General features: G+C 36.4%; 34 protein-coding genes, 3 long non-coding RNA genes and 3 pseudogenes across 47 annotated transcripts; 16 read left to right on the top strand and 24 right to left on the bottom strand.

The window, feature by feature from the left end:
- The first annotated feature begins 22,431 nt into the window (after positions 1-22,431).
- On the top strand, positions 22,432-23,172 carry LOC125472188 (cyclic phosphodiesterase-like). The gene is made up of 3 exons (XM_048573323.1): positions 22,432-22,633; positions 22,758-22,799; positions 22,964-23,172. The coding sequence occupies exons 1-3, from the start codon at positions 22,432-22,434 to the stop codon at positions 23,170-23,172; spliced, it is 453 nt and encodes a 150-aa protein (XP_048429280.1).
- Positions 23,173-34,507: 11,335 nt separating this feature from the next.
- Positions 34,508-36,213, top strand: LOC125473897 (ribonuclease MC-like). The gene is made up of 2 exons (XM_048577316.1): positions 34,508-34,789; positions 35,818-36,213. The coding sequence occupies exons 1-2, from the start codon at positions 34,508-34,510 to the stop codon at positions 36,211-36,213; spliced, it is 678 nt and encodes a 225-aa protein (XP_048433273.1).
- A 358-nt stretch (positions 36,214-36,571) lies between these two features.
- LOC108865800 lies at positions 36,572-42,543 on the bottom strand. Its single transcript, XR_007254002.1, has 8 exons — positions 42,459-42,543; positions 42,276-42,332; positions 41,580-41,660; positions 41,370-41,440; positions 40,899-40,966; positions 40,481-40,636; positions 39,381-39,431; positions 36,572-36,925 (listed from the first exon to the last, which is right to left on the bottom strand). It is a non-coding gene; the product is annotated as an uncharacterized LOC108865800 (long non-coding RNA).
- Positions 42,544-43,368: 825 nt separating this feature from the next.
- On the bottom strand, positions 43,369-44,236 carry LOC125472190 (mitochondrial Rho GTPase 2-like). Its single transcript, XM_048573329.1, has 3 exons — positions 44,054-44,236; positions 43,858-43,939; positions 43,369-43,686 (listed from the first exon to the last, which is right to left on the bottom strand). Exons 1-3 carry the CDS (start codon positions 44,101-44,103, stop codon positions 43,408-43,410), a joined length of 411 nt encoding a protein of 136 aa, XP_048429286.1. The 5' UTR covers positions 44,104-44,236; the 3' UTR covers positions 43,369-43,407.
- Positions 44,237-44,522: 286 nt separating this feature from the next.
- Positions 44,523-45,240, bottom strand: LOC125472178. Its single transcript, XR_007254106.1, has 3 exons — positions 45,102-45,240; positions 44,920-44,990; positions 44,523-44,717 (listed from the first exon to the last, which is right to left on the bottom strand). It is a non-coding gene; the product is annotated as an uncharacterized LOC125472178 (long non-coding RNA).
- A 16,507-nt stretch (positions 45,241-61,747) lies between these two features.
- On the top strand, positions 61,748-66,218 carry LOC103930075 (importin subunit alpha-4). Of its 2 annotated transcripts, none has more exons than XM_009339366.3 (10): positions 61,748-62,120; positions 62,791-62,890; positions 62,988-63,079; positions 63,166-63,297; positions 63,576-63,761; positions 63,933-64,096; positions 64,228-64,306; positions 64,477-64,605; positions 65,355-65,482; positions 65,587-66,218. In XM_009339366.3, exons 1-10 carry the CDS (start codon positions 61,902-61,904, stop codon positions 65,957-65,959), a joined length of 1,602 nt encoding a protein of 533 aa, XP_009337641.2. In that variant the 5' UTR covers positions 61,748-61,901; the 3' UTR covers positions 65,960-66,218. The 2 variants fall into 2 exon arrangements, with proteins under 2 accessions (XP_009337641.2, XP_009337642.2); XM_009339367.3 differs by having other exon boundaries at positions 61,749-62,120; positions 62,794-62,890.
- A 1,345-nt stretch (positions 66,219-67,563) lies between these two features.
- Positions 67,564-71,415, top strand: LOC103930076 (rhodanese-like domain-containing protein 6). The gene is made up of 9 exons (XM_048576356.1): positions 67,564-67,830; positions 67,997-68,158; positions 68,430-68,535; positions 68,762-68,957; positions 69,155-69,236; positions 69,330-69,412; positions 69,640-69,772; positions 69,889-70,054; positions 70,199-71,415. The coding sequence occupies exons 1-9, from the start codon at positions 67,657-67,659 to the stop codon at positions 71,002-71,004; spliced, it is 1,908 nt and encodes a 635-aa protein (XP_048432313.1). The 5' UTR covers positions 67,564-67,656; the 3' UTR covers positions 71,005-71,415.
- Positions 71,416-76,673: 5,258 nt separating this feature from the next.
- LOC103930077 (calmodulin-binding protein 25-like) lies at positions 76,674-77,924 on the top strand. Its single transcript, XM_048576353.1, has one exon. It carries the CDS (start codon positions 76,949-76,951, stop codon positions 77,729-77,731), a length of 783 nt encoding a protein of 260 aa, XP_048432310.1. The 5' UTR covers positions 76,674-76,948; the 3' UTR covers positions 77,732-77,924.
- A 1,145-nt stretch (positions 77,925-79,069) lies between these two features.
- On the top strand, positions 79,070-81,622 carry LOC125473896. The gene is made up of 6 exons (XM_048577315.1): positions 79,070-79,130; positions 79,584-79,834; positions 80,245-80,352; positions 80,654-80,776; positions 80,873-80,963; positions 81,534-81,622. Exons 1-6 carry the CDS (start codon positions 79,070-79,072, stop codon positions 81,620-81,622), a joined length of 723 nt encoding a protein of 240 aa, XP_048433272.1.
- Positions 81,623-88,445: 6,823 nt separating this feature from the next.
- LOC103930074 lies at positions 88,446-89,173 on the top strand. Its single transcript, XM_009339364.3, has one exon. It carries the CDS (start codon positions 88,526-88,528, stop codon positions 89,021-89,023), a length of 498 nt encoding a protein of 165 aa, XP_009337639.2. The 5' UTR covers positions 88,446-88,525; the 3' UTR covers positions 89,024-89,173.
- A 1,447-nt stretch (positions 89,174-90,620) lies between these two features.
- On the bottom strand, positions 90,621-93,209 carry LOC103930067 (protein AGENET DOMAIN (AGD)-CONTAINING P1). Its single transcript, XM_009339352.3, has 3 exons — positions 93,061-93,209; positions 91,870-92,295; positions 90,621-91,011 (listed from the first exon to the last, which is right to left on the bottom strand). The coding sequence occupies exons 1-3, from the start codon at positions 93,154-93,156 to the stop codon at positions 90,997-90,999; spliced, it is 537 nt and encodes a 178-aa protein (XP_009337627.2). The 5' UTR covers positions 93,157-93,209; the 3' UTR covers positions 90,621-90,996.
- Positions 93,210-93,726: 517 nt separating this feature from the next.
- On the top strand, positions 93,727-97,175 carry LOC103930068 (pentatricopeptide repeat-containing protein At3g62890-like). The gene is made up of 2 exons (XM_018643200.2): positions 93,727-96,912; positions 97,050-97,175. The coding sequence occupies exon 1, from the start codon at positions 93,871-93,873 to the stop codon at positions 96,259-96,261; it is 2,391 nt and encodes a 796-aa protein (XP_018498716.2). The 5' UTR covers positions 93,727-93,870; the 3' UTR covers positions 96,262-96,912; positions 97,050-97,175.
- On the bottom strand, positions 96,764-99,548 carry LOC103930087 (putative pentatricopeptide repeat-containing protein At1g56570). Its single transcript, XM_009339377.3, has 2 exons — positions 98,783-99,548; positions 96,764-98,674 (listed from the first exon to the last, which is right to left on the bottom strand). The coding sequence occupies exons 1-2, from the start codon at positions 99,398-99,400 to the stop codon at positions 97,463-97,465; spliced, it is 1,830 nt and encodes a 609-aa protein (XP_009337652.2). The 5' UTR covers positions 99,401-99,548; the 3' UTR covers positions 96,764-97,462.
- Positions 99,549-100,332: 784 nt separating this feature from the next.
- Positions 100,333-104,301, top strand: LOC103930069 (protein RTF1 homolog). The gene is made up of 2 exons (XM_018643201.2): positions 100,333-100,574; positions 102,216-104,301. Exon 2 carries the CDS (start codon positions 102,272-102,274, stop codon positions 104,225-104,227), a length of 1,956 nt encoding a protein of 651 aa, XP_018498717.2. The 5' UTR covers positions 100,333-100,574; positions 102,216-102,271; the 3' UTR covers positions 104,228-104,301.
- A 444-nt stretch (positions 104,302-104,745) lies between these two features.
- On the bottom strand, positions 104,746-108,555 carry LOC103930070 (alkaline/neutral invertase A, mitochondrial). The gene is made up of 6 exons (XM_009339358.3): positions 107,413-108,555; positions 106,904-107,063; positions 106,477-106,688; positions 105,652-106,145; positions 105,501-105,549; positions 104,746-105,313 (listed from the first exon to the last, which is right to left on the bottom strand). The coding sequence occupies exons 1-6, from the start codon at positions 108,199-108,201 to the stop codon at positions 104,987-104,989; spliced, it is 2,031 nt and encodes a 676-aa protein (XP_009337633.2). The 5' UTR covers positions 108,202-108,555; the 3' UTR covers positions 104,746-104,986.
- Positions 108,556-110,264: 1,709 nt separating this feature from the next.
- On the top strand, positions 110,265-119,079 carry LOC103930071 (chloroplast stem-loop binding protein of 41 kDa b, chloroplastic). Of its 4 annotated transcripts, none has more exons than XM_009339362.3 (10): positions 110,313-110,450; positions 115,947-116,084; positions 116,324-116,410; positions 116,501-116,591; positions 116,706-116,760; positions 117,762-117,822; positions 118,020-118,241; positions 118,336-118,452; positions 118,541-118,630; positions 118,744-119,079. In XM_009339362.3, the coding sequence occupies exons 1-10, from the start codon at positions 110,343-110,345 to the stop codon at positions 118,918-118,920; spliced, it is 1,146 nt and encodes a 381-aa protein (XP_009337637.2). In that variant the 5' UTR covers positions 110,313-110,342; the 3' UTR covers positions 118,921-119,079. The 4 variants fall into 4 exon arrangements, with proteins under 4 accessions (XP_018498718.2, XP_009337634.2, XP_009337637.2 ...); XM_009339361.3 differs by lacking the exon at positions 110,313-110,450 and adding an exon at positions 115,557-115,774; XM_018643202.2 differs by lacking the exons at positions 115,947-116,084; positions 116,324-116,410; positions 116,501-116,591; ... (4 more) ...; positions 118,541-118,630; positions 118,744-119,079 and adding exons at positions 111,106-111,189; positions 111,261-111,350; positions 111,445-111,882; positions 111,970-112,324 and having other exon boundaries at positions 110,265-110,450.
- LOC103930073 (AP-3 complex subunit mu) lies at positions 112,267-115,262 on the bottom strand. 2 transcript variants are annotated; one of them, XM_009339363.3, is made up of 8 exons: positions 115,101-115,262; positions 114,877-114,976; positions 114,394-114,504; positions 114,215-114,304; positions 113,690-113,937; positions 113,233-113,442; positions 112,916-113,123; positions 112,267-112,685 (listed from the first exon to the last, which is right to left on the bottom strand). In XM_009339363.3, exons 1-8 carry the CDS (start codon positions 115,133-115,135, stop codon positions 112,440-112,442), a joined length of 1,248 nt encoding a protein of 415 aa, XP_009337638.2. In that variant the 5' UTR covers positions 115,136-115,262; the 3' UTR covers positions 112,267-112,439. The 2 variants fall into 2 exon arrangements, with proteins under 2 accessions (XP_009337638.2, XP_048432254.1); XM_048576297.1 differs by having other exon boundaries at positions 114,891-114,976; positions 115,101-115,145.
- Positions 119,080-122,857: 3,778 nt separating the features above from the next.
- LOC103930066 (galactinol synthase 2) lies at positions 122,858-124,867 on the top strand. Its single transcript, XM_048576325.1, has 4 exons — positions 122,858-123,334; positions 123,707-124,027; positions 124,131-124,265; positions 124,380-124,867. The coding sequence occupies exons 1-4, from the start codon at positions 123,008-123,010 to the stop codon at positions 124,593-124,595; spliced, it is 999 nt and encodes a 332-aa protein (XP_048432282.1). The 5' UTR covers positions 122,858-123,007; the 3' UTR covers positions 124,596-124,867.
- A 4,030-nt stretch (positions 124,868-128,897) lies between these two features.
- Positions 128,898-131,444, bottom strand: LOC103955875 (trafficking protein particle complex subunit 4-like). The gene is made up of 3 exons (XM_009367788.3): positions 130,648-131,444; positions 130,370-130,538; positions 128,898-129,205 (listed from the first exon to the last, which is right to left on the bottom strand). The coding sequence occupies exons 1-3, from the start codon at positions 130,705-130,707 to the stop codon at positions 129,009-129,011; spliced, it is 426 nt and encodes a 141-aa protein (XP_009366063.2). The 5' UTR covers positions 130,708-131,444; the 3' UTR covers positions 128,898-129,008.
- Positions 131,445-131,870: 426 nt separating this feature from the next.
- LOC103955885 (senescence-specific cysteine protease SAG39-like) lies at positions 131,871-134,284 on the bottom strand. The gene is made up of 2 exons (XM_009367797.2): positions 133,810-134,284; positions 131,871-132,475 (listed from the first exon to the last, which is right to left on the bottom strand). The coding sequence occupies exons 1-2, from the start codon at positions 134,282-134,284 to the stop codon at positions 131,871-131,873; spliced, it is 1,080 nt and encodes a 359-aa protein (XP_009366072.2).
- Positions 134,285-135,104: 820 nt separating this feature from the next.
- LOC103955884 (zingipain-2-like) lies at positions 135,105-136,550 on the bottom strand. The gene is made up of 2 exons (XM_009367796.2): positions 135,898-136,550; positions 135,105-135,709 (listed from the first exon to the last, which is right to left on the bottom strand). Exons 1-2 carry the CDS (start codon positions 136,373-136,375, stop codon positions 135,105-135,107), a joined length of 1,083 nt encoding a protein of 360 aa, XP_009366071.2. The 5' UTR covers positions 136,376-136,550.
- A 3,207-nt stretch (positions 136,551-139,757) lies between these two features.
- On the bottom strand, positions 139,758-143,647 carry LOC103955883 (WAT1-related protein At1g09380). Its single transcript, XM_009367795.3, has 7 exons — positions 143,466-143,647; positions 141,608-141,670; positions 141,372-141,488; positions 141,020-141,269; positions 140,586-140,744; positions 140,083-140,234; positions 139,758-139,953 (listed from the first exon to the last, which is right to left on the bottom strand). Exons 1-7 carry the CDS (start codon positions 143,645-143,647, stop codon positions 139,758-139,760), a joined length of 1,119 nt encoding a protein of 372 aa, XP_009366070.1.
- A 648-nt stretch (positions 143,648-144,295) lies between these two features.
- Positions 144,296-148,667, bottom strand: LOC103955874 (inactive glucose-6-phosphate 1-dehydrogenase 4, chloroplastic). Its single transcript, XM_009367787.3, has 12 exons — positions 148,510-148,667; positions 147,437-147,662; positions 147,054-147,337; positions 146,784-146,878; positions 146,523-146,637; positions 146,195-146,400; positions 145,995-146,103; positions 145,878-145,915; positions 145,665-145,785; positions 145,396-145,598; positions 144,725-144,925; positions 144,296-144,633 (listed from the first exon to the last, which is right to left on the bottom strand). The coding sequence occupies exons 1-12, from the start codon at positions 148,600-148,602 to the stop codon at positions 144,396-144,398; spliced, it is 1,929 nt and encodes a 642-aa protein (XP_009366062.2). The 5' UTR covers positions 148,603-148,667; the 3' UTR covers positions 144,296-144,395.
- A 3,560-nt stretch (positions 148,668-152,227) lies between these two features.
- LOC103955873 (pyrrolidone-carboxylate peptidase 1) lies at positions 152,228-155,173 on the top strand. 2 transcript variants are annotated; one of them, XM_009367784.3, is made up of 5 exons: positions 152,228-152,381; positions 153,321-153,647; positions 153,870-153,974; positions 154,079-154,126; positions 154,673-155,173. In XM_009367784.3, exons 2-5 carry the CDS (start codon positions 153,387-153,389, stop codon positions 154,910-154,912), a joined length of 654 nt encoding a protein of 217 aa, XP_009366059.2. In that variant the 5' UTR covers positions 152,228-152,381; positions 153,321-153,386; the 3' UTR covers positions 154,913-155,173. The 2 variants fall into 2 exon arrangements, with proteins under 2 accessions (XP_009366059.2, XP_009366060.2); XM_009367785.3 differs by lacking the exon at positions 152,228-152,381 and adding an exon at positions 152,383-152,464.
- Positions 155,174-156,291: 1,118 nt separating this feature from the next.
- LOC103955872 (polygalacturonase At1g48100-like) lies at positions 156,292-158,876 on the bottom strand. The gene is made up of 6 exons (XM_009367782.3): positions 158,390-158,876; positions 158,086-158,253; positions 157,418-157,462; positions 157,101-157,308; positions 156,921-157,002; positions 156,292-156,843 (listed from the first exon to the last, which is right to left on the bottom strand). Exons 1-6 carry the CDS (start codon positions 158,810-158,812, stop codon positions 156,342-156,344), a joined length of 1,428 nt encoding a protein of 475 aa, XP_009366057.2. The 5' UTR covers positions 158,813-158,876; the 3' UTR covers positions 156,292-156,341.
- A 10,513-nt stretch (positions 158,877-169,389) lies between these two features.
- LOC103955882 (polygalacturonase At1g48100-like) lies at positions 169,390-171,599 on the bottom strand. The gene is made up of 6 exons (XM_048577314.1): positions 171,150-171,599; positions 170,896-171,063; positions 170,582-170,671; positions 170,293-170,500; positions 170,036-170,117; positions 169,390-169,894 (listed from the first exon to the last, which is right to left on the bottom strand). Exons 1-6 carry the CDS (start codon positions 171,597-171,599, stop codon positions 169,390-169,392), a joined length of 1,503 nt encoding a protein of 500 aa, XP_048433271.1.
- Positions 171,600-173,517: 1,918 nt separating this feature from the next.
- Positions 173,518-174,125, bottom strand: LOC125471876. The gene is made up of 2 exons (XR_007253991.1): positions 173,987-174,125; positions 173,518-173,842 (listed from the first exon to the last, which is right to left on the bottom strand). It is a non-coding gene; the product is annotated as an uncharacterized LOC125471876 (long non-coding RNA).
- Positions 174,126-175,062: 937 nt separating this feature from the next.
- On the bottom strand, positions 175,063-179,254 carry LOC103955870 (shaggy-related protein kinase alpha). Of its 3 annotated transcripts, XM_048576269.1 has the most exons (14): positions 179,147-179,254; positions 178,296-178,457; positions 178,070-178,168; positions 177,889-177,948; positions 177,512-177,784; positions 177,098-177,172; positions 176,795-176,851; positions 176,548-176,688; positions 176,418-176,468; positions 176,169-176,264; positions 176,007-176,090; positions 175,715-175,817; positions 175,511-175,606; positions 175,063-175,392 (listed from the first exon to the last, which is right to left on the bottom strand). In XM_048576269.1, the coding sequence occupies exons 2-13, from the start codon at positions 178,407-178,409 to the stop codon at positions 175,521-175,523; spliced, it is 1,239 nt and encodes a 412-aa protein (XP_048432226.1). In that variant the 5' UTR covers positions 178,410-178,457; positions 179,147-179,254; the 3' UTR covers positions 175,063-175,392; positions 175,511-175,520. The 3 variants fall into 3 exon arrangements, with proteins under 3 accessions (XP_048432226.1, XP_009366055.2, XP_009366056.2); XM_009367780.3 differs by having other exon boundaries at positions 175,063-175,606; XM_009367781.3 differs by having other exon boundaries at positions 175,063-175,606; positions 178,296-178,454.
- Positions 179,255-181,609: 2,355 nt separating this feature from the next.
- LOC103955867 lies at positions 181,610-186,112 on the bottom strand (annotated as a pseudogene).
- A 3,685-nt stretch (positions 186,113-189,797) lies between these two features.
- Positions 189,798-191,309, bottom strand: LOC103955868 (serpin-ZX-like). The gene has a single exon (XM_009367778.3). The coding sequence runs from the start codon at positions 191,266-191,268 to the stop codon at positions 189,937-189,939; it is 1,332 nt and encodes a 443-aa protein (XP_009366053.2). The 5' UTR covers positions 191,269-191,309; the 3' UTR covers positions 189,798-189,936.
- Positions 191,310-198,701: 7,392 nt separating this feature from the next.
- On the top strand, positions 198,702-200,140 carry LOC103955881 (chymomexicain-like). Its single transcript, XM_048577313.1, has 3 exons — positions 198,702-199,245; positions 199,561-200,042; positions 200,108-200,140. Exons 1-3 carry the CDS (start codon positions 198,702-198,704, stop codon positions 200,138-200,140), a joined length of 1,059 nt encoding a protein of 352 aa, XP_048433270.1.
- Positions 200,141-200,361: 221 nt separating this feature from the next.
- Positions 200,362-201,019, bottom strand: LOC125471872. The gene is made up of 2 exons (XM_048572796.1): positions 200,992-201,019; positions 200,362-200,890 (listed from the first exon to the last, which is right to left on the bottom strand). The coding sequence occupies exon 2, from the start codon at positions 200,882-200,884 to the stop codon at positions 200,450-200,452; it is 435 nt and encodes a 144-aa protein (XP_048428753.1). The 5' UTR covers positions 200,885-200,890; positions 200,992-201,019; the 3' UTR covers positions 200,362-200,449.
- A 9,485-nt stretch (positions 201,020-210,504) lies between these two features.
- Positions 210,505-218,544, bottom strand: LOC103955866 (protein transport protein Sec24-like At3g07100). 3 transcript variants are annotated; one of them, XM_009367776.3, is made up of 14 exons: positions 218,411-218,544; positions 216,227-217,405; positions 215,990-216,128; positions 215,218-215,408; positions 214,539-214,646; positions 214,244-214,447; positions 213,823-214,054; positions 213,235-213,384; positions 212,974-213,130; positions 212,586-212,713; positions 212,184-212,506; positions 211,915-212,103; positions 211,083-211,323; positions 210,505-210,975 (listed from the first exon to the last, which is right to left on the bottom strand). In XM_009367776.3, exons 2-13 carry the CDS (start codon positions 217,346-217,348, stop codon positions 211,090-211,092), a joined length of 3,177 nt encoding a protein of 1,058 aa, XP_009366051.2. In that variant the 5' UTR covers positions 217,349-217,405; positions 218,411-218,544; the 3' UTR covers positions 210,505-210,975; positions 211,083-211,089. The 3 variants fall into 3 exon arrangements, with proteins under 3 accessions (XP_009366051.2, XP_009366052.2, XP_018505097.2); XM_009367777.3 differs by having other exon boundaries at positions 210,505-210,876; XM_018649581.2 differs by lacking the exon at positions 218,411-218,544 and adding an exon at positions 218,244-218,381.
- A 7,023-nt stretch (positions 218,545-225,567) lies between these two features.
- On the top strand, positions 225,568-230,293 carry LOC103955863 (FACT complex subunit SPT16). Its single transcript, XM_009367772.3, has 3 exons — positions 225,568-225,756; positions 226,030-226,122; positions 226,649-230,293. Exon 3 carries the CDS (start codon positions 226,719-226,721, stop codon positions 229,932-229,934), a length of 3,216 nt encoding a protein of 1,071 aa, XP_009366047.2. The 5' UTR covers positions 225,568-225,756; positions 226,030-226,122; positions 226,649-226,718; the 3' UTR covers positions 229,935-230,293.
- A 621-nt stretch (positions 230,294-230,914) lies between these two features.
- LOC103955864 (FACT complex subunit SPT16-like) lies at positions 230,915-234,975 on the bottom strand. The gene is made up of 2 exons (XM_009367774.2): positions 234,740-234,975; positions 230,915-234,362 (listed from the first exon to the last, which is right to left on the bottom strand). Exon 2 carries the CDS (start codon positions 234,348-234,350, stop codon positions 231,141-231,143), a length of 3,210 nt encoding a protein of 1,069 aa, XP_009366049.2. The 5' UTR covers positions 234,351-234,362; positions 234,740-234,975; the 3' UTR covers positions 230,915-231,140.
- A 4,540-nt stretch (positions 234,976-239,515) lies between these two features.
- On the bottom strand, positions 239,516-241,647 carry LOC103955862 (shikimate O-hydroxycinnamoyltransferase). The gene is made up of 2 exons (XM_009367771.2): positions 241,191-241,647; positions 239,516-240,580 (listed from the first exon to the last, which is right to left on the bottom strand). The coding sequence occupies exons 1-2, from the start codon at positions 241,617-241,619 to the stop codon at positions 239,672-239,674; spliced, it is 1,338 nt and encodes a 445-aa protein (XP_009366046.2). The 5' UTR covers positions 241,620-241,647; the 3' UTR covers positions 239,516-239,671.
- Positions 241,648-248,175: 6,528 nt separating this feature from the next.
- Positions 248,176-252,169, bottom strand: LOC103955880 (shikimate O-hydroxycinnamoyltransferase-like). Its single transcript, XM_048572786.1, has 2 exons — positions 251,741-252,169; positions 248,176-249,087 (listed from the first exon to the last, which is right to left on the bottom strand). Exons 1-2 carry the CDS (start codon positions 252,167-252,169, stop codon positions 248,191-248,193), a joined length of 1,326 nt encoding a protein of 441 aa, XP_048428743.1. The 3' UTR covers positions 248,176-248,190.
- An 11,383-nt stretch (positions 252,170-263,552) lies between these two features.
- LOC125473895 (uncharacterized mitochondrial protein AtMg00810-like) lies at positions 263,553-264,824 on the top strand. The gene has a single exon (XM_048577312.1). The coding sequence runs from the start codon at positions 263,553-263,555 to the stop codon at positions 264,822-264,824; it is 1,272 nt and encodes a 423-aa protein (XP_048433269.1).
- A 2,017-nt stretch (positions 264,825-266,841) lies between these two features.
- On the top strand, positions 266,842-269,903 carry LOC125473894 (annotated as a pseudogene).
- Positions 269,904-270,299: 396 nt separating this feature from the next.
- On the bottom strand, positions 270,300-272,770 carry LOC125473428 (annotated as a pseudogene).
- Positions 272,771-279,147: the final 6,377 nt, after the last annotated feature.

Raw genomic sequence — 279,147 nt, 5'->3', positions numbered from 1 at the left:
CCTCGGAGAGGATCCAAATCCAAACAAGACTGACAAGTTGTCCAGATGGATCTGTCAACATTCACTATAAGGTTTTGATATAACCATAAATAACTTCTGAAATATACCAAAACATAGCGCCAATGAATTCGTTCGCATTTTTTCTTGAAAGAAAATGGAAGCATGGGAAAATACTTTTGCTTTTGTCTAATATCATATTAAGGTTCGCCAAGTTTTGGTGTGAGCAAATAATGACAGTTCCTCAGTTGCTAATTCAATTCCCCTGAATTTGTTTGAAGGTTCCACTACGGTAACTATCTTCAGCTTCTTAACAAAAGAAAAATTTTGCGGGTTCTAGTATTCTATATCGAATCCCGATATCTGGAAAGGCAGAAAAGAAACAAGCAAAGTAATCGAAGTCTCCAAAATAAAAAAGATTAAAAAGCACTATATTCTCTTGAATCTAGACATGATAATAAAAAGAGAAGTCAAGAAGAGGAAGACAAGTAAATAGCAACATAAACTTCAACTTACATAAAAAGTAAAATTCATGGTAAATAGATATGCTTATGGCAAATTGTGCGGGTTCCATTCCTCTTTAAAGAGAGAACATTGCCCGGACTATCACAATAGTGATCACAATATGCATACACAAATTACGAATAAGATCTAATGGGACTGGCATGGATCCTTCCTTGTCGATGACCCAAAATTGTAAAGAAAAACCGGTTCAAATCGCAAAAGAAATTTGCGGATTGCAAAAAGAAAGAGTGTATAAGGTTTATGATTTTCTACCTCAATGGCAACTTCGTTCAGAATAAGACTTTTAACCATGCATAAAGTGCCGAAAACTTAAAACACTGTTAAAATCAAAATGTTCTAAAGGATTTAAATGAATCTCAGCTTTTTCTAAACATTCAAACTTTCCAAGATTTGGGTTATTCATCAAATTCCCAATCCACACCGAAGAATTTGATGGAATATAAAGACACATGGCAGTAGGGATAGTGATGACTGCCATGTCAGCAAATATTGTTGGAAAGATTGATTAGAATCTAGTGGGATTTGTTGGAAGATTTGGATAAGATTAGTTGGGATTTGGCTAAGATAGCTATGAGGGGTTACTTAGTCATTATGTATAAAGACCCTTTATATAGCAACCAACTGTAATAACTTTCATATGCTTTTCTAATACAAATTCGTATTTCTCAGTAGCTCTTATCTTTCTCTTTACAGTTCTTGATTTTTCTGGGTTCTTCAATCTTTAACTTTCACAAGAGATTTAATCTTTGCAAATTATCATAGATCACTCATAATAGTTAATAGAATTCAGATTTGGAGCAAAAATGTTCAACACTTTGATGATGCTATTTTGGACAAAATTTCCAGGTGATATATAAAGATGAGGATACCAAATCATGACATATATTCTGTTTTTAGTTAACCAATTATAGTGTGCCATGTGTAATAAGTTTGTTTAGTTCGTTAAAAGAATATTGTAAATAGCTATGGCTATATATATGACAATTGGTGTAATTATCATTTCATCCAATGAAAGAGAAATATTCAGAAAATATTGTGTTCTTAGGTTTCTATATGGTTTCATCGCCAACCGCCTCACGACCTCTCTCGATCCTGTTATTTTCCGCTATGCTTCTCTGATTTCTCTGCAATTTGCTTGATTTCTTCGTCGCTCTTGTACTTCGATCTTGTCTTGTATCTTTTGATCTCTAATGGCGCCTCCTTCTGCGTCTTCTAAGTCGGTGCCCGATCCAAATCCCAATTTTTCTTCAAACCCTAATTCTTCTCAATCTTACACATTTCTCACGATCCAAAACATTGGCAACATGGTGCCTATCAAGCTTAAGAGATCCAATTACCTGCCATGGCGAGTTCTCTTTGCCCTAATTCTTCGGCATTATCGACTTCTTGGTATTGTCGATAGCACAAAACCTTGTCTTGCGCCTCTTCTACCCGATCGATCTCTGAATCCAACGTTTGAATCTTGGTATGAGAAAGATCAAAACCTCCTGATTTGGTTTAATTCTACACTGTATGAGGAAGTAATTCCATTTACTGTTGGAGTTTTGTCTTCTCGCGATCTCTAGCTCAAACTCGAACAACGATTTGGGGGCGTTTCTAATGCACACATTCATCAGCTTCGATCGCGACTTCAGAGCTTTCAAAAAGGTTCACAATCAATGTCTGATTACCTGCAAGAACTTAAAGAGATCTCTGACTCTCTCACTGCCGCTGAAGCTTCAATTTCTGATCGTGATCTAATTACTATCACTCTTGCTGGTATTCTTAATGATTTTAATTCTTTCACCGATTAGATCATGCTCCGGTTATCTTCTACCTCTTTGGATGAATTGCATGGGTTGTTACTCACCAATGAGCTTTCTATGACTCGTTGAAAGAAAGCTGTCTCATCTAGCAATGTTGAACCTTTTCATGCTCTATCTGTACAAGGTCAACCATCTCTTCTCCCCACACCGCCTCATACGTATGCAATATAGAATCAACCACTTCAGAACTCTTTTTGCTACAATTCGAATCGAGGATGGAACAGTCGTTACAATAGTAATCGTGGAACTAGAGGTATCTCTTGAGGAAATCAATATACCAGTGGCTTCACTTGCAACAACAACAATTTCAACTCTCGTGGTTCATCTTTTGGTCATTGGGCATCGTGTCAAATTTGTGGCAATCCCAGTCATAAAGCTATTGACTGTTTTGATCGCATGAATCCAGAGATCTTTGGTCGAATCCCTCTGCTAAACTTCAAGCAATGAGTGCACGCTACACTGCAAAGTTCTATCCCTCTTGGTTGATCGACTCTGGTGCCACCTCGCACATTACCAATGACATTTCAACCATCAATTTTCCTACTACCTACACCGGTGAAGAAAAAGTATACATCAGTGATGGTAAAGGTCTGTCAATTATCCATCTCAAAGCTTGGCACTCTTTCACTATGATGTTTGGGCTCCTGTGCTTTATGTTAGTGGTTTTTGCTATTACTTGTTAGTAGTCAATGATCATACTAGATATAGCTGGTTTTTTCCTTTGAAAGAAAAGTCTGAGGTGTACTCTACACTTGTAAACTTCAAAATTTATGTAGAAAATGTTGTTGGAAATAAAGTAAAGGTTATCCGTTCAGATTCAGGGGGTGAATTTGTTAGTTCTTCATTTCTAGCTCATTTCCGTTTGCATGGCATTTCTCATCAGCTTAGTTGCCCACATACTCCTGAGCAAAATGGTTGTGTAGAAAGAAAACACATACATTTAATAGAGACAGCTTGAAATCTTTTGGTAGCATCTCATGTTCCTAAAAAATATTGGGTTGAAGCTATATCTACTACTCTCTATTTGATTAATCGATTGCCTATTTCTGGTCTTCTCAATTATCCGCGGAAGTTGTTGTTTCATACCTTACCAGATTATACAAGGCTTAAGGTCTTTGGTTGTAGTTGCTTCCGTTGGTTAAAACCTTATGTTTCTTCTAAGTTGGATGGTAAAAGTAAGGAATGTGTTTTTCTTGGATATAGCATGCAACACAAGGGATATAGATGCTTAGATCTTCTCACAGATAGAGTATATATCTCTAGGCATGATGTGTTTAATGAGAGCTATTTTCCTTTTCACCAAGTTCATCTTCCACAACCTTTTCCTGCCTCTGCCCCTGTTCCCTCTCTCATTGATCTTCACTTTCCTATTTCTTAACCATCATCTTTAATTATTGACTCATCTCCACCAACTGTTGCTCAAACTGTTACCTCAACCTCATTATCCCAACCTTTTAATCAATTATCTTATTCTACTTATGTTGACCATCATTCTTCTGCACCAGCCACCAATATTCATCCAATGATTACAAGGTCCAAAAATGGTATTTTCCAACATAAAGCTTTCTCTGCCACTAAGCATCCTTTGCCATCTAGTGTTGATTATATTCCCACTACTTATACTTAAGCTTCCAAGTATAGTGAATGGAGAGTAGCTATGCAAAATGAGTTTAATGCCATGCGCATCCTGCATTTTCTCAATCTTATTGAAGCAGCGATGTTGGATAATACTTTGGTGAAAGAAGCGGGAGTTCGAATAGCTCGCTTGCAGCTATTTGATACGGGATCGTTGATGCTAGAACTTCTCGTCTATTTCCTCCAATTTATCTAGCCGAGCAGTGACACCTTTAATGTCCTCTTCATTATCTTCCTATCTACACTGCAACTGTTCCAGATGGCGGCTAAGAGTCCCAATCTCCTGTTGGCTTCCCTTGAAACGAGATATACTTCAGTTTAAAAGATTCCCTTTGCAAGAATTAATGCACTTTAGCCAACGGTCCACCTCACCTAGACCACTCTTGATACTCCAACTTTTCTCAATTGCCTCATTGCATCTATCCTCCTGAGGCCAGAAGGCCTCGAATCTGAAAAGCTTATTTCCTCTGGGAATAGTTAGCTCTGTGCTCATGATTAACAGACAATGGTCCGAGCCACACACAATGCCATAAACAACAGAGGTGTTAGGCCAACAGAACTGCCAACTTCCATTAACTAGGTCCCTATCGAGATGTTCCTGTACCAGGCTATTATTTCTTGTGCCTCGCCAAGTGAAGTTTGGGCTGTTAAAACCCAAGTCAAACAGTCCCATAATAGACATAAACTCGTGAAGATATCTTGGTCTTGTGTGGAAATCCTCCCTATCGCCTGATTTCTCAAATTCCCATTAGAACTCATTAAGGTCCCCCCTACAAAATCAAGGGTCAGCAGTGGGCTCCAACATCCCACTAAGCCAATCCTAGAACTCCCTATTCTTTGCCCTATAAGAAGTGCCATATATCCATGAGGCTTAAAACCAATCACAATGATCATTATCTCGTATCATGGTATGGATCAAATTCTTAGTCGCAACTTTAATAGTAATTTCCACAGGATTGTTCCACCAGAGGCTCAACCCACCAGTCGTCCCCACTGGTGGAACATTCGATCCATGGGTATACCCCATTCTTCTTCTCACCCCTTGTAATCTATGGTTTTTCATCTTGGTTTCAGATAAAAAACACCAGAGAGGGTCTATGTTTCCGTATGAACCTGTGAAGGGCTCGAACCACTGTGTCGAACCCTAGACTATGGTAGTTCCATATGAGTACATCATATCAATTTTGCAGCTGTTTGAGGCTAACCGCCACCACCCCAAGGTTATTTCCCTACCATTCGCTCCCTGAGCTCTTGACTTTCATCTTCAGCAATACCGTCAAGGTAGTCCCAGATATTGCTTTCTTCTGTCACCAGGACATTTTGCAGGTCCTCCTTTGCAAGGATTGCCTTCTCAATTGCAGACCACTGTTCTCGTTCTTCCATGTATTGTGCGGCCTTCCCCAACTTTGGCTTTCTTCTTGGGAGATTGCACTCCCTTATAAGACTTCTTGTTAGTGCTTCGCTTCAAGCCCATCGTTTCAAAGATATTGGGCTTTCCTTGGGTAATCTCTAACTCACATGGAATAGCCATATTAAAGATTACAAGATTCGGGGATGGGTCTCTAGAGATCCCCTGCACTATTGGGTTACTTTGTAGGCCACCAGATGGAGATGACACCACATTTGGGCCTGTCAAGTGCAGCGGGCCCCTCATTGACACATTGTTCCACCATGTCTTGAATGCTTACACCCCCCGTGGGCTTGAGTATCCGGCCCAATAAAATTAGGGTAGCCATGTCCAAACCCATTACCCCTCAAAATTATATTCTGAGCCTCACGTGGCAACACTATTTTCATGCGTTTGTAACACTATTTTTCATTGTGAGCTATCTACCTCAATTGCATGTTCTATCCCCCTTAAAACCTGTTCATCTCTTAGAGCCTTTTCAGGAACGTACTTTGTCAATATAACGTTAGCAGTAAAAAAGACAATTAACGTTCCACATGCATTGGGAAGTATCCTCGGAATATACATCCCACGATTCCTTTATAATAGATTTAGCATGGGAAAATATATTTTGAAGAACATGAATATGATAGTTTGTAGTTATGGTAAGATAAATAAAAAGATAAAATAAAAAAATAAAAAAATTTGAAAAGAGGGGGATCGCTATGAAATTAGTGACTTTATTTCAATACAATTGCTAGTTAACTAGCGATTATACTCTAATGATCGCTAGCTCACAAGCAACTCCCTTCAAGGACCATAGGAATAAAAGTACCGATCATAACATTTTTACCCCTATATATCATAGCCTATATATAACGGGGTTATTTTGAAGATGGTAAGAGAAATAAAAAAATTGAAAAGAGGAGGATCGGTATGAAATTACCGACTTTTCTAAGCTAAATTGCTAGTTACTTAGCGACTGTACTTCTATATGATCGCTATCTTACTAGCAACACCCTTCAAGGACAATAGGAAGAAAAGTACCGATCGTAACATTTTTACGCCTCCTTTTTTTCTTTTTCTTTTTCCATTGAATTTCTTTTCCTAAAACTATTTTTTATTGATTTTTAAAGTTGAAAATATGAAAATATCTTTAAATTTAGGTTTGAAATCATTAATTTCAATTGTTTAAATATTAATTATAATAGATTTAGCAAGGGAAAATATATTTTGAAGATGGTAAGAGAAATAAAAAAATTGAAAAGATGGGGATCAGTATGAAATTAGCGACTGTGTTTCAGTTAAATTGCTAGTTAGCTAGCGACTGTACTTCTATATGATCGCTAGCTGACTAGCAAGTTTCATCAACGAAAATAGGAAGAAAAGTACCGATCGTAACATTTTTACCCCTCCTTTTTTTCTTTTTCTTTTTCCATTGAATTTCTTTTCCTAAAACTATTTTTTATTGATTTTTAAAGTTGAAAATATGAAAATATCTTTAAATTTAGGTTTGAAATCATTAATTTCAATTGTTTAAATATTAATTATAATAGATTTAGCAAGGGAAAATATATTTTGAAGATGGTAAGAGAAATAAAAAAATTGAAAAGATGGGGATCAGTATGAAATTAGCGACTGTGTTTCAGTTAAATTGCTAGTTAGCTAGCGACTGTACTTCTATATGATCGCTAGCTGACTAGCAAGTTTCATCAACGAAAATAGGAAGAAAAGTACCGATCGTAACATTTTTACCCCTCCTTTTTTTCTTTTTCTTTTTCCATTGAATTTCTTTTCCTAAAACTATTTTTTATTGATTTTTAAAGTTGAAAATATGAAAATATCTTTAAATTTAGGTTTGAAATCATTAATTTCAATTGTTTAAATATTAATTATAATAGATTTAGCATGGGAAAATATATTTTGAAGATGGTAAGAGAAATAAAAAAATTGAAAAGAGAAGGATCGGTCTGAAATTAGCGACTTTGTTTCAGTTAAATTGCTAGTTACCCAGCGACTGTACTTCAATAGGATCGCTAGCTTACTAGCAACTCCCAACAAGGTCAATAGGAAGAAAAGTGCCGATCGTAACATTTTTACCCCTCCTTTTTTCTTTTTCTTTTTCCATTGAATTTCTTTGCCTAAAACTATTTTTTATTGATTTTTAAAGTTGAAAATATGAAAATATCTTTAAATTTAGGTTTGAAATCATTAATTTCAATTGTTTAAATATTAATTATAATAGATTTAGCATGGGAAAATATATTTTGAAGAAGGTAAGAGAAATAAAAAAATTGAAAAGAGGAGGATCGGTATTTAATTACCGACTATGTTTGAGTTCAATTGCTAGTTAGCTAGCGACTGTATTTCCATATGATAGCTAGCTTACTAGCAACTCCCTTCAAGAACAATAGGAAGAAAAGTACCGATCGTAACATTTTTACCCCTCCTTTTTTTCTTTTTCTTTTTCCATTGAATTTCTTTTCCTAAAACTATTTTTTATTGATTTTTAAAGTTGAAAATATGAAAATATCTTTAAATTTAGGTTTGAAATCATTAATTTCAATTGTTTAAATATTAATTATAATAGATTTAGCATGGGAAAATATATTTTGAAGATGGTAAGATAAATAAAAAAATTGAAAAGATGGGGATCGGTATGAAATTAGCGACAGTATTTCAGTTAAATTGCTAGTTAGGTAGCGACCGTACTTCCATATGATCGCTAGCTGACTAGCAAGTTTCATCAACGAAAATAGGAAGAAAAGTACCGATCGTAACATTTTTACCCCTCCTTTTTTTCTTTTTCTTTTTCCATTGAATTTCTTTTCCTAAAACTATTTTTTATTGATTTTTAAAGTTGAAAATATGAAAATATCTTTAAATTTAGGTTTGAAATCATTAATTTCAATTGTTTAAATATTAATTATAATAGATTTAGCATGGGAAAATATATTTTGAAGATGGTAAGAGAAATAAAAAATTGAAAAGAGAAGGATCGGTCTGAAATTAGCGACTTTGTTTCAGTTAAATTGCTAGTTACCCAGCGACTGTACTTCAATAGGATCGCTAGCTTACTAGCAACTCCCAACAAGGTCAATAGGAAGAAAAGTGCCGATCGTAACATTTTTACCCCTCCTTTTTTCTTTTTCTTTTTCCATTGAATTTCTTTGCCTAAAACTATGTTTTATTGATTTTTAAAGTTGAAAATATGAAAATATCTTTAAATTTAGGTTTGAAATCATTAATTTCAATTGTTTAAATATTAATTATAATAGATTTAGCATGGGAAAATATATTTTGAAGAAGGTAAGAGAAATAAAAAAATTGAAAAGAGGAGGATCGGTATTTAATTACGGACTATGTTTAAGTTCAATTGCTAGTTAGCTAGCGACTGTATTTCCATATGATCGCCAGCTTACTAGCAACTCCCTTCAAGAACAATAGGAAGAAAAGTACCGATCGTAACATTTTTACCCCTCCTTTTTTTCTTTTTCTTTTTCCATTGAATTTCTTTTCCTAAAACTATTTTTTATTGATTTTTAAAGTTGAAAATATGAAAATATCTTTAAATTTAGGTTTGAAATCATTAATTTCAATTGTTTAAATATTAATTATAATAGATTTAGCATGGGAAAATATATTTTCAAGATGGTAAGATAAATAAAAAAATTGAAAAGATGGGGATCGGTATGAAATTAGCGACAGTATTTCAGTTAAATTGCTAGTTAGGTAGCGACCGTACTTCCATATGATCGCTAGCTGACTAGCAAGTTTCATCAACGAAAATAGGAAGAAAAGTACCGATCGTAACATTTTTACCCCTCCTTTTTTCTTTTTCTTTTTCCATTGAATTTCTTTTCCTAAAACTATTTTTTATTGATTTTTAAAGTTGAAAATATGAAAATATCTTTAAATTTAGGTTTGAAATCATTAATTTCAATTGTTTAAATATTAATTATAATAGATTTAGCATGGGAAAATATATTTTGAAGATGGTAAGAGAAATAAAAAAATTGAAAAGAGAAGGATCGGTCTGAAATTAGCGACTTTGTTTCAGTTAAATTGCTAATTACCCAGCGACTGTACTTCAATAGGATCGCTAGCTTACTAGCAACTCCCAACAAGGTCAATAGGAAGAAAAGTGCCGATCGTAACATTTTTACCCCTCCTTTTTTCTTTTTCTTTTTCCATTGAATTTCTTTGCCTAAAACTATTTTTTATTGATTTTTAAAGTTGAAAATATGAAAATATCTTTAAATTTAGGTTTGAAATCATTAATTTCAATTGTTTAAATATTAATTATAATAGATTTAGCATGGGAAAATATATTTTGAAGAAGGTAAGAGAAATAAAAAAATTGAAAAGAGGAGGATCGGTATTTAATTACCGACTATGTTTGAGTTCAATTGCTAGTTAGCTAGCGACTGTATTTCCATATGATCGCTAGCATACTAGCAACTCCCTTCAAGAACAATAGGAAGAAAAGTACCGATCGTAACATTTTTACCCCTCCTTTTTTTCTTTTTCTTTTTCCATTGAATTTCTTTTCCTAAAACTATTTTTTATTGATTTTTAAAGTTGAAAATATGAAAATATCTTTAAATTTAGGTTTGAAATCATTAATTTCAATTGTTTAAATATTAATTATAATAGATTTAGCATGGGAAAATATATTTTGAAGATGGTAAGAGAAATAAAAAAATTGAAAAGAGAAGGATCGGTCTGAAATTAGCGACTTTGTTTCAGTTAAATTGCTAGTTACCCAGCGACTGTACTTCAATAGGATCGCTAGCTTACTAGCAACTCCCAACAAGGTCAATAGGAAGAAAAGTGCCGATCGTAACATTTTTACCACTCCTTTTTTCTTTTTCTTTTTCCATTGAATTTCTTTGCCTAAAACTATTTTTTATTGATTTTTAAAGTTGAAAATATGAAAATATCTATAAATTTAGGTTTGAAATCATTAATTTCAATTGTTTAAATATTAATTATAATAGATTTAGCATGGGAAAATATATTTTGAAGAAGGTAAGAGAAATAAAAAAATTGAAAAGAGGAGGATCGGTATGTAATTACCGACTATGTTTGAGTTCAATTGCTAGTCAGCTAGCGACTGTATTTCCATATGATCGCTATCTTGCTAGCAACTCCCTTCAAGAACAATAGGAAGAAAAGTACCGATCGTAACATTTTTACCCCTCCTTTTTTTCTTTTTCTTTTTCCATTGAATTTCTTTTCCTAAAACTATTTTTTATTGATTTTTAAAGTTGAAAATATGAAAATATCTTTAAATTTAGGTTTGAAATCATTAATTTCAATTGTTTAAATATTAATTATAATAGATTTAGCATGGGAAAATATATTTTCAAGATGGTAAGATAAATAAAAAAATTGAAAAGATGGGGATCGGTATGAAATTAGCGACAGTATTTCAGTTAAATTGCTAGTTAGGTAGCGACCGTACTTCCATATGATCGCTAGCTGACTAGCAAGTTTCATCAACGAAAATAGGAAGAAAAGTACCGATCGTAACATTTTTACCCCTCCTTTTTTTCTTTTTCTTTTTCCATTGAATTTCTTTTCCTAAAACTATTTTTTATTGATTTTTAAAGTTGAAAATATGAAAATATCTTTAAATTTAGGTTTGAAATCATTAATTTCAATTGTTTAAATATTAATTATAATAGATTTAGCGTGGGAAAATATATTTTGAAGATGGTAAGAGAAATAAAAAAATTGAAAAGAGAAGGATCGGTCTGAAATTAGCGACTTTGTTTCCGTTAAATTGCTAGTTACCCAGCGACTGTACTTCAATAGGATCGCTAGCTTACTAGCAACTCCCAACAAGGTCAATAGGAAGAAAAGTGCCGATCGTAACATTTTTACCCCTCCTTTTTTCTTTTCTTTTTCCATTGAATTTCTTTGCCTAAAACTATTTTTTATTGATTTTTAAAGTTGAAAATATGAAAATATCTTTAAATTTAGGTTTGAAATCATTAATTTCAATTGTTTAAATATTAATTATAATAGATTTAGCATGGGAAAATATATTTTGAAGAAGGTAAGAGAAATAAAAAAATTGAAAAGAGGAGGATCGGTATTTAATTACGGACTATGTTTAAGTTCAATTGCTAGTTAGCTAGCGACTGTATTTCCATATGATCGCCAGCTTACTAGCAACTCCCTTCAAGAACAATAGGAAGAAAAGTACCGATCGTAACATTTTTACCCCTCCTTTTTTTCTTTTTCTTTTTCCATTGAATTTCTTTTCCTAAAACTATTTTTTATTGATTTTTAAAGTTGAAAATATGAAAATATCTTTAAATTTAGGTTTGAAATCATTAATTTCAATTGTTTAAATATTAATTATAATAGATTTAGCATGGGAAAATATATTTTCAAGATGGTAAGATAAATAAAAAAATTGAAAAGATGGGGATCGGTATGAAATTAGCGACAGTATTTCAGTTAAATTGCTAGTTAGGTAGCGACCGTACTTCCATATGATCGCTAGCTGACTAGCAAGTTTCATCAACGAAAATAGGAAGAAAAGTACCAATCGTAACATTTTTACCCCTCCTTTTTTTCTTTTTCTTTTTCCATTAAATTTCTTTTCCTAAAACTATTTTTTATTGATTTTTAAAGTTGAAAATATGAAAATATCTTTAAATTTAGGTTTGAAATCATTAATTTCAATTGTTTAAATATTAATTATAATAGATTTAGCATGGGAAAATATATTTTGAAGATGGTAAGATAAATAAAAAAATTGAAAAGATGGGGATCGGTATGAAATTAGCGACAGTATTTCAGTTAAATTGCTAGTTAGGTAGCGACCGTACATCCATATGATCGCTAGCTGACTAGCAAGTTTCATCAACGAAAATAGGAAGAAAAGTACCGATCGTAACATTTTTACCCCTACTTTTTTTCTTTTTCTTTTTCCATTGAATTTCTTTTCCTAAAACTATTTTTTATTGATTTTTAAAGTTGAAAATATGAAAATATCTTTAAATTTAGGTTTGAAATCATTAATTTCAATTGTTTAAATATTAATTATAATAGATTTAGCATGGGAAAATATATTTTGAAGATGGTAAGAGAAATAAAAAAATTGAAAAGAGAAGGATCGGTCTGAAATTAGCGACTTTGTTTCAGTTAAATTGCTAGTTACCTAGCGACTGTACTTCAATAGGATCGCTAGCTTACTAGCAACTCCCAACAAGGTCAATAGGAAGAAAAGTACCGATCGTAACATTTTTACCCCTCCTTTTTTTCTTTTTCTTTTTCCATTGAATTTCTTTTCCTAAAACTATTTTTTATTGATTTTTAAAGTTGAAAATATGAAAATATCTTTAAATTTAGGTTTGAAATCATTAATTTCAATTGTTTAAATATTAATTATAATAGATTTAGCATGGGAAAATATATTTTGAAGATGGTAAGAGAAATAAAAAAATTGAAAAGAGAAGGATCGGTCTGAAATTAGCGACTTTGTTTCAGTTAAATTGCTAGTTACCCAGCGACTGTACTTCAATAGGATCGCTAGCTTACTAGCAACTCCCAACAAGGTCAATAGGAAGAAAAGTGCCGATCGTAACATTTTTACCCCTCCTTTTTTCTTTTTCTTTTTCCATTGAATTTCTTTGCCTAAAACTATTTTTTATTGATTTTTAAAGTTGAAAATATGAAAATATCTTTAAATTTAGGTTTGAAATCATTAATTTCAATTGTTTAAATATTAATTATAATAGATTTAGCATGGGAAAATATATTTTGAAGAAGGTAAGAGAAATAAAAAAATTGAAAAGAGGAGGATCGGTATTTAATTACCGACTATGTTTGAGTTCAATTGCTAGTTAGCTAACGACTGTATTTCCATATGATCGCTAGCTTACTAGCAACTCCCTTCAAGAACAATAGGAAGAAAAGTACCGATCGTAACATTTTTACCCCTCCTTTTTTTCTTTTTCTTTTTCCATTGAATTTCTTTTCCTAAAACTATTTTTTATTGATTTTTAAAGTTGAAAATATGAAAATATCTTTAAATTTAGGTTTGAAATCATTAATTTCAATTGTTTAAATATTAATTATAATAGATTTAGCATGGGAAAATATATTTTGAAGATGGTAAGAGAAATAAAAAAATTGAAAAGAGAAGGATCGGTCTGAAATTAGCGACTTTGTTTCAGTTAAATTGCTAGTTACCCAGCGACTGTACTTCAATAGGATCGCTAGCTTACTAGCAACTCCCAACAAGGTCAATAGGAAGAAAAGTGCCGATCGTAACATTCTTACCCCTCCTTTTTTCTTTTTCTTTTTCCATTGAATTTCTTTGCCTAAAACTATTTTTTATTGATTTTTAAAGTTGAAAATATGAAAATATCTATAAATTTAGGTTTGAAATCATTAATTTCAATTGTTTAAATATTAATTATAATAGATTTAGCATGGGAAAATATATTTTGAAGATGGTAAGATAAATAAAAAAATTGAAAAGATGGGGATCGGTATGAAATTAGCGACAGTATTTCAGTTAAATTGCTAGTTAGCTAGCGACCGTACTTCCATATGATCGCTAGCTGACTAGCAAGTTTCATCAACGAAAATAGGAAGAAAAGTACCGATCGTAACATTTTTACCCCTACTTTTTTTCTTTTTCTTTTTCCATTGAATTTCTTTTCCTAAAACTATTTTTTATTGATTTTTAAAGTTGAAAATATGAAAATATCTTTAAATTTAGGTTTGAAATCATTAATTTCAATTGTTTAAATATTAATTATAATAGATTTAGCATGGGAAAATATATTTTGAAGATGGTAAGAGAAATAAAAAAATTGAAAAGAGAAGGATCGGTCTGAAATTAGCGACTTTGTTTCAGTTAAATTGCTAGTTACCTAGCGACTGTACTTCAATAGGATCGCTAGCTTACTAGCAACTCCCAACAAGGTCAATAGGAAGAAAAGTACCGATCGTAACATTTTTACCCCTCCTTTTTTTCTTTTTCTTTTTCCATTGAATTTCTTTTCCTAAAACTATTTTTTATTGATTTTTAAAGTTGAAAATATGAAAATATCTTTAAATTTAGGTTTGAAATCATTAATTTCAATTGTTTAAATATTAATTATAATAGATTTAGCATGGGAAAATATATTTTGAAGATGGTAAGAGAAATAAAAAAATTGAAAAGAGAAGGATCGGTCTGAAATTAGCGACTTTGTTTCAGTTAAATTGCTAGTTACCCAGCGACTGTACTTCAATAGGATCGCTAGCTTACTAGCAACTCCCAACAAGGTCAATAGGAAGAAAAGTGCCGATCGTAACATTTTTACCCCTCCTTTTTTCTTTTTCTTTTTCCATTGAATTTCTTTGCCTAAAACTATTTTTTATTGATTTTTAAAGTTGAAAATATGAAAATATCTTTAAATTTAGGTTTGAAATCATTAATTTCAATTGTTTAAATATTAATTATAATAGATTTAGCATGGGAAAATATATTTTGAAGAAGGTAAGAGAAATAAAAAAATTGAAAAGAGGAGGATCGGTATTTAATTACCGACTATGTTTGAGTTCAATTGCTAGTTAGCTAACGACTGTATTTCCATATGATCGCTAGCTTACTAGCAACTCCCTTCAAGAACAATAGGAAGAAAAGTACCGATCGTAACATTTTTACCCCTCCTTTTTTTCTTTTTCTTTTTCCATTGAATTTCTTTTCCTAAAACTATTTTTTATTGATTTTTAAAGTTGAAAATATGAAAATATCTTTAAATTTAGGTTTGAAATCATTAATTTCAATTGTTTAAATATTAATTATAATAGATTTAGCATGGGAAAATATATTTTGAAGATGGTAAGAGAAATAAAAAAATTGAAAAGAGAAGGATCGGTCTGAAATTAGCGACTTTGTTTCAGTTAAATTGCTAGTTACCCAGCGACTGTACTTCAATAGGATCGCTAGCTTACTAGCAACTCCCAACAAGGTCAATAGGAAGAAAAGTGCCGATCGTAACATTTTTACCCCTCCTTTTTTCTTTTTCTTTTTCCATTGAATTTCTTTGCCTAAAACTATTTTTTATTGATTTTTAAAGTTGAAAATATGAAAATATCTTTAAATTTAGGTTTGAAATCATTAATTTCAATTGTTTAAATATTAATTATAATAGATTTAGCATGGGAAAATATATTTTGAAGAAGGTAAGAGAAATAAAAAAATTGAAAAGAGGAGGATCGGTATTTAATTACCGACTATGTTTGAGTTCAATTGCTAGTTAGCTAGCGACTGTATTTCCATATGATAGCTAGCTTACTAGCAACTCCCTTCAAGAACAATAGGAAGAAAAGTACCGATCGTAACATTTTTACCCCTCCTTTTTTTCTTTTTCTTTTTCCATTGAATTTCTTTTCCTAAAACTATTTTTTATTGATTTTTAAAGTTGAAAATATGAAAATATCTTTAAATTTAGGTTTGAAATCATTAATTTCAATTGTTTAAATATTAATTATAATAGATTTAGCATGGGAAAATATATTTTCAAGATGGTAAGATAAATAAAAAAATTGAAAAGATGGGGATCGGTATGAAATTAGCGACAGTATTTCAGTTAAATTGCTAGTTAGGTAGCGACCGTACTTCCATATGATCGCTAGCTGACTAGCAAGTTTCATCAACGAAAATAGGAAGAAAAGTACCGATCGTAACATTTTTACCCCTCCTTTTTTTCTTTTTCTTTTTCCATTGAATTTCTTTTCCTAAAACTATTTTTTATTGATTTTTAAAGTTGAAAATATGAAAATATCTTTAAATTTAGGTTTGAAATCATTAATTTCAATTGTTTAAATATTAATTATAATAGATTTAGCGTGGGAAAATATATTTTGAAGATGGTAAGAGAAATAAAAAAATTGAAAAGAGAAGGATCGGTCTGAAATTAGCGACTTTGTTTCAGTTAAATTGCTAGTTACCCAGCGACTGTACTTCAATAGGATCGCTAGCTTACTAGCAACTCCCAACAAGGTCAATAGGAAGAAAAGTGCCGATCGTAACATTTTTACCCCTCCTTTTTTCTTTTTCTTTTTCCATTGAATTTCTTTGCCTAAAACTATTTTTATTGATTTTTAAAGTTGAAAATATGAAAATATCTTTAAATTTAGGTTTGAAATCATTAATTTCAATTGTTTAAATATTAATTATAATAGATTTAGCATGGGAAAATATATTTTGAAGAAGGTAAGAGAAATAAAAAAATTGAAAAGAGGAGGATCGGTATTTAATTACCGACTATGTTTGAGTTCAATTGCTAGTTAGCTAGCGACTGTATTTCCATATGATAGCTAGCTTACTAGCAACTCCCTTCAAGAACAATAGGAAGAAAAGTACCGATCGTAACATTTTTACCCCTCCTTTTTTTCTTTTTCTTTTTCCATTGAATTTCTTTTCCTAAAACTATTTTTTATTGATTTTTAAAGTTGAAAATATGAAAATATCTTTAAATTTAGGTTTGAAATCATTAATTTCAATTGTTTAAATATTAATTATAATAGATTTAGCATGGGAAAATATATTTTGAAGATGGTAAGATAAATAAAAAAATTGAAAAGATGGGGATCGGTATGAAATTAGCGACAGTATTTCAGTTAAATTGCTAGTTAGGTAGCGACCGTACTTCCATATGATCGCTATCTTACTAGCAACTCTCTTCAAGGACAATAGGAAGAAAAGTACCGATCGAAACAATTTTACACCTCCTTTTTTTCTTTTTCTTTTTCCATTGAATTTCTTTTCCTAAAACTATTTTTTATTGATTTTTAAAGTTGAAAATATGAAAATATCTTTAATTTTGCGTTTTAAATCATTAATTTCAATTGTTGAAATATTAATTATAATAGATTTAGCATGGGAAAATATATTTTGAAGATGGAAAGAGAAATAAAAAAATTGAAAAGATGGGGATTGGCATGAAATTAGCGACTGTGTTTCAGTTCAATTGCTAGTTAGCTAGCGATTGTAATTCTACATGATCGCTAGCTGACTAGCAACTCCATTCATTGACAATAGGAAGAAAAGTACCGATCGTAACATTTTTTACCCCTCCTTTTTTTCTTTTTCTTTTTCCATTGAATTTCTTTTCCTAAAACTATTTTTTATTGATTTTTAAAGTTGAAAATATGAAAGTATCTTTAAATTTAGGTTTGAAATCATTAATTTCAATTGTTTAAATATTAATTATAATAGATTTAGTATGGGAAAATATATTTTGAAGATGGTAAGAGAAATAAAAAAATTGAAAAGAGGAGGATCGGTATGAAATTAGCGACAGTGTTTCAGTTAAATTGCTAGTTAGCTAGCGACTATAATGCTATGTGATCGCTAGCTTTCTAGCAACTCCCTTCAAGGACAATAGGAAGAAAAGTACCGATCGTAACATTTTTACCCCTCCTTTTTTTCTTTTTCTTTTTCCATTGAATTTCTTTTCCTAAAACTATTTTTATTGATTTTTAAAGTTCAAAATATGAAAATATCTTTAAATTTAGGTTTGAAATCATTAATTTCAATTGTTTAAATATTAATTATAATAGATTTAGCATGGGAAAATATATTTTGAAGAACATGAATATGATAGTTTGTAGTTATGGTAAGAGAAATAAAAAAATTGAAAAGAGGGGGATCGGTATGAAATTAGCGACTGTATTTCAGTTAAATTGCTAGTTAGCTAGCGACTGTAATTTTATATGATCGCTAGCTTACTAGCAACTCCCTTCACGGACGATAGGAATAAAAGTACCGATCGTAACATTTTTACCCCTCCTTTTTTCTTTTTCTTTTTCCATTGAATTTCTTTTTCTTCTTGCGTTACTTTATTTGGATTCAAACATGTTTTATATTTATATCCTTTTTTTTCGAATTTTTTGACATGGATTATAAGAAAATTTTCACCAAAAATACATTTTGTAGAACATGAAGATGATAATTTCGTGTTGTGGTATGGGCAAGACGAAAATTCAACAAAAATAAAACTTAAAACAAATAAAATTAATGGTTTAGACGCAGGGAGACGTAGTCCAAACTCACGCCCAAGCCCAAACTTATGCGGCCCACTAGAAAGCTCAAGGTGCAATAGAAGCAGTGGAGGCCTATGAGATTTAGTGTTTAGGGGCAAGTGAATAGTAACACCATGAGTTCAAGTGTTTAGTGGCGTGTTAATAATAACACCCTGAGTTCGGCATGTTTCATTGCCCAGCGTATTCAAATTTTCTTCCATTGCCACAGCACAGCGAAGAAATGTTTTTTTTCCCCTTAAATAGGGGTTACTATGTTACAACTTATGACTTTAGTGCGTATCCTATCATGGTTGATAGTGACTTATAATATGCCTACCCCAGGCAACAATGCATTGTCTGGCTAACTATGGTTGACCCTTAAGATTAAAACGAAACCATACCCCCCATTGATAACGGCCTATAAATGCCTTATTCCGACACCGATGTTTCATGCAGGCAACAACAGTCGACCCCTGGAATTAAAACTAAACACACCCCTTATAAATGCCTTACCCCTGGCACCTATGTTTCGTACGACGAACCATGGCTGACATATGACATTAAAACTAAACCCTACCCCCTATAAACGCCCTACCCTTGACATAATTCGTTTGTACAGGCAACAATAGTTGACCCATGAGAATCGAACTTAAGACTTCTTCCTTATAAGTGAAGAGTGATTTTTTTTTTATTTTTTTTTATAACAAATCATATTATTTACATTAAGGGGATGAGAGTAAGCTAGCAATAATGTAGTTCAAATTCACTATTCACGAGAATCGAACATAAAACTTCTTACTTACAAATGAAAAGAAATATTATTAGACTGTAGTACGAAGTGCAAGATCATAATTATTTGAACCAATGCATTGGGAATCTATTATATACATCTGCCTATATTTAGCTGATGTAAATATGAGAATTTTCAGTCTTTCCATGCTTATCTCATCATAGCCTATATATAACGGGGTTATTAGCACGAAGGAAATATAAACAAACCGATTGATCGGTTCTCTCTCTTTCATCATGTTGCCTGTCCCGCTCCTCTCAAAATTGGGTAACTATGAAGTTGAAGTTCATGGCGTTTAAGTGAAAGTGAGTGTGGTTGAAGATGGTCGGTTGATTCGTGAAAAAATATCAGAACTACGGGGTTTCTTGAAATCCCAAGTCCCTGTTATGGGACTTGACTTTAAGCCTGGATCTTCCTATGCCCAAATGGTGCTTGTTTGTGCCGGATGTCGTTGCTTGATCGTCCCGGGGCTAAAGGAAGCACGTAAGTATATTCCTGGGCAGGGTTATGTAGCTGAACGTAGAGTACAAGAACTTGAGCAGCTTCTCGCTGATGATACTATAGGTTTTGTGGGCATGCGACTGAAATTAAAACTCTCCCAGACCCTTCATTATAGTAAGTTTAAGATAGGTGCAGACCTGGGTGATTTGGCAGCCAAGGTACTGAAGAAACCCAATCTCGCAACATGGGGATTAGCGAAGTTGGCAAGTGAAGTTGGTTTTGATATCAAGCCAGTTGTAGGCACATCCTTAGGTGGAAGATGTGTTGTTCCTGATTGGAATGCCACAGTTTTCTCTGATGAACAGATCAAGTATATGCAATTCATGATGTTTATGCTTCCTACCTTACTGGCAAGAAGCTTTTGAGCATGCTTTAAATCCGTTCGCTTTTGGAGCTTTTGGGGCATGATAATAAGTATTTATGTTTCTTTGTATTTGGTTTCGTCAATGATTTTGAAGGCTTTCATTTGTGAGGAGGGCCTCTTTCTTTTCCAACAAAACTACAATGATATCAAATATTCTCTTTTCTCTGCTTCACTTTTTCTTCCGACGTTTCAATGTTTTACATCTGATTTTTCATGTAAATTTATAGCAAGTTCTAGAGAAAATTAAAGGTCAAATTAAAATGAAAAATCATGTACGCAATTCCAAAAAAAATTGGCAGATCAGCAACAATTGGTGCGTATTGTGCCATAATTTGCCCGGCAAAATTAGAGCTCGTTGACTCGAGGAACTTTGCCCGACAGCAGATTTCGACGGGGGCAAGTGTGTAAACCGTTGGGCAAAGGTCCACAATGACCTTTTACCCAAAAAAAAAAACAAAAGGGTCCACAATGACCTGTAAAAAAGTGACTAGGATTCTTTCATTTCCTATTTCCATCTATTTCTCTCTATTCCTCTCACACTCTCCATTTTGTCTGTCTCTGTCTCTGTCTATAAAAAATTAACATAAAATGTTGACGTAGCTTAACCGTGATCATTCAAATGGGAAGGAGAGGGAAAAAAAAAAAGAGGGGAGAGAATCTTATTCCGAAAATAAAAACCACCTACACAACTTTTGCTTGACGACTTTCTTGTATGTGCCTAACGAACTGGTCCATCGAGCAAAATGGGACGGCCAAATGGGATAGCATCATTACCGGAGGCATAATGGGATGGTCAAGCATATATCAACTAGTTATGATAATTAACTAAATTATATGAAAACAGGCACAATGTACAAAGAGTGGAATCAAGTTGCACAATAGAAATTGTGACCTACATTTGAAAACAGAAGAAAAATGTTGCTAAAGATTTAGAGAACATTCAACGTCCCACTACTAGGTTATAAGAGCGATTTAATTCATCAATTTTCCAATGCAAAACTTTGCAATTTACGAACAAATGTCCTGTCAATAAGCCAAAATTAATGAAGAAGAGTTAACAAACCAGAGTAACATGTACAGAACAAAAGTCGAGTAAATTTTCTTTTGAAAAAGTAGGAGTAAAATGATACTTAGAGCACTTCCAACGTGCTCTTTAGCCTGGTGGACCACCTGCATTTCCAATCCAGTTGCCTCCCAAACTAGATCCAGCCCATTCGGGCTATTGGGGAGTCCGTGGGAGAGGGCAGGCGAGAGTCCAAGGCCCGAGTGCCTAAGGGGAAGTGATGTTAGGCTGATGTCATCACGACGTCAGCCACGTTCTAAAATTTTTTATGTTAGGCGTGTAGGCAACACGCGCGCGTGTAGGCAACACGCGCGCGTGGGGGCATGTCTTGATCAGACGATGGGGCCTGCATGTCAGGCCCACTCAGTCACTTTGAATCTGGACGGTTTGATTTCTAGATCAACGGTCCAATTTTTTCAAATTTTAATTTTTTTAGAAAAAGAAAAAAATAAAAAATGTTTGGGTGGGCCACGTGTCTCATTTTGGACTGTTGGATTTCAAATTTTTTGTAATCCGATGGTCCAGATTAATTAAGTTGATATTTTTTTAAAAAAACTAACTAAAAATCTGAAAAAAAATTATAATTTTTTTTTTTGTAATAAATACCTTACCATTTTCTCTCACTTTACAACACATTTCAATATTTTCAACTACTCTAAATAGGTAAGGACATGTCGCACGATTGAATTGGTTAAAAATCTTATCGAAATCTATTCACAAAAATTGTACTTTGGGATAATGACACGTGGCGTGACGAGATCAGTTAAAAATCTTATTTGAAATTTTAATTTATTTATAAAATAAAAAGTACTAATATTTTATTACCTATTGTCATAGCTATTCAGTTTAAGAATGGAGATGCAAAAGACAATTACCATTCATTAAAGGCAATTACTATTTACTGGAGGGATTCAATTGCCAATTGCCATAAGGAGCCTTCCTACACTGTAAGTGCTCTTAGGTATATTGTTTGGGACATTCTGAAAAATAAAGTCTAAAATAAAACCAAAACAACAAAAACCCTTTTCCAAACAAAAGAAAATCTCTCTTAAAAACACAAAACCGGGAAAAATAGAAAACCCAAAACAGATGCAATCACCCCTCTCTCTCTCTGTCAATATCCTTCCTCCCCATCTCCGTATTGGACGCGACCAAGTCAATTCAGTCACCGAAATGATTTAATTAATTAATTACCAATTGGAAAATAACCTAGATGCCACGGCGGAGCTGGAGATGGAGGTGGTGAAGACGGAGGAAAGGCAGTCGTACTCGGTGTGGGCAATCCCACCGGACGACGTATCCTGCAGGATCAAAAAGCTAATGGGGGGCCTCCGAGCTGAGTTTGGCGGTCCCCAGATCGAGCCCCACATCCCCCTTGAGGGTTCGCTCCTGCTGACGTGCGAGGCCGCGCTTGCCAATCGATCTGACCTATGTTTGCGTGCGTTTGTTGCTAAAGTCGATTCCGTGGTTACTAGGGTTTCCTATTACCATCCTGTTGCCCTCGTTTTTCATCTGCCCGAAGAGCTAAATATACACTATTTTCCAGATTTATTTTTATTTTTTATTTACATTATTTGTTGTAGTGGACTTAGTGGTAATTATATGAATCAAATTTATTTACAGCACGTGTGAAAATTTATTTTCTCAGGTCGAGATGGAAACTGGTGTGGATTTCAATCTGTGGAATCGTAAGTTGCTGGCATAGTAGGAGAGCTCGTTAATTATTAATGTTTTTATTTTGTATTTTAATCTATCTGTTTTTATGTGGATTGATAGATAAATTACTGATTCATTTGCATGCTTGTGCAAGAGAAATAATTTGTTCTGCGATGTTACTGTAATTGTTTTGCAGCTCCATTGCCACAGATGAGTCTCCTCTATGGGCATCTGACAGAAGAAGAGAGGAAAAAAGCACAAGAAAAAGTTTATATTTTGGATGAGAGCATTACTGGCTTGAGTTTCCCAGTAACTCACATTGTATTGTACCAAACTAATTACAAAGATAAAACTCTCAGATCTTGGGAGAAGATTGCTGAATACCGCCTCCATTTCAATAATTAGATGTATGGATTACATGCTTAAGTTGTGGCTTGTATTTATATGACTATACCTACAGACTTAATTGTATAACTTGCACACCCTCTCTTGTGGCCTTATGCCTTTATTTATACTAGTGAAGTAGGTTTTTCTTGCCTTACAAGTAATACAACAAGTCATAAAGGGATTAGATCTCCCAAATTCTATTGGAATCCTACTTCTAGATTTACATAATTACACTCCTAAATAATCATAGCACTCCTTTTGAGTGTGTAAAACTTAAGAAGTAGTTGCATCAGTTATTCTCAGATGATTGCTGAAGTCTTCAATCAACATAGGCAATACACACGCGAATCTAGATTAAGGTTGCATTAAGGAAACATAAACTAACAAAAACATGACAATGATAAAACCTAAAGCGGGACAAAACCCAAAGTATCAGAGAAAACTGTGAGAAGTGCAAAGTCAAAGCTTAAAGAAACAAGTGGCAATGAAAGCTCACTTTGGGGTATGACCAGTCCAAGACAGGTGCCTCATTAAAACCTCGTCAAGTTAGCAAAACTCAGTGGGACAAATGCTCTTGAACTAAGGTAAAAAGAAAACATTAAGGTCAACTCGGTATCCTCCATATATTCCCCTTGAGTTCGACAAAACTCCATAATTAGACTTCTATCGGTGTAAATTGGACAGTTTACACATTCCAATTCCGCAGACAAGCTTCTGAAAATTGAATTTCAGCAATGACTTAGGTGAAGAGATCGACGAGATTGTCTGGATCTTGTAATGCTCTTGTTGCTAATGTGAAAAGAAGAACTTTGATGTAATACGCTTGGTATGGTCTCCTTTGATGCATCTGTTTTAAAGTCGGTATATACATGCGAAATTATTCTCAAATATCGTTGTTAGGACATCAATGGTAGATGACAATCCACAAGTGCTTCGTATATGCTATGCAATTGCTCTCAGCTATGTAGACTCACGAGCTGTCTCTTAGGATGAAAGTATTCAGCATGGTTCGAAGACATAACAACTAAGTTTACTTGGTAAACCTTCAAGAAATTGCAGTCTCACCAATGGTAAAGACATAAACCACCTAGGATCTTATCATGTGTGTCTCGGATAAATATCTAGCGTTAACATAACCAACAAGGCAAGAATCAACATTGGGATCAAGAAGGCGACGACAACACTCGTATCATGTCTTTAACACCTTTCAGTGTATGCGTGTATGCGCATGACTGTGTCTCGCTATGAGCTTCACATAGAAGGATATGTCCAGCCTTGTACACTGAGACAAGTACAACAAAGCGCCAATTGCACTTAAATATGAAACTTTAGGCTTTAAAACCTCATCATCTTCCATCTTTGGACAATATGAGTTTCGTTATGCACCAAGCGTACGGACAACCATGGGAGTACTCAAAGATAATTTTTATCCTTGTTAAAGCGGCGTAGCACTTTCTTGGTGTAGTTCGAGTAGTGGACCAGAATATCATTAAAACAATGCTCGATCTCAAGACTAAGACAATAACGTGTTTTCAGAAGATCCTTCATCTCAAATTTCGGCTTAAGGTGCATAATAATTTTCGTTCCTCAAAGTCCCACTGAGATTCATGTCATCAACATAGATTGCAACAATTGCATATCTGAAACTAAACTTCTTAATAAAAACGCATGGGAATAGTTCATTATTCACATATCTCTGACTAGTTAAATACTCGTATAAACGGTTATACTAAATTCGTCTGGTATGTTTCAACCCATATGAATATACAGTTACCACATCCATAAGCTACATTTCAAGTCTTTCAGAAACTATTAGGCTTACGAGTTAATGGAACATTATCACATCCATAACAAGTGAATGTGTATCCTAATAGTCAATCACAGGGCATTGAGAGAAACCCTGTGTCACAAGGCATATGCTTATTTATCACTGTTTCATTCTTCTCATTACACTTCCTTACTAAAACTCACTTGTAACTAACCGGTTTCATATTGAATGGAGGAGGAAGAAGACGGGTTCTGAAGAGCTGTTGGGTGGACGAGAGGTGGTAATGAGGAGATAGGAGATGGGATGAACAACGGGTAGTGTGAAGGGCAGCTTCTAGTTTCCCCATGAATTAATCTTATTTCAGGTTTTTTATTCTTAATTTAAAGCCCTTTGCTTGAGAACAGAGAATTTGAGTCAAACTGAGCAGAATGGGCACCATATGAGCAAATATCAAGCTTGGATATATTTGATCTTAGAGATATGAGGGGATAGGGTTTGACTTCCATATGCGCTAGGTGATCCCCACAAATTCCATGTGCGTTATGTTGTTGGAAGAAATTATAAAGGTCCAAAGTGATTTTGCGAAATCTGGAACACGTGACAGAATTGAAGGCCTAGTGGTGGCCGACATGGCATTGCTCGTCGGAGTGGGAGGCTTAACTACAGCTGAGATCTAATAGTTTTCATCTCCAACACAACTACCATTCTCCACGAATTTGAAGATCATTCTGGCTACCAAAATTAAATTATGCTCTGAATTTTTCAAGTCCATGTACCATTTTGACTGCAGAGAAAAGCGAGCTAAGGTCGTATGAGGGAGGCTCGTCGAGCTCGTCTATGGCGGCTTTGGCATAGAGGACGAGGAGAAAAGGTCCCATCGTGGAAGATCATCGTCTTTTCTTAGTTTTGACATTTATATAATTAAATTGTTGTAAAATCGACGATATGTGTGCAGTGAAACATAAAGTAAATGAGACACAATATTTACGAGGTTCGACAAATGTGCCTACGTCCTCGGGGCAACAGTAGTACTTTTTTTCATTACGTGAAATAATAGAAGTACAAAAATAATTCTCACTATTTTCTCTCTTCTCTCTTCTCTCTTGCCCAGCTCACTGGTATTTTATTTTGTATCTCTCTTCTTTCTCTTCTTCATCTCCTATCTCTTTTCTTTTTGTCTTTTTTCCTTTCCTCCGTATGCTCTCATTTTATAGGCAAAAGATTAATGTAGCAACACCATTGCTTTACAAACTTTCTTCATATGAATAATAACTCATCTGACTTTTCTTTGGATGAATAGTAAAGAATTATTCATGTGGGCCATCCACATATTACATTACAACACTCCTCTTTGGATGGCTATATGTCAATTTCAGTTGCCTCGTTAAAACCTTGATCAGTTTTGGATGCTCCCCCTGATGAGTATCTCTCCCTGATTTCAAATTCTTCAATATGGCTAATTACTAAGTTGATGAATCTAATACCTTACATGATAGTTGGAGTGTTATCTTTTGAAGGTGGTTTACAAGCGCTCCAAATTTTAATGGGCCGCAAGCATTAGTCAATACATTCATGACTAGCTTCATGGAGATCAAGGTTCTAAAAAATGTTAGGTGCTAGTCGGGTGGCGGGTTGGCGGGGTCCAGGCAGATAAGGAAATATAGTAATGTAGATAGGATAATTAAATTTAATATATAATTATTGAGTAAGGTTAATTAAGGGGATAAGTAGATAATATGGTAATTTATCATTCTTTTAAAGTAGGTTAATTAAATTTAATATATAATTATTGAGTGATATGTTTTTTTTAAAAGAAGAACATACATAATTACACACACATATATATATATATATGAGTATTTTAAGTAGATAATATGGAAATATAAAATAGAAGACAACAAAACCTTATTTATATATCCTTATAAAATATTATTTTAAGTAGATAAGTAAATGAAAAATAAACAACTCAGTGGTTTGTGGTTGAAAACCAATCAATTACTCTATGTAACCCACCACCCCACGTTTCTCACATAATCCAAGGTGGAATCTGGTCCTATTACTGCCTTTGACCCTTGGAAAGTAGAAGCCTTTCTTTTTAAATTTATTTTGTTTCTTCTTCTTCATGCAGAACTCAAACTTTCGTTTCTTCTTCTCCCTCGCATAACCAGGCTGAAATCCAGAAGCTAAGCTTAAAACCAATCAATTGCTCTCTCTCTCTCTCTCTCTCTCTCTCTCTCTCTCTCTCTCTCTCTCTCTTCGCGCTTTCTCTCCCCTCATCCACGCATAGACGGCAAGCTACAGAAATTCTGCATAAGGCTCCGATGATATGATAAAAATTGAGAATTGCAGATCAAATCAAGAGTTGCAGATCCGATGAAGAGCTGTAACGATATTCAAAACGCCTAGGGTGCTGCCTAGCACCGCTTATACCACCTAGAGCACCCAGTTAGCGCCTAGGCAGCCGCCTAAATCTTCCCCGCCTTAACTGAACGTTTTGGCCTAAATCGGATCGGAGCTCCGCCGCCCAACGCCTAAGCGCTGCCTAGGCTAATTTTTAGAACGGTGATGGAGATATGTATTTATAAGAGATATGAAGACGCAACAATGAATCCTTGCTTCCTTGATCGTTGCAGAGTCGATCTATTTCCATAGGTAAATACAAATCCTTTCTGAGAGCGATTTGTATGCAGGCTAGAGAGGTATTCAAATTTTGCTTGCCCAATAAGACCATGGCTATTAGTGAGTTCTTTGGAATAGAACAAGCACATGTCTATAATTTCCTGGGGATATCAATAAAACTTTATTTCATTGCAATACTCATTTGTTGGTATTATGCTCCACATGAAGTGTAACATCTTATTTGCTAAATACAGTAAGGCACATATTTCATTAAGATATGGTACTCTTGGACCAAATATCAATTTATCATTTCCTTCACAAGGATGAATGATCTTTCTTAATGTCTAAATACTGGTTAATTATTTGAGTATTCAACTCATAATCTTTAATCCATATGGTTTTTTTTTAATATCATAAACATTTTGGATAAGATTTGTGTTGGCATATTATTCGATCTACACCTCGAGACAATATTCCTTTCAACGCTTTATAATCTTTCTAGACTCTTCAGGAATCTCATTCTAATATTATTAACTCTTGCAAGAGATTTAGTATGTTGCTACAACATCATAAAGACAGTACTCACTAAGACAATTTATACCATCTATTGATATTGAGTACATAATTTATGTTTTACCTTTCCAGGGTTTTCTTCAAGCAGTCTGAGTCATTTAGGGATTTTCTACACTTCATAACACATTCTCCTTTGGAATTTATACAGAGCCACTTGCTTTCATATATACTTGAAGGATTTACTTATGAAGATATGCTTTAGGCATTTCATAACGCTTCGTGTAATATATAATTTTCCATTTAAATGAACAAGTTTCACAATGGGAAATTATGTTTACAATATCACAATTTCAGGTTTCAACTAGGAACTTTGTGTCATATCATGTTGAGTGTAGTTCAGTGTATTACAAATGCCCATATGTAACCTTATGGGTTCGACATCATTTGGCGATTTGTACAATAGGTCCATTTTTCCACGTTCTTAATAAATTGTAATGGAATTGCCTTCCTCCATGTTGGCAAATAGTTTTGCTTTTTGTCGACGAACAAAAGAACGTAGCTCAATATCAACACAGCTCTTTGATGAATTTAGTAGCTACTGTAAAACCAAAATTAACATTGGTAATCATCAATTCGTGATCTCATAGTTCTCATGTGCATGCGCATGCGCATGTATATTTATAAGCATTTCATTACTTTGGATATCCCTGCCTTTTCAGGGGCTTTACATTGTCTCTTCTAGGACAGTCATCACTTATTAGATGAATTGTTTGAGAATTTGGATTATAACCTCCTCTAGAGCATTATAGAGCTTGGATTTTTAATCTCCACTTATGGGGAGTTGAATCATTGGAACCTACACATTAATCATGCTTTAGGCATGGGATATATTAAAATTGCCATGTCCATGGATTAACCTTTTGGAACTTGAATCCATACGGCGACTGTTATGCTTCGGGCATGCAACAATTCAGTAGTGCCAAGTCTATGGATAGTCTAACTGAGACTTCAATTCGTGCGGCATCTCTGTAATTTATAATCAATTAGTAATTTTCATTACCTTTTTGTACATCACATGTATTATATAAACTGATAATGTTTGTTGGGGATGTGACTAAGATTCCCATCTTGAACTTTGGTCTTTTATGGGCTCATCGTCGATCCATTTGCTTCAATCTCTTGCATAACAGAAGTGGTGCATAACCTTTGCCTTTGAATGGCCCTTTAAAGCATCACTTCTTGGTGACTAATTTGTACTTGGCAGCTTCAGTGTAAAGAGCCAACATCGTACTAACTGTCCTGTGACATTGGTGACTTGAAACCTAGCTCCAACAACAGTTGAAGATGACTACTTAAGAGCAATGCAAGGTAAGCAACCAGGCAAAGGTTCCAGGTAATCAGTTCTAGACCGGAAGATTGATTTCAGGTTATGACTGATTTTTTTCTTTCTCATTGTCTTGCAGGTAAGAGTAAGGGCAAAGGAAAAGACAGGGAAATAACATGATATGAGATACTCTTGCTCTTGACCCTGATGATATGAGGTATTTTTCCTCTTGAATGAAAACAGTAGAAGGATTTGATGCTGATGTAAAGCTTCTCGATTAAAAATATTTCTCACTGAGAAAATAAGTTTGGCATTTTGAGGGACTTGATTGAAAAGGTATTCTCAGAGAGAAAGAATATTGAATATGTTGATAGGTTTAGTTGCAAATGCATTATTGGCAAGGAACATGAGTTAGGTATTTTGGAGGTGCTTTGCCATGGAGGACGAAGGTCGACATATATAGGGATTTCTCAATAGCAGGTAGTGGTACATATGTGGCCTTGTCACCCACGCATGTCGACAATAGTGGTGTAGTTGGAATAGTGAACTTTACGCATTTTAACTTTGTCAGAGACATTTTAACATATTTGTCCTTGATATCCAAAAAGCGAAGATTATGTCTGAGAAAATGTTGACGAACTTTATACAGGAAAATCTGACTTTTGAAATTCGGAGAGCAGTGTCTTTTCAATTTTTGAACAAGTGGTTGTGTTGCCTCTCATTTTATAGAAGTATCAATTGTATCCAAATGCACGTTTTGAAGATTACCCACCTGTGAAAATTGTCTATGTTGTATTTCTGAGATTTCACTTTATCCAACCCTTGTCTTTCATCATTTCTGAAAATGGCTTGCCCATCTAACATTTGTTTAGATTTGAGTCTCGGGGGAGATGCACATGTCCCGCGCCAGGATAATATATGGCGTTTGTCATTCTTATCTTCTAATGACCATTTTACGATTAGAGACTCTGTGATGAAGGATGAGATGATATAACGGCTACAGTAGTAGATAAGAACCTTCTCACTCCCAGAGATAAAAGAATACTTTCAAATAGGTCTGATGAATTGGTTGTTCAAGACTATTTGGCTTTTAGTGTTCAATGTGATGGTTTTGTATCCAACATAGGCTAACGCCTACTTACTTGAACTCGCCAAGTCGAAACATTAATGGATAAGGTGGCAAGTCTTAGACAAAAGATCAGAGGGCTCAAGCAAGAGAATAAAGAGTTGCACAAACTTTTAAATATTTACTCGACGAGCATGAAAAGAAAGCTCGACCAGCTACAAGAATCCAAATGTCGGATTTAAAGTGATCACCAAAGATTCGTAGCTAGATTCTGAAGGCAACTGATGCCTTCCCCTTCTAGTGTTTTGCCAAGTATTGGGGTGTCACATGATCACCAAAGATTCGTAGCTAGATTCTGAGACTTCACATGAGAAACCTTTATGAAGCCCCCCCCCCCCCCCCCCCAAAAAAAAAAAAAATTTGTTTGTTTTTGTAGTTGTAACTCATGTGTATGCACATATATGTATAAAAAAAAAAATTCTCCCATTTGATTTTATACATGTCTGAAAGCTTCTACTTTAGCTCGTTATATAGGGAACCCATGGAAACTTCTGGTTCCATAATTAATGAATTAATGAAGAGACGATGGAAACTTCTAGTTCGATAAATATGATTCAATAAGCCTTTAAGTATAGATGTTTTCTAATATCATATGCTTCCACTTGAATTCTTAGGCATTATGAATTCATGAAAATATGTCTTGTGTAAGATGTCGAAGGTCACAAAATCAGGTTTTGCTAAGTTCACCATTTTCTTATTCCCAAAAGGAAGAAATTCAGGTATGACAAAAATTGCGATAATTAACTCATACCACATATAACATATGTCTACACAAAATGTTAGAACTTCAAGTTCTTCACATTATTCATATTTTGAAATTCAAGTCAAAATATTATTCATATGTACTCGAAATTTATTCTCAATATTGACATCGGAATTCATGCCCATACTTAATCTGTGCATGGATTAAGGAACTTATGGTCCTCATTTAAATGATTCTGGCCCTCATTTAATAGTTTGTGGATTGAGGTACTTGTGGCCATCATTTTAATTTAGTTGAGGAATTACTACTCTCTTTGTTGATTCAAAACTTCAGGTTTTGATTTTGATCAAAGAACTTCTGGTCCGATCTTTTTATATGATGAGGATCATGAAACATCAGATTATAATGTGATCAAGGAACTTCGGATCCTTGTTAGACTCATCATAACAAAATGTAGTACACTAAATAAATTAAAGCAATATGCGGTAATTCCAACCATGATAAATAAATTGCTATTTAGTGAATAAAGCTTGTGACAAGGGCTTTGATTCAGCATCATTCACATAAATATCAAAGCTTAAAGCAAAGGGTAATAACTCCACCCACTGTAAATAAATTGCTTTAAATAAATAAAACTTGTGATAGGACTTTAAACCAGCATCATTCACATAAAAATGCAAAACAGAAAAGGCAATGGTTGAGTCTCTATCTTTTGTTTTCTTCTTGTTTTCACATGGTGCAACGCACCATTCCAAAAGTCTCACTATTTTATCTCTTCTCTATAGCCTAGCTCACTGGTATTTTATTATGTATCTCTCTTCTTCCTCTCCTCCATCTTCTTTCCTTCCTTCGTATGCTCTCATTTTATAGGCAAAAAATTATTGTAACAACACTATTTGCTTTACAAACTTTCTTCATATGAATAATAACCCATATGATTTTTCTTTGGATGAATAGTAATAAACTATTCATGTGGACCATCCACATATTACATTACAACATAAATTTTTTTTGTTTGCATTTTGTATACATGGTAAACGAGTGGTATCCACGTCAACAAATACGTGAAACTTACTCTTACAATATCATCACTTAATGATCAATTTGATAGATTAATTGATAGATGTATAACGTTGCAATTAAGACCCAACTTTGTGTATGACATTGCAATTAATGTTTTGAAAACAATATATGAGATTGTAGTTGCACTCAAATTTGAGAATCTACTTGTAATTCACCCAGACTTAAAATCACATGAATGACTTTTAATATTTTGATTCTATGTTATTCACATGGCACAATATGATTGGCTATGTGGGTTATAGTTCCCCACAAAGCACTATAACAGAATAGAAGTTTTAACGACTTGGTATTTTTGTTATTTGAAAACAGTTGAGGATGAGTTTTATAATTTTTTTGGAAACAGTTGATGACTTGACCTAGATAGTTATTGTATCTAGCGACGGTAGCTGAGTATGAAACAAAACGAGCATATAAGTCAATATTTAAGTGCACTTAAGGTGACATGCCAACTATAAGGATGAGTTTTATATTTTTTGGAAACAGTTGACGACTTGACTTAGATAGTTATTGTATATAGGTTGCAATAGCAGAATGTGAAACAAAACGAGCATATAAGTCAATATTTTAGTGCACTTGAGGTGATAAGCCAACTACCTATATTAATGATATACACACCAAGAGATGTCTTTGTGTGAACAAAATTGAATTCACACAACACTTGGCTTTAACACTTTCCCACATGAAGAAGAGATTCATATAAGTCAATATTTTAGTGCACTTGAGGTGACAAGCCAACTACCTACATTAATGATATACACACCAAGAGATGTCTTTGTGTGAACAAAATTTGAATTCACACAACACTTGGCTTTAGCACTTTCCCACATGAAGAGGAGACTCTTTTTGGGTGTTATACGTAATATTTTTAGTTTTTAAATCTTTGTTTAAAATCACAAAAATTAAGATTTAACGATAAAAATATTCAAAGTATTGAGTAGTCTGAAGTACTCAAGAATTTTTGCATGTAGGTATATATACAACAAGTGGTGTCCTGGTTCTTTGTCAAATTCTTATTTCAACGAAGGTAATGCTAGGGAGACTAATTTCTTTTACTGTTTAAGTAATTAGTTATAAGGGTAAAGTTGTCAATTTATTAGCAAAAAATGTTGACTAAAGGGTTATGTAAAAGTGAATTACAACTTGAGGGGGTATTAGTGCAATGTCTGAAATGTGAAAGGTTTTTGTCAAAGGTCTATAAACCTCAAAACGTGTTAGCGTAATCAACCCAATGAATATGTTAGAAGTACATATTGAGGAGCATTTTAGGATTTTAAAATATCTACTTTTAGTTAAAGCAAATTAATGCAAACAAATTTTCATGCATGTAAGTTAATTGTGACATTAAACTGCACATGGTTACTACATTTGTAACTGCAACCACCCACTAAGCGGAGAAATTTTTCATTGTACTCGGAATACGAGTGATACATCACGTGTTATTATACAAGTGAAGGGAAGTTTTATTTTTTAAATTGTTAATTTTTTTAACACAAGTATCTCACCACTTATATAGTGGCATGCAATGGCGGATCCAAGAAATATTATTTGGGGGGTCAGTAAGAATAGCGAGTGTAGCGTCCAAAATTTTTTGGACGAAATAGCATGCAAATTGGCATGTCATCGAGCTTTGGTAAGCCTGAGGTCATTTGCCAAGTCATATTGCACGCTTGTTGACAGATGCCAACAACTTTCGGCAATCATGTCGACTGATGTCAGTAGCTTTTGAGCAAGCATGTCGACAGATGATAACATATGCCTAGTGAGCTTATTGCCATATGCCCATAGCACATACTAGGGCATAAGGCTAGCAGCTACTCACTCAGTGTTCACATGGGCAATTCGTCGAGCAATTGTTGGAGGGTCAGCTTTTAAGGACATCTCAGATTTTCGAAGGGCAGCACCAGGCTCTTCCATGAAAGATTTCTGAGCTTTGGAGGGTTAGCTGACCCACCTTGCCCTAAGGTAGATCCACCCCTGATGACATGTGTTGTACCATCCCATGTCCAAGCACACTAAAACATTTCTCCACTAATTGATAAATTGTTGATGATGATAATTTGACAGCCAATCACTTTCATCATGCATTAATTAGTGTGTTCACGTATTAGTAGAGTATCATGAATGCATATGGGTATAAATAGTGGACGAACATCTCAATATAGGGTTGTAGTAAAACACTGATCGATAACTAAATGAGTCCGCTTAATATCATCGATCATGTCATCACTATTATTCCATTTATACATTCTCCTTGCAATATTAGTATTATACAATTTATACACACACATTGCAATATTTCATCTTCCAGTTTCCTCCGTCTTCCCCACTCAAACTTCGGGTGCCACACCATACGAGTTTCTCATGTTCACACAGCAGTGGCCGAAAGCTGTGAACGAATCTAGCCCATTGGCCCAATTTACAATCCACGGCCTGTGGCCGTCAAAATATAAATCCGGACCAGTGTTGCGGTGCAACGGAACAGATTTTGATGAAAACAAGGTAAATTTATTTCAGCTACACTATCCTTCGTGCACGCGAGTTCTTCAGGTATTTTTTAAATCATAACATGTTACATACGACTTACATATTTTAATGTATTTGTATACGTAAATTGATAAAATAAAAGTCAAATATTTGAAGTAAATTAATAATTTTAGATCATGTTAGAAGAAACTCCTCATAAACTAATTAAAGCAGCTGAATTCACATAATAAAATCAGTGTCTACAAAATTTACATTAAGAATAGAGAAAATAATATTTAATAAACAATTAATTAAATCACATTACTGCTAGCCCATTATGAGGCTAAGCCCACCCCTCTTTCCCTCCTTAGTGTAGATAATATCGTTTGTTTAAGAAAAAAAAATCATTTAACAATTAATTTAATCATATTATTATCCATGTGCGAAATACTTTTTTTAAAACCGGCATTACACGCCTCTTAAGATGTTTTGAACGTGTTTAAAAATAGAGAAAATAATATTTAATAAACAACTTATTGAATCACATTATTGCTAGCCCATTGTTGGGCTAAGCCGCTAAGCCCACATTCCCTCCCACTTAGTGTAGATAATATCGTTTGTTAAAAAAAAACAATCATTTGACAACTTATTTAATCACATCATTATCCGCATGCGAAAGACATTTTTATAACCGGCACTACACACCTCTTAAGATGTTTTGAAAGTGTTTAAAAATAGAGAAATTGAATCACATTATTGCTAGCCTATTGTGAGGTACTAATTAAAAATTTTAAAAATAAATAAATCACTATTAAATGATGAAAATACCCCTGTCTTATTTGATGCATTATTTTGGGATACCTTTGAATATTTTTTTTTTTGTCTTGGGGGCATTTTTGTCCAAATCTTTATGTTGAAGCTTGGTGACCCCAAAAGCATTATTCACCTTTTGTGTTCTCTTTATATACAGAAGATATTAGAAGTACTCTGTCATAAATAAGGGTTAAATTACTTCAAATGTGTTTTACTCACCAATGAAATGTGTTTCCATATTTTTGACATAGATGACGCCTGACCTAGAAAAGAAGCTCAATATCTCTTGGCCGGATGTCGAAAAAGGGAATAATATGGGGTTTTGGGAATACGAGTACAATAAGCACGGTAGGTGTTCCGAAGAAACCTTCTCCCAGACCGAATACTTTGAGCTCGCCAACAAGATGTGGGGAAAATTGGACATAGCTCAAATGCTTGCAAACCGTAGCATCGTTCCAGGTAAAAATTATACCACATCTGAAGTTGTGGCTGCCATTAAGAAAGCAACTCAGCATAACATCACCATTCGTTGTAAAGGCCAAATATTGCATGAGGTGATTGTATGTTACGACCACGATGGAAAACAAGTGATCGACTGCGATCGTGACAAAAGCAACTGCGGTCAGTCTATATCATACGTGAAGTAAAGTAAGATCACACACGTACATGTGTGCTAATAATGAAATTAGATGGATATCCCAAATTTAAATATGTACTATTATTAAATAGGATAAATTACACTTTATCCCTTTAAGTTTAGATGGAACTAGAAAATGTGCCCGCGCGTTGCTGCGGGACTTGAATGTATCACCTTGAACTGCATGAATAAGATACATTTAAACTGAACAAATTCAACACAATCATAAATGAAGAAAGGGATAGATGAGTGAATGAGGTTAGTAAGATATGCAGCTTCGTTTTTATATACATTCAACTGAGCTTCGTTTTTATATACATTCAATTGAGCTGACATGAAAAGACATTGTACCATGAACAGGACGAAACTGAACGTTTTGGTTCCCTAATAAACAGAAGTAACAGACAGTTCACACAAATCTTGCCCTTGTAGTCAATGTGGCAAAATATATATCATGTAGATTAGGCAACATAAAAACTATTTTGTTCTTATTCTAGCATCTAAGTTTTCAAGCACAAACGTGCAAAGCAAAAAACATGCAGGACGCCTGTTACCGTAAGAAACAGAAGTAACATGCAGTCCACACATATTTTGCATTGCAGTTAAGATTGAGTTTCGTTCTTGTTCAAGCAGCTAAGTCTTGAAGCAAAAATGTTGAAAGCCAAAAACATGTAGAACGCCCTGCAGCAGTCGTTCTTGTTCAAGCAGCAAAGTCTTCCGCACTATAGCAAAGAAAATAAATCATAGTTTAAAAGAATATCACACGATGGTCCTGTTTAGAATCACAATTTACTCCCCAATTTCCACCTAACTCCGAACAAACAACATTGATAAATCTTTATCATCACCTTTAACAAAATAGATCACAGCGAAAAGAAAAAAAAAAGTTCCTATGCAAACAAATTCTTCTGGATGTCCAACTTAACCCATCTATGAGAAGGCAAGCAATCGGACGTGCATTTAGACCAAGGAAAATAAATTATACAACTAAAAACATCAACCGATTCTCTTGAAGAGAACACACACGCATGCCAACATATTATTCACCAGATTCTAAGCTTTCATTTTCGTTCTATCCCTTTCGTTATCTAAACTTATAATTATCAAAACAGCAATAGAATAATAGAGCAACCTTCAATCATTTATCAAAACTGAATTAATTAAACTTCTGCTCAGCACTCCGTTAATTTTAATTGCAACTCTCGTTCTAAGAATTAAAAATTTTGCATTTGAATAATCAAACGCACTTACACATTACATTCCTTTTATTGGTTCTTGACACAATACATTTTAGGATTCGATATTACAATAATATCACTGAAACATGAATCGCAATAGATATAGAAACCAAACTTGCACACAACAACAAAAAACGTTTACCTATCCAACATTTCAACATAAGCATGATATAGAAAGACAGAAATCCACATGTCACTTTGTTTTTTCAGAACCAACAAAAAGGGCAACTATAAGAGAATGTAACCAATTTTAAACAGTAAATCAGTCTCCCAATAAAGGAGAACATAAGCATGACATACAAAGATCGAAAGGCAGAGTTAATTTGGTTTCCTCAAAAGCAACGAAAAGGAGGCTGAATCAGATCAAATTAAACAAAGTGAAAACCGGATAGACAAAGATTAGAAATTTGCTTGCATCTCTATCATATCCCGCATTTCCTTTACAAAATAAACAATCATGAATACAAAGCACATGAAAATCAGCAAACCATAAAAAACAAAGATAAACGCACAAATTTCCAAAGAAATTGAAATTGTGTCATGAAAATTAACTAACGAATCATATTGAGACATCTTTGCTTGGTGCTTGGCAATGCTCTAACTCGGTATGGAGTTTTAAATTATTCTATCCAGGTACAATGATGGGGATGCACTGCCAGCTGATGACCAGTCATTTATACTTGATAATGTTCTCAATTACCATCCGAATAAAGTTGTTAAAAGGCGTTCTGGAATCGGTCATCTCACAGTATGCTTATCTACCCTGTTTTTGCTTAACTGCGTTTTATTTAGAATTATGTTCAGCGCACTTTTGATGCATTATGCTTGGAATCTGTGACTGATTTTATTGTTATATTGGTTATTGTACTGTTCATTTCATTGTAGGGCAGACAGGAAACATTAAAATAGTAATGAAGCTCAGAATATTTGCTAAACACCAAAACCCACATCACATGCCCTCTACCTAACAAAGATAAATTAAAAACTACAATACAATGCTGAAAATCTAAAGTAGCCAGAAACCAAAAGATCTTAGTGACAACTTGCACGGACATTACAAAAATGCAGGACTCAAAACACACTAAAACGTCTAGAAACTCGAAGTTATCGCTATTTGGTTATGAAGATAGATATATATCACCAGGAAACCCAAAAATGGCCAGGATTTGCCAAAATTTGTAAATCAAACACATATGCATCAACTCCTTTTCCTCTGTTAGTCTGTTATCATCTCACATGCCTCACTATTCGAGACTGGATCAATTCGATCACAGCCAAACTGCCAGTATTAAACTTAAGGAAGTACCGATCAAATGATCTAAACATTGTGCATTACAGATCCAAATCAATAGTGGTAATAAATAAGATAATTTCAGTTGTTATTTGCAATTAAAATTGAACAATGCTTATTCCCAAGGAATATCTGACAATGATTGCAGCAATCAAATGTGCGTTCAATTGAATTAGCTATGTATTTGAGGATTTGGGAAAGGTTTTTTGAGAGTAAACAGACGTTAATTATTAGCTATGTATTTGCTTAACAAACAGTAGCTGAAATTGCTATGTATTTTTCAATGGGGAATTTAAAAACCAATCCCAATTTGTCATTGCTCAAACAAATTGGAATTTCAGAACCAATCTCAATGATCAAATTAACGAAATATTTCTTAAGCTAATTTAGAAAGGCAAATTGCAAGATTTTGAAGGAATTTGAAAAATGAGGGAGAAAAAACCAAATGAGAAGGTTGTGCCTTATCTCCCTCACAAAATCATTCGCACAAAAACCATAGCTTTTGATGGAATTTCAAAACCAAACAAATCTCAAAGATAAAGTTGTCATGTAAACATGTCTAACACAGATTTCTCAATTATTAACACTACTCTTTCTCAATTATTAAAAACATAAAGATCAAAGTCAATTGGGTGTATAATTATATACCTCATCATGCCAAGCAAAGCAACCAACTTCTGCCTCCAACGACCCAAAATTCTGAAAATTCCAAAAAATTTAATTTTAAAAAAAAAAAACATAAGAAAGAAAAAACCCAGCATAAGAGAAATCTACAAACCGGATGCCAGATCATCAAAAGATTAAAAACCACTCAGAATCAATTAGCATTTGAGTCTAAATATGAGAATTTGTGAATTTGTTCCATAGGATAGTTAACAGGATACTATCATATCAAAACCAACGCTGAATAAAATCAAGCAATGAGATTGCGATGATATAACATCATTTCCTTAAAGCTTCATATACTAACCTAAAAAAGAAAATATGGGAAGAATAGACTGCCTCCATTGGCCCTCAAAGTCTCCTCACCACCAAACCACCCGTCTAGATGCATTTGCCTGTTCTTTCCCACAATTCTTAGAGATCAAATAGAACCCTCGGATTGACTGGGGACAATATGGAAATCCTTTTTGAAGCGGTAATACAGGAAGACATGAATAATTTTGACAGAAAGACACACAAATTGTTGAGGGAGGATGTAAAGCTTCTGCACGGAAGGTTTCTACTCTTGTACATCTAAAAAAATTAAATGAAGCAAGAGAAATTCAACAAAAAAACTTGATAACCCTTGCCCAAAAGAACTCACTAAATTCAAAGCATACCATCTACACTGAGTCACTAACATACATTGCTCAGTTAGGACTCTGTTATACTTATCATCCTTGATCAATGTAATCATATATTTCATAGCTACACTCCCCATTGACATACACTAACATAGCATCTACTTTTTTGCTGACTTTATTTGCTCAGTTAAGCAATAGCCAACATACACAATCTGACAATCATAGCAGCTACAGCAATCATCCATAAATGGGCAGAAATACAAATACTATTATATTGGGGTTTGGAACAAATAAACCAATCATCCAATTCGAATGTTGTTTGGAACAAATACACTAACCATTCAATTGAAATGGCATTTGGCACAAATACATTTTTCCATTAATTGGATATTCAATTAACTGGGATTAAAAAATGATTACCAAACAAAAGCCAATTTTCTAAAGAAAATTATTGTTTTATACCTGCCAATTCCAAAGGCCTGTATAAGCCCAAAATTGAGGGATGGTGACATCTCCAATTTGGAGTTGAGGATCTGCATTTCCTGCAATTCCATAGTGTACAACAGCTTTCACCTTGAATAGGGTTTGTAGTAATTGAGTTGAGATGCCTGCATTGAGCTTTTCACAGGTTTCTACATCAATTTTTTTCCAGCAAGTTTCTACAGAAAATACTTCAATAATATTGAATGATACGGGAAATAAATGGTTAAGATTTACACTAAAAGATTTAATAATTGTCGAATCTAACGGATAATACACTTGTAGTATTGAAGCCAGACATTGTGTCTACATCATTTATTAAATACATTATCTATGATATGCACTGACCAACGAAATTAATCAAAGTAAAACAGATGGTCATCTGCATAATTAAACATACCATGCTCAATCCAGTCATAACAATTATAACCTTTTTGTCTTCCAATCGTCCAATTCGAAACCTTCTTCCTGTCAAATTGGGTATGTAGAATTTGGTCTAAAGTTATTTTTCTTTCAATTACAATATTCTATGTATTTATAAATTTCAGAGCAGAACGTGCAAAGGCAAGAAAAGCAGCAACAACGAAACTCATATATACCATGAGCTATAAAGATAAACATTTTAGCAAATGATATTGATTTCCGCATACTCATTATTCTCCATATACACTCGTGTTTATTTGGGTCATTTGAATTGAATAAAAAAATATAAAAAAATAAAAAGACAAAAATTCAACAAAGGTGCAGAATAAGAAAATAGTGTGAGAAATCAGTTTCATTTAGGAAATATATGTACATATCACTCAAAGAACACCCATGTAATTATACAAACTTAATGAATATATATATATATATATAATTTTATGCTTACCAGCAAAATCCAAATACGGTAGGCTCTGATCAGCCACAAAGCTTGTAGATTGAGGCTATAACCAGAGATATCTTTGAAAAAGGCAGATCAGATTCATGAGGAAATAAAAACTTTATGTTCAAATACGAAAAGCAAATCAAGAAACGCAAAAACTTGAGAACTAATCGAAACCCAATAGAGAAAAACGAAAATCCAGAGAAACCCACTAACCTGTTCGAAGAGTGACAACCATGCAAACATTCCCCATTTTGACAGGAAGAATAGCAGAGTGTGACATAACCATTCTGAAAACTATAGTAGCAGGTTTCCAAATCATTGAAGATAATAAATGAATAGCTAGACATTGAGAATCGTTTTCTTCATTAATTAAACAATAGAATGTGTACAGGGCATAAGTCAAGTTTGCTAATATAAATATCCTCATTATAAATATCACTAAAGCGTGCACATACATTGTGAGGTTTGCCAATATTTTCATCTATTTCCAAGTGTGTGCTGGTTTGTTTTTTTCCTTTCAAATATGCAGTTCTTTTCATTTGAGTCTAGATGTTAATATTTCTACGATTCAAGTGCCATTTTATTTCTTCACTTGGAAAAAGAACTAAGCCTTTTAAAGTGGTCGTGGTGGAAAGTAATTGGATACCATTGTATAATTTCTTGACTCACTGCACATTTTGTACCTAAAATTTCCACTTGATTATGTTTTAGCCTCTACCTATTCTCTTCCTTAATTTGGTTTTGCCTAACCAAAGTCTTTTCCTGTTTAAGGACACGCGCCCTATGTTATTTCCTTCTCCACTGCATTCTTATCTTGCTAAAATTTATAACATCAAACCATCAGAATCTCAACCCATAATCAGTTTTACCCGCCCACAATAAATCAGAATCCTCAAGCCAACAACTTACATTTGATTCAGGAAGTAAAGTGACTTGTGCATATACTTCATCAGTGTCTGGTTCAGCCTATAATTCAGCCGAAAGAAACATATTATTCCCTCGCAAAGCCCAATAACTTGAGTACAAAAGAACCAGCTAAACAATTAAATCCAGAATTCTTAGTTTTCTTTATAAGAGCAGCCACCACACTACCTTCAATGATACATTGACAACCCGACAAAGAATCTTCGATGCAAGATTATACACTGGCATCTGCTGATTAGTCGATGCCTCCACCTATTTTTGAAACCAGAAAATCCAATTGACAATTAGTGATAAAACCCAGAAACACAACCTAATATGCATCAGCTACAAAAACCCAAATAAATAAATAAAAGACTCAAATTTCTATGTAAAAGCGAACATATTTTGACCCCAAAACAAAGATGTCATAGATGGAGGAAGAGAGAAGCGACAAAAAGGGAGAGACACTAACTCAACCCCACCATCTCTCTGCAGCCAACACACTCATTCCCTCAACCCTACCCTCAAATCTTGTACCCAATCAACTCTCTTTCTGTCCCCCTAATCGTGCACCCGTCGTCACCTTCTCTCTGCAACCAACCCCCTCTCATATCTCCCCCAAATCAGACCCCCACTCTCTGCAGCCAACCCCCTCTCCTCTCTCCCCCATATCACACCCCCATCCCGTGAAGGCACTGACACCAGACCACCTCCCTAGAAACCGGCCCTAAAAACCCATACCCATACCTCCCTTACCCGTTACCTTTCTCGAAGCAAAAAGTGTTATATGATAGTACTCACCCCAATCTGGTTAATGACATTCACTGCATAACGCTCACCAGTAAGTATAGTCTCCCTCTTTGAGAAAGGCCTGAGGTCAAAATTGGCAACAACAAATTACCAAAGCCAAATGAAAGAATAAATCTACAGTCACCACAAATATTTTCTAAAATGGAAGATAGACTAGAGTCAAACAGGAAAGGGATAGCAGACACAGTGAGCTTTGTCTCAGTTTGAAAAGAAAATTGGGTAGTTTCAGGAGCAAAATAGTTCATTTGTGTAGAACTATAGCAGCATCTGAGAGCTAGGAAGTTATCACCCAATAAATTTTGTTATACCAAAGATTCAGAAAATGGGATTAGGTATGGTGGTACCCTTTCTCTTCACATTTATAATATACGGAGTATAGTGAAGGGGGAAAGCCATACCTTCCTATGAATGAATTTAAAAAAAGGGATTTTCCTGCATTTTTAGGACCAAAAACAAAGCAGCTAACATTTCTTTCCGTTTTTTTCCTTTTACGATCTACTGATCTTCTTCCAGTAACATGGATAGCTGAAGCAGGACTGCCATTGTATCCAACATATATCAAATTCGCCAAACTTCGGTTTGGATTTAACAGTGTCATGAGGGCCCACTGGAATCACAGAAAAACAAAGATATAATTACAATTTACAATTGGCTAAGGAGATTCTTTAAACAAAGAAATAAGGGAAACATAAATATCATCCAAAATAAATGGGAAAAAAAATTCATGAAGAGCATATGTAAGCTAATTTAAACAGGGTAGCAATGAAAACGAAGATACCTCAGACAAAAATGCATTAAGAGGTAAATTCCCAGATGTCGTTCTCCCTGCAGCATCCTTATAAGGAGCTTCACTCCAAGGACTGAAATTTCGGTAAACAGCATATTAAAAATCTATTTTTGGAGAATAAAAAGAAACCATGATGGGAACATACATTATTTTATCCACAAATAACAAAAGGGTAAAAGGAACATACATTATTTTACCCTCACCAGTCAGATCCAAGTCAATCCATACCAGGGGCATTTTGTACTCTTCTGGAGGTATCTCCGTAATTTGCTTACTCTGCTTCTCATTTACCAACTATGACTCATTTCCACATAAAAATAGAAAATCTGGATAACAGCAACTAACGCCAAATCCGAATAATGCACAAACCCTAAACCCTGAATTAACATAAATTACATAAATCATGTGAAAATACAAAAATTACAACTTGAATTCCAGAGACAGACCTGAAGAGGGGAAGACTGACTTGAAGCTGTTTGACAACTTGTGACCTGGTGACGTACCTAGCTGCATTTCCTTCCTTCTTCTTTCCCTGCAAATTTGACGGACAATCAACGGGAAGTGTGAGAAAATGGTGAAATTAAATATTGGAAATTGTTCTTTTAATACTGATGTATATAGGAAAGCTTATCGGAGAAGGAGGAGGTGACCTAGAACTCACCGCAGGCCTGTAATGCTTATGCTTCACCGGGGCCTCGATTTGCAGATAGAAGCTCGGCCCGATCGTAACGAAGCACAGCCTCTCTGCCCTTTGAAATCTGAAATCCCCACCCAAAAAACCACGCACGGGCCTTCCTGATGCGAACGGTGGAGTAAGACGACATAGGAGAGAGAAGGGATCAGCGAGGGATCTGAGGGAAATTACAAAGTGAAAAAAAATTTCTTGGGATTTTTATTGTGTCATTTGAGTAGCTAAAAGAGGACTATAACAGTCAAATATAGTGAAAGAATAATTAAGGGCAAGCTGATTGTATGATTAAAGAAATCTCAAACCTTCCATAAAAAAATCAAAGCGAAAACCAGAGAAGCGTGAGGATAGGAAGAGATTGATACCTTACCGGACGTTGGGGGTAGCCCAAGTTGACTGAAATCGACGAAACCTTGCTCGACCTCTCTCTCTTTCTCTCTGTCCACATGAGAAAACCACATCACCCAAAAGGTCAGAGATTTCCAAAACCAAAAGGAAATTAAGAAAGAGAAACGGATGGGGGAGAGAGAGAGAGAGATAGGAGTACCGTTAGTTAAAGCGTGGACGGCTTTGGTTCTCCGACCACTGTAATCCCTGAAGATCTCTTCCGCCCGTCGACTCGAGTCCATCTCCCTGCACTTCTCCTTCATCCCACCGAAGCTCTCGAGTTACAAAAATGAAGCCGAGTTTGTGTGGTTTTGGTTTTAGGAAGCAGGTGCCGATGTTATTCCAGAGATGGTGTTGTGGCTGCTAGGGTTTGAGAAAGTGGAAACGAAGCCAGAAAGTTGGCTAAAAGCACCCGAGTGGCAATCTTGTAAATAAACTGAAATGTGATCCAAAACACTGTTCATATGAATAGTGCGATTTCCCCTCCTACTTTAGACTAAAGTAATTGCAACCTCATATAATATTTTTAAAACATTTCAATTTCATACACAAACTTGTATTTTGTTGCAATTTCATGCATTCATTAGTCAAACCGTTAAGTGATGACATGCTAAAAGCATGGCCTACATATTTTGATGATGTGTCATATAAAAAATATTTAATTATAAAAAAAACTTAAATACAAAATTAAATTAAAAATAAATAAAAAGCGGCCCACCCCTCTTCTTCCACACGACCATAGGGCCTCCATCTCCTCCAATCTCCATAACCACCAGTGCACCACCCCTCCCAATCCCTAAACCCTCATTCTCTAATTCTCCCAATTATTCCGATGCTTCTTCTTCCCCAAATCTCCGTACAAAATCTATTTATTTTTCGCTCTCAATCCGAAGAAAAAAACCTTAGAAATTTCATGGATTTCAAAATTTTATTTCCCAAAATTCAAAACCATTATCTTTTCCGCATCAACCTACCTGCAAATCTGAAAAGAACCCTCCCAAATTTCCTCCTATATTGCGCCGCACTTACTTGAACCAGCGTGATACCTGTCACATCCCGAACCGAGGTCGGTGGGACCCCACACCCGGTGTGCGAGTAAAAGTAAAAACGAAAAATAAAAACTTCTCTTAAACCAGTAATTATTAAAAAATCCTTACAGAGTGTACAAAAATAAGAAAAAAACTCTTAAATCCCTTGTCTAACACAACCTCAGCTCGTCTAGCACCTGTCTTGTCAAATAACTCATCTGCAAAATCAAAGGGTGAGAGGTGAGCAACAACCAATGTCGCTCAGTGAGTTATTTATATGTAATATGCCAGTTAAGCGATGTCATTTTAGTTACTATAGAAAATATAATAATAAAATCAAATCATTATGCACGTAGTGCCATATCACATCATCCCTTTACGTGTTCATTATATCCTTCATAAATAGTAACTCACTACGTGACTCCTATTGACCATTCTGCCCTAATGTCCCCATGTGTAATTTACATTTATCCCTCGGATTAATGCAACACTAAAATTCTCATGCTCCCCAAACAATTCTAAATATCCACATCTCTATATCAATAATTCTGAAAGCAGTTCCACAAATCTAACATACTTGACTTGAAATAAAGAGATAATTGAAAATAAGTATAATTTGCAACATATTACATAAATCACTCACCTTAAGATTCCAAATTTTAACAAGACAATCCAACTAACATCTTCACACATCCAACCCCTAATTTTATCGGATGTTCCTGGATGAATTCTAACTAAACAAATGGAGCAGCAGCCCCTTATTTTTGGGGCTCTCTGCAGCTCTCTCTGCTTCTCTGCGTTGCTCTCTGCAAGTATGCTCTCTCTCTCCTCAAAACCGAAATTGGCTACTCACTCTGCTCTCACCTTCTGCTGCTCTAATTTATCAATCAGAAAGCAGCAAATATAAAATATCCCAAAAGCAACAAGTGGCACTCAATTAAAAAGAATACGGGTTCTTACAATACCCACACCGATCTGAATGTCTGCACCGAACGCAGAATTAAGCACAGAATCCCGATGGTCACAATTTCTTTTAGATCCGAGCTTCCAATGCCATCTCTTCCCTATTTAACGGTAAATTTAAAGGATTAAGTAACAGTTGTATGAAATTGAAATGAAATAGCGTTAAATGTTTGAGATTAAAATATTTTAAAGATGTTGTAAGAAATTGAAATTAACCTCAAAACTAAAGGGGTAAAATGTATTTTACCCTATTAAATATGAAGTATAACTTTCGTTTTCAGATGGATATATACGTAATTACATATAGATCTGCGAATAAAAGCCGGTGTTTAATTAGCACTAATTATTTGTATTACTTTGAGTAATTAACCTGCTTATCATCATGATGTATTCATTTGGAACTAAGTTGTTCGCATGATGGTTTTGAAATTATTTCTATCACGCAGCCAAAGAACGATTATTGGATAAAGAATTTGAACTTACGTGTTGGCTTGTGGAAAGTTTGTAATGTAAAATAGATAGATAGCTCTAAATTCAACAAACAGAGATTTTTTAATGTAACTGGAATACGAGGCAGTACAATGTATGTCATTATACAATTCAAGGAAAGTTATTTTTTAGTAAGAGTCCCGCAATCATATAATAACATGTAGAGTATCACTCCGTGTTCCTACGTTGTTACATTTTTAATATATACCCCCTCCATGACCACGTTGTCATACTTAAAAACTATAATTGAACAGGTGAATGACTAGTTTGGTATTGTTGTGCTTTAAAAAAAAAAAAACTTTTGCTATATCTTGAAAATAAACAACTATAAAAAAAATTAAATGTTTGGTAAATTTTTTTTGTAGAAGTGCATTTAACAAAACCAAAAAAAGACATGCAAATCAAAAGATGATGAATGAATTATAATTAGAAAAACATATAAGCATTTGGCCTGAGGCTCTTATTACAGCAATATAGGTTTATCGCCAGCAACCTTACAATTTGATAGAGAAGGGTGACAGGGTATCACGTTCGTTCCGGCTTTATCAAAACAAATTCTCACTTCATGCATCGGATCCGGTGACACGTCGGGTACCGCTTTGCCTCGGAGGATAGGGTCGTGACCAGTCACTTGTGTAATGGTATTGGCGAATGGCAATGGTAGTGAGCGTATACAACTCCCCTTGAACGATCTTATATTTAGCGTTATGAAACATACTGGTTACATTGTACATGGACCATAACTTGTTGGCCTGCACAAAGTATAGTAACTGGGGGAAGGTTTGGTCGGAACATACACCATGATTGTTGTACTCGTACTCCCAAAATTTGAGATTTGAAGCATTTTTCATAATAGTTGGCCAAAATGTCTTCAGTGTCTTAAGCAATAGAATCTACTTAGACATCTAATGAAAATCCCAAAAAAAGAAAAAAGAAAATATAATTTCATTTTGTAATTTGCTTGAGAAATAATTAAAAACTGCTTTTTATAACAATAATTAAAGACTGTTAAAAATGAAGAAAATAAACTACAAAATACATCAATGATCGTGAACTTGTCCTCCCATTTCATTTTTGTCTCTGAACTTTTCCTTTTGGATAATAAAACTTTCTTTTTTGTTTTCTATAGTCCTCGAACTCATTGTCATGTATCACTTTGGTTCTTTTTGTTAACTCCATTTAATTTTCTGTTAAACTTAGGAGCAAATAGGACTGTTTGCAGAAGAATTAATAAAACAAAACATAACAAAATTCGTACTTTTTCTTAAAGCTCCTAGAATGTGGTGGATGATGACATCCCCTGGCCTCCCAATATATTTTTATTTTTAATTTTGTTTCATAATCTTCATTCTTATGTTATTGCTTTACTTGGGGTGTATGGAATTTGAGGGATTTTTATTTTTTGTACAAGTCTTTGACTTTAATTAAGATTTTAAGAGAGTTTATTAAAATCTACATAAATTTGAGTGTATTCAATTAGGATTTTACAGAAGTTTATAACATTTCAGGTGTAATTAATTATGAGTTAATTTTAAAGGCTTTTTGAAAAGTTGATGAATTCGAGGAAAAATTAGAGAAATTTCATAGTGTATTTCGAGCATTCACAAATCTCGCATTTTCCCATGAGATTTCGAGACACTTGGATCAAAATATTTTACATAGAATCTCTACAAATCCATTAAAATTTCTCGAAGTCTCAATTAAATACACCCAAAATTTTCCCTGAATTTAACCGAAAAATATATAGAGTTAATGAAAAGAATCAAAATGTCACTTGAGTGTGAGTTGTATTTTTGGTAAAACTTGAGAGTAGGGATGGGCAACGGTTATGGCGGGCAGGTAACCGCAGTTATTTACCCATAACCGTTTAAGCTTTTACCCACATAACCGTTTACCAGTTGGGTATTTACATAAATTGGTATACCCATACCCATATACCCATTTACCCATAACCGCGTACCCGTTTACTTTTTTCTTTTACCCGTCTACCTATTTTTTTAACAACTTGAAAATTAAAAAGAAATTTGTCATAATTTTTTTTCTTCTAACTATTAAATACCGTTATAAGTACATTTAACATGTATTTTTATATCAATGGCAATATTATTTATGAATATATGTGATGTCTCCTAATTATGTGACGGTTAATCTATTACAAGAATCATACATGGTTGTAGGTTAATTAATATTCTTATATACATACATACATACATACATATATATATATATATATGTATGTAAGTACACATCAGTCTACTAATAGGCTAATTTAATAAATATTTGGATTTTTATTTAGAAACATATGTTCATCAATCCAAGCCATTTAATCGATTTCTAATTTTGGGGTCAAAATTTATTAAAAACTTGAGGCCAACTAAATATATATATATATATATATATATATATATGTACGCATCATCTAATAATAACATGTTTCTAAATGCCCAAGGTAATTATTATCTTGAATTGGTCAAAGCTCCAAAAAACTCCAAAACAAAACTGTGGAACACTAATACTTAAGCACATTCAATCACATATATTAAACATTAGCCCATTCTATCAACTATATTTTTCTCTCAAGTGAGGCATATATATATATATATATATATATATATAATATTATATGGCCCTTTATAACCAAATATATCTCGGGATACTAAACCTAGTTAGAAACTATTTTTTTATTTTTTTATTTTTTAAGTTTTACATATATTAAAATAAACGGTTAAATGGGTACCCGTTTATACCCTTGGGTAATACCCATAACCGTCCGTTTAAATTTCACGGGTAAACGGTTATACCCATAACCATTTATTTATCTAAACGGTTACCTATAACTGTAACCGTCAAATTTAAATGGACGGATAACCGCGGTTACCCATAACCAATGGGTATTTGCCCATCCCTAGTGAGGATTCTCTTGACCAAACTCATCGGGCCGTTGAAATTTTATCCAACGGCTACAATTATTATAACTTTTAGAGGGGCCCTCTGTTTGTAGTCGTTGGATAAAATTTCAGTGGCCCGATGGGTTTGGTCAAGAGGATCCTCACCCTTTGCTCAGGAGAGGATCCTGATCCGTATGTTTTGATACAGGTCTAATTTATTGCACAGTCATAAGTAGGGTCTAATAAGTAGAGCAATTAAAGTGTCCATAATTTGAAAACAAAATTGCACCGACTGTCGTTAAATGTTTTATCATGACTCTTCCAGAATTAACATGGAACTTTAAGTTACACATCAAATCTCATCATTTCATAAAAAAATCTCATCATTTTTAGTGTAAAATATATCGTTGTATTAAAAAAAAAAAAAAAGTTACTTATCAAATCTCGTCGTTTCATCAAAAACTTTATCCGACTCCTGTTTTGAATTTTCCTCGCGATTCCTGCATATTAGTATCCAAATTTAAATTTGAATTCACATGAAGCTATGAGAACTACAAGTAATTTTACGTGTTTTCGTTGAGTCGTTTACAACAGTAAGCTTCATTTTTGCTGATATTTGTTACATGATTCTAGTCTACATGATTCGCGAGCATTATACATTGATTATCTTACGTAGGTAATTGCTTAAGAGGCTTTTGACATTGATTGTGTTAGCTTCGGGGGCTTTTAACATTACCAAGATGGAGGACTACATCTTACTGTTAGAATCATGTAAAATTACTTATTCCACCATGATAGGTAGTTTAGCTTGTACAAGTACTTATATGACAGGTAGTTTAGACTGTAAAAGTACTTATATAATAGGTAGTTTAGATTATAAAAGATCAGTTGAAATCTAAGTTTATGCCGACTAATATTATAATATGATAGGTAGTTTAGCTTATACAAGTACTTATATGACATGTAGTTTAGACTGTCAAAGTAGTTATATGATAGGTTGTTTAGATTGTAAAATATCAGCTGAAATCTGGGTTTATACCGAATAATAGGGTACCTGAGTTAAAAAAAAAATAGAAAAATAATATAACTACTAGTGAGGCCCCCCCCCAAGAGATTTATAGGTGTTCGAAATTTTGGAAATGTCCTAAATTAATTTTAGAAAATATGTGGTGCGAATAAAATGACTCTAACTTTGGCTTATAGAACACAATTTTTTGTGAAAAAAAAAATTGAAATTTTTAGCTTTAAGAAATATTTTGCACTGGAGTTAAGGAAAATATTGCAAAACCTTTGGATGTGATCCTACCGATTATTAGGTCTTGAAACTATTTTTTGTTGGTTCTTAAAGTGAGAAAATAGAAAAATATCTTTAAATTTAGGTTTTAAATCATTGATTACAAGTGTTTAAAAATGAATTATAATATATTTTGCATAGAAAAAATATATTTTGAAAAACATGAATATGATAGTTTTTTGTTATAGTAAGATAAATAAAAGAAACATTAACAAAATAAAAAATAACGAATAAAAAACTGAAAAAAATTGAAAACGGAGGGATCGGTACGAAAATAGCGACTTTAATGGGTATTAGTCGCTATCTTTTTAGCGATTATTTTCAAGAAGAATTGCTAGCAAAGTACCGATCGTATCATTTTCTTTTTTTTCTTTCTTTTTTTTTTTTCCATTGAATAGCTATAGTAGAGTAAAATAGTAATCACAATACAAAGTATCAACCTAACAGCAAAAAGTGCTGACATATGAAGTCCTATTCATGGACCTAAATAGAAAAATAACTAAAAATTAGACCAATCTAATTGTTCGGCCATAAAATTGGGAAAGGGATTATTTCTGGATCTCTTCCACCAAATTCACCCAATCACCTAATTCGGACCCTTGAAATTTAGTTCAACAGCTAAAGTTATTATAACTTTTAAAGGGGTCATCTGTTTGTAGCCGTTGGATTAAATTTCAAGTGCCTAAATTGATTGATTTGGTGGGTTTGGTGGAAAGGATCCGGAGAGGATCTCTTTCCATAAAATTGGACCTATTTCAAGTTATTTTATTTACACATAACAAATTTGTAAGGAAAAAGTTAATTTAAACCACATATTAATGAAACTCTTTTTGTCAACTATAAGAGGATGAAAAAACATTTTTGTCTTAATCACAAAATAAAATTATGGACAATAAAGTAATTTGCACAAACTAAATTTTACAGTTGTTTTTAAAAGCATCATCTACATGTAATCCTAATAAATCACCTACAAGAACTCCGGATTTTTACGGGTGTATTGTTTCATGAAACTTCGAATTTCTATGGCACTTATTTTCAAAACTTCAAGTTCGAGTTTAAGTACGAACTCTAGGTTCATGATACTTGTAAACAAACACAATATACATATGTAGTGAACGAGAATAGTTTCGGGACCTATGTGTGAAAAGAATGAGTGACGACCCAAAATATGGGGTTGTCGTGGCTTGCAGACCCAAAAGAGTGGTTGTTGGGTTGCTGGGCAACAAAGGAGAAGTAAATGGGTTAACATATTATATACCTAATTATTGGGCTAAGAAGGAAAAGTGAAAAATAAGGCCTAACCCATGGGCTTGTTATTTCATATAAGCCAAAAAAAAAAAAAAAAAACAAGGCCCCAAAGAAAAAAAAAAAAACAAGTGGGACGGTTTGGTGCATATGCCCACTTGGGTTGCGGGTTGACATCAGGCAGCCTAGGTCTGTAAGAAAGGTGATGCAAAACGGCTTTGTTTTGGACCTTAGAGTTTTGGAGCAGGAACGACTTGGTGGCTCGGGCATCGTGGCTTCAGGCTACGGCTCCCATACATGTAAGGTTTGAAAAATCCCATTTTTTTTTCTTCTCTTATTCACGCATATTCAATTCACCACAATTATAAGAATAATAAATTTAAGCTGAATCTATAATTTGGAAGAAAAAAAAAGAAAAAAAATCGTAAAATTAGAGTTCATGCTTCATGGTGAATGTTTCATGCCATCATTGTTGAAAAAATATTGAAATTGAAACCATTTTTTTATAAATTACTTAGATTGCTCAATGAATATTGTGAACGACTTTGTAGTAAACAAGCATTCAATTCCTTAGCTCAGTGTCAGAAGCGTGTTTAACAATGTGTTGTGGCCTAAATTTAACTGAAGGAGAGAGAGGGTGGTAGAGCTGCATAAAGAGAAAAGATAGGCTTAGGAATTATTGTGATGATATTTCTCCGTACCTTGTGCCTTTTTTAAGAAAAATAATAGGGTTACTTACCCTACAAGTAATACAAAGTTGTGCCTTTTTTTTTTTTGTAATTAATTCTTAAATTTTTTTTCTCACTAACATTAGTAGTTGTTGAGATTATAAATACAAAGTAATGATTTCTGTTGTGAAATTGGTGTGAATGCCCACGTAAAGAAAACAACCACATATGGCTAAGAGTGGAAAGTAGAAGAATAGAAGTCAAAATTATATTGCTTAAATAGTAGAAGTTTGGTTTTTATTGTTTTGGTGTGTAAATCTTTTAAATGCATTAAAAGAGACGTATGCTAGTATCGTATGGGTAGTACAAAAAGATGAAAAGCAGAAAGTAATAATCATGTTTTCCTCATTTGTCCCTTTTTACGTTCATTTCTCTTATCTGATACTAGTGAAGAAAATAAACAGAATAATACATGGCTCCCATTTCACTTCAATCTCTAACAACTCTAATAATATATATAGGTACACATAATCTGATAATAACATGTTTCTAAATGCTCAAGGTAATCATTATCTTGAATTGGTCAAAACTCCAAAAGACTCCAAAACAAACTGTCGAACACTCTAATATTTTAGCATATTCAATCACATATATTAAACATTAGCCCGTTCTATCAACTATATTTTTCTCTCAAGTGAGGCATAAATAAATAAATAAATATATATATATATATATATTATATGGCCCTTTATAACCAAATACATCTCGGGATACTAAACCTAGTTAAAAACTAGGGTAAAGTACAAAAAACTACATCAACTATTGGTGTCACGAAACTTTCATACCTCATCTTTTAAAATTGACAATGTCATACCTCATCTTACGAATTTGTGCCAATGTTATACCTTCCGTTAGCCTGCTGTTAATTTGTCAGTTAAATGCTGACGTGGCTTGATTCAGGGCCCACTTTCTATTAAAAAAAGAATAATATATTATTAAAAACTGAAAAAAAAAATCATTTAATATTTTTTAAATATTAAAATAAAAAAATAATAATAATAATAAAAAATACCTTTCATCCCTTTCCCCCCTCCCTCCCTCCCCCCACCCTTTTATCTACCTAATAGAACCCAGAAAACAAAAGAAGAAGAAAAAATAAAATAAAAACCTTTCGTCTCTTCTTCTCATTCTTCTTCAAAGGGTTGGGGGTTGAGGGGTATTCAAATTTTTTTTTTTTTTTTGGTTGAAGATTATGCAGGGGTTGTCACACAAATCCCTGGATTCACGGCACTTCGTCGATTCCTGCACGTTCCAGCTCCATGGCTGGAGACATTTCCAGCTGCAGCAGCAGACCTCCACGCCCACCTCCAAAACCCTAGACTCTGCCGATTGCAAATCCAATGACCTCCTCCTCCACACCAAGCGCCCCTGCCTCTCCAACAGGATGACTTCTTTTTCTATTGATGTCATCGACATGTCCCGGCTTACCTTGGTCGACGACGACAGGACGATCTCCGTTGGACACCATACTAGGAATGGGAACTTCCAGTTCATTGCGAAAAAGAGGTGGCATTGTGGGTCGAGGTCGGTTTCCGGGATGAGTAGTGAGCGGAATAGGACCCGGAGGTGCTGCTCGGTTAGGGCTTCGACGGCGTATGGGACGTGTTCGGATTTTCCGGTACTGGTGGGGACGGACTCGAGTGGGGAGCTGTTTGGGAATAGGGATGCGAATTGGGCGATGAAAGGTTTTGATTTTTTATTTTTGTTTTATTTTTGTTTTTTTAATTTTCTTTATTATTTTAATATTTAAAAAATATTAAATGTTTTTTTTTAGTTTTTAATAATATTTTATTATTTTTTTAATAGAAAGTGGGCCCTGAATCAAGTCATGTCAGCATTTAACTGACAAATTAACGGCAGGCTAACGGAAGATATAACATTGACACAAATTCGTAAGATGAGGTATGACATTTTCAATTTTAAAAGATGAGGTATGAAAGTGTCGTGACACCAATAGTGTTGATGTAGTTTTTTGTATTTTACCCTAGAAACTAATTTTTATTTTTTATTTTTAAGTTATATATTAAAATAAACGGTTAAATGGGTACCCGTTTATAACCATGGGTAATACCCATAACTGTCCATTTAAATTTCACGAGTAAACGGTTATACCCATAACCGTAACCATCAAATTTAAATGGGCAGATAATCGCGGTTACCCATAACCAATGGGTATTTGTCCATCCCTACTTGAGAGTGAGTTTGATGATGATCACAAATGGAAAAAAAAGTCAAGTACGGAACGAAACAAGATGAGTTCAGAGACTATTACTACAACTAACCTCAAACCAAGACCTTCACGTAATCCGATTGTGGTTAAATTTGGACCGGTTTCTTTTGGGGGCATATTCTGATTTTAATCTTTAGCCCATTTCATAAATATAAATAGAGAAAATTAGAATTAGATGCCTCATTTTAGACTTTTGTAGACTAAACATTTATGCTTTTGAGTTTTTGATTAAGCTTTTGAAACATTTGATTAAGATACTCAGACTTGAATTGTGACATTCCACATCGTCCAGGGGAGTGATCCTTAAATGTATATTCTCATCCTTACCTAGCACGAGGCCTTTTGGGAGCTCACTGGCTTCGAGTTCCGTAGAAACTCCGAAGTTAAGCGAGAAAGGAGTTAGAGCAATCCCATGATGGGTGACCCACTGGGAAGTTGCTCGTGAGTTCCCAAAAACAAAACCATGAGGAAATGGTAAGCCCAAAGCAGACAATATCATGCTACGGTGGTGGAGCGGGCCCGGGAAGTGATCCGCCCTGGGCTGGGACGTGACAATTGGTATCAGAGCCTAACCCTGGCCGCGTGTGTGCCGACGAGGATGTCGAGCCCCTAAGGGGGGTGGATTGTGACATCCCACATCGCTCAAGGGAGTGATCCTTAAATGTATATTCTCATCCTTACCTAGCAAGAGGCCTTTTGGGAGCTCACTGGCTTCGAGTTCCGTAGGAACTCCGAAGTAAAGCGAGAAGGGAGCTAGAGCAATCCCATGATGGGTGACCCACTGGGAAGTTGCTCGTGAGTTCCCAAGAACAAAACCGTGAGGGAATGGTAAGCCCAAAGCGGACAATATCGTGCTACGGTGGTGTAGCAGGGCCGGGAAGTGATCCGTCCCGGATCGGGATGTGACATGAACTACTTCAGATTAATTGAAATTAATTTACATTTAAATATCTGCTATATATTTTAAATAATTTCAACTATATTTAGGTCTAAAAATTAAAACTTTTCAAATCTAAATGTACACCCACGCCAAATGGTAACATACCAACATTAAATGAAAATGTACCAACGTCAAACGAAAAGGTACCAACCCCAAATTAAAACATACCCAATTATAATCTATATTAAAATGAATATTCATCTTTTTGGAATGTTTAAAAATATGTTTGATTCATATACATTGATCTAGATAGTCTTGTTTTTTGGTAGATAAGTCTCTGGAACAACTTTTAGTTGATTGGAGATAAATCCTTATTATTATAGATAATGCTAAATAATAACGATAAATCATATAATTTTGAATTAACAAAAAGATTATTGTCCGTTGATTAATGACTCTTTCTATAAAAAAAATTAATTAATTTAAATAATTTAAACTTTTACATTGTTAACGACTCTTTCTATAAAAAAAAAAAATTAATTAAAGTAATTCCTCATTATTAGGACAAAAGTAATAAAACTTATGTTTTGAAAACAAACGTACCAAAAATTCAAATGTACCATTATAATCAAACGTACTGATATAACCAAATTTACATAACTACGAGTTTTGTTACTGTCACATCTTGGCCCCGCCCCCACCACATCTCGAATTCAACTCCACCGTACCACGATATTATCAGCTTTGGGCCCAGACCACGCCCTCAAGGTTGTGTTTCTGGGAACTCACACGAGAACTTCCCAGTGGGTCGCCTATCATGGGATTGCTCTCGCGTGAACTCTCTTAACTTCGGAGTTTCTACGGAACTTGAAGCCAGTAAGCTCCCAAAAGGCTTCATGCTAGGTAGAGATGAGAATATACATATAGGGCTTACAGGACCCACTCCCATAGGCGATGTGGAATGTACAATCCACCCCTTTAGGGGCCCGACGTCCTCATCGGCACACATCCGGCCAGGGTGTACATCCCATATTGCCCAGGGGAGTGGATCCTGTAAGCCTTATATGTATATTCTCATCTCTACCTAGCACGAAGCATTTTGGGAGCTCACTAGCTTCGGGTTCTGTAGGAACTCCGAAGTTAAGCGAGTTCGCACGAGAGCAATTCCAGGATGAGTGAACCACTAGGAAGTTCTCGTGTGAGTTCCCAAAAATAAAACGTAAGGGCGTGGTCGGGGCCCAAAACGGATAATATCGTGCTATTGTGAAGTCGAGCCCAGAATATGATGGGAACCTGGGCCAGGATGTGACAGTTGCATTCTATTTAATTTACTAAAATAAATATTTTAATAAAAAATAAAAATAAAATCTTAAATCATCATAATAAGACATGCATAAAAATAGGAGGAAAAAAAGGAATGCTAATGTGAATAGACTTCTAATGAAATAAAATTAAAGTACCAAAATTGTAGGGAAAATGTTTAATCAAATTTGCAAAATGAATAGATGTTTAGTCTATGACATTTAAAAATGAGGCGTTTATATCAAAACGTCCAATATAAATATGGAAGTCCAAGAGATCCACTATATATATATATTTTTAGAGGTTTTTTGAACTTTAATCCTTCAAGAAGATTAAAATATAATAAAAATTTGTATTAAAGTGAATATTGATTTTAGTTCCTTAATGTGTACTTAATTCAAATTCATATTATATTTTTGTTTTTATATTTAATAGATAACTTATTTAATGTTGTTACATTAAATTTTAAATTTATTATTATACACATTTTAATTCATTAATTTTATTTAACTTTCTCTAATTAGTGTATCTAAACATCCGTATCATAATAGATTTTATTAAATTAGTGTACCAAAATGCCTGTACCTAAATATATTGTAGTAAATTTGTGACACTAAAAAAATATGTAAAAACATAAGTGTACCGAAAATTCTGTAACTTACTATATGATACTAAACTGGTGTACTGAAATATCGGTACCTAAATATAATGTCTGTACCTAAACATAAGTGTACCGAAAAAGAGACATTGAATACATATGCTGACATTAAATATAATCTAGGGACTAAAATCAAATTTTAATTTTGTATAAGACTTTTTTTTTTTAAACTTCTTCTTATTTAGGGATTAAAATCTAGCCTTCTATTTATTTTTAATTTTTTTTCTTCCAAAAGGTAGACTTTATTAAATTTTAATGAAAATGTTTACATCCTTAGCTAAAACTAAATATAAATTCTGGCCACCACCACCAGTGGCGAAGCCAAGAATTTTCGAGGGGATGGGCAACATTTAAAAGCATAATAGGTTCCAAAAAAATGTAGACAATCAAATTATTTTAGACAGTAGATAATATTACTGTTGTTACTAATTTATCAATACAAACACCTTGCAATTGTCGTCTGGGATGCTTCATGTCCTGAAAAAGTCGCAAAATAGACTCATTATCAATAAAAGCAAAAACATATCTATCAATATAAACAACCAAGTTATCAAACAACTGTTGTACATCACTCACAATGTAAACATCTCTCTCAATAAAAGCAAAAACATCTCTCACATAGTAAGAACACTAAAATCATTTTCCACACAAAAGTCTTGTATATCTAAAACAAGTTCTCAAAGTCATCATTTCTGAAGAATCAAAGAACAAAAAATAAAATAATTTTAAATACTAGAAATAATAACAAGAATTGAGAAAGAACCATAACAAACATCAATCTTTTGTATTATAATTTTAAATACTAGAAGTAATAACAAGAATTGAAAAAGAACAATAACAAACATCAACCTTTTGTATTTCTGTAGTCTAAAACAAATGAGAGAGAGGGAACAAAATTAAAATGGTGCGGTGGTAGTGTGGTTGGAAAAGAAGACCACATCAATAAAATTTAAAAATAAAAAAGAAACTAAAGCAGCTCACCAAACAACACCGTTTCATTATAAGACTGAGTTTTATAACCAATAGCACATATTAAAGTAAACGACGCCATCTAGTTTCAAACAAATCAGATTGTCTTCTTCCTTGAAATCGAAACCCAACAGCTCAGCACCCCCACATTTTAACAGGTTCAGAAGATTGGAGGGGCCGAATTCTAGCTTTTATTTCCAACGACCGGAGGGACGGCTGCCCCTTCTTGCCTTTATGTAGCTTCGCCAGTAATGAGTAACCATCACCTTGTCACAACCATCACTACCACCACTTCCACCACCTTTTAACATCTATCACTATCACAACTTTCACCAGCATCCCCACCACCACGACGTACCGCATCGCCGCCATCACCACCTCCTCCCGTCACCTTGAGATATATAGCCACCATCATCACACATGACACAGATCACTACCATTTCAAATATTAAAAATTTGCAACTAGTGGAAATGCACATTAAACGGACCTCTACAAAGCTCATGAGAATCCATAGAAATAAATTAAAATCCATTGAAATCTTAATAACAAGTCTCATGAACTTCATTAAATTGCATATACGATTCATTGAAAGTCCACGTGTAGCCATACACGATTCACTAATTGACTTTTAATTAACTTCTTATGAGCTAATTAAGTCAGTTAAACTTAATTAAGTTCTTTTTGAACGATTAGCTCTCGGGGACACCAATGAGAATGCCAATGATTGTCACGTGCTCTTCCTCTTTCTTCCACTAATAAACAAAAAAGAAAATACAAAATTTTCACGAAACTCACGTGACACACAAGTCACGTGCTCAACGCTTCTCCACAGTTTGAGCATCGGCATCTCCGCCTCTGAGAATCTCGCCACTCCAGTCTCCAGCCCCTTCGCAACTGAAGCCACGCGCGTGGGGACGAGCAGGAGAGGAAGTCGGTTCAGACGGTGCAGCCGCAGAAGACGAAGAAGAAGAAGAGCATGGAGACCAAGGCCACGGACTCGAACGCCGTCACCAGCGGCCAAACAATGTCTTCCACGATCGACAGGCTCAGCTCCGGGAACCACTCCAGAAGCCTCCGGGACCGGAATGCTGACGTGGACCGCCACCAAGACATTCTCTCTTGCAGTCTGTGTTTGAGAATAAAGACTGAGAGTCTGAGAGGGCGTGAAGGCGGGGGATTTATATATGGAGTAGGGTGAGGGTATAACGGTAATTTTATTGTTCTTGAGGGTGATCTAGTAAGTCGCGAAGTGGGGTCTAGTGAGTTTTGGACGGTCCAGATTTAGGAGACGCGACAGCTGTTTCGGTGGAATTCTTGGGAATAAGACAAATATGAAGTTATTTGAAATTAAGTTTGGAGGGAAAATTTAAAAAGCAGATCAAGATTGAATTATTTGTTTTTGACTAGCGGCGTTGTTTTATTGGTTGGATAATTCTTTCTCTCATTGCGAATAACTTATTTTACTGGTACAAGTTTCATAATTCAAATTGTTTAACTTTTCAATTTTTTTTTAAATATTACTTTCAAAAAAATTTATTTAAATAAAAAAATTATTTAATCATTTAAATGTATAAATAAATCAACGATATGTATCAATTATTAAGTAATATATATTCATAAGTGGTTTATGTAAGTATTTTTAGATGATTTGATTTGTTTGATTCAATTGATTAAACGCTCTTCAATTCAGATAATTTTTTATTAAAATAATTTTTAAATAAAAATTACTAATTAAATAGTTTCAATTCATTTGTATTCAGTCAAGATATAGTATTCGATGAAAATAAATTGAAACTCGATATTTGAAACTGATTAAGCATTTGTCAATCATCAAATTCAAAATCCAATTCTGATACAAAAAAATTTCAAAACTCAGTCATATCAATCACTTGATAATTGAATTTTTTTGGTTTTTTGAATAGTTGATAATTGACTTTTTTGAAAAAGAAAATAAAATCATTAATTATGCAGTGAGTCCATGTGAATCCAGACATATCGTCAACACGTGTCAAAGTTTGATTCCGTAAACTAGGCGGCATGCAATGGACGGTCAAGATTTTTCATATCTTTTGAATTGCAAGTTGTTATTTCCCAGGTGGACCGCTGATTCCGTATGCGCGTCGTGTATAGATACATACGACATACATACGATCTCGGCCAAACCACAGACCCGAATCCGTTTTTGCTTCGCTGTGGCCGTCTCTGAGTAATTTCATCAAACACTCGGCGGGCGCAATTTCACAGAGACCCAGAAGCGAGGCAAAACCCACGAATCGGAAAGGACAATGTCTCTGCGGCCGGGCACGCGCACCGATGTGCGGAAGAAATCGTACAAAACGGGGGTGGACGCGGAGGAGGCGCGGCGGAGGAGAGAGGACAACTTGGTGGAGATCAGGAAGAACAAGCGGGAGGACAGTTTGCTCAAGAAGAGGAGGGAAGGGTTGAGTCAGTCCCAGCAGCAGCTGCTTGATGGCTCCCAATCCGGCGTCGTTTTGGAGAAGAGGGTACTGCTTCGTTTTCTGCTGCTTTTGTATTTGAAAGTTATTAGCTTTAATTTGTGTTTTGGGGTTCTTGAACTCGAGGATTAGGGGATTTTATGGTTGTGGGATTTTAGTTAGTTTATCTGGGTATGCTTGGTTGCTAAGAAAGTGAAGGAAAGAGGAAGAAATTGAAATGGGAATTACTGCTTTATAAGAAATTGATTGTAAAGGGGTGTTGAATCGTTCTATGTATGCGTGTTTCAGACTTCATTGGATTTGTTTTCCTATTCTGCTTGAGTACAGAGAAAATGTGGGCAAGTGAAGGAAGTAAAAGTTGTTTTAAAAGAGTAGCACAACTAGTTTGGGAAGTGGTGAATGGTACATAATATCTTAAGTTTCTTTTGGTTGTTGAAGATTTGAGTAAAACTTTGCTCGAAATTGTACTGTCGAGAAGATAACCGGAAGCAACAAGTTAGTAGTTCATTGTCTCTGTGTTAAAATAAAGTTTTTTACATTTAAGGCATTGAATAATGTCCCTCTTTATTCGGAGTAAGTTCTGTAATTGGTTTCTCTTTGTTCAAGTCCGGGAAAAGGAGAATCGTGAATGAGATAAAGTTGACTCTTTATGTTTCCTCTTCTTGCTATCTGATCTTATATTAAAAATTGGGTCTTAATTGACGTTGGTGTTGTTTAGCAGTTGGAAAGTATCCCCTCACTGGTGCAAGGAGTTTGGTCTAATGATCCCGCACTGCAATTGGAGGCTACTACTCAATTTAGGAAGCTATTATCAATTGGTATGGGGGCAGATCAAATGCTTCAAGTTCATTTTCTTTCCTATTTAGGTGGAATATCTGTGTGAGGTTGTTGGCTTTTGTTTTTCATTTTGTGCAGAGCGCAGCCCTCCTATTGACGAGGTTATAAAAGCAGGTGCTGTCCCTCGGTTTGTTGAGTTTCTTGGAAGACATGATTTGCCCCAACTGCAAGTACGGAAAATTTGTTTCTTGTTAAAGTGAAATTATCCTTAAAGGTGTGATCAGACACTGAGGTTGACTTACATCTTTATATGCAGTTTGAAGCCGCGTGGGCTTTGACCAATGTTGCATCTGGAACATCAGAGCATACACGAGTCGTTATTGAGCATGGTGCGGTCCCAATGTTTGTGCAGCTTCTTAGCGCTGGCAGTGACGATGTCAGAGAGCAGGTTCCTTCTCCCTACCTTTCACACTTTTCATTGACCTAAGATTGAGAGCATTGCTCAAAAAGGCTTTGCACTTTCTGAATTATTCCGGGTCATGAATATCTGGAAATCTTTCCAATATCTAAGCTTCGTAAATTATCAGGCTCATTATTGTAGTTTATTTTTTTTTGGTTCTAAGTTTTATTGGTTCTATAATTCATAGTTTCTCTTCCTTGCTGTCAGATATTTCTACTTGTTTGACTTACTGCGTGGCAATCCTTGCTTTCTTGTTTCCTGAACAGGCAGTATGGGCTCTAGGCAATGTTGCTGGTGACTCACCAAACTGCAGGGATCTTGTTCTTGGACAAGGTGCACTGATGCCATTGCTAGCTCAATTAAATGAAAATTCAAAGTTATCCATGCTGAGGAATGCTACTTGGACTCTATCTAACTTTTGTCGCGGAAAACCACCAACCCCATTTGATCAGGTTCAAGCCCATTTTGAGAATTTTTTTTGTTATAACTTTACAGATGCAGCAGTAGTATGTGTTAAACTTAAATGTCAGCTGGTATCCCTTCATAGAATGATTTGGGTCGATGCCTTATCATAACTGTAATTAGTACCCTTTCCGCTTGCCTATTGGCATGTTCTCTTACAGGTGAAGCCTGCCTTGCCATTTTTAAAACATCTTATTCACTTGAATGATGAAGAAGTCTTGACAGACGTTTGCTGGGCCCTATCCTATCTCTCAGATGGTTCAAATGACAAAATTCAGGCTGTGATTGATGCAGGTGTCTGTCCACGACTTGTGGAGCTTCTGCTGTAAGTTTATAAACCCATTACAAACTGTTCACATGTGGCATTGGTCTTCAATCGTTTGATATACTTAAGAATAGTTGTTTAGCATATTCACCTTGTGTGTGTTTTTGATGACTACAATTTGTTTATGCCAGTCATCCATCACCTACAGTTCTTATACCTGCTCTTCGGACAGTGGGTAATATTGTCACTGGTGATGATTCCCAGACTCAGGTATTAACACTAATATATAGTTGTATACCCTTTAGAATTAGAACCTAATGTTATCTGAAACCTGGTCTTCTTGCCGGATAGGAGTCTTATTTAAATTTTTATTTCTCATATAACGCCCCAATTTTTCTTCACTATATATAGCAACAAAGTGACCCCTTTATATTTTCCAGTATGCTATTAACAACCAAGTTCTCAGTTGCCTCGGTCAACTTCTCACACAAAGTCACAAAAAGAGCATCAAGAAAGAAGCTTGTTGGACAATTTCAAATATCACAGCTGGGAATAGAGGTCAAATACAGGTATAAAATTCTTTGAAGTTACATTTCAGATATGGATGTGTAATTGAAATTAGGGATTTGGATTTGAATACTTAGTTTAAATTGTATGCATCTACTATTAAAAGCAGAAACACCAAACAAATATTTATTACTCTTTCTTGAGCATTTGAAGTTCATCCACTGTATTTAACATGTGGATTGTATTCATATAAAAACTAATACTTAGATAATATAGACTGGGAAGTCATTCAAATCTTTTCTTCTGAAAAGCACCAATCCGAACGCAACACAATTAATGCTTACTTCATGCATTTGATCAAGCATGGCACCCATTAAATCCACTATACTACAGTGTTTGTGTTTTGGGTGGATGTCTGGTCTGGTGTTGCATAATCATCTCTACAAGTAGAATGATGTGCGGCATAATTCTTTTAATTAGTGGAAGATAGGCTGGGGAATTGTTAGGTAAGATCCCCGCACTGTATACAGTATTCATAGCTAGTTGTCACAAGGAAAGAGAGATTTTTTTTAATTCGTTATTTGCTAACACTTCTAGTTTGCTTTGACGTATTTTGTTTCCTGCAAGTTATATCATCACTTTGCAAAGAAAATGCTTATACTTCTTTAGAAGTTGTGTGTCCTCTGCAAATGTACATGTGCTTAATACCTTTTGATGCAAGGAAGTTTACTTGATTCCGTAGCTTCTCTCAGAATTAGTTTGATCTGGACGGTGTTTCTTGATACACCCTTAATCGGTTACTATTTAACAGGCTGCGATAGACGCTGGTATCATCAGCCCACTTGTGCAACTTCTCCAAAATGCAGAGTTCGACATAAAAAAGGAGGCTGCATGGGCCATCTCAAATGCCACTTCTGGAGGATCTCATGAACAAATACAGTATGCTCTACCCTTACCACTAGATTATGTCTATTAGATTCATTATGCGGTTGTGCTAATGTTATATTTTTACAATATTTAACAATCATGATTGTTTCTTGCAGATTCTTGGTGGCCCAAGGTTGTATTAAACCGCTTTGTGATCTTCTGATCTGCCCAGATCCAAGGATTGTAACGGTGTGCCTTGAAGGTCTTGAGAACATTCTAAAGGTGGGTGAGGCTGACAAAGAAATGGGAATGAATGGCGGGATCAATCTTTATGCACAACTCATCGATGAATGCGAGGGGTCAGATAAGATTGAGAATCTGCAGACACATGATAACCATGAAATTTACGAGAAGGCTGTCAAGCTCTTGGAGAGATATTGGACCGAGGAAGATGAGGAAGTCCAGGAGAATGGGAATGGAACTCAACAAGGTATTACTTTCGGAACAAACCAGCCCAACCCTCCCCGAGGCGGCTTCAATTTTGGATGAACAAATGTGGTTTAGGTTTCTAGCAGGGTAGGTTTTTCACCTCCTTTCGATGAATTGCCAAACCTCATTCAGATTTTCCCTCACTGCCAAGGGCCAGGGTTTTTCGTTTGGCACATAGGCTCGTCTATCGAATTTGATAGAAGTGCTACGGCTACAAGCGGCTGTCTGTCCATTTTATTTTGCGTTTCAAGACTTGTAGTAGTAAAAATTGTCACTCGTGTTTACGCGGAATTAGAACTAAAATGATGGCTTCTGCTTATATGTTTGTTCCTGTGTTATTTCATTACTTGTTAGAATCCTGGATTATCGATCTTTATTTTATGTATATTTTTCCAAATTTTTTCAAGGTTTAAATGGAACCTAGGCTATGGAGAAAGATAAACGGGGTTGGGGTGAGTTGCGAGTTACTGAATCCAACCCAAAGTCATCGCTGTTATGCTTTAAATAAAATGTTTCGCATGAGCTCCCACTTTGTGGTGCGGGAAAAAGGTCGATAGCGGAGTCATGGGATTAGGAAATGCATCATATGAGCTTTACAAAGCATATGAAATGAATTAGTCAATCCCTTCTCGGAATGTTTCAGCTGCAAATTCCTCTTTACATGCCTTTGTAATGCCCGATGGAGCATTTCCTAATCCCTCCTATCCAACACTTTGTATTCATTTTCTTTATAATTTGGTTCTCAATCCCATAACTTGAAAAATCCCTGCTTGAAAGGTGTCACTTGCAAATTGCTCTTTACATCGATCAGGAGCAGATTGTTAGAGCTTTGGAAGGAAAAAGATGGCCAAGTTTGACTTCATTGCTAATTTCCGACTACTATGCAGCTCCATTAGTTGATGATGACGACGAATGTTCTTGATTAGAGCAAGTTTTGGATAAAAATTCCACCGAAGAGGGTACTAGAAACCAAGACAACACTGAAAGTTGTTGCTTAATTAGTACAACAAAGCATTGAGCGAGCTCAACCGACCAGAGAGAGTGAGTGTTTCATGGGTTTGAGAGAGAGGGAGAGATTGCACGGGACGAGTTTGTTCAAACGATGGATTTGTTAGATTAAAAATTGCACAAGATGAGTTCGTGATTGACTAAATATATATATATATATATATAGATGAGTTTGATTTAATCTAATTACTATATAAATTTCAAAATTTAAACTAATTTAATGGTGATTAATATGGTGATGAGCAAAAATGCACTAAAAATGTCTATTTCGTGTGTCACTTTGCCTCATACCGTTAAATTTTGTAAAAATTAACACTACACTATTTTTGGTTTGGTTTGATTAATATGGTGGTGAACTGAGCAAAACCAAATCGGAGAAGAATGAAAAAAAAAAGGTTTTGGTTTGGTTTTAATTTTTTTTTTTTGTCAGAAGAGTTTGGTTTTGAAATTTACTACCGCTACCAATGCTTGGTAGTTTAAGTAGTAAGGAGCTTGTTCCTTTTAAGCAAGGTCTTAAGTTCGAGCCTTGTGAATGGAGCAGTCATCATTAGAAGAGCTTGCCCCTCGAATGGGGTCCGACCCGATTCATCCAAAACAAAATTTGCTACCGCTCGAGGACAGAGCTCTATGGGTTCAATTAGTCAGACCGGCAGGGCCTCGACCCAGCCCAGCCCAAATTATTGCGGTCTGCTCCTTCATGTCAATAAAACCCTGCAACTTCAAGCTGAGAGCTGCCGAAGCTTTCAACAATGGAACACAAGAAGGAAATAGAAGGGGAAGAAGACGAATATGGGGTTCTTCTATATTACAAGTACGCCCAAATCCCAGTCTTCGACGACCTCTTAGCCTTCTACAACTCCAACTGCAGCTCCCTCTCTCTCCTCGGCCGTGTCCGTCTCTCTCCTCACGGCGTCAACGTCACCGTAAGTAAAGTCTCTCACTTTCTTCGTTTTTCTGATTTGGAATTTTCACGATTGCCCCCAATTCAAAAATAATTTCATATGCATCGAATCAGAGAAATGGGTTTTGTTTTCTGTAGAATTTTCGTTCTGGGTTTTTTGTGGTTGATGGTTTGGGAATGGTTTTTAGGTTGGCGGGAAGTTATCTGCGTTGAGGAAGCACATTGCCACGGTTGAGTCGAATAGTTTGTTCCATGGAACTGACTTCAAGCTTGCGGCTTGTGGCCGCCCATTGAATGACAAGGTTGCTGAAGAATGTGGGTTCACTTCTCTCTCGGTTCGCATTGTCAAGGTGATTGCTTGCCATTAAAGTTTCTCGAATGACTGATTTCGATGATTTTTGTTTTGATTTATTGGATTTAATTTCGAGTGTGTGTTATTGTATATTTGGGTAATTAGAGAGATTTGGATAATCGAAAGGGTTAAATTCTTCTAGTTATTGGCAGATAATTAGGTCTAGTTGGTGCAGAGGTACTGAGATTTTCAGTTATAGTTGAGCACTGTGCTTGTTACTAATTTTTATATATGGTTTAGGTATTTACTTAATTTTATTTTGGACCCAGGAATTGGTTACCCTTAGCTCTAATCCTCTGCTAAAATCACCAGACATTTCGGATGCTGGAAAGCATCTCTCCGCGGTTGAGTTTCATTCAGTTCTAGAAAGAGCTGGTTAGTTACTCCCACCGCCTGAAGTTCTTCATTCCTTACTATGACTTGTGATTCAATCATTTGCAAATAGTATTTGTATAAGTCAGTTTCACTCATTTAGACAAAATTCCATGAACCACGGTGCACATTTTTCAAAGTTATCTGTTATTGGATACTTTACTTTTGACGAAAAGTTGAGAGTTTGCAGGTATAAGGGTATCAAATAATTTTGTGTATATTTTTCCAGGACAATTTGACAAGGAGAGTATAGATAACAACAGAGAACTTGTACTGTTGGATGCAAGGAACTTATATGAGACCAGAATTGGGAAATTTAACACACCCAATGTGGCAACTTTGGATCCAGGCATTAGGCAGTACAGTGATCTACCGTCGTGGATAGATGATAACTCTGATCAATTGCAAGGGAAATCTGTCCTCATGTAAGTGCTTATTCTTTCTGGTTTTTGGTGTCATATCTTTTCTTATATTTGATATAACTTGTCTTGATAATATCTTGCAGATTACTTTATGCTATTAGTTTCTCAGAGAAACAGTTCCAAGGGATTTAGTTACCTATTCTTGTTGCATAATCAGTCGGTGTTACATCGCTGCTCACTTCATTATTGGTTTGTTACAGGTATTGTACTGGAGGAATCAGGTGTGAAATGGCATCGGCCTATATTAGGTCAAAAGGTGCTGGATTTGAGAACGTATTTCAGGTATGCTCTTGTATAGAAGTCTTTTTCATAGAGTAAAATTCATACTTGATGATGTTCATGACATCCTCTCTTGCTATCTGAATTTGTATGCAGTTATATGGTGGAATACAGCGTTACTTGGAACAATTTCCAGATGGTGGTTTTTTCAAAGGAAAGAACTTTGTTTTCGATCATCGGTATGATTCTTTAGGCAAAGAATGCCTCTCGTTGTCATTTTTTGTATTCCATTTTATTGTTCGAGTTGGATTGCCAATTGGAGGCACGACTTTCCCTATTTGTGTTTGGCTTGCCAGTATTGATCATTTTCTTTTGTAATATATATATCTTATTGAAAATGTGAACGGAACTTTGGGTGATATGGAAATGAAAAAGGTTTGAATACTTATTTTCATTGTGACTGTAGGATTTCCGTTGGGAGTTCAGATGCAAATATTCTGGGTACCTGCCTTCTCTGTGGCTTGTCGTTTGATGATTATTCTTCACGCCTCCGTTGCAGTTATTGTAGAATGCTTGTCTTAGTTTGTGAGACTTGCCAGGTATGCTTTGTAACTTAATCCTTTGTGTGCAACTGTCTACCTGAGTTATTGTAGTACTTCTCTAGATTCATGTACCTTGAATCCTTGTTCCTGAACTTTTGAATTAATCTCGGCAGAGGAAGGGCTCTGTATATGTATGTGAGCTTTGCCAGAATCATCACAAGGGTGTTCGGTTGATTTCTTCCACTGAAAATGGAAGATTAAGTTCAACTCCACAACAAATTGAGACTGAAACTGTCTCTTCCGATGCTAAGCCCTCGCCTCAGCTGCCTTGGAGACAGGGTAAGGTTTGTAATCTTAATCTATGTTGAGCATAAATCTTGCATTTGCACTTGGATTCTGAAAAGTTGAAGTACAGGTTGATATTTATATATTCACCATTTTCATTGTTTTGTTCCTAATATTGTAATAACTGTTGTGCCACAGATGTTGACTCTCCTCCAAGAAAACTAAGAATCTTATGCCTACATGGGTTTCGTCAGAATGCCTCGAGTTTTAAGGGAAGAACGGCATCACTAGCGAAGAAACTCAAAAACATTGCTGAGCTCGTGTTTGTGGATGCACCTCACGAATTGCCATTCATATACCAATCCTCAACCTTCGCAGAGTCACTTCACAATTGTAATTCACCAACTTCATCACTACTACAACAAATTCGTCCACCACCGCCCTTGGAGCATTGCAAGAAAAAATTTGCATGGTTTGTAGCACCTGATTTCATAGAAAAGAATGAAGGGGGGGAATGGAAAATGGAAGAGAGTCCATTTGATCCTCTTCAGTACCAGCAGCAAACAGCCGGGTTTGATGAATCATTAGCATATATAAAAACAGTGTATGCTGAGGAGGGCCCCTTTGACGGACTGTTGGGATTTTCTCAGGGAGCGGCCATGGCAGCTGCTTTAGTCTGTGCCCAACAAACACGAAGGAGATCATTAACCGCCGGCGGAATGGAGGTTAGGTTTGTGATTCTGTGCTCCGGGTTCGGGCTTACGAAACTAATGCAGTCCGAGGAGGAGCAAGAGAGAGTTCCGATGTTGAAATGCCCGTCGCTTCACATATTTGGCAGTGAGCATGGCAAAGACAGGCAGATTGCAAACCAAGCAAGCAGAGATCTTGCTTCCTTATTTGATGATGGTTGTTCTCTAATCATTGAACACGACTCGGGTCATATCATTCCCACTCGTCCTCCTTACATCGATTGGATTAAGGACTTTCTTCGCCGGTTTCTCTAAACCCACCGGTGCAAGGCAAATGATCTTTAGCGTCCAGAGATCACAGCGACAAACGCTTTGAATTGTTACTTGCATAGAACAGTTGTTCTTCAAAACACTGTTCACCGAATCCGATCTACTGCTGAGATTTTCGTTGGGCTTGTACTTGTTTTTCAGCGTAAAGATTCGGCTGAGATTTGCGGCCGTCGACTGAATTAAAGAAGATCAAAGAGCATAAATTAATAAAGGGTGTGTAAGAAGAAAAAAGGGATGTATGAAAATTAAATTTCGTTTACTCCACTACCCTAAATCAAATGAAGTAGAATAATACGACATATATTAACACATACTATTAGAGAACAATGACCGTCAAGACTATAACCACAAATAGTAGCTGAGAACTTTGATAGAATTGAACTCTCTTTAGTTCTAGTTGCGTTTCGGGTTTAAAGCCTCCACCATTCTGGTAGTTTAGATAAATTTAGTATATACTATAGACCATATTGTTTGTCAAATTACGATAAATTTTGTTTGAACACATCAATTTTATAATTTAGACTCACAAACAAAATTTATCCACATAACTCCAAACTTTCAATTTTGCTCTTAAGACCATCTCCAATAATGGGCTAAATGCCAAATTTCCCCCCCCAAACCATCTCCAACCCATGCTAAAACATTGGGCTAAATGCCAAATGTTAAAGTTGGGCCAAATTCCCCCCAGATTTCACCCCCCCCCCCCCCCCGCGCGACTGGACTCGCTGGCCCAAAGGCCAGTCTCGGCCCGCTCACTCGTGTACGCGCCCCACGCGGAGCGCTTGCAGACCGTGCCCGACAGGGTGGGCCCCGCTGTCAGCGGGTTGTCGGCCACCCAGCTGAAGTCCAACGGCTATTTTTGCAATCCAACGGATGTGTTTCAAGGACCGTTGGTTGATCTAACGGTCCAAATTCAAATTTGATTTTTTAAAATATGTTATTTTAAAATACATTGAGTCCAACGGCTGAGATCAAATATAATCAAATCTAACGGTAAAAAAAAGATCTAACGGCCCAAATTTAAATCTAACGGTTAAAATAATTTAAATCTAACGGCCCATGTGTCGTAAGACGCCACAGCCTCGAGCACGATGGTTGGCTTGTCATGACGGCCCTTGAATTGGCCAGCCCAACCAGTAGGACAATTCTTCCACTCCCAATGCATACAATCGAGACTTCCTATCATGCCAGGGAAGCCTCTTTTTTTCTGCCTTGCGTAGAAGCCTCTTCAAGTCTGCACGATTTGGGTTGCGGAGGTATGTGGCTCCATATATGCCTTCAATTGCCTTACAGAAGCGTTTCAGGTTCTCAATAGCAGTACTTTCTGCAAGGCGGCAATACTCGTCAGTTGAGTCTGCAGAGCATCCATTAGCTAGCATGCGAAAAGCAGATGTGAGCTTCTGATGAGGTGATAGACCTTGTCGGCCTGTGGCATCTACCCTCCGTTCAAAGTAGTGGTTGACAACTGCATTCAAGATGCTTTCAAAAAGCTCTCTCTTCATCCGAAACCGCCGCCGAAATCATGAGCAGGAAATCTCGGACGTTCGATGAAATAATCTTTCATCATTCGATCATGACACTCTTCTCTATCACGCTGCACATATGAATACCCCGTGACAGAACCACGATGGCTAGATTCGCCATTGTGCTCAGATTGCATAAACGAGTTGAATAGTTCAACTTCAGCATTGAACAATTCAGCATCCTCAATCTCCATCCTTGTTTGGTATTGTGCCATCTGCATTGCCATACTACGCCTTCTTCTATCACCCATTGATGAGATATTGAGGATTTTTAGGAAACAAAAACTCTTTGAAAGTTGAAATATGGGTGAATATAGAGGATGATTGAAGGTTGAAAGGTTGTGTGATCAACAAATATTGGACATATGTTTATATAGAGGATGATTTCTGAAAGTTTGGTGGTGAATGGTTGGTTGAAAGTTTGATGTTTATATAGTTGGTGAAAGTTGAAAGTTTGGTGTTTATATAGTTGGTGAAAGTTGAAAGTGTGGTGTTCAACGGTTGGTGAATTGAAAATTTGGTGTTGAAAGGTTGGTGAATTGAAAGTTAGCCCAGGGTTGAAAGATTGGTAAAAGTTGACGGCTTGCTTTGTGTGAAATTTAGTGATTTTTCAATATTTATCGGAATTTAAATTTTTTTAGATTAAAATGTTTATAAAATTAATTTACGATAGTCTACATATTTTTTTTTTTTAAATTAATTTAACAAAAAAAATAGCATAAGTTCATTCTTTAATAATCCCGGGCTAAAATTTTAGGCCAGAACGGTTGGAGCAGAAAAGTTGTTTCTGGGCTAAAAGCTAAATTTTCCGGGCTAAAAAATTTGGCTTTTAGCCCAACCATTGGAGATGGTCTAAAGTAACATGAAAATTACAATAGAACCCAAAAACCAGCAGACCCATCAATAATAGTATAATACTACTATTTTAACAGCATAAATGATAGTCACTTAATATTATAGTTTAAATGTTTAATATATTTTTTTTCATTTTTAAATAAAAAAATTTTAAGTTCGAATATCATGAATGATAAATACGTAAATATTTTATTCGTCTACTATTTTAATGTAAATATATAATTGTATAAAAAAATTCTAAACATATATTTTTTTCAAGCTCTCACACCTCTTGTTCTCCGTTATTTTTTTTTTAAATTTATTCAATTTGACCTTGAAAGTTAAAAAAAAAAAATGTAAAAGCTAAAATGTTCCTCCAAATGCTTTGGGGGTGTAGTCAAATTCATATTTAAGAGGATTTTAAAAGACCTTAAAATCCTAGTGTAGTTAATTAAAATATTTTAAAGGATTTTAGTATTCATTCAAATTTAGGTGTAGTCAATTAAAAGATTTTAGAATCAATTCAAATCTAGGTGTAGTCAAACTAAGATTTTAAAGGATTTTAAAAGTGATAGATTTGATAAGATTTAAGAGGATTAAAAACTCTTACAAAATTCATATGGATTTTTAAAGAATTTGAATGGATTGTGGTGGAAGGATTTGAAATCCTAGGGGGTGAGGTTAGATTCTTTTTAGTCTTGGTTATATATACTTTTGGCTCTCAAATCCCACAAAATCCACAACTTATTGAAATCCTCCAAAATCTTAATTTTTTTTAATACACTTGAATTTAGATGGATTTTAAAATCCTTTAAAATATTTTAATTGACTACACTAGGATTTCAAAGTCTTTTAAAATTCTCTCAAATTGACTACACCCCCTAAAAGATTTTAAAGGATTTTAAAATCCATCCAAATCTAAGTGTATTAAAAAAATTAAGATTTTGAAGTATTTCAATAAGTTGTGGATTTTGTAGGATTTCACATCCTTCCACCACAATCCACCACAATCTATTCAAATTCTTTAAAATCCATATGAGTTTTATAAGAGTCTTTAATCCTCTTAAATCCTATTAAATCCTATTAAATCTATCGTTTTTAAAAAATTTTAAAATTTTAATTTGACTACCTTGAATTATAATTTTTTAAAAATGTAATTTCTGAACCCTCGTTTTTATGGTCAACAAGACTGGTATATTTGTGGCATTGGACTAAATAAACAAACAAAAAAAGATGTTGAAGCATGCGTAAGGAGATAGTCTTTTGTTTATTTAATGTATTTGTTCCATTCCGATACGGACCTATCGAAGATGAGAAAACTCAGACTTAAATGCATGAGCGGACAATCTTAGAGCATATTTGACCGTGATCATAAAATGACTGAAATAGCTTTTTAGAATTAATTTTTTAATAAAGGATACAAAGTGAATTATAAAACAAAACACATAACTGATATTTTTTACAAAGAACACATTTCAAATACTTTTAGCACCCAAATACACTTTCTCTAATATAACTTTTAATCATTTTAAAATTTTTATCAAACGAACCCTTACTTTACAAGTTTTTAACAGATAGTTTCACTATTGATTCTCTAATTTTTTTTCTTTCAGTAAAATTTGATGGGAACTTTAACAACAAACTCTCGATACTGTTCATTTTAACGAAAAATCACATTTTTACACTAAAAATTAATCCTCGTACTATTCACTTTACCATTTATTTTTTTATTATCATTAAAACTCAAAATTTTCAAACTTTTTCCATTAATTTTCTCAAATTTAATTTCTTCGTGCTTTTTGTGTTTCCTTTTACCAAAAAATAGACTGACGAAAAAGCATATATGTTTGGATTTATATGGAAAGTCAAAGTCAGTGTCGGTCAATTACTACTGACAGTAAAGTAAAGGGATCATAATTTTTGAAAAATAAAATCGAAAAATAAAAATTTTAAAAAAATCGGTAAGCGAGCTTACGCGTTAAGTCCGTCAGCATGACGCGGCTGCACCGTCACTCTATCTAGATAGAGAGATTCTTTACTCTCTCTCTCTCTCTCTCTCTCTCTCTCTCTCTCTCTCTCACTATCATACCGCTTCAAATTTGGCAGCCAATGGGAAGTCGCCACCTTTACTTCTGACCAGTCAACCCACAACCATGGTTGAGTTATTAGCTGCTACGGTTTGCCTAAGTTTATTTAATGATTAGGGTTTTTTCTATTTGCCCCTTTAGCGTTTGGATTTTTCCACTTTGGTCGTTCAACTTTCTTTCCTCTCAAATTGATCGTAAATGTTTTCGTCTGCCAACAACGATATGGTAATGACTGTTGCTTTTACTATCTTTTGAGGAAATTTTTGATAGCTCAACTACTTGATTAAGTTTTCTTTTTTAAAATAAAAAAAAGAAAAAGATCAGCTGGTGGCTTTGTAACGGCAATTTATTTTGGAGCTGGAAAGACTCACAAAGGCATTTCAGTCTTCTCTTGCAACCATCGAGTGATTTACAGTGGCAGGAATCAAACTAAGATGTGTCGTATGAAATACGGTTCTGAAATTCGTCTTCAACCACCGTTGGTTCTTGATCGAATATGTATATTAACTCAACCACTTCAGTTTGTAATTGACATTTATGCTAAAGACTAACTAACATTAATAACCAACTTAATTGGTCGATTTGGTTTGGAACTACTACTTTTAATGGTCGTTGAAACTAAAACTAGTCTAATACTATCATTAAACAAGAACAAATAATATGATTCAAACATCAATACACTATTTCGGTGTTACATTAGTTCACAAACTCATTATCAAGTATCAACCTAAAAAGCATAGTTATTTTCTTCTACCAACAAACACAACATACAACATTCTTCTTTTATCTAATTTCTTTATATTCCGTAGAATCTATGTTTATTTGGTGTTATTGAGAAAGGTTTTGTTTCCAATAAAGTTAACATAGCGATTTTCTTGAACAAAAAACAACCAATTGAAATATGCCTACCACTAGTGTTTGTCAGGTTTTGTAACTAAAACCAATATTATCGTTTCATAAATTTTTAAAAGTAAAAGAACGAAAATGACAATATCACTAAAGTTGAGGGAGCAAATTTGAAATGAAGTCATAATTATTATTCAATTATAGTCAGCAACAGCAGCTTACTTAGATATATAAAAATGCGTACGGAAAAGACGACGCGTGTCCCCGCGATCAACGCGTTTTCGTCATCCTCTTAATTCTCCCCACACCGCCTTATTTATGCACATCGTCTTCTTCCTCGCTACTCCTCTCAAACGACCACCACCTTCATTCACTCTCTCTCTCTCTCTCTCTCTCTCTCTCTCTCTCTCTCTGCTTACTAATCAACGATAAGAACCCCCAAGTCTTTCCATTCAGTCAATCCTCACAGTACGCTTCACTTTCATTCCCTTTCATCCCGTACAGAAACCCCATTTCCTCAATTCCGATTTCTCAAAACGAAAAAGAATGATCTGAAATTCGATTGATTACACAAAAACCCAGTTGCTCAAATTCAAATTTTCAGTTTAATTTGGAATTTTTAGTTGATTGAGCTGCTTAATGGCGTCGTCAGAGAACGTGGCGAGCATGATGGAGCCGTGGGCTTTCAGGCCCAACACCTTCGCCGACTCCTGGATCTCTGACGCCTTTTCCCGCGACACCAAAACCCTCACCATGGCGCTCCAGAAGTCCCTCTCCGGAAACAACCCGGAGCCGCTTGAATCTTCCTCCCCCGATTTTTTCATGCCTTTTCTCAACACCATCGTTCAAACACCCGAAACGACCCCCACCCCCACCGTTTCGGGACTCTCCGGCTCGGACGATTTGGATTCGGCTGCCGCTCCGCTTAAACGCCAGCAGAGAAACGCGATTGCGGTGGCGAATGGTAGCGGTAAGGTTTCGAAGCGCAAGTCTCGCGCGTCGAAACGGTCCCTGACGACTTTCATCACGGCGGACCCGAGCAACTTCCGACAGATGGTGCAACAGGTGACCGGCGTAAGATTCGGTAACGGACAAGTCACTATGCCGTCGGTTGTGAAGCCGGAGCCACAGAGACCCGGTAGCCTGTTGGCCGGTGGTGTCGGCCTCTGCATGCCGACCCTCGATACGTCTGCGTATCTTTTGGATCAGCCCAATCAAGAGCCGCAGTTGGCGGGCCCCATTTCGACTAGGATAGCTACTGGGCCTGGGCCCAACACGACGTTGACCGGGTCCGGCCCAGTGTCATTCGGGGCGACGGGTGGCGTCGACGTCGCTCCTGGCGGTGGCGTTGCGTCAGGGGGATTAGGTTTTGACTCGTTCTCGTGCTTTCCCACTTTGGAGTCGGGCTGGAAGGTCATGTGAGTGAGGAGAGTTCCGTTTGACTTTGACGAACCATCATGTGACACGTGGATGATGATGATGTGTTTGATGATGTATTTCTGTTTATACGACTTAATATTAATATGTTTTTTTTAATTAATTTTGATTGTTAGTGTTTTGTTTTGTTCCCTTATTATAATTTCTTTTGATTAGCAATGGAATTATGGTTTATTGAGTATTGACCCTTCATTAGTTCAGCTTAATGAATTAAAGTTTTATTCATTTTAAATTTTGCATCGGTTTACACTCTTTTGCCATTTATTTGTAAATCTCTAAATGTGCGACAATAAAATGTTAGAGAGGTTAGATTTGATGTGGTATATAATGTGTGTATGCCAGATGTGTTGCGTGATTTAGTACATCAAACACGCCATTTTCCAAGTTCGATCAATGAACCAACTGATTATTGGTATATTGGTATTTATTTTCTTAATATTAAAATGTACTAAACTCAGTTTCTTATTGTATTTGTCTTCTCTTCTCATTTTTGAAAGAGACCTCAAACTCGAGGAATGAATGTGACTTTAGCGTGGAGTCGAGCAATGTGACTTTAATGACGAGCTGAGCAAGTCAAGGAAAAATAAAGAAATGCAAAGTTGAGCTAGACTTGACCCCAAAAGATAACTAATGACATATTAGGTCTTTAATTAATCCAATTAGAGTCACTAACTATGCGCTTTGTGCATTAAGTATAACCAAAAATAAAAGAAAAGTGCACTTTGGGCAATTAAGATAAGATTGTGCCTTAAATATCTTCTATTAAACAGAAGCAAAGCATCTTTTCTCTCTCATTGCGTATATTGTTGTCCCTACTTAGACCCTAAAGTCAATCCTTCTGGTAAGTTTCGTTGTCTTTTTTTATAATTATTTTTTCTTTTTTCTTTTTTTTTTCCTTTTATTGAAGACTAAATTTTATAAAGAGTTGTTTTTTTTTATAAATATAAAAAAATTAAAGTGCACAATTATATTTTTTCACGGAGTGACATATTTTATTTTCATCTTTATTAAAAGAGAAATCATTTTTGTACTCTTTTTTCTCCGTTCATTTTTATTTATTTATTGTATTATATTAAAAGAGTCAAAGAAGAATTAATAGATAAAAACAAAAAGAGGGCGTACAAACCAAAAAAAAAAAAAAGAGACATTTTGGATGCGGTTTTAACTACTAGTGTTCTTTGACTAAAACCTTTGTGGTTTTTAATTTTTTATCGAAATCTCTGACATAAATGTAATAATATATTTCTATATTGGTTATTATATTTTTAAATTAAAAATGAAATTTGTAGTTCTTTCTTTGAAAACCTCAATCAAAAAGCCGAAATGGTCCATAGAACAAATAAGGCCCAAATGGTAGGGAAAGATGAATCCCTAAAAAACAGCGGTATTTAGTAATTTCATGTTTTCTGTAAAGGGGTGTGTTATTCACACACCTTATTTTACTTCTCTCACACCTCTTGATAATGTCTGTTCGTTAATCTTTTTTTAATTCATCCAATCTGACGGCCAAATATTAAAAAGGTATGTGAGAAGTAAAATGAGGATTATAGATATCGCACCCCTTCTCTAAAACCCCAAGCTTCTCTGAAAGTCTTAAACCCTAGGCAGAGAGATTCTGAATTCTGAAGCACTAGGACTTGTGCATGGCGAAGTTGCGGGAGCTAGTGCAGCACTGGAAAGTATTCAAGGCAGATACAGCATATCCAATGAGCAGATTACGGCAGGATTACGAGGATTTTTTCAAGGGATAGTTGCGGGAGTTAGTGCAGCTACTGGAATTCCTTCATCATGCATGGTATCATTATATATACGTTGCCTTATCTTTTACTGACTGCAGATCCTGCCAGATTTTATGAGGGGATCGTCCCAATTGTTCCGCAATTTGCAGAAGGCTGCACCAACATATACGGAACTGGATCCGTTTCAGAAAACCAGCTCTCTGGAAAAGTGAAAGATGCTTCGGTTGTCACCCATGAGTTACGGTTGATAAAGTTGACCAATGGCGGAGCTCAAGTTAATGAAAGAGTCTGCGTCTGTTACTTGGATCTGTTGTGTTGCTATTCATTTCATCAGCCAATATCTCCTACAGTATCTTATATCATTGCACAATCCTATATATGAACAGTGTTGGGGTATTACAGTTAGAATCGGTGTTTAAAAGTACTATTCGTAACATCGTGTCGTAGCTTTCGAACAAGTTCACAAATATCTCCGAATAAGGTTAAAGTTGGCTTCTTCCCTTTACATACGCTCTTTTACACTTGAAAATGTGTAGTGGAATGGCAGGAATTGGTTTTTGATGCTATTTTTTGTTAGACATTCTGTTTTCAAATTTCTGTAAGGATTTACGAATTTCTTTCTCCGTTACCACATTCAATCCTGTGGTTTGTGGCGGGTCCAATGCCAGTGTAATACATTATGATCGGAATGATCAGAAAGTGAGCTAATTATCAAGTCTACCATTTCTGCTTACAAAGGTTTATGTACATTATTTGCAGATAAAAGATGGGGCTCTTGTCTTGGAGGATGTTGGTTGCGAGATTCGTGGTTATGTCAGTGATCTTACTCGCACCTGGCCATCCTATGGCAGCTTCTCGTCAGCTCAAGTAAGGATGATTGAATGTTTCTTCACCTTTACAGCATTTTTCAAAAGCTGAAAGAACGATTTATCTGCCTTGTTTTTGCCAGATCATTTTATTAAATCTGTTAATGCTGTTACAAATCTTGTTTCATTTGAACGCCGTGTGTCTATATTTTGACAAAGTGTCGTGCAGGAGTTTGAGTGCTAACATCTTATTTTAACTCTTCAATATTATTTTTTTTCTTTAGATTTTTATTATGTAATTGCATTGGAGCATCTCAGTGATCCATGAAGCTCATCGATGCGAGGTCTGGTCTGCATTTCAGGAAGAGCTCTACGATCTTATTCTGCAAACAAACAAGACATCTGTGGAGCTTTGCGAACCTGGTGCTAACATTCGAGAAATACACAACTTTTCAGTATGGTTCTTTGTCCCCGAGTTGTTTCTCGTCTGTCAATTTCACTTTGAGAATTTAACCATTTTCTGCATCCTCTGAGAGTCAATGACTCAATGAGAACCTTATCCCGATCACTCTCTCCTGCAGGTTGAAATGCTTCACAAAGGACTCGAGGAGATCGGAATTCTGAAGGACTCTAGAAGCAGTTCCTACCATCAGATGAATCCAACTTCCATAGGTTTCTCTGTTCATTCCTTGACAAAAATTTCAGTTTTTTGTTTTTCCAATATAATACGGCATCAGTCGGACTATGTTCTTCGTTTGTCCAACAAAGACATTTCAAATACTTCATTTTTTCTAAGTTTGAGTTGGTTAATCAAAAGATGATATGAGCCACCGAAATATTATGTGGTTGATGAAGTTTCTCCAGTTGTCCAGGTCACTATCTGTCACGATTGTTCTACAGTTGGCTATGACTATTCCTTGAAGCCAGGCGCTGTAAGATGTCTCCCTCATATACCAAACATGAATTTTACTACCTTGATGGTTTTTCAAAACTTACTTGCGTGTTAAAAATCGGTTCTGTAATCTTTCGTGTAAGTGTGCATGCAAAAACTGAGGGCGAGAGTAGTTGTTTTGCGTTTTCTAGCGGGATCGATGAGTCGTACGATTCACAGAGCCCTTTTGTTTTCTGCCAGCTTCCGACCTTTTTTCCTTCGGTATATGCCATAACTATCTGTGGAGTGGAGCAACGTAGTTGGAACCGGAGATTTCAAAGCTCTATGATGGGCTTTATATCATGGTTCAGATATAATGCAAACGCATCAGGCATATTGTTGCAAGTCCATCCCGGAAACCATTGTCCTCGGACAGGCAGTTGTTCTCAAAGAGGTTTAGCTGACCAGTCCATCCCAGAAAAAAGTTATCCGATGCAATTGAATGACAAGTGACAACAACCAACTATAACATAGTTTGGGCTTTAGGCTTTTATACTCTATTCATGAAATAGTTGCAATATACGTTTTCAGAAGTGAGACTTTCTATGAACTTTTCGTCATCTCATGTTTCTGGTACAATACATTGTAAAATATTATGCTAAAAATATGAGGTGACCCGGAGTCCATAGAAAGTCTTACTTTGAAAGAGTCTCCTTAGTATTTCTCTTTTATTTATTCAAAATTACAAGGCATGGTTAGAGAGGAAAAGGGTAAGACTTAAATATAGGTGAATACGTCATCTGCTACTCCAACTAATTCGGCTACGCTCAAATTTATGATTAATTCTTATTATTTATTGGAAAGTTAATGCATTTATAGATGTTGAGTGCTAATTTATGTTGTGAGGCCATGCTGATACACAATCATTAATATTTTGCTTCTCTATCGTACTTATTTCGCAAGCAAAGTTTTGTAAATATTCCATTATTTTAAAGAATGGATTAACCGGTAATTTCGCTACAACAATCTACTATTTTGCAGGTCGAAATAGCATTTCAACCTCCTCTGCCATCATCGAGTACATGATTCACCAACACCAGGAATCGAACCTAATATGTAAAAATTATATGATTCAATTTGATGTATAAATGTTTTGAAAAAAAAAAAATGTCATCGTTACCAGACTATCCGTGTATGATGATAAGATTTTCTTGGTGTAATTTTAACTCATGCCCTTCATGAAATTTATAAGAGTAGGTTCATGGATCCAACATGATTGAATTATAAAATCATAACTAAGTAAAATAAAATTTTAATTTCTTTTGTCAAAAGATTTTTTGTTAACTACAATATCATTTACATTTATCTTATAGTCAAGCGGAAAACAAAAATTGTTTGTTCGTTTGTTTTTGCTTGAACAATTGTTATATTTGAAATTTAAATCGACAGGAGTCAATGTAGTGAAAAATAAGTAACTGCAAACCAAATGGTAATGTGAAACGGATCCAAAATAACAAAAAATGCCAAAACTTCCACACACACACAAAAAAAAAAAAAAAAAATCTTACAAATTAAGAAAAGTTAAGACATCATCCTAGACTTTATGAATACATGCACTTAAAGAAAATATTTTGGAGATAAAATTTATAGAGATGGGGCATTTTATCCTTTTGGGTAAACCAAGTTTACAAGCTTGTCCCATACTTTTGTTTACGTAATACTTTTTGCAAAATGGGGGAATTTGAATTTTGTAGACCTTTTCTCATGGAATAGATTCTGAACTTCAATTTTTTAAGTTGCCCAACTTTTGTACCGTAATTGACTAACTCTATTATAATTAATGTGTTGTATCGTCATGCATCTGAATTTGAATTTATCTTTCGACAAATATTTAGTCTTTTAAAATTCATCTTCCAATATGAAAAAATGTCCCAGTTCGAATTCTCCTCCTAAAATGTAACATCATTTTTCCTCGTGATGTACAACTTTAATAAATTTAGTTCAAAACTGATTTTTTCGTTAAATATTCGTTAAATACAGGATAAAAATGTAATTTGACCCGTACACCTTCCTCTTCCCTCTCTCTAATTTCACTTTCTTCCATTTCAGGATGTTGTATTTTGCATCTTGTATATCAGCAAGCACATGGATTCCTTCATCGGAGCGGCCAAGCTCCGTCCTTACCAATCAAAAGGCACCTCCCCATTTCTCGGCAGAAAACTCAAAACCAAACTCACCTTTGAATGCCAGCAACCTAGTTCATTGAGATTCACAATCTCAATTTCCAAAACGCCGTTGGTGTTCACGCCTTCCACGACTAGTTTCTGGATGTGGATTGGGGCTGCCGTGCACGGTGATGGAATGCGGCGACATCACATACAGAAACACTAGTCCCCAAATCTGATGGCTTGACGCTCATGGCCCCTGGTGATGTTCCGGTTCTTAGCGCATGCCGTATTTTTGTTTAAATTGTGGATTTTGATTGAAATCCTGAAGTGGGTTTTGTGTTGATATTTGTGGGTTTGATAATGGTAAAAAGATAAAAAAATTAAATTAAATTTACAAATTAAATGATATATCAGCAATAGAAAATAAACATGTTAATCAGCGTTTGAGTAATAATTCAATCATCAACAATCACATCATTTGATTTGCAAATTTAATTCGAAACATTTGATCTTCCTAGAATGATCGGGTTTGCAGGATATTTTGTTTTGGGGAAAAAGTTGGGGTGAAGGTGCTTTTTGGAGTTGTTTACAGAGTTTCATTGGCTAACTAGAAGTCTTCTTCCAAGGTAACAAACTAATTTATCAATACATAAGTACATTTTTATTTTTGTATTTAATGAATATTTAACGAAAAAAATTATTTTTGGACTAAATTTGTTAAAGGACGACACCACAAGGGTTAAATTTTTTTTTTTTTTTTTTTTTTTTTTTTTACCATGAAGACTATCTTCTGATTACCTTATCACCGCGATGACTATTTATCTGATTAGGCCAATTTTACAATTTTAGAGCATATTTAAAACATGAAGAGCAAACATATAATGAGTGTTCATATAAATATCTAACAGGGAAAAATTACACATAGAGTATACTTTTAATACTTAATTTTATATTAAGACAACACTTTTAAAACATTTCAAGGAGAGACAAAATTAATACATATGAAAGATGACATCATTGGCTTCTTTTTCGCTGGAGTTTAAGTTATGAAGATACCTTTTAGAGTGGTAAAGGTTTTTCACATTGTGTTCCCTTCTCTCTCTTTCTCTTTTCAGACTTCTACCTCCTTCACCATATTTGGTTGGCTGAGATCTCCACTGAGCCTGCAATGGAAGTAAGGAATTCTCTGAAATGTAACTTCTAGGGTTCCCAAAATTCCATGCTCCTAGTTTTCTTATCTGTATACAAAATTTGCCATTTTTGCTCAAATGTATATCAACCCGTTTCTTATTTTATTTTTATTTTATTATATCTTACAATATATTAAATTGTTAATTAAGAGTAAAAAAAAAAAAGGCTTCTTGAAATCCCCAATCCGATGTCTAAGTCAACAAATTAACCTCTCTTTTATTCAATCTATGAGACAACTCAAAGCTCATTAATCTGTAGCCACCTATAACCTGTTCATAATTTAATAACCCAATTTGAATGTTGTGAATGTGGGGAAAAATGTCATTTCGTCCTCTTATTATTTTCGTTTTTCTCTTACTTGCATCCATCTGAACAGTCCCAAGTTAGTTTCAGAAGTCGACAACTGCATCACAATTCCAAACTAGTTTGATCTTTTGCATCAAATGTATGCCCCTGTCGTCTAGTATTAAAAAACGAAACATGTTTTGAGTGTTCTTCCGGATGAATATGTGAATCCGAGTTAGGAAAGAGGCAAGCTTTAGACCAGGCAATGTTCAATCAAGAACTCATTTTCCCCTCTCATCTTGGGTGCGATGGACTTCATGCTTCCAGGAGAACAATGGATTTCTATGCAAAATTGATTCTACATGTTTTCGAAATTAATTTTGCAATATTGATCAAGAACGGGTTGGACTGATAGCACATATGTAGTTTTGTTGAAAATATACAAACTGATTACTAAAACAATACACACTTATTCTACACAAAGGTCGAGGAGAGGTTGAACTGATGATTTATATGTAGTTTGTTGTAACCTTAGTAGTTTAGTTCGTATAAGAAAAGCATGGAGACTTAAATAACAAAACCAGTAACAAATCTTCTTTTCTATTAAATTATTGAATATTATTATTATTTCTCAATGTCATGCATAATACCATTCAACTACATAAAGTATTATGGAGGGTGAAGAAAGCTAAAAATCTAATGACACAGTATGGTGGTGGTAGCAGTATTTTGGCTTGGAATAGAAATCAGATTTCGTCATCGGGTCAGCAGGATTTAAGGATCTCTCTTTGTTTATTATTTACTTAGACTAGTGCAGCTGTGTTAACTAAATAATTTTTTTCTAGGTTGTTATTTGAAATTGATTCTGCAAAAATAGTTTATGACGGATTGAAATTATTTTGCAAACATGGTTGATGATGAGTTAAACTGATTCTGCAAATATGTTCGAATACAGGTCGAACTGATTCTGCAAAAATGGTTGAATACAGGTTGAATTGATTCTGCAAAAATGATCCAGGACAGGTGAACTGATTCTGCAAAAATGATTGAATATAGGTTGAACTGATGCTGCAAAAATGGTCGAGAACGGGTTGAACTGATTTTGCAAATATGGTCGAATACGGGTTGAACTGATTATGCAAAAATGATCAAATACGGGTTGAATTGATGCTGCAAGAATGGTCGAAGATGAGTTGAACTGATTGTGTAGAAATGGTATAGGACGGGTTAAAATGATTATGCAAATATGGTTAAGGACAAGTTGAACTGATTATGCAAATATGGTCAAATGCGGGTTAAACTGGTTTAGCAAAAACGATCAAACACGGGTTGAACTGATTCTGCAAAAAATGGTCGAGAACGGTTTGAAATGATTCTGCATATATGGTCGAATGCAGGTTGAACTGGTTATGCAAAGATGATCGAACACGGGTTGAACTGATTCTTCAAAAATGTTCGAGGACGGGTTGAACTTATTCTGCAAAAATGGTCGAGAACTGATTGAACTGATTATGCAAAAATGGACGATGATGGGTTGAACTGATTCTAGTAATAAATGATACAAACTGATTGTGCACATAGTTTCAAAACTGATTCTACAGAAATACTCGATGATGGGTTAAACTTATGACACATATTAATTTTGTTGTAGGGTTGGATTCTATTAATAATTCTAAGGTCTTAGGGTATGAGTAATAATTTAAAACATTGTTTCCATTTTTTGGGCTGAGTTTTAGTTGTTTTTATGTTTTTGTATCTCCTTGACATATTTAAAAACTAGTGGAGTTCTTTAATAATAGTGAAAGTTTTGGTCTCTATATATAAAGCTCCCTATCTAGGTGGACTAAGTGAGCGTCTAAGCATGTTTATACGCCCTTGCTTATTTTTTAAATAGAAATTTAAAATCATAATAGTAGTCAGTCACCTAGCAATACTAGACGAGATCTAACCGACGTTAGACATAAACTTTTAGAACAGTGACCAGAATGAGAAATGTGTCTGAACTACATTTTTCTTTGACATTGTTTTTTTTTTTTTCCTGTAAATAGTTATCTTTAAATGCCAAATAAAGAATTAGTTGGATGGTAGGCAGTAGCAAAATTGAAGTAAAAGAAGGGACCCAATTTGAATTATTTATTGTTGCATGTACCAAAATCTTAAAAACAAAAAAAAAGAATAATTAAAGCAGTGTAGTTCAGGTGAGAGGACGTGATTTTGTTTCATGGTTCTTCTCCCATCTCGTTACCGTTCCCCAACTACAATACACGTGGTGCTATATGAGTGGCTACACCTCAACCCCCCTCTTCCCAACCTTAAATTCGCCATAACTCTCCCCAACTCCACCATAAATGTGTGGGAAATTGATCATCTCCAGATCCATTCCTCTTAATTCATCAAATCCGAAAATCCGTATTATTAAAATTTGATCCAACTGTTATAAATATGAGTTCACTTTAAAAGTTATATTAACTTTAACCGTTTGATTAAATTTGAACGGCACAAATTCCTTAATTTTGTGGATTAAGAGAAAGGGATCCGAAGAGGATCCCTTTCCAAATGTGTGAATGATGGGTCCTAAAGGCCCCTACTCTTCACCATAATTACACGGTGCCCATGTTTGTAAATTTTTCTTTTTTGAGTCAAGTGATAGCATTAGTAAGTTATATGCTAAATTAGCTACCAACGGGATTCGAACCCACGTCGTCATGCAATGACACAATACCTTTCCACCACTGTGAATTAAGTTAGATGTTTATGGATTAAGTTGCATGGGCTTAACTCAAATCAATCACCAATTAGCTTTTGGTTTAGTGATAATATGAAGAAATTTGTACAACAAGGAGTGTATGATAACATTTTTAGAGTGTTATCCTTTGTCTTCATTTAGTTGGATGGATTTCACGTTCCATTTGCATGAATGTAAGGATGGTAAATATTTTTTTTCAAACAGATCAACTGGTGGCTTTGCAATATCAGTCCCCTATTTCGGGCACTGAAAAGATTCACAGAGACATTTCAACCTCCATTTGGCCACCATCGTGTGATTCAACAGTACTAGAAATCAAACCTAGAACGTGCCGTGTGGAATATGAACTTGAAATTCGTTCATAATCACTTGACCTCCCGTTGTGGTCGAGGATAATAAATACCTAAGATATGGTATGCTTACTTATGTGAAACTAAGAAAGTCGATATGAATCCAAATAATACATGGTTGTTTATGCATAAGATAAACACCTTGGTGACTTGATATTTTGATTGTTCATGTATGCGATAATTGAATTTAATGTGAGCCCACGTATTTTGTGATTCTTATGTTTTAGTAAATGCACGATTTGTCAAAAATCAAAATGATACTCACACTTAACATATTTGATTTCCATGATCAAATTCTTAATCCATGTTTTCAAAAACGAATTTAAACCACATTATTACTAATTCATTGTGAGGCTAAACCCACCCCTCCTCCTTAATGTATATAATATCGTTTGTTAAAAAAAAAAAAAAACAACCAAGGGCACATCTTGCAATTCTTTAAGATATACAAGGACAAAACTCCAATGGCATTTTGGTGATTTAGACAAACTACAAGGGCAAAGTACTATCTCCACACCTACATAAACCCGACCACTTTCCACACTTCAAACATCCCAAGCCCAACTTAATCACCACTTCACAAAATCTAGAACAATCCCCAACAAAATTAGAAAAAGACCGAAATGTCTTCTCTCATCACAGCAGAGATCAAGTCCAAAGCAGATGAGCTCTACCATGGAGATGAAATCTGCCAACAAAAATCAAAGCAGCTTCTCTCAGAAATCTTCCTCCCCAATGGCCTCTTGCCCCTCAAGGACATTGAGGAGTGTGGGATTATCAGAGAAACTGGCTTTGTGTGGCTCAAGCAGAAGAAGAGCTACACCCACAAGTTTGAGAAAATTGGGAAGTTGGTCAGTTATGCCCCTGAGGTCACAGCCATTGTTGAGAAGGGCAAGATCAAGAAGCTGACAGGGGTGAAGACCAAGGAGCTTCTGGTGTGGGTGCAGCTCAGTGACATTTACGTTGATGACCCTCCAACTGGGAAGATCACCTTCAAGACCCCTGCTGGGTTGTTTAGGACTTTTCCTGTAAGTGCTTTTGAGGTTGAGGAAAGTGCTTCTGGGAAGGATGGGAAGGGGAAGGAGGTGAAGGAGGAGGCCAAGGGAGTTGTGGAGGTTTGAGGGATGAGGTGAAGGGCCTTTGGGTCTTTGGGATTTATAGGCCTTCGTGCCTTTCTGTTGTTCTTATGTTGTTCTTGTTGGTGTGAAAGCCCTTTTACTAGGGGTACTTTATAATCAAATAATATTTAATAATATTTAAAGTTGTTTTTTTATGAACAATTTCTTTGTTTATTAAGTTTCTCTTAGATTATGGCCTTTCTAAGACGATATTTTGAACTGTTTTAATTTATTGAGATTATGCTTTGAGTTAGAGAGCAAAGACATACTGTTTTAGTGGCCTTTATGCGATATTTTAAAAGAAAAATAATGAAAATGATTTAAAATTTTTAAGTTTTAATGAAAATAATAAAAATGTGTTGTGAATGAATAATATAAGGATTAATTTTTTAGAATAAAAATATGATTTTTTGTTAAAATAAACAGTATCAAGAGTTTTTCATTATAATTTTCATATTTTAAATTGTTTTAATTTATTAAGATCATGCTTTGAGTTAGAGAGCACCAACATTCTGTTTTAGTCAATTGAGTAATGCATGGCCTAAATCAACTAACTGACTAGATTAATATATTGCCTTAATCAACTGACTCGACGGATCACGCGCTTGTGTAGTCGTGTTGGAATTGCCCTTAAGACGTTACGTTAGCTGGTTAGCGGTGGAAGAAGACAACAAATGCTACGTCTATTTTTGATAATTTGGTCTAAAGAGAATTTGCTTTAAATTGCTCCATCTCCGGGCAATAAATAAATAAATACATAAAATTACTCTGTTTTCACTTTTCTTATCTGAACAGAGCATTATTAAATTGCAGTGTTTGATAAAGAGAATTGTTATTAGTACTTTAAAAATCTCATTCTACATTATTCACAAGTGTATTTTTCTTTCTATTTATAGAAAGTTTGGAGTGCGAAATGAGATTTTTCAAGTGCTAATAACAATTCCCTTGGTAAAAAATAAATTGAAATAAATTGCAGTAACCGAATGAGGGGTATCCCTTTGCCTTGTTAAGTAAGAAAGATGATTTGCTTATTGATTAGCATTAATTCCCTGTGACATTCAAATTAATGGTTAACAACCATTAAAGTGAAAATTTGAATTTTGGACCATAGAATGGCACAAATTAACTAACATTTTGCATATAAGAAATGCAAGCTAATTGCACTGAATGGTTTAATTACCTGTTCAAAAGACTAACCTCCGCTAACAAAGAGACCATCTAGTTGAACTATATTTTGTAGATCACGTGATGCAACAGTTTATGGTTGAATTCCTTGTTTAAATCATTAACGAATGTATCCAACTATCAACCGCTACATCATTTGATCTACAAATATGATCTAAAAATGTGGGTGCATTCTTGCTCATCACTCCCAAGTAGTGGTAATGCTCACCACCTTATTTAGTACCATTGGATGGATTTAACTTTTGAAATTTATGTCTATTTCCTCCACAGATCTCGAAGTTCAAACTCATCCAACGATGATAAATAGAGTGATGGACACCAACATTACTTGAGGATGGTGCTTACCCCATTCAATGCTTGGTACTAAATTGCAGAAATTATTGCAGTTCAATAAATTCAAAGACGGACATGCATGTAAGTATGTAACCACAATAAAAGGAAAGTTTTTAAGTTCTAACCGACGGAACAGTCAACACTTGCCACAAAGTGAAAGACAAGGAGGCAACAGCAAGCCCTTCTCATATGCAGAAAGAAAGCTAGAACAAATGATCCTGTAAATGGAAATTACAGTCTACCAAATTCCGATAGCCGGTAAAAAAAAAAAAAAAATTACATCTCCAGCTACAAGTTCAAGGTTTTTTAGATTAGATGGCCAAGACAGGAAACTTAACCTCCACTACCATATATAACAAGTCAAGGTGAACTCCCACTATCATCTCGTAGCTGATTCTCCAAGTAGTCTTACGAAATCATTCATTTTTCACCCGTAATCAGTGATTAGTCATTACTAATCACAACTTTAAAGCCTGTCAAGAACACACAATCAGCCAACAATTAGTCAAAAGCTCAAATCAAATACATATATCTTTGAAAGAACGAAATGTTTGACCGTGCTCATAGTCAGCCATTACTATCATCAGCATTTGGCGCTGAAACCGCACACAAGAAGATGGAGTGGTTTTCAGCTGGCAGGTGGAGCTGCATCTCTTAAATCTTTATTCATATATGAACAAAAAAATTCAGCTGGTCATATTTAAAAGCGCCTCTCCATATATCAATATTTAGGCAAAGGGCTCCAGGTTTAGCTCAAATGTGGATCCATATGCTATACGTAATGGAAACAGGGATGTGATGCATCACTTAGCTCGAAAGGGCAAGTTTGAACCAACTTTCATACACCCTTATAGAAGTTAGCTTTTAAGTTTTGGTTTCAGGTTTGGACCTAACACTTGAGACCTGGACCACAGTTTGTTTAGTCAAAAATGTAGTGTGGTAACTTGAACAAGTCCCTTCTCATTTTATTCAAATTTTCGTTCACTTTCTTATATTTAGCAAGTTGGCAAGTGTTTTTGGAAGATGCTACAGAAGTAGAACTCAACCATTTTCCCAACTCTCGAACTGATTCACATAAACTACCTACACCTGGGATGCCACGGTGGTAGTTTCCCAACCCAATCACTTAGGAGTAGATCTTCCATGCAATGGTGATGCTACTCCGGCGGTATCTCAAGCCAATCACGCACAGTCATGTAGGAAGGTTAAAACAGGTGGCAGTGCTGATTGGCTTCGAATACCTCCACAGTAGCATCCTCAGTGATAAAAGTAGGTTGGTTTCTCTCAGAAATAAAAGCATTGGCTGAAATTAGATAGGTATAAGTTCATACCCGCGAAGGCATAACCCATTTGCCACCAATCCAGTCCTGATGAAGCCTCAACTCAGATTGTTGAAATTCAATTTCTTCACAAGTGCTCCTGAAGTAGACTATGTACCTTGAGCCGCTAAGAACTTTTGAGATCACACCCACCCACCAGCCATCATTGTACAAAGCATCAACCTCTTGAAGCAAATTGAAATGCTCAACAGCATTTTCTGGTGGATTAGGTCGTATGTGCAGGGTATCAATCTCTTCTCTCAGAAATGCCGAATCATCTTCTGTCCTCAGACTCTGGTACTCGATAAGGAACTTGTCACCGCCCACTGCTTCCACTATGGTTGCAGCAAACCAAGCACCGTGGAAACCATCTTCATCACTGCAAACCTCAACCGGTGTTCCATTGGTAAAGTTCTCTTGAGTTACAATCGGCACTTTCTGCAATTCAGAAAATTTGGGCTTGTGAAATGTGAATCAAACATAAATGTGATAAAAATTCCAACAGTAAAAAGAAAACAATGTGCCCCGAAAAATCTGACACTTTTTGCAAATGCAGTCTTACATACCAAATTTGGCAAGGTAAAAACTCGAAAGACTGCAAATTTATCATTTTCAATAGTCTTTTGAATCATAATCATCCAAATATCAAGACAATAATCGAATGCTCGAGTTTAATGGAGCAAATAATCGAACCTCAATTCTTTTTCTTTTTGACAAGGCGATATTTTAAACTACCCTAATCCACGAAGGAGGATTCAAACTCGGGTCCTACTCTACTGATTTTCAATCACTGTCTTTATATCAGTGATCCCACATTCCCAATTCAAGAAATCCCTTGCAAACTTTTACCCAAATTACATTTAATCAAACTAAAGCTCAAGAACAGGAATTCCCACTTATTTCTAGCTATATAAACATACATTCTGCTTGAAGTTTCCACCCTTCACCTTTTACAATTGATCGTTTAAAAAACTGAAAAATCATATATGCTTACAAAATCCAGATATATTGAAAGCAGGGAAAAAAGTTTGAGTCCTCACTCCTCAGTCAATTTCCAACAAAATGAAAGACAAAATACATTCTTTGGGCTATTTTCTTTCAAACCAAACAGATGATACCAGCATGCAGCATAGCCTAGAAAATAACTCTACAGACAAAAACAATGAAAAAACCAAGTAATCAGAACTTAAAGGATTTTATTACCTCTCCTCCATTTTCTTCCAGAGGAGCTGCCCGTTTCTTGCAGGGGGATCGGGTGTCGAAATGCGGGTCGGGTTTGTTTCTGCGTTTCGGAGGCATTCTGGGGTTCTTTGGGTCGATGCTTAATTTCAGAGTCGGAAAAAGTTCACTGTTTAGCTTTTTCTGTCGCCTTTTCACTTTCTGCTTCCTAGATAATGACACCAATTTTTTTAAAATAATTTTTGACATACCTTTTTTTATTAATTGAATTTACTTCATAATGTATTTTAACTAAATAAATTTAAAATTATTAAAACATTTATTTGTAGTGAAGAAAATGAATGATTACGCTTTTACTAAAAAAAACCTCAAACCGTTAATCCAACAATCATCTGATTTCATATTTAAGTGATTTTTGGTAATCATGATATTTGAAATACATTACGAAATGAACCTCATAAAAACGTGTGCCAAAAATTGTTTATAAAAAGTGGTATCAAATTTATTCATCCCCTAATGTGTGTGATACGAGTAGAAAACTTATTATAATAGTATACATGTGTCATCGTTAATAGTAAAAATAAAATATCGTTGATTTCATATAAGTTTTAGTTTATCCGAATCAAAATTGAATCAAGTTTGATTAATTAGAAATAATGTTGATTTCATATAAATCATTTACTACTTCGCAACCAATGAATCAAGTTTGATTACTAAACTGGACGTGTCAATATTTAAATGGATGAAGATTTGCGGGATTGAAGAAAAGGAGACGGAAAGTATTATCAAGAACTGTCACACTAGGGTCTTTCTTCAAACCTTTTTCTTCCCCTCATGAATTTATCCAAATTAAAGCCGCTAACTTTAGCCGCGAAATCGACTTTGAATCCCAAACCCATGTCGAAGCCAAGCATAAATCTCTCAATCTTGGAAACCCATTTGCCGAAATGCCGAAATCTCAAGCAATTCAATCCAATCCTCTCTCAGATGATCCTTACCGGCTTCATCAATGACACATATGCCGCAAGTAGAATCCTCAAGTTCTGCACCGACTCACACCTCGTCCACGTCGATTTCTCCCTGAAAATCTTCGATCGAATCGACGACGCAAATGGGTTTATTTGGAACACCATGATGAGAGCTTACGTACAGAGAAACCGTCCTCAAAAGGCTTTGAAGCTTTATAAACTGATGCTGGAGAAGAATGCCGGTCCTGACCATTACACTTACCCGCTTTTAATGCAAGCCTGCGCTATTCGGGTTTCGGGTTTTGAAGGAAAACAGATACATGGTCATGTTTTCAGGACGGGTTTTGATTCGGATGTTTATGTTCAGAACACGTTGATCAATATGTATGCTGTTTGTGATAACATGGGGGACGCACGTAAGTTGTTTGATGAAATTCCTTTGTTGAATTCGGTGGCTTGGAATTCGATTCTGGCGGGGTATGTGAGGGCGGGGGATGTGGAGACGGCGAAGTTTGTATATGATCAGATGCCGGAGAGGAACACCATTGCTTCGAATTCTATGATCGTGTTGTTTGGCAGGACAGGTTGCGTGAATGAGGCTTGCCGGTTGTTTGAGGAAATGCCCGAGAAAGATATGGTTTCATGGAGCGCGTTGATTTCTTGTTATGAGCAGAATGAGATGCATGAGGAGGCTTTGGCTAAGTTTCTGGAAATGGTTGCCAATGGAGTTATGGTGGATGAGGTTGTGGTTGTCACCGTTCTTTCAGCATGTGCAAACTTGTTAGCTGTCCAGACAGGGAAATTGATCCATGGATTAGTAGTGAAAATTGGAATTGAAACTTATGTCAATCTTCAAAATGCGTTTATTCACATGTATTCGAGTTGTGGGGAAATAATGGCTGCGCAAAAACTGTTCAATGCAGCCTACAACTTGGATCAGATATCATGGAACTCAATGATATCGGGCTACTTGAAATGTGGTCTAGTCGAAGACGCTAGGACTTTATTTGATTCCATGCCTGAGAAGGATATCGTGTCTTGGAGTGCAATGATATCAGGTTATGCTCAACAAGACCGGTTCTCAGAAACTTTGGCATTGTTTCAGGAGATGCAGCTTCTTGGGATCAGGCCTGATGAGACCACTTTGGTGAGTGTTGTATCAGCTTGCACTCAATTGGCCGCCCTAGACTTAGGCCAGTGGATTCATGCTTATATTAGGAAAAATGGTCTCAAGATTAATGTCTTTTTGGGCACAACCCTTATAAACATGTACATGAAATGTGGGTGCGTGGAAAACGCTTTGGAGGTTTTTGAGGGGACTTCAGAAAAGGGAGTTTCTTCTTGGAATGCTCTTATTCTTGGGTTGGCGATGAATGGCTTGGTGGAGAAGTCGCTTGAAACATTTTCAGAGATGAAGAAATGTGGTGTGGCACCTAATGAGATAACCTTTATGGGAGTTCTTGGAGCTTGTCGACACATGGGGTTAGTAGATGAGGGGCGTCGACATTTTGATTCCATGGTCCAAGAACACAAGATAGAACGCAATGTTAAGCATTACGGATGCATGGTTGATCTTTTGGGACGTGCGGGTATGCTCAAGGAGGCAGAGGAACTCATTGAGAGTATGCCTATGATGCCGGATGTTGCTACTTGGGGTGCCTTAATAGGGGCCTGTAAGAAACACGGAGACCATGATAGGGGTGAGAGGATAGGAAGAAAGCTCATTGAGCTAGAGCCTGACCATGATGGGTTCCACGTGTTGTTGTCCAATATATGTGCTTCAAAAGGTAACTGGGATGATGTTCATGAGATTAGGGGAATAATGATGCAAAATGGGGTTGTAAAGACTCCGGGTTGTAGCATGATTGAAGCAGACGGTGTAGTTCATGAATTTCTAGCAGGAGATAAGAAACACCCTCGAATAAAAGAGATTGACGCTATGTTGGATGAAATAGCTAAGAGATTGAAGAAGGAAGGTTACGCACCAGATACGAATGAGGTTTCCTTTGACATTGATGATGAAGAGAAGGAAACCGCTCTGTCCAGGCATAGTGAGAAACTCGCAATTGCGTTTGGGCTTATCGCTATCAGTCCACCATCACCTATACGAATAATGAAGAATTTGCGAATATGTAATGATTGTCACATGGCAGCAAAGTTGATCTCAAAAGCTTTTGATCGTGATATTGTGGTGAGGGATAGGCACCTCTTTCACCACTTTAAGCAGGGATCTTGCTCTTGCAATGATTTCTGGTAGCAGAATGTATGACAGACCGAAGTTGGTTAGAAGAACTTCTCCATTTCTACCTAGAACTGCAAAAACATGGTGTGACACCATCATTATGCTTTTTCACTCAAGCAAGGTGCAGAGACAACACACCATGGCTCATGGGCAAAGAGGATCAATCAGATACTAGCTCCAAGCCTCCACACACGCATATGATTTTGGATAAAAGGATGAACACTGGGAGTTCAAAAAACACAACACAAACAGAATGATCGGAGTAGTACCAAAAGTCACAATTTAATTACTTACGGCCACAATACAACTAGAAAATGCAGCTGACTTGGTATATATCAGCAAAACTTTTACTTGATGATTTTACCTGCAACATGCTAGAGATTGCAATCAAATCAATGTAATGATGAGCACCATTCCTTCTCTTGAATTCTCAAAACTTCTGTCGCTCCACCCCCACAGGGGCAGAAAACCCATTGCTGTCTTGGCTGTGCTACCGGAGGCTCTGGGGAAGTCGGAATAGGAGAGCACTCATCTTGGGGTGGGCTTACTACTTAGATGCTTTCAGCAGTTATCCGCTCCACACTTGGCTACCCAGCGTTTACCGTCAGGTTTTTGGAGTTAGCTCACCCTCGTGGGATCGCGACCCTTTTTTACTTTTAGAAACTGGTGAGCGTTGCTTTTAAGAGACCTCGTACTGCAGTGAGATAACGAGGCAATTTTTTACAGTAGATGTTAAAAAGTTGTTAGTTTATTCTTTCAGATTTATTGCTGCTAATGTTCGTTCTGCTCTTATAACGTTGCAGATTTGCCAGAGCTGTCAATGAAGAACTCTCAATTCTTTTTGTTCAGATGGCAGCCGAAGTACTAACTGGTACCAAAAATTGCATATTTTACATCTGAACTTATACAAAGCTATCAACTTTATTGAACAACGAATTCTTCCTTTTCTTCACAATTCCTTTTGCTTCTATTGGCTTTAAATAAGCAAAGCTAGTCTCCTTCGCAAGAATGCCCTGAACTGACTTTGTGCTTTCAGCAGCTATCTGCCCACACTTGGCTACCCAGCGTTTACTGTGGGCACAATAACTTGTGCACCAGATTTGCATCCTTCCCGGTACTCACTAGGCTGTCCAGTATCATATTCGCTGACTAGAATCTTAGGACACTCAAATAATATCCTTCTGTTTGTCAGAAACGTGTTTCAGCCAGCTTCTGTTCAAGTTCCGTCATGTAGGTCATGTATAGAGCAGTCTAAATCATTTATGTGCTCTGCCGCTTTTATATGCGAAATCAGAACTTCCAAAACCTCATACACCAAGTTTATATGAGAACCCACCTTATCTCCCACAACAAAACTATAAACCCGGTTTCTTACCTCAATCCAACTCCGTCCTACCTCTTTCTTGTTCCCCATACCTCTCATCATCTTCCTCGTATTTGCGAATTCCCCCCATTCACCTTCAGCTGCATAAATATTTGACAGCATCACATACGTGCCAACCATATTCGGTGTCAACTCTAATAACCTCTGAGCAGCCACTTTTCGCAACTGTGGAAGCTCGTGTGCTTTACAAGCTCCGAGCAGTGCTCCCCAAACAGACTCATCCGGCTTAAATGGCATACTCTCAATTAGTTTATAAGCCTCCTCAACTCTTCCCCCACGACCTAGCAAATCCACCACACACCCATAAATGTCCTGATCCGGAGTAACTTTGTAATCACTTATCATTGATTCGAAATATCTCAAGCCTTCGTCAACGAGGCCAGCATGACTGCAAGCACTCAGAACTGCCATAAACACGATTTGATCGGGTCTTATGCCTGATTTGACCATCTTATCAAACATTTCAACAGCCTCTTTTCCATATCCATGAGCCCCATATCCGATCATCATGGAAGTCCAGGAGACTAGGTTTCTATCAGACATTTCATTAAAAGTTTTGTGCGAGTTTGATATGCTTCCGCACTTGGCATACATGTCGATAAGTGCATTAGCCAACGCCAAATTCTTATCAAGGCCTCTCCGAATAATTCCTCCATGAACTTGTTCACCACAGTTCAAAACTGCTAGGTTAGCACATGCCGATATAACGCTGCTGTATGTGAAGCAATTCGGACTAAAGCCTTCTGAGTTCATATGCGAAAATATACGCAGGGACTCTCTAGGATCCAATCTTTCGTATCCGGAAATTAAGGTGTTCCATGTAATCAAATCTCTTTCGCTTATTTCATGGAAGCACTGATTTGCCTCTGATAAACAACCAAATCTGCAATACATGTCCAGTATTGAATTCATGACAGGAAGGTTGGACTCGAATCCGTGTTTAATCACTGCTGAATGTATCTGCTTTCCAAAAGACTGTGAGCCAATTGAAGCGCAAGCTCTAACCACAATCGAAAAGCTAAACGGATTCAGCTCTGCTTCCTCCTGTTTTGCCAATGCATTCAAACATCTCACGTACATTACAAACAGTTATGTACATTCTTCGAAAACCCAATTCATTTAATGAAATGCGAGGATGAAGCATCCACTTACCAGCAACATTTGTCGGAAAACTCGAAGCCCGCCATATCCATCACCTCTGTGAGTGAAGCCAGTGATCAAAGTAGTCCACGACACATCATTCTTTTCACAAATATCATCGAACACAACGCACGCATCCTCCATGCTTGCACAACAAGTAGCATACATGTCCACGAGTGCATTTTCGACATAGATGGAGCCTTGCATTCCACGCTTCACAGCCGACCCATGAACCAATGCGCCACACGAAAGAGCTCCGATGCCTTTGCAAGCCTTGAGCACACTGGAAAAAGTGAAAGCATTCGGTTCCATCCCATTCCTCACCATCTCACAAAACATCGCCCATGCGTGGTTGTGGTGACTGCAAGACGTGTACCCGGCGATCATAGCAGTCCATGCTATCACGTCTCTCTCAGGCATTTCATCGAACACCTGGCGTGCTTCTTTGATTAAGCCCTTGTCAAAGTGTGACTTGATTAAGTTTGTGGCTAAAATGTTGGGGATTTTTGGTGAAAATGGTGGGGTTGATTGGGTGGTGAAGTCCTGGACCCACTGAAGTGAGTTTCTGGTTATGGGTGGTATGGGATGAAAAAGAGTTATGGGTAGTACTAGTAGTCTTTTTGTGCTCATTTGTGTTGCACTTGATCATGACCAAGTCTTCTTTCAACTCAAATTTATGGTGTTCCACTCACTGTCAGTAAGTTGAGTGATATTCTTCTTCATTTGAGTGACGTGTTTGAGGTTTGACTAATTTGGATCGCGAGTTTCTTATCTAATTATTATGGATTACTTTTCTGTCGTTTAATCTATATTATCTTAAGATTGAATATCATTTGTTAAAAATAAAAAATAAAAAAAAATATATAAAAGAAACTTAAGTAAGGCTGTTGGGACAGAGTCTAGTTGGGTGAAATTAAAATACAAAGAGTCTCATACTTTTGTAAGAGGTACACAATCGATGACATGGTCGGAAACCAATTATTTTATTTATTTTTGATTTTTTTTTTCCGGATTTTTTTAAATTAACCTAAAATTTTCAAGTTTCATTATGAGTGTTTGATATCCACACATCACTTTTTACTTCTCACACATTCTTCTAATTTTCAACCGTCGAATCGGATGAATTGAAAAAGATCAAATGACAGAAATTAACAAGAGATGTGTGAGAAGTAAAAAAATATATGTGGATAACACACTTCTAATTCTATAAGGCAATTAGCTAAAATAATTATATTTTGCATTTAGTTGTTAAAATGATCAAAATCAAATGTTAATAACATATGGCTCACATATCAACGACATAATGAAGAAATAACGACAACATACTAAAAACGTAACATTTCAGCAACTAAAATTCGAAAATGGTTATTTCAGCCAAAAGCCCAATTAAATAATGGGTTCAAAAGCACATGCACATTAAAAAAGGTTTCATGGGATGGGCTAAGGGCCCAAGATTCTAATTTTTTGTTTGTCTTAAGTTAATATTTAATTAGTACTTTAGTAGATTGTGTAGGGCCACACCAAACAGCCCTTTAATTTTATATTTTATGCTGCAGATTACACTGTTTTTCCACGATATATTCGCCACCCTCGTAGAGTGCTGCAACTTCGTACGTGCCGCCTGGAGGAGACTGCACGCACAGAACAGCTACACGAAGGCATCACTTTCCCGCACTTTCTCGGCTGCCAAACATGAAACATACCGTGATGTGCCCTACTTAGTCCTGCCCATTTGCTGCTGCTGAACCCAAATTTGTTTGGTTTCTCAGGAATTTTGTTCTCTCAGCCCCCTCTGATCATAAAGGTAGCATTTTTTCCTTCCCTTTAATTTTGTCAGCAAACCAAAACAAGGGTTATGGGTTTTTAGTTCTTGTACTGTGCTGGAATCAAAGGTTGTAGATTTTTAACCCCTGCATGCAATTCTCTTTTTATGTTGTGGTTTTGTGCATAATGAGACCTTGAGAAATCTGGTTTATTTTCTCTGTGTTTTTTTTCCTACCTTGAGTGATATCAATGTCTTGAGAAATTTGGAAAGCTAACCTGTTTTGCAAACAAATTGAGGACTTTTATCCTTTCTTTTTTGTTTGCTGAAGATTTAGAAATATAGGCATTCCCTTCGGGTGCCCTCGAGTGCATGAAACCCCTTCGAGTGGTTAAAGTTCTAAAATCCGAAAGAAGGTGGCTAAATTTCTCTCTTTAATGTTAGTAGGTGAATTTCGGAAACTGTTAGTGCTAGAAATTTAGATGGAATTGTGATTATACTTTGGGAAGTCTTGACTTTAATGTTTTATAAAAGGGGCATGCAATTTAGAATTTGTATTGAATTAGTATGTAAGCATTTGGAGAGTCTTGGTTGTCTATTTCCTTATCGGTTGAATGAGGTAGACTTCATGGACGATTGTTTAGTAACTTATGAGAGAAGAGCATGAATGCATAAGTTGGCAAAAAGTGTTCAACAAGTCCCAAAGTTGGCTACCTTTATAATTTCCCCGATTTCTTGTCCGAGAAAGGATTTTTATTTTTATTTTTGCAATTTGTTCTTACATCCATGCAATTATTGATGTTGTTTTTGTTTTCTCCTTCTGATGTTGTCTTTGTAATATTCGTTAGGCAAACTGAGAAAACTGTTTTTGCTAGCAACCTAGGTGGCATTTTGATTAGCATGTCGGAAAACCTTGACTTTAGGATATATTGAAGGGCCATTCGGATTTGGAATCCTCTTAAGAGAGTAAATTATGTGGAAAGTGAATTAATCTCGAATTAGAAACTAGTATCTGTTTGTCATGTTTGCCACTTTCCTTATCAGTTGAATGAGGTGGGATTCGTGGGATGATTTTGTCAATAGATTATGAGAGAAAAGAGCATGTAGAATGTATTCGGTAAGCTGCGTATTGTTCTTTTCTGAGAAAGTCTAGGTTAGTCTCATAAAGATTTTTGTTCTGATTAACCACGTAGTGAGATAACGGTTGCATTGTTAACCTGCTTTCTACCTCGCTTTCTTATGGTGCGTGTGCACGCGCTTGTGCACGTATATACAGTGTGTGTATGAGTTTTTGATCAATGCTTAAACTGGTAAGATCTATCCTTTAAGTGCAAATTATGGAATTGCTAAGATGTTTTAAATTGTTTGTGTAACGGAATTGTTATGACCATTTCTTAAATGAAAGGATCAAGGATTCATATTTATGTGCACGATATTTTTACTGAATATCTTCTTTCAGTGTGATGTCAACTTCACTTGCATTGCTATCATAGACTTTGAGAAAGATTCTGCATGCCACTCTAATACTGCAACAAGTTGGTTTTCCTAGACGGGCATAGATTACCATCATCAATTGTAACTCGAATACGATTATTATTTGGCAGTTTACTTTCTTGTTCTTATGTTATATTAGTGAAACATCTCCCAAGTATATGCTAATCTTTCTTCTTGTGGCTGAACTAGTCGCTTTTACAACCAATTGAGGAGAGACATCTGTAGCAGAGACACCGACAGTGGGGATGTCAGACTTAGAATTGGAAAGTGACCTCCTTGAGGCCGCAGGAAGAACTAGTTCAGCTGGGAAAAAGCGGGACTGGCTTCCATCTTCTAGAAAGCAACATGGAGGTTCCTATTCTGATGATGGAAGTAACTCCATGGATGAAGATGATGATCATGGAAGCAAGAAGCCCTCTCAAGTACCTCTGAAGAAGAGGTTTGAACCTACTGAAAGGGGTAGTGACAAAGAATATGATTCTAGCGATGATGGTTCTGATCATGAGGGTGAAAGTAGTGATGAATCTGATATTGGCCCCGATCTATACAAGAATGATACTGACCGGAAACGGCTTGCATTAATGAGTGAACTTGAAAGAGAGATGATTTTGACAAGTCGAGCAGAGAAGAAAGGCGGCAAGGATTTCATGGAAAAGTTGAGATCAAAAAGAGGCGATGCAAAATCCACGCAATCAAGGAAAGAGGATCCTCTTCCATTCTCTCGCGGTGCACGCTCATCAGCCAGGGCTGCTGACAAGTCAGCTGCTATGGATGATGCATTGAATAAATTGCGAGCAAAACGTCTGAAGCAACAAGACTCAAAGGACTACCATAAGTTGAGGGACGCGTCCAAAGGAGGCGCAGGTAGCCAGGATATATCACCAAGCAAACGTAATATGAGTCACTCCAGTCAAATTGAGACTCTGGAGAGGTTGCCTACTGAAGAGGAAGCATTCAATGCAGATGATGAATTCTTTGACAGCGATAAGGAACATTCAGAGGCACCGACATTTCAGGACATAAAGGATATTACCATACCAAGGTCAAAACTTGGAAAATGGGTCATGGAACCATTTTTTGAGGAGTTAATCGAGGGCTGCTTTGTTAGGGTTGGATGTGGCAGATCACCAGAAGGTCCTGTCTACAGGCTCTGCATGGTTCAGAATGTGGATGCCACAAATCCTGGCCGGGAGTACAAGCTAGAGGATAAAGTCACACATAAATATTTGAATTGTATTTTTGGCAGCGAAAGTTCTGCTTCCAAATGGCCGATGGCTAATGTCTCAGATTCTCCTCCACAGGAGAACGAGTTTGAACAGTGGTTTAAGGAAGTGCAGCATACCGCTGGCCAAATGCCAAGTAAACAGGAAGTATTAGAAAAGAAGGAGGCCCTTCAGAAATCAAATACATTTGTTTACTCGGCAGCTACTGTGAAGCAAATGTTGCAGGAGAAAAAGGCCTCAGCAAGGCCCGTTAACATTGCAGTTGAGAAGGAACGATTGAGGAGGCAGTTGGATGTTGCAGAAAGTAAAGGCGATGAGGAAGAAGCTAAGAGGATCAAGACAAGGCTCCAGGAATTAGAAGCATCCAGGCAAACTCATGGGAAAGATAGCAAAGCTATTCGATTAGCTGAAATGAACAGGAAGAACAGGTTCGAGAATTTTAAAAATGCTTCAGGGTTGAAACCGGTGAATATGAAACTGAAAGCAGGGGAGGCTGGCTATGATCCATTCTCGAGAAGATGGACTCAATCGAGAAATTATTATGTTGCAAGGCCTGGAGGAGGTGATGGAGCTGCTGCTGAACGAGGTGATGAAGCTGCTGAGGCAACAGATGGAACAACCGGTATGGGCAACAACAGGGAAAAGGCAAATGTAGCAGGGCAGCTTGGTATGCAAGCAACAGAGGCAGCATTGGAAGCAGCAGCTGGTGCAGGGAAGTTGGTTGATACAAATGCTCCTGTGGACAAAGGGACAGAAACAAATATGCTGCACAACTTTGAGCTGCCATTTTCGTTGGCTCCACTGCAGAAGTACGGTGGACCTCAGGGCGCTGGGATTGCATACATGGAGAGGAAACAAAGGATCGAAGCAACAGTCGGGCGTCGAGTGCTGGATGAAGGGAGGAGGCATGCTTCGACCTTGTCCATTAAGGACTATATGAGACTGCAGGAGATGCACCGCCTTCGCTCTGATCCGTAAGCTCTGCTTGTTTAGATTGGGGGAAGTCGCTTTTCTGGGGTTAAGACTTGTTTTGACGAACAAAACTATAAATATTAGTGGACTGTATTGTTTGTTGTACAAATCTGCGCCTCTGTGTGTGTGAGGGAGGAGGGAGACCGAGGGAGAGAGGAGAGCCCTTTCATTCGAACCTTATTTCATAACAATCAACACACCTAGTTTCAAACCACAACCGAACCACAGTGGCTTAAAACTATAAATATAGGTAACTAGCGCTAAGTGATGTCGTGGAAAACAAAATAAAGCGGGTTTTCACTCTCACATCATTTATGGAGCTTCGGATCTCAATCGTCTTGTTTTAGCAAATTTGAAGTTTAACGTGACTCAAACAAATCTTAGACTGAAGCTGAATTCTCCATGCCTTAATATCGCTTGTATAAAAAAAGTGAAAAAATAAAACAACTCGGGTAAAAGTATCAATAAACAATAACCAAAAAGTAATGTATAAGATAGAGTCATGTAACTGTTATACAAGTAGACATGTGGTAATTGTTACAAAGTACACATTTCTCACTGTAAATGTGCATTCCGATCAACTTAGACCGATTAATCGGACGACCAAACAAATAATAAGCATCAGATGCATGAAAAAAATACAACCTTCATGCTATATTTTGAATCAGAGTACTCTGCGCTATCCAACTTCTTCATACACTATCCTAAATGTGTCGCTGTACAGTACAAAGGCCAAACTTTTTGCCCTTGAAAGAATGGGACTCGTTATACAAGAATCTGAGACTTAGCGGCACCTCTGGAGCATTTTTTCCGGCCACTCTTGCTAAGTGCACAAACACAGATCTCAAGAAGTTCGTAGTCCTCGTCCCAGAATAGCAAGGCCGCCTTCTCTGGATTCTCCAACAGCATTTTAGTTGTAAGGAACCCAGCAATGGTCCATGTTTGGTAAAGCCGCGCTTGCTTTCCAATAAACTTCCCTGTTCTTGTATCATAGTATTCGGGCCAGCGGTCCGAACGAAGCCTCTTCTCAGCCAAAGCAGCTGCTTTCTGAGCTAGTTCGATTCTGCCCATCTTGATGCATGCCAATGTGAACTGAAATAGGATAGAAAAAGCATTTTAGAGGGAAAACCAAGAACAAAAATCTCAACGTAAACTGTAACAGCTTCCGACCAAATAACAAAGGAGGCCGATGATAGTATCATGACATCTAATTCCATAAAAAGTCATTATTCTTGAGCATCACACAAAATATTTATAGTGTTATTGAAGCAAGGGTTACCTGCCACAGGAGCGTCGGCCAGGATCCGCCATTATGATATGACCATGGGCTGTAGGAGTCAAGACAAACATATTTCAGTGATCAACTGATCATGAACAAATTAGATGCTAGAACAAGACAACTAGCAAATATAAACAGGCAGCTAACTCACGTATTCTTTGGGTCGCTGCCAGTGATTATACGCCATTCTTCAAACTCCAAGGCAGGGTAGGATATCTTAAGTGGCATATGGCCCACAAGATCATCCCATTTGGCTTCAATCAAATTCAATACAGCATCATTTTGCTTCGGAGTACCCAATGATGAAACAATGGACCAAAGATTTCCAAGAGTGAAAAACCTAAAGTCCATGTGGGCTGGTTGTAGATTGCCAATAAAATACCCGCCTTCTTCTGGAATCCAGTCCATTAACCATAGAGGAATTTGGTCAGGGTAGATATTGAACTTGTTGGTAGCCTCCGTAGAGTACTCTTCTGTCTTATATCGATATATCTCATTCATCTTTTTCATATCCACCCAATAGTATTCTCTGATGTGGAATGACAAAGCGCTGAGTCTGTTGTTGATGGCCCTTACCAAATTCTTGGATCCATCATTTACAGCAAGCATCTCACGAGAGCATCGAAGAGCCGAGTAAAATAAGGCCTAAAGAATCATTCAGCATAATGATATTAGCCAAACACTGGGTGCCATAAACAAACTTTATTACGGAGGGTTAAAATTCATAATACAAGGCTGAAATAAGAATAAAAATGACCATAAAACTGGTGTAATATCATACAAAAGGGCACGGGCAGGACACAGCCCAGTATGCTTAAAAAGTCTAGTTTTAACAATTTTCAGAATTCATGTTCAAGAAGGTTACACTTACGGTAATAAAACCAAGCAAAGTAGCCTCTTACTTTGCAGAATACAGAAAGAACATAAAGTGATGAATGCATCCTTAAGAAATATTCAAAGTAGCCTTGTAACTCACTTGGATCTCAAGGGGATGACCATGGATACCCATCCGCCGGTCTATCATGCAGGAGCCATCAGTGACTAAAAGAGATGGAAACATATCAAACCCATCAGTTAAGCACAAGTTCAGAATCATTTTCAAGCCTGTTTGAACATCCACCCTCTCCTGTAATCCATAGTCACCAGTTATCTTTCCGTAAGCCCTCAACAGAATAATCCACCATAATCCTGTCAGAGAAGTTACACAATCAACAAACCATTACCCATTAGATGCAGGAACTTTGGAAGGTCATTTGAAAAAAAATTGCTTTTAAGAAGAGTTACGAAATGCACAGGATCAGCAGCCAATAACACCTGGATGGCAACAACAGCAGACCGTGTGCACCATCCATAAAGAATCACATTTGTTATTGGTAGAATCAATATAGTTATAATGTACTTACCAGAATCTACAGGTGCAACACGTCCAATAGCTGATTCACCAAAATCTGGATCTAAAACTTCTTCAGTCTTATTTCCATCGAGAGGTACAGTTCTAACTTTAAAACTTGCAGGCATCAATCCCTGTCCTGGGCTATAGCAATCCACAGTTTTCTCCCAACTCTACAATATTAGAAACATACAATCAGAAATTCCAGAAACCTTCATTAATTCAAGGTACATTACACAAAACCAGGGTCGACATGAAAACTTAGTCAAGGTCTGCCAAAACCAATGGAATCTTCATTTTGGAAGAAAGTAAAAGGAATCGTGTCAAGTCGGGAACTCCAAATCAGCAAAGTTTAAACGACCTCACAAGGAAATTTTGATTATTTGAAAACTAGTTAATTGATAAACTATATATAAGTGAGGTTTGAAACTTTCCATTCATGATACCATGTATTAAAAACCAAAAAACCGGCACAATTAATGCTTGAAAAGAAAGGAACCAAGATAAGTGGCAAACCATTACCTGCAATTGCAATGTATGAAGGAGGAAGTTCCGCACAATCTCCCCTTCTCCCTTAAGCAAGAAAGCAAGTGCCGATGGAACAAAATCACGGATAAAGACCTGATCATAATTCAGCAGTTGCTTGTCACCGGGATCATTTGCAGCCACAGTCCCCACAGGGTTCCCACAATATTGCACAACCGAATCTCTCAATAGCCTCCACGCCTCCTTCTCAATATCCGAATACTCTCTCTCCGAAGTCACAACCGTAGCTTCATTCAAGCTTTCTGATTTCTTTCCATCACCAACTTCTATCCTCGATTCTTCCTCTCTCACAATGTTCTCATCCTTATCAATCCTCTCCACCAAAGGCTTCACATTTATACCACCCTGAACATATATCTTCTCGAAATTGTTATCATTCACACGGGTCTCAATTGACGTTGAAAGGTTCCGAAACCTGGATGCCAAACTAGCAATCACAGAAACACCCCTACTAGCTGTGCCAACGCCAGCACTATAAGACCTAGATATTATCCCAGATTGGCCAAGACTCCAACTGGGAACCTGAGAGGCTTTTCGGGCATCATCGAAAACGCCTCCAAACCCCGAAATACGAAAAGGGTTGGCGTGATATTGGCAGTTTTGCTCAAAATTGACACAAAAACTGGACGAATTTCCAGTCTTTGTCAAACCATGCAGCCATGTTGCAGGCTGTGGGAACCCGAAAAACGCCGAGTTTCGACATCTGTTGAGGATTCTACAGGTGGGTTTCATTGTTGCGTGACAAAGAAGACTCAGGGAATTCATATCAAAGATTTTAAGCAATATAATTGCTCAGCAAAATCAAATCTTCAAACAACAGAAAATACAAAATTGGAACTATATCAATATGCATATACAGATATACAGCTATCCTGATCCTTTGAAGATTGAGGTGCAGATTACGGAGTTGGGATTCTCGTCAAACTTACAGAGAGAGAGAAGGCGTTCATCGGCGGAGGAGATAGAGAGACTGGAGAAGAAGAAAATGGTGTCTGAAATGGTAATTGGCTCAGAAAAGTAAATAGGGAAGATGGCTTTTTATACATGAAGGGTGCCGCCTTGAAGACGGCGGAGAAAAGGGCTCGCCCGGCAAAGAAAATTGGGAGATTTATTCTTAATTGGATCTTTTAATTACTTAAGCACTCTAAGATTTTTTATAATTAATTGCAAAATAGTAAAGTCACATGAATTTTAAGATATTAAATTACCAAAAAAGGAAGGTTAAGATAAAAAAAATAGAAAATGTCTAAAATACAGATGTGAATTAGACCAATTTGATTAATAAAACGATTCTTTGGGTTTAGAGTTTAAGGTTAAGATAAAAAAAAAATAGAAAATGTCTAAAATACAAATGTGAATTTTACAAATGCTTTGCTAATTTTTGTTTTATAATTTTTTTCATTTCATTTAATTCAGTGATCGAAAATTAAAATAATTGCGTAAAAAAAAAAAAAATTGCGTGAATAGCGCACTGCTTTTCTAAATTATCCGACTCTTATATTCAGAATTGATCTGTGGATGTAATGCTCTGGAACCATAATAATTTTGCAAAGTGTATGGAAACGTTGGACATAAAGAGGGATAAGTGTTGGTGACGTGTCCCATTATTGTTATCCACTAATTTTCAATATATTCATAGATGTCATTTTGCTTTTGACCAACCCCAAATCTTGTACACCACTAATATCATGCCTACTTCTTTTCGAGAAATGCATGAGTTTTTTAAAACTCGAGTTTCAAACAAGTGAAAATCGACCAAAGAAAAAAAACTTGAATGGTGTATTTCTACGAAGGATTAACAAACGGAAATGATATCCACACGTCATTTTTCTACTTATCGCATTTAGATTATCTTCAATGGTAGACCAAATGCTAAATTTTTCTTCAAATTCTCCCATCTCCAAACACTCTCCAACCCATGCTAAAACTTTGGGCTAAATGTCAAATATCAAAGCTGGACCAAATTCCCCCCCCCCCCACATGCGAGTGGACTTGCAGGTTGTTGGGCCAATCTCAGCCCGCCCACGCTCCAACGCGCCCCACACAGTGCGCTTGCAAAGGTTTCCCAACAGGGATGGACTCCGCCGTCAGGCGTGTGTCGGCCACCCACAAAAACCCAACGGCTATAATTTTGATCCTATGGCTGGCCTTTAAGGACTGTTGGTTGAAGGATTGTTTTGTGGAAAATTTAGTGATTTTTCAATATTTATAGAAATTTAATTTTTTTTAGATTAAAATGTTCATAATTAATTTACAATAGTCTAAATATTTATTTTTTTTAATTTAATTTAAGAAAAAAAAATAACCTAAGTTCATTCTTTAATAATATCAGGCTAAAATTTTAGGCTAGAACGGTTGAAGCAAAAAAGCTATTTCTGGGCTAAAAGCTAAATTTTCTAGACTAAAATATTTGACTTTTAGCCCAACCATTAAAGATGACCTTATGCTATTTATTTCATTCAAATTGAATAAAACAAAAGAAAACCAATGGACGAAAATAAATACAGGCAAACATGATTTCCCTTACTTAAAACATGATTATGAGTCAAATGGGCTTGGAGATAAGGTCCATTCTTTGTTGGCCTGTCTTGGTTATTGGGCCTTAAAGTCATGTTTTTCTTCTTACGTTGCTTGATTTGGGGATGTGCAATTGTGCATGAATGGTAGAAGTAAATAAGTTAATGAGATCGATAAATTTTTCAGTGTGTTGAGAATACAGCTCACTATCTAAATGTAATATTAAAATTAGCTGTATTTTTTTTCAAATTTTTAATAATTGTAGTGTTATACTTGATGTACAAAATCGTGTTTTCAGTACTCAAAAATCTTGATGAGATGATATGAATGATTGGTTGGGCAGTGTGGATAGAACCAAGAAAAGGAAAGCAGGGAGTGGATAGGGAAACATGGCAAGGTTGGTGGTGGTGCAGCAACAGAGACAGCCTTCTCTCTCTCCTCTCCCCTCCTCTTTATCTCACTTCAATGGCACCAGACTCCACACTTCTCAACTCCAGGTTCTGCTTCTGCAATTTTTGTTCTACTTTTTCTTCCATGGTTCACAATGTTGTGAATCTCTCAATTTAACTTTCATTCTACCTGTTCTAGCTTTTGTTGATTTTCCTACAACATGGAGTAGAATTGTAGACGTAGATAAGGTCAGTTGGCCGGAGGAGTGTGCCCGCCTTGTTGCACCTGAGTTAAACCGTTAAAATTCACCTCTCTAACTTGTAAGTTAGAGTAATTTAGAATATCGCTTTGTCAAAAAAAAAAAAAAAAAAAAAAAAAACCAACAACAAAGTCGAACTAATATGTCATTTCCATAATGTTAACATTTATGATGATATTCATGCACCATATGTATAAGGTGAATTTCGTGGAACTCCAACACTTGGGAGTCTAATAAATGGATAAGTTGTTCATATGATCATAGAAATTCATTGAACTTTGTACTAACTTTGCAGTCGTAAGTTAGGCCACTTAGTTCGGATACTTTGCCTTCCCCCTTGCATCCAAAACCTGAGTCTCCATTTCCCTAAATTAGAGAAGTTTAGAATATCGTCTCGTAAAAACAAAAACTGTCCACTAGCTTTGATGGGTTCCTTCTCTGAGCTTGGACGCTAATTCATGTGGTATTGCTTTTAACATCGATACATCATTAATCAACTGCAGTTTAGGAAAACGGTTTCACGGCCAAAAGAAACATTACATGTTGCAGCATCAAACGCAAAGGAATTTTCCAAAGAGCGTAGTCAGGTATTTACTATATTCTTTCAAAATTTGATCCTTTTGCATATCTCACACACTTGACTTTGAATTTGTTTTAGCAGATGAGTTTGTTTAGCAGACTGAAGACGCCGGTTTCCGAGCACTTTCGACGTGAATCAGATAGGGATTGTGTTGAAAGTTCCTCAAAGGTATGCTGAGAGTCACACATTAGTGAAATTGACATGAAATTTACCGACTTCCACAATGTTGTGTTCTTTCCATATATTTCTAATATATAATCAGACTAAAGATTTTGCAGTTCCTAGGAGAAATGCAATGGCCTTAATCTTGTCAGCTTACATCTTCGCCGGAGGCGGTTTTGGGAGTGCTGCGTTTGCTCAGCAGTCTCTTGTAGGGTTAAGAGAATATGTAGATACTTTTGATGGATATTCGTTCAAGTACCCTAAAAACTGGATCCAAGTGAAGGGCGCCGGAGCAGACATATTCTTTAGAGACCCTTACATTCTCGATGAAAATATCTCCGTGGAGTTTTCGTCTCCATCATCTTCCAACTACAAGAGCATCGAAGATCTAGGCCCGCCTGAACTAGCCGGAAAGAAAGTGCTTAAGCAGTACCTGACGGAGTTCATGTCTACCAGACTTGGCGTGAGGCGTGAATCCAAAATTCTTTCCACTTCTTCGAGAGTTGCTGATGATGGGAAGCTGTATTATCAAATTGAGGTCAGTTCTATGCATTTTTAGCACTTATTAGATAAGACATAATCTGCATTATGACTTAGAAAGTGTGTTTTGACATGGATTTTCTAGGTGAACATAAAGTCATATGCAAACAACAACGAGTTGGCTGTTATGCCGAAGGATCGATTAGTTAGTTTGGAATGGGACAGGCGGTACCTTTCGGTTCTAGGAGTCGAAAACAACCAGTTATACGAGTTGAGATTACAGACACCGGAAAATGTGTTTGTGGAGGAAGAAAGTGACCTTCGCCGGGTTATGGAATCGTTCAGAGTGAACAAGATTGCTGTTTAGGTGCCGTAAGATCTTACAAAATTTTGTCATCCAAAGGTTCTTATTCCTTTGCTTCAAATGCCAATTGCGGTCTAGTTCTGTAAAACACTTTGTAATTTTCAATCCTTCAGTAAAACAGAAAATTCGTTACAAATTCATTTCAGCTAAAATCGAAGGCACTCTCAAGACCGAGATGCAATGTTACAAAAAGAAATATACAAACGACTCATTCCGAGCAATCTTCACAAATAGGGTTTCATATCGGTTCATTATGACCTGACTTCAAATTCCCCTGCTCGAGTGAGAGCTCGAAAACCCTTATAAGGTGGTTTTGGCAGATTCTTCAAATCCAGTTTATCTATTTTCAAGCCAGAGAGAGCAACGCCCATGATCCTAAAACCCACTTGAAATGTCGGAAAAACGTGAAGGCGCTCTAATCCTGTTTCAAGCAATAATGTCCCAGACAATGCAGGGGCTTTGTCTTTAGGAATCTTCCCAATCGTCCATGAACAAGTCTACAAGAAGAAGAAGTGTTCGTTATATTAAACCCAAAACCGACCAGGAGAACTACGCATTCTCATCCTTTAAAACCGCAGAAATTGCAACCACAACAGTGAAGAATAACTGTTAAGGAAAAAAAGACCTGAACTTCCATTTCATCTACGTCGTATCACAATTGATAATTGAAATTCAGGCTAGTCATCATGCCAAGGTTATGAGTGATATGAAAATCCTATGTTCTTACCTTGTTAGCAAGAATGTTCACAGTTCCATAATTCGAGTTCAGATCAGCTGATAAAACACAGGAAGGAAGTTGGAACTGCACAGTTATTGAATCAATCGTCTTTCCAGGATCATTTCGTATTCCAACCAACACACTAACACGACATGTCCCAGCATCTGAGGTTAGCTGGGGCTTTACATAGATTGGAGAGCTCTTCAACTTTCTAACCCTGCATAAAGGAAGTGTAGAATTATTTAGAAAATAAAACGAGGACATAGACACCGAAATACTGCACATAAGTAAGCTCCGAATTCCAGCGTCCCTTTAACACCACTGACCTGTAACTCATTAACTTAAACTGTCCGTCAGGGGGCACAAAAGACAGAATTTGATGGGCTTCCCATGGGCGAAACCGAACACACGGATGAAATCTTACATCATCAAGAACAGCAGCGTTTGCAAATGAAAGAGTCAAATCGGGAACACCAGAGAGATGGGAGTTTACTTGAACTTCACCATATATCTCACATTTCACCAGGACCCCATCCCTGAGCAGCATGCGGAAATATTTAGTACAAAAAATTGAGATATAATTCATTCAATTATAACTACAAAATCTGCAAATTTCGTACAATAATCATCACCATCCATAAATGATAACGTCTTATAAAATTTCGAGCGGTTAAACTGTTAAAGGTAAACACCAATTGACTTGTATAACATGAAGAAGTGATATTAGAATCAACTTCTGAGACCCAGAACTTTTAATCTCGTAGAAAAGAATAAAAGATAGACCTGTTTATAATTGCATCCATTTCTTCAACAAGATCAACATAAACTTCATTGTTTGCATATTTCAGGTTTGTTGTTCTCCATGGAATGCAAGATGATGTTGCACCTGGAAGTATGTCGCTCATGTTGGAACTGTTGCCAGTGACTACACTCAACATCTTGTTTGCTATATTTGGTGGAGCAATCATCTCCCTCAGAATATTCGGTTCTGTCGTGAGAGGGAAGCCATTGTCAATCATCTCATCCAGAAGCTGCAAACAGCACTAAAGATTTTAGTAAATTCAACCGAAGAAAAAATCAACATCGAATACAGTAGATGATGACTAATTAGCGGCCAGGTTCTAGTCAGTAAACAATCACAGTCACGGAGGTAAAATTTTGGACTTATTAATGTTGTTGTTGAGATTTTAGTTCTACATTATAAGTGGTTTACACAACAATCACAGATACAAATGCAAACGTTTGTCCGCACAACAGACACATTCTAGAAGAAATGATAAAATGACAAAGTATAATCAAGACAATTACCTCATATACAATGACAAAGTTATCTTTAATCAAGTCTTCATTCAAGCTGCCGAGATAATCTGTCAGGACATCAGCCACCCTGCACAGAAACTATAAGTCCAACGGTTAAAGTTCAATCTTGTTCAATGCATACACAATCAAATCATACAATCTAACGCACATTTCGCCATGATATTCACCTCGATGCCCATCAAAGGCGGCATTTCAACTTGGGTACAAGCTAAAAACGTTATCCCCTCGCGAAGAACTTGGAAAAGATAATGCGTTGGCGAAGCAATTACCGATTGCAGCTAATAACAAAATCACAATAGGGTGTAAGAAATGGAACGACAAACACACAACCATCTACATATCAACTTAACTGTATACATAAATACAGAGAAAAAGGAACAACTACATACAAGATAACAAGCCCAATTTGAAAGATTCATAAATGTATGAGAAAACCAGATATGAAATTTTTTGAATGAATCTAACAGACACAAAGTCTTTTAATTCGGGCGATATTCTACTTTAAACTAATCTAAAATACGGGAGGGAGATTCAAACTCCGGGTGCATAGAGAACACATCCGGTCCTCTCTAGCCAATGTGACTACATGACTGCCTAAAAAAATTAAAAATGTACAATTTGGCAAAAAAATCAAAAATTTCAATGGCTACCTTGGGGGAATCACCTTGAGAAACCGTATGCTCCCAGAACCATGTGCATATCGAACGGTCCACACGCTGCCCAGTAAGTTGTTTCTCCAGCATTACCTCACTGAAAAGTCCCATAATTTAACAAAAAAAAATCGAAATTTGCTTGACCTACTAAAATTCGTCAAGTAAAATTTTTAGATCAAATGGAGGAAAAAAAAAAAAAAAATCAAAGATTGGTGACTTACCCAGAATCCGATAGCAGAAATATGCACTGCAACATCTCTCTCTCTCTCTCTGAAAAATAATTAGAATAAATTCCAAAAAAATAAAATCGAAATTTAGAAGCTTTAGCTCTTCAACTCTGCGACAGCAGAAGCTTTCTTCTTCGTATCCTTCTCCTTCTCAGATTCAGATTTTGGAGATTTTGGAGAACACTCAAAAGCCCAAAACCCAAAACTTGACCCAACTCAAAAGCCCAAACCCAACTTACAAATGGGCATTTGGCTCTTTAAGGCGCGAAAGTTTTGACCTTCACGGCGTCGTTTTAGGAGGTTGAGGGTGGTGGAATGAGAGGCCGAGGAGTGGCTGGACTGTGGATATGGGCAAACCGAAAAGGAGTGGTGGTGGGTCATACCCTCTTATCCTGTGGCTGAATGTTCGACTGAGAGATCGCCAAGAGAAAGAGGAAGAAGACGACGAGGACATGACATATTTCGAGCATTTCAGAAAACCCCACACTCAGAGAGAGAGAGGGAGGAAGAAGAAGGGGAAGATTGGATAGAGAATTGTGGAATAGAAGAGAGAAATGGCAAGGTTGGTGGCTGTGCAACCGCAGCAGAGAAACCCATCGTTCTCTCTCCTCCCTCCTTCCTCTCTCTCTGATTTCAATGGCACCAAACTCCTCCACTCCCAACTCCAGGTTCTCTCTCTCTCTAAAATATGCATTCTTATGATGCTTTTCTTTAATGGGTAGAATCAAATTTTCCTTTTTGGTGAATCAAATCAACCCATTTGCCGGAAAGTTTATAACTTTACTTGCATGTCATTGTTTTCAACTTAGAAGTTAGAACCCCATGTGTTAATTGTTGCAGTGTAAAAGAAGGGCATCGCAGCCAAGAGGAGGGGCACTGCAAGTTTCAGCATCGAGTGCAAAGAAGATTCTTATAATGGGGGGAACCCGTTTCATCGGCGTCTTCTTGTCAAGACTCCTTGTTAAAGAGGGTCATCAGGTATCCTTATTCTCTTTCTAAATTTCCAAGTTTTCGATTTTTTCATCATTTTCCCACTATGATTTTGCACTCATCATTATGAGTTTGGTGTAACTATCACGCTGCTACGTGAAATTATTAATCCTGTCATGGAATTAGTGAGAGTGCGTGAATTAGTCATGTCACGCAGCAGTAGTGTGACAGTCACACTTTTCCTTTTGATACATCGATAAGATATGAAATTGAGTTTACTTTTGCAGGTGACTCTGTTTACCAGAGGAAAAGCACCCATTACTCAGCAGTTACCAGGAGAATCCGATGCGGATTACACAGATTTCGCTTCAAAGGTATATAACAGTGTCACTAAGCTTTGAAAGTCCATTATTAACTTCTAATGCTTTCCCAGATTTTCATTTTCTAGTGATCATGTTTGCTAGATTTTGCACTTGAAAGGAGACAGAAAGGACTATGACTTTGTGAAATCCAGTCTTTCAGCTGAAGGCTATGATGTTGTTTATGATATAAATGGTGCGCATGGTCTTACATTTGGCCTCTGCAATTTGAATTTGCCGCACTAGAATAAAGTTCTTGTGTAATATAGCTTACAGTTCTGCTTCATAATCTGTACCTGGAAATTTTCAGGACGAGAGGCAGAAGAAGTTGTGCCGATAATTGAGGGACTACCGAAGTTAGAACAGTAAGAACAGCCTCTGTTGAATTAGTTTATCTTATTAGTAAAGCAACTGAAATTATTTCACCTTTATTTTGTGGGCGTTCTCCAGTACCAGGTAATCTTCTCCTGGATATGGTTTGTGTAAGATTAACATAGCCAAGATCCAGATTAAAGCCACAATAAACACAATCAAGAGAGCACAAAACCTGTTTAGACATGAACAGACATAATCACACTAACCTGATGAACCTCCATTGGAAAATGCCATTGCAGCGGATGTCCAGATTCTGTATGCTGCAACTCTTCTCCTCTCTGGCAGAACTCTTAATGCTCTAACTAAGAATAGGGCTTAGTTCTTGACTGAGCGTGTCCCCGAGAGCAGAGATTACAGCATATATATATATACATACACCTCTCCTAATCCAATGAGGATTTCCTATTAAAATCCTTGTGGGAAACAACTTGTGTTTTCCTATATCAGTTTCCTACTGCAATAAAATCCTTTATTGACAGGAACTGACATTCATCTTCTATAAGACTTTCTTATCCTTATTGGATCTGAATAGCTAATGCCCGATCATCTTATCTCATGTTTATACTCTTACAGTTTGAGATTAGGACTGGTTGTAGAAGTAAACTCTAAATTAGCAAGCATGTGATGCTTCGTACGCAATATTGGCTTTTTACATCAAAATTAATGGTTAAACAAAACAAGTACCTTTGACTGCAGCTTGCCATTTTGTTATCTCAGACGATAATAAACCCGTGTTTTGTTAAATATGTTGTAAACGAGAAAAAGCAGCTGACATTATTGAGGTGTACAGAAGACCAATGGTAACACTGTAGTTAGAGTGAGCTGATGCTTATAGTTCGTTTGAAAACATTCTAAGACTTAATCGAATACTAACATGGTAGGCCTAATGTTTGATGCAGAAAAGATTTAAAAAGTGCACTTCTTTCCAACTTTCCATACATATATATAATGGAAAATTTTGGAATGTCTAAGAATTCCGCTGAAATCTCAGGTACATATACTGCTCTTCAGCCGGTGTCTATCTCAAATCTGATCAGCTACCTCACTTTGAGGTATGTTTGATGTTACAAATGGCTTACTTTTCATTTTTTCGGTCCTCTTGTACTGTGGTTCAAATCACTCTTGTCATGGCATTGTGGAAATTCGAGCTTAATTCCTAACTTGTTTTTCCTCTATATTACTTTTTATCCTTTCTATTTCATTCTCTTTGTCTTTCGATAATTCTAAACTTGACGAATCCTGGTGGTAGACCGATGCAGTTGATCCAAAGAGCAGGCACAAGGGAAAGCTCGAGACAGAGAACTTGCTCGAATCAAAGGGTGTTAACTGGACTTCAATAAGGCCAGTCTACATATATGGACCATTGAACTATAACCCTGTTGAAGAGTGGTTCTTCCACCGGTTGAAAGCTGGCCGCCCAATCCCAGTTCCAAACTCGGGGATACAAATTACACAGCTTGGTCATGTCAAGGTTAGTGTGAAGTGTCAGTCAGTCATGATGTACTTCTTTAGATTTCTATATTGCATCATTTAAAGGCAAATTTTTATGTGAGTTCGTTTTGCAGGACTTAGCGACAGCCTTCATTAAGGTTCTTGGTAACGAGAAGGCCAGCAAACAAGTATTCAACATCTCGGGAGACAAATATGTCACCTTTGACGGACTAGCGAAAGCATGCGCAAAGGTAATTGCTTGCTGAATAAGTTTCTAGACAGACAAATATTCATAATCTTCTCAAACTAGAGTTTCTCATATGTTTTCATATTTGTTAGGCTGCTGGTTTTCCTGAGCCGGAGATCGTTCACTACAACCCTAAAGAGTTCGATTTTGGCAAGAAGAAGGCCTTTCCATTCCGTGATCAGGTAAACATGGTCTCAGAGACGTTTTAAGAATTCGATAAGAAGCTAAACAAAACTTGTTCTATTACTTTCATGAAGCCGGAACCTGATTAACCAACTTGGATCATGTAACGCAGCATTTCTTTGCATCAATCGACAAAGCGAAGAGCGTGCTCGGATGGAAGCCCGAATATGGCCTGGTTGAAGGTCTTGCAGACTCGTACAACCTAGACTTTGGGAGAGGAACATTCAGAAAAGCTGCTGATTTCTCAACAGATGACATCATTCTTGGCAAAAGTCTTGTCCTCACCTAAATCGTTAAACGTAAATATATTTCGTTGGTATTTTAGTCCAAAGTCCACAAAAATGTAATTTGAAAATTAAACCCTGCGACTAATCTTTCGTTGAATCTGTTCCAATTGGGGTAAAGACATTTCTATATTTTTCTAAATGCAAAGATGAACAAGTTCAAGGAAATCAAACAGCCAGATTCAACAGCGTCGCTGAATCGGTTTCAACAGGGACATTGGAGCAAAAGTAAAGGCCGCAAGAGGAGAGAAACTTACATGTCACGGCTATATTTTTCCTTCTCTCTCTCTCTTCTCGAATTCTCGATCTGTCTCATCACCTGACCGAAAAAATGCCAAAATTCTTCCACTCTCAACCCACATGTTCTTTCTGGGCCACATGCGAATATGGGCAGTCTTGTAGAGATATTTTGGGCTGTTTTTGGTGTGACAAGGTGTGTATTTTCAGTTTTGAGCCTACCCCAATTCCCTAAACCACAATCCAACGATCGACTTGTTGCCGAAGCCTTTTCTTTTTCTTCTTTTGTATTCTAGATTTTTGGTCAATCGAGAGAATTGAACCTTAAACCAATTATGCCCTAATCGAATTCTAGACCTGAAGACAATCCCAAGCTAAAAAGGTTCGCCGCTTTACGAGAATTATGAAGAAATGAACTTCTATCGTACGTAGTTTCACACGAGTCGAATTCTAGACCTATGATATCCTAATTTCGATTCTCAGTTGATGAGAATAGACATTCCATATAGTCCCCAATTTTCCATCCAAATACACCTAATCAATTCAAGGAAGGTTCCTACATTGAAAAAGAAAAAGTGCCAAATAAAGGTACTTGAAAATCAGCGGCTCAAAATCAGGGCATTAAACAAATAGAATCTTGACCGTTAAATCAAAGATCCCAAAATTCTTTATTATTTTTTCCGAAAATATCCCAAATTGACCGAATATTCCTCAAATTTAAAAACATTTTTCGTAATTTCTTTTTCCTATTTTATTACGAAGTGGGTCAAAATAGTGTAGTAGTGGACCCTCAAAAGAACATTATCTTATAACGTTTTTCCCTCCAAAGACCAAAACATTATCCAAAGATTTGGTCGGTAAACGTTATCCTATAAACTAATGGGCCCGCCCGGGCCCACCGTCTCAAACTGCCACACCAAATTAGTATCTGCGCGCTAATTAGATTTAAACGCGTTTTAATTTGGACCAACTAACATAACTAGAAACCTCTGCCACGCGGCGCGGCCACATGGCATCTTCCCGTACGGTTGCGGGACACGTAAGAGCTTCAATGGGGGGGCCCAGTTCTATAGAATATCCTAAAAGTGTAAAAGTTGGGGTGAAAAGGTCATTCGGTTTTAGTAGGTGGACCCCGCGTTAGTAAATCCAGGCGGCTGTGAGCGCGCCACGTATCTGTGATCTTACACGTGGCGAAAATGGTGTGACTGTCGTGTGATGAGATTAGAGGTTGGTATTTCTTCGTTTGGTGAGAGTCTTAGCAACTTCTGACGGTGGAAAGTGGACACGCAAAACGTTACGTATTGTTTAATTTGAATTTACCATTTTCTCCCTGCTTTTTATCAAAATAAATGGGATGATAATAGTTTATTTTAACAAAATAATTAAATTAATCATTTTTTCTCTTTTGTACGCACGAATATTCTTATTCTTTGCAATTTTGAGGATGTCTACTTCATGCACGTAGCTTGTTTAAGTGATATAATCTTACTCTTTCAACGCGATTATTAAAATGTGATTTATCAAAATCACTCATCTCTTATGAATTTTTATATGTTTACTAAACATATAAAATCAGAAAAGTATGAATATTTCTAAAAAAAAATCATGAAGAACTTATTGAACATAAGTCTGAGAATTGACAAACATAACACATAACAATAGGAAATTAAGATGAGACAATACATATATGGTTAGGAGTGGATGGATGACTTGTCTTTCTGAGAATCTGATATAAAACCATAGTGGGTTTGATCGTGAGTTTGTGTTGTGCCCACGTTATTGGATTTAATGTAACACCATGCTTCTATGCTAAATGTGCGATGTGGGATTGCTGCACGTGTGGTCCATTATGTTGTGGTCCCACGTGAGGGGGCATATTGAATATAAGTTCCACATCGAGGAATTGAGAAAGAAAAAAAAACATAAGTGTATGGTTTCATTCTTAATAATATCGAGCTTTTTGTGAAAAAAAACACAACACCTAACAATAGATTGATTAACGATTATAATATTGGTGTAATTAGGAGTAGGCCAGTGACTTGTCTCTATGAATATTTGATAAAACTGTAACACTTACTATAGTTGTGTGAGTTTAATACATATGAGGACCATCTATTTCTTAATATATTATTGATTATTCTCATTTTACTCTTCCACGAGGGGAGTTTGATTTTTGTAAAATTGAAATCAAACTCAAATTTTCAGCCTCATATGAAAGGACTCTAATCCTAAGTTGTTTGACTTCTTTTTTATTTTGATTTTTATTAAATACAGCGTGGAGTAACAATATCACATGTAATAAAAATGTATTTATTCATTTAAAATTTTTATTTCTTTTGGTAAAATATGTCTTTCATTTGTTTCATTTCACCATATATTTTGAGATCCATGTACATAATGTAGAAGATTTTCCTAGATCGACATGGTAATTAAAGTTCCGGATAATATGAAATGTAAAAGAATAAATACCTCTAATTATACTTTCCAAAATTTGCGTGGCACCTAATATGGAAAATGATGATTGACTAAGACATTTTTTTATGTGTTTTATCTTTAAAAGAAATATGATCCCACTAATAAAAACAAGCATGAAACATATGCTTGCGTAATCGTCCATAGGTCAAATTGGATATGTAATTATTGGGATAACTGTTGGAGACTCAAATGGTGGATATGCAAGCATGATAACTTATATGATGTTCTATATTTTTATTGACAATCAGAATTGCTCCACAGCATCTATAGTTGCCTCAAAAGGTCCAATATACATACGTTATTGGACCTTTTGAATAACAGTCAAGATCTCTTATGAAAATTAAACATTTTCGCATAGAAGATGTCAAACATATATTAAACATTCTAAATAATAAAAAGCAATAGTTGGAGACAAGAGGTTCATATGAGAAAACATAAGTAAACGGGTCTCCGCTTGAGCCTCCAAAGATAAAATAAATTATGGACTCGTTTGGATGTATTTTTAAAATGACTAAAAACGCTTTTAGAGATTATTTTTGGGTCCCAAAAGTACTTGAAGTGCTTTCTGCAATAAGCACCAATTATGTGCTCATTCCAGGAAGCAATTTTAGTGTTTTTCCAGGAATTACTTGCATTTTACTAAGGATTATTCCACAAATATTTTCCTCAAAAACGCTTTTAGTCAATTTAAAAGCACATCTAAACGAGCTTTATGTTTCCACAAAGAAATATGATCCCTTAAATCCCTATAAGCACGTCGATTCCCATAATAAATAAATAAAAGCGCGTCGACGTCCACTACTCTGAAATAGTTGTGTAAAAAATGAGAAATAAAAAGGTTATTATCGTCTATGAAATTTTAAATGGTCGGCCTACAGGATCAAAATTTATTCGTTAATTAATTTGGAGCTCATGTCATGCTTCATCAAGGGCCATAATCCTCTCTAAAACTGCCCAATTAATTCCCTACATTTATTTGATGTTGATACTAATTAGATAACGTCTTCAAGATCTTTGAATAATATTGTATAAAATGACCAATGGGCCCAATGGGAAAACGTGACTCCACCTTAGACCACAAGCAACATTAAAGTACTTACCCTAATCTCACATTTTTACCATAATTGACCAACCGACCCTATATATTTATCCCATCCAAAAAATGAAATAAAAAAAATTAGAAATTACCCCCTCCCCCATTGTATATAAACCACCCCAGCCCACTACCCCAACTCATCAACCAAAACATTGAGTTCTAAACCTTCCTGAAGCAAGAAACACAACCTTTTCTTCCAAACAAACACCAAAAGCCTTAATATTTCTCTCCATTTTCCTACTTCAAACCTTTTCGCAACCAAAACCCAATTCAGCCTAACCACCATGGCTCCTGAGATCACCACCCCCACCGCCGCTATCGCTGCCACCAAACCACCAAGCGGGCCCAGTAGGGCCTACGTCACCTTCTTGGCCGGTGCGGGAGACTACTGGAAAGGAGTTGTTGGCTTGGCCAAGGGGCTAAGAAAAGTGATGAGCAAGTACCCGCTTGTTGTGGCCATGCTGCCCGACGTCCCCGAAGAGCACCGCCGGATTCTGATCTCTCAGGGCTGTGTGCTCAGAGAGATCGAGCCTGTGTACCCTCCTCCCAACCAGACGCAGTTCGCCATGGCCTACTACGTCATCAACTACTCCAAGCTTCGCATTTGGGAGGTAACGTTTTTAACTCTTTTAGTGCTTTCGAATCTATTTTTCAGTGTGACCTTCACACAAGTTGGCACACTACGTGTCGCTATATAAATAGTGCGATATGTGTATTAAAAAGTTAATAACTTAAAAAATAAAATTTTCCATTAGTTACACACAAAAACATGTGGTATACTACCCGTGTTTCCGTTGCAACTAAAAATTTCTCAGTGTCTTCTTGCCCTTTTTAACACGTATATGTTTCAAGGTTAACTGGTTTTGACGCGTGTCCTTTTTGTCGGTTAGGTTATTAAAAGGTTGTGATCAATTTTATTAGTTCGTGTTATTTTATAGATAATATTCATATGTGATCCTAATTTTTCAATGCAAATTTTGCAGTTTGTGGAGTACTGCAAGATGATCTATTTGGACGGAGATATTCAAGTTTTTGAGAACATCGATCACCTCTTTGACTACCCGGACAACTACTTCTATGCCGTGAAGGACTGCTTCTGTGAGCCAACTTGGAGCAGTAGCCCACAGTATAAGATAGGGTACTGCCAGCAGTGCCCTAATAAGGTCCAGTGGGACCCTAAGTTGGGCCCCAGGCCTCCCCTTTATTTCAATGCTGGCATGTTTGTGTATGAGCCAAGCTTGCCGGTCTACCATGACCTCCTCAAAACCCTCCAGATTTCTCCAACCACATCTTTTGCCGAGCAGGTAAAATATTACCATTCGACCGACAAAAACCTTTGGTTTAAAAAACATTACTTAATTGTTTTATAATTATTTATTAAGTTTGTAATTTCGTTTTTCCCTGCAGGACTTCTTGAACGTGTATTTCAGGGACAAATACAAGCCCATCCCTTCAAATTACAACCTTGTGTTGGCCATGTTATGGCGTCACCCTGAGAACATTCAACTTGACCAAGTAAAAGTTGTTCACTATTGTGCCAACGTGAGTACTGGTTAAAATACAAATTCATTTTTGACAATATCAATGCACATCCGCTCTTGCTTTAATATCTGCCTACTATTTATAAAATCGTAACACATTTTACTTTTTGTTCAGGGTTCTAAGCCATGGAGATACACCGGGAAGGAGGAGAACATGGAGAGGGAAGACATTAAGATGCTGGTGAAGAAATGGTGGGATATTTACGACGATGAGTCATTGGACTGCAAGAATACCGTGGTTTCAACTGAGGCTGATGTGCAGCCATTCAAGGAGGCGGCCCTATCGGAGGCTGGCGTTCCCGACTTCGCTACCGCCCCATCTGCCGCTTAATTGATGCCTGCGGTTGCCTGGCCTGATGAGAAATTCAAGTTTATATAATTATACAGGGCGTTGTTTTTTTGTTTAATAATAGTATTGGGGTTGTTTTTGTTGCCTCCCTGGATTATTTGAAATGGGAGGCACCTTTTTTTTTTTTTTTTTTTTTTTTTTTCTTTTCCCGAGAGAGGAGCTTTGTAAGTCCTCCTGTTATGTTTATTAGTTCTACCTCCAAATGTTAAGTTGGTGAACAAAAGGTTAGAAATATATTAATTATTGAATTTATATATCTTATTCTGTCACCTTGCACTCTTTATTTTGTTTAAATCTTACACCAAGTTTGCATCTGAATGATTTACTGTTAGATCCCACATCTCCCAGAAGAGAGGATCTTCTATGTCTTATATGTACATGTCCATCTTTATATAGCACGAGGTCTTTTGAGAGCTTACTGGCTTGGGGTTTCGTAAGAACTCTGAAGTTAAGCGAGTTCACGTGAGAGCAATCCTAGGATGGATGACCTACTGGGAAGTTCTCATATGAGATCCTAGAAACAAAACCGTGAAAGCATGGTTGGGGTTACGGTGGAGTTGAGCCCGATATGTGGTGAGCCTGGACTGGGATGTGACAATTTGGTATCGAAATCAATCCATGGCGGGGTGTGTCGACGAGGACGTCGGGCCCCTAAGGGGTGGATTGTTAGATCCTCTCCTTATATGTACATGCCCACCTCCATATAGCATGAGACCTTTTAGGAGCTCACCGGTTTCGGGTTCCGTAGGAACTTTGAAGTTAAGCGAGTTCGCGTGAGAGCAATTCCAGGATAGGTGACCCACTGAGAAGTTCTCATGTGAGTTCCTAAAAACAAAACTGTGAGGGCGTGGTCGAGGCCTAAAGCGGACAATATCGTACTATGATGGAGTCAAGCTCGAGATGTGATGGAGGCCCGGACCAGGACGTGACATTTACGGTTTGTATTATCTTGCAAATAAAACAAACCTGCTACTACCAAACAAAGCAACCCACATGCCCACCTCCATATAGCATGAGACCTTTTGGGAGCTCACCGGTTTCGGGTTCCGTAGGAACTTTGAAGTTAAGCGAGTTCGCGTGAGAGCAATTCCAGGATAGGTGACCCACTGGGCAGTTCTCATGTGAGTTCCCAAAAACAAAACTGTGAGAGCGTGGTCGGGGCTTAAAGCGGACAATATCGTACTATGATGAAGTCAAGCTCGAGATGTGATGGGGGTCCGGATCAGGACGTGACATTTACGGTTTGTATTATCTTGCAAATAAAACAAACCTGCTACTACCAAACAAAGCAACCTAGTCGATCCCGATATAAGTTAAAACCAAGAACCGAATGAACAAAACATGCATTGCTAAAATCTGGAGTTAATAAAAGCCTCTGAACTTCTCATTTCAAACAAATGTGATGAAATAGGATAGAATTTAAATACGTAAATTATCTAGAATACGTGAACTATATTTTTTTTTATTTTTCGATGCCTGGAAGGGATAAAAAAAGGGTTCAGAGTCATTTCATTTCAAACAATTATAAAGTTCAGAGTTATTTTTTTGGTGAACTTTAACATAATCTATGTTTTTTTTTTTTTTAGAGACGATATTTCCCAATAGTATATTTGAGGATTGAGCAGCAAAGTATTGCTATTTTTTGTGGATCTACAGTCTACATTACAATTGTTAATGTAGTGGGAAGCATCTCTTATCCTAGAGCAACATGTCGGGTGTTACGACAATTGCTTTAGGGATTCTTTTTCTTCAAACATCATTTGGTAAATGCCCCTTTAAGTCTATCGAATCATTGCATGAGTTTAGCTTTAGGAAAAATTATGGTTTCGCATGCGCTTAGCGGGAGCCTTGATTCATCTTAAACATGTGAGACTCACCCTTTGTACTGAAATTGAGTTAACTTGACTTCTCAAAAAATGAGGAGTTTCTCGTTAAAATACTTTTTTCACAAGGTTTACTATACTTTTGTTTATTTTCGTTCCTCTATAGTGACAATGACAATCACCACCGTATAAACAGTTAAATTTCTGAAATATTAGATACTTCTTCGTTTATCGGTGTCGATTTTTCATCAGTGTCCATGTTGTAATATTATTTTTTTCGGTAACAAAAATTGGAAAATTGAAAAAAGAGGTGGGGGGATGTCCATGTTGTAATATAGGTTTAAAGAAAAATCCAGTAATCTGGGTACCCAAATTATAATCCATTTACGAAAACGAATTCTTTTTCATTTTAATTCTTGCTAAAATTTCATCTGTTTTGGGTCTTTGAGACTGCTGGCTGCTATGTTCTTGCTCTGCTCCTTCAACGCTCTGGAGGGAAGAGCCAAAAGCTGCGTAAATTCAAACATCAGTACAAAGCTGCCAAAAAGGTAAACAGTTCAATTAATACAAAGACTTATTTTAGAAATGTCATCTAGAACTTGATTTTAATCTCATTTTGCTCTCTGTAATTTAAAAGTTATCACTTTACTCTTTGAAACTCAAAATTCACTCCACTTTACCCCTTGGAACTCGATTTGATTCCATTTTACCCTCTGAAACTCGAAAGTCGTCTTTATTAAACTCAAAATTCGCTCACATTGCCTTAGATCTATTAGTTTCTTATGTGGTTTGATTTGGGTGCGCTAGGATAACCAATTTATATATATATTTTTTTATATCTTCAATTTTTTTTAAACTTAATATTCTCTAATTGTTGAAAGTTAACGCAGAATGGAGATTTATAGCCAATTTTTTTTTGCACATGTGCATAGTGTTATTGTTCTACGTATGTTTTAGGAGGCGAACTATAAGTTTCGGGGAGAAAAGAGAGTTCACAAGTCAAAATTGAATGAATTTTGAGTTTCAAGTAGCAAACTAGTGACTTTTGAGTTACAAGGCAATGTGAGATCAAAATAAAGTTCCAAAGGGTGTAACTAAAAATAAACCTAGTAAAAATAATTGGATTAAAATAAAATGGAATCCTCTTTATGAAATATAATGAATTCTTAACGACAAGTAGATCTACGCCAAGGGAATTAGTAATGTGTGAGGAAAAATTGGTACAAGAGGCTGTGGATACATTTCTTGATCATGGAATCCGCGGACAACCAATGAGGGACGGTCATAATAAGGTTTACAAGTCGTTTTCAGATGTAATGAAAGGAAAAAGGGAAGATTTCATGATACTCTGCTTGAATGAAGCAACAATTTTGATCCAATTAGCTAGAAAATTTATTGCAGCTGGTGTGGGCTGTTGGGCGTTGGATAATGTTGGGATGAACTTCTATCTTAGTTCTCCAGTTTGATAGTGATCGGTAACCGGCATAGGCAGTACCAAACCAATAGGTTTCACCTTTATTACAAAGGTAATACTAAGAAGATTAAATTTTTATACTAAATTTTATAAATCAAATGATGTGATTGTTGACGATTAGATTATTATTAACGTGCTTATTTTCTATTGGTAACACATTATATAATTTGCAAATTTAATCGAAAAAATTAATTTACGAAAGAATTCTGAGATTGGGACGCCGAGAGCAGAAGCCACCTGTGAACCCACCGACCGAAAGAAATAATCAGATGAGGATTCTGATTGTCATCGCTTTAAATGCTGTGCATGACAAAGCAGCTCAACTAGGGTTTTCTAGAAGCAACCATTTATTGGTTTTCTAATTTCATAATTGTTTTTTCAAAGACATAATCGTTGTTCTTTGATATTAGTTTGATCTTAAGAGAAATAACACAATACTACACGTTGTTGCTCTCTTTGACATGTATGCTTGTGTTTGACAATTAATTTACTTATTCATTATGCGGTCCGAGATTAGGGATGTAGATTTTCGTTTTTGCTTATTTAATTGGGTTGGATTTTTATGTATCCATTTCCCTCCAATACATTTGGATTTATTTTGCCTTGCTATGTGTTGGCCTATAACCTTCTTTCGGATTAATGAAATTTACTTTTCAGACCCAAAAAAAAAGATGAAAATCACACACTAGGTGTGTGTGAATATAAAAATTTTAAAATGAAGAAAATATATGACAAAGAGAGACGTTTGAGAGAAATGTGAGAGAAAATGTGAGTTAATTTTACATGTGGACGAGGTTTGAAAAAAAAAAAAAAAAGTCTAAAATTTAATGTGTGAAATTACATTACTTCTCATGATTTTATTTTGTGATAGAATATCAAATTGTTTTTTTACCCTCTTTGGGTTTAACCAAAACGCAGAAACACATAACAGCCGTTGTAATCTTTAACTGGAAATGAAAACACGGCGATTTGGGATGAAAACTTGAGTTAGTCAATGCCCATATCTGATTGTTTATGAACACCAAAGTCGAGGTAAGCTCAAACCATACTAAAGATATTGATTGTAAACTACAGATACCATACAAATTCTCCGGCAGATCATCGGGCCAACAATGCGACACGATCCTTCTGTACAGCCTGTGTTAAGTTGATATCGCAGAGCTCGCATCGTATAGGCATCTCCATCTCGTAGAAGGGATTCTTCAAGACGTAATCCGTGTACAACTCATAGATGTGTTTCAAGAGACCTTCCATGTGCTGTGTCCCAGGCTCAGAGACAACAAAGAACTTTGTCCCTGCAAATAGTGAAAATATATATCATCACTTTCACAATCCAAGACACCTTCAAAATTTCTAGAAAAATGTTCTCTTCCCAGGATAAATTAAACAGCCATAGGCATAAGGAAATTGAAACCAACATCCTGCTCGATAAGAATGTCTCGATTCAAAAGGAATGAAAAGGCCAAGCCTAACGTAACAGAGACTCAATTACTCTAAAATCAGAAAAAATAAAACTTGTCAACACTCAAACAACCAGTAACTTCGGGCTGAACAAATTCCAAACCAGGCAGATGGATCCGAGTCAACATCCAGGATACTAAACCAACTCATCCGCCTTATGAAATTCAAGTATAGTGGTTGTCAAGATGTGTAAGATGTACAGTGTTGGGATCTAGCATAGAGAAACTAGAACGAGCAAAAAAAAAAAAGTTTCACCCTTTCTATAACCAGAACAAAGAAGATCCTAGTTATGTGGAAATCGATAACATCACACAAGATTACGTAGAGGAAAACTCGTGTCCATAGCTCATCTCCAAAATACAGAACCGCAAGATAGATGTTGTTGTTGACACCAAACGGCGTACGAAAGCACCACGATTAGTTGTGTCAGTTAACAGATCAACTCACTCAATCCCAATATTTAGCAGTCACCTCACTTGCGAAACACTCGTTGCGTACCCATCTTCCAAATTACAGAACCACAAGATATAAGTTGCCTAAATCTTACACTAAATGGCTTACAAGAGCACTGCCATTAGCTGTGTCAGACATTGCGGAAATCAACTTGCTCGATGACAATGTTGAGCATTCTCCGCCAGATTACAACCTAAATTGGTCCTGAGCTACTGCAATGCACAACAGAATTCACAAATAGGACTAGCAACAGATAGATAGCCAACTTATTCCGCGATACAAAATCTTCTCAACTTAAGCTTACCCAATTCAAAGGCTCACTAACTTTACCTTGTACATTCTATACAAAACTTACAATCTGCAAATTTGAAATCAATTAAATTTAAGTGAGACTTCAATATTTCAATTGCAAATTAGTCCTAAACACATATCTTTCAAGCTTGTTAACCACAAAATTCACCAAATTTTGCCAATGGGACCGAAACCCGTTAAATTACAGTACAAATTCTAGAGAAGGGGAAAAAGGTCAAGATTTTGAAATGTACCAGTGAGTGATTGGAAGCAATTAAGATCGAAGGTGTCAGCTTGAAGGAGTTCGATTCCGAAACAGCCCGATACCGGCGACAGCTGCTGAGAAATGGCGTGCATCGAGTGCCACAAGCTGGCAACCCTCAAGGTATCGTTCGTGTCCATCCTTCCCGCCGATCCGTAATCCTAATTTTGTTTCCAAAAGAACAATCGAAATTCGTGAACTTTCATGTTTGGTTGCTGAGAAAACAGAGGAAAATCAATGGGAAAATTGAAATCTCTAGGGTATTGTTACATTGTAGTAGATCAAGCCGCCTGATTTGTTGATGATGTAGAGACTGTAAATTGCTGCCATTTCCAAGGACTATTTCGGAATCCAAGAAAAACACCTTCAGTCCAGATTCATGAGTATTGGAGAGAGGACTCGTGACGTAGAAGTTGGGTCCGACCCGAACCCCGTGACCGGATCCGGAGCCTCCAAGTTAGTTGGCGCCTTATTTGCCTGTGTGAGTAGCAGCAACGTTTCTGCTTGTCAGTGGATGACATGGCAAACTACCGAGTTCGTAGCTTCCGAGTTCCGAGTTTGTGACTGGGAACTATCCACGCCTCCTCCACTGAGTCGACAACCAAACTCGTCCATCGCCGAAAGCTTTAACGACTCTTTCATGTCGGCACACACACTTGCTCCCTCCTAATCTCATCTCCCTCTCCCTAAAAATTCATCGCCAACGGGTGTGAAGCTAAACTCCGAGCCATCGATCGAGATCAATGGCTTAAAATTCACCCACCCAGGAATTAACAGCCACCCGCTGCCGGGATCTAAGCCGCTGATCGAGGACTTCAATCTCACCCTCAACGCCGGTGACCAATGCCTCCTCATCGGATCCAACGGCGCGGGGAAAACCACGATCTTGAAGATCCTGGGCGGCAAGCACATGGTCGAGCTCCACATGGTTCACGTGCTCGGAAGGTCGGCGTTTCACGACACAGCCTTGACCGGCTCCGGCAACCTCTCATATTTCGGCGGAGAGTGGCGGCGAGATGTAGCGTTCTCCGGGTTTGATGTCCCGATACAAATGAACAGTACTAACATTTTGTTACATTAATCGTCGCTTACTATTAAAGTCTAATGTTATTTCTCTTCACTTCTTATGTTCGATTCTTGACAAAGGCGAATTTGAATCACATTATTACTAACCCATTGTAAGATTAAGCCGACTCCCATTCTCTTAGGGATAGATAATATTGTTTGTTAAAAAAAAATACATTTAGGTACATTAATTGAGCCTTTCAAATTTAAAGAATGTTAAATAAAATTAATAAATAAAAAAGATTGATAAAAAAATAAATTAAAATGTGTATGTTAATAAATTCAAATATTTAATAAGAGACATTAAATAAAATACCCATTAATTAATTTGAATTAAGAACACATCAAGGACAATAATCTAACATCATATTTTTATTAAATTTCAATCTTTTTCAAGAATTAAATAAAAAAAAACTTTTTTTAAGTTATCAAGCGGTTGGATAGGTAGCTTCCATGGCAATGCCACATAGACCTTCCTTGGCTGGCACGTCTCTTTGTAACCTAATGTATCCACTCTCCCCCCACTCTTTGCCCCAAGAATTCTTGAGCAGCCAATACTTAGTCCCATCATTACTAGTACCGTACCCAACTGCAGTCACTTCATGGCTTAAGTTTGTACCACATGGTCCAGTGTACACGCCACTCGAATAATACCTGAATTCCTCTGCGTTAATATCAATGGCAACAGAAACCGGCTGGTTCGCAACAGCCTTCAACAATGCATCTTCGTTGTTTGCAGGCACATTCTCGTAGCCGGTTATGGTTATGGCACCAGATGCAGGAGCAGCGGCAGCAGTTCTGCAAATTCCTCCATCTTTAGCCTGGTAAGGGTAATTATCTTCAGTTGCAAGGCTCTTGTTGCTTTTGATCATGTAGTCATACGCAACCTTTGAATTACCTCCGTCGCAGCCGTGATCGTAACTGCTCGTGTCACAATCAATTAGCTCTTGTTCTGATAGTGAAATTAGGTTTCCTGTTTTGAGTTTGTTAAGCCCTTCTACGGTTGCCACTGTTGCGAACGCCCAACAACATCCTGTAAATATCATTGAGTTAGATAAATTGTTTAAAAACTTCATTTTAATCCCAAAAAAAGACCAAGTTTTTAATAGTACTGTATGTAAGATGAAAAACTAACAATAGTCCTTTAACTTGTGTCCATGTCATCTTATATATTCCATGTTAGAATTTAATTACTTTTTTATGAATTTATTGTACTTTTAGTTTGCCTATATTACCCTTTTAAGGGATTCAAACATGCAGAAAAATTAAAAAGCATTTTGTAAATCATAACTAATGTATAAGGCCTATGTAGAAATTATTGGACCTAAAGGACTAAACATAAAAAATACAAACCGTACCAAATTGGCCGGATCTAATGGACTAAAACATAAAAAATACAAACTGTGCCAAATTGATCGTATTGAATCTATCAGACCTAATGAACTAAAACATAAAAAATACAAACCATACCAAATTGATCGTACTGAATCTATCTGACCTACTGAACTAAAACATAAAAATACAAATTGGAACCAAATTGACCGTGCCAAATCTATCAGAACTAAACTATATAACGTACCTAATTTATCAAACCTAGTGAACTAAAACATAAAAAATACTAATCGCACAATATTGACTGTACCGAATCTATCATACCTAAACTATATAATGTACCTAATTGACTATACCGAAACTATCGGACCTAAATTAGTGCATTCTTCACCCAATATCAAATTTGAATAAATATAAAAATTAAAAATTAAAAAAAAAGTAGGTAGTTATATACAATAAAGATATCATTTTTTAGATAATGAAGATGGAGGTTATGGGTGATAATGAACCTATGGTTACCTTTTCAAACTTTGATGGTGGAGGTTACATTGTAGACAATAAATATGGCATTCTTGTTAATTGTAGTAAAACTTGTGGTTTTATTGTAAGTGACATGTCATAATGCATTAGAATTCAAGATCTTTTTTAGTTATTGAAAACCTTCCAAGTTATATTCTAAAAATAATCTTTGACAAACCCTTATCTCTAAAATTCTCTTAAATTGAGAATCTGACAACATAACATAAACATCTTACACTGTCTTAATATAATCAGTATAAGAAAGAAAAAAAATTACATTACATGCATGTATTATCTCGTGCAAATGACTAGAAATTGCTTACCACAGTCATAACCTTGGCTTTTGAGCAGGGTCATATCAACTATAAACATATTAATTATTGGTTGAATGCGCTATCCAGGTTCAGATTTTGGAAACATAACCGTCGTATGTTTTCAAACAATCAAACAAGAACACATATTACATGATCTATGAAAGTAAAACCTCATAGAGATAGCTTAATCTTGCATGCTTACCACATTGCCCTTGGTATTTGACCGTGGTCACAGCGCCAATTGAAAAATAATCCTTAGATTTTGGCACATCGGTGACATTTTCATATCGAAAATTGGTATCTGGAGCTGCTTTGGAAGAGTTGGACATGATCTCTGGGAGGTGTATCCTCTTGTAGCCTTGACTCGTCGCCTGAAATTCCTCGTTAGTTAGGTCAGCAAACTTATTGATGTCAAGCCTGTACTTGTTTTCGCTCTTCTTGTTAAAACCTTCTATAAACTCCACACTGGACTTGAATGTCCTGTAACGCCTGTCTTTCTCTTGTGCATCCTTGTAAACACGTCCATGTCGAGCCATCCACTCTTTGTGCCTCTCCAACATGATTTGTTCGTCCTCAGAAAGTTGACGACTACAAAAAGCTTGGGAGGAGCAGAAGCCCAAAACGAGAACCAGAAATAAGGCGAGGGATTGGCCTTGGTTTGTGATGAGTAGAGCCATGATATTGGTAAGCACTTGGAGTACTTTAGATAAGTTATCTTGGTATACAACACATTCAGCATGGCGTGGGATTTTATACACAAAATTTTACATGCAAAGCAAAATGGCCAAGAATTTTCTACACGTGCAATAAACTCCCCCATCTTTATTTTAGGGTGTAAAATGGGTTTAATTTCAAAAATAACAACAAAAACTTGTTTCTTTTTTTTACTCACTCATCATTTAGTGTAAATAATCATTATATCGTATGTACTAAAAATATAGCTCATTTATCTTCTACCATTTATGATGTTTTTTTATTTGTAAGACCCTCCTTTTGTGATCTTTACATCTTGAACTACAATTGTATTAGATTTTATATATTTTTTTTTATGCAGTATTTGATTTGATAGTTTACTTCATCCTCATTGTGTTTATTTGATTCGAACGTTTTAGTGTTATGGATATTTTTTTGGGAATGTTTTTTTCAGGTTCTAAATTTAACTGGAACATTAAACGGTATTTGACTGGAAACATTAAAATCAAAGAATCAAGCAAAATAAAGTTCATGTCACCAAACGGAATGTCCACATTTAATGTACACAATTTCAGGTTCTAAATTTCATGACGGTTTTGGATTAATTGAGGTATTTGAGAGAAAGGAAATACCAACATGAATGTACGTAATTCAAAGCAATTATTATCCATTAATTTATAAACAACAGCACTTTACAACCGATGAACAATAAACATAAAGAAAATAATAAATCAGCTAATTTAATTAAACCATCACACTTATCACAAATTAGCAGCATGCTGATGTTGCAGGTGGTTTAAGTTATTATGCGGTTGGATAAGTAGCTTCCATAGCAATGCCACATAACCCTTCCTTGGCGGGCACGTCTCTTTGTAATCTCATGTATCCACCCTCTCCCCAATCTTTGCCCCAAGAATTCTTGAGCAGCCAATACTTGGTCCCATCATTACTAGTACCGTACCCAACTGCAGTCACTTCATGGCTTAAGTTTGTACCACATGGTCCAGTGTACACGCCACCCGAATAATACTTGAATTCCTCTGCGTCAATATCAATGGCAACAGAAACCGGCTGGTTCGCAACAGCCTTCAACAATGCATCTTCGTTGTTTGCAGGCACATTCTCGTAGCCGGTTATGGTTATGGCACCAGATGCAGGAGCAGCACTAGCAGTTTTGCAAATTCCTCCATCTTTAGCCTGGTAAGGGTAATTATCTTCAGTTACAAGGCTCCTGTTGCGGTTGATCATGTAGTCATACGCAACCTTTGAATTACCGCCATTACATCCGTGATTGTAACTGCTCGTGTCACAATCAACTAGCTCTTGTTCTGATAGTGAAATTAGGTTTCTTGTTTTGAGTTTGTTAAGTCCTTCAATGGTTGCTACTGTTGCGAACGCCCAACAACACCCTGTAAATATCATTGAATTAGATAAATTGTCATTGAAACCAAGACCACTGATTAAATTGAAAATCTGGAAACGTAAACATCTTATGTTGTCTGCATATAATCAGTATATATTAGAAGAAAAAAATTACGTTATATGCATGTATAATTTCGTGTAGATAACTAGATATTAGGCAAGAATTCATGCATACCACACTCATATCCTTGGTTCTTGACCGCGGTCACAGCGCCAGACAATCTCCAATCCACAGAAGATGGCACATTACTGACATTTCCATATCGAAAAGGAGATGCTATCAAAGAGTCGGACATGAACCCTGAACGTTGCTTTCTCTTGTAGCCATTGCGCATTGGCTGAATTTCCTCGTTAGTTTTGTCCGCAAACTTATTGACACTGAGCGTGTACTTTTTTCCCTCCTTGTTTTTGTTAAAAGCTTGTACAAATTCCACATTGTTCTTGAATATGTTGTGACGCATCTCCTTCTCTTGTGCATCATTATAAGTGCGTCCATGTTGAGCCATCCACTCCTCATGCCTGACAACCGTGATTTTGTTGTCGCCATAAAGTTGGCGACTACAAAGTGCTTTTGAGGAGCAGAAGGCCAAAACGAGCATGAGAAATGAGGCCAAGCAGAGGGATTGGCCTTGGTTTGTGATGAGAAGAGCCATGATGGTAAGGACGTAGTTGGAGTAAAGGTAAATCTTAGTGTGCTAAAGAATTTGCCCTAGCTAGGATTGGTATCTGCATGGGATTTTATAGACCAAAACTTTTACATGCAAAAACGGACATGGGATCTTCTACGCGTGCAATAACACTACTCACCAAATGCATCCTATTTTTAGCGTGCAAATAACTCCCTAACGATCATACACGTCGGATCATACCTTCACAACCAGCAAGCGGCTTGCTGCTCCACCAATATTGCCTTGTCATACCATTGGAATCTTCCAATGGGTTTGTTGGCTTTGAAGTTAGTCATGATTCTGCTTTGTCAAGGCAACCGCCCCAGTTAAGATTAGCAAAAACCATTAATTGAAGAAATCAAAATCAACAAGCCACTTATTGGATTGTTATTGAGGTGTTGGTGCGACAGAGCGGCGGTGCCGTGGCAGGTGGTGGAGCAGCAAGGCATGGTGGTGGCGTAGCGATATGATAGTAGCAACGGCAAGCTTGGTCATTTTATAATTTTCTTCCTAATATATATATTGATATGAATTTGCACCGTATGAGTTTGATTAGATATTTTTTTACCACAAGATGTCGCATTGCCACTAGGAATATTTGGTGGAATTTGTACCGTGCAAGAACAAACAGTAACTAGTCAATGACGTCTGTAACCCAATTTCATAAAGCTTGACACCTAACAGCTTGTGTTACTCTGATACGAGCTTAAAACAAAAAATTGAAAAATGAATAACAGTTAGGTCATTGGGATTAATTAGCTCAGTGGTAAGCGGATAAGTCTAATGTTCGAAAGTCTCAAATGTAACAAAGAAAAAAGAATGAACGACGATGCCGTGCGTATAACAATTCGGATTTGGATCCTCTCCTATGCAACTGGTCGGATCCTCCTGATTAGTAGACCGTTGGATTTTTATGAACCTTTAAAAGTTATAATAATTGTAGCCGTTGGATAAAAATTCAACGGTCCACTAACATTGGTCAAGAGGATCCCGACTAGTTGACTAGGACAGGATCCAAATCCTAGCAATTCTATCTAGCAACATTAGTCTCCATGATATCTCTGGTACATTGACTTATGGTTGACCGATTAACCAGCTGAACCGGATGGTTGACCCGTTGAACTAATCGGATCGGCTGAACGGAATGGTTGACTCCGCGAACGAGGTCGGACCGGCTGAACCGGACAGTTGGCTTGGCGAACCGGGTTGGACCGAACGAATCGGGTCCGACCGAACGAACCGGGGCCGACCGAACGAACCGGGGCCGACCGAACGAACCGGGGCCGACCGAACGAACCGGGGCCGACCGAACGAACCGAGCCGACCGGACGAACCGGGTCAGACCATCGAACCGCGTCGGACCGCTCCGACCGGGTAAGCGGGCCTTGGGCCAGCGAAAGGGGGCCAGACCTTAGTGTAAAAAAGCTTGAGTTCATAAAATCCATTAAAAAAAAAAAGGGGGAAATGATATGGACAGAAGAATTCCACTTCAACATTGCAAACAAAAAGGTTGGCGAAGTTGAACGATCGTTCAAGCTTGCACGCAAAGTACAGACTGACCTCAAAATCTCCTAAAGACCTGAAATTTCATCAAAATCCAAACAAGCACGGCAACTATAGACCTCGCACCAAACCCTAAAAGCTACTCATCAAATTAAAATTAAAAACATCCGGACCTAAAATTTCATACAAAATAAAAAAAAAAAAAAAAAAAAATCGAAACAGAATCAGATGCAGATCTAAATCGAAGACCAGATCCAGCACCGACCAAATAATTCTAAACCAAATCAAATCTGACCTATAAATCATAAAGCCTGGGGGTTATCATTCATCATCACTGCAGAATCAGAAATCAATGGCAATCGGAGAAGAAATGGTTGAGAGAGAAACGGGGCTGGGTTTTCATGGAAGAGTAGAAGGAGAGAACGCGACGACCGTTGATGTACCAGGGAGGAGAGAATTAGGGTTAAAGCCTTTATATAAGAAAGCAAATCATGGTTTTTTTAACTTCCGATTTTGCCCCTGGAGATTGTTTGAATTACAAATTTGATTTGGGTTGTTGACTACAACGGAGCCCATAATCAGAAGCCCGTTCTCTTATTTTTTTGAGGCTTTATTTTGGTCTGTAACTTGCAATAAACAAAAGTATTTCGAGTCTTTATTTTGGTTTCTAACTTGCAATAAACAAAAGTATTTTTTGAGGCTTTATTTTGGTCTATAACTTGCAATTTATGATATATATAGCAGATTGCGAGTTGGTTCATGCCTATCAGAAGAACAACTTTGTGTTAGACGGTCTTCACAATTGGAGTTATTTATTTGATGATATGACAGGAGCTCATAAGACTCCAACTATTTGTGAATAATTTATTGAGTTGTTTTTGAACTTTTTTTTTCTCTCTCCAAAATAAAACAAAACTAATCCACATTTCTCTACTCATTTGCTCCCATAAAATTTCAAAACTTTTCACACAGCTACACAGTGTGGATTTTTTTTTAAATTTATTTATAATGAAAATCTTACTGTGACATTATCTCAAATTGATCATCCATTGTATTAATTTTTAAGATTTCCTCAGTCCAACAATTGAATTAATTAAAGTCAGATGTATAGTAAATGAAACTTCTTGATGTGTGTACATGTATAATGTGACACCTACAAACAGAATATAGTTTGAAGATAAAAAAAAAAAAAAAAAAAAATCAGAGGAGAGACGGCAAAGTTGTGTAAATTGCCTGAAAAAATGATGGTGCAAATCCTGTTAAGATTGTGACCTAATTAAATCTTTAACCTGATTCAAATGCACAAGCAAGACGTTGCAAGATTTAATCAATAGCCCTAACTTTGTAGCCAAGCATCCAATTTCAAATTCCATGCACAGCAACAATAACGACACTATCCTTTGCTAGCGGACTATCTTCAAGGACACCTACACTAAGGACGATAAGGAACTCAAAGCCATCATCCACAACCCTTACAACGACAAGAGTGAAATTTTACTCTCAACACTGGATAAGATATGGACAACGAGACGAATGAGACGATGGTCATTCGTCGTTGAGGACATTCGTGTTCCGCCTCCTATGAGTCACTTGAGTCTACAAGTTGCGGTGCTTAATCGTTCGAAGTAACATAAATGATTGACATGAGATGAGATTAGGGTTCGTTGAAGTTCATCACAGAAACTTTCAAATGCATGATGCATGGCTTTATACTATATACTACCATGCTATATATTGTGATGGGAGGACTATTCATGGACGACTTCTTGATGGAAATGAAATGGTGGCATAGAGATACAATGTAACAGATTGTGAGCTTTCGGATCTGGTGTTGTAATCTGTTGTCTTGATCGATCTCCTCTCTCTATTCCATAACGTCACGGTTGCTTTCCGAATGCCCTTGCAGCTGCAGCTCCAAGTCGTTTTTCTCATAAGCCTTGGCCTGATCTGTCATATTTGTCATGCCTGTTGCTTTTGCTGGCTTCTCATCCTTCGTCTCCTTATTCTTCCCCCACAGAACAAGATAGAGCCCGGCAACAATCAAAACCGACCCTACAGCACTAAATCAAGTAAAATATGAACCAAGCTAATTAGTATCTTAATATGAGATTATCCAAGTCAATTAATTAATAGGAAATTTGGTTTAGCTCATTGCAAAAAAATGAAACTGAAACTGTATGTATACATACGTTCCAACGTATAATTTCTCCTCAAGCAAAGCCCAGCTTGCAATGGCAACAATAATGAGGAGCAAGGGACTAAACACCGACACGTAAAGAGGGCCTTTTTGCTGAATACTCCATGAAGAGAGGAAGAATGCTAGTGCAGAACCCATAATTCCCTGTAAATATTAGTTTTTGTGCTCATGAATTAGTTAGTATTAATTAATTAGCTAATCTATGTTAACTACATTGCAATGTTTGGGAATTGTAGGGAAAATCAAGAAGAAAGGATGAACAAAAGGATGAACACAGAGATATGAGAGAGAGTGTATAGAGAGAGAAATAACATTTGTATTAACTAAGTAAATGAAGATTACACGCACTGTTTTTATAAGAGAAATCCTAACTACTTTAACCAAATACTAACAACCTTTCTAATTGTATTTCTAACTTTATTACACTTGTACCTTAATAATCTAATGATTAAAAATTGAAGAATAAGTTTAAGCAAGAGAAGAGTTAGTGCATACAGCATAGAGGGATGCAATAAGTCTCGTGGGATCTTTTAGCGACCATGAAGCCACTTTGTGATCAGCAATTACAGCAATGATCCCGCACTCAAAGCTGGCCATCAAACACATCAATGTGGTGCTTGTATAAGGAGCTGGAAAGCTTTCCCCAACTCTAGCCTGAAATTATATTGGAGGACGGGAACAGCTAATATTCGATTTCAACAACAATAAAACAATTCCCAATATATATTAGCGTCTATAGCTATAATTTAGCTAAATAAAAATTGTAGCACTAATTTTAGAGTTCATTTTTGTTCGTCACCTATAAATGATGACAATGCTCATCACAACATTGATTGTCATCAGACGAGTACATATCATTCCTATTTCTATACATGCCGAAACTAATAACACACGAAAATGCAAGAGGGTGATGATGATCAGTTACTTACTTGGATTATGAACCAGAATGCCCAACCTAAGGTGCTTAAGATGACAAATAGGGGGCCTATAAAGGAGCTTGATTTGGTGCTGGAACTTGCCTCTCCCATTCTCTGAGCATAAGTCCAGTGAATTTTGGACTCACTTAGACCAATGATGTGTCCATGGTAAAATGAAAGTAACATAGCTCCAGATACACACACAATTGTTCCCATCACCTTAGATAGCCCTGGTTTGCTCTTGAGCTTTGCAGATTCTTGTCTGCAAAATTAAATTAAACATTCCATTAGTGTTAAACATAACTAATAACTAATTAAGCTAAAAAAATAACATATTAATTAGTAGTAATACTATATATAGTACCTGAAAATGACTGCAAGGATAAATGTCATGGCTGGAAGTGTGTTTGTCAATGCGCATGCAATCGTTGCGGTCGAAGACTTCAAACCGAGAAAATAAAAAACCTGATTTGCAGTGGCCCTGCATTTTAATTCATGTTAATACACTTAATTAAGTGAATTAACTGTTTTGCAGTGATGCACATCTACATAATATATTTCATATTATTAAATTAAGAACAAATTAACACACTTAATTACCCAGTTAATGAGCACAGAAAAGTCTGGAAAAGAATAGCCAATGTGATCTTGGGTCTTGTTTTCCTATTAGAAATTAAGAAAGAACGTATAAAACATGATGTGTGTAAAGAAACTTTCTCTAAACTGTAATAAGAAAATTAAAGAAACTGGTATTATGAATTATCATATCCTTCTTTTTCTCCTTTTATATTATTGTTAAGAAAATACTTGCACACCACCTTATTCACTCTTTTGCAACCAACGTATTTACCAGTAAAAATTTCATAATGGAGACCATTTTTTTTTTAATATGATCCATCTATAGATCATCTCTATTAAGTATTGATTAAATTGAAAAATCAATTTAGTGATTTGTATGCATAAAACAAATAGACATTGTTGGTACCAAATAACATTCATTTATTTTGTATATTTTTTATGACATAGTCACATAGAGGTGAACATAAATGATGATTAAGAACATAAACGAGTTTAATTATAATATTTGTTTAATTAAAATACATATATCGCAAATGGTGGACATGTGTCGCATCAATGCATCCCATCGGTGGATGCTTAAGCCTTAATCTTACTGATTTACCAGCTGTGTATATGAAATAAGATTACTAATAAAATAGCATGCAGCCATGAGAGGTCGGGACCAAGCTAGTAAGTAGCTATGGCCTAGAGCTAAGCAAAGAAGAAGGAAGGGACAAATGGTTAAACATGACATGGCAACCATGCAAGGGTGCTGCCACCTTGAGCCAGTTACGAGTGGCACATTAAAGAGAAAAATTTCATTGTGATGAGAACACGGGTGGTACACTACTTGTTTTTATGTAAGTGATAGAAAATTTTATCTTCTAAGTTATTAACTTTTTAACACACATATCCCATCATTTGTATAGTGACACATGATGTACCACTTCGTGTGCCGATTACATTGAAAAATTTCTCCACGTTAATTTTTTTTTTTTTTTTTTTTTGGAAGCATCTCCACGTTAAATTAAGCACCCAAAAAAGACTGCAAAAGAAAGTTGACACACTTTTCATGCATGGCTGGCTTTCTGCGTTTATTGCGTGCCTAGCTCAATGCCAAAATCAGACCTAATTAAATACGTTCACCAGAGTTCAGACCTAATTAAATACGTTCACCAGAGTTCATCAGACCTAATTAACTTTTAATTAAAAAGTTAAGTGCTTTTTATTTGAGTAAAATTAAAATCCACAGGTAATGAAATCAGATCGAAAGTTGGGAGAAAAAGTAGTGAAGGACGGAAAGAAAGGCTTAGGCACTTTTAACACTTTTTTAGCCTAAGCTAAATTATCCAATAACGAAATCAATCCTCATGTGTGCAGAGAAAGTATCATACCATTTTAGTTTAAAGTGCAAATAATAATAAAAATGAGTGCAAAAATGGCTACTCTAACTGAAAATACAATTTCTATATCATTTCAAAAGCTAAATTTCTATTTGTTAATAGCAAAAGTAAAAGAAGATAAAAATCTGATCATTCTATTCTCTCCTCTTTTCTTCTACTTGTTTTCAGTGAACATATATAGACAAACCGAACATAAAAAAAAATTAGTTGTTTATATATAACAAAAATTGTTCTTTTAAGAATAATAGAAAAATCCAGGCCAAGACTTATCATATATATTGAAAATTTGAGACTATTTGACTCAAATAAACTTAAGCAACTTACATGCAGGAGACAAAAAATTCCATTAAAACTTGCGTTCGACAGAAGGAAAACATTCGGCCACAAATACCAGATAGAAAACAAAATTTTTGAAAGAGTCGTTGGTGCATGAAATCAAACTTAAACCCTAAGAGAATTTAGTGACATGCAACAAGACTAACAGATGTTCACTTTACCATTCCAACAAATAAGCTAAGGGAGCAATGGCAACGGCCGCGAAAACTTGACGATAAGCAACAAGAACAAGAGGGTCCATGTCAGATTCAATAGCAAGCTTTGAAATAATGTTCATTCCTGCATAGCTCGCTTGGACCAACACCATGGCCATGAATGGCATGTAGGCGCTAAAGGCAGCCATTTCTACAGAACCCTAGCTACTTGTAATTTGTACTACAGAGAGGGAGAAATCGAGAGAGAGAGAACTCCCTCTCCTACCGTCGAGGTTTTTCTGAAGTAAATAAGACACACAGAGAGACAGAGAGAGTGGCCAAAGTATTGAAGAGAGAATGAGAGAGATCGGAGAATGAGAGATGTGGAGGGAAATATCGAGCTAGAGAAAAGATGCGAAACAGAAAGTAGAAGAGAGTTTTGCGTGGAAATAACAGAGAAACCGTTGAAGATTGATTTCTTGTGCATGGCTACACATCTATTGTGCTGCCACTACCACAAGTTGTTTTATTTTGGAGTTCTTTCCTTTTTATTTTATTTTATTTTGGTTTCGTTATTTTATCCATCTTTTTAGATTTTTATTAATAAAAATATGACACTAAAAAGGAATAAAAAAAATCAAATTCTTACTGATGACGCATCAATTGGTTTCTGCAAATTGTATCTATAAATTGAGCCTCTCTAACATTAACCTTAACCTTAGTAGAAACATACCAAAACGTGGGCAATTAATTTAGCTTTTATTTTAACCATTTTAGCCCTAGTTCATTAAACTTCGCCATTTTTGAAATTATAGATTTGAAGGGGGCATATTTAAGTATTTTGAAACACCGAGAAATGAAGGTAAATACCACAAGGTGAAGAAAAAATCCAAAAAAAATTCCAATGCCAATAATGTGTTTGTTCAAGAGGAAAAGACCAACAGAAGTTCTAGGTTGCTAGTCCTCAGCCCACGGAACCCCATGTTTTGCCCAGAGATAGTAAGCTCCAACCGGACCTCGACCCCCAAACTGGTACAGCTCCGGTGCTATATTTTTCTTGTCTATCTCATTCAAAACTGGAGTTAGAATGTTCCACGCAGCAGCAAGCTCGTCGCTTCTCAGAAAGAGGTGGTTGTCTCCGTCAATGACATCAAGAAGGAGATGCTCATATGAATCAGGCACTTCCACATTATACCTGCCATGACCAATAATAAGCACATGAATTTAAATCATACCAAGTTACCAACTACAATTGTAGTAAAACATGCAAATATTAGAGTGCTTACTTGTCCTTGTAGAGCAAATTCAGTTCCGGAGAATCCAACTGCAACCCCAATCCCGGAATCTTATTGTTAACTCTGACTAGGATGGCCTCATCAGGGGTATCACGCAGAATCAGCTCATTGGTAGCACGGTCAATATTGTGCCCCATACGCTCACGATAAAGATTTCCTGGAACGTGACGAAACTGTATACGTATCTCCACTCTGCATTGCACAGTTTGTATTCAGTAAGAAGATTAGAAATTGTTAAGGTAAATCTTATCTCTTCACTAATCAATACACTAAAAGCTGCATGTAAACGAAATATATTCACTTTTGGAATTTACTATCTACGGATATATCATATATGTCCCAGTAGGCCACAGCTAGAAAAAGAAAAACAAGTCTATTCGCCCCCCTACGGCTCTCTACCAAAACTATCTTTAAGAATAAACTTATATTTATCCACTTCCAAGAATTGACTGAGATGACACCGTAATTAAGCTAGATTTCTAACTTCCCTGGACATATATATGGCTCTTAACATAAACAGAATATTTTAACCAGTATAACATCCTAATTTTAAATCTGCATTTTATGAACCATCGAACTCAGAGCATTCGGGAAGTGGGCTATAAATGTTTTGACTAATATGATAAAGTTTTAGTATAAAGAAGCACTGAGATAGATGCAACCTGTGTTGGATGAGTCCCATGCCAGCTTTGATCAGGAAAGGTACGCCATCCCAACGTGCATTGTCAATGTACAATGCAGCAGCGAAGTATGTGGGCGTCAGGCTGTTCATATAAACATCAACCTCATCCTTAGTACTTCCTTTATATTGACCAAGAATAACATCACTAGGTTCCAATTTCCGAACTGATCTCAAAAGTTTGGCCTGAAAGGAATTAGCTAGTCATAAGAAACACTATCGGCATTACAAATGAGTATAACAAGCAAGTACCTTTTCATTTCGTATATCTTCCCCATCCAGACTTATTGGTGGTTCCATGGCAAGCAATGCTATTGTTTGAAGTATATGACTGTGTACTATGTCACGAATGATGCCGTAACCATCAAAGTACCTTCATAAAAAAACAAGAAAATGAATTATCATAGGTGGTTCTAATTGCGTTAATATGTATTAAAAGAACAACGATACAGCCATCAGGATTACTTTCCCGCTTGGACACCCAAGTCTTCTGATAAAATGACCTGCAACACGATCCAAGTGTTTTATATACATCAAAGACATCAGGTTTCATTAGATGAATATATTATTGAGATAAGTTACCTGTACATTGCGTATGTATGTACGGCTCCACAGCGGCTCAAATACTAGATTAGCAAACCTTAAAACTGTGAGATTTTCGATAAGGTTCCTTCCTAAAAGATGATCAATCCTGAAATAAGAGACTATCAATACGAGAATGGACAACACTAATCATCCGTGTCAGTGTGATGTGTAGAAAAGACAAACGGAGTGCCAAAGACCTGTAGATTTGTTTTTCTTCAAACTTTGAAAGAAGAGACTGCGTCAACCGATGAGATGATAATACATCAAAGCCAAAAGGTTTCTCAACAATTACACGATTCCAGCCCTTCAGGGTTTGCGCATTATCAGCGAGTGAACACGCAACATTTATAAGTGCTTCTTGCGGCACAGAAAGGTAAAATATCCGGTTTGCTTCAGATTTTCCCTGAGGTAGGTTAACTGTTAAAGAACCAATTATCAAAAGCATCCACCTAGTAATTTCAAAAGTCATATAAGATCCACATAAGACAAGAATTTTTTTTCTTAATATCTGAGCATAATTTTTACCTCGAACTGCTGCATCAGCACATTGAGCTTTGACATCCCTTCTCTGTTGTCATAGCCTCCATTAATGTAGTGTGTTCGACTAAGGAAGACATCCATTTTGTTTCCACAGTTTTCTCTGAGAGGAAAATTTGAACGTACTTACCATGGTAAGCTAAATATTCAGACAAATTTAAGCCCTTTGTGGATGGATCCAATTAAACATGAAAAGAATTTAAGACTAGAACAGATGGCATGGAATTTGCGGATACACAAGAAGCATACTGATGGTCGATACGACAAGTCAAAGTTGACGCAATCATGGATCTCAGGTCTTCATCTGTCATATCCTTTCTTGAATAACCAAATATACTAACATTCTGCAGCCAAATTTAAAAAAAAGTGAGAAGCCAAAGCCCTTTTTCACTTATTGAAATGTCAAACAAGTTTGGATAACTTTATTCTTCACCAAACAAGATCTTCAGTGTACATACCAATGTTATATTTACTCTTATGCTAAAGGCCCAGCTTACATAGATATCAAAGTCATCATACCTCTGGAAGAAAGCCGCTGTAATACAGAGCAAAAAGTGCCGGGAAAATTTTTCCCCTCGCCAGTTCGCCAGTTGCTCCTATGACCGCAATACAGAGTGAGGCTTCTGCACCACCCTCAATGAGAAACTCGGAGGAATGTGTTTGTGGTATGGAAGGAGATTCTAAAGAAGTAGTAGGCCCTGTTACAGAATCATGTGGTTTGGAACTTGGCAAAGAACTTTCTTCAAGTTGCAAAGTTATTTTTGTAGTTCGATCATTGGAATCTGCGGAGACACAAGTAGAATCTAAAAAGATTTCACTATGGAAGGAAAAGATAAGTAACTGAAAAATACCAATTCTTATATTACTAATCCTCAAGGACCTCAACCAATTATAGAGCATACCTTCATGTGATAAAGTCGAATAAGAATGATCCGTTAAGTGATCTTTGACTTCATTTTTTATGCTCTTATACTCATTTGTAGGTCCAATTTTCATCTTATGATGTTGACTGTGTAGGTTTTCTAGTATCCATCGTTTTAAGCCACAAAATTTTCGGCAGAAATGGTGAGGCCCTCCATGGAGCACAACTCGCCCACCTGATCCAGAACGGAAGAAGTTTGCTGGAGCCTATATACAACCAAACAGAAACAAAATTCCTTAGTTTCATTTCTTTTCATGCTTTATCTGTGTTCATCTTTCACATTTGTACTGATGAAACCCGGTTAGGACAGACCTGAAAAACCTAGGATAATACACTCCCGGCCCGGCCCCATTCCTTCTTCTGGCTAATTAAACAGAATGAAGCAACTAAACACGAGACCAAATATCCTCGCAAAATCCCTTTTTTCAGTTTCTTATTCCCTCTAGAATCTAAGGAGACCAAATATGATTCTTTTCATTTTCAAAGAAAACCAGATAAATACGCACCAAGATTAGAGTCGAATAGAGTAGTTTAGAATATCGTCTTGCCAAACCGAGGTTCAAACCATCCTGACCTCACTCCATCTTCCTCAAAGACTAAAAATTTCACCACCCCATTCACAATAGTCCTCTTTTTCCACTACCTGAGTTATAAATTCAGTTAGGTTTCCCAAAAAACAATGGATTAAGCAAAGAAAAACAAATTTGACATCCATTTTTTGCTTTTCTCAGTCTGAAAAATCAGACTTTTCTCTGCCTCACTCCCATTTTCCAAGACACCAAACACCCCATTTCATCAATTCAGCTTGGTTCCCTCCAAAAAAACACAGAACAAGAAAACAAACAGAAAATTTCCCATGTCCAATTTTCCCTTTTCCAGTCTTAAAAATCCAAAATTTTCACTGATTCTCTCCTATTTTCTTAGAAACCAAACACCCGTTTCACGAAGCACAACACTTAGCGACATAAATACACACAAAGAATAAAGTAGAGCAGCATATACAAATATAGAAATACAGGAAAATATATATCGACGGTTGAGAGAAGAACCCACCCCAAAAGAGAATTGGTAAGCAGTGAAGCAGAGATTGCTTGGTGGCCTTGAAGCTGAGGATGGCAATGAGACAGCTGAAAACGACATTGACATCCCTTGACCTCCTTTACCACAGCTCGGTTTTTAATGTCGTTTAAGCTTCTGTTCTGTGACTGTCTGTCCCCGAAGAAAAAAATAAAGGGGACGATTGTAACCAAACGTTTATCATTTCGGATGCACCGGATAAAACGACCAGTGACTCTGTGGGGTTAATCGTACGGTTGATATATGCTGATGGGATGAACCCGGAAATGATTGGGCCAGGTGAGAAAATGGACGGCTGTGATGGGAGGGAGACTGTTAGATTTGGTCTGTACTACGTTATCTGTCATAGTCATAGTTGTCTACTTGTCTTGGATACGTCATGTTCGCGTACTTCTGATTTGTCGTCTAGTTAAAGCTAGGGGCTTTGTTGGTTTGTCCTTGTCCGGAAAAAAATAGTAGGAAAAATGGGGGATTTGTCATTGAATTGGATGAGCAGTAGTTGTTTGGGTTGGGTTGTAGGTTTCTTCAATAAATTCCATGGGCACATTTGCACCACGTGAGCAGGAGTTGTTTAGGTTAAAGTGAATAGTATCAGAAATATTTTATTAAAATTCCTTTGTAATAATAGATCATGCAGTTGAAAGATTTTTCAATGTGATCGGAACACAGGTGGTACACCACTTGTCATTATACAACTTGTGGAATATATGTGTTAAAAAGTTAATAACTTAAAAAAATACAATTTTTCACCACTTATATAAAAACACGTGATATACTATCCATGTTCCGATCATAATGAAAAATTTCTCCATGCTGCTAAAGAGAGAACTTATGAGATGTTTACATTGGTGATGTTTTAAGTTAATTATGTATTTTAATGTAAAAATACGAACACATAACAGTGCATAATTAATTTAAAATACGGATATCAAAAACTTCACATGAAACAAGCTCATATGATGCACTCTCACAATCGTATTTTCACGTATTTATAACGTGATAAGCAATTATTTTTCTAATTGAAGTTGGTGCGATCAATTATTGTAAATCACATGTGCTAAAGGTTCTAAAAGATGTTAGGTGCTAGTCGGGCGGTAGACTATGGCTTAGCAGCGCCTAAGCAAGGTCTAGGTGGGTTTAAGTATATATATGTATATCATATAAATAAGTGTTTGTTTATACTTAAAAAAATAAATCATTATATTGGGATACAAAAATTGTAAAATAAAAAGACATATATATATTGAACAAAAATAAAATAAAATGCAAATGAAATTTATCGATTTTTTGTCAAAGTGAGAGTAGCAACCTAGCCGGGTGCCTAGAAGGGTCTAGGTAGGGAAGACAGGTGCCTAGGCGAAGTAGGCTGATGCCTAAGGAGGTCGAGGTGCGCTTTCTTAATTTTCAAATGCCTAGAGATTAATCGAGACGATGATCAGCCGTTTAACGCTTGAGTGGAAGCTAGGCGGCGCTAGACGAAGATTAGAAAAGTGATGTGTTATGAGTTTCAATCATTTTCATGAGCTACAAACTTACATAATACATATTGGCTGTGATACATTATTCCCCAAAACAGTTCTCAGTACAATAATTGGTGTTAGCAAAGAAGGAATCTTTGAGTCTAGCAACTAATTTTTCGACGGTAGGTCCAAAATTATCCCAATAACAACAATAAACGACAAATCTTTGGATAAACAAAGAGAGGTAGAACAAAAAAGAAAGTTTCTTACCTAATTTAACAGTTGTCAAAAACCAATAAAGAATTTGTGCAAATATGTGGTGCATGGCATGGAGAGAGTTTCTGATGCAGGATGACTCAATCTTTATTTAATGTAATAAATATATGTTGGTGGGGTAAATTAAGTGGGGTTGATATTAATAAGTTCATTAACTTTAGTAATGATGCATGTATCAGTAATTATTAAGAGGGGGTTAGAGTTTTTATAAATTATGAGTATTTTGTATTCTAGGGGGGAAGATTATGATGAATTGAATTGAAAATTGAGTGCAATTTGAGATAGTTTTCTCATTTTAGTTATTAATCTATCAACTCGGATATTCCAACAGAATTAATAAGGTATAGACACCCCAACAATCATTGGCCATTCTCGTGCAGAGAATCAACCACACTCGTGTGATAAACTTCTTGGTATTCTTGGTGAATCAACAAGAGGTTTAGGACTTGTGAAATTCGGTATTGTCTTTGACAATCAACGAATCTGCAAGAAAAAGTTATGCATTTCATGTGTTTTTGTTTTAACATTTGTTCTCCATTTGAGGATCGGTATCCAGATTTATTAATCAACTGATTCGCGTTTTGATTGCTGCATTAGTTTCAGTGTATTCTAAATACGAACGCACATGTTATATGTCATAATATAAGTGAAAGAACGCTTAGAAAAAAGGGCTTTTAGATTTTAGGGCTTCAATAAGATTGTTTTTAGATTTTAACCTAAATGGTTTTCAAAATCTAATATAAATCTCTATTTTTAAAACTTACCATATTTAAGTAATTATAACACATTTATTATTTATAAACTTATCGAAAATTCTTTACCCATCCATAATGCATTTCATGTGTTTTTGTTTTAACATTTGTTCTCCATTTGAGGATCGGTATCCAGATTTATTAATCAACTGATTCGCTTTTTTATTGCTGCATTAGTTTCAGTGTATTCTAAATATGAACGCACATGTTATATGTCATAATATAAGTGAAAGAACGCTTAGAAAAAAAGGGCTTTTAGATTTTAGGGCTTCAATAAGATTGTTTTTAGATTTTAACCTGAATGGTTTTTCAAAATCTAATATAAATCTCTATTTTTAAAACTTACCATATTTAAGTAATTATAACACATTTATTATTTATAAACTTATCGAAAATTCTTTACCCATCCATAATTATGTTTTTTATTTTGTGCTCTAATCATATTAATAGATTAAAATTTATTCAAAATTCAAATTCTCATTATTAAAAAAATTCAAGAACAAAACAAAATCAATTTATACATAACATTCGATACCTTATTTTATTCATAGGTACGGAAGTATCGATACATAAGTTTCAGTACATAATTTTAGGTACCTTATATTACTCATAGATACAAAAGTATCGGTTCGTAAGTTTTGTTAAAAAATATATTGGTACATAACTTTCGGTACAAATATGTCGGTATAAATGTATCGGTACGTAACTATAGTATCTAAACATACATATATACGTAATATGCATATACATATATATGGAGAAATATATGATTTTCATATAGTATCTAAAAATACATGATAATATATGACTTTTCTTATTATGAGCACTTAATAATAACTATCGATGATAAATAACATTTTTATTATTTATGGGAATCAATATATAACCTACAAACAAAAAATTTAATAATTATTACAACATATTTAATATTAAAAAATTACAATTAAATGCCAAGGATAAGAATTAGTTTTTAATCTTAGATAAGTTTTTATTCAAAAAGTAATCTTAGACAAGGGTTAGAATTGAATTTTCCGTAAAAAAATTGTTCAACGTTCATGCACATCAGAAAATGTCTCCATTGCATACTATCCGAAGTCCTTCACTACCAAATATTTTAATCTCAATTAACAATAATTTCATCTATAATCATTTCTACTCTGTTTTTTTTGTTCTTTGATAGTGACCCTCCACTAACACGTTCCTCAATCTCTCTACCCTCTCTCTGTCTCTCTCTCCTCCCCTTCTCTCTCTCTCTCTCCCCCCTTCCTCTAATCAATCTATTTAGAATCTTAGAGGGGTTGTAAATAAATCATCTTTGAGCAGATAAGACTGGTGGGTGAGAGGCTTGGGAAGATTACAGGCAAGAAAAAAAACTCTCCAACTTTTATCTATTTATGTTGTATAATTTTCAGAATATATAATCATGCATGCTTTTATTTCAAGGTAGATTTCTGGGTTCTTCGATATATATATATCATCATCTGTTCGATTCCAATTGGGTTTTCTGTGTACAATTTGGGGTTCTGATTGCTTTCATAATTTCATATCATCTTGTTTTTTAAGTTTGTTGATTGCCCTTGATATTTGATCTTCATCTGCTGTTGAATACTGGGTTCTCCTGTTTTTCTTGGATTAAATTTTTTTGTTGTTTGTCAGCTGGTTTAGTTTCTGGCCATGTTGAATTCCCGATTTTGCATTTCCTGCTGCTTTTCGAATCGAAACTTGTTTTGTTTTTCAAATTTTGAATGCAGTCTCATCAAATATTGCTGTTGTGATTGCTAGACTATCGATTGATTGAAATTTAACTGCTTTTGCAGTATCCAGCCATATAATTGTTTAAATATTACATTATGGTGTTAACTAGTATGATACGAAGCAAAATTCGAGGAAGAGGGTTGATATAATGCATCTGTTAACAATCAGCTTTCAGATTTTAGAGTGACCAATGAGTTTTATGGATAACACCGTTACGAGGTCTGAATTCTTTCAATGATTTGAAATGAAATCATGTAACTGTTTAACGGTGCCATCAGGGTATTAACTAGTAAAATACGAGCAAAATTTTGAGGAAGAGCGTTGATATAATGATGTTAACAATCAGCTTTCAGATTTTAGAGTGACCAATGAGTTTTATAAATAAAAACGTTACGGGCTGTGAATTCTTTCAATGACACAAATGGAATCCATGTGTTTGTTTAGGAAAGCATGTTGATTGCAGACCAAAACTTTCTAAACGTGCTCGTGTGTTTATAGTTATACCTCTCCATTTCGTTTGCTCATTTTTGATTTTTTGATACAGGTACTTAGATATATTTCTGATTTGATGCTATAACACATACATCAATTACATATTAAAAACTGACAAATGGGGTCTGAAGGGCCTTCGCCAGTAACTATTCATGTGACCGGTTTTAAGAAATTCCACGGAGTTTCGGAGAATCCAACTGAGACAATTGTCAGTAATCTCCCGGAGTATGTGAAGAAGAAGGGTTCACCAAAAGGTCTGGTTCTTGGAAGTTGCAGCATTCTTGAGACTGCAGGACAAGGAGCACTTGTCACCCTGTACCAGACATTGCGATCTGCTATCAGTGAGCAGGATACTTCAAATTCCAGCAGAACTATTTGGGTCAGTTGCTCTCATGTCTGTTCCATTGTTTCTTAATTTTTTGTCCGAGAGAAAATGCATGTGTGCAATATATTAATGATTTTTCTAGAACTTTTAACATATAACAAAGTTTCCCATAACATCAGTCCGAGAGAATTTAATTGGTTTGAGCGTAGTACTTCCGTGTATGTATTCATGTGTCCCTTATCTTACCCTTTCTTAATTTGGACTATCTTTGTATAGTTACACTTTGGTGTTAATAGTGGTGCAACAAAGTTTGCTCTCGAGCACCAAGCGGTCAATGAAGCTACTTTCCGTTGCCCTGATGAAATGGGATGGAAGCCTCAGGTTAGACAGAACTCAAAGGGTTTGTTCTCTAGTTAATTGGGATTTTATTTTAGAGGTCTTCAACATTGTTCAGATTTTTTAAACTTTAATCATCTGTTTTGCAGAAAGTTCCGATTATTCCTTCAGATGGTGGAATTGCACATATACGAGAGGTAGAATGAGTGGTCATGTATCTTTGATTAGATGTTTCTTTGAAATTTCTTGTAATTTCTCCTGGACTTTCATATATCGTTTTAATTTCAGGTTGATTACTTAAAGAATACCTGCTTGGAGAACTTAAGTTGTCTTTAAAAATAGGTCGAGTTTATACCTTAAAGCATTTTCTTCCTTGTTGGAAGCCCATAGATTACAGTATCTACAATCATGAGTAATCTTTTTGTGTCGGGATTCTTGTTCCATATAAAACTTGTTTTTATGAAAAGGATGTCATAGAACATATATTATTTCGTTTCTTTTTCCGGATTAGTGTGATGGCATGGAGCCACCCTTTTGGAATAGAGTCATTCCTGTGCATGATGAATAAAGGAAACTGCGAAGTGATGACTATACCCTGAATGGTTGTACAACTTCAATACTATAATGATGGTTAATGCAATCGTAGATTCGCAGGTCTTATTTGGTATTCGTGTATGACTGATAAGTGCATGACTCCTCATTTTCATCAGTCTTGAAGGTATTTCTGTTCTGATTCTGTGCAGACTTCTCTTCCCGTTGAGGAAATAACGAAGGCCTTGGCAAAGAAGGGTTATGAGGTGATGACCTCGGATGATGCAGGTCGGTTTGTGTGCAATTACGTCTACTACCATTCCCTTCGATTTGCAGAGCAAAACGGGATCAAGTCACTCTTTGTTCATGTGCCTCTCTTCTTGACCATAGACGTGGAGACCCAAATGCAGTTTGCTGCTTCCTTGCTAGAGGTACTTGCTTCATTATGCTAGTACACTCCTCCAACCACACCTGTATGCCAAAGAGCTTGATTGTAAGCCAGCTTGGAGTTGCCATGTTAATTACGGTGGATCAACGCTTCGTAAATAGAAATGCTCGAATAATCAGAAGGCGTAATCTGAGAGAAACTGTATTGAAAGAACATTCTTAATTATGATGTATTTTCATGTCTTTTCCAGAAACTTTCGGTAACATGCCGAAATTCGAATCCAGTTTGTGAATGACATCCCAGTCTGCTCATGAGCTTACCACTACTTTTATGAACTCCATCTTTTACAGTGTAATCTAATTGATAAAAAAAAAAAAAAAGGGTAAAATAAGTGAAGGAACCAAAATCAAATGACCAAGGGCCGGTTTAGTAATCATATTGGCTTTCAGTTTTCATTTTACTGAAACGTAATGGCTATCACACGGCCCCTAAATTATTGACGGGAATGGAAACAAATTGAAACAGCAAAGGCAAAGACTTTTCCATGTAGCAATACTTTAGCAATAAACAATCAGAACTACTGTATGAGTTGATAAGAAGAGTGGAGAGAAGATATTATATGCCCCATGGCTGGACAAATCTACTACCTTTATGGCAATGGCAGTGGTTTATCTACTTAGAAATATAATATGTGAGGTGGTCCTTTATGACCTATGCTACATTTTATTCCAGCCCCTATGGTCCCCCATTTAGACCAATCTAAACACCCTCTTTGAGCCAACATTCTTAAATTAGACTGGGGGCCGGGGCTAGTTTTTTAGTCAACTATAATCTACGATGATCATGTGATGATCATGTGCTAAATACAGCTAGTTAAACAGATGCAGTTGTCACTTATTTATACCAATTTTATTGAATCAACCCGATCTACCTCTTAATATAAAAATGAGAAATGATTTCAGCAAATGAATAAAAGCGGTTTGCAGATAGAAAAAAAGTGCTGTGTGGAATCACTTTTTCTTAAAGTCATTTCTAATTACTTTATGCGTTTAGGATATAAATTTTTCACAATAGTATATCATTAACATCCCTCTACTATTTCTAAGAAGTTTAAAGCTCAGCCAGTTAAGATCATTAACAATTGTGTCTGAGGTTCTATGTTCAACGGTGTTTTATCGTAAGGAAATTTGTAGACTATATCTTGGAGATACTCTTGGAATTGGGCTAAACAATTAATTAATTTAAATCAAATAGATCAAACCCATTATAGCAAGCTGGATTTTAAGTACAAACGCACAAAAATATAATTCAAGGGAAAAATCCCTTAAACATTCCACACCATATGCTACTATATAAGAGAGATTTATAGACTCTCAGTCACTTGTAATTTTATATAGCTATGACTTATATATATATATATATATATATATATATATATATATATATATATATGTATCTAAGTTTACTTGGCATTACAATTTGATCCACATTAGTTAACACCTTTCATTATCATTCTGTGGCAACCTTTGCGGTGTCCCCCCCAACAAGCAGAAAACAGGTGGAATTGTAAGGCTCTGCACTGTTCCATAAGCACTCCAGCAAATAGGGTTCGCCACGTATACTCCTTGAGCAGGATACAGTTCCACTTCAGAGAGAGTGAGATTTGTGCACGGCATGGAGTCACTGCAAGCAAAATTCATTGGCGGGCTTCTGACGTCGTATGTACCTTTTATGTTTGTGTACAAAATATCAGATATCTGAACTGCAGAGGTTTGGTTAGGGCAGTTCTTGGTGAGGCAATAGTACTGATCTAATAAAATCGGGTTTCGAACGGTGTCCATGTGAATGTTGTGGAATGTTATCCTTGACACTGACCCTGATCCGCCTTGCCAAGTTTTGATCCGAACCCCATTGTCAGAGTGCTTGATGATCGAGTCCCTCACGGTAATATTTGAAACACATGCTCGAGAATGGAGATTCCCTAGACTTCCAATACTGTAGGAAGAAGGAGAATTAGGGTAGAATTAAACTTTAGAAACCATCCTATTTGAGCTTTGGAGCATTGGATGTACCTTATTCCATGACTTGGGCCGCAAGTAATGTTCCTAATATCTACATTGTAACAACCAGCTCCTATTGAGACGCAGTCATCACCTACATGAAGAATTAAAACCCAAGATCAGGCTGAGTTTTTGAGAGATCGGAGAGCGGAGAATGACATGTTGAATCGGAAGCTGCTTTTGTGTAATTACCATTGGAGATGAGTGAATTGTACAGTTTCACATTGTTTGTGTTCTCTATGTGAATTCCATCTGTGTTGGGACTCAAAGCAGGTGCTTTTATGGTAAGTGATTCTATGTGGACGTTTTGACAGTTATCGAACCGAAAATGAAACTGGGGGCTGTTCTTAACTTTGAGTCCTTGCACTCTCAAATTGGAGCTCATGAAAAATCTTATGGCCTGCGACAGAAAATTAATCTGTAAGCAGAACATTTCAAGCAACATTGAAAAAAGCTCACTTCAGAAATAGCAATAGTTCAAAAGAATTTTGACTGCCGGTGTGACTTACAACTGGGCTATCACAAGGGCCAGGCTGCGTTGTTCCATTAATTCCCTGGTCCATTACATATAATTGAAAGAGTAAGAAAGTTGTATCAAAGTACCTTCAATTAAAATTTTTACGAGACATATCAAATTTAGGGATTTGGCTATAATTCTATAAAAATTTAACTTGTATTACAAAAAAAATTAAAAAAATTAAAAAATTAAAAAAATTAAAAAAAAAAAATCGGAGAATTTAACAATTCCCCATTAACTTATGACATATGTTCAGTTTTTCCTATCAACTTTGAGTTAAATTATGAGCCCTTAATATTAATTTGCTCCCCAATATCAAATTTATTACATTTTTGTTTTTCCCCCCTCTTGAATGGACAAAAATATCCTTTTAATCTGAAGGAAAAATTGACAGATTTGGTGGTACTACAGGGAAACTGGCATGTTGTCAAATATAAGGAAATGAGTTTTCCTTTTGGATGGACGAAAGCAACCCTTGATTTGTAGTTAAAAAATTGAAGAATTTGGTGATAGGGGTTAATTATTTGACAAGTTTTGAAAGTCTATAGGATTCAAAACCAAATTGGAAGTTCAGGGACAAATTGGACTAAGGTACTAAATTCATGAGGCTATTATTAAATTTTCACAAACTGGTGATTGTAAAGTCGAAAAAGTGCTTACTTTGTGGGGTTTACAAGGAAGATCCCACCATTTCTCTCCTCTCCCATCTATTACACCACCCCCTTGCATTGACATTCCATTGATTCTGTAGAAAACCAGCCACTGTCTCTTGCTGTTCTTTTTTGGCCATGAATCAGGTCCATCTGGTGGCACTAATGTCCCATCAATCTTCACGAGAACAAAATAAAGATAAATTCTCATCATATTTTGGTTAAGGTAGAATTAAAGTAAAAAATTCTCATCCAAAATTTCTCTATGAGATAATGTAGTAAAATTTTGAACTTTAACAGACGAGCCACATTACCTGAAATTTGAGGCCAGAACTACATGGCCCTGTGAAGATCATGGACTGTATCATAAAGGAATGGCCTTTAGGAACAAGAACTTCTGAATCTTCAGTTTGACAAGCACTATCCCAAGCCATTTTGAATGCTTGTGTGTCATCAGCAACACCGTCTCCAACGGCACCAAAAGATCTCACATTGAAAACAGTATTACCATGAACAGAAATAGCATTGTAACTTGGGCTAGCAGCTTGAGGTGAAGGAGAAGGTGGCAATGAAATCTGAGATATCGGGTTCAAATCCTTATCATATCTAGTGTTAGGACTTTGAAGTCTGCCGTGTGTGGGAGGAAAGAAGAAACAAAAAGAGAAAAAGCAAATTAGGATCACACGAACCCTAGCAAATATCATGCTCAACATATGGAGCCCTTCACTTAGATGCATGTGGAGCAAATGGAATGAAAGAATTTTAAGCTACTTATAGAACAGAAGTGCTTCTATTGTACCTAGTGTTAGTAGGCCTTAACTTTCAGTAGCTGTAGCCAAGTTCATACTTTTGAAATTCAAAGAATGCAACTGGGATTTTTCACACGTAATTTGTCATTTCGTCGGCTAGGCATTGTAGGGGTTTAAATAGGGTTATAGAATGAAGGTACCCACGATCTTAGGAAGTTGAAAGCACCATAAGAGTTAAACCGCTGTGTATGTGACCACTTCGAGCACCAGAACAACTTGCAAGAGATAACACTAGAAGACTACTGCTGTGGGAGAGGAAGACTTGCCTACACCCGAGATGCTGGTATCTAAATCAATCATGCATTGCCTGGTGAGAAAGTTTAACACATAACAATGTGTGATTGGTTTGGAATTAATACTTCTACATTGACATTACGGGCAATGTGAGCTATAATTTTTGTTTTTCAATTTTATCGAGCACATGTGGTTCAGTGACTGACTTGTCTTAGAAGTTGTTAAGGTGGGCTAATGGATTTAATTCATACAAATTAGCATCATAAATTTCATTAATCCCAATTTTGCACTGACTACAGCTTACAGTGTAAGGATGACTCCGATCTTGATCCCAGTGTAGATAAGTTTCTCTCCAATCTTGAGATGAGGGGTAATTCACAAGAGTGATGATAAGTTTGAAGTGCAAGTAGGCCACCTTCATACTAGGAATTAGTGGGAGGCTATTTTTGAAGGTCGGTCCATGCCCTAGCTAACACACTGACATAATGTTGCGAGACCGACCAGTTCCATTTAGAGCTAGCTTCGGCTTTTTGGGCAAGAATGTGGAGGAGTCTGCATGCGAGGAGCTATAGCCGGCCAATGAGAAAAAAAGTTGGGTGGGTTAAAATTTGAAGAGATTTTGAATGATTACATGCACCCATTTCACACAATAAAAGTTATTGCTTTAGGATATTTAAAGGATCCCATTGTGGTATTTCCATGATTATATTCACACATTTCATCAGATTCCAACGGCAGTTTGTTGCTGTTGGACGAGAAATTTATGGCATGATGCAAAGAGTAGCCAATTGGCCATTTTCGGAAGGTCTTGTTATATTCCTTATAAATTTATAGGGTTTGCAGTCTTGAACCAGACAGGAACAATTAAATATTATTCTTTAAGGTTTTATTATGGAGTAGCAGAAAGCAAATTATTTCATGCTTTGAAGCAACTCAACCTGCTTACCAATAGTAGCTTCTGGCTTCTGTCTGGTAAGGCTTCTTTTGTGGACACTTCTATACGTCCACGTTCTCTCTTGTCTGCCTGAAACAGGAATTACTGACGATCCCAAAAGTATAGCAAAAATTGTTGGATTTATCCAATATAAATCAACCTTTAAGTGATATACTACATGCATGTAATAGGAATGTAATATTAGAGAATAATGTTGATTGTGATTTGATCTCTTAAAGATATCAATCCTATATAAAGTGTCTTATATTGGAAATAGGATTGATGGAATCCTTAATTGAATATGATTATGATACTTGACTTGGAGACTAAGAAAGTAAGTTTAGGTTTTCTTTATGGATTGAAACCCCAACTTTTAGCTTATATAAAACACCGGTCCTTATAAGCCCTAGAACACACAGCATAATGCTTCTCATAGAGTAGTTGTATCCGGCTAGGTGTTTATAGAAGATCTTGGTGTTGCCGTGTGCTACTTCTTTTGTGTTCGACTTCCGTGGCTGCGGTTGGAATCAGGTTAGTCACTCATTCATTTGTGTTTAATTGTATAACCTTATAAGTACTAGTTTGGTACTAAGATGCTATTATAAAAAAATTGGTATAAAAAAAAATGTTGAGCTCAAAAAGGTGTTTAGTGAACACTTAAAAACAACTTATTTTCACAATTTTGGGTGAAAAAAAGTTGAAAACGTGAAAGAGCAAAAATGAATTCATTCTCATAGCACAGCATAAACATTTTTTTTTCTTCAAAACACATCAATACTAACAGTTGGTATCAGAGCCACTGGTTATATAATTAAAGCCTATTAGCTTTAATGTTGGATTACACAATATTCTCGTGAACTGCATGTGTTTAATCCAAGTTGTGATTGCATATGCTTGGCAACACCACCAAGTCAGACCTCCTTTGAAACGGTATCAATACGTTTCCACATATAATTGCACATACTTGGCATATTAATATGATATTGTTGACCCTAAAAATTACAAAGCCTACGTGGCGCGCAGGCCGAGTAACTAATAAGCTAACTACGTCATTCGGTTGAATGCGGGGCGTGCCAACTCATTGGCTGAACTCGGCCGAGGAGTAAAACTTGTTGATGTTGCATTGAGCGTGTTGCTGACTTCTTTATCTTGCGACTGCGGCCGAGGAAGGAACAAATCTCAGCCTTTGGATTCCCAAGCCTGAAGACAAGGCTGCTAATTCTACGAAGTTCACAAATCGTCGGCGCCTGATTCGGTCACAATGATTATATTCGTAAGTAAGCACGTTGAATCGACACCAGACTGTACGGACACAATTATTCAAAGGTGATGTATGTCTTGATGGTGAATGTGGTTCGGCTGTCAGAATGCCGAACTCTGAAACTCACTTGGGAGTATCCAATCATAAAACTACTCGACGTCCAATACGCCGAATGTCGTGACTCGTAACACCTTACTTTGCCGAAAAGGCTAATAAGATGACCTCTGACAATAAGGATTCGAAAACCCTTCTCGACCGAGAGTTGGATAGGTAACCAGTTGGCCTCGACGCAGTGCTGTTTATCCAAACTGAAGGTGCTCATCGGTCGGCTGATTCTACGGCAACAGTGCTGTTTATCCAAACTAAAGGTGTTTGCCGGTTACCTTAACAGTGCTGTTTATCCAAACTGAAGATGTGTCAGCGAGAAAAAGAAAATAAAAAATCTCAAGATGTTTGAGAGGTTTTGCGTAGGGCAATTGTGTGTTGAATTGAAGGTCCCGAATTGTTGCATGATGTCTTGTATTTATAGCACCAACTCCTTCTTGAGATTGAATTAAACTCATATCTTGACTGGGATTCCTTGTTTTGTTCCAACTTTGCTTCGAACAACCCCACTCCCACTAGGACTTTGAACTCACCCCTTTTTAGGGCTTTATTCATTGTTGGTCGAGAATCCTAATTGCACTAGGACTTCCTCGTCCCCTTTGCTTATCTGAACTACTCCTTCTTGTGATAGGACTCGACCATCCCTGCTGAATGGCCCAGAATCACCAGACAGCCCATAATACTTTTGACATGGCTTTGGGCCGAGCACAAACCTACACTCGACCCAACAATATTATTTTGGGCCCAAACAGATATGCACATCACATATTTTACATCAGTTCCTATTTGGTCTTATAGACTGAAATTATAAGTTAAATAAAACGATTATATATAATTAGATTCTACGAGTGGTGCCTATTGAGTTCAAGTTTTCTTCCACCGCCACCACCCTTCAAATCCAAACGTTTTCTAATTGAAGCACTTAATGATGATATTGAATTAACTATAATAAAGGAAGATTGAAATAGTTGGTTCATTATTTTATGGAATTGTATAATTGAAAGAGAAATTTTATTTGAATCTAATTTATGTATCTCTACATCCAACTAATAAGTTTTTTTAGCAAACTACCAAATTTGTCCTTCGATGAATGGAAATGAAAAGAAAAAAAATATTAGAACTCAAAACCCATCGACCGTCGACACACTTTGTTTATCTTTATACCCACTCCCCCATTTTTTTTCCGGTGAACCAAACTACTTCTCCTCGATGTCATCGACGGCCACCATCCTCCTCCACTTTTTATTTTTATTTCTGCTCCCTTTTTCTCTTTCCTCTCGAACCGAATGGAACTGCAATGCTCCACCGGCTTTGCTGTCGACAATGATTTCGATGTATGTTACTGCGCCAACTTACGAACTCTCTCTCTTTCTCCGTCAGCCCGTCGGTTGGAACCTGTAGCTTCCCTTCATTAGTCGTTGTTTATTCCCCAAGCTGTTGACGTTTAAGTTGATAACAAAACCAAAGTACTAATTCAAATTGACCGAATTGACTTAATAATAATGTTGCATATATATTAGTTTATCAAATTTATAGGCACCGGAAAAAGTTAACCTAACAAGAAAGAGAGAGAGAGAGAGATGAGAGCAACGGTGGTTAACTGCGTTTGGGTTTGGGTTCACCGACAAAAATGAGAGACTGGGTGTAAAGATCGTGTGTTGATGGTTGGTGGGTTGTGTTCTAATATTTTTTTTTTCCATTCACCTAAGGGCACGTTTGGTAGTTTATTAGGAAAGAATTATTAATTGGGTGTAGAGATACATAACATGGATTCAGATAAAATTTTCCTAATTGGAATTACCATAGTGCTTAACGTTTTCTATTTCAATGTTCTTGTTATTATTTTGGTTGAATTGAAATAGTCATGTGTTCTTGCACTGGAGAATTTTTGAGATGATCAGTGAGCCCAATGAGGAGGTTCATATATGCATCGACATATGAGATCCTGTATGATTTTTTCCTTTTGATCTTATGATTAGAAAGGGTTAGTTAAATATAAAAGAAACCAGAAGAGGTCGGTTAAAGAGCGGATAAAGCTAACGAACCGTGTCGAGGCATAAAGACACTGTCGTCCAACGGAGGACAAGTCATGGACGTCACCTCCCAAGGCATGTGCAGCCTTGCAGAGAATCACATCTCCTTGGAATCACATATTCTGCTATCAGATATATCACTCTTGAATTGGTAAACTAATAATTGTTGAACGGTAGGTTTTCAAGCACTTCAAGTTTTTTTTCTCGTATTCAGTTCTCATGAAGAAAGATTGGAACAGTTTGTTCATCTTTACTAAATTAATTGTGACTGGAGGAATATGGCATGATTTCAGTTTTCTATTTCAACTTTCATGCTAATGGTTTTGGTTGAATAAATTTAGTGACAGATACAACCACTTTCGGCTAATGTCGTTGTCAATTTTGTAAGCATATGCAAATATATACTTTTGTTCTAACCTTGCCAAGGAATACTGATGAAGCGTCTCACTCAGCAAGCTCGGTAAAGTCCTCTATCAAAGCAAACGGGGTTGATCATTATATATGTCAAGTACGAATTAGTCGATCATACATATGGTTAGTTTTGATTATTAAGCTTTGAACTTGATAATTATAACAGAGAGAAAATATATGCTTTGAACATGATAAATTATTATATGCATATAAAAGGCATACCGAGAAGCATATGTAAATATGCATAAATGATTTTACTTGTTTTTTAGACTATATTCTGTCAAAATGGTCTGGGTGTTTCGGCACTAGTACATGAGTAAATCTATCGCTCTGTTTTTCATGGGTAAATATAAATTCATGGAAAATTTTCCAATCAGTTGTGTTACATGATAATATGCAGGAAATATATATAGACCGAATGTAATAGCCATGTTAATGGTTGTTGTTGGAAATAATCAACATGGATTAAAATTTTAAGTTTTGCAAACATGTAGCGAAATGGACATATGGCGTGTTTTTAAACAAGGATTGGGTGGTCATATGTTGCTTTAAGCTTGAGATGATCCCATACAAAGACACCAATATATGTATAATCGCAGATAAGCAATAGTTATGCAGTACATTTGTTGCTTATGGTCATAGTGATATTAACTCATACGGAATATGCATGACTAATCAAATTAGTTTTGTCTACAATTTTGCTTTCATATCTTAGTATAGTCAATTGTACATGGCTAGAAATTATGAAATTGATGCATAACTTGTGAATTGACTGAGAATGGCAGAAAGCATCCGGTGGCAAGAATGAGAACAATATACAAATAAAATGAGATTTGCAGTAATTATGTGACAATTCTCATTTGTATTTTTATCTATTTATATGAGAATTGTGGTTGGTCATGTGATTATAAATACATGTTTATAAAGAAGTGGTGAACATATGAAGGCATGAGGTATGTATTTCATTCAAAGCATGTGACTAAATAGATAAGCATAAGTTTTCAAACTTGTATATGGTTTGCCTAAAGAATTTAAACAGTGCTTTGATTAGTAAATTTTTATGTGCCATAAGGGGAGAAGAAAAGAAACTTTTCAAGGCTAATGTAGGGCATATATTGGAGATGTTTTCTATGGAAGAAAACAATTTTGGTTGTTCCTCTTATTTAATTTGGTTTTTACAAAGCTAATGCATGATTTTAATGCTATGTTTTAGTAGTTTTGTACTACGGAAAGAAATATATAAAAGGAAAGGAACCCGTTTGACTTAAGAAAACATTTGAGCGATTTAGCTTTTAAATTAAAGGAATATATTGTTCTCTCACATTACATAAAGTATTTCTAATTTAAGTAATTGACTCCATAAAGGTAAGTATTGACATTCTTGTGGTGGAATAAAACTTGTTCTATATGTGATTAATATCTCTCAAGTATGTTATCAAGTTTCTTGAGATTAATTTAATGTCAAAGGGAGTCATGAAGGAATTAGTGCCATTTGTTGGCAGGACTCGAAGCTCAAATCAGGTTATCATATTTTGTCACTTACAGTTAATTAATCCATGTAACTTCTTGAATTGTTTCAGGGAGGAGTTGATCAATGGCTTTTCAATCAAGCAAGCCACAACGGCTTAGTTGACGATGAGACTGTATTTTTTAATTACTTCAGTCAACATTGCATCTTAATTAGAATAAGAGGGATAATCTTCTTGCCCACATGTGTGGATTATTTCTTTTAGTTTAATTAAGATGGCATGGTATAGGTTTTATTTCACAGAAGTTGTGAAAATCTTCATCTTGCCTACATGTGTTGAAGTTTTTTCATGAAGGTACTTTTGTGACATAAAATCTAGTACTAGAAACTAGTTAATTTTCTTGCCTACATGTGTAAATTAATTTAGTTTCATGAAGTTTATTGGGATAAAGTTCCATGCCATTAGTTACAAATATTTCTACAATGAGCCCCATAAAAGGTTGTGGTTTGAAGGCATGGAAATTGGTCGCATCATGACATATTTTTGTGTCTCTTCATGAGACTTGTTGATGCAAAGTATTGAACCCATGAAGGTTCATCAAGGATTGCTAAGGTATGCATTGTTTAAGTATAATGCTTGTAAATATTTTCAATTTGAACTATGATGTCTGTTTAGAGGATGAAATTTGATTACTTGAGTGTCCTTTGGACATCGAAATTGAAATAACGTGAAATTGAATTTTTTAGAGATGTTTATGTTCATGATAGATGAACATAGCTTTTCTGGCAGATTGTGTGTCTTGATTACAGTCGGATGAATGACACGTATAATGGTCACCAAATGACCTAAATTTTTAATATGTTCAAAATATATATGTCTACTATGTGTCTGCAAATTTTGGTAATTTTTCGCCATGTATTTTAATTATGGTGAATTTACTAGTAACCCATGCTTGTATAGAGTGTTATACTGGCAGATTGTGTTGGTCGTTTTGAGACGTCACTTTAGACTACTATTTTGACCCAAAACAGCTCTATGTTTTTATTTTATGAAGATTAGTATGTCTATTTTGATCAGTATAACTTTGGTAGCAATCAAGCTCGTAAATTAATTATGATGAATTCTAAAGTAAGTGTAACTCATTACTGAAATTCTGTTTGACAACTTTATGTTGGTTGTGATGTCTATTTATTATGTCTAAAATATAAAGCAATTTTCTTAGGTACATCTTTGAAAGAATATATTAACGAGTGTTTGCCCATGTGGGAGAATTAGTGAACGAAAATTGGGCTTCACACTCATTAACTTATTTGCAAGTATAAACTCTGAAAACTTAGTGGGAGTTGTTCTAAAATTTTAAGCATTAAGTGGACTTGCATGAATCTATTAAAGCGTTATTTTATCTTCCATGAATTTGTGTTACTCGAATGTCTATAATATATTTAAGTTGCACGAATGAATAATTGGTATATGCGTACATTTTTACGTTACTTGCAATCATTTAGATTTCTCGGTTGATCATTTGTCTTGAGGCTCATAAGGACTTAGCATAAATGTGGAATTATTAATACATATAAGATGGTTGTTGGTGCATGTTTTTGTAACAGTGGTGATTGCTTCCGTGCTTAGTTGTACCTTTCATTAAGGTAATATGCATTCATTGATTGAGAAAGGCTATTCCCAAAGGCATATTTTCAAAAATATGATTTAAGTATTGATTTGCAAATTAAGTAACAATGTTGCAGCAGATTAGTGGGAGCTTGAGTTTCATTTTAGTAATGCCTTATATTTGCAGATGACCTATAAGGTATGTATAGAATCCATGTATTCAATTTAATCTCCAATTGGATTCATTAAGTCACATTTTTATGTGCTAGTCAATTATCTGATGAAATATATATCGGATATCAAGTTGTTATCAAATTGCATTTTAAATGGCATGACATGGTCTATGTACTATCTCAGTTGTGAGGATTTCTATTTGCCCGCAGGTCTTGGAAATCACCATGAAAGTAATTGGTATGGTGCATAGATCAGTGTCAAAAACATGTTAATTCATCTTGCTCACAAGTGTTGAATTAATTTGTTTTATGAAGTTTTGGGATATTTTACTTGGACATGTGCCTATTTGGTATTTTTAGTTGTGTCCGTTGGTTACAAACATTGAGAGTTAAAACTAACAGTTTTTAGTCAATTCTGCAATAAATAATCATCATAAAACCTATTTTTGAGAATTATAAAAGCTTCTTAAAAATTGTAAGACATTCCTGAGATTTTTTTACCGATTTAACTCTGTACTAGTTCCATTCTAGGCCTTACTAATTTTTTATAATGATTTTACTATTTCAAGCTAAAAGTTTCAACAAAAAACTGACTTATATTACTCAATAAATGATAAAACTACTGCTTCTAAATGGCTTATTATTACATTTTACACCCAGGGCAATCAAAAGGTTTTACAAATACTTAACAATCACATTATTCAGAAAAAAAATCCGTTCCTTCCAAATTTAAGTTGGTCATTAATTGATACAACCTATTTTCATGGAGTTATCGATGCACTACAAGCTCATGCAGAATATTTGAAGTTGTTCAGGTCGACTATACTCCATTCTGGATATGTTCTCGCCAGCTAGTGTTATTTCTATTGATTTTTCTTTTTTTCCAACTTAAAAATTCTATAAGCCTCTCAATAAATGGTAAGAGCGTTTTAAATCTACTAACTAATAAAATTTTATACTAGGACACAAAATATACTTCGGATTGAAAACTCATTATTATATTAACATACATATTAGATATGGGTTATGGTACAGTGCATGATGTTTGCTCTTTTATATCTGAGCTCGAATCACCTCCAAAGTAGTAAAGAAATTCAAAGATGTCACATAGTAATAATAAGGGGTGTGCTATTCACACCTCTTTTTACTTTTCACACACCCTTTATTAATTTCTGCCATTTGATCTTTTTTAATTCAGTCGATCCGACGGCCGCAAATTAAAGAGGGTGTGTATGAAGTAAAAAGGGTGTGTGGATAGCACACCCCTAATAATAATAATATCTAGTAATACATTAGTTGGTGATAAAGATCTGTTTGTTTGTCTAGAAAAAGTAGGAAAGCAATGGAGAATCAATTGATTTATGCGCTTATTGTTGGTATATGGTCCAACCCATGGTGAATGTTCTAGATTATTCTAGTAAGCAAGTGAGGTGGTTGGAGCATGCTAGACAATTCTAGCAAGTTATTAAGTTGGTGGAAGAAGCTAGAAAGTACTAGCTTCTTTGGTTGCAAAATGGAAAGATCTAGAAGCTACATTTTTGTGGCTAGTATAGAATTATCTAAGTTAGAGGATTGTAGAATATACTAGAAACTAGAAACTAGTTCTAGTTTGTAGAAGGAACTAGGAACTAGTAGAATGCAAAGCCCTCACCTATAAATATGGGTGTGATGTTGTAGTGATGTAACCAATCAAGAAAGAGTGAGTAGAAAAGGATCAAGTCCAAGGCTAAAGTTCCAATCCAAGGGTGAGAGTGAGAGTGTTCCACTACACATTGTGTGAGTGAAGTTTAGAGTGATAGAAAGTGTGTATTATACTTTTTTATATCCATCAAGCCTTGTCTTTGGCTTGGTAAGACTGCTCTTGTTGTACTCATCTTTTTCATATAGTGAAGATTGATCCTTGTTTCGTGGACGTGGGCATAAATTCTTGGTTTCCATTTTCTACTTTACTTTGTGCATTCTTTATCTTGTAGTACCGACATTCCTTAACACTTATTTATCAATGTTATTCAAACTATTGTTGAGTTCAATTGCAAAGATAAATGATTATGAACCACTACATCCTTATCTTTGCTATTGTTAAAGTTCCTGAAAAAAGGCTGAGAGAGATGAGTAATGGTACACAAACCACTTTTACTGAATATTGTAGACGGACAGCGTCACTAATAAAGGTAGGATATTTCACTTCTACACTTCTATTAGAGACGCGTCTACATGATTTTATTGGAGACTTACATTACAGATTCTAATCCGAAATCCCTCGCATAATCACATTTACTAAAAACATGACCTATCCACCTCATTTTCCAGCCCTTTGGGGTAACCTGTCATCAAACATGGAGCCTGTGGAGTGGAAAATGCATCCTTAGTACCAAAAGCTTGCGAGCAAAATGGATCCAAGTGAGTCCCTCCTTGAGCAGGAAGCAAGTGTATTCCCGACAGGGTCAGATTTTTGCATGGCAGTGAATCGCTGCAAGCAAGATGCATAGGAGGCTTTCTACTGTCATACGTGCCCATTATGTTTGAGAACTGAACACTGTCAATCAATACTGCAGAAGTTTGGTTGGAGCATTGTTTCTTGAGGCAGTAAAACTGGTTTATGATAATGGGGTTTAAAACTGTGTCCATGTGAATGTCCTTGAAGGTTACTTTAGATACCATGCCGGAGCCGCCTTGCCATGTTTTGATCCGAACACCGTTGTTGGAATTCTTGATGATGGAGTCACTCACTGTGATGTTTGTAACACAGGCTTGTGAGTTTCCTTTGCCAAGACTACCTATGCTGCAAAGAGAAACAGAATATTTAGTTATATCAAGATATATAATTTGGGAAATATCCTCTCATCAGACTTTTGTTGTTAAGTTGTGAATTTAAACATACACATTCTGATATTAATCATCCTGAACCTCAATGGTCTAATACCTTATTCCGTGACTTGGACCACACGTCATGTAACTTATATCCACGTTATAGCAGCCCGTTCCAATCGAGACACAATCATCGCCTACATATGAAATTGAGGTAGAGAAGAATGAGCCTTCAAATAATTAAAATTCTGCTTCAATATGATAGAAATGTAGGAGTTATGCACACACACAAGAAAGCACAATCAACTAGATTATAGTCTAGTCGTATTTTTCTTTTCAATGTTAAAAAATGTGCGAGTTGTAAATAATTACCCGTGGAAATGGTTGAATGGTGTATTTCGGCATTGGTTGTGTCCTCTATGTGGATTCCATCTGTGTTGGGACTGTCTTCAGGTGAAATTATGCTAATGCTTTCGACACTGACATGTGCACAACTATCAAAACGAATATGAATCTTGGGGCTGTTCTCAAGCCTAAGTCCTCGAACAAACAAATCTGACCCTTTTGAGAACCTTATGATCTGCATGCATTATAAGATTCAAATATACAATTATTAGCAATGGTTGCTTGAATATTTGATTTTTAATAAGGTTTTAATAACATAAAGAGGGCTATTTTCAACTGTTAAATCATGATAATAACTTCTGTGGTGAGCACTTACAGATGGGCTATCACAAGGACCCTTTCCTCCCTGTTCCAACATTGATACAAAATTAATATCATCAATAGGCATGTAGTTCTAAGATTAAATATATAATTATCAGAAGAAAAAAAAAATTAAATGAGAAACTTTTTTAAAAAGCCAATTCTAAACTACTTGTTTGCGTGTACAAGAAGAGAGTTCAAATTCGAGTGTTACACACTGACCTTACCAACCGGTCAAAAGCACGTAATTAATTATTGATATCATCATACCTTGTGAGGCTTGCAGGGGAGGTCCCACCATTTCTCTCCTCTCCCATTTAAAAGACCATTCCCTTGCATTAGCATTCTATGGACTTCTTTGAAGAGCAGCCAGTCTTGCCTCTTGGTGTTTGGGGGCCATTGATCGGGTCCATCCGGAGGCATAAGGGCTCCCTCAATCTGATCTCATCCATTAATTAACATATAAACATACAAATAGTTACAACTAAACGACTTGTAACATGATAATTAATTACTAAAATTACCTGAAACACAAGCCTAGATTTGCAAGGCCCCTCGAAAACGATAGGTTGAATCAAGAAGGATAAATTGTTAGGAACAAGAAACATGGCAGCAGTGCTAATTTCAGCTTGGCAAACAGCATTCCAAGTGTCCTGGAATGCTTCAGTGTCATCTTTGACACCATTCCCCTGAGCACCGAAGTCCAACACATTAAAAACCCGCAACTTGTAAGGATTCTCAGGGTAATCTGGAGGTGGAGATTCTGGTATTTGAACCGATGGACTCTTAGGGTAGACGGATGGGGAGGAATATGGCGGCCATATTTTCGGTACATGGTATGGCCATGGCCAATTTAATATCCGAGATGTTATGTGCAAATCTTTGTGTTTTATATGTCGTTTTTGAAGGAAAACAATGACAAACACTAAAAGCACAACAAAAAGCAGCGTGAAGAAACGAGAGAGCTTCATCATGCTTTGAGCTTAAAAATTAGGGTTTAGTGAAGTGTGCCCTATTCAAATTTCTTTGTGCGTGACAAATTATAGAACAAATTGTTTGATCTGTTTACCATGTAGAAGCCAAGTTTGCTGCATTTGGCATTGAATAAAATGAGAATAGAAAAGGATTCATATTCGGCTAAAAGACAAACACCAGCAAAATAAAGAAGACAAAAAAACAAAAAACAAAACCCTAAACAAAAGTCTCTGGAGAATTTCTGTAGATGCTGGCTCAAATCAGAATCAACTGCGACCCTTTTGTGAAGTTAAGAAACTGTGAGTCTGTGACCACTACTCTTGACACTACTTCGACGGTTAAACCCTAAATACCTTCACTTGAAATATATATCCCCTCTTTTCCTACTTACACGGTACGTGTTACGTGAGTCTTGAGAGATTTTCTCCTACCTTGACACTGAATTTTTATTATTATTCAATTTCTAACAGCTCTTCTTTATTTTATTTTATTTCTTTTATTAATGGTATTAAGAGGTATTTGACCCTATTCATTAATTTGCATAAGAGTAATGTTACACTTATCACATTTTTTATATTACATTTATAGCAAATTTCTAATGGAGATAGCACCCATCAAGGCATCAACACATGTGTATGAGTTCCATATTTATTAGAAAAATGGTACAAATATGATATGAAAATATGGTAAAAGTAATATTTTTGTTTGCATAGTAACTTTTCCTATCAATGGTACTCTTTTGCATATTAAATTGTAATTTTTTCTATGAATGGCACCCTTTTGCATATTAAATTGTCTTTTTTGTTTGTATTTTTTTTTCCTACAACTTGTTTGTTTGTGTATTTATGTTAATTTTTCAGTTATGCAGTCCCATAATTCATGGCTTACATTTCTTTCATTTACTGCCTTAGAGCATTTTCAATGAAGAGATGCAAATTTGAGATACAAAAATTATATTTACATGTTAATTATTTTACACTTTCGAAATATGCTAAGATTTCTAATCCAATAAGATAGATGTAAATTTAAGATTCTATTTAATTTTCTGACTTTGATTTACAGAACCCACCACCAATAGATGCAAAAAAATATGTATATTTTAGGTTTTTGTTTATAATTTCCAACTAAGATGTATATTTTACATCTCTCTATTCGAAGGTTTAGGCCAACACAAATTGCAAAATACACATTCCAAGGTATTTTGCATCTTCCATTAAAGATGCAAGTGGCCTCAAAAGTGTGTATGTCTTCCTTTTGTTAAAAAATAAAATAAAATAAAAAATTAACCCCTCAATTTTAAACTCTTTTTAAAAGAATACAAGTCTTTTAAACTCTCTTTAACTATTTCAAACAAAAACTCTTCTTTTAATAGAGTAACAACAACTCTCTTTAATTAGTTGAAGAAAACCATTAAGATATAAACCATTGGCAACCGAATTGTAGGTTAAATTTTCGTTATTTATTCTTTGCATTGGCAATTTATCTCGCATTGTTTGGAAACGAATGTTGTGTTGAGGAGTGTAACCACTGCCTTAACTTTCTTCATAACAAAAGGATTATCAACAAAAAAAAAATAAAAAGAGTTCTACATACGAAACGGGTCAAAGTTCAACATGGGCATTACTATGATCTTTGTTATCACATGTTCTCTAATCCAACATTTGCGCAAGTCAAGATACAAGAAGAAATGAGTATGAAATCAACTACTCTCCTTAATCAATATAATTTCTCGTTTTCAAGTTTGTATTCCGGATTGCAACGCAAGCCACAAATTTTTTGGGCTGGTGTTAGTAATCGCAAGAGAAGTCGGGAACCGAATCAATTTCGATACCCATGTCTTAGTTTTCGAACAAGTCAGACACGATACAGAAGTTGAGAAAAGGTGCATGTCCGTCGCAGCATAAACACTCAGACACGAATCAAACGAAACAAGCATTTCTTGAAAAAGGAACTATAGTACAAGATACAACACATTCTCTTTGGAAATGATATGAACAACATGTTTCAGTCAGTACTATAAAACACAAGGTACAATCCTACAAGCCTTGATGAAACTTAACTAGAAGTATGTCAACTAGTTCAAACCAAGTTTACTAGGATCTAGGAAGTTATCCGTACAAAAAAAGTTGAACTTATCCCCAGCCTACAAAAGGAAGCCGCGGATGTCCACCCTCTGGAGGAGGCATTAGGGATGGAGGTAGATTGCTCGATGACGCTCCCGTATGATCTCTGACCACCACATCTGTGAAGCATAATGAGGAAAAGTAAGCACTAGAACTAAAGCATTAACTTCAGGAGTCGGACTAGCTCACATCTGAAGTCGAGTTTGTGAAAAACAAAAACGAAGACACCAACGGTCAACTAGCAACATACAATTTGAAGTTACCTGGCAAGGAGCTGCCTCCAACCGACTGATTCTCTTGAAAAGTCGAAGATTGATTAGTATCAATCAAAACTGTATTCTGCTGACTGTTATTGGGATGAAGGTATTTACAAGAATCACCATGTGAGCAAGATCCCTAAAAATCCATACCAAGGAGAACATATAAATCTGCAGAAACAAATCATTTTTGACAATGCGACGTTCTAAACTAGTCTAATCTATGAGAGGGTGATTTGAACTTAAGTCCAATAGGGCGGGCACACTGTCATGTCAACTGGCCTAACCAACACATGTATTTCTAAACAAACATAAACACAAACTCTTGCCTCCAACCCATTACTCTATACCAAGCAAACTTAAGCTAATCAAAGAAAAATCAAAATCTGTCTCCAACTCATTATTCAATAAGCAATGAACAACTGGGTAATCAATGAAAACGCGATTAAATTGACAAAAAGAAATCAATTACCATATTGAAAAAGCGGTTGCAGACCCCTTTGGTCGCTCTCTGGGTCAGCATGGTTGGGATCTGCAATCAATGGCAACCGGAGTCAGAAATGAATAGCGGGGGTGTTGAAGATTTGTTCGTATTTCTGAGTTTGAGGTGATGACCCAAAAACCCTTAAAAAGAAGAATTCAGTTGTGGCGTTTCGCAGTTGTGCATTAGATCAGCAGATCAGAGCAGTTTATCCGTCCTCTTATGCCGAAGTTTGTTACAACCGCCCTCTTGTGCCTAAGTTCAATATATTTAGTTCAAACTAAAATATCGAATCGTCAAAAAGAGAACATAAACTTGGTAATGATTTGCACGCAACGAGGGTTGAAAATGAGATAATAGTTGCCTTTTATTTGAAAACGAGGGTTGAACATAAACCATAATAGCCGCCTTTTAGTTCAAACTAAAACACGAAACATTGGTACTGATGGACATAAAAAGAGTTCACGAAAATCACTTGCCAGCACGTTCATCAGTTTGATGAAATCAAGGTAACCAGTACAAATTGGAAGGCTTAGTTTCGAGGCATACAAAATGCTGTAGTTTTCAAAACCTGATGCAACTTTAGAACAAGACACATTCGTCACGCATGAAACAACCCGTCAATTAGAAATCAAACGTTTCCACTTGTACACTAACCTACGGGAGATTTGCTACTTCCTACCACGACAGGGAACTTGGCCCTTCAATAAAATCTCACAAACAAACCTCGATTACACGGAAATACGAAATCACAGATCATTGGTACATTGGTACATTGGTCTGTCTACTAGGAATACAGATAGACACATTTTGATAAAAGCTGGCGTTCGTCTTCTGTGCGAAGCTACAATCTTCGGCGATACAGGGAAGAGGTACGGTACTCATAAATACCCTTTGAGGTTCGGACATGACAAGATTCAATAGAACACATCTAATTTTACAAAACAAAGTCATACAATGAGGTAAATTAAATAAGATGGACACAAATAGCAGGCCAGGTAGAAGAGAACACAGAGCTTCAATATGGGACCACGCATGGGGTTACTCACATTTCACAAACTAATCGGACGCCAAGAACGGGACTTGCTTTCGCGCGTGTTCTGGAACCAATTTCATCAAAGTTTCCGCAGGCACTCCCTTTAATTCTGATTGATAGCACACGCAACATCAAAAGGTAAGAAATTTGATAAAAGGCATGGAGAAGGAAAACAAATTTGGAAGAAAAAACAAATTGTCTGAGAACAATATCATACCATGTGATTTAAAGTTGAACAAAGGCGGAAGGAAGCGTCCATTCGGCAGGCGGGTATTCGGGTCACGAAGATCATCAAAGAAGGAGTGGACCAAGGCATCCAGCTGTATACGGACACACGATTGAATTTTTATTTATTTTTTTTCCAGAACCATGATTGAAAATAAAGGGAATTTTACTGAATTTTCTTTTAATAGCACATATTTATCAGTTAAATTTTTTAATAAGAAAGGTAAATCCGCGAAACTTTACTATTTGGACATGAAAAAAAAAATTAAAAACTTAGTACTCACAGCTGTGCACCGCAGGTTAGGAGAGTATTGCAGCAGTCTTGAAACCAGATCAACAGCTTCTGGAGGCATACGCTTGTGGAATATCTAAGAAAATAACAGATATAAATATGCTATCTGGTGAATGAAATATAATATCATACATAATATCTTCCATTATATTACCTTGTGCCACGGGTGAGCTTTGATTTGAGGAAATTTGAACTCCGTATAGTTAGGGTTCATGCATTTGATTTCCTCCCGTGTTGGAGTGCCCAAAACCTACCAAGAGAAAAAGCAACACATAAATCACTACCGTAATAAAAGACTAAAGTTCAAGATTCCATGAAAACACCAAGTAAAAAAGAGTAATCCATATCCTTTAGATTAAATAAGATTTTAACTACTGCCAAAACGATATAAATGATGAATTACCTTGATAATCTCAACAAGCTGGTCAACTCCACTCTCACCAGGAAAGAGAGGCTGATGCAAAAGAAAACGCTGTTGTATTAGAATCGTACTAAACATTTATTTCATAAAATACAACAGTCAAAGCACGTACCTGACCGAGCAATAGCTCAGCAAGAACACACCCAACAGACCAAACATCAATAGCTGAAGTATACTCAGTTGCTCCAAATATAAGTTCCGGTGCTCTATAATATCTAGAGCAGATATAAGATATATTTGGCTCTCCTTTTACCTGCACAACAATAACACAGTATATAGATATATGTCAATCCAACAGAAGCAAACGACACGATGAGTATCATTGAAAGAGAAAGGACACCAAAAACAACAAAACATACCAAAACTTTGGCACTTCCAAAGTCGCACAACTTTACTTGGTGGGTATGTGGGTTCACCTGCACAAAATAAGAAACAAATTTTATAACTTTTCTGTTTATTTACTCCATAAACACCACCACCCACAACAATAGGTTTAACAAGATATTAAAAGGCATATAGGTATACGAGGGTTCATCTGCACAAAATAAGAACCAAATTTTATACCTTTTCTGTTTACTTACTCCATAAACACCGCCACCCACAACAATAGGGTTAACAAGTTATTAATAGGCATATAGGTATACAAGAATCAAAGTACATACCAGAAGATTTTGAGGTTTAATGTCCCGATGACACACTCCAATGCAGCGGTGAATGTAGGATAACGACCTAAAGATCTGCCAAATATGGATGAAATGAGGCAAATTTCAGCAACTCAGAACATAAACCCTCCAGGGCAGCAGGAACAACATTATGCCCTAATGAGCAATTCTGAGATTCAATTTAGCCTAAGCCTTGGGTTCAAGAAGTAAGATTTTAGTCCAACAGCTCAATTCTTAAATGTGGTATATAACATACTGCACAATTTATGTAAATATGGTATATAACATACTGCACAATTTACGTAAAATTATCTACTTCCTAAGAAAGAAAGAAATGTTCCTTTTACAATATTAAAACTATGCAAATGCAACTTAGAGAAAAATAAAAAAGGGACACATTCGTTGGCATCATACCTGGTATGTGTAGAGTTTAACATATATAAGGGGCATCCGTTGGTTCAACTTGTTGTAGTGTTTAATCACACGGTGAACCGTTTCAGGAACATACTCAAGCACCAAGTTAAGATAAAGTTCATCCTTTTCCGTCGTTGAAAAGAAGCAATGTTTCAAAGAAACAACATTTGGGTGGTCAAGAAGGCGCATCGTCTGTAGCTCACGATTCTTGTACCTCTTATCTTGCAGAACCTTCTTAATAGCCACAGTTTCACCAGTCTCTAAGCACTTTGCCTGCACAAATAAGAACTCAGAATTTAAGACATGAAAATTGCTACCGATTTGAAGGGCCATTCATTTTCCATAGTGAATTGTAAAGCAAAAGACTAGAGTCTTACTTGGAACACAACTCCAAATGATCCGTGTCCGACAACACGCTCAGCCATGTAACTGATTGTCTATTATGACAAAATATACAACATTTTGTTAGAGGAAACTTGCAATTAAATAATAAAGGAAAACAACATATCAGTGGTCCACATCAACTAGAGACTAATGTCCAAAAGAGAAATATTATACCTGTTTTGGCTGGCCATTTCTACCACCAATAGTTGTCACGATTATATGGCCTGTCTCTGTTCCGTTACCATCAACGACTGCAACTGTGGATTCCATTTCCTACACAAGTGAAGCAGACCATAAGTCCTCAAAACCAAATATACGATAATCCTAAAAACGAAAAACAAAAAAGTACCAAGGAGAAAATACTCTGATAAGAAAGCACTTAAACTAATGGCTTACGTACTTTGTCATCCCTAATTTTCATGTCATTCATCTCCTCTGGCAACTTATCCACACCAACCACGTGACCACTGGGTTCTCTCCTACTTGACGTAGGCGCCACACCCACTGAAGCCATTCCCTGTTCTCTTATGGTTTAGCCTTGGTAAAATCAACCATCAACCTACTGCAATCAATCAATCAAGCAACGATAATTAAAATTTTGACTGTGAAAATGCAACATTGACAATCCGAATAGAATTTTCTTCAGCCATCATCCACAATCCACACAAAGATCCATTTAAAGTTTTATGATTCGTAAAGCAAAGGCAATTTGTAGCCAATCAACTGAGCTTAAGCTGAAAATCAAACTCAGTACCTACCAGCATATACAAATAAATAAATAAATAAATATATATATATATACACACATACACATACATATACAAATATGAAAAAAAATCAAAACTTGTAAACCAAAGCACACAAATTTTATGAATTGCACAACAAAAAAGAACAATAAACGAACCCCACAAATTAGTAAAGGCAACTCTTTGACCTTCTATATATACCCACAAACAAATCAACATTTACACAGAGATCCAACAATTAAACCCAAAAATCACAAAAGAAAAATCAAACAACTACCTGAAATATTTAATCATAACAATTATTCCTCCCTCACCAACCCCCCATCACCACACCAAAAAAAAAAGGGCCAGTCACAGATGCCAAAACTAGCCGATCTAAACACCCAAAACGAAAAAAATAAAACAAAACCCTCCTTATATATCACAGAAAAAAAATTCAAAAAAAAAATCAGAAAAAAAAAAGGTAACTTTATATGAGAAGAGTGTCAGGGGAAGAAAATCGTACCGACGAAGCAGAAACTGGCGAAGATCAAGGGAGGATCATCTGGAAAACGAAGGGCGTGAGGTGGAATCAGAGGCGTAGATCCATGATCAGTGATCAGAGAGAGGTGGGAAGGAGGGGGAGGGAGAGAGAGAGAGAGGATCTAGGTCTCTTCCTCTTTTGGATTCGAGTGTTTGTGTGTTTTGTTTATTTTTGCTTTTTCTGTGTGGTGGTGCTGTGATGCGCTGGGAACACAGGACAGTCAAAGGAGACCCCTTTTATTTTAATTGGCTCCTAGTTTTTTTAATTTGTTATTAATTTTACAAATTTAAGAAAGTTTATTTTAAAATTCCAACAGAAAAATAAGTTTATATTTTAAAAATAAATTCCAGACAAATGAGAAGACTCTGGCCTTTTTTTTTGACCATTCAAACTTGCTTATATATTTTCTTTTAAACAAACAATATTATCGACATTAAAAGGGTACAGAAGTAAGTTGGTAATGATATGGTTCAAATATAGTGAGAATCGAGTTTAAGACTTCTCTCTTCTAAGTGAAAAGGAATATCGAACTCCCCCTCCTCTAAGTGTAAAAATATCGATGTACTAATAATAATAAAAAAAAGAGTAATACCACTAAACTATAAACTATAGTATTACTAAATGACTCCATTCAAACTTGCTTTTAGTTGTGTTGTTTTTTTACCTTACTAGCTTGCTTTTAATTGGCTCCCACAGTTCTCATTTTGAGGACATGTGAAAGCTTAAATACATATTAGTCACAAGATTATATTAGTTTAAACACGTATGCACAAAGTTTTGTTTCATGACATAATTTAAATTCTTATCAATTAAAATTTCGTCAATTGCAAATACTATTGCTGGAGATTAATATTAAGTTCAAATATTTTACAAATTATCTAAACTAATATAATTTTACAGCTAATCTACATTTGATCATCACATGTCCTCAAAATTGCGAAAGATATGGATTTTTGGCAACTTTTTGCATAAGGGCACCCACATCCATTTACAAGAAAATAAGAAGAAAAAAAACCATTATATCATAATATATATATATATATATATATATATAATAAATCTTAGTTCATATTATGTCCAAATTTGTGCATGCATGTAAGACATCATCGAAGCATGTTGGGTTACCAAATTTTTTTATTTTTTTGAACAAATTATATTATCTCCAGTAAGGAGAAGAGTGTAGACTTAGCCTCACAATGAACTAGTAATAATATGATTCAAATTCACCTTTAACGAGAATCGAACCTAAAACCTTTAACTCACAAGTTAAAAATAATACAGCTAGACTGTAGTACTAAATGGTTGTTGGGTATTAAATTAAGCTTGAACAAAATGTTTTACTTTAAAAGTGATGCGCACATTGGTTCAAAACATTCAATTTGAAATTTTTTGACAATCATATTCTCATTTCTTAAAAGGGATGTGATATCTACACATTCTTTTTTAATTCTTGCACACTCATTGGTAATTTCTATTCATTGATCTTCTTTAATACATTCGATCCGACGGCCGAAAATTAAAAGAGTGTGAAAAGTAAAAAAATATGTGTGAATATCACACCCCTTCCTAAAATCCTTATAGTGAAAACAAATACGACAATATATGAATTTGTTAATGTATAACAACGTTATAATCATTTGGTTTAGTAATTTTCCTTAAGGCATACAACCTAAGTTAAAGTTTGATGTGAATGGTCCGAAGAGTTGCGGATGATATATAAGGAAATAATTAATGAATACTTTTACTACAAAAAGAACTAACTTTGCCACGGCACCTTTTAAGATCGGGATAACTCACAAAAACATTTCAATCACTTTCTGACCACAATTATATAACTCATCAGCATCAGAAATTAAACCCCAGACGTGTCATAAGAAATACAAACTTAAAATTCATCCCTAACTATTAAATCATCCTGTAATGGTTAAACATCAAGTTTAATTGGAATATACCCTTTTGTTTCTTTAATGTGGACCTTGGCCGAAATACAACATAATAGGTCCAAATCCCAGTTAATACTCCAATTGTTTAACCAGTTAAATAGAACATTGGATATGATAAAAGGAAAGCTAATCAAAAAAAATTTGAAAACTTTGAATTTTGACAATAAAGATAAAATAAAAGGTAAAGTAAATAGTACCAAAATTGACTTTTTAGTGTAAAAATATAATTTTTCGTTAAAATAAACAGTACCGGAAACTTTTCGTTAAAGTTCCCTATAAATAAATTCTAGAAGGGTGTTTATGTCTTTTTGAGGTGGGCGCCCTTGTTGTAAAGGAGGAGCGCCCAGAATAAATATAGTCCAACATGCGAATATACTTTGCCGGTAAAAGAAAAGGCCAAACAAAACCCATCATCCTCCTACGAATTGACTCTTAACAACTTCATACTTACCCACTCTCAAAACATCAACGTGTCCAAAAAACAAGCACACTTTGATGCCTATTAGTCAAAATTAAGGATTAACAATTATTAATTAACATAATATCAACTCCTTATCCTAATCCTTCAATAATGCTTAAATAAGACTTTTAAGTTTGAAAACTCTTAGAGAGCTGACATAAACATAGCCAAGTTGGCTAAAACGATATGGTCCCCATGTCTCTCTACCCACATTCAAATCTCCATCCATGTAATTTCGACTAGATTAGAATACTCGACTAGAACAATGTGCTCTACCCAACTGCACTCGAGTTCGAATCTCCATTTATGTAGTTTCGATTAGGTTAAAGTATCACTAGAACCAAAGAAAACCCAAAACACTAGAGGCCATCTCTCCATCCTATTCTGGAATTCAACTTTGGCAGGAAGCATTTGTATAAATTACCATAAGTCTTCCTTTATTTGCCCAGCTTTGGTAGATTTCCCCCAACGCAATCCACAGAAACATTTTCCGTCGGATATATATTCAGAAAACATGTACAATGAAGCTTCAGACTTTCAACATCGTTCTTCCAGCTCTGAAAGAGTCAGCGGTGGATGGCTTTTCTCCAATCACTTTCATAGACAGGGTGCTTCCAACTGCTACTTTTGCAGTCAACAGCTTTCAAGTCTACGATCAAAATACAAGGCTACGAGTGGATTCCAGAAATTGAAACCGCAAAATATTTAGATGAAAACGACGGTTACCATATATGATGTGTAAGCTGAGACAATTTGAAGTCAGCCTTCCATGCCATTAAGCACCACTCTGAGCTGAGAATTTGGGTGCTCGGCCTAGGGGTATTATATGATCCTTCATAAGCTCGTAGTGTTCTGCAGTTATCTCGGAACCATCCAGCACCTATTTGGCCAAAACCAAAACCACATGTACAGATTAACGCTTTGTTTTAACTCGCGAACATACAGTATATAAAAATTGAGATTCAATATTTAATATGTTAATTACTACAATGTCTAAACATATATGCATACTTAAAGATAGCTGATAAGAAAATCGAAACAAATTTTTGTCTAAATCTTTTTCTTTACTTACACTTATATTCTCTTGTATGTAAGGTAAATAAGTTTGAGACCGGAAAAAAAAAAAATATATATATATATATATATATGAGGCCTTACCTTGTGAAACAGCATCCTTCTGTCCGGCATGCAAGGACCAAGTGCAGGGATCCTGCAAACAGAGAGTCCCTCAAGGAAAAGAAGAACAACCACTTTCCATTGTTTCATTCTGAATGCTGGTAGTGCATCAACAAAAGTCATCGTCCCCAACATGCGGCTCTGTACAGAAACGTCTAGGTCACATGTTGCCAAACAATAGGGAATGAATCTATTTATGCAAAATTAAAATAAGTTATAATAATCACGTCAAGTTGACAAAATTAACACAGTATTTGGTTGCACTGCAGGGTCTTTTATACTGATTAAAGCACACCGACAAAAAGTCATGCCAATATAACAAAACATTTGCAAACTGTCAGCTTGCACTACTAAGTAGAATAGAAATGAATACAAGTAAATAATGGTACATGTAAAATCAACATGTGGGAAGTAGCTCCTAGGAACTAATAAGGTGAAAAGATATCTTTCCCAGTCCTCGTTAATCACACATATAGTTGGAGTTGTAAACTCCACTGAATTCACTTGGATAATGGTCAAAACCCATGGATGTAAAGGAGTTATGTATCCTCAAAAAATGAATCCTCTACGTGGTTAATTACACATAAACACAAATGCAAGTGCTTCACCTAAAAGTAGAACAACGAGGAAAATTGCATGTATTCCTATAAAACTTGCGTTCAATATGAAATGTATATAAAGCAGTAAGCTTTAAGTTTAAATGCCTGACAATGGCGCCAAGCGGAAAATGCAAAGTCCTACGCAGCCAAAAGGCTTCAAGTCTTAGTTTTGTTATGGGCTATAACACATACTTAACCAACACATATAAAGTTTTCAATTGTGTATTATAAGGAGGTAACTAGAATTATAAACAAACGGTTAAGCATGACAAATTATATTTGACAATAAGGTACACTAAAGCAAATCCATTCATCTAATTTTCATCAAAATTCAAACAAAACACGCAACAGATTAAAAACAATACCATTTCTTGCTCCAAACTAGATACTGGTGTTGGAAGCCTGAGTTGGGAAACAATTCCTGGTAGAGTCCGAGCAAGAGATTCAGCTAGGGTTTTCTTGATTTCAGAAGAGTGGCCACCAGCCAAGACAATCTTACGGGGATACTCTTTCCCATTAATAGAGAGAAATTCTTCATGAAATCTTTCATCCCTCCCATATATATACGCTAGCGTAGATGATGTTATCCATGTAAAGAGTGAGTTCCCCATTGTTAAAAATGGTGATAACTGAAACACATGAAAGGTTTCATCAGCATAGAACTTACAAAGAGAAATAATATGCAATGACCTTAGATTTACACTCTTACAGTTAAGCTGAAACCCTCTGGCGGATCATCAAACCAAGTATCCTCAGAGTCAAACAAATCAAAATTTGGAATTCCAGGATTTCTTGGTTGCAGAGGAGCTTGTTCTGGTTCAAGCATGTCAACATCCTCATTAGGCTCTTCTTCAACCACACCATCTGGACGTGGCAATAAAATAATTCCAGCACTCGAAACTGATATTTGAAAAGGACACGTGGAAAGAAACACCATTACATATCAAACGACCAAGTTCCACCACCATGTAATATCCTACCTACTAAATACATTTAAACCAAATAATGACATACGAGCACCATTGACATCAGATTCTCCAGATGCAACAGCTTCTGCTGCCTGCCTCAATGCCATGGCACAGAATTCTGCAGATTCCAAACGTTCATTATCTTGCAATTCCAAATTCCCTAATACACCAGAACCCTCTTTTGCACCTTGCACTTCTCTAACCTCGGAAACATTTTTAATCCTAGTGCTATCAATCTTCTCATCAGACCAGGTAACAGAGCAACTGACTCCATTTTCTGCTGAAGGTTTAAACAAAGGTTTGTGGTTGCTGCCAAATGTATCATAACCAGTCATTCTATGTTCCACCTTCTTGTCAGCCCAAGTAACAGAGTGATTAAGTTTTTTTGCCCCTGAAGGTTTAAGAGAGGATCTCAGCATTCGCTCATTTGATTTCTAAGCCTTATCACCATGGAATTCCTCTCTTGCTTCTTTAATAATTATATTCAAAACAGTTTGAGAAGTCTCTGATGTTGAAGGCGCCTCTTGAACACCAACATCATCTTCCTTGGAAATCGTACTTTTTTCCCCTCTTGATTTTCTGGATTTCTTTTCATAATCATTCTTAATATGAGAAACTTTTCCTTCTGATTCTTTAACCTTAGTTTCACAACCATTCTCCCCAGAACTTGGTGGGATTTTGGACACACTGTATTCATCACTAGCGATTATACAACTCATGAAATCCATCTCATTAAAGATCATATCTTTCCCGCCACTTGTTTTCGCTTCTTTACCTTTGGACAGTACAATGTACAATACTTACTCACTTTAGCGAACACTAACGGAACACATTAACAACCAAAAAAAAAAAAAAAAAAACAAAACAATCCAAGAAACCTGAGCAACCATGAGATAGGCTCTTCAACTTAAATATAATACAGTTGTAGCAATAACAGATTCACAAACAAAAACAAAAAAGCAGATACCTTTTTTGCTCTTTTTCGAACCCAATGGCTTGGATATCCGCTGATTGTGTGGAACATAACCCTCAATAGCATTAGAGGGACCAACGACGCCCACATCCCCTAACTGCACTTCACTCTTTTCTTCAATCTTCAACTTAAAAATCCCAAATCCCCACTGTCCACTTCGCTCTTTTCTTTGATCTTCAACTTCGAAATCCTTAATGTCCCCCAACACCACTTCCCCTTTTTCAAAATCCACATCCACAAAAGCCCTCAAGACCCTCTCAACCTTGCCATAATCCAAGACATCGCACCTCTCCTCGCTCAAACTCTGAACAAAAGCCTTGCTTTCGATAAGACAGCTCGAGGAGCAGTACATGTAGGTCTCATGGAGGTCGTAGACCTTGTGCTCCTTGAGCGAAATGCGATAGTGGCCGGGCGGGAGGATTCCGGAGGCAAGGCATTGGGGCAGAGAGGGTAGCCGCAGTGGTCGGCTATGGTGCGCTCCGTGACAACGTCGTTGTAGTCGGAGCGGGAAATGATTGAGCCGGCTAAGTATAGGTGGTCTAGGGTTTTGACGCCGTCGAGGAGAGCGAGTTGGAGCTTGTAAACTGTGTCTCTCACGCCGGTGGCTGCTGCGGCGGCGGCGGTTGGCTCTTCCCCATTTTTTGCAGAGAAGGGGGGGTTCCGATCACAATTAGGGTTTTGAAATTTGGGGTTTTAAGCTTTTGGACTTCTGGAGATTTGAATTGAATTGAAATTTGGAATTTGAAGCTCACGAACACCGACTCTCTTTTGTTCTGTTGGTTTTGTTTAGTCCGCGGGTTTTATATTGTGGGTCAAATCCAAAGCGGCAATCCGACCCATTGTCCTCGCACGTCATTTTTAATTTTCGACTGTAAGAACAAATAAATTAAATAATATTAACAAAAATGTGTGAGGGATGAAAATAAGAGCACTTTTCTAAATAATACAGTCCATCTACTCGGCTTGTATTTATTTATCCGTTTGTTTTTTTAACAAAATATAAAATAATAATTATATTATATCTGAATTACGCAAGTGAATATAACATCTATGAAGAGGCAGAGCACACAACTCTAACCTTAACTAAACGCAAAACTATATTTGTCATTCATTACTACCTTATGCTGGTGAAGTGAGAGATTTTAAGTTCGAATATCTTGGATGACCAATTCGATACCAAAATAGGTTGCCCATTGTATGGCTTAGCTGCATTCCTCCTCCTCCTATTAGTGTAAAAATATCGATGTACTAAAAAAATAATAATAATAATAAACTCAAAACTATATATACTTAGCTTGTTTGGCCAAACCCTAAACTCCATGTGTTTCTTCTCAAGTTCGATGGACTCCTAACTAACAAGTTGTAGAGATAAATTATTTATCGGTTAAATCCGAAAAGTGATTGGGGCCTAGGTAATATAAATTCTTCTCCCATTTAGCCTCGAAAATCTTGAAGCGCTTCTCCTTCTCTTGTGCATCCTTTTAAACTCATCTGTGTTCTGTCATCCACTTCTCGAAGATCTCCGATGTGCTTCTCTGCCGAGCGTAAGATGATTCTTACGACGACCACAACACCAAAAGTAGCACGAGCAGTATCGCCAAGCAGATCGATCGAAAGCTAGCCATCTCCTCAGGGAGTAGCAATTGTACTATAGAATTAACTGGGGAAGGGAATTCTCTTGATAACTTGTAAAATATAGTGAAGTTGATCTTGATCGTACAATATATACAGAGGTAAACTTGTTGATAATATCCAAAGGTTGTTAGAGTTGTTATCAAAATTAGTTAGTTAAATAGCTTAGGCTGCAAGTTAGTCATGATGGCTATATAAACTGTATTCTCATAGTTGTAAAGATTAATTCAGTATCAATGTAATCAATTACTTTCTCTCTCTCTGTTATTCTCTTTCTGTATTTATGTGCTTCTCTGCACTACTGTTAATATGGTATCAGAGCCACCAGGCTCACGCCATGGATTCTGGTGGTTTCTTCGTAGTAGTTTGCAAATTTTTTTTTTCTTTCCTAGTTTAGTTTCTTTCCAAATTTCCATTAAATTTTCAGTGCTTCCGCGAGCTTGGGTTGATTTTTCTGCGATTGTTGGTTGATTGTTCTGAGGAATATTGTTTCTTCAGGCCAAATAGAAGTGGCAATTTGTTTTTCTTTTCAATTCTTGAAGTCGGGAATTTTTCAGATTTTCATCGAGTTCTTAATACAAGGAAAGAAGATGGGATGTCAAGCAATTTTTTGGATCCTGTGGAATCCCTTCATCTCAATCGGCGACTGCTACTGGTATTTCTACTACCATTGGGTTCCAAGAAGGAGCATTATTCAACCCTTCAATCAAGGCCTTGCACTGCTCACCCCAATTGTCCCTCTGGTGCCCAATTTTTACTCAGCAACGTCAAAATCACATCTGGGTTTTTCATCTTTCGTGCGTAATCTGTGATTTCAGAAATGAAGTGATATCTGGGTTTTCGAAATCGTAGCGGGTCTTGAAATCGTAGCGTGATTTGAACGCAGTTGGTTAATGGGTTCTTGCCTGTTCGATCCTACTCGTCAATGAAAAATTCAGGAAGGTGATATATTTGGAGTTTGGGTATGATTACATTCTGACTTCTTGGTTCAATTTCACTTTCTTGAGGATTTGTTCATGTGAATTCTTGGTTCATTCTAAATTCTGCAAAATATGGAATTGTTCTTTCTGGTTAATTTTTTGAAGTGGTGTACTCTAAATTTTTTTTTTCCATTTTGCTGGGGAAGTGAAAGTTGTGGCACGAAGCCATTACTAATTGAAATCTGTGTGCTTTCTCCGTCGCTTCTTCTGATTTTCTGGATTCATGATTGGGTTAGTGATGCAAGTAGATATCCGTGGTAATTTCGCACACCAGGTGTTCGACGATTTGCTTCAACCATGTCTTGTTGTCTATACTTCATTTGCTTTTTCATTATTGAGTGATTCTTGAGACTTGGTGATTATGGAGAAGAGAAAATTGACTTTGAAGAAGTGAACATGGATGTGGATATCATGGAAATAGTAGAATCAGATGTTGAATTCGAATCAATGAGTCAGGCACTTGAAAGTCATCAAAGTATTTATGCAGAATGAATAACCATTCTCTGTATCCGATCAGTTGCACAGTTGGTTTTTGGTGCTCAAGCTATACCACTTCTCAGTCAAGGTTTTACTATCCCTTCTCAGTCATTCTTTCATTAATGAAGATTGTTTTTGATTCAATTCTTTCTGTTACTAGTAGTTCATTTTCTAATTGGCTAGATATGAACTGGTTTATAACGTTTCAGTGAGAATTTTCTTGGGAATTTTGGAAGTGTCAAGGCCGATAGCCGTATACTTCAGATTTGTTCAGATTTGTGCACTCGAAAAAGGCCGATTGCCAAGAGTGTGTTGAATGCATTTTGTTTCCTCCATAAGGCCGATAGCCGGAGTGAAAGGTTCTGTCTCAGATATTGTGTGTTATTCCTTAAAGGCCGATAGCCGGAGTAACGTTCTTGAAAAATTTTGTTTGTTGTTATTGTGTGCAACTCCATTAAGGCCGATTGCCGGAGTGCAGTTCTTGTTCCCTTTCTTCATTGAAGGCTGATTGCTAAAGAAGGTTGTGTTTCTTGATTTCTGTAATTGTAAGAAGTTGATTGCTGGATGGTCTGCTTCAATCTCAAACTGGGCAATCCCAGTTGAGATTGAGGGGGGATGTTGACAATATCCAAAGGTTGTTAGAGTTGTTATCAAAATTAGTTAGTTAAATAGCTTAGGCTGCAAGTTAGTCATGATGGCTATATAAACTGTATTCTCATAGTTGTAAAGATTAATTCAGTATCAATGTAATCAATTACTTTCTCTCTCTCTCTGTTATTCTCTTTCTGTATTTCTGTGCTTCTCTGCACTACTATTAATAAAACTGAGTGCAAGTTGGAAGTAGGATTCCTTGACACACAAGAATACAAAGCCTAATAAGACAAGTAAATCAAACCCTAACCCTAGACATAAGAGGAAAACAGAGAATCCGGATGGGATTGTATGCTCCTACTCACTGTTAAAAGGAAAGGGTGCATAATTCCAATTGCAAATAATTTGTCTAATTCTCGAACAAATTTTTTATTTTTTTTTAGTATAGCAATACATTTTATAATAAGATAAATGAGAGTTTGGTTCGGTTAAGCTACAATAGACCATATGCATTAAAAGCTAGGCTATACAACAATAAGTACCTATACAATAGGCCTCTTGACTCTGATCGCAAGCCTTATTTTGTTGGATCTTATTTTCAGACTTTGTTTCCACAATACAGAGACTTGCTAACTTTACTCCATCAACAGGAACATCAAACAACGTACTTGGATGGTTCCGCTTTGGAATTCTCTTTTGAGCAGAACGGTTTGTTCTTCATGATTCAAAATCTCAGATACACCCTAATCATCCGAAAACATTGTTATTTTCGTATTGGATGTGGACAATTTTTAGAACAAAACCACCGCAAACTAAATTATCAAAAATGCAACCTAAATAAAAGAGTTGGGAATTTTATTAATAATCATAAAGGTCTAGTTCGTTCAGTTTTCATATGTTAAGCTCCCAGGCAGGCAATGAAGACCACAGCCAACTACAAATTGAATTTACATATATAACCCAAATAGATAGATCAACCCGCGAGCGGATTCAGCACTTGCCCAATGAACAACACCGTTCCAGTAATTTCTTCTCTGATGACGAACATGAATGGATGATCGGCCACAAAATCTATCTTGTCAGGAGGATTAAGCGAACTCCCCGCAAGAATGCCAGTAACAGCTGCCGCTTCAGTGCCTTCTTCATTAACTTCAACGCAGGATTTGTGAAGCATCCTAAAAGCATCGCCGGAAGGAAGCCAGTTAAACATCTCTGTCAACTCACTAGTAAAAGGCAACACCAATCCTAAATCCTTGAGAGTTTTGGACGCTTCCAAGTCGGAAGAAAACTTAAACCTTGGGATTTTGAAGTCGCCCACTTCAACTTTACCGTACGGTTGATGTCGATTCAAGAAGTCAGATCCGGAACAAACTTTGTCCACCAAACCTGGCAGTCCGTCTTCCGCATCAGGCAGAATCAAGTACATGGAGAAACGTCGCCGAGGAGGTTTGCCTTCTTCTTCTCCACCTTGTCGGTAAGGAAGCTGTAAGACTTTAAAGCCGTCAAACGCCCTTACAAACTGCCACTTGTCGCTGGTCATGAAGTGTGCCCGAACTGAGCTCCCGTCGAGGAGGTTGAAGTCATGCTCTTTGGTATTCAACGCATCAAACTTCTCCTCCCAAACCCCTTTGAAGTACAATGCATTCGCAAACACGAGCCTTGTTGCACCGTTAATTGATGCGGGAGGAAGAAATTCTTTGATCAGGCCACCAGTCTTCCCTTGGGCCCAAGAATTCACTTTGATTCTCACCTCATCCGCTTTGTTCTGGAAATCGACTTCGTCCGCAACTGCCTTGTAAAACACGGCCACCGCCTCTTTGAAAGAAGGCTTGATAGAGAGAGACTCATCAACCCAAAGTCCATTGGCAAAGGACAGACGGGGACCGCCACTGGCAGATCCATCTGCCAAAACCAATGGAACTATATCCGCAGCGAGGGCGTTGAGTTCGGCGGTGGAGTTGGACTTGAGAAAAGAGAGTAACTGGTCCCTCGCCGGACCCTTTGTCCCCGCCACGATCAGGCTCAAAACGATGTGGATGGACAGCGGAGAGAACACCATGTTTTTGTCCTTGGCTTCGGACTGAAGCAAAGGCTTTGTGATTCTCATAGCGGCAGCTGTTTGGCTGCGGACAAAAATTCTCAAATCTGACAAATCCCTATCCCTAGATATCACTGGAAGTTGGACCGGAGGAGTGGTTAGGGTTTTTGCGATGATGGTGGGGTGAATAGGCGGCTTCTTGGACCAGAAAATAAAGCTAAAAAGTAAAAACAGCGAGCAGGAAATTAGTTTGAGAGGAGATGCCATGCCTGATGAATCGATGACTCCGTCGGAGATTCGGGATAGGAACAAACAAATACTTGACACATATTTGTATGAGAATATATCAACTATAGTCAAAAATTAATTTTTAATTTTAAAAATATCACTTTTTATAAAAATCTTTCAAATATATCCAAAATTTTATTTAAATAGACACAAATACTTTTAAATTTAACAATCAAATAAATTAAAGGTTTTTTTAGCCAAAATGATTCATGAAATTGACATAACTTCTTAATCTAGTCCTTAACAATGAATGATAATCAATAGTAGTGTTCTAGAAATTGTCTATCGTGAATCATTTTAGTCTTTCTTTGAATTTGTCAATCGTGATCATTTTGGTTTTTTCATGAAACATCTGACAATTGCTCTGTTAGTATTATGATGTGGCGCCACGTGGATCTCACGGATTAACTTTAAAAACTATTTTTATATTTAAAACTAAAAATGATATTAGTTAGAAAAAAAGTGTTGAAGGCATGATTGAAATTATGCTACTACCACTTGCGGTAACCGTAGCGGCACTCAATGTCGGTGATGAGGGGGTCGAAGGGGATAGGGTTGTGATGGTGGAGTGTAGAAGCGAGGATGAAGTTGGACTAGAGCTTGAGACGACAGTAGCTAAAAAGCCTTTAATTTATTTAATTGTTAAAACTGAGGGTAATTGTGTCTATATAAATGAAAATTCGGATATATTTGAAAGTTTTTATAAAAAGTGACATTTTTGAAATTAAAAGTTAATTTTTTACTATATTTGACAAATACTCTATTTTGTATTTAATCACTAGATTTTATAACATCTAATTGTCTTGATTAAGAGTAATGTTGAGATTTTAAAACTTATTTAAACCAAAAATGAAATGATTCATAAAAAAACGTAGGCAACAAGTCAGCAAAAACACTACTGCAAATAACAAATTATGATAAATAACTTGGGTTTTATTTATATATGCTTACTGAACATCACATTATATTTATAGTTTTTTTTTTTGTTTAATTTTATTTTCCACACCTTGAGGATAATTTGTGATTTAAGTTTGGGGATGAGAAATATGTCACAACCCGGCTCGGGGCGGATCACTTCCCAGGCCCGCTCCACCACAGTAGCACGATATTGTCCGCTTTGGGCTTACCATTCCCTCACGGTTTTGTTTTTGGGAACTCACGAGCAACTTCCCAGTGGGTCACCTATCATGGGATTACTCTAGCCCCCTTCTCGCTTAACTTCGGAGTTCCTACGGAACCCGAAGCGAGTGAGCTCCTTAAAGGCCTCGTGCTAAGTAGGGATTGGAATATACATTTAAGGATCACTCCCCTGGGCGATATGGGATGTCACAAAATAATTTTTTAGGCTTCTAATTTTTGAGTCAGTTAAAAATTTTCATTCTTTTTAAGTTAATATTCATAGATTATTTTAAACATTAGAACAAATGGGCATGGTGATGATTAATCCCACATTAAAGTCTTTTCTATTTATTATTGCTTAAACACTAATCCATGAGTTATACTTTGAAAATTTGCACGTTCACACCAAAATGGTATGTGGGGAGTGAGATTGGAAGACCTATTTTTCGTTTAATTTTTTAATTTTTGTTCAAGTAATATAAATTTTGGTATTTTTTATAAAATAAAGTATTAATTGTTCCACCTGAAACTTTGATTAGTAACCGGGCTAGTCTTGCCTAATCAGCAGTGATTCTCGCATCAAACAATAGAGTCTTGGCATGGGGCAGAGTGGTTAGCTGGTTTTGTAGCCTTTTCAACTCAAGTTAGTAAGTCCTTAAGGGTGCTCTACACCTGGTTCCCTAAAACCCTAGTGGATTGGGAGTCATTGACTTAAGGCTCGTTACATGGGTTGGAATGAAAGCTTAAGTGAACTGACATTTAGGGGTAGGTTCGGTTTCATTTTGGTTTGGTTTTTTGCCAAAACCGAAACCGAACCAAAACTTCGGTTCGGTTCAATTTTCTTCGGTTCGATTTTGATACGGTTTCGGTTTTTTTAATTTTATAAAACTTGATTTTTTTTAATATGGAATTTAGAAAAAATGCTAGCATTGGTAGACTAATAATAAGAAAATGTGAAAAGTGGGAAAGTAGGAAGATATACAAAGATCATATAAACCAATCTTATTCTATTAACAACTTCAATTGAAAACAACAGAAATTAATCTATTGCCTCGTGTCATAATTTAGTGACTCCATTCTAGTTACAATCCAAATACACTTAATTTGAACCTCATAATGGTCAGAAAATTTTGCCTCAAGTCGCTAGATATTGAATAACAGGTGCCATATGAACTAGGGTCAGGGCCGTGACAGAGCCACCAGCCATGAAAGCTTCTCCGAATGTTCCTTCGCCAATTTTGTAAATCTTTACTAGGTCACTGTTTCAAGAAATGATCATCTTATGTCAGCTTATTAACAAAAATTCAAATTGTAAATCTTTTCTTGGGACGGAGATAGAAATTTATTCTAATTGAAGCAACTTAAAAAACAACTAAGAGAACCGTATTATAATATGGCTTATACCCAATCTGATAATGAGATGATTTCAAATGACGATGTATCACAATTTCAATGTTACAAAAATTTCAATGTAGTAGTGGAAAGTGGGCAAATTGATGAGAAAAATATTGATACATGAGAGGTGGAAGAGGGGATTTTCCGTTTGATTGACAGAAAAATAGCACTTTTGCTCATACTATATTTGATATAGAGTAGAAGTAGCTTGAAGGTATGCTTAATATTAGATGCATATATTTTCTTCAAAGATAGCATGAAAGTATGGTATGGCTTCTGTGTCAACCTAGAAATAGGCCCCACACTTTCCACGTCATTAGTTTTAAATATGGACAGTTAATCAAGTAACTTGACACGATGAGTTTTAAGGTAAAATAAAAAATAGAAAGAAATAGAAGCGTAACTCGATTGGAAAAGCATTTAGAAATCTTGATGATGTGAAATTAATGTAAGACCATCTCCAAAAGAGATGTCGAATCCTAGTTGGAATTCCATGTAATCAAAATTGAAGGTCTGAGTGAGCTCCAATCGATATGGCAATCTTATGTGGATTGACATATGAGTTTTCATATGTCAAATTTGACATATGAGAAAATGTGATGTCAATTTTTTTAATTATTTTATTATGGGTCCTATTAATGCACCAATTATAGAAATTGAAAATGTATTTTAATTGATTTCTTTTTAAAATAGGTCCTACAAATATCATCTATAACAAAGAAACATATCGGTTAGAAAAATAGAAAATCTAACATGGCCACATCAACCATCCAATTACTATTGACTTTTATCTTTTGACATCTCTTTTGGAGATGCTCTAAGTAGCTCTTTAATTAAACACAACCATTTGAACATGGCCTCACACATTAATCGAAAAGGACTTTAAGGTGTTTATCTACTTTTGGATATATTCATCGAACTTGGCCTCATGGACTGATCGATCAATGTTCTTAAAGACCACATATATGTTAATTACTCATTTTTTCTTGTACAAGAAAGAAAACTAACCCTCTAAACCCTAACATTATATTGAAACATAACATCATTGTTACAAAGAAAAATGCCCTCGTTTGGATTTGAACTTGGGTGGCTATTAATTTTCTTTTGTTTTTGCCAAAGAGTGGCAGTTAATTGAAAACAAATTTATAAAAGCCACTTTCGTCAAAGACAACATATAGAAATATAGCTATTATTTTACACTTATTTAAACTAAACCAAAAATGAATTGATTCATAAATAAAAAATACAAGTAAACGAAAAACACTGTTGCAAGCAACAAATTACGATAAATAACTTGAGTTTTATTATTGATGTGCTTATTGAACATAACAATATAATAATACGAATTAAATTTGAGTTTTTGTGCCCTAGACGTTTTGAGTTCCCGTGCAGTCACCTTGGTTGCCTTGAGCCAGGGCCGACCTAGGAAGAAATACAAGAGACAAATGAGTACTTTTTTGATATATTCATCGAACTTGGCCTCATGGACTGATCGATCAATGTTCTTAAATTTGGCAATGTTGTGAGGAGGGCTAGTATCACATATAGTGAAAATCAGTACTCTTGTGTCCATCCTCATTTGGTTGGGTATATTTGAGTCTTCAGGACCCAAATGCAACCAAGAAGATAAAATAATTAATAATTTTTCACTTATAATTGAGTGGTATAAGGGAATGACCCTCATGAAAGATCGATCTGTTATTTACTACTTTATTCAAAGGTCCAACTTCCTCACCAGTTTATTATGAAATTTTCATGGTCTCCATGACTTTCGGATTTGGCTAACCCCATTTACAGCGACTTGACATTTAGATTACAGTAATGAAAAAAAAGAAAAACCTAAACAAAAGATTCAATTGTCTTAAGATATCCGCCGTCCAGCTACAGAATGGATGTTCGATCTTCGTTAGAGAAATAAGGCAAATACGATGAATGATATGGATGGTGTCACCTTTGCGACTAAAGATTTCATAATTGATTGACATTATCAGCCAATTATGTTAGTTTAGCCGAAAGTGCTTTCTATAAACTTTCCAGGAAACACTTGTGGCTAAAGTTTCTCAGTAATCAAGTTGTTGATGCTCTAGCTTCATTTGGCACAGCTGGTAGTGCTCTTATTATTGGTGGTCAACTGTTCCAGATTTTCCCTAGAAAATTGCCCATCTTATGCTAGATTTCTACTAGATTCTTTCCTGTATTATTTGAGATTACTCTACCTACAACGATTCACAAGGATCGCTATACGTAGTACCATAGCTTAGGAATACGCCAACGGTATCACATACAAATCGTCACGCTACGCGCACAAACGCAATATAATGCATTTCACACAATCCTCAATGGAACATGGTTTGGTTCGCCCTCACATGCAGATATATAATATACGTGTAAGCAATTCATCGTGGATATAACATTTATGGTTAAATTGATGACTTTACAAATGTGTGGAATAGATTCACCCCATGTAGATTAGAATTTTGAAGATAAGTTGTTTGTTAATGATTGTCTACATGATAAAGGCATGGTGTGGCATCCGTGTCAATCTAGAAATTGGCCTCACACTTTCCACGTCATTAGTTTTAAATATTTGCAGTTAATCAAGTAACTTGACACGATGAGTTTTAAAGTAAAATAAAAAATAAAAATAAAAAAGAGCGTAATTCAATTGGAAAAGCATTTAGAAATCTCAAGGATGTGAAATTAACGTAAGTGGCCCTTTAATTAAACACAACCATTTGAACATGGCCTCACACATTAATCAAGAAAGACTTAAAGGTGTTTATCTACTTTTGGATATATTCATCGAACTTGGCCTCATGGACTGATCGATCAATGTTCTTAAAGGTATCGTTTGGTATGCAAACGGGACGGGACGAAACGGAATGGGATGGGACGGGACGGGACAGGACGGAACGGAACGGAGCGAGAGCAAAAATGCTCTCGGATGGAAACAAGGAGGAAGAAGAAGGAGACGGAGAGGTTACAATTTTGTGTTCCACGGATGTGGAACAAGTCGTTCCAGGGGAGTGAGGTGGAACGAAAATTCACCAAAAACTCGTCCCGTGGAACAACTCGTTCCACCCGTTTTAGGCGCACCAAACGTGGGACGGAACGCCTTGTCTCACTCTGCTCCGTTCCGTCCCACGTACCAAACGGTATCAAAGACCACATATATGTTAATTACTCATTTTTTCTTGTACAAGAAAGAAAACTAACCCTCTAAACCCTAACATTATATTGAAACATAACATCATTGTTGCAAAGAAAAAGGCCCTCGTTTGGATTTGAACTTGGGTGGCTATTAATTTTCTTTTGTTTTTGCCAAAGAGTGGCAGTTAATTGAAAACAAATTTATAAAAGCCACTTTCGTCAAAGACAACATATAGAAATATAGCTATTATTTTACACTTATTTAAACTAAACCAAAAATGAATTGATTCATAAATAAAAAAAACAAGTAAACGAAAAACACTGTTGCAATTAACAAATTACGATAAATAACTTGAGTTTTATTATTGATGTGCTTATTGAACATAACAATATAATAATACGAATTAAATTTGAGTTTTTGTGCCCTAGACGTTTTGAGTTCCCGTGCAGTCACCTTGGTTGCCTTGAGCCAGAGCCGACCTAGGAAGAAATACAAGAGACAAATGAGTACTTTTTTGATATATTCATCGAACTTGGCCTCATGGACTGATCGATCAATGTTCTTAAATTTGGCAATGTTGTGAGGAGGGCTGGCATCACATATAGTGAAAATCAGTACTCTTGTGTCCATCCTCATTCGGATTCGACGCTCCCCGACCACCATTACCTCTTTTCCCCACCAAAACACCACGTAACTATTGAAATAAATATGGCAATCTTGTAGGTAGACTTCATATAACCACTACAACTTTATTCATACTACCGAAATAAAAGAAAAAATTAAACCCGAAGAAATGCAAGAGACAAATTAAGCATATGATAGATCAGAATGGTTGAAGTAGAGGAAAACATCAGAATTAAGTGCCCAAAGCTTTATTGAATGGTCAAAATTCGTCTACTGGATACGTGTACGTTTCAAAATTTTCATTATCTAATTTGAGATCTGCTTTGATCACAATTCGGTCCTCCTTCATGTACATTTCTGATTATGCATTATACCAAAACTAGTTCAAAATTAGCGTGTTTTTACTTTAGATTGAATCTGTTTATTTTCCTCATTTGTGATTGATCCTTCAAAAATTTTGTACACATGTATAGCAACTTGATGCCCAAGAAAACAAGTTTATGTTGACATTACTGCATAAATAAATAGTTCACATCATATATATTCCCAATCAACATTGTGTTCGCACACTATTCACAGTCCACATCACACGACGAATGTTAAAATGAACCGATCATTGATTCAAATGATAAAAAGAAATTAAGGTAATGATTCAACTCTGGACTAAGAGAGTAAGCTAGCCTAAGTTCCTAAAATAATAACAAAACCACGAATTGTCAGCTTGATCTCTTCATTTCAATGGGACTCTCTTTTGGTACATGAAATTAAACAGTAAGCTAGCCTAAGTGCCTAAATATAATGCAAATGGGATGTGAATGGTTAGAATGATGTAAAGATAATCAATCGGACAAATATTGTTTGGGCAGTTGAAAGTTTTCAAATTACATCAACACCAATTTCTTCATTTCACACTTGCAATATTGTGTTCCCTTTACATTTTTTCTCAAAACCTCATACACTGTTGCTTACACGGAAAATATGGTGCATTATTGGTAATTTGTGAGGTACATCAGAGTTTAATGGGAGAGATAAACGCTGACACTTTACAAGTGTGTGAGTTAGTATAAAAACCCATTCATTTGTGCAAACTATTACTCAGTGAGATCAAAAGCTAGCTAGCAACATGTCTCCCCTCAAAACAATATTCTTTGTAGCACTAACCATAGGAACTTTGGCAACCTCTCCTTCCTCGGCTAGCCAATTTCATGGCAATGAGGAGGTGGGGAAGAATCATGATGAGGAAGAAGCAATGCGGGAGATGCACATCAAGTGGATGAAGGAACACGGGAGAGTGCACAACACCCTAGAGGAGAGGGAGATGCGCTACCAAAATTTCAAGGCTACAGCTAAGTTCATTGAGGCTTCCAACAAAGACACAAGCAAGACATACACCTCTGGCCAAAATTTCAAGGCTACAGCTAAGTTCATTGAGGCTTCCAACAAAGACACAAGCAAGACATACACCTCTGGATTCAACGCTCTATCGGACCTCACGGACGATGAGTTTCAGAGACTGGCTACTTGCGCAGGTGGAAGAGTGGCCCCCCACTCGTCTCCAACCAACGACGCCATCTACATTGACGATGCTGGACTTGAGGATGTGCGAGAATACGTGGATTGGGTGGATGCTGGGGCTGTGACCTCGGTGAAGGATCAGGGCCTTTGTGGTAAGACTATGCTTAATTTCTTACACTAGTTAATACTTCACCTTTGTTTAAAGTTTTAGTTTTTTTCAATAAAAAAACTAAAGGATTTCAGCTTTTTGCATTAATAAAATGATCATGTTTTAGTAAATTTAAACAGATCAAGTTTTAATATTTTAATAAAACCCATCAAAACCCTCTAGAAAGTTTTGAACAAGTAGTTAACCCTTCAATTATATATGCAACTATTTATTTGTTAAGAAAGGAAAATAAAACACAATAATTGTTCAACGAGTTGTTGGGGAACTTAAAATGTACTTTATGTTGTTTGTGAGACAGGGTCCTGCTGGGCATTTAGTGCAGTAGGAGCCGTGGAAGGGCTGAACAAAATCAAGACCGACGACTTAGTCGACCTTTCAGTTCAGCAACTCATCGACTGTGACACTCATGGGTACAATAAGGGCTGCAGTGGTGGCTATATAGACAAAGCCATGAAGTACATGTCTGACATCCAACAAAGCATTGATACGGAAGAGGAATACCCGTACAAGGGCGTACAGTCACCGATCTGTTTAGCGAAGCCAGAAGGCGACTACAGCGACATTATAACTGTTACCGGTTATGCCTTTGTCTCTCCCAATGAAGCCTCCTTGGCTATAGAAGTTTCCCGGCAGCCCGTTTCTGCTCTGGTGGATTTTCATGACCCTGAATTTAAAACTTACAGAACTGGTGTGTACGATGGGCACTGTGGCCAGAACACAACACATGCCGTCCTTGTCGTCGGATATGGCGGTGATGTTTTTATCGGACAAGAGTCACTAGTAAAAAAAACACTTTGCGCGACGTAGGTATTTTCGTCGCGCAAAGTAAAAAATCGTTGCCTAAGGGTTTGCGCGACGCAACCTTCGTCGCGCATTAATCGTCGCGCAAAGTCTGAGACGCTAGGGTTTGCGCGACGGCCCACGGGGCGTGCGTCGCGCAAAGTGGGTTTGCGCGACGAAGCCATGCGTCGTGCAAAGTGATTGGTCGTGCAAAGTGGGGAGTAGTTTTGGTCAAACTTTTTTTTTTTTTTTTTTTTTAATTCTTGATAAATATTGTAATTAAATTCGAAAGAATAATTAATTAACCAAGCAAAAGTATTTAATTATAAAATATATGAAAATGTACATACAAGATCCGAACAAAAAAGAAAAAACTAAAAGTGAACTAGGTTTAATACATCAAGCTATTAGGTATCAGCAGGGCGAGGTGGCTCTGAGGTCGAAGGTGGACCAAGATGAAGTGCTGGTAGTGAGATTTGAAGGCCGGACATCTGTATGGCTTGTACAAGGTCTCTCCACGCCCCGCCATATGACCTCATCTCCTCGCCCTGGGCCCTCAGCTGCTCCTTCATCTGCTCGCCCTGGGCCTTTAGGGTTGTCACTTCCTCCTTCAATGCATCTACCTCTGCGTTTGATCTGGAAGAAGAGGCACCCATTTCACGAATCTGTGCTTTCCCCATACACCGAACAACCTTGCCACGACGACGACCTAAGTTCTGATCCAGGACATCAGTCATGATCTGAAAACCTACATCCTCAGGTATCGTGATGTCCTCGATCGGGGTCTCCGGGGGAAGCTGCGATGTTGCTTCTTGGAGAACAGAAGTGCTCTTTTCCACCATAGTAGCCTATAATAATAAAGAAAAAACATATAATGTTTAATAACAAAATATAAATAATATTTGAATGATTCATACATATAAGAATAATAATAATTACATATACTTACATGAAACTGCTCAGTAATCTCCTGACCAGGTCGATATATATATATATATATATGTGTGTGTGTGTCCCAATCTTGTCACAACTACATAAATACAGAACAACTAGATATATATATATATATATATATATATCATTACAAAACATTGGAGAAAATTTTGACCATGAGGCTTATTATGATATGGCTACGTTATTAGCCATATTTCCTTATAAATGTTATTGACTTTATATAACTGACCAAAACTTAATAAATTAGGTCACCCTGTGCATGTAGGTGGATACTCCATTTATATAGGAAAAGCCAGGGTATCACATGGCTGGTCTTAGTTGGATTTTAGAACATTGTTAGAAACTTTTCAGCCCTGAACCAAAAGTTTATACATTTTAGTTCTTAAAATTTTCCAAATAAATCATTAAAGGAATCAAAATGTTGTATGAGGTCGCCTCTAATTTTTCCAAATAATTAGTCTTTTTTCTGAAATTATGAAGATAAAAAGCAAGAAAGTAAGCAAAATCCTGATCGAAAACAGTGAGATTTCTATACCACAGACACGGAACACTTAATAAGGTAAAAACCATCAAGGAAAAATACCAGTGAAGTTGTTGCTGCTTATGCAGTCAAGGTATCGTCTGAAAAAGAAAAAGAAAACGGATGGCAAGCAATTCCAAAACCAAAGGGACACTCGTCAAAACCAAGCTATCTGTCAAAGTATCGTCTGAAAAAGTAGCGTGCTTCTCCAGTGCACAAAATTTAAATTTTCTTCCCATAATTTAAACTATAAACATCATCTTGATCTTTGGTTCTATGAAAGTGAAACAGAATATGATAAAACTATAAACATGTACCTAATGAAGCTATAAACAGAATATGATAAACATGTACCTAATGAAGCTAAAATCATCAGATCAGATACATTGCATTGACTTGACACAGGACTTAAATTGTAGAAATTACATCTGAAAATTATACATCACTGCCCAATTCTTTTTTCTTGGTGAATGCAGTATTACCCTCAATTAAACTTAAACCAAACAAACTAAACTGGAATATACCTGAAGAATATTGGATCACCAATAGCTTTTAGCATCTCTAGGCGTTCCTGAAACTCTGAAGCATAGCATCTTCACCATCGGTGTAAAGCCACTCTTGCACCTAAGAAAAAGACAACAGGTTAAATGGAAAACTTAGGACAGAGATATGATGAAGCTGAATTTTGGGTTGAATAAAGAAATGTCTACCTCATCTAGCTTTCCAATAAAGGATTGGCGTTCCTCGCTAGTTGAAATTTTTTCAAATTCCTCGGATGTTTCAAACTGGTATACGAAAGAATTCACGGCATAATATACAAAACAAACTACAAAACAAACTACATTAATAACTTTATCAAACAACAATTGCAAGGCATAATATCACGGAAAAGCATCGTACCTAATAAAAGAGAAATGCAGACTTGCTTTAATGGGTGAAGACAAATTCCGTGATGCATAAAACTATAAACAGAATATGATAAAACTATAAACATGTACCTAATAAACATCATCTTGTACTTGTCATTGAAGGCATTTTAAGTTCATCAGCCGCCGGCCTGTTAAAAAGGTCCTTAATTAACACGGCATATGCATCCTTAATTAAAATCAGATTAATAAAAGCCAATTTCATGTTCATACACAAAACACACATACATCAACAAAATACTCAGAAATCAACTTGCAATTTGAGCCTAAACCCTAAATAACAAAAACCCATTGAAAATCAGAAACCCTTACCTTGATTTTGGGACTTGATTCGCGTCGGCTTCGAGATTTGCGTGAAGAGGAGAGAAAGAGATCTGGGGTCTACGGGAAAAGAAAGGGGACGGGATTTTGGGTTCAAGATTTGTGAAGAGGAAAGAGGGAGATAAAGAGGGATGGTTCAAGATTTCTGGGTTATGTTCGAATAGAAGGAGGAGGGTTCAGTTGGGAGGAGAGAAGGAGATTTGGGGTCTACGGGAAAAGAAAGGGGACAGGATTCTGGGTTCAAGATTTGTGAAGAGGAAAGAGGGAGATAAAGAGGGATGGTTCAAGATTTCTGGGTTATGTTCGAATAGAAGGAGGAGGGTTCAGTTGGGTTAGGTTTGAATAGAAGGAGGAGAGGGAGATAAAGAAGGGCTGTCATTTGGGTTCGAATTGAGGGAGATAAAGAGGGCAAAGTGGAAAATTTTGGAAAAATTGAAAAAGAGCGCCTATTTTTCACTATTATACCGCCAAAATTATCACACCTTGCGCGACGTAGGTGTTTAATTCGACGTCGCGCAAAGTTGTTTTGCACGACGATCATACTAAGGCGTCACGCAAAGTATTTAATTGGAAAAAAAAAGTATTATGAAAATTACCGAAAATGTGACTTTCCTCCTTTCAAATTCAAATTTTTTTAAACATAAAGCCCACAATAATATATTTTTCTAACAAAAACCCACAATAATTTTTTTTTTCATATATATCAGTCAATCTCTTAAGTATTATAAGTACGAAATAAATAAATAAATTAAAATCTACTTAGTAAATATATATACGGTTGAACTTCATAAGAAAAGCATCGTATGAAACTAGTTTCAAAGATCCAACCGTCAAACTTGTTTCTATATGCTTCGAGATCGCATCAGCCAAAAATCGCAAAAAATAAACATGCAGAGATCAAGTAACGAGACAAAACTTTTTGACGATTATAAACGAAAAAGCACGATTTAACGGTTATTTTAACTCCAATTTTGATGATTTTTTACAGCTACACTCCTTGATCCTATATGAATACAATAAACAAATTTGATCGTCAATTTAAAATGTTTACACAAGTGGATACCACAAAATCTTATGTTATACTTGATGAAAGTATAAATAAACTCCAAATGTTAGTGAATCTAATGTTTTGATGTGATACGCATTGTACGAAACTAGTTTTAACGATCCAACCGTCAAAGTTGTTTGTATATGCTTCGAGATCGTGTACACCAAAAATTGCAAAAAACAAACATTCAGAGATCAAGTAACGAGACAAAACTTTTCGACGGTTATAAATGAAAAATCACGATTTAACGGTTATTTTAACTTTGATTTTGATGATTTTTTACAGCTACACTCATTGACCTTATATAAATACAATGAATGAATTCGATCTTCAATTTAAAATATTTACACTAGTGGATACCACAAAATCTTATGTTATACTTGATGAAAGTATAAATAAACTCTTAAGTGTTAGTGAATCTATCGTTTTGATGGGATATGCAGCTTAGAAACTAATTTCAACGATCCAACTGTCAAACTTGTTTATATATGCTTCAAGATCGCATACGCCAAAAATTGCAAAAAACAAACATTCTGAGATCAAGTAATAAGACAAAACTTTTCGACAGTTATAAACGAAAAATCACGATTTAACGGTTATTTTAACTCCGATTTTGATGATTTTTTTACAGCTACACTCCTTGACCCTAAACAAATACAATGAATGAATTCGATCTTCTATTTAAAATATTTACACTAGTAGATACCACAAAATCTTATGTTATACTTGATGAAAGTGTAAATAAACTCTTAAGTGTTAGTGAATCTATCGTTTTGATGTGATACACATCCTACGAAACTAATTTCAACGATCCAACCGTCAAACTTGTTTATATATGCTTCGAGATCGCATACGCCAAAAATTGCAAAAAACAAACATTCAGATATCAAGTAACGAGACAAATATATGAACGTATACATAAATTAACAAATTGGAAATGGAAGTTTAAAAGATGAGTTAGTGTTTATATGTATCTCAACTCTCAATCATGAGGAAGTAGAACTATGTGCCTTATGGTTTACAATTGAGTATTATATGATTAGTTTGAAAATTTTCTAATTTATTCAGTTTATAATTGGCCATAAATAAATAGGAGTTTATAATGTGCGTAGAAATCACTTTCCAAAAATATAACGTATGCATAAGATTCTTGTAGCGCCTTTGGTTGCTAGAGTTCAAACTTCTCCAGTCGTCATATGTATTTGTCCAATGTTCAATCCGGGTTAAGCAATTATATTTGCATTCAAATTTAAATTTGTTGGTTTTGTCCAATCAACTCTCATATCTTTTCCCACCACAACACTAACACTTGCAAATAGCAACATATATAGCAAAAATCAACAACAATGTTAGTTAGGTGATAATGTTTTAGCTCAACTTTCTGTATGTAAGCTAAAGAAGCTTCTAAGCCACACACGATTGATAATATATAATGTTACATGTTTCCTCCTTAAATTCATTTTTTCAGCATTTTATTTAATATAAGAACACAATATTTGTATTAAGTTCATAGTTTTTATATGCATCAAATGAATGTCTATCTCATATACTATGACTACTTTCTGGTAGATAATTTCCTTAATTTTTGGTATTAACAGCATGGAAAGGATCCTAGAAATACTCATATGCTAAGAGCACTAGTAGAAACAAGGTTAGTAACACAATATTTTTCAAAGCACATTTACTAGTTAAAGTATTGTTGGAACTACCTGGTGTATAGAGAAAAAGAAAATCAACAAGATAGTTATCTCCCTTGATTTTACAATTTCAATTTCGTAAATGAATCACATGAAGGATCTACATATTATTAATTCAGTTTACATCATGTTTAAGAACAAGGGAAGGATTGCAATCGAAAAAACATAAAGAATTAATATCAATTCAAACCTGATCTGGTAGACGATTTTGAAGAGAGAGATGGAAGACGGAGGTAGCTGCTGCAACTGGGTTTGCAGTTTCTGCCTCCCAAACTAATCAAATTAAATAAAAAAAGTCGTTGACTTTGTGCGACGCAGGTGGGCATACGTCGCGCAAAGATGTTTTGCGCGACGCAGGTGGTCATATGTCGCGCAAAACATCTTTGCGCGACGTATGCCCACCTGCGTCGCGCAAAGTCAACGAAAGAAGCGGTAAATCCTTTTTCGTTTGGCGCCAAAAGTTTGGCGACGAATGACGGCGTCGCGCAAAACTGCTTTGCGCGACATATGTTCACCTATGTCGCGCAAAGGCGTTTTGAGCAACGTGTTCGTCGTCGCGCAAAGTGCCGTCGCGCAAAGTCTGTTTGCGCGACGTTTTGTGTTATACGTCGCGCAAACGGACTTTGCGCGACAAAATTTTCTCCGTCGCGCAAGATTCCGTCGCGCAAACATGTTTTTCTACTAGTGAGTGGTGGGTTGTGAAGAACTCCTGGGGTCCACAATGGGGTGACGGAGGCTACATCCGACTGCCGAAAGGTGTCAATCTTAAAGACGGACCATGCGGGCTTGCTATGTCAGCAGTAGTTCCATACTCGGAGTCGGAGGGAAATTAGCTTTCATCGTTCATAAGTTTCTTAAATAATAATTATCTGATGCTCAGTTGGTTTGATTACATGGATATATATATATATATAAAATAAACACACTGTTCCCTACTTCATTTTGTGAAAGACAACCTCTCTCTCTCTCCAGCTAAAAAGCACCTCATTGTCTAATAACAATTTATAGCATTATCCAACAGTTGCTGTACTATTGCTATTGGTCTATGAGCACATAAGTTTGTGTTCCTTGGCTTCAAAGGACACATATAATTTATTGTGCGCAATGTTCATATTTTTTGTAGCGTCATTTAGTAATGTACTTTACCATTTAGTCTCATATGTTCGTTTTGTTCTTTTGATATAACTTCTTCTTTAACTTCACTCACACGCATTGCACATGTAGTTCCCTTTCGTATATCTATACGAGATATATCTTTGAAAATGTCAAGTGCACATTGTAGAAAAGGAAGGGAACATATGAAGTGTGAAAGAAATTGGTGTTCATCTCAAGTACATTATTAGTTTTCGATCATGACATTTCTAATAGTGTGAAGTCGGTTGGTGAAGAATTATACGATGCTATAGGAATTTTTGAAATTTGAAGTAAATTCTGAAAATGAAATTAAAAATTGGAACATATAAGTGTTTCATTTCAAGGAAAAAAAAAACACCTACGTTTCAATTACTAATATCATCGGTGTTTCCGAATTATGATGCGTGACATCAACCAATGTCACTTGTGATGAAATCTTAATCTACTCTCAAGGAACTTCGAGGACATAAAATCTTAATCTTAATCTACTCTCAACAAATGTCATTCAATACTACAGTTTGGTGGTATTTTAAGTGAGAGGTCTTATGTTCAAATTTCGTAGATGGCGAATTCGATATCAAATTAAGTTACCCATTATGTAGCTTAACCGAACCGAACTCTCCCTTCTCTTATTATAAAATATATCACTGTACTAAAAAAAAATTTGTTTGAGAATTAGACAAATTTGCAATTGGAATTATGCACCCTTTCCTTTTCACGGTGAGTAGGAGCATACACTACTCAAATTATGCTCATTGCACACCATTTTTTGCACACCCTTTGCAATTGGTGGCCATAGATATAAAGCTACTACTCTTACGATTTTTTGGTGGCTTTACAGTGGGATGCCACTGAAATCAGTGGCCTTAAGAAATCAGCCACCAATGATTATTGTCTGTTAACTAACTTTATTTCTTAAAATTACACCAAAGATTTTTTACATGTTTTTTCAACTTTGGGACATGTTTTTTTATTTCTTTTTCAGTCTTCTCCTTTTTATCTGTCAAAAATAATGTTTTTTCATTTAATAATCCTATTCTACAGTAGTTTCACCCCCAAATAAATACGAAGTTAGACAACCCTAATTTTTATTTACATGTGTTCCCAGATTGATCTGTTTTAAGTTTAACTTCATTTCCTTGCAGGAGGAGGCTGATGCTAAGATTGTTGTGGCTAGTATTTCAACAACCTGCAGTCAGAAAATTCACAACCAATTGGTATGTACCTGATTAAAATAATTTACGCTTTGCTACGATGCTGGTGCAATAGCAAGGTCTTGTACAGTTGTAAGTGTTATCTTATCAAATCATTATGTACATATAATTGTTCTATACGCCGAGTTTCTTTTCTTTATGGAATACAGGAATAAAAATTTATATATACGTACTCAAACTCAAACTCGGGTGGTACTGTTCTAGGGCAGTGTGCGGACCAAAATGCCCCTAAATTCGTTTGTTAAGCCACTTTTTTGCCATCTTTTCTACAGTAAAATGACTTCCATGTTGGACTATATTTATTCTGGCCGCTCCTCCTTTACAACAAGGGCGCCCACCTCAAAAAGACATAAGCACTCTCCTATAATTTATTATGTGTAACTTTAACGAAAACTTTCTGGTATTGTTTATTTTAACGAAAAGTCACATTTTTACACTAAAAAAATCTCATTTTACCCTTTATTTAAAATTCAAAATTTTCAAACATTTTTCATTCATTTTCTTTTTATTATATCCAACGTTTTATTTATCTGATTAAACAATTGGAGTATTATTTGGGATTTGGACCTATTATGTTGTATTTCGGCCAAGTTCCACATTAAAGAAACAAAAGGGTATATTCCAATTATGCTTATGTTTAATCATTACGGGGTTGACTTAGTGGTTGATGATGAATTTCAAGTTTATATTTTACACGATATGGGTTCGATATCTGGTATCGATGAGTCACACGATGGTGGTCAGGAAGAGATTAAAATACTTATGTGAGTCTTTTCGGCTTTCGAAATAGTAGATTGTCGAGGTAACACTACTAAATGATATATACATGCGTATATTTTCAAATTTCTCACCAGAAATTTTAAAATGGCGAGGATTAAAGTTTCCACTGTAAATACTAAATGATTTCAAAGATGCACTTTCAATGGCGATGTCCATTTCGCCATGAACATTTCGAAGATGTAACTCTTTTAATGCACTTGCATGACGATGAAATCCATCTGTAGAATCCCTGATCCAAAGTTACATGTGCCAAATTCAGGCATTGCAGTTTAGGCCAACAAGCTGATGACGGCGTTACTGCAAATCATTTGGAGATAATAAAAGATAAAATAAGCAGCTCCAAATACGAAGGATAACATAATGTTACTGCAAATTATTTACATCTGATTATTATGAAAATAGAGCAAAATTTTATTTAAATAATTGATATCATAACAAAAAATTCAAAATTAAGATCAAAAAAAAAATAACAATAACTAATTTGTTTATAGAGAATAAAACAAAGGCAATTAAAAGTTGAAGTGAAAAAGGAAAATCTAAAATTTCATACTTAAATAATTGTCCACACCAAAATCCATGATTGAAGATCCACCCGCAACCAACGAAACAATTCCTAAATAAAAGTGAATAAGTGTTAAGGTTAGAATCAACGAGCCAAAAAATTGCATCTAATTGTTCATCAATTGATATAACTCACACATCATTAGCTCACAATTCAAATAATAATAACAAAAAACAAATAGATCTGTCACGTCCTGACCTACATAGTAAGATATTGTTTGTTTTAAGCTAAGCTAGTATATGGATCTATTTTTAGCCCTTTCAAACTCAAAATTCGTCTTACCAAGAGATGCATTTTTGTACATACGAGGCATTTCATCTTTCCTTACCTTGAAGGTGCGAGAGCTAGCACATCTTGTAGTCTACTAATGTCTTCGCAGCTGCCCACACAGGGTCACTACAAGATTTGCTTCATATCTGACTAGAAATGAAAAAGAGGAGAAATAGAAGAAAAGGCGCGTAAAACAAAGGAGGTTAGCATAAGAGAAAACTGAGAGAAAAGGAAGAGAACACAAGCACTGCATAAATGAAAGAGAGAGTGAACAGAGAGATGGACAAGTGAAAACACTACATGCGAGAGAGAGGACACGTGAAAACACAACAAGCCAGAGAGGAGACACATGAAAAATACTAGTCTCAGCACATTTATCTTCCATTGATGTATTTAAAGTTGTGATATTAACATTTTCATTTTCTCTTTGTGCATTCCATTTTTTCCATTACTCTATTCAACCTAAAGCTATAAACACACATACAAAGAAGTGCACGTCGAGAAAAGGGGAGTGTGAAAATCAGTACTCGTATTTAATCTCAAATGGGAAAAAGTTTCAGCTCAATTTTATTCAAGACTTTAGTCCAACCATGTTTATATGGCCATTAGATTATAATCAACCCAAACAAAACAGAAAGAAGCCACACCCTCTCTCTCTCTAAACCTGCTATTACCAAAACCAAGTAAAATAGGCATCGCTCAATTTTACCACTCTGGAACTCAGGGTAATGTTTGGAGTTAGGACTACTTCTGGACGACAACAATGCTTTTAACTACATTTGGTAAGCAACCATGGCTGTTTCGTCGGGTAACAGAAAACAAGAAATAAGTAACAAGCACACCACAGTACTTGGGAAAGAAAGAAAACATGTACATTGCAGAGAACAAGCACGTACCTAATGAATTTTTCTGGTAAATCATCAAATCGATAATATATCAGTAGTTTTTGTTTGATTTACCCAATCAAATGTTAGAAACTTAAGGAGCGTGAAAATCACTACTCTTTGAAATGGGATATGAATTCAAGCGTTTTTGGTTATCTGAAAACAATATGAATTCGAGCATTCTTGAAATGGGATCTTATCTCAACAAAATTCAACGTCTGACCAAGGAAGAAGAAAATACAACAAAATCCGACAAATCTTGTAAACATGGTGGTTCCTTACCACACCACTTACCTCCTCTCAATAAACAATCAGATCGGAGGGGGAAAAGATATCACATACAAAAAAATTACGCGTGTTTCTTCCTAACACGAAGACGACGACTCGACATTATATGACTACAGAACATCTCCTTTGATCATTCCGTCGTGTGATGATGACGTACCGAATCGTCCAAAAATCTGTGCATGGTAGCCACCCGTTCTTCAACATCCTCGACTCTACAGCATGGGGTGCTCCCATGGCTGAATACGAAATAATGCTCCATTACTTCTTCTTTTTTTCCAGGTAAATAATGCATAACCACTCTACAGATGAGGCATCTAGTCTGCTTAATAAACGTCCTACCAGATCGAAAGTAAAAGAGAGTTCATCGGGGATAATCATAGAGCACAAGCATTTCGAATCTGTTCAGCAGTGTGAAGCAACATCTAATAAATGCCATCATTACCTCTACATTACGGATTTTGCTGGACTTGCCGGTGTACTTGTATTATCCAATCAACATAACCATTGCTTCCACCCATCTGCTCCTCAACAAGATTGACAAGTATAAGATGGCCTTCTCGGGGCTGCTCACCTTGTCTTACAAGATAACACAACTGATAATATGAAGGATCACTTTCTCTAAATTTCTTTAGTATCCTCATTAGCTTCTTTGACATTTGATTATCGCGCTCACAAAGGGTAACCTGATCAGCCAAAACAATAAGAGTACATCTAAACGATAGTACTAAACAATGCCAGTTCAACAAGTTACAAGGTAGAAGTAAATCAGATAAAGCGGGGAAGCACAGAATTCTTGGGACAAAGAAACTTCAAGAAAGGTTCGGATTACAAAGATCTCTCCAAAAATATCTAAACCAAAGGCCGATCACAGAATAAGAATCCAATAAAGTTCTTACGTAAAACCATAGAGCTAGTAATGGGTTATCCAAATGATAAAAGAAAAGAGAGTGACATACTAGAGTCATATAAACTAGGGTAGGAAAAGGGGGTGGCATTCTCAAGGCTTTTTGGGAAGCTTTATAAATTAGTCAGCTGCGCATAAGCCAGCCATATCGACAATTATATGTTTCTTATAACACTTTACTGTAATAGGGAGCTCAGGTATATTTAAATTCCAGCATAATGCAGCAGGGACAGAGATTAAGAAACTAAACTACAGATCTTATATAAAACATGCAAAAGTCACAAAACAAAGAATACGCAGAAAGTAATGATGGATGTTTAAACATGATACTTCTTTTGTTCTACTTTGTCTTCAAGGGGCTTTATCATACCTTTGATAACTCTGCTGCAAAGTCAGGCCCAAGTAGATTCTTAGCTATATCAGGTGGAAGAACTCTACCAAACCATAGAACATGGCGAAACCCATCATCGAATAAATAAAGGCCTCTGAAATCTAAGCTCTCAGCAAGTAGTGGTAACCTATTCTTTATGATTTTGACGTCATCAGCTTCAGAAGATGCCTAAAAATACAAGAAGTGGAAACAAATTTAATGATTGTGAAATGAAACCGCTCAAGTTTAAGTGAATGGAATTGTATTACGTTCAAAAGATACTCATCGAGCCGTATTAAACTGGGATATAGGAGCTTCAACAACTTTTTAACTGGTAAGGTCATCATTGTGTGGCCTGCCGCACAACGCTCATCAAGTGACATGTCTGCATACCCCCCACGAAGAGGTGCTGATTTACAAAGTGCCAATCCATACAAAGGCAAGAACTTCAGAGACTCTGAGTATATCATCTTCCCTCCTAAGCGGTGTTGTACAGCATAGAGATTTCGAAATTCTTTGAGAGCTTTGACAATTCTTAGCTGCAGAGAGTTCCGAGCATCTTCCAACTTATGGGACAAAGTTTTCTCAATTGCTGCAATTTGATTCAGAAAAAAAAATAAGAACTGAGATTCAAAACATACAACATTACTAACAGAGTTTCAATTACCCACCTAGCCTGGAAAGCAAGGTGACAATAGCACCAGTATCAGCCTGCCGATACATCTCAGACAGATCTGTTACCACCGGTACTGCTGCTGTATGTACTCTAATACGCCTCTCTCCGCAGGATGCAGTGTATCTTTAAAACGTTAAGGACACTTCACAATAACCTTCAAAATATCATTCCAAAATTTTCCCCAAAGCAACATAAACTAGGGAGTATGTGAATAATCAAAGTATAATGAACAAAACAACTTTATATGCAACTGAAAAGGAAACTTCGGAAAAAGAATATCGGAAGGGAATGATTTGTGAATAATCAAAAGAAAAACAAGCACTACAATACCATACAGGATGTCTTAGTTAAAACTTAAAATCGAACATTAAGTGGAAGGATACAGCAAGGCAACTTGGAAATATACTGTCTGAATAGTCAGAAGCGTTTCTTCAAGAGATAACTGCATCGCAAATGCTTTATCACAATCTACAGCAGGAAGTGCTAATAAGTCTGTGGACCTTAGCATAAAGTTCCCATGGTAAGACGTAAAGCGCACTCCTAAAAGTATAGACAACAAAACATTAGCATATTTCTGACAAAGGTGAAACAACATATTTATGTGAGCACAATAAAGTTGTTATGGAGAATCATCAATGGCAAACCTTTTCCACATCTTATGCGCATCACTGCTTCCCAGGCAGTTTCTCTAATAAGATCTCTGGCTAATTCATGTCTCAACTTATCTCCATGAATGGTTGATAGAAAATTCGGGTAATAATACACCTGACCCCCAGTATATTTTGCCAGAGTACCTACATTTGGAAGACCACAGCAATTATATACTATAGAACTTTTTAGCTGCATGGTAAATATAGTTCATGCGAGAGCATACAACTCAATAACCATCACACCCTGATATGGGTCTATCAATAGCTGCTGGAAACAAGAACTACAAACAAGATGGTAAAAGTTTCAAATGTGTAAATTCAGATTCTTTCTTCAAAATGTTCACTAGAAGGCAGAGACTACCATTTTCTAGGAAAATAGGTAATGCAATAAATTGGAGAAAACCATGGTTAAAGCATATTTCCCCACAAGGGCAACAACTAGAAAATTGGTGGATCATATAAGACTTCTCAACATATCAATGGAGAGAAGTATCATCGAAAGATCCTACTATCTGCTAACATCATCTTGATCTTTAGTTCTATGAAAGGGAAACAGAATATGATACAACTATAAATATGTACCTAATGAAGCTATATCAGTGTACTTGTCACTGAAGGCATACACATCCACCCCTATCTGGAATTTGGTAAATTCTGCAGCCATCTGCTTGTAGAAAGGATCCTCTGGTAGTCTTAGTGAATGCTCTTTATCAGAGCCATAGACACGAAGATCATCTCCACGCAACTTCAAGCGACCAACACCAAGAGATGGCAGTGTATTTTGAAAAATTAACAATTTTCCCCCAAGGTTGCTCTGCACAAGCATGTGTGGACATAAGTTAGTGCAAAGTAAATGAACAACCAGATTCTTGGAACTGCATAATGAAGTACTTAATAGCCAATTACTCAAGGAATACAAAAATTAACACACTGCTTTATAATTGGTGATAAATTTTATCCAAAGGCAAAATTCGAATTGCTATGTGTGAAGACACTCACACACCATAAGCATAAGTGAGGCTTTAAGAGCTGGACCAAAAGCAGACTCAACATTCACGTTGTCTTGAAACATAGACGGCAAGCTATCTAGGAAGGTCTCCACTACACTTCTTGATTCAGATAGATTAACAAGAAGATCATCTGGCAATGGAACAAATACATCATCCAGGTCTGAGACCACCATCATTTGAGGCTGAGTCAAAGAAGACTGCACATAAAACTCAGAGGATCTCAACACAAATGTTGGTAGTCGGAAGAAACAGAAAATAATAAGTTATGTGAATAACAGATACACATACTTTCAAGTTATAAAAATGTATTGTGCTGTCAAAAGTTGCAAACCCAATTTGTGTTCTGGGGAAGCCAGGAAGCTCATCCAAGCATGACCGAATAGTTTGGGCCACAACCTGCAAAGAGTTCATCAATAAATTTCAATAATTCCAACAGAGAGGCAAACAGACCTTGTGTAGTAATCAATAATTCCAACAGAGAGGTAGACAGACCTTGTGTAGTAATCAATCAAAGACATAGTAAAATAACTCAAATGAAAAGACATCACAACCAGCCATGAGATTCACACTATTAAAAGTCCTTAAACAAACTATTTCATAAACAAGAGAAGTTCATCTCAGCAAAACCCATTCTATAAGTGTCATGTATGAGAAAATTCCCAAAGTTAGGCATCTGAGCCAGCCTACTTTATCTTTTTCACAAAAATAAAACCAGACACAGCATACTAGATATGATATTGTATATTAATAAAATCATCTTTTCTTCCTAATCTCAATCCAAGAGCCTCTGACACTATACTCTCAAGGGGCAACCAAGAACAATATACACTAGCACTACTGGATGATCAATGAACCATGCATAATACTCCCCAAAGGTCTGTAGTTGTATATTAGCAATAATTCATAAACAAACAGGTTTCAGAATGCAAGGTTGAGTTTCCGTAAAAGCATTAGAAACAGTGTTTACCTCAATCATACCACTTCTGACAGCAGATAACGAAACGTCAATGAGGAAAAAATACAGTGGCGGCATAGGAGGCCGCACCATATATTCAGTTGGAGCAACAAATTCCACGCTACCCCGTGTAAGCTCAGGCCGTTGATCCAAATCAATTCTTCTGCCAGTGGCATCCAAATGAGCAAAGTAATCCCCAGGGACTGAACGAGAAAGTAAATCCAATTTATCACTTTATGCTTGACCAGAAATATTAAATAAGATATATTTACCAAGAACCAAACGACATCCCACTACCATGGTTAATATTTAGTAACCAAAAACAAGTAGTATCTAGCAAGAAAACTTGATTACATTCAGGTAAAACCAGGATTAAAAATAGAGCAAAGCTGCTGTACATTCATCATGATATTAGAAACTTCAGTGCACTAAGGGAAAATTATTAAGAATTAGAAAATGCAAAATACTACTCTAGCATGACAGGTTGCAATGTCGAAAATATCTGCATTATGAAACAAAAAATGAATATAATAACAACGTTTTGGACTATAAAGCAAGCAGGAATATTCAATACATATATTGCACAATATATTACAGAAATCCTATTTGGGTAAGTATAACTAAGAAATATGAATAAAATATATGGCAAACTCAGCTGCTTAATGCTGCCAACATGGAAAAGCATGAAGTTGAACATAGGAAGATTTTGTGTCAACATTCTGCATCCTTCCATACATTTGTTAATAATAATAAGTTCAATTTATTCTTAGGGAATTCCATTTACCATCATTAAGTAGAGCACAAATGTTGCAACGCCACTTTCTTCCAGCATCTGTAAATGTCACATAGGGGTTCACATATGTCCGACATCTTCTACAGCGAATGATCCCGGCAGAACCAAAATTAACAATTGGAACTTCCTCCTAGACAGATAACAAAGAACAAGATAGTTACAGTGAATCGAACTTCAATCAATTTTGATCATTTTGAATGTTTGAGTAATAGATGCACATGCACTAACCCCATCAGGTGGTTCAGCAAGTGGACAAACAACTGCTCCCAAAGGTAAATGCCACCTTGAAGACAAAGACTGAGAACTTGGTATTGCACCAGTTGTAAACCGTAGAAATCTAGGATTGCAGTTCATGGGATACACCTGAGCAAGTGCTTTTGGCTCCACGTCACCAGCCAAAGGCCTTGGCAAAGCTTTAGGGTCAAGTCCAGGTTCAATTGATCCGGGCACAGATCCAATAGATAGTGAGCTGAAGTCGTCCGTCAAGGCTTGGACAGCACCAACAGGAGGTCCAGAACCGTGATGTTGCATGTGGTCCCTTGACTGCATACCCAATGGAGCTGCACCTTGCAGAGGTGGAGCATAACCTCCTTGGTGGGCAGCAAAAGGAGAGGACATTGCTGGTGGAGCAGCTGCATAGTTTCCTTGATGAGTAAGAAATGGAGACTGAGCAGGTGGGGCTTGTGAGTCTGCACTAGACTGCTTACGGGGGAATCCAGGAAAAGATGTCTGAGAATTTGGTAGGGAAGCTGGGAATGATGAATCTGATAGAGACTGAAGAGCATTCACACTTGGTGGTACAGAATTAAAGCTTTGAGGTGGAGGTCCCATTGGCACAGAAGGTATCTGCTGTTGTGGTCGTTGAAACGGTGCTTGACCTGGAGGAGGTTGATATGGCATTTGGCCTACAGGTGGACCACGTGTAGGGGGTGCTTGTGCTGCTGATAGATAATGTGGTGTTGGGAAACGGGACAAAGGTCCAACACTCGGCGGGACACTTGAAGTTGGCGGAGGAGGCACAGATGGATCATGAAACCTACCTGGCAGGGTAGGTCTAAAAGGAGAGGCTTGTGGTCCAACTGCAGATCCAGTTGACGAGAGTGGCACATTAGTCTGTGGAGCAACCGGTGGAGTAGGTCCGAAGTTAGAGGCAGCTGAACCAACCACGGGCCCAGACGATGAAAAAGGTGTCTGTTGAGTGACAGGTGGAGGAGGTCTAAAACCAGATGCCTCCTGTCCAACCATGGGACCTGAAGATGAAAAAGGCGTCACATTCTGAGGAGGAGCCGCAAAAGGTGCAGTGGCAGGTCTTGTAGTAAAATTCGGACGACCAGGGTTTTCAGTCCCCATAAGTTACAAACACCTGCTACTTCAGTAGCAACAATGCTCTCATGCCTAGACGTGCTCCTACAGCCAAGAGAAGAGGTTTGGTTTATCATCCAAGAACATCAATATGTCACTACATCACAGCTTAGACACTCGCAGCATTACGGTATGCAATCATATAAACACAAAGACGTCCATTCAAATTACCTTTTTTTTTTTTTTTTTTTGTTGCATTAAACATAACAAAGTGATACTGATGGAATAAGCAAATAATGAACTCGAAAATAGATCAAACCCTCTATGTCAACACTAAGCTCGTCTAGTCTCACAAAATTAATAAAGCAGCCCAAGCAAGAATGCCGGCTTGAATCCTTAATCTTGAATTTTCAATACTTGACTATACTTGGGCATCACTAACAATTCATTTAAAATTCCACTAGCAATCCTAAACAGCTAGAACAGTTAACAAGGTCAAAACTCATAAACCACCCAATCCTAACTCTTAACTCCTAAGGTTTAACTTTCACATGATCGAATCATAAACGGTGCACAATGGATCACGATATACCATTAGTAATTAGCAATTATGGACCAAACATGGATAAACAAAATGTGATTAATTAAGCATAATTTAGCACTACCACAAATATTAACTTTATGATTGCTGATACTAAAGACAACAATTCGACAAGCCCAAAAAACGTAAATACAACAAAGAGAAAGCATAATTTAGCATGCACACAGAGACAGTGTAGCAGATCTTAATCGGAAAAAAAATCGAAAAGAAAAGCACTACCCAAATCCCAAATTTGTAATATCTATTTGGATCAAGAAAACCCAGATGAAAATTAGAGCCAAGTATGCGAACCGATGGAAATCGAATGCAAAACCCAATGAAAAACTAGAAGCAAAAACAGACCCGACTGAGATTGCGAGTTGAATTTTGGAAATTTTTTGACACCCAAAGCAGGGAAAAGTGAACCATATCGGACGAACCGAGATGAAGGACTCGTTCGGTTGATTTAATCGCAGAGTGGCAAAATGAGATTCAGAGAGAGAGAGAGAGAGAGAGGAAGAAGAGATTACCTTTTGCTAGCCGGAGGAGAGAGAAAGTCTAGAGAGAGAGTGAAATACGAGAAAGACGAAAGAAAAAGGAAAATTTTATTTCAACCCATCAAACTTTTTTCTACACATAACTTACTCTCTACCTATATTTTTTTAATTAAATAATTAATATCTTTTTAAACTCAAATTTATTATCTAAACTACCATTTCAAATCCAATTCAAAATGTAAAGCTATTTTTACATCCATTCCTTTTATAAAATAACGTCTCTAGTTGAATGTTTTTTTTCTTCAAATAAGCATCCTTTGTTCTTGTATAATTGCATATGTATAGCATTTCCATGGCTTTTTTTTTTTTTCTACTACCAAACCCATCCATGTACTGGGGATTCAAGATCCTTCCATAGATTTGAATTTGCTAGAGAATGCGATGGAGTCCATCACTTTGCCAGAAAAACATTTGACATTGATGCTTTTCACTTGGATGGAGACATTCCACCCACTAGTGAGTGGTCAAGGTTTATGAGGTTGGATAATCGTTATTTGCACCAAGAATCAAGTTATATGTCTTTGCACTACTAATCAAAAGTCATTGTAATTGTGTGTTGGGGGCAGACAAACGGTAGAGAAAAACAAATACAATATAATATTAGTATTTGTCTACATACTTTGTGTGCATGAACATATTTTTTTAGAAAATGAGAAGGAGAGAGGGGGGAGAGAGAGAGAATGTGTGGGTGAGTGAGATTTTTGTTTTTGGTTTTTTTTTTTTTTTAATATTGAAGATATTTTAATATCATATGTAGGTGAGATTTCAATAAAAAACAGTAAAATTAAGACTTATGAAATTACATTATTGCCCATCATTTTTTTTGTGTGATAAAAGATTAAGTATTCTTTTCACCCTTTTCTGGTTGACAAAAAGAGTTTCATTATTTAATCCCAAGAAAAAGCAAACAAACAAAATATCCATAAATCGAGTCATACTTTAGTTGAAGGATTCAAAACTTCAAAATCATTATTCATCAATAAAAAAAACTTGTTTTTCTCTATTAGAACTATTAGGGGGCGTTTGTTTGCCCTCACTAAGTTGGACTGGACTGGACTGGACTAGCTATTAGTCCAATACTGTGTTTGTTCCATGCTGGAACTAACATTAATGAGACTAAAGGGGACTAGCATGGACAAAACCCTTCACTAAGAGGTCTTAGTGAGACCCCCCAATAACCATGGGACTAGCTAAGACTATCCTCTCTTTCTCATCCTCGTCATGCTCAACGACCACTCCCGACAGACTCCTCGTCATCTCCGGTCACCTAGATCAATCATTAACTTTCCGACTCTCTTTCAGATTCATTTCACAACCAACTTTCATATCAAATATACCAAATTGAAGCTGGGAGTGACAAGATTACGATTTTACCTGAATCAAGGCCAAAATGTGGTCGAATGTGGCCGGAAAATGGCCTGGAAGTATCGGCCTGTTTGGGCTTCTTCAAATCCATGAAAGATTCGAGCATTCAAAGTTAAGATCTCGGTCTAGGGATGGTGATGATTTTTTTTGCGGTGCTAACTTTATCCAATTTAACGAGTGTTGGCCGGAAAACACATCGGGAAACCTGCAACTCGTCGGGAAAATTGGAGTCGTAAGGTTCCATTCGAACAACACATAGTTAGAGAGGGAGGGAGGACAGAGAAATAGAGACTAGGGGTGGGGATAAAAACCGCCAAACCGCAAAACCGCATCGAACCGTAAGAAAAAAAACCGAAAAAAACCGTGTTGACCGGAAAAGTCAACTTTGAGTGAAAAACCGAACCGAACCGTTCATACCGGTTCCGGTTCCGGTTTCGAATAATCAAGAACCGATCGAACCGAACCGAACCGTTTTATTAATAATAAATAAATAAATTATATACACACACACATGTCGTGCTATAATAAGTTGAAAAAATTGGTTTCACTAAATTGCAAAGCAGAGGATCCTATCCCAATTAGGGTTCATTTTCACTTACACACACGGAGACACCTTCTGACCTTCACCACGCCGCTCATTTCAGATTTCCCCCATTCCTATTCCTAAATCCTGATTCTCCCCCATTTCAGATTTCACACAGATGAGATACTGTCATATTGAGAGGGCTTGAGCTTCTTGAGAAGCTTCTTACGCGAACGAAAGGGCTTGAGCTTCCCCGCAAAGACTTCAGCGTTCCCCGCAAAGGCTTCAGCGTTCCCCGCAAAGGCTTCAGCGTTCCCCTGCCCGGTCCCGTCCTCGTTCCTTGCCGCTCCGGCGACGGCGGTGTCCAGGTACCTCGATTTCGATTGCTTGATTGGTTGATTGAATGGTTTTGGAAGAGTCGTAATTTTGCAGTGTTGGGTGAAAATTTGAAGAGTGTTCTGTTTCAATTGCTTGGTTTCTGTGACTTTATTCTTTGACTGTGAGTTGCTTTGCTGCCATTGTTTAGTAAGATGTGGGAAATTTTGTAATGTGAGTTGCTTTGCTGCCATTCTTTGACTGTGAGTTGCTTTGCTGCCATTCATACATATAGAAGCTTCACTAACAAAACCTAGCCTCTCTGCCATTCATACATATAGAAGCTGCACATTATTCTATCACCAACCAGATAAGTTCATACATTATTCATACATATAGAAGCTGCACATTATTCATACATATAGAAGCTGCACATTATTCTATCACCAACCAGATAAGTTCATACATTATTCATACATATAGAAGCTGCACATTATTCATACATATAGAAGCTGCACATTCTCACAGAAATTTAAAATTTAGTTCACCTCTAACAGGCTAGTAGCAAGTTCGCAACCCACCTCTTCATCTTCCATGAATATGGAGGATGATACATCACTTTTTGACATTTTCTCCTGCCCTTGCTGCAAACTAGGTAACATGTCTGCAGATCATCATTTAGAACAACAAACAAAAACCGTGTCACTGCTCCCATGTTAAAGGATAAAACGTTAGACTAGCAACATGTGGAAAAGGATTTAGAAAGTGACTGAATATTTTGAATATTTTGGATATTTTGGATATATAAAATTTTTCATGGTGTGAGTGCTTTTCTTCTGTTTTTGAATATTTTGGCTCGGCAGGAACCTAAGGGACTGAGTTATATACCCCACGAATCTCCTTTTCCTTTTTGAATATCTTCTTTAACTTAATTGTTCATGTTTCGTTGTCCTTCCCTATCTGGCAACTTACACTCCGTGGAGAGAGAGAGAGAGCTGTACATGCATCTTGTAAACTTCGTTGATAGTTTCATCACAATACTCTCTTGCAAGTACATTGACTTTACGTTATTAGGCGTAGTGTATGACCTTACTTTTGTTGGTTAGGTTTTGGTCAGTAGCATCTGCATTGCTTAAGTTTAAGTTTAACAGTAGCATTTCTATTTTTGTTTATTTTAGGGATGACGAACCAATCAACATCACATGGTTTTTGTTCTTCTGTTGCATCTGTTTCTTCATCATCGCCTTCGTCATTACCGGGTCCAACACTATCACCACCAACTGAAACCCAATCCCAACCACCAACTCCACCACAACCACCAACTCAAGCACAATCACCAACTCAACTGAATGCTATTCCTCCATTGCCTCCTCTTGGCTACAGTAGGCGTAGGTCAACAGTGTGGGAGCATTTTGTGGAATACGATGACATAGAAAACATTGTGAAGCCGGATGGGACCAAAGAGACAATAATTAGAAGGAGAGCTAGGTGTAAGTACTGTTCTACTACCTTTGCAGCTAACCCTTCTGGAAATGGTACTTCAACCATTAGAAAACATATTGAGGGAGGAAGATGTAAAAGTTACCCGGGAAAAAATCTAGATAAAAGGCAAAAGACTTTGTCTTTTGATGATGGTGTTGGTACTCTTATGGCTAGGGGGAATACGAAAGAGGATTGCATAAAGGCGTTGGTACAAATGGTTGTTTTAGATGAGTTGCCGTTTACACATGTTGAAGGGAGAGGGTTTAGGTTTTTCTGTAGTGTTGTTTGCCCTCATTTTTATCCACCATCTCGTAGGACACTTGCGAGACACTTTGTCCTCATGTTTGATGAAATGAAAGCAAAATTGAAAACAGAGTTAGCCTTACATAGAGTTAGCCTCACAACCGACACCTGGACAAGTATTCAAAAGGTAAACTACATGGTAATAACGGCACATTTCATAGATAGTAATTGGAAGTTGCACAAAAGAATACTAAACTTTTGTGTCATAGCTAATCACAAAGGGAACTCCATTGGAAAACTTCTTGAGGTTTGTTTGCTAGAATGGGGTTTGGAGAATGTTCTAACCATCACGGTCGATAACGCTTCTTCAAACAAGGTGGCAGTAGAGTATTTGAAGACAAAGATGTGTCATTGGCAAAATTCACGAATGATACTCAATGGAAAGCACATGCATGTTAGGTGTTGTGCTCATATTGTTAACTTAATAGTTCAAGATGGTTTGAGGACGTTAGATAAATCCATCTTAGCTATTAGGAATGCGTTGGTGTATGTAACATCTTCTCCACAAAGGGTGGAAGCTTTTAGGAGTTGTGTTAAGAAGGAAAAAATTGAATGCAAGGGTCTTGTTTTTTTAGATGTGCCAACTAGGTGGAATTCCACCTATTTGATGTTAACGAATGCTTTGAAATTTGAAAAAGCTTTTGTGAGAATGGGAGATGATGAGATTGCATACTTGTCATGGTTTGGTGAAGATTTGCTGGAAGAAGAAGAACGGGTGGGTGAACCTTCCAATGGTAAAAAGAGGTATGGGCCACCAAATATGGAAGATTGGAGTAATGCTGCTATTTTTGTCAATTTTTTGAAAGTGTTCTATCAAATGACATTGAAGATGAGTGTTACTTTGCATCCGGCTTGTCATAGTACTTTTTCTGATTTGCTTGCAATTGATGAAGAGATAGTTGATTTGTTCATCGAAGAAGATGTGTTATTGACTCAAACCTACACAAGCTTGATATTGCATGAAATGGCACGAAGCATGAAGGTAAAATTTGATAAGTATTGGGGTGATCTTGTTAAAGTGAATCCTTTTCTATTTGTCGGACTTGTGCTTGATCCAAGATATAAACTGGGTTATGTGCCACATATTTTGAAGCGTCGTGGGTATAGTGTTGATGAAGCCATGGCTAAAAAGGATGAGATAAAAAGCCTAATCTTCAAACTATATGATGAATATGTTCCTTCTTCCAACCAACCAAGTGGTTCTAGTGCTAGTAGTTGTTCTAATACTACTAGTACTATAGCTACTATTGGTGGGGCTAATCCAACTCAACATGGAAGGGGGAAAAAACGAGCTGAAATGGATGAAAGTTGGATAAAAGAAGTTGAAGCAAGTAATGCCGTGCTCTCGAACCATGAGTTTGATAGGTACTTGTTAGATCCCAATGAAAAAGTGGAAGTAGGTCAAGATTTTGATATTTTAAATTGGTGGAAATTGAATGGTATTAAATACCCAGTGTTGGCACTAATTGCAAAGGAAGTTCTTGCAATTCCGGTCTCAACGGTAGCTTCAGAATCTGCCTTTAGCACGGGAGGAAGGATTGTGAACTCATATCGTTCTTCATTGACTCCTCTAATGGTAGAGAGGTTAATTTGTACTCAAAATTGGTTGATGTCAGATAACATCTCAATTTTAGACGATGAGACAATCTTGGAAGATATAGAGTTTTATGAAGCACTTGAAACAGGTATGAATATTTATTTTTCATTACTTTGTTTTTGTTTTTTCTCTTGTTTTATTGCATGCTTACTTTCTTATTTGCTAATGAGTTCTTAATTTTTATATGTTCTAGAAAAAAGGAATGGTGGCACTTCTAGCAATAGCATTGCGGATTCATAAGCTATTCAATCCTAACTTATCACCTTTTACTAGTGATGGTATGTATGTAACTTTAATTTTTTTAGCACCTTCCTTATCACCTTTTCTCCTTAATCTTTCACTTTTATATTTTTCCTTTTGTTAGTATTGAATCTATTGATAGTTAGTGGAATTTATTATTAGGTTGTCGGGTACTGCTTATCGGGTACTGCTTGGAGGGTGAGAACCGCCTTTTGGTGTATGAGTTCATGCCGAAAGGAAGCTTAGAGAATCATCTGTTTAGAAGTAAGTGATGTATTCTTCTAACATTAATCAGAAGCATAGTTCCCCTCCCTCTCCTCTCACAATTGTTTAAGTTATCTGGAATTCCACTTTTATGTATATTTTCTTGCAAATAAACAACAGTTGCATTGGCAATTTTAAGAAGAAAAGGTGATAAGGAAAATATTTTCCCGCAAATCTATTGATAGTTAGTATTTGAATGCATAATGATTTGGTGTTCAAATAATTTATTATTAGGAACCGTAAACCGGCGAGAACCGAATCGGAACCGGTGTAGACCGAACCGTAAGGTTCTAGTAATAAATTTAAGTGGAACCGCACCGAATCGAACCGTTAATATATTGCGGTTCCGGTTCCAGTTTAGGGGTGGAACCGCACCAAACCGCACCGTGCCCACCCCTAATAGAGACTGGAATCAATAAGGAGTTTGACCAGGAATGAGAAAAAGACATGAATTGAGAGGTCTAAGAGGAAAAAAAGAGGGAGAGGGTGGGACGATGAGAGAAGAGGAAAAGAGTGGGACAAAAATTGTAGGAAAAGATGAAGAAAAAGATAAGATCATAATAAAATATTAATAATTTATATATTAAATAATATAATATTAGAATTTGTTATTATCCAGCTTCTTAGTCCAATACTGCACCAAACGCTTAACTAAGTTAGTCCAGTTTAGTCTAGTCTAAGCCAATCCAGCTTAGTCATTAAAGCTAATCCAGTCCGAGATAGTCCGGCGCAACAAACGCCCCCTTAGGGTTTTAGACATGATAGATTTAGGATAAACAAATGGTGATGCTAGGGTTTAATTATAGTGTCTGGGTTTATTGAGAAATATGAGTTTTATTATTAATTTCATTTTGTACTTAATAGTAATTATGCAATAGGGTAACATAGACAATTAACATTTAAAATTTAAGTTGAGTATAGAAAGAGATTATAATATTTTCATCGACCTGAACGACGTCGTTTTTGTTCTTGTATGGAAATTATAAATACAAAGTAAAAATCAGGTCAAGTCTTCATCCACAGCTCTCTCTCTCTCTGTTTCCATCTCTCAATTATTTGTAGTTCCCCTCTCAATCTTCTTAATCTTCACAGATTGATCCTAAATCTCTCATTTCGATCCAAATTCATCCTCCAATTCCCCCCAAATCAGCTTCACTTTTCTATTTTGGTACCAGTTTCAGAGACCCAATTGGCAAACGAGTCCTCCTCCGAATCCTCCACCAAAAGCTGGTAAAGTTCAAGTTTTTATTCAATTTGATCAACTGATTTTTTCTTTTTTCCTTCAAATTTTGAGGATTTGATATCCAAGCAGCTGACTTTAGCTTCGTCAATCCGATGATTGTGTTTAGATTCTGCATCGAAAATTACCAAAAAAAAAAAAAAAATTGAATTTCCATCAGTAAATGGATCTTGTTTGTTTCTTCAGAATCTGAAATTTTGAGAAGCAAATTTAGCAACTTGGAAATAATTTTGTTAATGGTTTATTGGAAATGGTTTTTTCAGGTCAGGTATGATGCATCAAGCTGGGAGCTTCATTTGGGAGATTGAGAAATTAGCTGGGAACAAGTTTTCAAAATCTTTTCGATCAATCGCAAAGTAATTACTTAAACAAGTTTTCGATTTCAATCGATTTGTTATTAATTTTTTATGATTAGAAGTTAAATTTATATTGATATTGTTGACTGCTCCAGAGGGATCCTCTGTTTTTCTTTTTTTAATTTTTGTGTGTGTGTGTGTGTGTGTGATACTCTGTTTCGTTCCTGATAATTGGTTGAAAGCAAATCTGAACTTTAATATAACTTCGGCATTAAATTTTGAATGTCAAGATTAAGGGTTGTTGGAAAACAAAGAAAAGATTAAAAATTTTCGAGTTTTAGTGGAAAAGGACGGTTAACAATATACGATTTCTTATTGCCGTTTGAGCTTGAATCTCAATATAGGTAATAAATTTTGATGCCAAGTTCTCAAGAGTGAGTGATATTTGAATTTTACATGTGCTGGTGTTAGTATGTACTATTGGTATTGTATACGGAGAAAGCTAAATCAAGAAAAGTTTTCAGGTCAACTTTTCACTATGTGGAGAGCGGGAAGCGAACTGATAAACATTTGTTATTTCTCACAGTTTATGCTGATCAGCATACTCAGCAGGCTGATTTTCCAAGGTTGTACAACCTATATCTGAAGTGTCATCAATGGCTGAGCAACGAAAAGGTAATGTCAAACCTGCGAATGGGAAGTCATCAGGAACCGCAACAGCAACCGCCAGTGCATATTCCATTGATCTCAATAACTTCAGCAAGCGGTTAAAGATGTTATATTCACATTGGAGGGAACATCGTAGTGATCTATGGGGTGAATCTGATGCACTTGCAATAGCAACTCCTCCAACTTCTGAGGATCTGCGGTATCTGAAATCCTCAGCAATGAATATCTGGTTGCTCGGTTACGAGTTCCCAGAAACTATCATGGTTTTTGCAAAGAAGCAGATCCATGTTTTGTGTAGCCAGAAAAAGGCTTCTCTCCTTGATGTTGTGATAAAGCCTGCAAAAGAGGCTGTTGGTGTTGAAGTGGTGATGCATGTGAAACTCAAAGGCCAGGATGGAACCGGACTGATGGATAGCATATTCCGAGATGTAAATGCCCACTCGAGCTCCGATGTTCCTGTTGTTGGACACATAGCAAGAGAGGCTCCTGAAGGGAAACTTTTGGAGACTTGGAGTGAGAAGTTGAAGAATGCTAATTTTGAGTTGAGTGATGTGACCAATGGGTTCTCAGACTTGTTTGCCGTCAAAGACCCCGTTGAGCTTACATATGTGAAGAAAGCGGCATACTTGACTTCATCAGTGATGAAGACTTTTGTGGTACCTAAGCTTGAGAAGGTCATTGATGAGGAAAAGAAAATTTCCCATTCTTCATTGATGGATGACACGGAAAAGGTCATATTGGAGCCTGCAAAAATTAAGGTGAAGCTGACGGCAGCAAATGTTGATATTTGCTATCCTCCAATTTTTCAGAGTGGAGGACAATTTGATCTGAAGCCAAGTGCTTCAAGCAATGATGAGAACCTTTGTTATGACTCTACTAGTGTGATTATATGTGCTGTCGGATCAAGGTACAAAAGCTACTGCTCCAATATTGCTCGAACTTATCTGATTGATGCAAATTCTACGCAGAGCAAGGCATATGAGGTTCTGCTTAAAGCCCAAGAAGCTGCAATCAGTAATTTAAAATCTGGGAAGAAGTTAAGTGCTGCATACCAAGCTGCGCTCTCAGTAGTTGAAAAGGAGGCTCCAGAGCTGGCTGGAAACTTGACTAAAACAGCTGGAACTGGAATTGGCCTTGAGTTTCGTGAGTCGGGGCTTAATCTTAATGCAAAGAATGACCGAATTTTGAGACCAGGCATGGTTTTCAACGTTTCTCTGGGTTTGCAGAACGTGCAGGCACAGACAAAAGACCCTAAGACCCAGATATTTTCACTGTTAATAGCAGATACAGTTATTGTTGGTAAGGAGACCCCGGAAGTATTGACTAATTCAAGCAAAGCTGTTAAGGATGTGGCGTACTCATTCAATGATGATGATGAAGAAGAAGAGCAGGCAAAACCTAGATCCAGTAGTAAAGGTGCCGGGAGTGCGATGAGTAAGGCCACACTTAGATCAGACAACCATGAAATGTCGAAAGAAGAGCTACGAAGGCAGCACCAAGCCGAACTTGCCCGCCAAAAGAATGAAGAAACTGCTAGAAGACTTGCTGGTGGGGCTTCTGCAGCTAACGACAATCGTGGTGCTGGGAAGACAATTGGTGATCTGATTGCATATAAGAATGTCAATGATCTGCCTGCTCCAAAAGAGTTGATGATTCAGGTTGACCAGAGGAATGAAGCTATCCTCTTGCCGGTTTATGGAAACATGATTCCTTTTCACATAGCCACAGTGAAAAGTGTTTCCAGCCAGCAGGATACTAACCGGAATTGCTACATCCGTATAATCTTTAATGTACCTGGTACTCCGTTTAGCCCTCATGACGCAAACACCCTGAAGTTTCAAGGGTCAATTTTTTTAAAGGAAGTTTCATTCCGTTCCAAGGACCCGAGGCATATAAGTGAAGTAGTACAGCAAATTAAAACTCTTCGCAGGCAGGTTGCCTCAAGGGAATCTGAAAAAGCTGAAAGGGCAACTTTAGTTACGCAGGAGAAGCTGCAAATTTCAGGAGCCAAATTCAAGCCAAAAAGATTGCCAGATCTATGGATTCGCCCCGTTTTTGGGGGTCGTGGAAGAAAGCTCACTGGATCACTGGAGGCCCACGCGAATGGATTCCGGTATTCGACTTCAAGGTCTGAAGAACGTGTCGATGTTATGTTTAGCAATATCAAACATGCATTTTTCCAGCCAGCTGAGAAGGAAATGATTACCCTGCTGCACTTTCATCTGCACGATCATATTATGGTAGGAAACAAAAAGACAAAGGACGTGCAATTTTATGCCGAGGTGATGGATGTAGTGCAGACACTGGGAGGTGGAAGGAGGTCAAACTATGATCCTGATGAGATCGAGGAAGAGCAACGTGAAAGGGAACGAAAGAACAAAATTAATATGGAGTTCCAGAACTTTGTGAACCGAGTAAATGATTCGTGGGGGCAACCTCCATTCAAATCACTTGATCTTGAGTTTGATCAGCCCCTTAGAGAGCTTGGCTTCCATGGAGTACCTCATAAAGCGTCAGCTTACATTGTCCCAACTTCAAGCTGTCTGGTTGAGCTGATAGAGACACCGTTTGTGGTAATTACTCTGAGCGAGATTGAAATAGTAAACCTTGAGAGAGTTGGTCTAGGGCAAAAGAACTTTGATTTGACTATTGTTTTCAAGGACTTCAAGCGAGATGTCTTCCGAATTGATTCTATTCCCTCGACATCTCTAGATGGAATTAAGGAGTGGTTAGATACTACTGATCTCAAGTATTATGAGAGTAGGTTGAATCTCAACTGGCGTCCTATCCTCAAAACCATTACTGATGACCCCGAGAAGTTCATAGAGGATGGTGGATGGGAATTTTTGAACATGGATATTAGTGATTCGGATTCCGACAATTCTCAGGAGTCGGACCATGGGTATGTGCCTTCAGATGTACAGTCGGATTCAGGTTCAGATGAGGAGGATGATGACAGCGAGTCATTGGTGGAGTCGGAAGATGATGAGGAAGAAGAAACCGGAGAAGACTCAGAAGAGGCCGAAGGAAAGACATGGGAAGAGCTGGAGAGGGAAGCAAGCCACGCAGACAGGGAAAAAGGGAATGGGTCGGACAGTGAAGAGGAGAGGGCAAGAAGGAAGGTTAAGGCTTTTGGAAAGGCTCGAGTTCCCGACAAGAGGAACATTGGTGGCAGCCTGCCCAAGAGGCCCAAATTTAGGTGACATTGGTGGCAGTCTTTCTCTGTAGCTAGTCTGGGCGGGGTACCTGCAAGAGATACTCCGACGCTCAAGTCAGTCAATTGATTTTCTATTATCTGCTTTCTCTTGGGTTCTAATTACAAACCTTGATCTTTGGCTCCTCTCCACATTTATAGGACTACATGCTTGGGAAACAAGTACCACGACTTGTCTTCCTCTCCCTCTTCTTTAGTGGTCCTCCGTAGTGGAGGTAGTTATCTAGACATGTTTCCCTTGCATCTGTATACTAATTGTGGGCTTTCCTCACTGTTTTTCTTGCAGACCGCAATTTTTGGATGATTGGTATTGGCCCATAAGTCGAAATTGGATTTTATCCTCCCACACATGGATATATCTTTTACCAAACTTTTGGCACTTTTTTTGGTTGCTTTATGAATCCTGTAGTGAATGTGGTTTTTTGGTAATAAGTTACTTGCAGGTGAAGAAACGCCAACGGGGTAAAATGTATATCCCTTGCGGATGCATGCAAAGCTTGTTTTGGTTGTATTAGGGTAAGGAATGAATATGTTCTTGAACTTGTACTTGGGCGAATGGATGGATGAATTTGAATTTGGACATGAACTGATGGATTTTGGTCTGAATCGTTCACCGTCTTATCCTTCGTTCCAACCAATAACATCGTTCGATTCTCCCTTGCTTCCTCCACAACCCCAGAAATGGCATGCATTTGAATGCATATGGATAAAGAATGGTGGACGTCGGAGCTACGCGCAAAATGATATTATAATCTAAACATCATATTGTCTTTAACCAACTAACCTAACTTACATTGGTAAATAGCAATTTTATTTTTAAGAACAATACGGTGTTGCGAAAAAAATTCGTTCTCTAACTTGGGAAACAAAAGTACAAAAAAATGAGGTGCACTATAGAGCAACATTCATAATTCTTCCAACTGTGGAAATTAAACAAGAAGAACAGAGGCAATCAAAGACCTAAACAAGTTAAGACAACACAAACGGTGATAAAGCTTTTACTTCCAGCATAATACTACAATTTACAAGCAAAAGGTCTAGTCTTACTCCGCATCTGCAACATAAGTCTATTCGGTCCAAAAAGCGATAACGAAATAACTTAAACCGAACTAGTAAAATTAAGAGTTCCAAGTAACTACCGTCAGACGACTTCTTAAAACATTAACATGCGACTGACATGAAACAATCACACGATCTATCTCATCTTACTCCGCTTCGGGATGCTACTACGAGGTGGGGCTCGAGACTTCCCAAAAGCTTTCGCCTTCCTTCTCTTCCGGTCCTCCTCACTGTCTGATTCGTTCCCCTTCTCCCTATCTGCATTGCTTGCTTCCCTCTCCAGCTCATCCCACGATAACCCATCCTCATCTGACTCTGCTTCTCCGTCCTCATCCTCAGACTCCACAACCGATTCACTATCAGAATCCTCATCATCCGATTCTTCTGATTCAGCAGATTCAATATCTGATGGTTCATAACCCTGGTCTGACTCCTCCGACTGTTCAGACTCTGAATCAGACGCTTCCAAATTCAAAAATTCCCAACCTCCATCTTCAATGAAGCTCTGCGGGTCATCGGTGATTGTCTTCAGTATCTGTTTCCAGTTGAGATTCAGCCTGCTCTCATAATACTTGAGGTCAGTTGTGTCGAGCCATTCCTTGATACCATCAAGTGCTGTTGAAGGGATCGAATCAATCCGGAGAACGTCCTTTTTGAAGTCCTTGAATACAATTGTCATGTCAAAATTCTTCTGCCCAAGGCCAACTCTTTCCAGATTCACAATCTCAATCTCGCTTAGACTGACAACAAGGAAAGGAGTTTCTATCAGTTCAACCAAGCAGGTTGAAGTAGGGACAATAAATGCCGATGATTTATGAGGTACACCATGGAAACCAAGCTCTCTCAGAGGTTGATCAAACTCAAGGTCCCTAAACTGTGACTGCCCCCAAAGCTCATTAACCCGATTCACAAAGTTCTGAAAATCCATATTTATTTTGTTCTTCCTATCCCTCTCCCGCTGCTCTTCTTCAATCTCATCTGGGTCATAGGCAGACCTCCTACTACCTCCCAAGGTCTGAACTGTGTCCATCACCTCAACATAGAATTGCACGTTTTTTGTTTTCTTGTTGCCCACCATGATGTCATCGTGCAGATAAAAGTGGAGGAGAGTGATCATCTCATTCTCCGCTGGCTGGAAAAAGGCATGCTTAATATTTGCAAACATAACATCCAGGCGCTCCTCTTGCCTGGTGGTAGAATAACGAAACCCATTTGCATGAGCTTCAAGAGTACCAGGAATCTTTCTTCCACGGCCACCAAAAACAGGTCGAATCCAAAGATCAGACAATCTTATTGGCTTAAATCTGTTACCAGCTATTTGGAGTTTCTCCTGAGTAACCAGTGTCGCCTTCTCAGCTATCAAGGACTCCCTGGACACAACTTGCCTTCGCAGCCCTTTAATCGCCTGTACCACTTCACTTATGTGCCTTGGATCCTTGGAGCGAAATGAAACTTCTTTTAAATATATAGACCCAAGGTTCTTCAGTGAGTTGGCATCATGAGGACTAAAAGGAGTCCCAGGGACATTAAACATGATTCTGATATAACAGTTCCGATTCGTGTCCTGTTGACTGGAAACTGTCCTTATGGTTGCAACATGAAAAGGGATCATACTGCCATAAATAGGCAACAGAACAGCTTCATTCTTCTGGTCAATCTGAATCATTAGTTGATTCAGACCTTTTGGTGGAGCGACATCATTTACATTCTTGTAGGCAATTAAATCCGTTAAAGCCCTTGCTGCAGAACGATTGTCACCCGGTGCAGATCCAGCACCAGCAAGTCTGCGGGCAGTTTCTTCATTTTTCTGACGGGCAAGTTCTGCCTGATGTTGCCTGCGGAGTTCCTCCTTCGAAATCTCATGATTGTCTGACCTCAATGTTGTCTTGGACATTAAGGCCTCCCTTCCATTAGCCTCATCTTTCGGTTTTTTGGGCTTTTCAGCTTCCTCTTCATCTCCATCATTAAAGGAGTATGCCACATCCTGAAGATTCTTAGAGCTTCTACTTGTCACCACCTCTGGCTTGTCATTGCTAATAACTACAGTGTCCGCAAGCAACAAAGCGTAGTTTTGGTTTTTGGGATTGCTGCGACCACTCTGTAAGTTCTGAAACCCAAGTGACACATTAAAGACCATGCCTACTTTCACCAACCGCTCATTCTTTGCATTTATATTCAACCCAGATTCACGGAACTCAAGGCCGATACCAGTCCCAGCCGATTTTGTCAAATTTGATACTAATTCAGGAGCCTCCTTCTCCACCACAGCAAGGGCAGCTTGATAAGCAGCACTGACCTTCTTCCCAGGCTTCAACTCACTAATGGCTGCATTATGGGCCTTGAAGAGAACTTCATATGCCTTGCTCTGACTGGAAGTAGCATCAATCAGAAAGGTCCTGGCAATATTTGAGCAGTAACTCTTGTAGCGGGACCCAACAGCACATATGATCGCGCTAGCTGAATCATAATAAAGCAACTCATCATTGCTAGCAGCACTGGGTCTGAGATCAAACTGTCCTCCACTCTGAAATATTGGGGGGTAACAGATATCAACATTATCAGCCCGGAGCTTCACTTTAGCTTTAGATGGTTCCATAATAGCTTTCTCTGCCTCATCCATTAAAGAAGAATGGGTGACTTTCTTCTCCTCATCAATAACAGTCTCAAGCTTTTTAACAACTACTTCGGTCATGACACTAGCAGACAAGACAGCAGCTCTCTTGATATTTAAAATCTCGTCATTGTCCTTAACAGCAAACAGGTCAGACAACCCATTTGTTACATCGCCCAACTGAAAATTTGCTTCCTCAAGCTTCTTGGACCATGTTTCCAAGAGGTTTCCCTCAGGGGCCTCCCTTGCAATATGTCCAACGACAGCTGTGTCATGGCCATCAGCCTTCGATTGAGTACGAATGGCACGGAAAATTGCCTCCATCAGAGCACTTCCATCATCACTCTTTGTCTTCTCATGCATCACAACATCAACACCCACAGCTTCCTTGGCAGACTTTTTAACAACTTCCAACAAAGACACCTTCTTTGTACTGCACAAGAAATGAATCTGCTTCTTCATGAAAACCATAATGGTCTCTGGAAACTCATAACCCACCAGCCAAATATTCAATGCTGAAGATTTAAGGTACCGCAGATCTTCTGATGCTTTTGGTGTCGCTATTGCAACAACATCAGAAGAACCCCACAAATCAGATCGATGTTTATTCCAGTGAGAATAAAGTAACTTCAATCTCTCACTGAAGACTTTCAAATCAATGTTATAGGCACTTCCTGCTCCAGCTGCAGTCTTCCCATTAGCGGGCTGGCTATTTCCATTTCGACGATCAGCCATTACAACCAGTTTCTACATATGACAAACATCAACTTATCACTTTCAGACAATTAAATATATTTTTTAACTCAAGAACAAAATTCGCACTTTATCAATATCCAAATTTTTATTTTTATTTTTATTTTTTGCAATAAAAGTCCTAAAAATCTCAATTAGGGTTTCGCACAAGTTTACTAGGGTTTCACGACAACATCAACATTCATAGAAAGCTAAAATTATATCCGGAAAACCCCCGAAAATCATCGTCACCAACTCCCTTTCGACTTTCCAATAAAAAATCCCCAACTCGATAACCAAATTAGGGTTCCTATTACCTCCCCAAACATACAAAAATCGTCGAAAACCACTAAATTAATCCATGAACAGCTATACAGAAACAGAAATCGTACCTTTCCGAACCTTCAGGAACGGCCTTCTGCGAATTTCTGCGGCTCCGCAATGTCGAATAGGGTTTCAGTTTGGGGCTCTAGGGCTTCGCGGCGACAAGTACCCGATACATTGACCAAAACGCAAATTTTAGAGTGAGAGATAGAGCGAGAGAGGGAGAGAGAGAACCTAGGGTTTCGAAGCGAGGGATGAGAGAGAAAGAGAGAGAGTTTGAAGAGGTAGAGAGAGAGAGAGAGAGAGAGAGAGAGAGAGAGAGAGAGAGAGAGAGAGAGAGAGAGAGAGATGGAAAAATGAAAAATCGCAGGGAAGGTTTTTTCGAATCGGAGAAGAGTGAGTGGGGGATTTATGGTTTTCGAGGGCTCTGGAGAACGGGTGCTTTAAAGGAACTGATTTTTCCTTGTGACGAAAAAGGACTGAGGATTATGAAATTTTACTTCCCCATTTGGGTGGTTTCTGTAGTCATTGCCATTTTCTACGAGGGTATTTTCGGGGATTGAGTCTTGTTTTGTCAGGGTGTGGGGTTTTGGGTCCGACGGTGTCGTTTGGTTGCGAGGGAAAATGTAAACAAGCGTTGGGCTTGGGCTCTGCGGCGTCGTTTTGGAGTTACTCGTGGCGGGAACGATTCTGGGCTTTGTTAAAAATAAGGCGGGAAAATCATGATTTGGTAAAGTTGTTTGGAGGTGAAGCATCTGATTCTGTGATTTTTGACATTTTAATTTTGTATTTACATGCAATTTTATTCATAATTTTAGTAAGTAATAAACAGTTGTGGTGATTGATAACAAAAAAAATTTACCAGATCATAATTTCGGTTGATAACAATTTGGTTCAATTCATATATAATGTCGTTAAAATTAAATCCAAATGTGACGCATGTCTCGTTTAAGGGTTTTTAGCATTTCTAAGTTTGAATTTCACAAAGCATAGAATCTCAATTTACACATCTGAAGTCGTCATTTGGCTCACAAAGATGATAAAGACACGAACTTTTCCGTTCTCTTTTATTTGTGCTCTATCTTTTCGATACATCGTCGAAGAAACATTGTCCCACGATCATCATTTTTTCGGTGTTTTCTTTAGGAGCTTTGATATAATTAAGAGCAAGGGACCTGCCCTTACCGTATTCACTTCTTCCATTTCATTTAGTCTCCCGGTTTCCAGATTGAGAACTGGTTTAGAAAAGAAGAACTGAAATGGATTTTGCTGTGATCTTTTCACTTCTTCCATTTCATGATTAAGTTGATGCTTTTGGTGTTGCCATTGCAAGAACATCAGACGAACCCCCACAAATCATATAACTTTATAAGATAATTTATCTACCGTATAAAATTTGTGAAACTAATAATTTACCTGGTGTTTAACTTTTACAAAACTAATGTATCTTTCTGAGCTATTGCTATTTCTGATATGAGCTTTATTCAGTATTGCTTGAAATGTTATGTTTGCAGATTAATTTTCTTTTTCGCAGGCCATAAGATTTTTCATGAGCCCCAATCTGAGAGTGCAAGGACTCAGAGTTAAGAACAGCCCCCAGTTTCATTTCCGGTTCGATAACTGTCAAAACGTCCACCTAGAATCACTTACCATAAAAGCACCTACTTATTTGAGTCCTAACACAAATGGAATTCACATAGAACAAACAATGTGAAACTATACAATTCACTAATATCGCATGGTAATTACACAAAAGCAGCTTCCGATTCGACATGTCTTTCTCAACTCTCTAATATCTCGAAATCTCACCCTTATCGTGGCTTGAAATGCTTCATGTAGGCGTTGATTGCGTCTCATTAGGAGTTGATTGTTACAATGTAGACATTAAGAACATTACTTGCAGCCCAAGTCATGGAATAAGGTACAACCAACGCTCCAAAGTTCGAATTGGATGATTTCAAGTTTAATTCTACCCTAATCCTCTTTCTTCCTACAGCATTGGAAGTCTAAGGAATCGTAATTCTTGAGCATGTGTTTCAAATATTATTGTTGTCAATGTGAGATCTTTCGTTCAATTGGAGACGGTGTAGTTCTGGCCTTAAATTTCAAGTAATGTAGCTTTCCTTCTAAATCTCGAAATTTTATATAGAATTATCTAGGAGAGAAATTTTGGTTGATAATTTTTTTACTTTAATTTTACCTTAACCAAAACCTGATTTGAATTTTTATCTTTATTTTGTTCTCGTGAAGATTGATGGGAAATTAGTGCCACCAGATGGACCTGATTCATGGCCAAAAAATAACAGCAAAAGACAGTGGCTGGTTTTCTACAATCAATGGAATGTCAATGCAAGGGGGCGGTGTAAACCCCACAAAGTAAAGCACTTTTTTCTCTTTACAATCACCAGTAAATTTGGAAAAATTTAACAATGTCTCATGAATTTGGCATGATTTTAAGAACCACCAGGGCATGTTTGAATCGGATCAAACGCTTCTGACTAGCCGGTCGACGGCCGGGATTGTAAGGAACAATGCCGTATCTGGTGCTGCATGGGCTATTAAGTTAGGAGCAGCCATGGTGAAAATGGGATCTATTGATACCCTCACAGGAAGACAGGGCGAGATCAAGAAGAACTGCAGGGTTGTAAATTAGAATATCTGGGAATTTTATTGGCTCCAAATTTAATAATAATGAAATTCTTAAAATAAATATATGGATACAGGATAAAATCTAAATCTAAATTGAAACAATAATATGTCACTGCTTAAGTGTATATGGTTAATAATGCATATCAGTAACTTCTTACCTTCACAATATTAGTGGGAAAGGTGAGTGCTAGTAGGACTCGCTCAAAAAAATTAGAGAGACACAAACAACTTTTGGGAATTAGAACTAGAGGGACACAAACAATAAAGTGATTATCAAACATGGGAAAGTAAGTGAATTCTCATTCCCTAGTTTATTTTTCACGTACCAAACGTAGCCTGATTGTTATTGTGCCCATTTTTTTATTAAAATTTTGTGACCAATATTTATATATTTTTGCGTGTTTTTCAATATTAATTGTTGGCAAATAAGTTTCACAACTTTTTTACTTTTCATTTACACACTTACGTATTGTTTGCCCTTCAATTAATTAAATTAAAGAATAATCAGTGGACAAAAATGAAGGAGAGAAAAATGTGCAAAATTATTTTTCTAATTTTTGCCTTTTTTTTTTTTTGGATAATTTTTTGTTTGATAGCAATATGGTGAGTTGAGTTCTTAATTTTGGTTATTTTAGATTTTGGTGTTGCTGATTTATATGTTAAGTACATTTGTTGTGAAAGTATTACAAAGATCGAACCTTTAGCAAATTTAACAGTGATCAAATGAAAAAAAAAATAAAAATATTTAAAATTTGTGTAGATTTGAAGGGTTTCATTTGTTTGTTTGAAATTTGAATGCTTAAAGCAAATTACTGTATGAACCTCCAAAAGCAAATGACATCCCATATGATAAGAATTCTGGTCGTTTTGATCCATCTCATCCTTGGATAGGACTTATATAAAACGGGGATGCGAATGTTGGGGTGATCAAAATCAATCATGTGGCGTTATATGGAAACTTATACACATAATGACACGCGATAGCTAGGTTCGGGACATCAACACCTTGGCATTCCTATATGTAGTGCATCATCATTGATGATATATGAAGCACGGATGCAGATATAGTGATACGATATGACACGATACGACTATACGAAAAATCTCTAAAAACTAGGATATATGATATGCCATGAATACGGCAATAAAATTATAAAATTTAAACTATATTTAAACATGAAAGTATCAAGTTCATTTGATTTGTTGCAAAACAAAAGTTGGAAGTCGAATCCTCCTTATATACAAGAAGAAGTTTAAGAGTTACATTCATTGTTTCAATTAGAGACAAACTCTTCGTGTTCATCAACTTTCAACTAAATCTATATTTCCTAATATTTTCTCCTCTTCATTTCTCAAGTGTGAAGGTGGTGCTAAACCGGTATGTTCTATATCCATGCACATGTACACACACTCAAACCTCAAAACGTGTCTAAGAATTTTAAATCGCCCGTTCTCCCTCCGGTTGGCACGAGAGGATGCTGAGAACTCACCTATGAGAAAAGATGAGGCTGAAATATTTTCCACTTTACCACAAACTTGTGAGAACAAAAACTTGATTGAATTGAATCACAAAGTAATTTAACAATACAAATGTAATTTTGAACCGAAACCAATTACCAAAATATTGCTCATAAAGATTTCCTTAGAGCTAATCAGGATTTATCCATGCGATTAACAAAGTTATAATCGAATCGATGTTACCATTCTGTGCTCGTGTCGATGATAAGGGTCGTCATCATTCTGATTCCTCTGAATCGGTTAGGCCACGTCGTCGTTTTGTCATCAGAACTTTGGAGAGGAAAAGAATGACGAGAGCGGTTTTAGGATAGCAAAAGGGGAAGGAGAAGAAGAACAGCACACCCACAATATATTTAGGTACGGGCATTTCGGTACACTAATTTAGTAAAATATATTATGGTACGAACATTTAGGTACACTAATTAAAGAAAGTTAAACAAAATCAATGAATTAAAATGTGTATAATAATAAATTTAAAATTTAATGTAATAACATTAAATAAGTTATCTATTAAATACAAAAACAAAAATATAATATGAATTTGAATTAAGTACATATTAAGGGACTAAAATCAATATTCAATCTAACACCAGATTTTTATTAAATTTTAATCTTCTTGAAGGATTAAAGTTCAAAAACCCCTCAAATAAATACAGCAAAATACGTAAACATAACTCTGATCATAATAACAGTCATAACAAACAAGACATTCAACAACCAATACAAAGATATAACATGGCCAACAAAAAATACTACAGCAACACACATAAAAACCATAAACAACAAATCTTCAGATCCAGCATCTTTAAAATCGCAAGTCCCCTGCCAAATTATCATTTGCTTGTTTGTATGTCATAGAACAACTTTGAAAATGATTTCATATGCTTGGATTGCAGACAAATGGCGACTGATAAACTCCCATCATTAGTTGCACTTCCTAATACGAAAGCCGTCCCCTCAAATGGAATTCCACAAGGTCCCACAAAAATAGGTCGACCCCATCCGAAATCAGCGTCGTAAGATGGCAACCTAACCCAACTATTTATTCCAATATTAGGGGACCTACGAGAATCAGCCCCGACAACAAGGGCTGAAAGATCAGGCTGAAGCTCAAGGAAGTCAATTGCTGATCTAAAATAATTGCCGTTAATCTGCGATATAGCATTGCGAATACAACTTGAAGCATACCATGTTGGTTTTGATTGGAGATCCCCCACCGTGGAAATAATGGTAGCATTGACAATCACATTGCCAAAGAAACCAAGTGGGAGTGGGGGTTGCAGTCGGGAACGTCCCTCAACAACACCATATAGGTTGGTCTTTTGATCAACGGGAAGTTCACGTGCCTTGGATGCACATTTCCAAACATGACCTGCTAATATCTCAAATGTGCTATAGTTGACCGTGTTCCCATCTTCCTTAGACTTGGCTTTCAAGATACTGAGTTGGTCCCTCGTCAATCTGAACATTGAGACTGTTGTGCTCTCAACACCACCGTCTTTTGTGCTGCAGAGAGGTTTTTTTGGGGTTGCAAAAGTTTGGTACTCAACGTTAGGCTGAGGCGGGTCTTGGGCACGAAGTAATGTCCTGTCTATGTATGGCGGAATATTTGTAAGGTCATCAAGATTACCACGAGCCATTTCCGACCATGTATTTATAAAGTGGAAACCAGAAACTCCATCAGCTACGCAATGTGACATACCAACACCAACTGCCACTCCACCGCATTTGAAGTATGTGACCTGAATATACAGAATAAAGCCATATTTAAGATCTATAGAGATCGAGTTGTTGTGAGTTCTTGCATTTGACTGTTTTCTTTTTCTCTTCATTAATGGGTCTCTCGTCTCGTGTGGTTCTGCAATTCCAGGAAACATTTTTTTTTCTTTTTATAAACTGCTATCAATGAAAGTAGAAAACATAGAAAAGCAGAAGCAGTATCTATGCTCATTTAATGAACTTTTCAAATGGTAAGTATACTTCCACATGTTTTACAAAATTACAATATTTGTCTCTATATTATTGTCTTTGACAATTATTATATCACATATAAATACTATATCATTTTTAATCATTTAACATATTCAAAGCAATTTATATAAAATGTTACCAAACACTGTTTTTTATTTATTTATTTATTTTTATTAAAATCACTTTTACAAAAAAATGTTTACTAAACACTTAACAATTTTATTTTACAGCTGTTTATTCTCACAGTAGAGCAGAATCAGTTTTTTTTATTATTAACAGACGATCCCCATAGGTTTTCGAAGTAATTAGAAGGGGGTAAGAGGACCTCAAAGTGTAAGTGCCACTAAAACAAATATACATGCTTAAATATAGAGTACATACCTGCAACACCAGGAGGGGATAAGAGGAAAGGCCAACGGAACTATCAACAGAGGGAATGAGGTTGCTGAACTCGTCAGTGGGTGCAAAGTCGCCTAAGTAATCAAGGTCAACAGAGGTGGTCTCCGCCACAACAAACAGCACTCCCTCCGCATTGCAATCGATCTCCAAACGGCCCCCGTTTTGCTTGAGACGGCCAGCCAAGGGGTAGAAGAGCACGAGGGCCTTGGATAGCGCGTGCTTTAGCACCGCCGGGTCGAAGAAGTTTGACCTACAGTTTTGATCAGGCTTGTAGAAGTAGACGCTCGGCATGTGATTGACACGACGCACCAGGTCCAAGTTGGACAACCACAATGCTCTCGGAGGCATCTCCTCCACCGGCTTCACCATCGTTGAATCCCTCACGCTCACCTTCATGACCTTCTCCGCCATCCTTTCTTTGTAAGAACGCAGGACCTTTTTTTTTGGTCGAATGTTCTTGTTATTAAATTTGGGATCAAATATATTTGATTGATTGTTTTGCTGCAAATGGAAGCAGCTTTTATATATACATATACATACACGCATGCATTAAACAATACAAAAATAGATGGCATCCTTGCTGCCCATGATGCAGCACCCACGTGCAAATCCCTGCTGTCCAGGGTGTGGCAGCCACATGCATCATTCCAGACAGTCCAGGATGTGGCATCCACATGCAACATTGCTGCTGTCCAGTTTGTACAGATTGTGTGAATTGTTTTGCTTTAACACTTGTCACAAGACACGCTCTGATCTCGATGTCCGTGAGACATAGGGATGGTCACATGCTGATCGACATCTGAGGATTACGAAAACCATTTAATGAATGCAAATGTTGAGAATATGTGAAACATGCATATAAATTTTTCTTATGAATTATAGCAAAATAAAAGGATGTGACTATTCATTTCTACGTGAAGATAGGGATATAAATAATTCAACTACCAACAATGAAAACATAATGATAGTCCATGACATGTTCAGAGCGTATTCTAATTCAGGGTACAAGCGGAAAATGCTATTACAATGAAGTCAAAGCAGAAGGGATGGCACGATGTCACTGGTAAGGGAATGCCTCGTAGCTCGGTTCGTAATCCTCGTTCCTATATCTTGAGGGTACAAAACAAACACGAGTGAACCAAGTTTATATATATATAATACTGAAACAGTTATCAACATACTAACCCCCAAAGTTTAATGAAAACAATAGCATAATATGTAATAAGTTTTATGAAAATCCTAGCATGCCATAAAACCTTTCATGAAACATATCTCGTATATAACGTGCTAGCTAGTGGTATCAATATCAGTATTTCTCGGCCCGAAGCCATTAACATATACCTACTGCCAACCATATATTTCTCTCAACCTTATTTCTCCTTCGCTCATAGGCAGAACAGTGACCACTAGATACGAACAAAAAAAATCATTGAACATAGTCTTTCCAAACATAGGTACATATATCTCAAAAACATCTTCATAGCATATAGTCATCCATCATATATACTATAAAGAAGTGTGTAAAAGCATGTTCATAAATAGTATATAGTCATCCATCGTATATACTATAAGAACATCAGTTCGATAAAATATAATATTCTAAAATATTCTCAGTATAACATAATATCTCATAAAACGTAGTCATTAAATCATGATTTTCATGTATGCATAATGCATTTCTATTATTAAAACATGCATTTTAGAATGGGTCCACTCACATATATTCCGTCGTCGAAGAACCGTATGAAATAGGAATGACGGAATCGTTGCTAATAGTTGCACCTAAGCACATAAATGGTACAATTATCAAAACTATACTTAAACGATTGAATTTCAGAAACAGACGTTATAATTGAGTTCAAGATGTCGAAAAACATAAAAATGGACTTCAGGTACGACCACGTGCCTTCACGCACCACCACACACTGCCTTGGGTCGTCGAAAAATTTGCCAGCGCTGCTGTGGACCGTGGTGCATGTACCCCACACGTGCAGGCTCACAAGCGGTTGGGCTAGGGTTTGGACCAGGTTTTGGGCCTAGGTTTTTGTGCTTGGGTTCAGTGGCTCTGGGCTTAGCCAATGGGCTGGGTTCTAAGGCCCAAAGGCCTAGGTTTGAGGGTTTTGGGTCAAAGGCTCACGGGCCGAAGCCCTTTGGTTTTGGGCTGAAAGCCTGGCCCAAACTAAAAGGTTTTGGGCTTTTAGAAAATAAAATAAATAAATGGGTTAGGCTCAAGTTCCACAGGCCGAAGACCCAAGTTCCACACATGCCCCGGAGGCCTGAGAAACAAGGATTTGGGCTTGGGTTTAGGCCCAAAGGCCCTGGGCCTTTGTTTCTCTTCGGGGAAGGAAGCCAGAGCCTCCCAAGCTCCGGTTGATGGTGATTGACCGATTTAACCTCCGATCTAACTAGCGAAACAAAAATAGCAACGAGAGGGAAAGGTTGGTACATGCGATTAACCGTGAAACGTCGGAGGTGGCTAGTTTTCCCTCGAGGGTCTTGGGGTTCGCCGGAGTGTTTTCTAGGCTTCGCCGTGCTTCACAGCGACAAGGGAGAGTGAGAAAGGGTCAACGAAGGTGGTGCTGCTGCTGCGTCGTCGTCTGGGTGTCTCTAAGGGTGTGCACAGTGTGTGGGTTTGATCGGAGATAGAGAGTGCTAAACTGAGAGAGAGAGAGAGAGAGAGAGAGAGAGAAAGGAGTGAGTGAGTTGAGAGACTCGAGGGGAAAGAGAAAGCGATAAGGGATGAGTTAAGTGGTGCCACATGGCAAACGGACAGGGGAGGGGAAATCTAAATGGAGGGTCTGGATTGGAATAGGATAGGGGTCCAATTTGCAAATCTCGTAAAACTCTAGGGGAAATTATGGAATTACAAATTATTTGAGGGTGGGGTTTAACAAGTTTGACCTACAGTTTTGATCAGGCTTGTAGAAGTAGACGCTCGGCATGTGATTGACACGACGCACCAGGTCCAAGTTGGACAACCACCATGCTCTCGGAGGCATCTCCTCCACCGGCTTCACCATCGTTGAATCCCTCACGCTCACCTTCATGACCTTCTCCGCCATCCTTTCTTTGTAAGAACGCAGGACCCTTTTTTTTGGTCGAATGTTCTTGTTATTAAATTTGGGATCAAATAAATTTGATCGATTAGTTTAGCTGCAAATGGAAGCAGCTTTCATATATACATATACATACACGCATGCATTAAACAATACAAAAACAGATGGCATCCTTGCTGCCCACGATGCAGCAACCAAGCCCATGAATCCATGATGCAGCAACCACGTGCAAATCCCTGCTGTCCAGGGTGTGGCATCCACATGCATCATTCCAAACTGTCCAGGACGTGGCATCCACATGCAACATTCCTGCTCTCCAGTTTGTACAGATTGTGTGAATTCTTTTCCTTTAACACTTGTCACAAAGATTAAGAAGAAGAAAAGAAAATACAAGGTACCCCTCCGACGATCGAAAAACTGTGCTGTTTCATGTTCTGACACCACATAAGCTTGACAATAAGTATAATATATACTGATTTTAAGAACCACCAGGGCATGTTTAAATCGGATCAAATGCTTCTGACTAGCCGGTCGACGGCCGGGATTGTAAGGAACAATGCCGTATCTGGTGCTGCATGGGCTATTAAGTTAGGAGCAGCCATGGTGAAAATGGGATCTATTGATGCCCTCACAGGAAGACAGGGCGAGATCAAGAAGAACTGCAGGGTTGTCAATTAGAATATCTGGGAATTTTATTGGCTCCAAATTTAATAATAATGAAATTCTTAAAATAAATATGTGGATACAGGATAAAATCTAAATCTAAATTGAAACAATAATATGTCACTGCATAAGTGTATATGGTTAATAATGCATATCAGTGACTTCTTACCTTCACCAATATTAATGGGAAAGATGAGTGCTAGTAGGACTCGCTCAAAAAAATAAGAGGGAGACAACCAACTTTTGGGAAATAGAACTAAAGGGACACAAACAATAACACTATTACCAAACATGGGAAAGTAAGTGACTTCTCATTCCCAAATCTCATTTTTCACGTACCAAACGTAACCTGATTGTTATTGTGCCCCATTATTTTTGGATTAAAATGTTATTTATATATTTTTACGTGTTTTCAATATTAATTGTTTGGGAAATAAGTTTCACAACTTTTTTGCTTTTCATGTACAAACTTATTGTTTGTTTGCCTTTCAATTAACTAAATTAAAGAATAATCAGTGGACAAAAATGAAGGAGAAAAAAATGTGCAAAATAATTTTTCTAATTTTTGGCTTTTTTTTTGGGATAATTTTTTGTTTGATAGCAATATGGTGAGTTGAGTTCTTAATTTTGGTTATTTTAGATTTTCGTGTTGCTGGTTTATATGTTAAATACATTTGTTGTGAAAGTATTACAAAGATCGAACCTTTAGCAAATTTGACAGTGATCAAATGAAAAAGAAAATAAAAATATTTAAAATTTGTGTAGATTTGAAGGGTTTCATTTGTTTGTTTGAAATTTGAATGCTTAAAGCAAATTACTGTATGAACCTCCAAAGCAAATGATATGCCATATGATAAGAATTCTGGTCTTTTTGATCCATCTCATCCTTGGATAGGACTTATAAAACGGGGATGCCAATGTTGGTGGTGATTAAAATTAATCATGTGGCGTTATGTGGAAACTTAAACACATAACGACACGCGATAGCCAGGTCTAGGACGCCAACACTTCAACATTCCTGTATGTATTGCATCATCATTGATGATCTATGAAGCACGAACACAGATATGGTGATATGATATGACACGATAGGACTATATAAAAAATCTCTAAAAACTAGGATATATGATATGCCATGAATACGGTAATAAAATTATATAATTTAAAATGTATTTAAACATGAAAGTATCTAAATTCAAGTTCATTTGATTTGTTGCAGAACAAATGCTGGAAGTCGAATCCTTCTTATATACGAGAAGAAGTTTTAAGAGTTATATTCATTGTTTCAATTAGAGGCAAACTCTTCGTATTCATCAATTTTCAACTAAATCTATATTTCCTATTATTTTCTCCTCTTAATTTCTCATCTGAAAGTGTAAATGTTGTGCTAAACCGGTATGTTCTATATCCATGCACATGTACACACATTCAAAACTCAAAACATGTCCAAGAATTTTAAATCCCCCGTTCTCCCTTCGGTTGGCACGAGAGGATGCTGAGAACTCACCGTTGACAACAAAAACTTGTGAGAAAAGATGAGGCTGAAATATTTTCCACTTTAACTTGATTGAATTGAATCACAAAGTAATTTAACAATACAAATGTAATTTTGAACCGAACCCAATTACCAAAATATTGCTCATAAAGATTTCCTTAGAGCTAATCAGGATTTATCCATGCGATTAACGAAAGTTATAATCGAATCGATGTTACCATTCAGTGCTCTAGTCGATGATAAGGGTCGTCGTCATTCTGATTCCTCTGAATCGGTTAGGCCACCATCATGGGGCTCTGTTGGACGTCGTCTTTTTTGTCGTCAGAACTTTGGAGAGGAAAAGAATGACGAGAGTGGGTTTAGGAGAGCAAAAGGGGAAGGAGAAGAAGAACAGACCCCCTCCCCTGATCTGCACTCCAGGAGGAAGAAAAGGAAGTTGGCTTCTAGAAAGCTCATCTCAAAATTCCCCATTTGTCCTAATTTGTAACTTTATTGTTGGAACTCTAAATTCTACTCTATTTGCGCTGATGCATTTGTGACGACGAATACTATTCAAATAAATTAGATAATGACTAGGATGTGTCTCATGTTCGAAAGTCCACCAAAAATGAATTTTACCCACTTAGGGGTATTTTGGTCATTTAAATAATAAAGACTGTTTTACCTAGAAAATCATTGACGGATTGTAACAATCTACCCTCTTAAGACACGTCCTCGAAATTTCTACCACACACTTGCTGAGTTCGCCTTCGGTTCAGCAAGTAACTTTCTTGACTTCATCATGATTACACATAACACTATGTTAAAAATATTTGACCTGGTAGTCAACTGTTAAGCCTACACCCTACCACGATATTGCGAATTTTTTTAAAACAATTGAACCAACTTATTTTTGGAAATAGATCGAAATAGCTTGTGCTCGGTATCAGGCTTGAATTTTTAAGCTCATTCAAGCTCGGCTCGTATAAAAACCATGCTAAACCTAGATCGAACTCAGAAAAAGTTACACAAGCCAAATTTGAGCATAATGATATTCGATTCAGCTCAGCTCATTTACAGCCTAAGAGGTGGTGTCGTTGGTGGCAATAATGACAATACTGTTGGGAACTAGTTCAGAAAATCTTGATTTTTGATCCAACATCATGCATGTAAAAAAAAAGGAAGGTTGCAAATATTTGTCGTTTTCAAATTTTCAAGTTTAAATTCTATATAAGTATTTGTCATTTTTAAATTTTCAAAACAACCACTCTCATAATATGACAACAACAATTGTGAAGGGCGGACTTGCTCGCATATCATAACAAGCACTCATGATAAACAAAAAGCACATGTTACACGTATAAAAGTGTGGGTATAAAGTCTCTAGTAACCAATTACACGTGTAAAAGCACATCTTGCTCATGATATCACCAAATTATTTATAACTAATTTCCTTTGTTCAATCGAAAAACTTAATCAAAGATTCAAAACTTCATCCAACGACAACTTTAAGGTGCAAACAAAATATAATGAGAATACTATATATGGACAAGATCGAAGTCAACTGCAACAAACCTTACAATAAATACACCAAAATACACAAAATACATAAACATAACACTGATCATGATAGCAGTCATAACAAACAAAACATTCAACAACCAATACAAAGATATAACATGGCCAACAAAAAATATTACAGCAACACACATAAAAACCACACACAACAAATCTTCAGATCCAGCATCTTTAAAATCGCAAGTCCCCTGCTAAATTATCATTTGCTTGTTTATATGTCATAGAACAACTTTGAAAATGATTTCATATGCTCGGATTGCAGACGAATGACGACTGATAAACTCCCATCGTTAGTTGCACTTCCTAATACGAAAGCCTTTCCCTCAAATGGAATTCCGCAAGGTCCCACAAAAATAGGTCGACCCCATCCGAAATCAGCGTCGTAAGATGACAACCTAACCCAACTAGTTATTCCAAGATTAGGGGACCTAAGAGTATCAGCCGTGACAGCAAGGGCTGAAATATCAGGCTGAAGCTCAAGGAAGTCAATTGCTGATCTAAAATAATTGTCGTTAATCTGCGATATAGCATTGTGAATACAACTTGAAGCATACCATGTTGGTTTTGATTGGAGATCCCCCACCGTGGAAATAATGGTAGCTGGGACAATCACATTGCCAAAGAAACCAAGTGGGAGTGGGGGTTGCAGTCGGGAACGTCCCTCAACAACAACACGTAGGTTGGTCTTTTGATCAACGGGAAGTTCACGTGCCTTGGATGCACATTTCCAAACATGACCTGCTAATATCTCATATGTGCTATAGTTGATCGTGTTCCCATCTTCCTTAGACTTGGCTTTCAAGATATTGAGTTGGTCCCTCGTCAATCTGAACATTGAGACTGTTGTGCTCTCAACACCACCTTCTTTTGTGCCACAGAGAGGTTTTTTTAGGGTTGCAAAAGGTTGGTACTCAACGTTAGGCCGAGGCAGGTCTTGGGCACGAAGTAATGTCCTGTCTATGTATGGTGGAATATTTGTAAGGTCATCAAGATTACTACGAGCCATTTCCGACCATGTATTCATAAAGTGGAAACCAGAAACTCCATCAGCTACGCAATGTGACATACCAACACCAACTGCCACTCCACCGCATTTGAAGTGTGTGACCTGAATATACAGAATAAAGCCATATTTAAGATCTATAGAGATCGAGTTGTTGTGAGTTCTTACATTTGACTGTTTTCTTTTTCTCTTCATTAATGGCTCTCTCGTCTCGTGTGGTTGTGCAATTCCAGGAAAGAGTGGTTGAATCATATTTAAGATGGAGAGAGACAGATGGGTGTAGTAGATTATTTTTTGTTGATGGTTAGATCCTTTTAAGATATTTAGAAGGAACTAAACTTGTCGTCGACATTTTCATTAAAAAGCGTGTGAAAATAAAACAGTGAGAATGGCATCCTTTAGGTAATGCTAGGAAAATTAAATTTGTAGATTAAATTTTGTAAACTAAACGGCACATATAAAAGTTGATGATTGAATTATTACTTAAGTATTGATTAACGTGCTTATTTCTTATTGATAACACATCATTTAATTTACAAATTTAGAGCTCTTTTGGAAGTGCTTTTAAAATGACTGAAAACGCTTTTGGTGAAATTGATTTTGGGTTCTAAAAGTGCTTTTTGGAAGAAACACTAAATATTTAGTTCTTGCAGGAAGCACTTAAAGTGTTTTTCTATGATGCATTTGGATTTTTACAAGGGATTAGCTACATTTTCACCAAAAGCGCTTTCAGTCATTTTAAAAGCACTTCAAAACGAGCCCTTAGTCTATCATTTTAGTCTCTCTAACATTACCTCATCTTTTTTCTTCGACGTGCATGTTTCTCTAACATTCAAATTGGATATTCTCTCTCGCTTCAATCAAATCAGAATTTGACAGGATTTTCATGGACTTTAAAATCAGAGTGTAGTCAATTAAGAGTTTAGAATTTTTTTTTAAAAGATTCTAAAATCATGGTGTAGTCAAATTAGGATTTAAAAGGATTTTAAAAATACATCCAAATTTAGAGGTAGTCAAATGAGATTTTAAAAGATAATTTTAGAATGATGTTAAATCTATGGGTATTCAAAAAATAAAAATTCAGTAGGATTTCATGATGTTGTGAATTTCGTTGGATTTAAGAGCATGAAGTATATATACCCAACACCAAATACAATCCCATCTCAACCCCTAGAATTTCTTTCAAGCTTATGTTCCATTCTCTCTCTTCGGCTCTCACTTCTTAGCTGTAAGAGCAGAACTACTTCTCTGGTCCATATACTGGTGTACCAACACTCACTCACACACCTTTGGGCATTTCCACTATTTATATATATATATATATATATATATATATATATATTATGCCTCAATTTGGTAAAGGGTCGGTTAAACTCATTGAATTTGCCATGGAAGTGGTTGGTTAGTCAATAGAGTTGTAGACTGACTTGAGCTATGGAAATATACCATTTCAAATCAAACCCAGAAGTTTGATTACCAATCCAATCAGCAAAGTAAGATCAAAATTCAAAACCCATCATCTATAACGTAAGAACATATGGACCCACTGGTCAAAAATCAAATCAAAAGAAGAAGAATTTGATATGCACCTCAAATCCAATTGCGAATTCAGTTGACATGCCGGCTTGAAAAGCAAGCAACTGCAGAATCATGTTTTAGGGCATGGAGGGAGATTTTTTTTTCTTTCTTTCTTTTGTTATTAAATAAAAAAAAAATAAAAACAATCTAAAGATAAATGAAAAGAAAAGACTACAAGTCCATAAAAATCCATACAAATCCATAAAAATCTATAATATAAATTTATATAAATTTGTCAAAATATAGAATTGTAAGTCCATTAAAATCTTTGAAATTTGTCACTTAAAAAAATCTATTAAAATCCTCTGAAATCCAAATTGACTATACCTCCTAAACTCATATGTGTCAGTGTGTGTATAGCTGCTTGTGCTTATTTATTTATATTTTATTCTCATAGAAGTGATATTGTACATTTGGTGAAGCAAATCACACATCCGCTCTTAACCAATGTAGCTACACTGTAGCTTGACCAATGTTTACGTCTTATATATGCCTATTAGGGTATTCTACATGGTTTGTATTCATAGAATTTACATGGTTTTGTGTGCGAAGAGAATTTTTGTTTTCCTTAAGAGCTGGTTTAAGATTGTGGTGCTTTAAAAAATTAAAAAAAAAAAAAACTTATTAAAAAAATTTGGAACATTAAATGTGTTTGGTAAAACAAAAAAAAAGTTTTTTTTTAACTGCTGTCAATGAAAGTAGAAAACATAGAAAAGCAGAAGTAGGGTCTATCATGCTTCTAAAAAAATGTTTTTTTTTTTCAAAGCATAGTAATCAATGCTCATTTAATGAACTTTTCAAATGGCAAGTATACCCCTACATGTTTTACAAAATTATACTCTTTGCCCCTATATTATTGTTTTTGACAATTATTATATTATATTAAATACTATATCATTTTTAATCATTTAACATATTCAAAGCAATTTATATAAAAGTTTACCAAATACTCAAACGCTGTTTTTTTTTTTAATTTTATTTATTAAAAGTACTTTTAAAAAAAATATTTGCTAAACACTTAATAACTTTACTTTATAGTTGTTTATTCTCATAGCAGGAATAATTTTTTTATTAGCAGACGATCCCCATAGGACTTCGAAATAATTAGAAGGGGATAAGAGGACCTCAGAGTGTAAGTGTCACCAAAACAAATATACATGCTTAAATATAGAGTACATACCTGCAACACCAGGAGGGGATAAGAGGAAAGGCCAACGGAACTATCAACAGAGGGAATGAGGTTGCTGAACTCGTCAGTGGGTGCAAAGTCGCCTAAGTAGTCAAGGTCAACAGAGGTGGTCTCCGCCACAACAAACAGCACGCCCTCCGCATTGCAATCGATCTCCAAACGGCCCCCGTTTTGCTTGAGACGGCCAGCCAAGGGGTAGAAGAGCACGAGGGCCTTGGATAGCGCGTGCTTTAGCACCGCCGGGTCGAAGAAGTTTGACATACAGTTTTGATCAGGCTTGTAGAAGTAGACGCTCGGCGTGTGATTGACACGACACAGCCGGTCCAAGTTGGACAACCACAATGCTCTCGGAGGCATCTCCTCCACCGGCTTCACCATCGTTGAATCCCTCACGCTCACCTTCATGACCTTCTCCGTCATCCTTGCTTTGTATTCTTTTTTTTGTTCTTAACGCAGGACCTTTATTTTTGGTCGAATGTTCTTGTCACAAAGATTAAGAAGAAAAGAAAATACAAGGTACACCTCCGACTAGAACCAAAACCATATCTTATATAATGAACCAAAGGTAAGAGCCGAAAAGGAGAAAGTTCGGACTGAATTTTTTACGTTTAATTATGAGAGGTAACAAAAAATTACCTTCTCAACTTTTGGATTTTACATCTAAAAATGTTTACTTGATTGTACAAGTGATGTTAAACTTTATGATCAATTGCTGTTAGATCAATTTTTAGATTTTGTTGACTTCCTATCATAACGCACCGACACAAAGTTTGAACCTTATTTGTCTCTAACAATTTGGATTTAAGAAAACATAAAAACCGCAGATGTAGGTTAGGTCAATCGGTTGATCAAAGTAGAGTGTTTACTGCCTACATTCAAGTTCGAATTCCTATTTCTCTTTCAAAATTAGAGTAGTTTAGAGTTAGACTACTGCATTAAGAAACCATGAATTCTCAATTTAATAAACAATGGGCCAAAATGCTTTGACAAAAAGTGAGGACATTTTTGTCATTTTATCCTTATTTAATGGGGTTAGCAATAATGTGATTCAATAAAAAAGTAATTAGACTAAACTGCCCCTTAGCCAAAAAAATTCAAAACATACCCAAAATAATATATCAAATCATGTAAGGGTAATTTGGTAATATAATATAAATATAAATGGGAAGAGAGAAAAGAATAAACAAATGACAAAGTTGATGGTGCTCACGTGATGGGGAAGAAAAATACAATAAAAAAGAAAAAAAGAAAAATCATGAATGTTGTGTTCAAAACATCTTAAGAGGTGTGTAGCACCGGTAATAAAAAAAGAAAATAACGAAATAAAAAATATTGAAGTAATTCACTCATATAAATACATTTTTAATGTCTAAGTCGTGCGTAACGCGCTGTAATTCAAAAAATATATTTTGCATGCGGTTGTTTATTAAATATTATTTCTTAATTTTTAAACATTTAAGAGGTACGTAGTGCCAGTTATAAAAAAGTCTCTTGCACGCGCATAATAATGTGATTCAATTAGTTGTCAAATGATCACTTTTTTTAACAAACGATGTTATCTACACTAAAGGGAGGGAGTGGGCTTAGACTCATAATGGGCTAACAATCAGTTGTTTGTTAAATATTCTTTTTTTCTTCTAATTTTAATGTAAATTCAATAAAATATAGATGGAAATTGAAATACCGCTTTTATTAATATGGATTCAGCTGCTTTGATTAGTTAAAAAACTACTTTTATTAAATGTATTTATTATTCATTTCCATCTACATTAGTCCAAGTCCTCCATCTCCCTTTCTTTGGGAAAGAGGCGAATGTTGACCATTTGGTAAAGTTTTAAGTTGCATTTTTCTTTTTGGGTACCAATATCTAATAGATAGAGAACTTGTCAACCATTTTTCTTGAAGTATTAGTTATGCCCTTCTAATTTTTAAGCAATTTAACAACTTTTTTAAGAAAATCTCGATGGTACGAGCTAGGAGGTGTTTATCATTAGTATAATATTAATTTTACTTATATATATATAAGGAATTATGAAAAGTTCCATTTATGTATATTTTCATATGAGAAAATTGGAGCAATAATAGTTCGATCTTTGGTCTTTGAACTAAAAGTTTGTAAGTATTAATACCCAAGTTTGTTTTTATGTGGAACAATGTGTCATTTTGAATAACTCCGTTAGAAATTTCATTCAAAATAAAGAGTTTAAAGGGACAAAAAATAGATGGAAGTTCTAACTAAATTAAAACAAAGCATGTATATCAAATGTTATTACTACCAGTTTTGAATTTGATGTACCTTTTTGTAATATTTTTTAGTTGTTTAAACCAGATGATTGTTTTTTTCCTTATCTTGTGTATTCAACTTTCTTAAACACATTAAACACTCTAGAAAAACAAAGGAATTTTAACGAAAAGCTTCCAGTACTGTTTACTGTAACAAAAAATTACATTTTTACACTAAAAAATCAATCTTGGTACTATTCACTTTATCCTTTTTTTTGTATTTATTATTAAAACTCAAAATTTTCAAACTCTTTTATTAGTTTTTCTTAAAATTAAAAAGAAAAAAAATAGAAGAAGAAGAAGATATTTTCTTAAACGCCTCCAGACTTTCTTGAAAAAAATCAGAAAAACACACATGAGGTGGCTGCTACTCATGAATTAGGGATAGCAATCAATAGCATTTCCACCTAATAAAAATAATGTGCATTTCGTTCACCAAATAAACATGTGATGTCCTTGAAAAAAGAGAATTTTGTGGCTTGTATCTAGTCGTTCACTGAGATCTTTCAAATAATACAGATTTGGATCCTCTCTGGATCCCCTCCTTGGGGATCTCAGGGATCAAAGCACAAGGACCGTTCATCAAAGATCGTGCGACCACAATTAAATGTTTTTTATATTTTTAAAAGTAAAGCAATCTTGTTTTGCGTAAAAAACATTTAATTATGGCGCACGATCTTTGATGAACGGTCCTTGTGTCTTGATCCCCGGGATCCTCAAGGAGGGGATCCAAATCCCAAATAATACTATGTACCATCAAAAGCTGTCAGATAAAATTGGTACAATTATTGGAGGCAGATTGTATGACCTCATTTGAATGCCCCTTCCATCCCTTCTTATTTGTGCATTCACGGTTAAGTCACGTCAATATTTTATATTTCTATTACTTTTTGTCTTATTATCTCAATAAAAAATTAATATAAAATGTTGACGTGACTTAACCGTGACCGCACAAAATATGAGGGAATGAGAAGGGCACTCAAACAGGAGGACATACAATTTGCCTTCATAATTATTAATTGAGAGAGAAACCCTTGTATGAATTATCATTTCCATTAAAAAAAAAAAGTACTGACTACGTACGTAGAATGAAGTTCATTTGTTGTTTAACTCCTCAGTCCAGCTTCTATCACTTACGATAATAACTAGCTTTCATGCACGCGCTCACGTGCGTACAAAAATTATTTTTTGAATCATGTCATACTGCACACAATTTATACGTTTTAAATATATTTATATGCGTAAATTGATAATAGGAAAGTCAAATATTTGAAGTAAATGAATGATTTTAGGGGTAAATTACACTTTACCACCTCAGTTTTGGGGTCGATTTCAATTCTTTACAACATCTTTAAAACATTTCACTTTCATACCTCAAGTACTATTTTATTTCAATATAATACCTCTGTTACATTTTCCATCCATTGATCCGTTAAGTGCTGACGTGGCTGCCAAATGTCTGCCATGTGGCAAAAAAAAAAATTAAAAAACCTTAATCTTCTAAATTAAAAAAAAAAAAAAAAAAAAAAAACCAAAAACAAAAGCTGAACCCACAACCCCCTACCCACCCAACCTGCAACCTAGAAAAAGAAGAAGAGGAGAGGAAAAGAAAGTAAAAAAAAAATCCATCTCCATCTTCCTCGATTCCCCTTCCTTGCAACCCACCCCTTTCTTCTCCTTCATGTCTTCCCCAAACCCACCGTGCACCCATCCTCCACCTCTTCCTCCGCACCCACTACCTGCAACCCAGAAAAGAAAAGAAAAAAAAAAAAAAAAAAACCATCTCTCTTTTCCTGCAACCCAGATCCCGTCTTCCCTAATAAGGAGTGGGGTGTGTAGAGGAAGGAAGATGATGCGTGCAAGGGTGGGTGCGCTGGTTTTTTTTTTTTTGTTTTTTTTCTCTTCTTTCTGGGTTGCAGGTTGGGCTCGGGTTGAGGAGGGGAAAGATGGGTGCGCGGAGGAGGTGAATGATGGGTGCGGAAGAAGTGGTGGACGATGGGTGTGGACGGATGAAAGATGATAAGGCTCCGACCCGGGGGGGGGGGGGGAGGTATGGCATCTGGGTTTCGCGATGATGGGTGCGGAGGAGGTGGTGGAGTATGGGTGCGGACGGATGGAAGATGATGAGGCTTCGACCTGGGGAATAAGGAATCGATCGTCAACGCCTTTGGTTCCCGCCAATCGATCTTCTGTAGGAGCAGGAGGTAGCGTGAATCCTTCCCCCCAATCAATCAATAGATGAATTCCTCTTGTATGTAGGAAGAGAGAACTGAACGTCAACCCCTCTGATAAAAAGTCAATGACCCGGGGGGGGGGGGATATGGCATCTGGGTTTCGCGAGGGGTGGGGGCGGTGGTGGGGGATATGGGATCTTGGTTTCGCGGAGGGGGGATGATATAGGATCTGGGTTTCGCGAGATTTTCTAACTTTTGTATTTTTTTTGTTTTATAGAAGATTAAGGTTTTTTTTAAGAAAAAAGTTAAATTTTTTTTTGCCACATGGCCCACATCTGGTAGCCACATAGCATAAATGTGGCAGTCACGTCAACACTTAACAGATCAATAAATGAAAAATGTAACGGATATATTATATTGAAATAAAATAGTACTTGAGGTATGAAAGTGAAATGTTTTAAAGATGTTGTAAGGAATTGAAATTGACTTCAAACCTGAGGTGGTAAAGTGTAATTTACCCTAATTTTAGATTATGCTAAAAGAAACCCCTGATAAACCAATTAAAGCAGCTGAATTCACATAATAAAATCGGTCTCTATAGAATTTACATTAGAAAAAGAAAAAATAATATTTAATAAACAATTGATTGAAACACATTATTGCTAGCCTATTGTGATGCTAAGCCCACCCCCTTCCCCTTAGTGTAGATAATATCGTTTGTTAAAAAAAAAAAAAAAAACAATCATTTGACAATTAATTTAATCATATTATTATCTGCGTGCGAAATTTTTTTTTATAAACGGCATTACACGCCTCTTAAGATGTATTGAATGTGTTTAAAAATACAGAAAATAATATTTAATAAACAACTAATTGAATCACATTATTGCTAGCCCATTGTGAGGCTAAACCCACCACCTCCCCCTTAGTGTAGATAATATCGTTTGTTAAAAAAAAAAAAACAATCATTTGACAACCAATTTAATCACATTATTATCCACGTACGAATGACTTTTTTTTTATAACAGGCATTACACGCATCTTAAGATGTACGTGTTTAAAAATAGAGAAACTGAATCACATTATTGCTAGCCTATTGTGAGGTACTAATTAAAAAAATAAAAAAAAACCACAAAAAAATTAATTATTAAAAAATACTGTTAAAATGACGAAAATGCCCCTGTCTTATTTGATGCATTATTTTGGGATGCATTTGAAGTTTTTGTCTTGGGGGCATTTTTGTCCAAAAGCTTTTGTTGAAGCTTGGTGACACCAAAATCATTATTCACCTTTTCCATTATCTTTATATATAGACTAGCCTCCATGCATGCGCTCACGCGCGTGCATAAGGTATTTTTTGAATCACGACGTATTATGCGTGATTGACATGTTTTAAATGTATTTATTAATATAGATGGAAATGAATAATAAATGCATTTAATAAAAGCGATCTTTTAACTAATCAAAGCAGCTGAATCCATATTAATAAAAACAGTCTTTCAATTTTCATCTACATTTTATTGAATTTACATTAAGATTAGAAAAAATAATATTTAATAAACAACTGATTGCTAACCCATTGTGAGGTTAAGCCCACTCCCTCCCTTTAGTGTAGATAATATTGTTTGTTAAAAAAAAATGATCATTTGACAACTAATTGAATCACATTATTATGCGTGTGCGAGAGACTTTTTTATAACTAGCACTACGCACCTCTTAAGTGTTTAAAAATTGAGAAATAATATTTAATAAACAACCACGTGCAAAAGGCATTTGTTGAATCACAGTGCACTACATTTATCAACGCTTAAGTAATGAACTAATCATCAAATTCGATATTCATTAGTTTTCAAATGTCTGCAAATTTAGTCTTTGTAGCATTACCCCATATTATTTATGGATAATGTTTGGGAGATTAAAATTTTAAACTAAATTTTGCAAACCAAATAATGTGTCACCAATAGAAAATAAGCATATTAATCAATACTTAAGTAATAATCCAATCATTAACAACCACATCGTTTGGTTTAAAAAATTTGGCTCCCCTATGATGTGATGAGTGTAAAGCTCACCGAAAAGGATATGGATCCCATTTGGATCCTTTTTGTGAGGATCCTAGGGGTCCTAATATTGTATTCGTGCAAAGCCCACCAGAAGAGATTTGAATCTCATCCGGATTCTCTTTGTGATGATCATATTCGTTCATCATACAACGTGCAGCTATAAATTATTTTAAATTTTTTATTTAAAATTAAATTCAAATATTACATGAAAAAAAAATAGTCATATGATGTACGATGAACAAATAAAATGTGAGAATCGAGAATCCTCATCCCACAGGAAGAAGAAAGAAGAGTAGAGCAAAACGCCTACGTGAAGAAAGGAGAAAATTTTGGAGAAATGGTGATGGCGTGATGGACAAGGCCTGCAAAAAACGTGAAAGAAGCATGCATGCCCATTACGTGAGCCTAGCGTGCAGCAACCTTGCTTATTTGGGGCCACAACTTTGGAAGTGGATTGTCTGCCCTCCTATTTCTATACCCTCTTGTTTGTGTGGTCACGGTTAAGCCACGTCAACATTTTATATTCCTATTACTTTTTGTTTTATTATTTCTATAAAAAATTATATAAAATATTGACGTAGCTTAATCATGACCACACATCACAGGAAGACATAGGAAAAGTATGGAAATGGGATGACAGACAATCCACCTCCCACAACTTTACGTCCCCACTTAATAATTCAACCGAAAAGGTGGTTGCAATAATTCAACAGAAAAGGTAGTTTTTTATTTTTATTTTATTTTTGCCAAAAAATAGACTTTATTTATAATCTAATCAAAATGTTTACATCCATAACAAGAATATTAAATAAAAATTCAGGGCCTATCTCATCCCAAACAAATGGACCACCATGTTTGGCAGTAAACGAGGCAAACGTGTGAGCAGCCAGGTTGCTACCCTGCGGCACAAACCTTATTTTGACATCTCCAATATGCTTCACCAAAGAATTAATATCAAAGATAAGACATTCCAAATCAGCATCCACTTCAATCTCCTTGTTAATCATTCGCAATAGCACCTGGGCATCCGATTCAATCTTCACCTTTGTACATCCTTCATTTTTGCAAAACACAAGCGCTGCACGAAAGGCCTCCGCTTCCACCAAGATTGTTGAATTAAAAGGCCTCTTTCCCGCCTTCCTACTTTCCGCAAACACCCTGCAAAATCTTGAATCACCCACCCATAACTCCCCAACCCCCTCTTCAAATTCCATGATCCATCACAATTTACTTTCAAAGTACCAAACTTTGGTTTCCTCCACCCTTCAGTTGCTCCACCATCCTCCCGTGCCCCAATCTTCTTTGACTTAACCAAAGAATCCTTCACCTCCTTCTCAATTACCTGATGCTCACCCACATGTCTCCTCCATACCTCAATTGCCTCCATTGGATTCCATGTTTTCCCTTGAAACACCACATCACTGCTGCACTTCAAAACTCTCCACAACACAAAGACCATGTCCTGGAGAATTTCTTCCTGCCTTGCCATTCCTTTTATACGTGACAGCAAAGCCCCCCAACATCCTCTAAAGTCTTGTCCCACCAGAGACAACGAATCAATTTGTAATGGGTAGAAAATCACAACACTTTGCTAAATTCACACATGAAAAGAAGATGTTTCTCCGTTTCCTCCACAGCGCCACACACCACACACCTACCATCCACATTCATACGCCTCCGAAGCCAGTTCCTTCTTATCGCCAGTGAACCGTTGCGATATCTCCACATAATTTTTTTTTTTTAATTTATTAGGAACATGAATCCCCTAAATTCCTTTCCACAACCCGTCCCCTTCAACCTTCTCACTTGCCATGCTGTACCTCTTCTCCCAAACTCCCCATTCGCTTGCAACTCCATCACAACCTTATACCCCATTCGAACCGTATACCCTCCATGTTTCGTATGATGCCAAATAATCCTATCCTTACAACCTATCAAACTCAATGGTATTCCCAAAATTAACTTTAACTCTTCCTCATCAAAAAGCTCATGTACCATGTCCATATTCCACCCACCCAAATCAAAATCAATCAAATCACTTACCCATTCCGGCCTCAAAGCATTTCGAGTTTGAAGTTTGAAAGTGTTGGGTAAAGGAATGCAAGGATCTCCAATGACTCTGTATTGGAAGATCTTTACTTTTCCATGTTTTCCTCACCTTTACTTTTCCATGTTTTCCTCACCTTTACTTTTCCATGTTTTATGCTCCATGTTTTATGCTTGTCCTCCCTTTCTTTCGGCTTTTGTTTTTCTTTTCCTTTCTTCCAAAGCTCATTTATATGAGCTTCCCTTGTACATTGGTTTTACATAATACAAAATATAGACATTCAAAAATTCAATATGGTATCAGAGCAGTGACCCTAACCGGCCTGTCTCTGTGATGTTCTCTTGAGAGATTTGTGAGCTTCTTGTCCTTCAATCATGGCTGAAGAAAGCTTAGTAAATTTGGAAGGAGACGGCTTTCATGCTACTCCACCATCACCACACTCAGATATTGATATCAACCCAAATCAACGTCTTAGTTCTGTCTTGCTAAATGAGTTTAACTATCTTCCATGGGAGAGAGCAGTTTCTCTTGCTCTGGGAGGACGATCAAAGCTTGGTTATGTTAATGGTGTTATTCCAATGCCTGATACTACCTCACCGGAGTATGATGCTTGGCTATGCAAAGACCAGTTGGTCATGTCGTGGCTACTCAATTCCATGGATCGTAAGATTGCAGAAATTTTTAGCTATGCTGAATCCTCCATGACTCTTTGGAAAAATCTCAAGGAAATGTATGGAAATCAGAACAATGCGGCTAGAGTGTTTCAGTTAAAGAAGAACATTGCTGGTTTGCAACAGGAAGGGAAGCCATTTGTGCAACATCTTGGAAAGCTGACCACTATGTGGAACGAGCTGAATGTGTATCGACCACACACCATCGACGCTGCTGTGCTAACTAAAAGAGCCGAGGAAGACAAAATATTCCAACTCCTAGCAAGCCTGAGTCCTGAATTCGAAGATCTTCGAAGTCATATCCTCATGAATCCCGACCTACCTTCTTTTTCAAGTGTGTGTGCCACAATTCAAAGAGAAGAGGTTCGAAGGAAAGTCATGACCTTGGACATGAAGGCAAATATACCAGAAGCTAGGGCTTACTTCTCTAACCAAAAACTTGGTGAGGAGAGAGGCTACAAAGGAAAGAAAACTGGCTTAAAATGTAGCCATTGTGATGCTGGTGGGCACTCAAGAGATCGATGCTGGATTCTTCATCCAGAGTTAAAACCAAAGTTTCCTAGGGATAACAAAGGTGTCTCGAAAGGCTCGTACAACCCTTCTTACAAGGCAAATCATGTTGCCACAACTTCTTCTGATGGAGCACTGAAGTTCACCACTAATCTAGCTGCACTGATCAACGAGTTTGCTATGTTTCTTCACAAGAAACAAGGTCTTGGAGATAGTGAAGGACCACTAAATCAGTGTGACAACAATCAAACTGCACTACTAGGACAGTTTGCTGGCTTCCTGGCTGGAAATGAAGGCGTGGTACAAAGGGACATCCCAGGTATCTTACACTCCTTCTCAACTGCTCTCAACATTGGTAATGTGCATGATTATTGGATTATAGATTCTGGAGCCACTGATCATATGACTAACAAGTCTACAAACTTGCATAAATTTGAAAAATTTTCTATTCCATCCCAAGTGTCAGTTGCCAATGGAAAAAATGCTATGGTTGTGGGAAAAGGAAAAATACATTTGATCTCAAGTGATGTCGAGTCTGAGGCTCTTTATGTTCCCTCATTCCCTTTTCAACTTTTATCTGTTAGCAAGATCACAAACTCATTAAATTGTCTTGCCATTTTCTCTCCAAAAAATGTGATCTTTCAGGATGTAGACACCAAGAAGACGATTGGTGAAGGATTTTTCTTAAATGGTCTCTACTATCTTTCCAAGCATATTCAAATTCCCAAGGTTTTTCAAGTCACTTCAAGCTTAGCTCAAGAACAACAACTTTGGCACCAACGCCTAGCACATCCTTCTGAAAAAGTTCTATCCACCTTGTTCCCAAATATGTGCAAAGTTACAAGTCCTTGTGATTTTTGTCATTTTTCTAAGTTTACTAGATTACCATTTACTTCCTCTTTGTCTAGGGCTAGTAACCCTTTTGAAATTGTGCATTCCGATGTTTGGGGACCAACTATAGAGTCTTTTGATGGATACAAATATTTTGTAACTTTTGTGGATGATTTCACAAGGATTACTTGGTTGTATCTTTTGAAATTTAAAAGTGAAGTGATGGAAGTTTTTCAAGATTTTCATAGACTTGTGGCCACCCAATTTGCTTCAAAAATTCATATTTTACGATCAGATAACGGCACAGAATATATGTCTCATAACATGTCACACTACTTGAGCACGCATGGTATATTACACCAAACAAGCTGTGTTGGAACACCTCAACAAAATGGGGTGGCCGAGAGGAAGAATAGAGATCTACTTGAGAAGACTAGAGCTCTTATGTTTCACATGAATGTGCCTAAAAAGTTTTGGTCTCAAGGAGTCCTTACTGCGGCATATCTCATCAATAGATTGCCTAGTAAAGTGTTGAATTTTAAATCACCTTATGAGGTCTTGAAAAATAGAAAGATCAACTTTTCCCATTTGAGAGTCTTTGGGTGTACATGCTTTGTTCACATTCAAACTCAAAATCGTGACAAGCTAGACCCAAGGGCTGCCAAATGTGTCTTTCTAGGTTATTCATCTACCCAAAAAGGTTACAAGTGCTATAATTCAACAACTAGAAAAATGGTTGTTTCAAGGGATGTTAAATTTGAAGAACATGTTCCTTACTTCTCACAATCACTGGATTACTCTAGACAGGGGGAGCATTTGATGGACTTATTTCCTTTTCCATATCCAAACGGAGAAGATGCAACATGCACTCCTAGTGATCATGTGCCGGATGATGTTAACCTTCACTCGGTGGAACATCTTGAAGATAAAAACCCTTCCTCATCAGAGATTCACACTGCACCCTCCAGTGATCCTTCCAACCATGATGTTGTTCAAATACCTGTAGTTCAATCTCCTACAGTTCGTCGCAATCCTGCACGAGAGAGGAAACTTCCATCCAAGTTGCATGATTATGTGACCTACACTGCCAGGTATCCCGTGACTGATGTTATTGATTATAGCAAAGTCTCATCTTCTTTTGCTACATTCCTAAGTGCCATTAATGAAGCTCGAGAACCTTAAAGTTTTCAAGAAGCCAATCTTCACAGTGAGTGGAGAAATGCTATGGCAGAGGAGCTTCAAGCCCTCCATGAAAATAACACATGGACTATAGTGAAACTTCCAAAAGGAAAGAAGGCAGTGGGGAGTCGTTGGGTGTACAAAACTAAGTTTCATTCAGATGGCACAATCGAAAGGAATAAGGCTCGCTTGGTTGCTCGAGGTTTTACACAAACCTATGGCGTCGATTATAAAGAGACATTTGCTCCGGTGGCAAAAATGAACACTGTTAGAGTATTGTTGTCGGTTGCAATTAACAATGCATGGCCTCTCTTTCAAATGGATGTTAAAAATGCTTTCCTGCATGGTGAACTTGAAGAAGAGGTTTACATGAAGTTACCCCCAGGTCATCCTCAATCAAACAATCCAGAAATGGTGTGCAAACTCCATAAATCCATTTATGGTCTCAAGCAAAGTCCACGTGCATGGTATGCCAAGCTCAGTCATGTTCTGGAAAGGGTTGGTTTTTGTCGAAGTATTGCGGATTCTTCCCTATTTGTTCGTTCCAGCTTAGTGGGTAAACTAGTTGTGCTCATTTATGTTGATGATCTAATTGTGACAGGTGATAATATGTCAGAGATTATTGCTCTTAAACAGTATCTCAACAACAAGTTTGCTATCAAGGATCTTGGCACTCTCAAATACTTTCTGGGCATCGAGATGGCACACTCTCACAAGGGTTTCTTCCTCAACCAACGCAAGTATGTCATGGATCTTCTTCACGAAGCAAAAATGACAGATTGCAAGCCTGCTCGTACCCCCTTGGATAACAACTTGAAGCTAAAAACTCACGGTGATCCAGTTCCCAATTTAAGTTACTATCAAAGAATGGTTGGCAAACTCATTTATCTGACTATCACACGTCCTGATATATCATATGCTGTCAGCATTGTTAGCCAGTTTATGCACTCTCCAAGCATGGATCATTTGAAGATTGTTCATCGTGTGCTACGTTATCTTAAGGGTTCCATTGGTAGAGGAATTCTTATGCGCAACAATAGTCACACTCAAATCTCAGGCTATACCGATGCTGACTGGGCAGGCAATTCTCTCGATCGCAAGTCTACCACTGGGTTTTGTACGTTTGTGGGAGGCAACCTAGTTACCTGGAAAAGCAAGAAACAAAGTGTTGTTGCACGCTCTAGTGCAGAGGCAGAGTATCGTGCTATGGCGTCCACTGCTTGTGAACTTATTTGGCTCAAAAGCCTTCTGTTGACTTTAGGTTTTCCTCATCAACAACCCATGTCCCTACACTGTGATAATCAGGCCGCGATGTGATAGGAGCATATTTATGCGACTTAAATGGCTTGTTCTCGTACATTTACGTTATGTTTCTTTAGTTATTTTAGTACTTTAAGCTATTTTCGTGTGTTTGTAGGTCCAAAGGGCTAAAGGAGCAAAAAGATGCATTTTGGAGACTTTTGGAGCACTTTTGGGCTAAAGGACGGATAGCTTATGCTTGAAGCCAAAGTGTTGGACGAAATTGAAGACCTAATTGGAGCCAAAGTGTTGGAACCTTGTTCTCTTTAGTTTTAGGACATTTAAACCTTTCCTAATCCCAATCATGCCATGCATAACACACATCCATTCTAACACATTGTCATTGCACATGCATTTCCTTCATTAGTTAACCCACATGCACTTATCACTTATCATCACCACTTAACCACTTATCATATCATAACCACATATCATATCACTTATCACTTATCACTTAACATATCATCCACCTACTTCACCTACAACATCCACCTACTTCACCTACAACATCCACTTCACCTACAACATCCACCTACTTCACCTACAGCATCCACTTCACCTACAACATCCACCTACTTCACCTACAACATCCACCTACTTCACCTACAACCTCCACTTACTTCACCAACCTCACACACTTACTTCACCTACAAATGACATAGCCATATGTTCCCTCCACTACTCCTATAAATACCCTTGCATTCATTCATTCAAAAACATCTCATTTTCATACACAACACATTACAAACGCATTCTCCCTTCCCTAGCCGTGAGCTTCCCATCTCTCCCCTTATAATCCAAACACCATTTTTCCATTCCCCTTCCACTTCTACACCACTCCTCATCCATTTCCATAATCCCCCAAACCTCACCTTAGACCTTGTGCTACAACGAAGAGGAAGAGAAGAGGGCCTAAACGTTCATACAATTCAAGTTTGAGTTGTTGGAATGTTTAGGTGATTCTTTGATTTCAATGTTTCATTTTAATTCTCTTTGTTTTGTGCGTATGAGGAATGGAAGAGAAGAGTGCCTAAACGTTCATACAATTCAAGTTTGAGTTGTTGGAATGTTTAGGCGTTTCTTTGATTTCAAAGATATGAGGAAATAAAACCCCCTTTAGCTAGGGGGTGATTCGAAACTATGTTTATATTTGCAATATGAATTGATTAACTTTCGTTGGAATTTCATAAGTTGTTGATTCAATTTGTTTAACCGTTTGATTGATAACTTATTTATGTATGTTTATTAAGAATGCGCGCTTAATTTTCATGCATGAATATGACGCTAGAATATAAGTGAATTTCACCTAATCGTTATGAACTTATATTCACAAGTAGTGGAGGTTGCTTATAAACAATCGCGTTAAACGAATTCTTGGCATAAGTTTCATGCGTATTCCATAGTAACGAATGCCTCGTCAACACTTATAGTTTTCATGTTGCTTAATGATCTTTGATTGTATCTTTATTGTGTTGTTCACGTAAAGGACTTTTGGAGAATGTTGTGAATTGCGTTGCGCTAACCCATCCAATTCATTAACTTAAGGAAAACTTGACGGTTAATTTAAGCGGACCTAATTAACCCGGAGTGTTGATTTTCATAATTTATCGAAAGACCAACTGAGAATCAATCTTGTATGCAAGTGTAACATGTTTGGAGATGAACCCCTTAGCTAGCATTCATCCATAAATTTCATATTTACATTCTGTCTAGTTTATTAACTTGTTTCGTTATTTCAATTTTCGTAAAAACCTCAATCCCCCTTTTGCTTTAATGTTCATTTTAGTTAGAATTCAATTTAATTTGTGTTTTTAAAGCATTTTGAGTTTTTGGTTTGTCTTAGTGTTTTAAACTTTAATTTTGCATTCTTTGAGTCTAGTTTAGTGTTTTAAACTTTATTTTACGTTTTTGAGTCAGTTTCCAAGAGATTTGCAATCCCTCCTAATCCCCGGTCCAGAACGATCCCTACTTATACTTATACTACAAATCGACAAAAAGAGGGTTTAATTTGTGTGCGTATAAATCCCGCATCACGATGCACATTGCATCGAATCCTGTTTTCCATGAGCGAACTAAACATATTGAAGTTGATTGTCACTACGTCAGAAATCAAGTTCAGTCCAAGGTGATCGACACTCACTACACGCGCAGTCATGATCAACTTGCGGATATTTTCACAAAAGGATTACCCTCTGCTGATTTTCAACGTCTTTTGTTCAAGCTTGGATCAATTAATCCCTTTGATCCAGCTTGAGGGGGAGTATTGGAAGATCTTTACTTTTCCATGTTTTCCTCACCTTTACTTTTCCATGTTTTCCTCACCTTTACTTTTCCATGTTTTATGCTCCATGTTTTATGCTTGTCCTCCCTTTCTTTCGGCTTTTGTTTTTCTTTTCCTTTCTTCCAAAGCTCATTTATATGAGCTTCCCTTGTACATTGGTTTTACATAATACAAAATATAGACATTCAAAAATTCAATACTCTGATATTCCTTCCATCCCCCACCCTCTAGCGCAACCCCCTTTCAATAATTTTTTTTCCCTGAAAAATACCTTTTCAACCCCATGACGATTTACACCCCAACTTTGCATCCAAAAAAGTTGTGTTCGGAAAGTATTTATCTTTAAGTACCTGAGCCAATAGTGAGTCCGAAACCATCATCAAACGCCACCCAATTTTAGCCAAGAACGCAAGGTTGAAGCATTGTAAGTTGGAAAGTACTGGTATCATGAAGGAACACAAACATTTTTTGATGATCTTGATCACTACAAGATGATAAAGGCCATGTGCAAGCTATCTTGTGGCATTTGTGATAAGATAAAAGAACCAAAGAGTGAAGGGTCAAAGAGACAACGGGAGTTTAAAAATGTCAAGCAGCTGAAAAATCATTTGTTCCATTATCATGGATTGTTCATGTGCAGTCTGTGTGTTTGGGCGGTAGGAAGTTGAGCTTTACATTTAGATGACTTAGATGACACCATATATACAATGATGAATTATATCTCATATCGGCGTTGTTATACTTCCCTTTTTTTTTTTTTTGAAAGATTATACTTCCCATTTTTTGGTTATATATCTATTAGGAGTTTATACACTCCTACTCTGATTTAATGGCTAAAGTCTTCTCTGATTTGGAAGCATGAAGCATTAACCTTGATGCTGATGCTTATTATTTTCACCGTGATGTATCTGACTGTAAGTTTTAATACAGATCTTTATCTGTGAGCAAAAGTTATATACTAAAGCTCAATTGGGTATACAGAGACAGGTGATTTAGAGGTAGACGGCAATGAGACTGAAAGATGTGGATTTAATGGACATCCTATGTGTGAGTTTTGCAGCAATCCGTTTTATGGAGATAATGAGTTGTACATGCATATGTCCACTGAGCACTATACTTGCCATATATGCCAAAGGTAACCTGTTTCGAGTATTTGAAGGTAATTATTTACTTTAAAAGTTTTAGCAAACTTATAACTGCTGCATCTTCAATGCAGGCAACATCCAGGACAATATGAATACTACAATAACTATGATGACTTGGAGGTCAGTTGTTTTGCATTTCCAACTGACTATCGTCGATGCTTTGAAAAGTCCATCATTGAGACTCGCTTCTTAGTTGACGTGATAATGTATTTTGCAGAGTCATTTTTCTCAAGCTCATTTCTTATGCAAAGATGACGACTGCTTAACAAAGAAGTTTGTTGTTTTTGCAACTGAATCTGAACTAAAGGTGATATCTTAGTGCATATTACTTGATCTTTTTCCACCTCTTCTGCTTGCCATGTTATGTTGAGGTTTTGCTCACTTGAGTTTATTTCTGCAGAGGCATAATGCCAAGGAACACGGAGGGAACATGTCTCGCTCTAGGCGTAATATTGCTCTTAAGGTTTGCATGTGATATAATCATAAAACTTATGCGACAGTTATAGCGGATAGGTTTATCATTCCATCTTGCTTTCTTTGTTTTGTCCACTCAAGCAGATACCAGTGAGCTTCCAGTGTAGGAGAAGTAACGAGGCAGATCTTCATGGACATTATGTTAGAGGATGTGGTTTTCATTTTAATTCTGCAGACAATCAACTTTCCGTGGCATTTCAAGCTAGCCATGATACAGCCACTGCAGAAAGGTGCCGTAATGCATCCTCTAGTACACAACAAGCTTCTATTCACCAAGAAACAAGTGAACTTGAAACTGTTGCTGGCCGTTTTGAGGCGTTAGCTACTGCCGAATTTGAGTCTTCTTCTAGAGAAAATCCCCGGATTGAACTACAAGAAGCATCATCCTTCCCTCCACTTCCAGTGGCTCAAAGAGACAGGCAACAGAAATTAAGAAATGGTTCAGCAGGATCGGGTGGTAGTTCAATGGCTTCTTGCATTTGTCGCCTTAACAAAGAAACTGTCCTTAATACTTCTCCAGTTTGGCCTGCAACAAATCGTCAAACTAAATCATCTGCCAGTAGTTGTCACCAGAAAAAGCCCTCTTCAGGCTCTGGGCACATATCATCATCTAGTTCTCCTGTATTTTCCCTGAGCGGTCCCCCTAAGCAAGCTGCAGCCACTGGGTTTGTTTCATCTAATTTTGCCAGTCAAAAGAATTCGACTGGAACCAGTAAGGTCGCCCAATCTGCTTCAGGTCCAAAAATTATCAATACCGGTTCTTTGGACTCCGATTTTCCTTCTGTTTCTGCTAATCAAACAAATAAAGAACCTGGTACTGCAAGTATTCAGAGAGTGCCAAAGGTTGGAGATGTTCATGCTGTCAACAATTCTCTTGTGGAAAAAATCCGCGATGCTTTGGAATGTGATGACAACAAATTCTCCGCATTTAAAGAATATCTTCAGACTACCGCAAGGATATAATCAATACAGAGGAATATCTTGCTTATGTCTACCAGTTCGGCCTCTCACATTTGCTTCTCGAGCTAGCTAGACTCTGTCCTGATGCTGAGAAACAAAGAGAACTTGTCGAGACTTACAATTTGAGCATAATGATATTCGATTCAGCTCAGCTCGTTTACAGCCTAAGAGGTGGTGTCGTTGGTGGCAATAATGACAGTAGTGTTGGGAACTGGTTCAGAAGATCTTGATTTTTGATCCAACATCATGCATGTGAAAAACAAAAGAGAAGGTTGCAAATATTTGTCATTTTCAAATTTTCAAGTTTAAATTCTATATAAATATTTGTCATTTTTAAATTTTCAAAACAACCACTCTCATAATATGACAACAACAATTGTGAAGGGCGGACCTTCTCTCATATCATAACAAGCACTCATGATAAACAAAAAGCACATCTTACACGTGTAAAAGCACGAGTAGAAAGTCTAGTAACCAATTACCGAGTATGATGATGATATCACCAAATTATTTATAACTAATTTCCTTTGTTCAATCGAAAAACTTAAATCAAAGATTCAAAACTTCATCCAACAGCAACTTTAAGGTGCAAACGAAATATAATGAGAATACTATATATGGACAAGATCGAAGTCAACTGCAACAAACCTTACAATAAATACAGCAAAATACATAAACATAACAGTGATCATGATAGCAGTCATAACAAACAAAACATTCAACAACCAATACAAAGATATAACATGGCCAACAAAAAATATTACAGCAACACACATAAAAACCACACAACAAATCTTCAGATCCAGCATCTTCAAAATCGCAAGTCCCCTGCTAAATTATCATTTTCTTGTTTATATGTCATAGAACAACTTTGAAAATGATTTCATACGCGCGGATTGCAGACAAATGGCGACTGATAAACTCCCATCATTAGTTGCACTTCCTAATACGAAAGCCTTCCCCTCAAATGGAATTCCACAAGGTCCCACAAAAATAGGTCGACCCCATCCGAAATCAGCGTCGTAAGATGGCAACCTAACCCAACTAGTTATTCCAAGATTAGGGGACCTAAGAGAATCAGCCCCGACAACAAGGGCTGAAGGATCAGGCTGAAGCTCAAGGAAGTCAATTGCTGATCTAAAATAATTGTCGTTAATCTGCGATATAGCATTGTGAATACAACTTGAAGCATTCCATGTTGGTTTTGATTGGAGATCCCCCACCGTGGAAATAATGGTAGCTGTGACAATCACATTGCCAAAGAAACCAAGTGGGAGTGGGGGTTGCAGTCGGGAACGTCCCTCAACAACAACATGTAGGTTGGTCTTTTGATCAACGGGAAGTTCACGTGCCTTGGATGCACATTTCCAAACATGACCTGCTAATATCTCATATGTGCTATAGTTGATCGTGTTCCCATCTTCCTTAGACTTGGCTTTCAAGATATTGAGTTGGTCCCTCGTCAATCTGAACATTGAGACTGTTGTGCTCTCAACATCACCGTCTTTTGTGCTTCAGAGGGGTTTTTTTAGGGTTGCAAAAGGTTGGTACTCAACGTTAGGCTGAGGCGGGTCTTGGGCACGAAGTAATGTCCTGTCTATGTGTGGTGGAATATTTGTAAGGTCATCAAGATTGCCACGAGCCATTTCCGACCATGTATTTATAAAGTGGAAACCAGAAACTCCATCAGCTACACAATGTGGTATACCAACACCAACTGCCACTCCACCGCATTTGAAGTGTGTGACCTGAACATACAGAATAAAGCCATATTTAGGATCTATAGAGACCGAGTTCTTGTGAGTTCTTACATTTGACTGTTTTCTTTTTCTCTTCATTAATGGCTCTCTCGTCTCGTGTGGTTCTGCAATTCCAGGAAAGTGCGGTTGAATCATATTTAAGATGGAGAGAGACAGATGGGTGTAGTAGATTATTTTTTTGGTTGATGGTTTGCTTAGATCCTTTCAAGATATTTAGAAGGAACTAAACTTGTCCTCGACATTTTCATTAAAAAGCGAGTGTGAAAATAAAACAGTGAGAATGGCATCCTTTGGGTAATGTTAGGAAAATTAAATTTGTACATTAAATTTTGTAAACTAAATGACATATATGAAAGTTGATGGTTAAATAATGACTGAAAGTGCTTTTGGTGAAATTGATTTTGGATTCTAAAAACACTTTAAGTGCTTTTTGGAAGAAACATCAAATATGTGCTTCTTGCAGGAATCACTTAAAGTGCTTTTCTATGATGCACTTGGATTTTATAAGGTATTAGCTACATTTTCACCAAAAACATTTTCAGTTATTTTAAAAAGCACTTCAAAATGAGCTATTAGTTTACAATTTTAGTCTCCCTAGCATTATCTCATCTCTTTTCTTCGACGTATGCATGTTTCTCTAACATTCAAATATGATATTCTCTCTCGCTTCAATCAAATTAGAATTTGCCAGGATTTTAATGGATTTTAAAATCAGAGTGTAGTCAATTAAGATTTTAGAAGAGGATTTTAAAAGATTTTGAAATTATGGTGTAGTCAAATTAGGATTTAAGAGGTTTTTAAAAATACATCTAAATCTAGAGGTAGTCAAATGAGATTTTAAAAGATATTTTTACAATTATACTAAATCTATGGATATTCAGAAAATAAAAATTTAGTAGGATTTCAAGAAGTTGTGGATTTCATTGGATTTAAGAGCATGAAGTATATATACCCAACACCAAATACAATCCCACCTCAACCCCTAGGATTTCTTTCAACCTATTTCCATTCTCTCTCTTCGGCTTTCACTTCTTAGTTGTAAGCGCAAAACTACTTCTCTAGTCCATGTACTGGTGAACCAACGCTCACTCACACACCTTTGGCCATTTCCACTATTTTTCTTTATATTTTTATGCTTCAATTTGGTAAAAGGTCGGTTAAACTCATTGAATTTACCATGGAAGTGGTTTGTCAACAGAGTTGCAGATTCACTTGAGCGATAGAAATATACCATTTAAAATCAAACCCAGAAGATTGATTACCAATCCAATAAGCAAAGTAAGATCAAAATTCAAAATCCACCATTTATAACGTAAGAACATATCGACCCATTGGTTAAAAATCAAATAAAATCAAAAGAAGAAGAATCTGATTTGCACCCAAAATCCAAGTGCGAATTAAGTTGACAGGCCGGCTTGAAAAGCAAACAACTGCAGAATCATGTTTTAGGGCATGGAGTGAGAATTTTTTTTCTTCTTTTGTTATTAAATAAAAATAAATAAAACAATTAAAGATAAATGAAAAGAAAAGACTATGCAAATCCATCAAAATCCACAAATAAAATCTATACAAATCCATAAAAATTTATAATATAATTAATATAAATATGTCGAAATCCATATAGAATTGTAAGTACATTAAAATCTATGAAATTTGTCACTTAAAAAAAAATATATTAAAATCCTTTGAAATCCAAATTGACTACACCTCCTTAAACTCATGTGTGTTAGCGTGCGTGTAGCTGCTTGTGCTTATTTATTTATATTTTATTCTCATACAAGTGATATTGTACATTTGGTGAAACGAACCACACATCCGCTCTTAACCAATGTAGCTACACTGTAGCTTGGATGATGTTTACGTCTTATATATGCCTATTTATGTATTCTACATGGTTTGTATTCATAGAATTTACAAGAGTTTGTGTGCGTAGAGAATTTTTGTTTTCCTTAAGGGTTGGTTTGGAATTGTAGTGCTTAAAAAAAGTAGCTTATTAAAAAAAATCAAGAACATTAGATGTGTTTGGGAAAACAATTAAAAACTTAAAAACTGATGTCAATGAAAATAGAAAAACATAGAAAAACCATTAATGCTATTCATACCATGTTCTTGTATCATATTTTCATACCACCTTAGGTGGTATTTGATGTGGACAACCACATCATTTGAATTAATCAGATTTTCAAATTTAGTTCATTATTTAATAAACTAATAATTAAGAAAAACTAGTTAATTAAATGATGATTGTGGTATATGAGGAGTCTTTCTCCTTCATTTCCTTGAGTTTTGCAAATTTTTCAAATGATGTGGTTGTCCACATCAGATGTCACCTAATGTAGTATAGAAATGTGGTCTAAAAATATTGTATGAATAACATTATTCTAGAAAAGCAGAAGCATGGTCTACCATGCTTGTAAAAAGTGTTTTTTTTTTCTTCAACGCATAATAATCAATGCTCATTTAATTATTATTTTTAAATGGCAAGTATATCCCCATATATTTTACAAAATTACAATATTTGCCCCTACATTATTATTTTTGATAATTATTATATCATATTAAATACTATATCATTTTTAGTCATTTAACATATTCAAAGTAATTTATATAAAAGTTTACCAAACACTTAGATATTGTTTTTATTTTATTAAAAGTACTTTTAAAAAAAAAATGTTTATTAAATACTTAATAATCTTATTTTACAGCTGTTTCTTAAACGCCTCCAGACTTTCTTAAAAAACCAGAAAAACACACATAAGGTGGCTGCTACTCATGAATTAGGGATAGCAATCAGTAGCATTTCCACCTAATAAAAATAGGGGTGTGATATTCATACACCATTTTTTTACTTCTCACACACCTTTTTAATTTTTGGCCGTCGGATCGGATAAATTGAATAAGATCAAAGGACATAAATTAATAAGAGGTGTGTGAGAAATAAAAAGAGGTGCATGAATAGCACACCCTTAAAAATAATGTGCATTTCGTTCACCAAATAAACATGTGGTGTCCTTGAAAAAAGAGAATTTTGTGGCTTGTATCTAGTCGTTCATTGAGATCTTCCAAATAATACTATGTACCATAAAAAACTGTTAGATAAAATTGGTACAATTATTGGAGGCTGATTGTCTGCCTTCTTGTTTGGGTGTCATTTCTATCCTCTCTTGTGAGGTCACGGTTAAACTACATCAACATTTTATATTTCTATTGCTTTTTATCTTATTATCTCTATAAAAAATTAATATAAAATGTTGACGTGGTTTACTCGTGACAGCGCAAAATAGGAGGGAATGAGAAGGGCATCCAAACAGGAGGACAGACAATTTGCCTCCGCAATTATTAATTGAGAGACAGACCCTTGTATGAATTATCATTTCCATTAAAAAAAAATACTGACTACGTACGTACAACGAAGTTCATTTGTCGTTTAACTCCTCAGTCCAGCTTCTGTCACTTATGATAATAACTAGCTTTCATGCACACGCTTGTATTTTTTGAAACACGGCACACTACACACAACTTATATGTTTTAAATATATTTATATGCATAAATTGATAATACGAAAGTCAAATATTTGAAATAAATAAATAATTTTATATTATGCTAGAAGAAACTACTGATAAACCAATTAAAGTAGCTGAATTCACATAAAAAAATCGGTCTCTATAGAATTTACATTAAGAATAGAAAAAATAATATTTAATAAACAATTGATTGAATCACATTAGCGCCAGCCCATTGTGACGTTAAGTCCACCCCCCATTTCCCCTTAGTGTAGATAATATCATTTGTTAAAAACAAAAGCAATCATTTGACAATTAAGGTAATCACATTATTGCCAGCCTATTGTGAGGCTAAGCCCACCCCCTTCCTCTTAGTGTAGATAATATCGTTTGTTAAAAAAAAAAAAAACAATCATTTGACAATTAATTTAATCACATTATTATCCGTGTGCGAAAGATCTTTTTTATAATCGGCATTACACGACTCTTAAGATGTTTTGAACGTGTTTAAAAATAGAGAAAATAATATTTAATAAACAACTGATTGAATCACATTATTACTAGCCCATTGTGAGGCTAAGCCCACCATCTCCCCCTTAGTGTAGATAATATCGTTTGTTAAAAAAAAAAAAACCAATAATTTGACAACCAATTTAATCACATTATTATCCACGTGCGAATGAATTTTTTTATAATCAGCATTACACGCTTCTTAAGATGTTTTGAACATGTTTAAAAATAGAGAATTTGAATCACATTATTATTAGCCTATTGTGAGGTACTAATTTAAAAAAAAAACCACAAAAAAAATTTACTTATTAAAAAATACTGTTAAAATGATGAAAATGCCCTTACCTGATTTGATGTATTATTTTGAGATGCATTTGAAGTTTTTGTCTTGGGGGCATTTTTGTCCAAAAAGTTTTTGTTGAAGCTTGGTGACACCAAAATTACTATTTACCTTTTCCATTGTCTTTATATATAGACTAGCCTCCATGCACGCGCTCACGGGTGTGCATAAGGCATTTTTTGAATCACAGCGTGCTATGCATGATTTATATGTTTTAAATCTATTTATTAATGTAGATGGAAATGAATAATAAAAACATTTAATAAAAGTCATATTTTAACTAATCAAAGCAGCTGAATCCATATTAATAAAAGCGATCTTTCAATTTTCAACTACATTTTATTGAATTTACATTAAGATTAGAAAAAATAATATTTAATAAACAACTAATTGCTAGCCCATTTGAAGGCTAAGCCTACTCCCTCCCCTTAGTGTAGATAATATCGTTTGTTAAAAAAATAGATCATTTGACAACTAATTGAATCACATTATTATGCGCGTGCGAGAGATTTTTTTATAACTGGCACTACACACCTCTTATGTGTTTAAAATTTGAGAAATAATATTTAATAAACAACCACGTGCAAAAGGCATTTGTTGAATCACAACATGTCACATCCCAGCCCGGGGCGGATCACTTCCCGGGCCCGCTCCACCACCGTAGCACGATATTTTCCGCTTTAGGCTTACCATTCCCTCACGGTTTTGTTTTTGGGAACTCACAAGCAACTTCCCAGTGGGTCACCCATCATGGGATTGCTCAAGCCCTTTTCTCGCTTAACTTCGGAGTTCCTACGGTTAGGCTCTGATACCAAATTCTCACATCCCGGCCTGGGGCGGATCACTTCCCAGACCCGCTCCACCACCGTAACACGATATTGTCTGCTTTAGGCTTACCATTCCCTCACGGTTTTGTTTTTGGGAACTCACAAGCAACTTCCCAGTGGGTCACCCATCATGGGATTGCTCTAGCCCTTTTCTCGCTTAACTTCGAAGTTCCTACGGTTAGGCTCTGATGCCAAATTCTCACATCCCGGCCCGGGGCGGATCACTTCCCGGACCCGCTCCACCACCGTAACACGATATTGTCTGCTTTAGGCTTACCATTCCCTCACGGTTTTGTTTTTGGGAACTCAAAAGTAACTTCCCAGTGGGTCACCCATCATGGGATTGCTCTAACTCTTTTCTCTCTTAACTTTGGATTTCCTACGGAACCCGAAGCCAGTGAGCTCCCAAAAGGCCTCATGTTAAATAGGGATGAGAATATACATTTAAGAATCACTCCCCTGGGCGATGTGGGATGTCACACAACACGCTACGTTTATCAATGCTTAAGTAATAAACTAATCATCAAATTCGATGTCCATTAGTTTTCAAATGTTTACAAATTTAGTTTCTGTAGCATTACCCTATATTATTTATGGATAATGTTTGGGAGATTAAAATTTTAAACTAAATTTTGCAAACCAAATAATGTGTCACCAATAGAAAATAAGCACGTTAATCAACACTTAAGTAATAATTTAATCATTAACAACCATATCGTTTGGTTTGCAAATTTGGTTTAAAAAATTTGGTCTCCTTATGATGTGATAAGTGTAAAGCCCACCGAAAGGGATTTGGATCCTATCTGGATCCTCTTTGTGAGGATCCTAGGGGTCCTAATATTGTATTCATGCAAAGTCCACCAGAAAGGATTTGAATTTCATACGGATTCTCTTTGTGATGATCGTATTCGTTCATCATACAACGTACGGCTATAAATTATTTTAATTTTTTTGTTTAAAATTAAATATAAATATTAACTGAAAAATGTTAGTTATATAATGTACGATGAACAAATAAAATGTGAGAATCAAGAATCCTCATCCCACGGAAAGAAGAAAGAATAGCAGAGCAAAATGCCTATGTGAAGAAAGGAGAAAAATGTGGAGAAATGGTGATGGCGTGATGGACAAGGCCCGCAAATTATTTGGGGCCACAACTTTACGTCCCCGGTTAATAATTCAACCGAAAAGATGGTTGCAATAATTCAACAGAAAATGTAGTTTTTGTTTGCAGTCCTATTGGAATAGAAATGTGATTGTATAAATCCTAATAGATATGAGAATGTATCTTATATTTCTATTAGGAGTAAATTACCTATTAAATATTGTAATCCTAAAGGGTAATGAATAGATTACCTATTAAATATTGTAATCCTAAAGGGTAATGAATTAACCTTCGCTACTACTATAAATAAAAGCACAATGAGGTGAAATAAAGAAAGGAGAAAAATGTGGAGAAATGGTGATGGCATGATGGGCAAGGCCTGCAAATTATTTGGGGCCACAACTTTACGTCCCCGCTTAATAATTCAACCGAAAAGGTGGTTGCAATAATTCAACAGAAAAGGTAGTTTTTGTTGCATTCCTATTGGAATAGGAATTTGATTGTATAAATCCTAGTAGATATGAGAATGTATCTTATATTCCTATTTAGAGTAGATTACCTATTAAATATTGTAATCCTAAAGGGTAAGGAATTAACCTTCCCTACTACTATAAATAAAGGTACAACGGGGTGAAATAAAGAAAGGAGAAAAATGTGGAGAAATGGTGATGGCATGATGGACAAGGCCTCCAAATTATTTGGGGCCACAACTTTACGTACCTGCTTAATAATTCAACCGAAAAGGTGGTTGCAATAATTCAACAGAAAATGTAGTTTTTGTTGCAGTCCTATTGGAATAGGAATGTGATTGTATAAATCCTAGTAGATATGAGAATGTATCTTATATTCCTATTAAGAGTAGATTACCTATTAAATATTGTAATCCTAAAGGGTAAGGAATTAACCTTCCCTACTACTATAAATAAAGGCACAATGGGATGAAATAAAGAAAGAAGAAAAAAGTGGAGAAATGGTGATGGCATGATGGACAAGGCTTGCAAATTATTTGGGGCCACAATTACACATCTCTCTCCTTCTTTCTCTATGCCGCACCCTTTTTTTTTTTTTCTCTCTCTCTCTCTCTCTCTCTCTCTTTCTGGCCTCCATAATTGTGCAGTAAATTATGCCTACAACGCGTTATCAGCACGCTCTTGACGCTGCGCTAAAGAAAGTTTTAATAAGCTTATATTTATATATATTTTATATCAAATTCACTTGTCTTTTCTTAGTTAGTTCCTTATGTTTTTGAGTTATTTACTTTATTTTTTGTGTTTTGTATGATTTGTCAAGTAAAGAAAAGAAAAATAACACAAGTGGAAGCAATTTTCTGCCTGTGCAGATCAGCTGACTTTGGAAGCAATTTTCGGACAGATCAGAATGAATTAGAGAATGAGCCTTATATTCTTGGAAAGCTACGGATGTCTATTTTCTGGAG

This window comes from the organism of the source record quoted next, unplaced genomic scaffold (genome assembly GCF_019419815.1).
Source record: "Pyrus x bretschneideri cultivar Hongxiangsu unplaced genomic scaffold, Pyrus_bretschneideri_v1 Contig11, whole genome shotgun sequence".
Taxonomy (NCBI): domain Eukaryota; kingdom Viridiplantae; phylum Streptophyta; class Magnoliopsida; order Rosales; family Rosaceae; genus Pyrus; species Pyrus x bretschneideri.
This window is presented reverse-complemented; position numbering and strand designations above follow the sequence as displayed.

Excerpts from the sequence above, each read along its gene's own strand:
- LOC125472188 (XM_048573323.1), top strand. The coding sequence starts at position 22,432 with ATGGGGGGCCTCCGAGCTGAGTTTGGCGGTCCCCAGATCGAGCCCCAC. Across the intron at positions 22,634-22,757 it reads CGTTTTTCATCTGCCCGAAG|AGGTCGAGATGGAAACTGGT; the intron begins AGCTAAATATAC and ends ATTTATTTTCTC. Across the intron at positions 22,800-22,963 it reads GGATTTCAATCTGTGGAATC|CTCCATTGCCACAGATGAGT; the intron begins GTAAGTTGCTGG and ends ATTGTTTTGCAG.
- LOC125473897 (XM_048577316.1), top strand. The coding sequence starts at position 34,508 with ATGTCATCACTATTATTCCATTTATACATTCTCCTTGCAATATTAGTA. Across the intron at positions 34,790-35,817 it reads CAGATTTTGATGAAAACAAG|ATGACGCCTGACCTAGAAAA; the intron begins GTAAATTTATTT and ends TTTTTGACATAG.
- LOC125472190 (XM_048573329.1), bottom strand. The coding sequence starts at position 44,103 with ATGCCCCTGGTATGGATTGACTTGGATCTGACTGGTGAGGGTAAAATA. Across the intron at positions 43,940-44,053 it reads ACTGGTGAGGGTAAAATAAT|TCCTTGGAGTGAAGCTCCTT; the intron begins GTATGTTCCTTT and ends CCGAAATTTCAG. Across the intron at positions 43,687-43,857 it reads TTAATGCATTTTTGTCTGAG|TGGGCCCTCATGACACTGTT; the intron begins GTATCTTCGTTT and ends CTGTGATTCCAG.
- LOC103930075 (XM_009339366.3), top strand. The coding sequence starts at position 61,902 with ATGTCTCTGCGGCCGGGCACGCGCACCGATGTGCGGAAGAAATCGTAC. Across the intron at positions 63,298-63,575 it reads GTGACGATGTCAGAGAGCAG|GCAGTATGGGCTCTAGGCAA; the intron begins GTTCCTTCTCCC and ends TTTCCTGAACAG. Across the intron at positions 65,483-65,586 it reads GGATCTCATGAACAAATACA|ATTCTTGGTGGCCCAAGGTT; the intron begins GTATGCTCTACC and ends TGTTTCTTGCAG.
- LOC103930076 (XM_048576356.1), top strand. The coding sequence starts at position 67,657 with ATGGAACACAAGAAGGAAATAGAAGGGGAAGAAGACGAATATGGGGTT. Across the intron at positions 68,159-68,429 it reads TCTCGGTTCGCATTGTCAAG|GAATTGGTTACCCTTAGCTC; the intron begins GTGATTGCTTGC and ends TTTTGGACCCAG. Across the intron at positions 68,536-68,761 it reads TTCAGTTCTAGAAAGAGCTG|GACAATTTGACAAGGAGAGT; the intron begins GTTAGTTACTCC and ends ATATTTTTCCAG.
- LOC103930077 (XM_048576353.1), top strand. The coding sequence starts at position 76,949 with ATGGCGTCGTCAGAGAACGTGGCGAGCATGATGGAGCCGTGGGCTTTC.
- LOC125473896 (XM_048577315.1), top strand. The coding sequence starts at position 79,070 with ATGGTCCATAGAACAAATAAGGCCCAAATGGTAGGGAAAGATGAATCC. Across the intron at positions 79,131-79,583 it reads TGAATCCCTAAAAAACAGCG|ATCCTGCCAGATTTTATGAG; the intron begins GTATTTAGTAAT and ends TACTGACTGCAG. Across the intron at positions 80,777-80,872 it reads TTGTCCCCGAGTTGTTTCTC|GTTGAAATGCTTCACAAAGG; the intron begins GTCTGTCAATTT and ends TCTCTCCTGCAG.
- LOC103930074 (XM_009339364.3), top strand. The coding sequence starts at position 88,526 with ATGTCTTCTCTCATCACAGCAGAGATCAAGTCCAAAGCAGATGAGCTC.
- LOC103930067 (XM_009339352.3), bottom strand. The coding sequence starts at position 93,156 with ATGCCTCCGAAACGCAGAAACAAACCCGACCCGCATTTCGACACCCGA. Across the intron at positions 92,296-93,060 it reads TGGAAGAAAATGGAGGAGAG|AAAGTGCCGATTGTAACTCA; the intron begins GTAATAAAATCC and ends TCTGAATTGCAG.
- LOC103930068 (XM_018643200.2), top strand. The coding sequence starts at position 93,871 with ATGAATTTATCCAAATTAAAGCCGCTAACTTTAGCCGCGAAATCGACT.
- LOC103930087 (XM_009339377.3), bottom strand. The coding sequence starts at position 99,400 with ATGAGCACAAAAAGACTACTAGTACTACCCATAACTCTTTTTCATCCC. Across the intron at positions 98,675-98,782 it reads TTTTCCGACAAATGTTGCTG|GAGGAAGCAGAGCTGAATCC; the intron begins GTAAGTGGATGC and ends TTGGCAAAACAG.
- LOC103930069 (XM_018643201.2), top strand. The coding sequence starts at position 102,272 with ATGTCAGACTTAGAATTGGAAAGTGACCTCCTTGAGGCCGCAGGAAGA.
- LOC103930070 (XM_009339358.3), bottom strand. The coding sequence starts at position 108,201 with ATGAATTCCCTGAGTCTTCTTTGTCACGCAACAATGAAACCCACCTGT. Across the intron at positions 105,550-105,651 it reads GGCAGCGACCCAAAGAATAC|CCCATGGTCATATCATAATG; the intron begins GTGAGTTAGCTG and ends TGACTCCTACAG. Across the intron at positions 105,314-105,500 it reads GGCCGACGCTCCTGTGGCAG|TTCACATTGGCATGCATCAA; the intron begins GTAACCCTTGCT and ends ATCCTATTTCAG.
- LOC103930073 (XM_009339363.3), bottom strand. The coding sequence starts at position 115,135 with ATGTTGCAGTGCATATTTCTGCTATCGGATTCTGG. Across the intron at positions 114,977-115,100 it reads TTTCTGCTATCGGATTCTGG|TGAGGTAATGCTGGAGAAAC; the intron begins GTAAGTCACCAA and ends GGGACTTTTCAG. Across the intron at positions 112,686-112,915 it reads TGAACATTCTTGCTAACAAG|ACTTGTTCATGGACGATTGG; the intron begins GTAAGAACATAG and ends TTCTTCTTGTAG.
- LOC103930071 (XM_009339361.3), top strand. The coding sequence starts at position 115,661 with ATGGCAAGGTTGGTGGCTGTGCAACCGCAGCAGAGAAACCCATCGTTC. Across the intron at positions 117,823-118,019 it reads ATCAGCTACCTCACTTTGAG|ACCGATGCAGTTGATCCAAA; the intron begins GTATGTTTGATG and ends TCCTGGTGGTAG. Across the intron at positions 118,631-118,743 it reads CCTTTCCATTCCGTGATCAG|CATTTCTTTGCATCAATCGA; the intron begins GTAAACATGGTC and ends CATGTAACGCAG.
- LOC103930066 (XM_048576325.1), top strand. The coding sequence starts at position 123,008 with ATGGCTCCTGAGATCACCACCCCCACCGCCGCTATCGCTGCCACCAAA. Across the intron at positions 124,028-124,130 it reads CCACATCTTTTGCCGAGCAG|GACTTCTTGAACGTGTATTT; the intron begins GTAAAATATTAC and ends TTTTCCCTGCAG. Across the intron at positions 124,266-124,379 it reads TTGTTCACTATTGTGCCAAC|GGTTCTAAGCCATGGAGATA; the intron begins GTGAGTACTGGT and ends CTTTTTGTTCAG.
- LOC103955875 (XM_009367788.3), bottom strand. The coding sequence starts at position 130,707 with ATGGCAGCAATTTACAGTCTCTACATCATCAACAAATCAGGCGGCTTG. Across the intron at positions 130,539-130,647 it reads GCGGCTTGATCTACTACAAT|GATTACGGATCGGCGGGAAG; the intron begins GTAACAATACCC and ends AAACAAAATTAG. Across the intron at positions 129,206-130,369 it reads TTGCTTCCAATCACTCACTG|GGACAAAGTTCTTTGTTGTC; the intron begins GTACATTTCAAA and ends CACTATTTGCAG.
- LOC103955885 (XM_009367797.2), bottom strand. The coding sequence starts at position 134,284 with ATGGCTCTACTCATCACAAACCAAGGCCAATCCCTCGCCTTATTTCTG. Across the intron at positions 132,476-133,809 it reads CAAATACCAAGGGCAATGTG|GATGTTGTTGGGCGTTCGCA; the intron begins GTAAGCATGCAA and ends TGATATTTACAG.
- LOC103955884 (XM_009367796.2), bottom strand. The coding sequence starts at position 136,375 with ATGGCTCTTCTCATCACAAACCAAGGCCAATCCCTCTGCTTGGCCTCA. Across the intron at positions 135,710-135,897 it reads GAACCAAGGATATGAGTGTG|GGTGTTGTTGGGCGTTCGCA; the intron begins GTATGCATGAAT and ends TGATATTTACAG.
- LOC103955883 (XM_009367795.3), bottom strand. The coding sequence starts at position 143,647 with ATGGCTGCCTTTAGCGCCTACATGCCATTCATGGCCATGGTGTTGGTC. Across the intron at positions 141,671-143,465 it reads TTAGCTTATTTGTTGGAATG|GAAAACAAGACCCAAGATCA; the intron begins GTAAAGTGAACA and ends AATTTCTAATAG. Across the intron at positions 139,954-140,082 it reads GAGAAATTATACGTTGGAAC|TGCTGTAGGGTCGGTTTTGA; the intron begins GTATGTATACAT and ends TACTTGATTTAG.
- LOC103955874 (XM_009367787.3), bottom strand. The coding sequence starts at position 148,602 with ATGTCAATGTCGTTTTCAGCTGTCTCATTGCCATCCTCAGCTTCAAGG. Across the intron at positions 146,638-146,783 it reads ACTTGTCGTATCGACCATCA|AGAAAACTGTGGAAACAAAA; the intron begins GTATGCTTCTTG and ends TTTTCCTCTCAG. Across the intron at positions 146,104-146,194 it reads GAAGAAAAACAAATCTACAG|GATTGATCATCTTTTAGGAA; the intron begins GTCTTTGGCACT and ends CTCTTATTTCAG.
- LOC103955873 (XM_009367784.3), top strand. The coding sequence starts at position 153,387 with ATGGGGTCTGAAGGGCCTTCGCCAGTAACTATTCATGTGACCGGTTTT. Across the intron at positions 153,975-154,078 it reads AAATGGGATGGAAGCCTCAG|AAAGTTCCGATTATTCCTTC; the intron begins GTTAGACAGAAC and ends TCTGTTTTGCAG. Across the intron at positions 154,127-154,672 it reads GAATTGCACATATACGAGAG|ACTTCTCTTCCCGTTGAGGA; the intron begins GTAGAATGAGTG and ends GATTCTGTGCAG.
- LOC103955872 (XM_009367782.3), bottom strand. The coding sequence starts at position 158,812 with ATGCATCTAAGTGAAGGGCTCCATATGTTGAGCATGATATTTGCTAGG. Across the intron at positions 158,254-158,389 it reads GTTCTGGCCTCAAATTTCAG|ATTGATGGGACATTAGTGCC; the intron begins GTAATGTGGCTC and ends GTTCTCGTGAAG. Across the intron at positions 156,844-156,920 it reads GGCCCAAGTCATGGAATAAG|TATTGGAAGTCTAGGGAATC; the intron begins GTACATCCAATG and ends TTCTTCCTACAG.
- LOC103955882 (XM_048577314.1), bottom strand. The coding sequence starts at position 171,599 with ATGATGAAGCTCTCTCGTTTCTTCACGCTGCTTTTTGTTGTGCTTTTA. Across the intron at positions 171,064-171,149 it reads AATCTAGGCTTGTGTTTCAG|ATTGAGGGAGCCCTTATGCC; the intron begins GTAATTTTAGTA and ends GGATGAGATCAG. Across the intron at positions 169,895-170,035 it reads GGTCCAAGTCACGGAATAAG|CATAGGTAGTCTTGGCAAAG; the intron begins GTATTAGACCAT and ends TTCTCTTTGCAG.
- LOC103955870 (XM_009367780.3), bottom strand. The coding sequence starts at position 178,409 with ATGGCTTCAGTGGGTGTGGCGCCTACGTCAAGTAGGAGAGAACCCAGT. Across the intron at positions 177,173-177,511 it reads TTAAACTCTACACATACCAG|ATCTTTAGGTCGTTATCCTA; the intron begins GTATGATGCCAA and ends CATATTTGGCAG. Across the intron at positions 176,265-176,417 it reads AGCTTGTTGAGATTATCAAG|GTTTTGGGCACTCCAACACG; the intron begins GTAATTCATCAT and ends TTCTCTTGGTAG.
- LOC103955868 (XM_009367778.3), bottom strand. The coding sequence starts at position 191,268 with ATGGCATCTCCTCTCAAACTAATTTCCTGCTCGCTGTTTTTACTTTTT.
- LOC103955881 (XM_048577313.1), top strand. The coding sequence starts at position 198,702 with ATGTCTCCCCTCAAAACAATATTCTTTGTAGCACTAACCATAGGAACT. Across the intron at positions 199,246-199,560 it reads GAAGGATCAGGGCCTTTGTG|GGTCCTGCTGGGCATTTAGT; the intron begins GTAAGACTATGC and ends TTTGTGAGACAG. Across the intron at positions 200,043-200,107 it reads TTATCGGACAAGAGTCACTA|GGTTTGCGCGACGCAACCTT; the intron begins GTAAAAAAAACA and ends TCGTTGCCTAAG.
- LOC125471872 (XM_048572796.1), bottom strand. The coding sequence starts at position 200,884 with ATGGTGGAAAAGAGCACTTCTGTTCTCCAAGAAGCAACATCGCAGCTT.
- LOC103955866 (XM_009367776.3), bottom strand. The coding sequence starts at position 217,348 with ATGGGGACTGAAAACCCTGGTCGTCCGAATTTTACTACAAGACCTGCC. Across the intron at positions 215,409-215,989 it reads TTGTGCTCTACTTAATGATG|TCCCTGGGGATTACTTTGCT; the intron begins GTAAATGGAATT and ends TTTCTCGTTCAG. Across the intron at positions 212,104-212,183 it reads TCGATGAGTATCTTTTGAAC|GCATCTTCTGAAGCTGATGA; the intron begins GTAATACAATTC and ends TTGTATTTTTAG.
- LOC103955863 (XM_009367772.3), top strand. The coding sequence starts at position 226,719 with ATGGCTGAGCAACGAAAAGGTAATGTCAAACCTGCGAATGGGAAGTCA.
- LOC103955864 (XM_009367774.2), bottom strand. The coding sequence starts at position 234,350 with ATGGCTGATCGTCGAAATGGAAATAGCCAGCCCGCTAATGGGAAGACT.
- LOC103955862 (XM_009367771.2), bottom strand. The coding sequence starts at position 241,619 with ATGGCGGAGAAGGTCATGAAGGTGAGCGTGAGGGATTCAACGATGGTG. Across the intron at positions 240,581-241,190 it reads ATCCCCTCCTGGTGTTGCAG|GTCACATACTTCAAATGCGG; the intron begins GTATGTACTCTA and ends CTGTATATTCAG.
- LOC103955880 (XM_048572786.1), bottom strand. The coding sequence starts at position 252,169 with ATGACGGAGAAGGTCATGAAGGTGAGCGTGAGGGATTCAACGATGGTG. Across the intron at positions 249,088-251,740 it reads ATCCCCTCCTGGTGTTGCAG|GTCACACACTTCAAATGCGG; the intron begins GTATGTACTCTA and ends CTGTATATTCAG.
- LOC125473895 (XM_048577312.1), top strand. The coding sequence starts at position 263,553 with ATGGCAGAGGAGCTTCAAGCCCTCCATGAAAATAACACATGGACTATA.